Source organism: Meles meles, chromosome 7, assembly GCF_922984935.1.
Source record: "Meles meles chromosome 7, mMelMel3.1 paternal haplotype, whole genome shotgun sequence".
NCBI classification, from domain to species: Eukaryota; Metazoa; Chordata; class Mammalia; order Carnivora; family Mustelidae; genus Meles; species Meles meles.
Window position 1 is genome coordinate 86658103 of NC_060072.1, and position 280268 is coordinate 86938370.

The 280268-nt window shown below is 47.9% G+C and overlaps 13 protein-coding genes, 1 long non-coding RNA gene and 1 pseudogene across 21 annotated transcripts; 3 read left to right on the forward strand and 12 right to left on the reverse strand.

Annotated features, from left to right (window-relative positions):
* Positions 1 to 1252: 1252 nt before the first annotated feature.
* Positions 1253 to 11928, forward strand: CCDC65 (coiled-coil domain containing 65). The gene is made up of 8 exons (XM_046011229.1): positions 1253 to 1569; positions 2149 to 2316; positions 8344 to 8513; positions 9034 to 9172; positions 10270 to 10467; positions 10664 to 10882; positions 11262 to 11414; positions 11529 to 11928. The coding sequence occupies exons 1-8, from the start codon at positions 1438 to 1440 to the stop codon at positions 11844 to 11846; spliced, it is 1497 nt and encodes a 498-aa protein (XP_045867185.1). The 5' UTR covers positions 1253 to 1437; the 3' UTR covers positions 11847 to 11928.
* Positions 11929 to 12304: 376 nt separating this feature from the next.
* On the reverse strand, positions 12305 to 15717 carry FKBP11 (FKBP prolyl isomerase 11). Its single transcript, XM_046011230.1, has 6 exons — positions 15474 to 15717; positions 15229 to 15294; positions 14755 to 14842; positions 14418 to 14451; positions 13980 to 14050; positions 12305 to 12538 (listed from the first exon to the last, which is right to left on the reverse strand). The coding sequence occupies exons 1-6, from the start codon at positions 15597 to 15599 to the stop codon at positions 12321 to 12323; spliced, it is 603 nt and encodes a 200-aa protein (XP_045867186.1). The 5' UTR covers positions 15600 to 15717; the 3' UTR covers positions 12305 to 12320.
* Positions 15718 to 23104: 7387 nt separating this feature from the next.
* ARF3 (ADP ribosylation factor 3) lies at positions 23105 to 42733 on the reverse strand. The gene is made up of 5 exons (XM_046011231.1): positions 42535 to 42733; positions 28112 to 28352; positions 27188 to 27298; positions 26833 to 26957; positions 23105 to 26075 (listed from the first exon to the last, which is right to left on the reverse strand). The coding sequence occupies exons 2-5, from the start codon at positions 28257 to 28259 to the stop codon at positions 25914 to 25916; spliced, it is 546 nt and encodes a 181-aa protein (XP_045867187.1). The 5' UTR covers positions 28260 to 28352; positions 42535 to 42733; the 3' UTR covers positions 23105 to 25913.
* Positions 42734 to 47610: 4877 nt separating this feature from the next.
* WNT10B (Wnt family member 10B) lies at positions 47611 to 53244 on the reverse strand. Of its 2 annotated transcripts, XM_046012843.1 has the most exons (5): positions 52981 to 53244; positions 51956 to 52075; positions 51560 to 51822; positions 49459 to 49832; positions 47611 to 48792 (listed from the first exon to the last, which is right to left on the reverse strand). In XM_046012843.1, the coding sequence occupies exons 2-5, from the start codon at positions 52027 to 52029 to the stop codon at positions 48334 to 48336; spliced, it is 1170 nt and encodes a 389-aa protein (XP_045868799.1). In that variant the 5' UTR covers positions 52030 to 52075; positions 52981 to 53244; the 3' UTR covers positions 47611 to 48333. The 2 variants fall into 2 exon arrangements, with proteins under 2 accessions (XP_045868799.1, XP_045868800.1); XM_046012844.1 differs by lacking the exon at positions 52981 to 53244 and having other exon boundaries at positions 51956 to 52352.
* Positions 53245 to 60893: 7649 nt separating this feature from the next.
* WNT1 (Wnt family member 1) lies at positions 60894 to 63948 on the forward strand. The gene is made up of 4 exons (XM_046013973.1): positions 60894 to 60997; positions 61717 to 61970; positions 62686 to 62951; positions 63460 to 63948. The coding sequence occupies exons 1-4, from the start codon at positions 60894 to 60896 to the stop codon at positions 63946 to 63948; spliced, it is 1113 nt and encodes a 370-aa protein (XP_045869929.1).
* Positions 63949 to 76091: 12143 nt separating this feature from the next.
* On the reverse strand, positions 76092 to 78850 carry DDN (dendrin). Its single transcript, XM_046011045.1, has 2 exons — positions 78638 to 78850; positions 76092 to 78219 (listed from the first exon to the last, which is right to left on the reverse strand). Exons 1-2 carry the CDS (start codon positions 78844 to 78846, stop codon positions 76305 to 76307), a joined length of 2124 nt encoding a protein of 707 aa, XP_045867001.1. The 5' UTR covers positions 78847 to 78850; the 3' UTR covers positions 76092 to 76304.
* Positions 78851 to 81947: 3097 nt separating this feature from the next.
* PRKAG1 (protein kinase AMP-activated non-catalytic subunit gamma 1) lies at positions 81948 to 94968 on the reverse strand. Of its 3 annotated transcripts, XM_046011048.1 has the most exons (13): positions 94426 to 94754; positions 90449 to 90497; positions 86661 to 86854; positions 85058 to 85167; positions 84776 to 84857; positions 84619 to 84677; positions 84430 to 84475; positions 84274 to 84328; positions 83877 to 84003; positions 83380 to 83545; positions 83189 to 83226; positions 82779 to 82925; positions 81948 to 82642 (listed from the first exon to the last, which is right to left on the reverse strand). In XM_046011048.1, exons 4-13 carry the CDS (start codon positions 85127 to 85129, stop codon positions 82538 to 82540), a joined length of 897 nt encoding a protein of 298 aa, XP_045867004.1. In that variant the 5' UTR covers positions 85130 to 85167; positions 86661 to 86854; positions 90449 to 90497; positions 94426 to 94754; the 3' UTR covers positions 81948 to 82537. The 3 variants fall into 3 exon arrangements, with proteins under 3 accessions (XP_045867004.1, XP_045867002.1, XP_045867003.1); XM_046011046.1 differs by lacking the exons at positions 86661 to 86854; positions 94426 to 94754 and adding an exon at positions 94767 to 94968; XM_046011047.1 differs by lacking the exon at positions 86661 to 86854.
* A 325-nt stretch (positions 94969 to 95293) lies between these two features.
* On the reverse strand, positions 95294 to 135521 carry KMT2D (lysine methyltransferase 2D). The gene is given in 57 exon segments (XM_046011049.1): positions 95294 to 97948; positions 98106 to 98214; positions 98342 to 98415; positions 98644 to 98929; positions 100572 to 100702; positions 100796 to 100932; positions 101771 to 102335; positions 102337 to 102912; positions 103063 to 103190; positions 103266 to 103398; positions 104053 to 104183; positions 104282 to 104457; positions 104628 to 104703; positions 105326 to 105485; positions 105642 to 105809; positions 105934 to 106074; positions 106207 to 108090; positions 108271 to 109209; positions 109311 to 109543; positions 109657 to 109723; positions 109830 to 109914; positions 110067 to 110190; positions 111558 to 113452; positions 113673 to 113809; positions 113886 to 114068; positions 114182 to 115993; positions 116123 to 116173; positions 116387 to 116460; positions 116559 to 116800; positions 117045 to 117129; positions 117234 to 117371; positions 117574 to 117684; positions 117844 to 117909; positions 118107 to 118254; positions 118337 to 118467; positions 118690 to 118794; positions 118882 to 119001; positions 119250 to 119471; positions 120107 to 120154; positions 120258 to 120367; positions 120459 to 120623; positions 120792 to 120973; positions 121997 to 122101; positions 122733 to 122843; positions 123196 to 123309; positions 123800 to 124908; positions 125002 to 126675; positions 126802 to 126947; positions 127138 to 127295; positions 127433 to 127547; positions 127648 to 127813; positions 128076 to 128238; positions 128410 to 128519; positions 128644 to 128867; positions 129050 to 129176; positions 129425 to 129510; positions 133770 to 135521. Coding segments are annotated over 56 exon segments (16812 nt in total). The 5' UTR covers positions 129474 to 129510; positions 133770 to 135521; the 3' UTR covers positions 95294 to 97855.
* Positions 135522 to 138767: 3246 nt separating this feature from the next.
* Positions 138768 to 141895, reverse strand: RHEBL1 (RHEB like 1). Of its 2 annotated transcripts, none has more exons than XM_046012993.1 (8): positions 141679 to 141895; positions 140995 to 141066; positions 140576 to 140643; positions 140217 to 140299; positions 140071 to 140127; positions 139830 to 139877; positions 139405 to 139486; positions 138768 to 139231 (listed from the first exon to the last, which is right to left on the reverse strand). In XM_046012993.1, exons 1-8 carry the CDS (start codon positions 141728 to 141730, stop codon positions 139142 to 139144), a joined length of 552 nt encoding a protein of 183 aa, XP_045868949.1. In that variant the 5' UTR covers positions 141731 to 141895; the 3' UTR covers positions 138768 to 139141. The 2 variants fall into 2 exon arrangements, with proteins under 2 accessions (XP_045868949.1, XP_045868950.1); XM_046012994.1 differs by having other exon boundaries at positions 140995 to 141145; positions 141679 to 141704.
* A 15112-nt stretch (positions 141896 to 157007) lies between these two features.
* Positions 157008 to 162936, reverse strand: DHH (desert hedgehog signaling molecule). Its single transcript, XM_046010503.1, has 3 exons — positions 162274 to 162936; positions 159314 to 159575; positions 157008 to 159034 (listed from the first exon to the last, which is right to left on the reverse strand). Exons 1-3 carry the CDS (start codon positions 162574 to 162576, stop codon positions 158409 to 158411), a joined length of 1191 nt encoding a protein of 396 aa, XP_045866459.1. The 5' UTR covers positions 162577 to 162936; the 3' UTR covers positions 157008 to 158408.
* A 2186-nt stretch (positions 162937 to 165122) lies between these two features.
* LMBR1L (limb development membrane protein 1 like) lies at positions 165123 to 178336 on the reverse strand. 3 transcript variants are annotated; one of them, XM_046013352.1, is made up of 17 exons: positions 177944 to 178336; positions 174281 to 174365; positions 173199 to 173232; positions 172047 to 172186; positions 171754 to 171857; positions 170769 to 170892; positions 169732 to 169800; positions 169528 to 169592; positions 169138 to 169210; positions 168963 to 169046; positions 168790 to 168866; positions 168153 to 168230; positions 167940 to 168013; positions 167615 to 167705; positions 167447 to 167513; positions 165923 to 166084; positions 165123 to 165720 (listed from the first exon to the last, which is right to left on the reverse strand). In XM_046013352.1, exons 1-17 carry the CDS (start codon positions 178013 to 178015, stop codon positions 165653 to 165655), a joined length of 1467 nt encoding a protein of 488 aa, XP_045869308.1. In that variant the 5' UTR covers positions 178016 to 178336; the 3' UTR covers positions 165123 to 165652. The 3 variants fall into 3 exon arrangements, with proteins under 3 accessions (XP_045869308.1, XP_045869309.1, XP_045869310.1); XM_046013353.1 differs by lacking the exons at positions 173199 to 173232; positions 174281 to 174365; XM_046013354.1 differs by lacking the exons at positions 172047 to 172186; positions 173199 to 173232; positions 174281 to 174365.
* An 11842-nt stretch (positions 178337 to 190178) lies between these two features.
* On the reverse strand, positions 190179 to 193662 carry TUBA1B (tubulin alpha 1b). Its single transcript, XM_046011939.1, has 4 exons — positions 193539 to 193662; positions 191963 to 192185; positions 191671 to 191819; positions 190179 to 191340 (listed from the first exon to the last, which is right to left on the reverse strand). Exons 1-4 carry the CDS (start codon positions 193539 to 193541, stop codon positions 190360 to 190362), a joined length of 1356 nt encoding a protein of 451 aa, XP_045867895.1. The 5' UTR covers positions 193542 to 193662; the 3' UTR covers positions 190179 to 190359.
* LOC123946550 lies at positions 192267 to 203285 on the forward strand. Of its 2 annotated transcripts, none has more exons than XR_006819625.1 (4): positions 192267 to 193277; positions 193430 to 194069; positions 199717 to 199956; positions 203021 to 203285. It is a non-coding gene; the product is annotated as an uncharacterized LOC123946550 (long non-coding RNA). The 2 variants fall into 2 exon arrangements; XR_006819626.1 differs by having other exon boundaries at positions 192269 to 193277; positions 193507 to 194069.
* LOC123947712 lies at positions 194920 to 195100 on the reverse strand (annotated as a pseudogene).
* Positions 203286 to 239231: 35946 nt separating the features above from the next.
* TUBA1A (tubulin alpha 1a) lies at positions 239232 to 243494 on the reverse strand. The gene is made up of 4 exons (XM_046011466.1): positions 243354 to 243494; positions 241049 to 241271; positions 240757 to 240905; positions 239232 to 240426 (listed from the first exon to the last, which is right to left on the reverse strand). The coding sequence occupies exons 1-4, from the start codon at positions 243354 to 243356 to the stop codon at positions 239446 to 239448; spliced, it is 1356 nt and encodes a 451-aa protein (XP_045867422.1). The 5' UTR covers positions 243357 to 243494; the 3' UTR covers positions 239232 to 239445.
* Positions 243495 to 280268: the final 36774 nt, after the last annotated feature.

Sequence of the window (280268 nt, forward strand, 5' to 3'; positions counted from 1 at the left end):
TCAAGTTGTCCAACATAAATAAATTTTATTTTCATTTATTTTTTAATTTTTCTTAGAGAAAGAGTGTGTGTGGGAGGGGGGAAGGGCAGAGGGAGAGGGAGAGAGCGAATCTTAAGCAGACTCCATGCCAAGCATGGAGTCTGACAAAAAGCTTGATCTCATGACCTCAAGACCATAACCTGAGCCAAACTCAAGAGTTTGACCACTTAGCTGAGCTACCCAGCCACCCCCATAATTCAATTTTAGGACATTTTCATCAACCCAATATAATCTCTCATGCAATTTTATATTAATCTCCCCTCTCCCTCTTCCAAGCAATCGGTAGTCTACTTTCTGATTTTATAGCTTCACCGTTTCTGGATATTTCATATAAATGGAAACTTACAATATGTGGTCTCTTGTATGTGGCTCCTTTCACTGTGTGTTTTTGTAGTTCATCCAGGTGGTAGTATGCACCCGTAATTTGTTCCTTTTTATTGCTGAATAGTATTGCAGTGTATGAAAAGAGCATATTTTGTGTACCCATTCACACATTGGTGGACATTGTTTTTTTTCCAGTTGGGCTATTATGAGGCATGCCGCTAAGAACAGTTCTGTGCAACTCTTTGTGTGGATATGTTTCCTTTTAGATAGATAGATAGATATGTAAGGGCGAAATTGCTGGACCACACAATAAATTTCTGTTTAACATTTTAAGAAACTGCCAAACTGTTTTCCAAAGTGCCTACACCATTTTACATTCCCACAGCGAAGTGTGAAGGTTCCCATTTCTCCACTTTGTCTTCAAAATCTGTTATTACCTGTATGCTAAAATATGGACACTCTATGAAAAATAACGCCCCCCAAAAAGTTTTAAAATGTTCGGTCAGGGGGCGCCTGGGTGGCTCAGTGGGTTAAAGCTTCGGCCTTCGGCTCAGGTCATGATCCCAGGGTTCTGGGATCGAGCCAGCCGCGGGCTCTCTGCTCAGTGGGGAGCCTGCTTCCTCCTCTCTCTCTCTCTCTCTGCCTGCCTCTCTGCCTACTTGTGATCTCTGTCTGCCAAGTAAATAAATAAAATCTTGAAAAAAAATAAAATAAAATGTTCAGTGAGGAGGCTACCTTTAACCAGGTGAAACGACCATCTCTCAAAAACTGACTGCAGTCCTCCAGCCAGCAGAGGGCGCCCCAAGCCAAACTCTCTCCTCCTAGCCTTTCACAGCGCCATCTTAGCGAGATCCTCGTTGCTAGGAGACGTAGACGCGTCTTTGGGCTCCAGACCCCAGCCTCACCGCTGTCCCAAGTTCTTTCTCTTGTGTGAGGACTAAGATCTAAGGTCCCACTACCATCCAGGGGTAGTTACGCAAGGCCCTCTTTGGGGGCGTTTTCCTCCTCTTTCTCCTAAAGCTGACCAAAGCGGACTAAGGATCCTCGCCTAGCTTCATCCCCCTCGACCCCGCTATGGCTAAGAAAGGGAAAAAGGCCAAGTTGCCCCTGTCTGATGAGGAGCAGCTGCTTCTGTTTCAGCAGAAGTTGCTGGCAGAGGAGGAGATGGCCAAGAAGAAAGAAAGGCTCCTGAGCCAGTTCTTGAAGGTGATGGCTTTCTGCATGACTCTATGCCCAACCCCACCCACTCCCTGCACGGCCCCGTCGCCTTGACCCTCTCATTGTGGCAGCCTATGTTCATGCTGGCCTCCCCTGCTTCGGAAATCTTGAAACCCAAGTATACTCAGATTTCTGGCAACACTGTTTGGGGAGGAGGCAGTTCTTTGTGAAGCACGGAGGGGGGCAAGTGGTATAGAGGTTGACGGTCACAACTGAGCCCCAGACTGGGACATGAGGTGTTATCAGCTGTCTGAGCGTCTGAAATTCTGATATACTCCCTAGAGATTACAAACAACATCCTGCTCTGATGTCTTCACGTGAAAGAAATTCACACTTGCCCTCCCTAAAGTGCCATCAGGCTGTTCCTGTCTTACTTCAGACCCTCCCAAAAACAAGAACAGGAACTCCCTGAGTGTTAGTCATCAGGAACTTTGGTCTTTTATGCAAAAAAAAAAAAAAAAAAAAGACAAAGGGTAAGGTGTCAGTGACAATCTGTGATCTTGTTTGTTTTACGTAACAGGGCTTCATGCCCTGACCTTCTGGGGGCATATTTATTCCTTCACACAGGAAAAGTTGGCCAAGGAGGAGCACAATAGTGCTCTGAACCTTAACAAGATTAACACACAGTGGAGAACCGTCCTTAGGGAAGTCAAGACGAGAGAGCTTCATAAGGACATTGAGATCCTCAGCCAAACATTTGAACGAGTGGTGGACTGCAAGGACAGTGTCATCAAGGTAGGTGCTCTTCCCAAGGAAACACTTAAACCTGGCTGCCTTGATCTCTTAATAGAATGGGCCTACGGAATTAATTTATTAATCAATTTTGGGGGAAAGTGGGGGAGAGGGGTGGGGGAGGGGCAGAAGGACAGAGAGAGAGAGAATCTCAAGCAGACTCTATGCCCAGAGTGAAGCCTGACATGGGGCTCAGTCTTTCAAGCCTGAGGTCATGACCTGAGCTGAAATCAAGAGTTGGACGCTTAACCGACAGAGTCACCCAGGCACCCCTAATTTTTAAATCAATCTTAAAGCACTTACAAGATGCAGGCTGTAATGAAGCCAGCATTAGTAATACCAGTTTTCACTGAAATGAAAAGTGGACTCCTGGGCTGTCCTCCCGCTCCCCTGCTGCAGCGTAGCCATCTTCCTTGGTCATCTACTGCCTGAAACCAGCGCTATACAATATTAGAGTTGTAAGGCACAGCAGACGTCACCCAGTGACTTGAACTTAGTCTCGCACCTTCACTTCGATATGGAAAGACTCGGTTCCAGAGAAGGGAACTGGCTTGCCCAATGTCACACAGCCAGTCAGCAAGAGAGCCGGAACGAGAGCATGAGTTTCTTGATTCCTCCTACTCCCGTGCTTTATTTAACCAAACTCTGTTTGGCCTCTTTGATTCAAGTTCACTGGCCCTGGGTGAATCTGAGATCTCCATGAGTAAGGGCTCTCTAAGCATCTCAATCACAGCCATATGGTCTTGGGAGACTGAGCTGAGTCCATACCATCTTTTCTAAGGGATTTTGCTATATCCCTTCTTTCACCTATTTTTAACCTGTTTACCACTCCTCCTTAGTCTTTTCAACCTTAAAACAACAACGGAAATCCCACAGTAACAGCAAAATATACCTTATTGGCCTGGCATGCCCTCTATTGAAAAGATGCATCTCTCCTTCACACCCTAACCCCTGAGGGAAAAAAAATTTCAGTAGACCTGGGCAAGCTTTCAAGTGATACGTATTAAGAGTCCCCAAATTTGCAAAAACCACTATAAATTAGAATTCCTTGCCCCACTCGTTGTACCTTATGGCTTTTTAAGTGACTTCTTCAGCAGTTATCAAATACTTGCAGAGAAGAGAACCAGCAGGGTTCTTTTAAGGATGCTGAGCCGTGGCCAGGCTCACCCTCCAGCCAGTTAGCTTCCAGCTTTGTAGCTAATGCTGCCGGTCCCGCCTTAGGAAATTCACACACTGCTAATGAAGCGCCTTCAGGGTCATTCCTGAATAACGGAAACTACATGTGTTAAATGTGCAAATGTTAGCGATCTTGCTGACTCTTGCTATCTCCACTTCTTCACTTCCTCTGGATCCTGCATCCCACAACTGCTTTCCACTCTTCCCTAGGAACTTGCTCTGGTAAAGACTATCAGGCCCAAATCACAGATACTTTCCATCATTTAGTCTTCATCTAACCCGAGTCCTCTGTGGCATGGACACTTTTTTTGTTTTAATTAAAAAAAAAAAAAAAATATATATATATATATATATATTTATGTATTAGAGAGAAAGAGAGAGACCCTGAGCGGGGCGCAAGGAGGGGGCAGAGGGAGAGGGCCAGACAGACTCCCCTATGAGCAAGAAGCCCTACGTGGGACTCGATCCCAGGACGCCGAGATCACCACCCGAGCCGAAGTCAGAGGCTCAACCAACAAAGCCACCCAGGTGCCCCTGTGGCACTGACTTTCTTATTCACACACTCCTTGAAACTCCCCTTTGGTTTCCATGACATCATTCTTTCCAGCTTTTCTCCTGCCTTGGGAATATATAGCGAATCCTCTTTGTGAGTTTATCTTCCTCTCTCCCAATGCCTGAACTTAATTTGCATGTTTCTGAGTCTGGCCATCTCGCCCTTTAACCACATGTCTAGGGCCTAGACAGTCGTGCTCATTACCGACTTAACTTTTTAAAATTTCATTTATTTCTTTCTTTAGAGAGAACACGAGTTGGGGAGAGGGGGAGAATCTCAAGCAGACTCCTCGCTGAGCGTGGAGCCTGATGCAGGGCTCAATCTCACAACCCCAGCTGAAACAAAGAGTCAGCTACATAACCGACTGAGCCACCCAGGTGCCCCTCATTACCTTGACCTTTAATACCACTTTTATATCAATGACTTCCAAGGATCTGCAATACCAGCCTGGATTTCTTTCTCGAGTTCCACATCATTCTATTGAAGATTCCTAGATATCTGTCCCTGACTGTTGCATTGTCCTCACAACCAAGCTCAGGAGCTTCCTCTTCCCTGGCCAGGCCAAACCAATTTTTCCACAATATGGTCTTCCTTACACTCAATTCAGGTGGCCAGTGCCATTCATTCACCAAACCACCCAACACAGAAATCTGGGAATCATCCAGGCTTTGCTTCCATCCCTGACTTCTGTTCCAAGTTTTGTATAGGTCCTCTGATTAAGTATTTTTCAAAGCTATATCCTGCCCTCCCTCCCCACTGTGCTGTAGCAGGGGAGACCTGGGCATCTTCTCTTATATGGACTGTTCCAACAGTCTCCTATCTTCCAGTCCTCATGCCCAGCCACTTGAGATGACTGTCGAAACAACTACCAGAATCATCTTTTTGAAACAAAAATCTGATTCTGTTATTCCACTGCCTAAATTTTAGTGGCTTCCCACTTCCACAGGAAAAAATCTAAACTCCAGGGAAAGGACATCAAAGCCCTTCATGATCTGGCCTCTCCCTGTGCCTTTCACACACCCCACATAGTTTCTTACCTGTGATTTTGCACACGCTGTTCCCTCTATCTGGAAGTCTCTCTTCCCCATCTCTTCAGTCTTCCTGGCAAACTCTAATTCCTTCACGAGTGCTACAAATGACATCTGTCCTATGAAGCCTTCCATGGTGCTCTTAGTCAGATGCAGGCATTCAGTCTTCTATATCCCATTGTCACTGGTCAATCATCAACCTCATAGCAATTTCCAGGTTATAGTGTAAATTTCTGTTTATGTAACTCCTTAGCTCCTTTGGAGGGCAATGAGCATGTCTTTTCATCCCCAAATCCTTGGCACCCAGAACAGTGCCGGTAAGGACAGGTTTAGTAAACATTGGCTGAGTGAATGAAGAGGCTTCCATTATCAGCACCTATTTCAAAAGATCCTATTTCATACCAAACATATAAGGTAAAAGCTAGCTCTGCACAGAGGTTCTGGTAGTTTACAGTGAGTGTCTCAATGTGTCTGATCGTGTAGGCATTCACTAAATCCTTTTTTGTTTGTTTCATTTACTTTTTTGAAAAGATTTTATATTTAAGTTACCTCCACACCCAACATGGGGCTCGAACTCACAACCCCAAGATCAAGAGTTGCACGCTCCATCGACAGAGCCAGCCAGGCACCCATTTCTTTCATTTTAATTTGTTTTACTTTTTTGAATAAGTAATACATTCACATTATTCAAAATTGAAAAGATGAAGTTATACAGAGAAAAGTGCCCTCCCACCAGTGCCTTTCAGCCAGGCAAGGCCTCTCTCAAACATTGTAGTTTCATGAGTAAACTTTTTTTACACAAATGGTAGAACTACATACTGTTCTGCCCCTTGTCTTTTTCAAACAGTTTATCCTAGGGACTATTCCACATTAGCCCATAAAGATCTTCTTTTTTTCTTTTAATAACTGCATCATATTCTATATTGTAGTTTAACAAATTACTTTGTATTCTGTATTTCCTAGATTTTGGTAATTAAATCTAGAAGGTTGGAGGTGTTGTATTCTTACATATTCTTCCATCAACCAGGGACATATGTCTGGTTATCTCTCTTTTTTTTTTTTTTTTTAAGATTTATTCATTTGAGAGCAAGCAAGCATGTGTGAGTAGGGGAAGGGGCAGAGGGAGAGAATCTTCAGGCAAACTCCTTGCTGAACGTGGAGCCCAGGGGTGTGGGGGGCTCAGTTGCACTACCCTGAGATCACGACCTGACCCAAAATCAAGAGTCAGACGCTCAACTGACTGAGCCACCCAGGCACCCTGCCTGGTTATCTCTTTTTGTGATGTTAGTAACTATTGATTATCCATTAATTCATTGAGGGTTGCAAAATGCTGATTTTTAAATTTTTGTTTTATTTTATTTTATTTATTTATTTATTTGACAGAGAGATCACAGGTAGGCAGAGAGGCAGGCAGAGAGAGGAAGGGAAGCAAGCTCCCCGCTGAGCAGAGAGCCCCATGCGGGGCCCGATCCCAGGACCCCAGGACCATGACCTGAGCCAAAGGCAGAGGCCCTAACCCACTGAGCCACCCAGGCGCCCCCAATGCTGATTTTTTTAAATTAACATATAATGTATTATTATCCCCAGGGGTACAGGTCTGTGAATCATCAGACTTACACACTTCCCAGCACTCACCATAGCACATACCCTCCCCAATGTCCATAACCCAACCACACCCTCCCTACCCCCCTTACCCCCCCAACCCTCAGTTTGTTTTGTGAGATTAAGAGTCTCTTATAGTTTGTCTCTCTCCCGATCCCATCTTGTTTAAAATGCTGATTTTCTAATAGCATCATTCCTCTTTCATTTATTAGCTTGAATACTGCTATAAAGAGATACCTTCTGTCACTGAGCATTCAGTTAACAGGAGGTATAGTTTATACAATAAAGGCAGCATAAATACTTGATTATTTCTTTGCCCTTTACACACCATTAAGAAAAAAAAAGCAAAACAAAACCGATGGGTTGTCTGGTATTCTCAATGGTAACTGATTTTTTAAGTATCCTTACGAATTCATAAACAATGTTGATATTTTTCAGTCCATTGTAGTTTTTACCCTTATCATTGCTCACGTTGCCCCCTTTCTGCCAGTGAAGTGTTCCAGTTATCCAATACCGATAACATGGCATCCCTAAATTAGTGACTTAAAACAACAATTTATTTTATTATTTCTCATGATTCGTTGATCTAATTCACCCACTTGGTGCTTGTTTGCTGTCTCTCCTACAGTGTTCAGTCAGATGTCAGCTGGGGCTACAGTCACCTGAAGGCTTGACTGGGCTGGATGTCTAAGGCGGCCGGCGGTTGATTCTGTCAGCCAGCAGGGAGCTCAGGGGGGCTGTTGACTAGAACGCCTAATGTGGCTCCTCCCCAAGCACTGCCCTGCTCACACTGTGATGGCTGGATTCCTGGAGGGAGTGTCCCAAGAACAAGCATTCCAAGGGGCAGGAAGCAGAAGCTGCCAGGTCCCATAAGGGCTATGCCTGCAGCTGGAACAGTGTCACTTCCACCATATTCTCATGGTCCAAGAGTCACGGCATCTCCCCACATTCAAGGAGACGGAAGGAGAGAAAACCTCTTGAGGGACAAATGGCAAGGTCATGTTGCAGAAGACTGCAGGATAGCAAATATTGTCATGCCCATCTTTGGAAGATACAATCTGCTCCAGTAAGACACTTTTCTTGGTTCCTGAGTTCTTCTGACATGACGCCATTGGTCTTTCATAGCTGCTCTGCTATCTTGTTTGAGATACCTTAGGTTCTACTCGCTTATGTTCTGCCTCAGATCTTGGAGCAGTCATTTCTCCAAGAATCCTCAATCCCTTTTATTATTTTTTTTAAGATTTTATTTATTTATTTGACAGACAGAGATCACAGGTAGGCAGAGAGGCAGGCAGAGAGGGAAGGGGAAGCAGGCTCCCCACTGAGCAGAGAGCCCGATGGGGGGCTTGATCCCAGGACCCTGAGATCATGACCTGAGCTGAAGGCAGGGGCTTTACACACTAAGCCACCCAGGCGTCCTCCTCAATCCCTTTTAGTGGTAGCCTCATTGATAGAAATATCTTTTGTCCCTAGGATACTGCCTAGCTCCATGGGGTCCTGTGATGTCGCTTATACTTTCCAATCACCAGTGGGAGAACCAGCTCTCCTAGAGCCAGAGAGCTGGCATTAGGAACTCGGGGGAAATGCCATTCACGCCATCCAGCTGAATACACTTTTATGTTCTTATACTGATGCCATTCAGCCGAAATAGGAACTCTGGTTCCTTTCCAGTCTTTAGCCAAGGACCTGTCGGAAGCAGAGGAGCAGTACGCCCATGCCCTGCGCAGCCACCTGCACAGCATCGACCAGCTCTTAGCCCTGCAGAGATGCCGGCTCCGCCTCCTAGAGGAAAGCTACGACATGGAGCTGGAGGCCCTAACCAAAGAGTTTGAGACCGAAAGGTATGGAGGCCTACGAGGAAATCGGGGATTGAGTCCAGGAGGGGATCCAGAGCCTGTGTCAAGGAGCTACCTCTACGGAGGCGATCAGCAACCTGGAGCATCCCACCTTGCTTATGACACGACCCCCACCAGAGAACATCCAGAGTTCCTTCTGAACTCACGCAGGTTTAAGCTTGTAGCCTTAGCTTCCCTATGCCCTCTAACACCCTCACCACCTACTTTCAGCTATCAAAATCCAACCCATCTGGCAGGGGACAGGGAGGGAAGGGAGACCTCTCACTAAAACCTTTTGTACTTCTTTGCTTTTCATATCATATGAATGTATTCCCTGTTCAAAGATGAAAATAATCTTATTTACTCTTTCTGACCCTAATACGAATAGAGCCTACCCTCCCTCTGTGATCCTTCAAATACCTAGGAGTTTGTACCACTCATACAGTTCTACATACTGCGCTGAATGGTCATTTTTGGTCTGTATGCTTTATCCCTCAGAGCAGGGACAGTGTCTTATCTCCTGCAGGAAGACAATTATTGACCAGCATGAAAAAGAAATTCACTACCTACAAGATGTCTTCATGGCCATGGAGCAGAACTATATAGATTCTGAGTATGAAAGTAAGCTGGAGTTCCAGAGCATGTGGGATGATCTCAAAAACAAGGTATGGAGGGAGAGTAGCTGGGCAAGAGAAGAGAGAGAAAAATGCTCAAGGTCACTGGAGGGCCTACAGACACTTAACCAACACAACCAAGAAAATGCCTGTACCCTTCTGCATTTTGTAATTTTGAGAAATTAGCTGGGAATACTATTCCAAAATGTCAAGGAAATGCACTTTAGAGCTAAAAGGCACCAAGGAGATCATCTGGATTCACCCCTGTGATTTGCAGATGAACAAAGTAAGGCCCAAAGAAGTAAAATGATCTGCCAAAGTCATGCTGCTGCACTGTGATAGAACCAGGAGAATCTAGGTCTGCTCTTGGCCCAAAGTGCTTCCCACCACCCTAGAGGCTGCAAATTTAGGTATCTTGCAGACCTGGGTTTGGGCATGGGTTTTGTTTTGTTTTTTGTTCCACAGTGTTTTTAAAAATTTTTAAATAAGCTTCCTACATTTAAAAATTGGGAAATTTCAGTGGTGGCGCCTGGCTGGCTCAGTTTGTAGAGCATAAGACTCTTGATCTCAGGTTCATAAGTTCAAGCCCCATGTTGGGTATTGAGCCTACTTAATAAAAAAAAAAAATTGGGGTCCCTGGGTGGCTCAGTTGGTTGGGCGACTGCCTTCGGCTCAGGTCATGATCCTGGAATCCTGGGATCGAGTTCCGCATTGGGCTCCCAGCTCCATGGGGAGTCTGCTTCTCCCTCTGACCTCTCCCTCTCATGCACGCTCTCTCCCAAAAAATAAAATCTTTGAAAAAAATTTTTTTAAACAAAACTAAAAATGGGGGAAGATTTCACATAAAAACCCAAAATTTTAGCTTCCCTTGAAAAAAAGATCTGGTAACACTGGGTCCCATTTCCAAATGGGGACATTGGTGTGGAGCTGAGCAGATATGCTCTGCACCACCCTCAAAGCCCATGAAACATTTCTTCTCTGGTTCACCACAGGCTTCCTCTAGCTTACAGCACTTATTTACATCATCTGCCTGGTCTTTGTAGGCATTCTCATTGGCGACCTCTGCACTGTACTAGGTTATTAACAGTTTAAGAGGGGGAGGGTGCTGGAGGCAGCCAAGCACTGGCTATTTTGGTGCCACTTCCTAGAATCTAGAAGAGAAGCATTTTCTAAGACTGCAACTGGAGAACATAGTAGAAGACCTGTGGAGAAGGTTCCAGGAGGCACTCAAGAATTACACCGATGCCACAGAAGACCAAAAGATTGCCTTTGAGGCTCTGAAGGTGAAAGATGAGAAGAGCTCCAAAGAGATTGAAGCACAGATGAAAAAAATACAGAGACTACAGGTGAGTGCAGCCAGCTGAAATACTCACTGCTTTAAGCGCTCCATTATCCCCTGGTCATCTCCCAATTTCCACTGGACCCTATCACTGGTTGGGGAAAAATGAGATCCTTGGATTTCAGTCCCCAGATTGTCCTTTTACCTGTCTCACTGAAGGCCTTTAGCTCATCAGGGGTTTCCTCTAAACTCTATTCCTCCAGGACTCCATGATTATTTTAAAAAGCAAGATCATGATGCACAACCGTGAGAGTGAAGACCAGAACCAGTACATTCGTAAGGACAAGGAGCTGGTCCTTGCCCAGCTGCGAAAACTTAAAGCCCAAAGGACTCAGGCCCGGGAACTATCACAGGAAAACTTAATCAAACTCACCTTGGAAAGTAATGCCACCCTCAAGGCCCTGAGAAAGATCGTTGATAAGGTAACAGGGGAGTGGGCAGTCAAAAACAAACAAACAAACAAACAAACAAGGAACTTGGCTCCTTGCAAAGTGAAAGGGGTTTGAGAGAGGTAGAGGGCTTTCTCCTGCTTCCTGCCTGCATGGATGTCTGGACTATGTTTTGTCTTCCACATTCCCTCCCCTCTTATGTTTTAAATTAAATGAATAATGAATTTGCTCAGACTGTAAAGTTCTTGGAATAGTGCTTGGCACGTAGTAAGCACTCTGTGTTAGATGTAGTCATTACTCTAGTCTCACAATTGGGTGAATAGTTTCCCTGGGTTTAAGCAGGGGAACCAGCTCCACTATCTCCCCTTCCCACCCCGTTTCCTAATAAAAGGTCTCTTCCTGCTTCTGACAGGGTGAAAAGATCCTGAAACTTGCTGAAATATGTAGAAAGTTTGAAACCGAGGAAGAAAAAGTGCTGCCTTTCTATTCAACAGTCTTGACTCCTGAGGAGCAGAAGGAGATCGAGGAAATTTACCCAGAGGAGCTTACTGAGGAGCTCACAAAGGTAAAAGGTCCTAGGGTCCTGGGGCCACCACCTGAGGCTGGCGATCACAGGCCATGGGGACTGCATTTGCGAATGGGCCTCAACACGCACCTTCTTCTTTAACTCCACTCCCAGGTGATAGTGAACTACAAAGGGATGGAGAATTTCTGGAAAAGGTACAACAAAGTGAAACTGGAGCAACTGAGCCTCCAGCACAGACATGCCCAGTTGTCAGAAATCAATAGGAAGTTGCGGGAGATGCTGAAGCAGTACTTGGATGGCATCTCAGTGAGTGACGAAGTGCTAAGCCAGCTCAACCCACTCTTCATCGTCAACCATCGCAGTAACTTACCCCAGCCTTTGTCCACACCTACCACCCAGCCAGGTGACAAACCACCTCCAGCCACTTACAACATCATTGAAGCGGCCCACGTGATCTCCCACATCCTGTGATAGAAGGAGAAAATCACTTTTCAAACCCCAAACAATTTCTTGAGAGAACTGAAGACTTTGCTATTAAAAATTTCCAAGAGGGTTTATGAGCTCCTTCTGTTTGCCATATTGGAGAGCGCAGTCTATTTGGAAGATACTAGGAATGCAGTAGCCCCAGAGAGTGGAGATAATAGCCAGGCAGTTATCAGGAGGCTCACTGTTCAAGAAGCACTGCTACGAGTTCTGGGCACTAAGAGGGCCAGAACCCATACCTTTGGGATGTAGAGATCCTATGGGAACATTCAAGTGCAGGTCCTTGGCAGTAAGGACAAGAGGAGGCAGGGGAAGAGGTGATCCAGAGCCACCAACCACCCCAATGTCAGGCAGGATCCAACTCAGAATGCCTTTTTCCCCAGCCCTTTCCCTCATTCCCACTTACAGAAGTAGCCTCAGAAAGTATCAGGTGAAGAATCCAGAGAAACTTTTAAAAATTATTTATTTCTTTTTGCTCTTGTTTCGTTTCTCTTCCTTGAGCTTCTTTTTGGAGACTTTAGGTCTGTTGGCCTTTTTGTATAGGTGATACCCAATGAGGCCCAGGAGGGCTGGCACCATGGCCATGCCTACCAGAGGCAGAACGCCCTTCACCAGCTTTTGCCAGTAGTTGGCTCGGATCAGTGCAATCAGCTCCACATCAAACTGCAGCACTGCATCCGCTGAAGGCAGAGAGGAGGCGAGGGTTAGAATCTCTGCATTTTATCCAGGGCTCCGAATCTAAATGAAAGCAGGGAGGGCAGGCCACACGAAAGCAACAACTATGACGCTGGCAAGATTTAAACATGATGTGTTCCTCTAGACAAAAGCAGAGAAGGGTTATGAGCAGACTCTACTGATAGTTATGTTTACTCCCTATGAATGTGGCTTGTGTTCAGTGACAAGTCTATGCGGGACAGGAAAACTCTGTGGATCTAAGACATTACAGGCTGTTCTCCATTGGTAAGTCCAAGAACCCCTATACTAACTGCACTCCCATTTCCAAATAGCCACATTGATAGAATCTTTGCAGGGCTGAAATTAACTGGCTTTAACCTAGACATTTAAAAATGTCACTAACCAATGAGCCCATGCGATGTGACTGTTAGAAAACACAGATGTTTCATCACAGAGGAAGGAGGTGGCTTAAGAATTAAGGAGCAGGCGAATGAACAGGAGTGAATCAGGGGAGAAAGGCAAACACTAGAAATGGGGAGATCGTAGAGCTTTGGGTGAAGAGCTTTTCTTTAGTCCCATGACCCTCTTTGCGGTTCTTCCTCTAAGCTGGAACTAGGATAAGAACTTTTATCCTAATACTCTGAAGTGCAAAACATTTTAGCTAATAGAACATCTGTAATAACCCAAAGCAAGAGATCTGCATCTTGGGAAATCTGTCCCAGGACCTGTTGACAGCTTTTAAAGTTGTAGGGTGAGCTTGGCTTTTTTTTTTTCTTTTTAAATTTTTTTTAAAGATTTTATTTATTTATTTGACAGAGAGATAGAGAACACAAGTAAGCAGAGCGGCAGGCAGAGGGAGAGAGACAAGCAGGCCCTTTACTGAGCAGGAAGCCCAATGTGGGCCTTGATCCCAGGACCCTGGAATCATGACCCAAGCCAAAGGCAGACGCTTAACCAATTAAACCACCCAGGCACCCCTGGACTTGGCTTTTAAAAGTTGTTTTTTGTTTTGCTTTTTTAAAAATTACTTGACTGTGATGATTTTTACTGCCTATTCCCTGGTGGAGGCTGAAAGGAGGGGTGGAAATGTGGTGAGAAGCCATGCCAACAGCACAAATGACACGGGCTGAAGTTGTGGAGAAAAGGCATGAAAAAGTCTAGAGTTCTGAGAGGGCTAGCAGAGGCAACAGATCCAAGTGGCTCAAGTCAGTGTTTCCTCCCTAACAAGCTGCTGTCTGCCAGAGGGAAGCCAGGGAGCCTTAATGGGTTCTATGCGTCTGGTCCGTATTGGTGGTCTGAAGAGGAAAAAAGCAGCAGCCCTACAGGAGGAGGCCCCAGCGCCCCGGACCTTTTCAGCAAACTGGATTTAGACTTTCTCAAGCCCCAGACAAAGCTCTGAGGGACTGGGTACTTTGATTGCCTGACAGAGAGGACTAGTCAGATTACCTGGGATAGACGGTGGAAATCCCCGTTTTCCATAGGCCAAGTGAGAGGGAATGATTGCTCTTCGCTTCTCTCTGAGGGAAGGAATGTGAATCACAGCTGGGGTGGGACCAGGTGGGCTAGGAGCCTCAGTCCATCCACAGCCCCACCAGCAACGCTCTCTGGATATTCACCCCAAATGATGAACTCTCCCAGCTGAGCACCAAACAGGTTGACCAGGAAAGGTCTCTGTCCCCCCACATGCCCCAGCTCCTCCAACAGAACCCACAGCCAGATAGGCACAGTGGCTCTGGATGCCCTTCGGGTTCCCAATGACCTGGACCTGCCCAGTGCAAAGCCTTTATCATACATTCTTCTGCCTCTCCGAGGAGTAAGGACAGCAAAGTAAGCCTCCACCCATGCAAAGGGGGTGCCCAAGCCCACCCCTGCCCTGATACTCACCCCACACACATGTCTAGAAGGCTCTGCTCCAGACCTTGAGGAAGAAGACACAACTGAACAGGAAGCTACCTACATCCCCCAAAGCCCAGGAGAGGAGGATCAAATGCTCCCTACAACCTTCAACTAAGCTTCCCACTTCTCAAATCCCTAAGCTCCCCACTTCTCAAATCCCTGGCCATCCGTGGGGTGTGGGGCAAAGGGAGTGTCAGAAGCCGGGTTTGAACCTCAGGAGGTGAGTGGTAGAGTCCTGGTGGCATTTTCAACGTATTTTAGGGATTGAGGAGGCTAAGAAGGGTTTAGGTCGGAAGAAACAGAATGGGAGGCGCAGGTCACATACCTGGGATCACCTGCTTTTGGCCAAGTTCTATAACCAGAGGATCTCTGGTCAGGGAAGTGTCAATAATGCGTCCATCTACCAAGCTGCCCTGTGGGGAGAGAGCAGCAGGAGCGCACACCTCGCAGGGCACCACACACACCTGGGCCCCTGGGCAGCTGCGGCAACCCCCTCGCAGCTGCAGCCCAGCATTCCCCTCCGGGCAGAAAGCAACAGGAAGCCCCAAAGGGCAGGCGCTTCTCGGAGATCTCCCCACCCCTCGCTTCTCTGAGCCGGGGCGGAACTGGCGGAAAAGCGGGGAAGGGAAATAGGCAGGCAGGAGGCGCGCCCCTCCCCCCGCCACGTGCTCGACGACCCCGGAGCTCCAGCTTCACTCCCTAACCGTTTTGCCACGTGTCCCAGCCAGCGCTGACGTGTTCCAGCAGGGCACCGCCCCCTCCCGGGCCCCGCCCCGCCCCCCCCACCCCGATCCCTCACCGTGTAGTGTATGTGCAGCGTGTCTCCAAAAGCAGCGGGCTCCGCGCACGGCTCGGGGGGCTCCACCTACGAGCGGACTACAGGAGTCACGCAGGCTCCTCCAGAGATCCCGTTCCGACCCCGACACCCAGCACTCCCCAGATCAGTTCCCGCACTCGGTCTCCTCCCCGCTCCCAGGTTCGTGCCGCTCCCCTAGTTCCCCAGCAAGGCCCGGCCGCCGCAGCCCCGGGACATCCTCTCCTCACCAGGGTCTCCACTTGGAGGGTCCGAACGGGACTTTCGGTTTCAAACCCAGCCTCAGCCCGGCACATCGCCCCACTGAGCAGCAGCAGCAGCAGACGGAGCGGGAGAAGTGAGGAGCGCAGGGTCATGACTGGACGCGGGGCAAGGCACGGGGCACCGGGACAGGCTGCTCCGGTGACGGCGGCTAGGACAGCTGTTCCCTCGGAGCCCAGGCCGGACTGGACGGGACGGGGCGGGTCGCAACGCGCCAGCTCCTCCTCCAGCAGCCCTTCCTCCACCTTGTCCCCACCTCCTGGAGGGAGGAGGCCGCCGGGAGCCCTTCCCTACCCTCAAAGATCGGGAGGTCGCGTTTTAGGATCCAACCGTTGGCCGTTCTGTCCCATAGCGAGGGGCTGGGTCACTTAATGGCACCCACTTACGATGACCTATTATGTGCCAGTCACTTTTCTGTAATCCTCAAAGCCACCCTGAAAGGTAGGCATAATTGTTTCCATTTTACAGATGAGGAGTGCAGGTTAAGAAACCTGCCCAAGGTCTTCTAGCTAGGTGGCGCCAGAGACAAGATTCAAACTCAGGACGGCCTGAGTCCGGCGTGTTGGGTCTTTGGTTTTTCCTCTTAAGATACAGGTCTCTTCACACCTGTCCTGGCAGTGTCCGTTTGGCCCACCCCACCCCAGCGGTTGTTAAAGAGGGCACCCCGTCCCACTTCCAGCCATTCACCTTGAATTCTGGAGGTCACAGGAGGCAGGGAGCTGTCTCGTCTGCCTGTTCTTTGGAAAGCTAATTTCAAAGAGCCAGGAGCTATTTTCCTGCAAGGATGGGCGGCGAATCCCTGATCTTTTCCTCACACCGACCTATCCCTCCTCCTTAATGGCAAGCTTGTAAAAAGGGCAACTTACAACCTTTTTATGTTCGTGTAAGGAGCTGTTTTTATTTTTATTTTGCCCAACCTAGGGCTTGACCTCACCCCAATATCAAGTCTCATGCTCTACAGAGTGAGCCAGCCAGGTACCCCCAAAGTACTTCAATTTCTTAAAGGGGTTTTAAAGTGTTTCGGGCAACACAACCAGTCCCCTTTTGTATGATTTAAACCCTCACTGCCCACTCAGGCCATGGCACCTGAATTCTGCTCCCTCAAAAAGTCATCACTGAGCTCAGTCACCAAATTCTTGTGTCATTTCTTGGTCCCTGTCCTCTTCAGCATCTCTCTCGTATTTGATGCCACTGAGCTCTGAATGCCCTCCCAAGCTCTAGATACAACTAACTGCCTGCTGGGTATCTCCACCTGGATGTTTGACCAGCACATCAAATCAACACACCCAATACTGTACTCATTCCTTTTTCTCCATCCATCCCATCTGTAACAATCTAGAATTCCCTCCCAATTTTCTGTTTCTGTTAGTGGCTCTGCTGTTAGCATTCTCCTAAATTCTCCTCTCATTCCCACATCAACCAGTCTCCTTTGATTTGTCCTTCCACCACCTCTCCAAGCTTTCCTTCCATTCCCAAGGCTACTACCCTAATTAAGCCATTACCTCTTTGGAATTGTTGAAAAAGTCCCCTCAGGAGGAGGGGATTTCTAGGGATGATGAAATGCTCTATATCTTGATAGGGAGGTGGCTAACATGGGTGTATGCACTTGTTAGAACTTAAACTATATGAGATCTGTGCATTGCACTGCACAAATTATACTTCAAATTATACTTCCAATTAAAAAATAATAATAAACACAAAACTACATTTTCAAGTCTTCCTCAAAGCTGAATAAGGCCATGTGACTAAGTTCTGGCCAGTAAGACATAAGCAGAAGTGTTGGAAATATTGTCCTGGACTTCCAGCAAGGCCCCTTAAAGAAAATTAATTCAGCTAAGAAGTGTGTCATTGTGTGCTCCTCCTCCTCTCCTCCAGCTCCTTCCCTTCCTTTGTTCTGCTGCCTGGCATATAGATGAGATGAATTACACTCTAGCAGTCATATCAGACCATGAGGTGACCATGAGGATGAAGCTATGTGCGAGGACGGTGAAGCAAAAAGAAGTCTGAGCCCTGGGCGCCTGGGCGGCTCAGTGGGTTAAGCATCTGCCTTTGGCTCAAGCCATGATCCCAGGGTCTTGTACTGAGCCCTGCCTGGGGCTCTCTGCTCGGCAGGGAGTCTGCTTCTCCCTCTCCCTTTCTCAAATTAATTTTTAAAAGATCTTATTTATCTGTCAGAGAGAGAGCACAAGCAGGAGTGGCAGGCAGAGGGAGAAGCAGGCTCCTCACTGAGCAGGAGCCTGATGCAGAACTTGATCCCAGGACCCTGGGATCATGACCTGAGCCAAAGGCAGACGCTTAACCAACTGAGCCACTCAGGCATATCTAAAGTCCTTTAAAAAAAAAAAAAAAAAGTCGTCATCTAAGCTTTGGTAACCATAGAGTCACCATTCTAGCCCTGGACTGTCTACCACTTTTTTTCTTTTAAGATTGTTTATTTATTTATTTGCAAGAGTGCACACAAACAGGGGGAGCAGCAGACAGAGGGACAAGCAGACTCCCCGCTGAGCAGGGAGCCCAATCCAGGGCTCAATTCCAGGACCCTGAGATCATGACCTGAGCAGAAGGCAGATGCTCAACCCACTGAGCCACCCAGGGGCCTCCACCAGACACTTTTTAACTGAGGTAGAAATGAATTGCTACCTGGATTATAAAAGAGAGAGAGAGAGAGCACTCTAAGCCCCCCAATCCCTAGCATCTCCCTACTTTAGCCCATTCTGTACACTGCTGCTATCTGCTCAGTTCCAGTTATGGAGCCTATGGCCCCTCATTGCCCAGTGAATAAAATTCAGACTCCATGACATGCCAGTTGAAAACTTTTATCATCTGGTCCTAATCTGCCTTTCCAAACTTGGCTTTTATTCCATTAAATTGAAGGCCTTTTAATGACAGCAACCTCATCTTTCTCATTTCTATATTCTCATTGCCTAGTATAGTGTTTGATACATAGATGGGTTGATGAACATTTATGAATTGAACCAAATCCTCTTCCTGCTCACAGACTGTACTCTAACATCAGATGAACCTGCATCATATTTTTCCATCTCTGTGCCCTGGCTCATGCTGTTCCTTCACCTGTCACGCTTCCTCCAAAGCTCAAATATTACTTCCTCTCTGTAAAGTCCCGATTCCCTTATTAAGAAGTCACTTATTTCTGAACATCCAGCACACTCTGGGGGACATTATTACATTTTCCTTTGTGTTGCAATTGTGTGTATGCCCCATTTCTCCCTATCTCCAAAGAGCCATCTCACTGATGGCAAGGACAAGGTTATGATCATGCCTGGAGACCCCTAGGTACTAGCTGTACAATACCCTCCATATAACAGATTCTAGACAAATGCCTTTTATACTGAATAAGTATTATGCTATGTAGTACTTTTTCTTTTTGCTATGCAATACTTCCAATAGAACTAAAAATATCTAACTATACTGGGGTGCCTGGGTGGCGACTCTTGGTTTCAGCTCAGGTCATGATCTCAGTGTTGTGAGATCAAGCTCTGAGTCAAGCTCTGTGATCAGCATGGAATCTGCTTGAGAGTCTCTCCTTCTCTAAAAATAAATCTGTAAAAAATACATATATAACTATACTAACTTGGAAAACCTCCAAGACAAATGTGTGTGTGTGTGTGTGTGTGTGTGTGTGTGTGTGTGTACACCCTTATGTTTAAAAAAAAAAAAAGGCAAGAATAGGGACAAGACTAGAGCCTGGATGGCTGAGTTGGTTAAGTTCAGGGTCCTGGAATCAAGGCCCACATTGGGTTCCTTGCTCAGCAGGCTCTACTCCCTCTGCCTGCTGCTCCCCCTGCTTGTGCACTCTGATAAATAAACTCTTTTAAAAAATAAATTTTTTATAATAGTAATAGATATGAAAGGAGTACACTTATATTTTAACCCCTCCCCAAGTGTGTGGAGGTATATATATTTACAAAAGAAACTACCAAAAGGAGACACACTAAGCAGCCACAGGTGTTTACTTTGGGAATGGGAGTGAGAAAAGTAGAGGGGGAACAGGTTTCACATGTTGCTCTGTATATTATGTATTGTTTAGATGTTCCACAATGAAAATTACTTTGGTTACAAAAATACATTTTAAAATTAAATAGTAAATGAATGAACACAATATATAATAATACAAGGGAATGTATGGGAGGTGTTGAATGAGTTGTGCTAATAAAACTAAAGGAGCAGGGCAGCGGAGAAGAGTCCTTGTGATTAGAGAGGTCATGGCAGCTTTGCAGATCTTAAAGAAAAGTGGTATTCTTTAAAAAGTGAGAAAAGGGGAGCGCCTGGGTGGGTCAGTGGGTTGAACTTCTGCCTTCGGCTCGGGTCATGATCCCGGGGTCCTGGGATGGAGCCCGCATCAGGCTCTCTGCTCAGTGGGGAGTCTGCTTCCCACTCTCTCTCTACCTGCTTCTCTGCCTACTTGTGATGTCTCTCTGTCAAATAAATAAATAAAATCTTAAAAATAAATAAATAAATAAATAGAAAAAGAAAAAGGGATAAAGGCAGCACGTCGGATGTTTGGGAAAAATGAGTGGACAAGTTTGGTTAAAGTAATGGATTCAGGCAGAGGAGCAGAGAGAGATAGTTCGAGAAGGAAGCAAGAGCTGGTTGTGGAGAGCTTGAATGTCACATGAAGGCAGCGGGAACCCACTGAAGGTTTCTGAGCAAAGCCGTGACCATGCACACTGTACTGATGTGTGGGGTGATTGGAATGGTGTCATGAAGATGGAAGGCTACTGCCCAGTCCAAGTCTGAGACTTTGTCAGGAATGGGAAGGGGAAGTGGAGGTGGAGTTGGGGCAGAGGGCGGATAGTGGGAATCAGGCAAAACTAAGACAACACTATCACCCACAGAGGGCAGCGCAAGCCCACCTGAGCCCAGAAGGGAACAGGGAGGAAGGAGCCTTCTCCTTGGATCACGTTAAGAGGAAGCTGAAGGCCAGAGAAAGGCAAGATGGTTCTGGAAAAGGCAGGGGGGTTGGCACAACCCTGACTGGAGGCACAACTCTGAAATCAGAGGGCCACTCCTCGACACCTTCAAAGGTGTCTCTATCAGTGAGAAGACGAAACTCTACCACAGCCCCCTGCACTCACAGGGTACCCGCCAGGATCCAGTTTGGTCAAGGACAATGATGTTTATTCATTCATCAAGGCTGAATGCCTATTATGTGCCAGACCGTAAGCAGGGCACTGCTTTCTAAATAGTTTTAATATGTTTACTTTTAACAGACTGTTAAACAAAAAGCCTATGAGTCAGCATACGTAAATCTGGATCCAAAATCTAATGCCACATTTTCAAGGGCAGATATACCTTGGATGACAAAATGTTTTCTTTTTAGGTATGGTTATGCCCTCATTCAGCCCACTCTCTTCTGCAGCTTACAGCCAAAGTGACACACACAAGCAGACACTCACCTTCAAGCCATGATGGTGAATAGTCCTGACCCAAGTTCCTCACTTCCAGACCTTCAGGCACTGCGTTGCTCCCTTTCCCAAGGTTTGGATTTCCTCAGACTTAACCTTCTCTTCCCTTTGCTCAGGAACTTGGGGTCATTCTTACCCAATCCCAGCAACCACAGCCAGGAAACCCAATTGGATTGAAAAACCTATAGAGGAAGGCAGGCCTCTGGATCCTATCACTCCCCAGTGACCAGAACCATACTTACTCTATCCCTCCAGTTACCAGGTTAGAAAGTAGAGAGCTGGACTTTGGCCTTCCTATCTCCACACCCTTCAGAACTGGAAAAGAAGTGTTCCTAGTACTATGACTGCCTGCCCAAAGACACCACGCTATGCACCAAGCAGCAGCAAAGGGGTATCCCTCACACAGTTATTCCCCAACTCTCACTGCCCCACATGCTGCACTACGGATATCCCAAAGGATTTCAGAGCATCCCAGAAATAGACTGCCAGGTCTTTCCATCAGGACAGTGGTTAGACTTCCTTCTTAGCACAGGTCTGGAACCGTAAAAGGTACTAAGTAAGTACCTGTCAATTTTCTGCTCTGACCAATCTAGGCACTTGAACTGGAAGTGATGTGAACCCCCAGAGCCTTCAGACCTTATACCTCAAGTCTGAGAAACTCCTACATACCACACTCATTTTCCCTGTCACTGTCCCCAAACTCTGAAATGAAGGCGACAGTCTGTCCTCCACCCCAGCCAGACCAATCCAAGGCCTTCCGCTGGCTCTCTCTAGGCTCATGTTGAAAACTCCCTTGCCCAGAATATTCTGAAGTAGATCCTGGGCCCAAGTCTTCTGTCAAGCCATAACTGAAGAGCTATTCAAGTTCTGGGCAGATATAGTTGCTATTTGTCCTAAGAGCTGGATGCTGAACACTTATCTTCCAGGTTAAGCCTCTCCCTCATCCCACCACGTGCCCCCAAAAGAAGCTGAAAAGTTTAAGCAACAGCCACAAGGGACTGTGCTCTGACATCAGATGCTGTCAACTCATTCCTGGCACCTTAAATGGAGCATTGAGGGGCAAAATGGACTAGGTCATCCTCTTCAGGAGTCAAAAAGACACTCACTGACCTGCCATCCAGCTAAAGTCCTCTCCATTATCACTATCTTATGAGGGGCTACAGTGCTAGAAGGAATATGCTTATTAGTGTACAAATAAAGCACTTGGTAAAGGTGTTCTGATCAGTAACTGTGGTCACCAAGCAGGACTTTTGAGGAGCACAGAGGTAACTGAATACAAATGATTTTCTTCACACTGGTACTTGGGGCTCTCAAACTTACCATATGCCTAAATCCTGTCCCTTTCCCATAACATCAGGATCGGAAGGTCTTTGTCCCCAAAGCTTAAGAAAATGGTGAGAGTGAAGAACACCTGCCTAACTCACCTAGACTTCACCCACCAAAGGAAGGAGAGCACCATCTCTTTCTTTTCCTGGAGCCAGACAGCAGTAGCAGGAGAGGAAGAGAGTAGTGGCAGGAGTGGGCTGGGAGGGCAGAGGCTTGTCCTTTCCCTCAGGACACTGTGGAATCTCTGAACGAGGCTTGGCATCCTAACAATGGGGAACTGCATGCCTGAAGCAGAGGTGATATAGGGCCAGAGCTGTAAGGAGGATCTAGTTCATTACACTATCCAGACCTTTACCCTTCATGTGTACGCACTGCCAAAGTCCAGAAATAGTTGGGTAAGGGGACCCCAATCTATGGATGAGGGAACCCTGTTCCAACTAGAAGCCCCTGATTGCACAGGACTGGGGAGATCTGAGAGTGGAGGCAGGGTGGGTCACTCCAAGTTCAGGGCCCTCTAGCCACTGAAGTCCCTAATGACTACCAACAGGTGATAAATAAGGCTAAGAACAGGATGAAAGCCTTTACAACTAAAAGAGCAAAGTCACGAAGCCCTCACATTTTGGTGCCCAATTCATTTAGGCTCCCCTTCAGATTATGATGGAAAGTAGTAAGCAGTGTAGAAATAAGCCTAAGTCCCTCCATAACCTCACTCTCCCCCTGTCAAGTGTACCCTTTACCCCTCTGCTGAGAAAAGGAGCAGTCTAGAGAGAGGGACCAGAGACAGGAATACCCTCACCATTAAAATACTGCCCAATGGCTGCTGCACATCAAGGATGAAGGTCTGCTCCAAAGCTGCATAAAACAAGTTTAATTTCCAACCAGGGTCACAGTCATCGCGTATCCCACATTTTGGGCAAGGAGAGAGAAGGTGAGTTATTAAACATATACAGTCTACATTCCAGAGGGGAAAAAAAGAGAAGAGAAAAACCAGGACTGCAGTTACCACTGTAACACCACAAAAACTTCAGAGGGGAGAGGGGCAGAGGGGAATCTCTAGTAGAAAAGAAAGGCTGTAACAGAGGAAAGCATAAAATTAAATGTACCAGAGGACAGTGTGGGAGGGAGCAGGCAAAAATGGAATGAGAAACCCAATCCAAAAAGAGCTTTTAGGAGAATGAGACTCTAGCAAGGACCACCCCTGCCAAGGGCCTAGCAGCCAAGGACATTACCACGATCACTTACTGCCCCCTGCTGGATGGATCCTTGAGCAACACCAAGGCAACTTCCAAGGCTGCTGCCTAACATCCTCAGGCCCACTGGTCTCTGGAGCCCCCCAAAACAAGGTAGGGGTGGGCCTTAAATAAGAAAAACGTAATTGGGACTGCCATCTAACTAGGGACGGTCAGACTGGGAGGCAGGAGAAGAGGCAAAATCCTCAGCTATTGCAGAGACCAAGAATAGAGAATCCTAAGTAGGAACAAAACAAGGAAAGGGGAGACAGGCAACAGCAGTGAATGAGTTGAGAAGGCAAAGGAAAGAATTCAGGAGGAGAGAGGCAACAAGTGCAGGAGCAAAAAAAAAAAAAAAAAATGAGGGAACAGAGGCAGAGGCAAAAGAAAGGGGCGGAGGGAAGCATCCACAGGGTCAGGGGAGTGAATACATGTTAAAATGAACTAGAAGCTCCAGCACACCTCTCCCCTTACCCCTGCCACCAAATACACACACACACACCACACACACACACACACACACACACACACAGGCCTAGAGATCAGGAGACCTGCACACTCCCACTGCATCTTGGGTAAACAGTATATCACTAAGGAACTGGCACTGAGGGAGACACCCCTGGAACTTCTCTTTCACAGTTCAACCTGGGGTAGGGTGGGGGTACTGATCTGCCTGTTGTAGACAAAGGTGGCAGGAAGGCTGGCCCCATGGGGTGGGCTTGGGACAGTCCTTCTGGGAAGGGGCCCCTCAGCCATGTTGTGGGGGGAGAAGGGGACAGGGGGCCTGGGTCCTGACCATAGCAGAAAGGTCATGGGCGGCCGTTTTGGAGCTCAGGGCGCAGCCAGCACACACAGGAGCCCACAGAAAAGCCACGGCTTCATAGAAACCGCAAAGTCAGGACCCAGGCCAGGACCTCAGGGACAAGCGCCCCCTGTAAACAGAGAGACGCAGTAGCAGCAGCTTCTGAACAACTACGTAATAGTGGGAGGACCCTGAAGACCACCACATCCCACCAGCACCAACAACTACTTCAGAGTTCTAATTTCCTCCACTCCAAGCCTCAAACTGATTCAGGGGAAGGGGCTGAAACGGGCAGAAGAAAACTGCTGGGGTGGTGTGAGGAGGGACAGCAGGATAGTCTGAGGGTCTAAAAACAGAAGAGAAAATTTTCAGCCTTCAGCACATCCCAGACTAGAAAAAGAGAGAAGTGGAGAACAGGGGAATTGAAACTGAGGCCTGCCGTGTCACCCCCACTCCCCTACTCCCCATTAAACCACCCAGCCAGCCCTGGTCAGGTCAGCAGGACTACTCTCAGCGTGAGGACACTCTGACAAAGGACAGATGAACCACCCAGTCCCCGAGATCAGAAGATGAGGAAGGGGGGGCATGGGAAGGCAAGAGTAGACTGATCCATGCCTCACCTTCTCCTAACAACACAAAAGGATGAAGATGGAAAACCTGAGGCGCCCCCCCACCGTGCCCTGGATCCCAAACACACCAACGCCCCCATCCTCCTCACAGGCTCCTGAGGAACAGATCTAAGGATGAGGAGGAGGATCAGCTGAATACTGGGCTGATAAGAGTGAGTGGGGGCTCTTCTCTCCTTCCCACTGGCAAGGCAGGGCAGAATGGCACCTCCTTGGGAACAGTCATCTAGCTATACACACCACCCCCCTGCCCTGAACGGGGTGGAGAGAGGGGTACAAGGAAGGTGGTGGTGGAAAATCCATCATCCGTCCTATCATCCGGAAAAACCTACCTGCAGAGAGGAGAGGAACCAGTGCAAGACTGCGGCAGCCTTCCCTCTACCTTCTTCCCTTTATCTCACCAGCACGGGAGGGGCAAATGATAGACTGGAGTGGGCAGTGTGACCTGGCCCCCAGCACCGAGTCTCACCCCACCCCTCCACCCTTCCCCCTGCATATACATCTCTCTATACACGTATATACACGCGCACACACGCACGCACACACAGAGAGGCCCGTGCAATTTCCATGTAGAACAGGAAGAGAGGAGCAAAGGAAAGGAAGATGGGGAGTAGGAGAGGAAGCTGTGGGGAGAGGGAAGGGACTGAGATGCCAAGAGCACAGCAACCAGAGCCAAACAAAGCGAACGGAGAGTATACCCCACCCCACCACCCCTCCCAAACCCCAGAGGATGGGGGGGGCCACCCATGAAACCATAACAACCTTGTTTTTGTTTTAAATCCGATAAATTGGAATGATTCATCATCAGGACAGCAACTGGGGACTGGTCATGGACAGGGGAGTGGAGGGGAGGCGGGGGGCAAGGCTCTTGTTGGGCATGCGGACATGATACCCAGGGCCCTGGCCACACTGGCAACGGGAAGGAAGGGGCAGGGCTGGGGCAGGGAGACAGAAGGTGCGTCAGGGGTGGGTGGGGTGGTCGGACAGGGCTGTCTGGCTCTCACTTCTTGTTTTTGAGCTGATTGGCCAGCCAGTCCAGGCCTTCGTACAGCCCGTCCCCGCTGGTGGCACAGGTGGCCTGAATGTACCAGTTGCGGTGACGCAGGGAATGCAGGCCCAACTTGTCTGTGATCTCAGCAGCGTTCATAGCATTAGGCAAATCCTGGAGCACGAGGGAGACACACAAAAAGGAGGCTCAGGATCTTTCAAAGGCTTCTAGAGCACCAATCTACCAAAGTAATGTATACCAGCACCCTCTTCTCCTCCTTCATTGTAGGTACCAGAACAAGGTCCAAAAAAGCTGCTTTGTCTTTAATCATCCCAGAACCATAGATCTAAGCACTAAAGGTCATTCCACTGGGGAGCTGCAAACCAAATATGGGGTTGGTAGGGAAGTGAAGAGGTGATGCAGACTGGACAAAGAATCAGGTCTTGTCTGACCGCAAGAGCGAGGGCAGTTGCAACAGGGAAGATGAAGGAGGGATCCGAGGTATCTCCCACCCCAATCCCTGAGGACAGAAGTGTTGCTGACTAAAGCTGGGTAGGGGACAAGAAGAGGAACATCAATAAGCCAGGTAATCATATTCCCCCCACTTCCAAAACTCACAACACAGTCACAGGGCTTCCCCTACAATGAGCCCCAACACCCATGATTTCCATAGCCAGGCTGACCTCTCTCAAATCCACAGGTGGGGGCACCTGCGTGGCTCAGTGGGTTGAGCCTCCGGCTTCGGCCCAGGTCGTGATCTCAGAGTCCTGGGATGGAGCCCTGCATCGGAGGTCTCTGCTCAGCGGGGAGCCTGCTTGTCCCTCTCTCTCTGCCTGCCTCTCTGCCTACTTGTGATCTCTCTCTCTTTCTCTGTCCAATAAATAAATAAAACCTTTAAAAAAAAAAATCCACAGGTGGGGAGAAGTCTCACCTGTTTGTTTGCAAAGACAAGGAGTACTGCATCCCGAAGCTCATCCTCCGCCAGCATCCGCATCAGCTCCTCCCGGGCCTCATTTACTCGCTCCCGGTCATTACTGTCGACCACAAATATCAAGCCTAGGGAGGCAGAGCATGGGCTGCGTAAGACAGCAGATGAACTCCCCTCATTCCTACCACCACATGCCAACACCACCCTCCATACACCCTCCAAATATGTGCTCCCTTTCCTCCTGTTCTCCCACCTCTAGGCAGGGTTAGGACTGGTTGGCCAAAACCAAGAATGACGGCCATACCTTCTGCTCATACCAAACCAACCCATGCCCAGCTTGGCAATTCATATGCCGTACCTTGGGTGTTCTGGAAGTAGTGTCTCCAGAGAGGTCGAATCTTGTCCTGGCCACCCACATCCCAAACTGTGAAGCTGATATTCTTGTACTCCACTGTCTCCACGTTGAACCCTTTGGAAAAAAACAGACAATGGCAGTGGACAATAGCCCTGCAAACAATACCCCAGTGGTTTGTTTCTGTTTCCCCCAGCACAGCTCTGATCCTAGCAAAGGAAAGAAAGCTAAGGCTTCCTCAGGCCTCGTATCCCCTGACCTAGTAGCCTAAAGGCCAAAAAGAAAACCTTAGAGAAAAAATGGAAGAGGACCAGGAGGGCCAGTTAAGAGGTTCACAATCCCCTTGGTAACGTGAGCTAACCTCCACTCATTCTGTCTTTGCCTCTCCCTCCTGTAAAGAAATGACTCAGCCCCACTCCTGTACCTCAGCCATCACAGTCTGCTGCAGCTAAAATGTAGGCCTTAGGAAACACAGTGAGGGAAAAGTGAGCTCTAGTCCTGGAGGCCCAAATGCAGAACCAGTGGAAAATGACGATCTAGAGCCCCATCTGGAAGGCAAATGTTCTCCCTCACACAGGCAGGTCTTAACCAGGATCAGGGCCACTGAGGATCTAAACTGAAACAACTCCTGGCCTCTGGCAGAAACATCAAAGCCTTTCACCCGCTTTCTAAACAACACAGAGAACAAACCAGCTCAGTGCCTGAGGGCAACTGTTCAGTGCCAGGCTGCGGAAGTTCCCGCATCAGAGAGGGCCCGGGGAGGTGGGCAAACGGCAGCCCCAGCACCTGCTAGTAAGCTAAATAACCATCCTTCCCTGAATCCCCCCAGGTTGCATGGACTTGCCTGGTGGCCAGGTGGGGGATCTAGGAATAGGCCCTTGCCTGGCCCAGCTGTTGGCATGAAAGCCTCCATCTAAGCTGTGCCCTTACCAATGGTGGGGATGGTGGTGACGATCTCGCCCAGTTTCAGCTTATACAGGATGGTGGTCTTCCCTGCAGCATCCAGGCCCACCATCAGGATGCGCATCTCCTTCTTCCCAATCAGGCTCTTCAGAAGGTTTCCGAAGATATTACCCATGATCACAGCAACCACTTTCTGAGGACAGGAGGGCTCAAGTGGGGGCAGTGGCAGTCTGGTTTTGGCCTGGGCCCTGGTATGGAGAACGCGATCCTAGGCAAAGAAACACATTCATTACCACCATCTGCTAGTCAGGATTTCATGTAAATGGGATTTGCCAAAGTCATGGCTGAAATTCATAACAAGCTATGAAGATCAAGTTCCACTCAGACACATCCTGAGTCTTTGGGAGCAGAAACAAAGTCGTGAACACTCAGGACACCTGTTCTGCCACAATGTACCTGTGGGACTTTGGATGAGCTTTTCTCCCTATCCATATCTGCCCCTATAAATGGAGGGGATTGAACTAGATGACTTCTGTAGTCCCTTCAATTCTCACACTCTATACCATACAAGGCCTTGTAAGACCATGAATGCCCCTCCCTCCCCCAACCTTACCCTGAGACTCCTGGAAAGGCTGAAAGAGGAAGGAGCGGAATGAGGAGTGGCTCTTTGTGACTCCTGACAAAGTTCAGGCTTGTCAGGTTCCCAGGGTCCATGCTCAATCAAGAGACTCCACTCCTGGGGCGCCTGGGTGGCTCAGTGGGTTAAAGCCTCTGCCTTCAGCTCAGGTCATGATCTCAGGGTCCTGGGATCGAGCCCTACATTGGGCTCTCTGCTCAGCAGGGAGCCTGCTTCTTCCCTCTCTCTCTGCCTGCCTCTCTGCCTACTTGTGATCTCTCTATCAAATAAATAAATAAAATATTAAAAAAAAAAAAGAGACTCCACTTCTTCCCTTTCTATATGCCTACAATTCCGCCTTCCTTCCACACACCAAAATTAATCAGGAAGAAATAAGGTGAAGTTGTGCCCTGTTCATACAACAGAGCACCTAGGCTAACCCTCACTCCCAGGCTCACTGTGGCCTATCCAAGGAGAGCTCCTCCACATTCTCACCTGCAATGAGGCAGTCACCTCACTCCCTGCCTCCTCCCTAACCCCCTTCAGTCTATTCCCCATATAGCAGCCAGACTACTTTTAACACCAAAATCAGGTCATGCTGCTTCTCCGTTCAAAACCCTCTCTTGGCTTCTTATCTTCCTTTCAGCAAAATCCAAAGCCATACTGTGGCTTACCAGGTCCTGGACAATCTGCATTCCCCTGCTTCTCTCCTACTACTTTTCCCTTGGCTTACTCCACTTCAGTTTCCCAACACTTTCCCGCCTCAAAGCTTTCGTACTTGCTATTTGCTCTGCCCTGAACGTTCCTCTCCCAGAGAACCTTCACAGAGTATCCCCTCACTTCCTTCAGGTATCCACTGGAGGACCACCTTATCAATGAGGCCTTCCACAACCACCTCTAACACGCACACATCACTCTTCACCCCATTTATCCCACTTCATTTTTGTTCATAGCATTTACCACCACTGGATACATCACATATTTGTTTCTTGCTGTACTATTTTTCTCCTACTACAATGTCGGTTCCTTATCTACTTTGTTCACTGCTGTGTTCCCAGTACCTTGAATAGTGACTGCCTGGTACACAGCAGTTGAACAAATGAACTAAAACTTCCAGGGTCTAATACTGACCTTACTAAGCAGCTCTCTCAGATCTACTGGAAGCTTATGCCTGATGCATACTAGGATCTTAACTAAGATCTGCAGAAAATACGAAGATAGCAGTAAGCAGCACTATGAAGCTACAAAATGCCCAGCTTCCCACCCCACCTATTGCCCCTGAAGACAGAATCCTAGAGTCACTCATTCCCTCTCCTCTTCCCTCCCTTCTCTATGGCCCAAGACAGCCACAGAAATGCATCTCTGAGACAATGAAACAGGGGTTCAGAATCGCCCATGCCAGCCAGTTCTCTGTGCCTGCAGGAGACATGCGTCAGCGGGCAGCTTATTCAGCAATCACCATATGCCAGCTGCTGGCATTCTCTATAGAGTCTGGGAACCAGAGGCACACACACACACACACACCCCAAACCCAGCAGGCGAAGGAACAGGTCAAGACAGAGTGCACCCAAACCCAAGAATGTGAAAGGTGGATGGAGAGGAATCTGGTTTACAAGCTAAAGCATGGGGGTTTAGTGGGAGCTGAGCTGTTTTCTCAAAAACTATTTCAGTTTTGTTTGTTTGTTTCCTACTCTACTCAGTTTGCAGCAAATTCCAGACTAGTACAGAAGAGCCAGATCGACAGCCCCTGGAGACCAAAGTACTAGTTTGTCCAAAAAACAGAAACAATGAGTGCTTATGGACTGTTTCATCTTCAAAGGCCTTCCCAGACATCCACTAATGAGCCAGGCGTGGTGCTTCTGGTAGGTTCCTCAGATGAGCCCTGCCCCTGACCCAGAGGGCTCACACCCCAGGGAGAGGACCTGGCTCAACCCTAGGGCTCAACTTCAGCCAAGTCGCCCACTAGCCATCCTCCCTGCCCATCCTGCCTAAACCCACCCAGGCAGGCAGATCCCGGAGGATCCCTAGGCAGGAGGAGACCTCTGCCCAGCAAATAAGATCAGATTCCATCAACCCTGGCAATCTATAGTAGTCAGACTTCTGGTTCACCACCCTCACCTCCAGAAATTTAAACCTTCCCCAAGTCTTCTTAGTCTTTATCTTGTTTCCTACTCAGATCTCCTCTTCTCCAGCTCCAGACGATACTTTGCTTTAAGGCTTTGGTAATAGGCTTTGGCCCAGGTTTCGAACTGAATTTACACCACGCATTTATCTTGCTGTCCTCATGAATGAAGCAACTGCTGACTGAGAGATTACCAACTGTGAGTGGCTGACAAATACCCCTCGCCCCAAAACATGCACACCCTCTCCTCTGGTCTGCTTCTCTGCTAAGCTAATATGCTAAAGTCTTGGTTCAAAAGCCGATCCCAGTGTTATACTTACCTCTCTTTCCTGGCATGTCCCCGAATTATCTGAGCCACTCATGTGGCACTTACTACCTCATGGAGCTTTCTCTCTCAGAAGTCTGTACATTTACTGTCTCTACAGTTTAACTGTATTCTCCATGGGCAAGAACTATGCCTTTTACTTATTTTAGATCTGTCCCCACTCCAAGTACCAAGCCCTCGATAGCAGTTCAAGCAAGCACATGGGCCGATCTGAGCCTCCTCTGAGGATGTCCCTATCATTTCTTCTGCGCTAGCAGTACTTGCTCTCTCTGTGTATTGCACAGCTGGTTTCTGTGATATCCTGTCAATTCTTGGCCATCTTCCACACCATATCTGACCCCAAGACTGGTTTGGAAACACCGCAAAAGAACTAGAAGATTAAAATCGGTGGAATTTTCTGCCATTGAATACGCAACAGGCCTGATGGGTAACTGATGAAATGCCCACGTAGTCACTGCATGTCCTCTGGGGGCAGCGCCACGCCTTGAAATTAGTGGACATTATGACTCCTCTTTAATATAATCAGGAGCTGGACTCAGATGAGCATTCCAAAGTGGGTGTTGGTTCTCTTGTCCTGGCCTTCTCTGTCCCTATCACCAGCTAGCACATTGCCTCTACCACGAGGATGGTGGCAACTTACAGCTTTGTGTCACGAACACACCTCTTGGGTTATATAGCCGATTTTCACTTTCACCCATCCTGCATTCCTAAAAAAGCTCTGGGAAGCAGCATGGCAAAAAAAATAAATAAACCCTGGATTGTTTCCCTATGTACTGCACAGCCTCTAGTTACTCTCTTCTACCACAGATGGCACTCCTGTGTCGATAGGGCAAAATGCCAGGGTTCCACGGGCTTGAGAAACCAAGAATCGGCAGTCAAAACTGAAGATGAGTGGCTTCAGATGAAAAATGGGCTACAGCAATATCCCTATTATCAAAAAAGTATATCTCAACATCCTATTTTACAGCCACAAACTTTGTTATCGGTGGTACAAGTAACAAGAAGATCTCCTAAAGTGTGTTCCAGCACAATCTGTGTGGAACACTGCAGGAGCTCAATCAAGCACATTGCCTGATTTAAGCTTCATCTGAGGATGTCCTCATTGACGACTGCTTACCGCCCCCGAGCCGGTCCTCCTACCCCCCCAGGAGAGGCAGGCTGTTGCTGGGACCGCTCAGCCATCCTGGTCTGCCTTACTCTCCAGGTGATTCTGAAAGTCACACTCACTCTGCCACACACAACTCCCCCCCACCTAACTCTCCTGGCTGGCTTAGGTTTGCCTCCGATGACACCTACCTCTGAGGGGACTTCTGACCTGGCACCTCTTCCTCCTGTTCAGGCTACAAAGGTCCAGGGAAAGAGAGACCAAGGTCTCTCAAACCCTCTGCTGCCAGGCAGGGTGCGCTAAAAGCAGCTTTGTTCCCAGACCATTTTCACACTGAGATAGCACTAATAGAGATGCTATTTTTAGTAAAGCCAATGGAGCAGCCCAATAAAATATAAGGAAACAAAAGCAGGTTCTGCCCGTATTTAGTTTCCTTAGCACAGCTGGCTTGTGACCTCTATAAACTTTCCAAGTTTTTGTCTCAAGAGCACTGTAATCACAAGCACACAAGAACTCCTAGATTAGTATCTCAATGACTTCTATTGGACTCAGAGATTTCCCAAACCCAAGAAATAGCTTCTGATGGCAGCTTCCATCCATTCACTAAGCAATTATGGAGTATACAGAACTAGGGATAAAGAGAGGAAGACAACTTCTGCCTTCATGAAACTCAGTCAATGAGAAGGAAAGACTAGCAACCAGAGAATTTCAGAACAGCATGAGGGTTAAGTGTGGAATAAGCACATAGTATTATGGGGACAGAAAACTAGAGCAGTTCATCAAGACTGAAGGCTAAAGGGCAATTCCCAGACATGATTCTCAGGTCACCCCTGAGCTGACTCCCAACAGAATACGAAGTAATCAAACAATAAAGAAGAGGGAGTGGGGGAGAGGGAACAGTGTGTCAAAGGCATAAAGACTTGAATTAGAGACAGCACTTTTTACTAGCCAAGCCAGGTGCAGCTGGAGTCAGTTTATTTGGGTGCCACATTATGAGTAAAAGGAAGTGACCACAATGGAGAGATAAGAAGGGACTAGATCATGAAGGGCCTTAAAGGCCACACTGAGTAACACGATCAAGTATGTGCTTTAGGAAGACCATTCTTTCTGAGTACCTGGCTGACTCAGTCAGTAGAGGATGCAACTCTTTTTTTTTTTTTTAAGATTTTATTTATTTATTTGACAGAGATCACAAGTAGGCAAAGAGGCAGGCATGGGGGCAGGTGGGCAGAGAGCAGGCTCCCCACCGAGCAGAGAGCTGGATGCCGGGCTCAATCCCAGGACCCTGAGATCATGACCTGAACTGAAGGCAGAGACCCAATCCACTGAGCCACCCTGGAGCCCAAAGGATGCAACTCTTGATCTCACAGTTGTGAGTTCAAGCTCCCTGCTGGGTCTAAAGCTTGCTTTAAAAAAAAAAAAAAAAAAAAAAAAAAAAAGGACTACTCTCGCATTCATTTTAGGGTATAAATTAAAAGGAGAAAAGACTTGAGGCAGAGAGCCCATGTGGGAGGTACAGTAATACAGCTGAGAAATCAAAAGTTCTTAACCACAGATGGCAATAAAAACAAAAAGACAGATTTGAAACATCAAAACAGGGCACCTAAGTGGCTCAGTCAGTTAAGCGACTGCCTTAGGCTCAGGTCATGATCCTGGAGTTCTGGGATTGAGCCCTGCATTGGGCTCCCTGCTCAGTGGGGAGTCTGCTTCTCTCCCCACCACCCCCGTGCAGGCTCTCTTGCTCTCTCTCTCAAATAAGTAAATAAAATCATTTTTTAAAAAAAGAATAAAAAATAATTTAAAAAAAACATAGTGTTCTGAATATTCAGGGCTATAGTTGCAGGCATTGGAAGAGCCATGGAGTATCAGGAGATGGAATGGTTGTAAGCTGGTCAGTTTCTAAGAATAGGACAGATTTGGTTAGAGGGCAGTGCCACAGAATGTTCCAAAGAAACAAATGAGTCTAGTTTTTATCTCATCACTTTTTTATCTGGCCATGTATTCTGTTGAAACAGACCAGATTCTCTGTTCTGACTCACTTGCTGGTTGTCCACAGGAAAAGGGCTGTCCATGGGAAAAGCCAGACCCTTCCCAGGTGCTTGGGTCTCTCTAAGCAGACAGGGCAAGTTCGATCCTTCTTTTCTTGATCATGTGGCCTCCTTTCAGGTTCTTCTGTACTGAAGTCATCTCAGACTAGAAGGAAAACTAGCATGATTCTGGCCTGAGCCTAAACACCGTTAATTGAGTTAAGCGGAGCCTAATTTTAATTAGATATGTTTTAATTTGTAAGAATATCATCAACTGTCTAGTAGCTAAGTCTAACAGGTATCTCTCAAGCTTTTTAAGATTTTATTTATTTGTCTGTTTATTTGAGAGTGAGGGTGTGTGAGGGAACAGGAGGATGGGGGAGGGAGCGGAGGGGGAGGGAGAGGAAGGGGGAAAGAATCTCAAGCAGTTTCCACATTGAGTGTGGAGCCACAGTGGAGCTCAATCTCAACCCTGAGATCATGACCTGAGCTGAAACCGAGTCTTAACTGACTAAGCCACTTAGGTGCCCCTTTCAGGTCTTATTTTAATTTGCCCTTTCTACGGCCTTTGATCTTCCTGCCCTTTGGTTTGTTTGTTTGTTTGTTTGTTTTTCAAAGATTTTATTTGACAGAGAGATCACAAGTAGGCAGAGAGGCAGGCAGAGACAGAGAAGGGGGGAAGCAGGCTCCCCACTGAGCAGAGAGCCCGATGGGGGGCTCGATCCCAGGACCCTGAGATCATGACCTGAGCCAAATGCAGAAGTTTTAACCCACTGGGCCCCCCAGGTGCCCCTGTTTTGTTTTGTTTTTTTTTTTTAAGGTTTTTTTCCTCATTGGTATCTATGCTGTCTTAACTGTCTTGATGTCCTTTTGGTCACTCTGGTTGCTTCTTACTCTCCTTCCTGGCCTTCATTTTTGCCCACTGCTTTAAACGTTTAAATGTTTAAATGTTGATGTGCCCCAAGTTTCCGCCTTTGGCCTTTTTTCCTGGCCCACTGTACTGACTCACACTAGATATAATCAGTTAGAATAGCACCAGTTGTAAAAGACAAAAGACACACCCCGGGCTTCAACGACAAGTAAATTTATTAAAGCGTGCAGCTTGAAGTCTAAGTAAATAAGCCAGACACAAAAGCACACAATTGTATGATTCCATATATGTGAAGCATCTAGAATAGTCAAATTCATAGAGATAAAAGTAGAATGGTGGTTGCCAGGAGTTGGAGGTAGGAGAAATGCAGGTTATTGTTTAACAAGTACAGAGTTTCTTAGGGCACCTGGGTGGCTCAGTGGGTTAAGCGTCTGCCTTCGGCTCAGGTCATGATCCCAGGGTCCTGGGATAGAGCCCCACATTGGGCTCCCTGCTCAGGGGGAAGCCGGCTTCTCCCTCTCCAACTCCCCCTGCTTGTGTTCCCTCTCTCACTGTGTGTGTGTGTGTGTGTGTGTGTGTGTGTCTGTGTGTCTGTGTCTGTGTGTGTGTGTGTGTCTGTGTGTGTTTCTCTTTCTCTGTCAAATAAATAAATATCTTTTTTTTTTAAGATTTTTATTTATTTATTTGACAGACAGAGATCACAAGTAGGCAGAGAGCCAGAGAGAGAGAGAGGAGGAAGCAGGCTCCCTGCTGAGCAGAGAGCCCGACGCGGGGCTCGATCCCAGGACCCCAGGATCACGACCCGAGCCGAAAGCAGAGATTTTAACCCACTGAGCCACCCAGGCGCCCCAATAAATAATATCTTAATAAATAATATCTTAAAAAAAAAAAAGAACAATTACAGAGTTCCAGTTTGGGAAGATGAAAAAGTTCTGAAGATAGATAGTGGCGATGGTTGCCCAACAGGGTGAATGTACTTAAAGCCACTCAACTGTGCACTTAAAAATGGTCAAAATGGTAAATTGTGTTATATATATTCCCCTTCACACATACATATACACACAGAAATCTAGAGCTAGAACACTTGGGTTGTTGTTGGTTTTTTTTTAAAGATTTTATTTATTTATTTGACAGAGAGAGATCACAAGTAGGCAGAGATGCAGGCAGAGAGAGAGAGGGAAGCAGACTCCCCACTGAGCAGAGAGCCTGACATGGGGCTCAATCCCAGGACCCTGAGATCATGACCTGAGCCGAAGGCAGAGGCTTAACCCACTGAGCCACTCAGGAGCCCCAACACTTGGTTTTTTAATCTATCAGCTCTACAGCGTTATTAAGGACCCAAATTTTCTCCATTTTTCTGCTCTGACATCCTAGAGTTCTTTTGTCTGTCTCTTCATGCTCTTAGAATCACTCCAGCATCGCACTCTTCTACATAAACATCTAAAGTCGGACAAGAGAATGTTGCCATATGTCTTTTTTTTTTTTTTAAGATTGAGGAAAACTTCCTCAGAAGCTCCCAGTAGACATTCCCCATATCTTATTGGCTAGAATCAGTACATGACCATTTGTGACTCAGTCACTGGCAATGGAATGCCCACATCCCTTAGGGCTGGGGAAGGGTATCTTTATGCCCCCCACCCCAATATCTGAACAGACTGGGGTTCTGTTAGAAGCAGGAAGGGGAAGAATGGCTCTTTGGGTAGAGAGCCAGTTAACTGCTATCATCCTGGATCTTGGTTTCTCTTATGGCTTCAGTTACCATCTGCACAGATGATTCCCAAATACCCAGCCCAGACATTCTCCTGAGCTCATACCTTAGCACCTCAAAATCCAAGTTTAATCTTAAAAAAAATCTTTGGGGCATTTGAGTGGCTCAGTTGATTAAGCATCTGCCTTCTACTCAGCTCATGATCTCAGGGTCCTGGGATCAGCCCAGGGAGCGCTGGGATCCCTGATCAGCTGGCAGTCTGCTTCTCCCTCTCCCTCTGCCTCCTCCCCCTTTGCTCATCCTCATGCTGTCTCTCTCTCTCTCAAATAAATAAAATCTTTCAAAAATACAAAGAATAGGGGCGCCTCAGTGGCTCAGTCATTAAGTGTCTGCCTTCAGCTCAGGTCATGATCCCAGTGTCCTGGGATTGAGCCCTTCAGCAGACTCCCTGCTCCGTGGGAAGCCTGCTTCTCCCTCTCCCACTCCCCCTACTTGTGTTCCCTCTCTCCCTATCTCTCTCTGTCAAATAAATAAAATCTTTAAAAACAAACACAAAAAATAAAAAAATAAAAACAAATACCTTCAATCTCAGATCTGTTCCTCTTGTACTTCTTGGCTAAAGAAGTGCCACCAGATCACCCAAGCCAGAAACCTGGGAATCATCTTTGACTCTTCTACTCTTCCTTCCTATATTTAATCAGTCATTAAATCCTGTGGATTCTATTTTGATGTTTCACTATGCTTTCTTAATTACAAAAGCACTGAAATTCTACAAGTAGTCATCCTAAAGCCCTAATAAATGTCTGCCCCAATCTGGCTCCCACTTCACGGGTCAAAATGGAGCTGCTGGTGAACAGATGACACAGGACGCTATGGTTCAGACAAGGCCCACCATTACAGAGCAGTCTAAAGAGTTAGAAAACAGGAAACTGACTAGCTTGGGGAATAACAGTTACTGATTACCCCTTAGCATCTCAAACACACTCCTACTCTAGGACTTAGTATGTTTTATTCATATTTGTCTGCTTTGCTTTTAAGAGCTGAAAGTTCCCAAATAATGTGCCTTTAATGCATTACAGGTCTGTCATACATCCCATCAGCACTGGATGGCTAGGCAGGGCTTAAGGTGGCTAGAGCTCAAGGACCAGTCATCTCAGGCTGCAAGAACTATGTCTGTCTCACTATTACCATTTTCAGTTTATGCCATGATGACAAAAGTTTGGGGAATTACTTCACTAAACTATGAGCCCCTTGTCAGCAGGGACCATGCCTTATTCATGTTTCATGTCCCCAGCACCAAGACTAATCTGTAGCTAGTGACTAACATGCTTGCTTTTGAGGAGTATGGTTCTACTGATGGTGGTAAAGTATTTCTGAGCTTGAGGAAGACAGTGTTCTATAGGTGATCCCTGATCCTTTTCTTGTATCTGACAAACTCGAGAAATGGTAGCTATGTTCTCAGAGCTCTAGGGTTCCTTAGATGGGATTCATAGGCTTGCAGGTGGGGGGACTATATAAAAGGCTCTAATTACGCTCCTCCCCTCTACACCACCACCAGAGCAGCCCATTTTTATCCACGTAACATATCAGACTTCAAGTAAGACTTTATATAAGGTAACGTTTCATTGCTTTTAACAGAAGAGTTAGAGGGGGTCAAAAACCACTACAACAAAGAGCAGACGTTCTCCTGCATCCTAAATCATGCTAAAGTTTAAACATCCATGCCTGACGCTCTAGTGTAAAAGCTCATAAAGGAAGGGTTATACCAAGCTCTCATCATAATGGAAGAGCTAAAGGGTAGGAGGAGATCTGCTACACCCAGTCATCTCACCTTTCTTCAGGAATATGGTGATAATGATAATGGTGGATCCATGAAATCCCAAGCCAGGTCCCTTCTGGTCCATATGGCACAGCAGATCCTTTGTAAAAGTCCTATGCAAAGCTCTAAAACGTTCATGGAATCCCTACCTCAATCAGGTCTTTCCCAGACTATAATGCAAGCCTTCATACATCTGTGGAACTTCCAAATGCTCCCCACGTCTTTTCATTATCAAAAAGCTTTCCTAGCACTCTACCTGTATTTGCGACAGATGCTGAAAAGGTATAGCAGATAGAATTATACAGACATCACAACTCTGGGCCTTAATACAGTACATTCTGAAACATACTCAGAGGCAGACATTTAAAGGAGATATGACTAAATGAAAAGAGTGGTCCAGGAAATGGAGGATGCTGAAATACTGAGTGAGACTTAAGGTAAAAGGACCCAGGAATTTAAATCCCTGACCTAGGTCAATTAGAGTGCTCTTGTACAAAAGAGTCAACTATTATTTCAATCATGCTGGCTTTTTTTTTAAGATTTTATTTATTTATTTGTCAGAGAGAGTTCACAAGTAGGCAGAGAGGCAGGCAGAGAGAGAGGGGGAAGCAGGCTCCCTGCTGAGCAGAGACATGGAGCTCGATCCCATGACCCTGAGATCATGACCCGAGCCGAAGGCAGAGGTTTAACACTGAGTCACCCAGGCAGCCCTCATGCTGACTTTCTAACATGAACACTATTCTTGAGCCCCCACGTCCTTACCCTGCATCCAAGTTGATGGTTCAGGGCCCCTGCCTTGCTCCAGCTTCACCTCCCACTCAGGCAGCAGGAGCTGCCTCCGTGAAGCTAATGCTGAAAAAAGATTTCATTGCTCATAAGCCTACGACCAGCAAAGAAAGTCATGGTAACAATCATCCCTCTACACAGGAGGCAAGTTATTCTTTTGTCAACCTCCTCTCCTTTAAGGCAGCCCTGAGTGCTCATATTATTATTACTATTATGATGATAATTATTAATAGCAACTAACATTTATTTGGGGCTTACTATGTGCTTTGTATGGTACTAAGCACTTTACATAGATTATCTCATTTAATTCACATGCCAATACTATGAAGTAGGCACTATCATTATCATGTTCTTTACTGATGAGGAAAATGAAGCTAAGGGAGGACAAGTAATTTCACCAAACTCATAAAACTAGTAATTAGAGGCAGGACCTGAACCCAATTTTGTCTGATTCCAAGGTCCACCTCTGAAAAACCACAACATATTGCCTCTAAATTGACCCACAACAAAAATGGTAAGGAGAGCCAAATACAGTTATATGCTTTGAGTCTTGGGCTGCTTGGCATCCATTCTTAAAGGTGTATGGGGAAGCAGATTCCACAATTTCCCTGTTTTTTTTTTTTTTAATTTCCCTGTTATTTACTCAGCTTTAACAAACCTGGTTTTAAAGAAGTTCCTCCTTCAAGCAACAAATCCCACCCACTACCCTCCGAGTCCATTTCCTCTTATTATGACTCCAGGGCAAAAGAGAGCAGCAGAAATGAGCACAGAAATGATCCTCTGTGCATTTGAGACTTCACTTCCACTCTTTCCAGCCTGCTGTCACCCCTCCTTTATATTACAAATCAGTTTAATAATAGCAGCTACCATTCACTGGCACCAGTTCTGTGCCGGGCACTACATACATACATTAGCTCTCTCCTCCGTCATCTCCAGAATTTCAATTTTGACAATAATCTGAAGGACTTAACATCTGGCGGAGACCCCTCTGCCCATGATAGGGAAGCAGGAGATCTGGAATTTCAGATAAATAATGACTTTGTGTTCTAGTAATATTTTTCTTTATGGGTCTTAGTTTCCATTATCCATGTCTGTATTGTGCCTCTTAGGAAGGTGGAGAGACCAAGATTTCTTAATTACAATGCCTAAGGGCCTTTGTACCCACACTCAGCTATCTCCAGGCATTCTCCCTGACAGCCAAACCACCTTTTTCTCTTTCCTTAAACTTTAGTTCAAAAGCCTGTTGAGTTCTCTCCATTCACATCCTTTATTCATCCTGAGTGTCTGTTTGTGTTAGGCACTGTGGGAGATACAACATAAAATCCAATCCCTGCAATCAAAATGTCTCATCTCTTTGGAAAAACAAGACTTACACATAAAATTTTTGATGATGCAAGATAATAATTCTATGCTGTGGGGCGCCTGGGTGGCTCAATTGGTTAACTGGCTGCCTTTGGCTCAGGTCATGATACCAGGGTCCTGAGATCAAGCCCTGCATCAGACACTCTGCTCAGCAGGGAACCTGCTTCTCCCTCTGTCTCTACCCCTGCTCATGCTTTCTCTTTCTCTCTAACAAATAAATAAAATCTTTAAAGTAATAATAATAGCAATTCTTCTATGCTGGGAGGCAGGAAGCATGTAAATGTGTGATACACAGGGGGCCCTTCCCAGCTAAATCCAAGGTCAATGATTCATTCTGTGAAAAGGTGACCTCTGTGGATCAGTTTCTTCCTTAAAATGAGCTTTCAGAGACATGTTATTCAAACTCAGGTCTAATGGGCAAAACCCAATTCACTGCTCCACTCCAGTCATATTAAGTGGAGACACTTACCCAGAGAAGCTCAAGACAAAATGGCAGCAAAGATGGTCACCACCTGATTAAGGCCAGTGGAGAAAAGTATGCAGAGACTAGATTCTTTCCTGTTGCACTGACCAAGCGATCAGACTCCTGCAGCAGATCTCCTAGCCATAAAACTTTCATGCCATAGACCAGGGGTGACCCAATCCAACAGCACTGAGGTAGGTTTTGAATTACGCTTCTCCCTCAACTGGATGACCTCACTATTTCTTCTCATTCCTGACCACATACCGCACTCCTCCTGGCCTGGCCAGAGGGAGACCGGCTGTAATAAAACCCAGAAAGAAGGGAACTCCCCCAAAAGAGGAGCTACCACTGTGCTATGCAAGTGGCCCGGGTTAACAGGGAACTCCACCTCCCCCTCCTTTCCTCAAACATTGGTGTAAGCAATGGCTCCATTTTCTGTTCCGGGAATCCTTGTACTTCCTAAAGAAGAATGCGGATTGGAAGACACAAACTCAGAGCCAGCGACAAGCTGCTCCCTCCTCCTGTGAGACCGCCCCCGCTTTGCCTGGGGCAGGAAGGCACCACCTCTGCTCTCCTAGCAAGATCTGATCCCCCCCACCCCCTCTGACTCTTCTCCGCCCGCTCCCCACCTGCTGCCCTCTTCCCAACGTGCGGTTCCCAAGACCCAAAGCGCAACCTCTACCGGAATAGTGCCCCTGGGGTGCCCCACCAGCGTGCCTGGCAGACTGATCCCTAAACCCCCTACGCACTCCTGCCCCATGAAGGGAGTACAGGGTGTCACTGCAGCAAGGCTCTGGTCTCTTAGTACTAAGGTGGAGCAGGAGAGAGGATAGGAAAAAGCGGCATTCCCTAGTCCTTTAACAGGAAAACGATACAAAACAGTCATCACCGCCCCCGCATCACCTCTCTCTGGACTGTTCCTCCACCTCAACCCCGACCCCCCGTAAGCCCACCTCCTGCAGGCGAGGGGAACCTAACTGCAGCCGGGTCGCCCCCGCGTGCGAGGCAGAGCACAAATTCGTGTGCGCCCCCACCCCCCACCCCCACCGCAGCTCCGCGTCCTTCAAATGTGGGGGCAGGCGAGAGACTGGCCCGGCGCCCCCTCCCCGAGCTCTCGGGTGGGAAGGACCACACCGCTCCATGGCCGGCAGTGCCGGGGGCCGGGGGGGGGGGTGGTTCCGTCTCTTCAGCCCCCACCCCGAGCCTCTCCACTACGGGGACCCGCCTTCCTTCCCCAGCCCCTCACCTGTTCCTGCTCCCAGCTCCGCCGCCACAGCCACCGCCTCCGCCCCCGCAGGTTCCGCTCGGCACTGGTTCCGCTCCCTCCGACTCCCCCACGCCGATTTCGGCAAGGCTGCTCCCCTGGCCCCGCTCCCCAGCTCCCTCCTTCCTTTCCTCCACCTAGCACCGGAAGCTGCGACGCCGACGGGAGCGGTGCGGCGCACCCCCACCCCCAGACCGGGATACTTCCCACCTCCCCGATCGCGCGAGAACTGCGCGGTAGCGAGCGGCAGTTCTCGCGAGATCCATCACCATGGCAGCGGTTGCAGCAGAGGCAGCCGGGTGCTGGAGCTGAATCCTGGGCGGGGGCGATGCGGGGCTGCAGGCTGCGGGCGGCGGAGGCGGGAACCGGGAAGTGGGGATGAGGCAGTGGGTACTGAGGTGAGAATCCCAAGCTCCAGGACCATGCCTGGAATTTAAGGACTGGAGCTGCATGCTGGCCACAGTGGAAGAGGCTGGGCGGAGAGGCAAAACCAGGAGCAGGCTATGAGTGCAGAGCCCTTGCTGTGGCCTACCCTGTTCCTCCAGACCACAGGCTCATTTCTTAACCCTGGCTAGATGCATCTCCCTGAGAGCCCTCGCTGCATCACTTTTGCTACTCACTCCTCCCAACCTAAGGCTAGGTTACTCAGGGGTCTAAATCAGGAGATTCTTTCCCATGGGGAAGAAGAGAGAGAAAATGATGAATTTAAGAGACTGAAGGAAAAAGCTGGATTCTGGTCCAGTTAGGAAGTTGTAAAGTGAAAGATAAACGGTGGAAACCTAATATTCAGAGGTGTGGCTTGAGGGAGTGTACCTACATGACTATGACTTTTAGTATCCCAAAGAAAATGAGAGACTTTACACCCATGTTTCTCCACTCCTGCCCAGCCCCCACTTTCCTTACACTCATTTCTGCATCTGATCTAGACATGCAGAACTGCCTTGAAACAGTCTCTGCTATTATAGAAGAAAGGCACTCGTAATACTAAGAAGGTTCTTTAAGTGGCCTCTCTCCTCAGTGTATGGGAACACATAGCTCCTCCCTAAGGCCAAAATTGTTGCTTTTCTGTTTTGGGGTTTTGGTTTTGGTTTTGGTTTTGGGTTTTGTTTTGTTTTTTGTGGGGTTGTTTTTATTTTTGTTTTTGTTTTTTGCCTTATTTCTTGTCTCTTTCAAGAAGAACCAGGTTTGGGGCACCTGGGTGGCTCAGTCATTAAGCATCTGCCTTCGGCTAAGGTCACGATCCCAGGGTCCTGGGATCCAGCCCAATAGGATCCCAGCTCAGCCGGAAGCCTGCTTCTCCCTCTCCCACTCCCCCTGCTTGTGTTCCCTTTCTCACTGTATCTCTCTCTCCCGAATAAATGAATAAAATCTTAAAAGAAGAAGAAGAAGAAGAAGACGAAGAAACCACCAGGTTGGTAGATAGTCACACTGTGTCTATCCCTTGTCCCCCATCAACCCCTGGTGTATGCATTCATCACTCTCTTGCTCTTATCCCAGTCTGTTTTCTCTCTTATTTTAATGTGGAGAATAACTACACCCTAGAATGTGAAGCCAAGAGGACCCTAATTTAAGATGGTGAGGGAAATCTGGATAACAAGGAGCATGCTTATAACAGAGTTGTATATGTCCTGGGCTGTTGCTATTAAGAGACTTTGCCCTGATAAACTCTGTGTTGTAAATGGCAGAAAAGTTCTTCAGTTTTATTGCAAACTCTTGGATCAGGCCCTGGGATACTTCCACGTGTACTCTTTCCCTTTCTTTTCCTAAAATTTTTACCCTACCAAGTTATGCCCCTAAACCAACCACCAAAATTATGCTTTGCGGGATGCCTAGGTGGCTCAGTCAGTTAAGCGGCTGCCTTTGCCTCAGGCCATGATCCCAGGGTCCTGGGATTGAGTCCTGCATCTGGCTCCTTGCTCCGCAGGGAGCCTGCTTCTCTCTCTGACTCTGCCTCCTTGTGTGTGCTCTCTCTTTCTCTCTCTCTGATGAATAAATAAATAAATAAAATCTTAAAAAAAAAATTATGTTTTGCACTCCCCCCCTTCACTAGTGCCTCAACCACGCCAACATGCTTTTGGAAAATCTGACAGGAGGTAAGAATTCAATGTTCCTGCTCAAGACTTAGATCTCTCGGGGTTGGGTCTCAGGTGTTACAGAAGGATGGAAATGGTGACAACCTAATATAGTTAGCAGCAAGTACCATGACATTTGAGTCAGAACTGATGGATTGGGGTGGGGGGTGCCAGGATGGCTTAGTCAGGTAAGTGTCTCCCTTCAGCTCTGGTCATGATCCTGGGGTCCTGGGATGGAGCCCCACATCTGTCAGGCTCCCTGCTCAGTGAGGAGTCTGCTTCTCCCTCTCCCTCTGCACCATCCCTTCCCCCGCTTGTGCTCCCTCTCTCTCTCAAATAAATAAAATAACTGATGAAAATCTCCCAGGCTTTCTGTCTTTCACCTGTCTGGAGTCTGGAGTCTGCTCCAGCATCACTGGGTGCTTTCCATTGAGCAAAGAAGAGGAGCAGAGATAGGAGAGGTGCCGCCTAGTTGGCAATTAGCCAACCACTGCCACTCCCCAGCTTCCCAACCACTTGGTTCCCCACTAAGGGAAAAGAGCTCATCCAGAGCTGAAAGAGGCCTAAAGTCCTCATCAGTCTTTCTCCCTCCCTCTGACTGTCAGTGGTGCTGAAATTGTAGCCACCCGCTCTGTGGGTTGCACACTCCCACTCTCGTCACTGACCCCAGGCCTGGGTCTGAGCCCAGCACGTGTGCCGGGAGCAGGGGTGGGGGGGTGTTGGCCTTGCTGACAAAATCCATTTGGAATTTCTCAAGGTTGTGGTTTGGGGCTTAAGTTTGCCACAGAGTGTGTCTGACGAAAGAGAAAGCTAGAAAGAGAAAGAGCCAAAGGGAATACAGAGGAAGGAAACAGGAAAAAGCTGAAATATTCTTGCTGTAATGCCATTGGAGAACTGAGAAATTCCCATTCTGGTTGTTCCTTATCATTATTCTCTCTCATATCCTATGCCCATTCTAGCTGCATCCCCTCTCTGCTCCATACACACCAGGCTTAGTCAGTGACTGAAGTAAGGATGTAAGTATCTTCCCACTTCCATCAGATTTCCAAGTTCAGGACTCTCAAGTGGAAATTCAGGACATAAAATTATCCCAAAAAATACTGGCCTAACCCAACATTCGTCAAAATGCCCTTGCCACCTGAGTAGCAAAATCACCTGATTTTTAGGGTAATTTGGGTAGCAGATATACCTATTGCCTAGAGAAATAGAGAAAACCATTTCTACATTCCACGGCCAAAGAGATGACCTGTTAGAGGCAGCACCTCACAAACCCATAAACATTTAGTCACTTGTAAAGTTCTGAATGTGTGATGCCTGTCCCTTTTCTGAATTGAATGATAATGCTTTTCAAAGATACTGGGGTAGGAATAGGCTATAAGTGTTTAAAAATCTGTTTTCTCCAGTTTTGGTTATCTCCTAAAAGATAAAGGAATTATTTTGCTAAGATTAAATGCAGAAGAGCTCTGAATAAGGAAGGACAAAATACATATGCAAATAATTCAGTAGGAAAGCATGCTGGTTTTGCTGGTTTCCAGAGCAAAACACTTCCTCTCTGAGCTCTGGAATCTCTTTTTTTTTTTTTTTTTAAAGATTTTATTTATTTATTTGACAGAGATCACAAGTAGGCAGAGAGGCAGGCAGAGAGAGGAGGAAGCAGGCTCTCTGCTCAGCAGGGCTTGATCCCAGGACCCTGGGATCATGACCTGAGCTGAAGGTAGAGGCTTTAACCCACTGAGCCACTCAGGTGCTCCTGGAATCTCTTTTATATGTGTCCCATTAGTCTTATATCCCCCTCCCAAGTTCTCTGATTTGGAGCCATAAAGAAAAGCACCTGCTCTTTTGGGTCCGGGCTTAATGTTGAGATCCGCTCAGGACTTGAAATCTCCAGAGCCGAGGCAACCACATGCTGTAGGCAGGGGTCAACAAAGTATAGCCGGAGAACCTAATCTCACCCGAAGTCAGGTTCTGTGAATTAAGCCTTATTGGACACAGACACACCCATTTGTTTATGTGTGGTCTATGGCTCCTTATTCACAACAACAGAGTTGAGTAATTATGGCAGAGTTGAGTAGTTGCAACAAACCCCATAAGCTTAATACAGCTGACCCTTGAATGACACAGGTTTGAACTGTACAGGTCCACTTAATACGCAGATTTTTTTTAAACAAATACCGTACACTACTGTAAATGTGTTTCATCTTCCTTATGATTTTTAAGAACATTTTCTTTTCTCTAATTTATTTTCTCATAAGTACACAGTATATAAAACACATAGCATACAAAGTATGTGTTAATCTGTTAATGGACTGTTTTTTTTTAAGATTTTATTTATTTATTTGACAGAAAGAAAGAGATCACAAGTAAGCTGAGCAGCAGGCAGAGAGAGAAGGGGGGAAGCAGGCTCCCCGCTGAGCAGAGAGCCCGCTTGGGGCTTGATCCCAGACCTGAGCAGAAGGCTTAACCCACTGAGCCACCCAGGCGCCCCTAATGGACTGTTTCTATTATTGGTAAGGTCAGCAGTAGGCGATAAGTAGTTAAGTTCTGGGAGACTCAAAAGTTACATACAGATTTTTGACTCGTAGGTAGTGGGGACGCCCCCAAACCCTGGATGTTGTTTAAGGGTCAACTGTTTACTCACTATCAAGCCCTCTACAGGTAAAAGAAAAAATGCCAACCCTCGTTCTAGGGCAAGGACCAAGGTGAAGCCTGGAGTTGAAGCATGTAAAAAGTAAATTGGGCCTATGTTCGGATATCTAGCCCCCGCCCCCAACCTCGAAGTACCCTTTGGTTTTTCACAGAGAAAGATGCCAACTGAATCACTGAGGACCATTTCAAATCCTTTGTGGAACTAGGCAGGATACATGTAAATAAAGTCATTGGGTGCATGAGGGTCGAATTCCCCTGGAAAAGAAGCGGTGGACTGGGATCGCAAGTGTGGGCAGAAATAGAACCACCTGAAGCCACTGATCCAGTAGTTTAATTTATTTTAGTTACAGAAAGAAACCAAGAACAAGTCTCAGTACAATAAATTATCCATTCCCATCCCTCCTGCTAAGGAACAAATAAGAGGCTCAGAGAGTCTTAGATAAAATTCTTCCTTTGGAGGGTTTCCTTTAACATCTGAATGGGGGAGACAGTTTTCCTAGGGGCCTAGACAAACAACTCTCTGAGGACTCAAGGGAGAGCCCCCCTCCAGCACTCTGTCCCTTCCCCAAGAAAAACCTCTCTACCACTGTCTCCTATTCCCCCACAAGAAGGGGCCCAGGCTGCTGTAGAGGAGTTTGGGATCAGCAGATAGGAAAGAGTGGTATCCCCATACAGGTCTGTGGCTCCACACAATGCCTGGGGCTATTCCTCAAAGGAGAGGAGTGGTCAGACTACAAGGACACCCCAGCCGGAAGGAGTAAGAACCAGAGCTAAAGGGACTCCAGGATTGGGGAGAGGGAGACAATACAGTGCATGTAGTCTTCGTTCATTTCAGCTGTTTCAGGAGCAGAAGAGGGGGGTGACAGCTTTCCCGCCCAGGCCCTCCTACTGTGGGGGAGAAGGCTGCACATCACAGACTCTGCCCGACCTCCACCACCCCCAGAGCTGCTTCCAGGCCGATGCTTTGAGCTTCTAGGAGCCGATATTGACCCTGGCCAGAAATCGGAGCAAAAGGCTGAAAAGGCTCTCCTGCCCTCTGCCAGCCCTGCGGTGAAGCCGCCCCTCACTTACACACGTTGACCCACTCTGTGACCTTGCACTCGTCGCACAGCACGTAGCAGCACCAATGGAAGCGGCAATGACAGCGCTCCACTCGCGTCTGCCGAAGCATATTGTGCCCACGGCCGCAGCACAGGCTGCTGCAGCCGTCCAGCAGACGGCTGGTCTTGTTGCAGGCCCGGCCCCGGGTGCCGGGGGAGCCCACGGTAGGGTCTCGCTCACAGAAGTCGGGAGACTTCTCAAAGTAAACCAGCTCTCCCGAAAGGCGACGGGGACGCAGGCGAGGTTGGAAGGCTCCGGAGTTGCGGTTGTGGGTATCGATGAAGATGGCCCGACCCAGCCGCTCCCTCAGTGCTGCCCCCACCGCCCGGAACTCTGGGGCCGCCCTCCAGCAGGTCTTGAACTGGCAGCTGCCCGATGTGCCGTGACACTTGCATTTCCGCTTCAGGTTTTCAGTTACCACCTAGAGCGCCAGGGGTGGAGGTGGGGGTGGGGTGGGAGAGGTGAAGGGGAGGGCAGCAAAGAGGCAGGGCACAGGGGCACAGCAGAGAGGAGGGAACAGAGAGCACAGGGAGGGAGAAATAGAGGTGAGAATAAATCGTGGAATATCAGAAGAGAAAGGGCACTGCAGGGCTGGCTAACAGCTTAACTCCCTCATCCCTCATCTCTGGTTGGAGGACTGAAGCCAGAGCAGAATGATTTGCCCATCTTTAATCCCTAGCTGGGAACAGAGACTCAGCTTAGACAACAAGATGTGAACAGAACTCAACTCCAGTTGTCCTGAGTCGCCATCCAGTCCTCTTTCCAGAGCGGGCACTAAAAATGAGCACCCTTCCCGTAGGAAGGCAGCTGTGATAATAGCTACCCTGTAATGAGCACCTGCCAAGGACTAGGCACTCTGCCCAGTGCCCTATTTGCTAGCTCACTCTTAATCACATCGTTAAGGTGGGTATCATTAGACTCTTTTTACAGATGCAAAACTGAGGTTAAGTGACTTGCTTGTGGTCACCCAGATGGGTGAGCGGCCATCCCCCACCGCGGCCCGTCCTCTTTTCTGCCTGCAGTACCTCTCCCTTTCTAGCCAGGCCTCAAAAGCTAAGGAGACCCAGGACAAGTTGCACACACATACCTGTCGCCCCACCCTGTTGTTGTGGATTCGCATTCTTGCCTGGATGTCCCGGGGAGCTTCCCTGGAATCCAAGAAATCCCGAGAGAACTTCTCTCCAAAGTCCATGTCCTGGTTACAGCCACCCCATTCCCACGTGTCCTGGGGGCCGGGGCTGGGACCTAAGCCGGGGCCAGGGCTGGGCAGGGAGTGGGGGAAACTCTTGCCCCGTGACAGAGCCTGCAGCTGCAGCAGCTTGGCCCTCAGCCGGTCCTGCTCACCACTGCCCTTCCAGCCGCAGCCGCAACTCGCTAGCCTGCCCAGGCTGCAGGCCGTGGCAACCGCGTGCATGACCCCTGCCGCCAGCATGGAGAAGGAAAAAGCACTCTCCCGGAAACCTGGGGATGAAAAGGGTGTGACGGAGGGATAAGGTTGACAGGCAGCTGGAGTGGGGAGGTGGAAGGAAATAAGCAGCCACCCTTCAATTCCGGGAATTCCTAACTGAATCCTGACCCTGTCATTTACCAGCTGCGTAATTTGGGAGAAAGTCACAGAGAATGAAGGGAGCGGAAGCACGGAGCCTCAGTTTCCTCATTTATTAAGGGAGGGGCTGGCTAAGATTGATCTCTGAGCCCCATCCTCCTTCTGTAAGTCTGGGATTTTCGGGTGCAGATGAAAGAACTAGCTGGAGGGCAAGACCCCTGGGGTTGGCAGGTGACTGAGAGGGAGTCCCCAAGGTCTTTGAAGAAGTGATCACTGAGTTCTACATCTGAAAGCTTTAAAAATTCCCCAGCCCAGCAGGGAGCTTGGGTGGTGGAGTGGAAACAGAGACCTTCGGGTTCTTTTTTTTTTTTTTTTTTTTCTTTAGGGCCCTTTAACAAACCTTGCTCCACCACCCCAAACTCCCAAAGCACTGGAGCTATGGCACTATCCTTCCCCTTTCCAGTTTCTGGTTTTCTATTTGCCCTTTAAGACTGCCCTTTATGTTTATTCTAACCGGCTATATTATTCTATAAAATGCTGGGGGGGGATGGGTGCGGGGTGATTTTCCCTGAGGCCTTCTTAAAATGTTGGCATCTTTGTTATGTTTTGGGGGTCACAGAGGCTCAAGATGACAAGCTTTTCCCATGCTTCTCATTTGGTATCAAAGCCTTTCCCTACACCAGGCCCTATAGAGGGGGGTCCCTTACTTCCTTTCAGGAAGGGGCTTTCTTGAGACCTGAGAGGGTGAGACACAGCACCTCCTTAGGGGCCGGGCCTCTCCCACCCCAGGATGCAGGGCTTTTGGCCCAGCCTCCCAATCCCCCCCAACCTCAACCCTCCAGGGGTGAAGCTGTTTGCACACGTCTTGGGAATTCCCCCGCAGATGGCAGCTGCCTATTAACCCCGTAGTCCCTGAAGTACTGCCCCCACCCTCTTGCTGAGCCCAGAATGGATCTTTACTCCTCCAGGGAGGAAACACGGGCATGGCCTGGCAAGAGGCAACGATGCTTTCCAGACCATACCTCCCAGACCAGACCAGCAGTGACCTGTTCTTCGCCCCTCCAGCCGCTCCTCACCTGCTCAGGTGAGAGCCACCTGGGGCCCCCACAGCACAGAGGAGGGGGCTGCTCCCCGGCTTCAAAGCCATCAGGGTCTTTGTTCCCAGCCTCTGCTCCTGGGAACCCCAGCAATTAGGGGAGTAGGTTTAACCCTTAAACGGTTGGGGGCGTCACCCCACCCCCGCTGAGGCTCTGGGGACACCAGCCTGGGCTTGTCCAAGGAGAGGGAGGGGGGAGGAAATTGGGGGAGGGAATGGGGGGGATGTTTGAAGCTTCCAGGGCTGGGGGCATCTCTGGCTCGCAGGTGCAACCCAGATCGAGCCCAGTGGAGAAAGGAAAGGGGGGCCTATGGTAGGAGAACAGCGACCCAGCTGCCTTGCCGGCAGCACGCAGGTGGAAGTGAGGTGCAGGGACCCAGACGGGTGGCCAGGCCCAGCTCTGTGGCTCCCGGGTGTGGGGGGGGGGGGGAATTCCCGGAGAGAGGCTCCTCCCGGAGTCGTGAACCGGTCCCTTCCCGCCTCCGCTCGCCTCGGCCAGGCCCCCACCCCCGGCCCCAGCGGCGCAGACCCGCCGGCCCCGCTCACCGCGCTTGAGGATGGCGCTGTGGTGCGGCAGGCGGCCGCCGCCCTCGAGCGCCGAGCAGTTCCAGCGCTGATCGCGCAGCTGGTGCTGACACTCGTGGACGGCGATGTGCAGGCCCTGAAGCGCGGATGCCGTCACGTCGGGGCTGCGCAGGCAGAGGCCCAGCTGCCGCTTGCTCAGGCCCGACAGCGTCAAGCACACGGTGTTGGCGGTCAGCGGCGGCTCGCCGGGCAGCTTCAGGCCCAGAATCTCATTGCTGAGAGCCCTGGGAACGCAGAACGCGTTTCGGGGGTTTGTGGTCCAGCCCTCGCGCCCCCTCTGACTCCTCCCGTCCTAGGTCGGTGCTTTCAGCCTCCGGCTTTTTTTCGTGGGCAGGGTGACAGGGGGGATCTGCTCACCGACTGCACAACGCCAGGAACAGGAGACCCGCGAAGCCCGAGGGCGGAGGCCGCGGCCGGGGCTCCTCCGGCATGTCGAAGCCCGGGCCGGAAGGCCCCGGTGGGCAGATCGATCAGGGCCTGCGGGACAGGGAGACTTGGGGGCTTCGGAATAGGGTGGGCTGGTCCCGGGGCAACCAAGGATTCCTAACTCACCAGTGCGCTCTAGGAACTCTTCTCATCCCTCCCCAGGCAAAACAAGAAGGATCACCCCTGACCCTGGACCCTGGAAGAAGAGTCTGGTGGTCGCAGCTGGGGCGTAGGCAAGAGCCACTGGAGCTGGACCCACTCAGACACAATGCCTGGCACACAGACACATTCAAGTGCAAACTCAGGCATAACTGACTCACAGACACCACTCCACCATCTTGCCCCCGCTCCCTCTTTGAGGGCCCCACGACTGGCTTCCCTCACCCAACAGAGCAACGCTCTCAGGGCTAGGGGGCGGGATTGGGCAGGCCGGATTAGAAGGGGGTTCTGCACTACCTACAGATGGCGGGGTATGGGGGAGGGTCACCAGCTGCCGTCGAGGGCAGGCAGCGTTGGTGAGAGGGGTGGAGGAATGGGCTCTCAATCCTGCTCTACCCACTTTTTCTGCAGTCAGGAGAGAGGGGAGGCTCCAGGTGCGCCAGACAGGGAGGAGATGTGGTTCCCGCCTGAAAAGGACGGCGGCGCAGGCTGCCTCCTCTTCCTCCTCCTCCACCTTTCCTAACTAATGTACCCCTCGTCCGCGATGCCCGTCTGGTCCCCTCGGGTCCCAGGCTCGTTCCCCACCCCTTTACTCCCTTGTTCAATGCCCTTCTGATCTAGGGGTATTCCTTTATTTGCTGTCTTTATCTCTGCCAATACCCTTGGCTCTCTCTATGTCTCCGTGCCCCAGTGGGCGGATGCGTGTCTGTCTGTCTCTCTGACTATCTGACTATCTGTGTGCCTGTCTCACCCCGTGTGCGTGTCCCTGCCCTCCCTGCTTTCCCGGCTCCGATTACCTGCTGCTCTGGTGTGAGATGACTACCGGCAAGGTTGGGTCGCCTGGGCTCGGGCTTCTCAAACCGTGGGGAGACTGCGTCGGGTTCTGCCCCTTCGGCAGAGCCGCATTCTTCCAGGGCAGGGCCACTCCTCTTCGCTGCTTCCCCAGCGCCGCCGCAGCCGCCGGGAGGAAGGGAGGGAGGAAGGGAGGGAGTGATCGAGAAAGCTAGCGAGCGGTCTAGCAAGGAACTGGGGGCTCCGGCTCTACTCAATTCGTGCCGAGCTCACAGGCAGCTCTGCTGTGGCTGACAGAGCTGCGGCCCCTCCCCAAGCCCCGGGCATCCCCACCCCACTCCTCGCACCCCCCGCCTTGACCCAGGGAGCGCAGGCGCTCCCCCTCCTCCCAGCCTACACACACACCCTCTCCCCCGACGCCTGGGTTCACGCTTGGCCCCACTGAAGGGGGTGGTGACCAGAGTGCCTCTCACCTGCTCTGGGTAGCCAAGTCTGCAAGGATGGTGCAGTGACCCAGACTAGGGAGACAGGACCCTGGTCCCACGTGGTCATTTCTCTTTGCCTCAGTTTCCCCACTGACAGCTGGATGGCTGTGAGTGCCTCTGACAAGATGAACACGGAGCAGGGAATCAGCTTCCCTCCCTGGACAATGTTGGGAAGAGCCCTTAGCGAGAGCGCGCCTCAGGGCACTCAGAGCCAGCAGGAAAAGCTCCCTTCTGGGTGGCTTGGCTTCCACCCACCTCTGAGCTCTGCGCCTGCCCCTTGGGAGGGGTCAGACTTGGCCTCAGAGTTTGGTCCTAGCAGAGGCTCGGGTAGCCCCAAAGATCTCCAGCTTTCTCCTATGCTTCCCTTGGCTTATAGGCATCCTTGCCCACAGAGTTCTCCTGCCCCATTCCGAGATCCCAGCTCTGCACTAGGAGTGGCCCATATTCTTGCTCCAGGCTTTCAGACTTGCTTCACATGGAATGAGGAGGGCCTTGGGATCCCAGACTGAGCCCAGCCTGAGGACAGTCAGGGAAAGTGTCTGATCTAGGGGTGCACAGACCAGAGCAAACCACCTTAGGGAGCTCCAGTGGCAGTGAAGGGGTTAGGCGCCACTGCGCTCCTGCCTGACTCACCCTCCCAGCTCTAACCACTGCGGGCTATTTTTGCTAGAGAGGGGCCCCAGGCTTCCCAGCCGCCCCCCGCCCCTGCCAGACCGCAGCCCAAGGCACGACTGGCCCCGCGCGCCCGAAGCTGGCACGTTGACTCAGAGACAGGCCCCCTGGGGAAGCAGAGCCACGGGGCCCGAAACCCACAGCCACAGTCATCTCTTCCTTGGTGGTGGCCTTGCAGCTCTTCTGGGGTCAGTCAGCCTCTGGCCTATGCTGCTGCAGGGCCTGCCCTGTGCTGCAGGGGGCGCTGCTGTCTAGGGGGCAGAGCAGCCCGAGATAGTGACTTTCATCCGTGGTCGTATTATTTATTGACCACCTTTATGCTCCAGGTCTCGAGCGGGCTGGGAGGTAAAAAGTGCCATGGTTCCTAACACTGGACAGCTCTGGTTGCTTTTCTTTGCTTTCTCACCTCTGGGGGAAGGGGAGGAAGAGAAATAGCCTTAGAACTCCTGCCTCTCCTTCCTGTTCAGATGCCAAGACCCACACCATGTGTGGCTTTTGAGGCCACCAGAATCTGCAAGCTCTATCTCAGCAGCGTTCATCCTTACACCTGGATTCAGTGACCTTGTCGTCCTTCCTGCATGTCAGCCTGGGACTCCACTCAGTTCCCCGGAGGAAGGGGATGAGGTTTCCTATGCCTCTCTTCTCCCATGGGCATTTGTATTTTTCCAGGTCTCTCTTTTTTTGTATTTCTCTCAGGTTTCTGATTGTTACTTCTGATTCTACCCTTGTCAGGCTATAGAACAGTCAGGTGTCAAGGAAGACCCAAGGTCAGAACAATTACCCTAGACTCCAACTTCTCCGTGGCTCCAGGGCTCCCCAGGCTGGTCTGTCCCAAATCCAAGGACCCACACTCCTGTTCCCTCTCCATGCAGAAGCCCAGCTCTGGGACAGGAGGCCACGGGCAGGCAGACTGGGTGGCCTGAACTGGCCCCCAGTGCCCTTGGCCCGACCGGCTGGCCTGAGCACTGACCCGCAGGCGGCTGGAGGGTGGTGGAGCAGGCGGGGTCTGGAGAGGGCTGTGGGTACACACCCATTGCCTAATACCCCAAGCACGCGGCCAGCTCCAGGAAAGGGGAGGGGCGGGGACCAGAGAGACCTTGACAGGGGTTGGGGCCGTGACAGGAGGGGGAAAGTGAGGGGCTGTCATTACTTTGGGGAGGGAGTGGGAGCAAGCTGGTCCCCCTTCCCCTCAATGAGAAGACTGAAGGCTGCTTTCCCACCATGGGGATGTAGCAAGAACAATCTGGGAAGAACACTGGGGCCCTGGAGGGCGGGGGTCAAAGAAAAGAGTGGGGGCCCTGGGAGATTGGGGGAATAGAGCAACTGAGGTGGCCACAAGAGCAGAGCAAAGGCTCGGAAGCCTCCTCCTCCCCTCATGTTTGCCTTGGCCACGGGTCCCGGCTGACTCATCTATTGCTGAGCCGCTGATAGGGGCGGCCAAGATCGGGGAACCCAAATTATAGGCCCGGGAGGGATGGATGCGCCCTCGGCGGTGAGCTCAGCTGCACTGCCCACCCTCCCCTCTCACGCCTTCTGCTGCAGCACCGCGGGCCACCACCCGGAGGCACCAAAGAGTCCGCAGCCCCACTGCACTGGATTCCCTGGGGAAACCCCCAACAGTTGAGAAGTTAGCCCCAACAAATCTGTGGGATTACCATAGACAGAACTTGGCCCCCTTCTCTACCAGAGGCTGATGCCTTCCCAACACGAGGAGGCAGTGCCGCCTGCTGGTGCTTCAAAGGAAGGTAGGCCCTTCTGCCCTCAGATTCTCAGCCCTGGTTCCCTGACTCCCCCTCACACCCCCAAGAACAGGGTAAAGCCCTTTTCCCTCCGACATCTTGCTCCTGTTCCCATTCCAGAGAGGTGGTTTGCTACTGATTTTCTACTTTAAGCCTTTAAAGTTCTCCGTGGTCAAAAGTGGTAGAAAAATAGAGCAAGGTAAAGTAGACAGGTAGTAGGATTCCATTTTATATGGGGGGGAATGACAAAGAAAGTGAGGAAACCATTCCATGGAGCTATCTGAGGAAGGGTCTTCCAGGACATAGAAAAGCAGGTGCAAGGATCCCGAGACAGGAACTTGCTTGGTATGTTCAGGGAATCAGCAAGTAGGCCGGTGTGGCCAAAGGGAGGAACCCACAGGGGAGAGAGTGCAGGCAGTGAAGTTAGAGGACGAGGAAGGAGTAGGGTCAGATCATAGAGGACCAAGTAGGTCACTGTAAAAAGTTCATCTTTTTTCTTTGACTGAGATGGGGAATCATTGGAAAATTCTGAGCAGAGGAATGAAGCGATCTGACTTGGGTTTTAGAAAGCATGGCTCTGGCTGCTATGTGGAGAAGAGAGTGTGGGGGCCAAAGGTAGGAACAGGGAGCGCTGCCATGAGGCTAGTGCAGTAGTACAAGAGAGAGGGGAAGGTAGCTTTGCCCAAGGGTGAGAATGGGTCCAAGTTTGCATATATTTTAAATACAGAAGGACAGGATTTTTCCATGAATTTGACATGAAGTACTAGAGAACAGATGGATCAAGGATGACTCTAAGGTTCTTGTCCTGAGAAACCAAAAGGATGGAGGTGCGATTTCCTGAAATGGGACGACCAAAGACAGAGCAGGTTAGGATGGGGGAAGAATCAGGCATTCGAATTTTGACCATGTACATTTTGAGATGCTTATTCAAGTGTTAGATGTGCAAGTCCAGAGTTCAGGGCCAGATGTATAAATTAGGGAGCGTGAGACTGAATAGTTCACCAAGAGAGTGAGTGTAGATCGAGAAGAAAGTCCAGATTGAATTGGGGTACACTCTGAAGCTTAGAAATTGGTACACAGGGTGGAACCAGATAAGGAGACTGAGAAGGAGAGCAGTTAGGGAGGTAGGAATGGTGTTCTAGAACCCAAGTGAGAAAGAAGGAGGAAGCGTTTGATTCTGTCTGCTGTTCCTGGAAAGTTGATTAGGCTGAAAACCAAGAAGTGATTGTAGAGCAATCCAGAGGTCATGGATGATTTTGATAAGGAGGTGTAGCAGGTTCAAAGATGTGATCAGGGTGGAAAGAGAGAATAAAGAAAAGAAATTAGGGGCACCTGGATGGTTCAGTGGGTTAAGCCTCTGCCTTCCGCTCAGGTCATGATCTCAGGGTCCTGGGATCGAGCTAGCATCAGGCTCTCTGCTCAGCAGGGAGTCTGCTTCCCCTTCTCTCTCTGCCTTTCTCTCTGCCTACTTGTGTTCTCTCTCTCTGTCAAATCAATAAATAAAATCTTTAAGAAAAAAAAGAAAAGAAATTAGTGCTAGTGATTAAAGCAACCCTTTTGAGCTTTGCTGTAAAAGAGAGCAGAGAAATGGAGCAATCCTGGGAGGTAATGTGGAGTCAAATGAAGCTTTGGCATTTTTAGATGGGAAATATTACAGCACTTAGCATGCTGATAGGTATGATCTGGTACAGAGGTAAACTGAAGATGCAGGAAAGACCACAGAGTGATGGTTTGATCTAAATAGAAATTTAGGCCAGGTCACTTACAGTGTGACCCAGACTTAGAGACTTCCCCTCCTGCTCTTCCCCACTACTCCTGGTGGGTGGAATGGTGGAACAGAGGATACTAGCTCTTTCTTTTCTTTCTGTCTCCCTTCCTTCCTTCCTTCCTTCCTTTCTTTTCTGTCACCAATGGCCACAGATGGGACTTCCTGTCTTCCAGTGCATCTCCAACCTCTAGGGGGTTTTATCAATCCATAGGCCAAAAAGACATGACCCAGGCCCCAGTGGGAATAAACTCCTAAGGGACAAAGGACAAGCTGCCCATCATTGTCTATTTACTTGAGCCATCTTGTACCCTCTCCAGGGTGCCCTCTGGAGAGATTACTGGCTTTTGAACCTGGGGAGGACACTGGACCAGTACACCTTGTCCTTAAGGGTCGAAATCTTGGAGCGGCCAGGTAGAGTGGATGGGGCAAAAGGACTGGGAAGGATGTTGCCCTCAAAAATAACCTCCCTCAGGCTCCATCTGGGCTAATCAGCATCTCATCTAAAATAGAATTGCCCCAGGAAGATTACTTAAACTCATCAGACATGTACTCCTTAGAGTGACTTCCCCACCCTGAAGGGGAATTTCTGAGACTTGGAAATTTTTTAGGATCCGACCTGGGTACATACTCATTTAGAAAGTACCCTGAAGGCAGGGGAGATGAGAAAGAGAAGATCCAAAAGAGAGACAGAAAAATCCTAAAGATCATTTTCATTTATCTGTCAATTTGGAGAAAGGGCCCTAGCTTTATTATTGCTGCACACTCAGAAATAGCTTGTAAGGTGGAAAGAACATGGGCTTTGAGTCAAAATGATCTGGGTTTAATTCTGGCTCTACAATTTATTCACTTTTTTTAAGAAAAAGATGTATTGGGGCGCCTGGGTGGCTCAGTGGTTTAAGCCGCTGCCTTCAGCTCCGGTCATGATCTCAGGGTCCTGGGATCGAGTCCCACATCGGGCTCTCAGCTCGGCAGGGAGCCTGCTTCCCTCTCTCTCTCTCTGACTGCCTCTCTGCCTACTTGTGATCTCTCTCTGTCAAAATAAATAAATAAAATCTTAAAAAAAAAGATGTGGAGGAGAAGGAGAGGAGGAGAAGCAGACTCCCCACTGCATGTGGAGCCCATACAGGGCTCGATCTCACGACCCTGAGATCATGACCTGAACAGAAATCAAGATGCTTAACCAACTGAGCCACCCAAGTTCCCCCTGTCATGTATTCATTTTCTAAAGATTTTACTTTTAAGTTATCTCTACACCCTATGGGGGGGCTCCAACTTACAATCCCAAGGTCAAGAGTCACATGCTCCACTGACTGATCCAGCCAAGTGTCCCCATTTGGTCATTTATTAGCTGTGCGGACCTTGGACAATTTCTTAATCTACTCTTTCCTCTGTAAAGTGAGGGAAGGGAGAGACATAAAGGAGATCTTCCCTCCTTCCAGGGGCCATGTGTGTATGCTGCTGGGGCATGATAACCAGGCTGGCAGTGCTCCCTATGCCCCACAGAGGGAACAGCTGCCACATCCTTAATAGGAGGCCAAGGTAGCCTTGAAACTGAGTTGGCATCCTAGGGAGAAAAGAGAAAAGCCTATAATGGAGGAGACCCTTACAAGCATTTTGGGTATCTCAATGTAGTAAGAGTGGAAAGAGCCAGAGGTTTTGGAGGAAGATCGAAATTTGACAGAAAAATCCAAAAAGAAGCAGTCATGTGGAGGCATAAGTTCTCTATTCTGGGCTCAGTTCAGCCAGCAGCTCTTCTCTTCCCAGCCCTCCCTCCTGCACCCCTACACGCACCTGTCATCTACTCCACTGCCCTTCCTGAGCCTAATCCTCAGAGACTCAGCCACTCCGGGCCTTTTCTATCTTGATGCTGCCTTGGTTGCAGGCTCGGGCCCCTCCCCTAGTGACATGAACAGGTTGACACATGCTGAGGGTGACGCACCATAGGATGACACAAGGTATACACGGCGAGAGTGACACATATATGCATATTTAATCTCCCCACGCACACACACTCATCCACCCATCCACCCACCTCCACACACAGTTCCAGACACTCTATGCCTCAGTCAATCATCTGGGTCTTTCCTGACGGTGGCTGCCACCTCCTTCCCCACAAATAGATGATGCACTGTCCCAGGTGGTGGCTGTGACAAGATGACTCCATCCATCCATCCCTTCTGACCTGAGCTAAATTCCAAGATTCTTTGGAAAGGTCCCTAACATCCCTCCTCGGAACAAGGAGTTTCCTTACATGAGGACACACATGGGTGTGCACCCTCATGACACACTCACACATTCTCATACGCATTCACATTTGCATTGTGCCACTTAAACACACACACACACACACACACACACACACACACACACAGAGTCGCTTGTGCATGCCTTCAAGCCCACAAACAAACTGCCACTGTCCCCGGTTTCTCTCCACAGCAAGCTCTGTTTGGTGAACTTACCCCCAACCCACGCACCCCCTGGGATTTCACGACCCCAGTGGCACCCTCAGGCTCCCGCTGATCCTTCCCTGTCAAGCCGTCGGGGCGGGGGCTAGGGTGGGGGGTTCCTGGGAAGGAGGCGTCTCCCCAGAGTCGCTGCCCAGAACGACAGCTTTCCTTTCCTTCCTCTACTCAGGAGTGGGGAGAGAGGGGCGCCAGCGGGGCCGGGCTGACGTCGAGGGACCCCACGGCCGGCGGCGGCGAAGCGGCTGGGCTGCCGGCAGACTCTCCCCGTAGCACACTATCTCCTCGCCCCCTGGCGGACGCTGGTCCCCGACGGGCTCCGGACGCGAGGAGGAGTGAGGCGGGCGCGCGTGGGAGGGCGTCCCAAGGGGAGGGGTCGGCGGCCAGTGCAGGCAGGGAGGCGGGAGCCACCGGGCAGGGGGCGGGGGTGAGCCCCGACGGCCAGCCCGTCAGCTCTCGGCTCAGACGGGCGGGAGCCACGGCCCCGCTCGCTGCCCATTGTCTGCGCCCCTGACCGGTGCGCCCTGGTGCCACAGTGTGGCCCGGCGGGGCAGCCTCCTATCGTCACTTCAGCCAGAGCCGCAACTATAAGAGGCGGTGCCGCCCGCCGTGGCTGCCTCAGCCCACCAGCTGGGACCGCGAGCCATGCTGCCCGCCGCCCGCCCCCAGGGCTGTTAGAGCCAGACTGCGAACTCTCGCCACTGCCGCCACCGCCGCGTCCCGTCCCACCGTCGCGGGCAGCAGCCAAAGCCGCCCCAACTTCAGCACAGAGGCGGCGAGGCCGGGCAGGCCATGGGGCACTGGGCGCAGCTGCCCGGCTGGGTTTCTGCTACGCTGTTGCTGGCGCTGGCCGCTCTGCCTGCAGCCCTGGCCGCCAACAGCAGTGGCCGATGGTGGTAAGTGAGCTGGTGCGGGTCGCCACTTGTCCCGGGGCGCAGAGCCAGGGGCCAGCCCCAGTCAGCTCCCACGCTCTGGGATCCGTCCGCAGACAGGCTCCCTCCACCGCACTGACTTGCCTGCGAGACACCGAGGGGCGCTCTGGAGCGCAGCTGCTCCAGAGAATCTAGTTCTGATGAGGTGGGTGAATGGTCCGCCTGCGGCGGCCCACGGTTCTCCAGGCAGGGAGCCCACTCCCATCTAGCACCGCCCTTCGTCCGTGAGCCCCAGACCAGCCTCACGGTGGTAGCCACACCACAGGTTTCCCTGCCTCGGGCAGCGAAGGGCCAGGCCAGCGCTCAGAAAGGAGAAATGAAAAGGGTGGGACTCCTAAGCATTTCACGCCTTGGGTGGGCATGGACTCCAGGCCAGGATTCCCTCGCCCAAGCTGCCCTGAAGCCGTCCCTCAGAGCCAAGGTGAACACCTGGTCTTCAGGTTTCCCATGCCTTCTCTGTCCAGTCCCCAGAGCCAGGGCCCCCAGTGGTGCTGCGCAAAACTAGGGACGCCCATTCCTTTCAAACTAGTGAGCCAGGGAGCCCGGAGTCTTTACCTCATCGCTGATGTCCTGTGGCTCTCCCAGGCAAATAGCCCCAAGAAGAGGACAGGGTAGACACGACTTTTTTGCTTAGGGCGCAAGTTCCCTTCCAGAGCTTGAGCTCCTTCCATGCACCTCACCAGGGGCATCGTGAACGTAGCCTCCTCCACGAACCTGCTGACCGACTCCAAGAGTCTACAACTGGTGCTGGAGCCCAGTCTTCAGCTGCTGAGTCGCAAACAGCGGCGGCTGATCCGCCAGAACCCGGGGATCCTGCACAGCGTGAGCGGGGGGCTGCAGAGCGCGGTGCGAGAGTGCAAGTGGCAGTTCCGCAACCGCCGCTGGAACTGCCCCACGGCTCCGGGGCCCCACCTCTTCGGCAAGATCGTCAACCGAGGTGGGTACCCAGGAAAGCGACGCTTCCGGGACCAGGGGAACGCAGGGTCACCCACAGGGCAGGGGCGGGCGAGTGTAGGGAAGATGTCCCGGGCGCCCACAGGGTTACAAGATCAACCCGCCAAGAGCTTCATGCCCCGCGCCAGCTCTGGGCCAGACTCGTTCTACCAGACGTTTCCCAGCGGCGCACGTCGCGCGCGAAGCTGAACTTTTCTGCGCCACCGCCGGAGTAGAAGCGAATTCTAAGCGGACTAGCTGGCCCCCGCTTTCCCCGCCCCTCTGAAAGGCGCCCGGGAAACTGATCTCTGCCAGAGCGTCTCGCCTCCAGGTCCAGCAAGGCTCGCATCGCTGACACCGGGCGGAAAGTCTGGGCGGCGGAGAGAGGTCTTGACAGTGCAGAGTTCGTCCTCTCCCCTCTTCTCGGTTTTTCCTTCTGGAGCTGCCCCACTTCCACTGAGGCGCCAAGCGCGCCCCGAGTCTCAGAGTCTCAGGAGCGCGTGATCACAAGCGTGGTCAGGGTTACGTGCCCACGCACGTGCTTTCTCTAGGAGCCCAGCTTCCCAGCACAGCGGGCTGCCTGGCTCTCGGGACTCCAAAGGCGGAGTCGGGGCACCGGCCTCAAGGGTCCCGAACCCTCCATTGAGAAGGCTGGCCGTCCCCCGCACCTCCCCCCCTCGCGTTACCTTCTCGCTCATCCCCGCTCCCTTCCCTCACAGGCTGTCGGGAAACGGCGTTTATCTTCGCCATCACCTCCGCGGGGGTTACGCATTCAGTGGCACGCTCCTGCTCGGAGGGCTCCATAGAGTCTTGCACGTGCGACTACCGGCGGCGGGGTCCTGGGGGCCCCGATTGGCACTGGGGGGGCTGCAGCGACAACATCGACTTCGGCCGCCTCTTTGGCAGGGAGTTTGTGGACTCCGGGGAGAAGGGGCGGGACCTGCGCTTCCTCATGAACCTTCACAACAACGAGGCGGGCCGCACGGTGAGCGGGCTTCAGGGGTTCTGCCTGGAAGTGCAGTGGCGGGGATCTCCGAGTCCCTGAGCAGGGGCTGACCTCGAATCTGGGCAGTAACGGTCGGTGATACGGCCAGGCGTTAGGGCAGGGAACCAGGAGAGGACGTCCAGAGGGTGCGGAGGTTTGGAAGAGAAGGCAGAGAATGGAAGGGAGCGGCGCAGGGCAGGTAGAACTGAAGAGGTTAGAAGTCAGGCAGCCCGTGGAATGTATTGCCTACAGCCTCTCCGGGCTAATAATTGGAAAAACAAAACAAAACAAAAACCAGGCTTGGAGGCCGGGACCGCGTCCGGCGTGGAGCGTGGAGTTGGGTCTGGTGTCCAAATTGTCTCGGCGCGACGATTTCACGCCTCCCTTCCCCTTCCTCCGTTCCGCGCTTGCGGAGGTCCTGGCAGGTTCCAGGAGGGGGCAGTATCTGGGATGATGGCTCTGGCTGTGACAGTACCGTGGGACCCACTTTCTTCCCTTTTCCTCCCAGACTGTGTTCTCCGAGATGCGCCAGGAGTGCAAGTGCCACGGGATGTCGGGCTCGTGCACGGTGCGCACGTGCTGGATGCGGCTGCCCACGCTGCGCGCAGTGGGCGACGTGCTACGCGACAGATTCGATGGAGCCTCGCGCGTACTCTACGGCAACCGCGGCAGCAACCGCGCCTCGCGGGCAGAGCTGCTGCGCCTGGAGCCCGAAGACCCCGCGCACAAGCCGCCGTCCCCCCACGACCTCGTCTACTTTGAGAAATCGCCCAATTTCTGCACGTACAGCGGACGCCTGGGGACAGCGGGCACGGCGGGGCGCGCCTGCAACAGCTCGTCGCCCGCGCTGGACGGCTGCGAGCTGCTCTGTTGCGGCCGGGGCCACCGCACGCGCACACAGCGCGTCACCGAGCGCTGCAACTGCACCTTTCACTGGTGCTGCCACGTCAGCTGCCGCAACTGCACGCACACGCGCGTACTGCACGAGTGTCTGTGAACCGCCGCGCGGACTCGCCCCCAAGAGCGCTGTCCTCTCGCCCGCCTCCAAACAGAACCCCCGACCCCGCACCCTCCCGGTCCCTCCAGCCGCATTCCCAGGGATTCCTGCGTGCGCGATCATTTCCCCCACCTCCTCCTACCTGCGGACTCCTGAAACCACTTGCCTGGGCCGGCGCGAACCCTCTTGCCATCCTGACGGACCTGCCCCGGACCTACCTCCCTCCCTCTCCCGGGAGACCCCTTGTTGCACTGCCCCTGCTTGGCCAGGAGGAGAGAGAAGGATTCTGTTCCCTCCCCTGTGGGGGTCAGCTTCTGACGGCTCCGCTGGGCCTCCCCCACCGGGCCAGTGACCTCCTTGCCTCTCTCCATCTCCCCTTTAGCCTCAGTTTTTCTCCAGGGCCCATCTTGCCCTTCCCATTCTCCTGCCAAGGGCCCAGACCCTGAACACACACCTGGGCTTCAGGGCCTTTCTCCTCCCCGCCTACAGCTGAACCAGGAGGGGCCAGGGTGAGAGGGCAGCTGTGGTGATGTGGAAAATGAGGTTGGGGGGCCCAGCAGAAATACCCCCAATTCTCCCAGCCTCTGTCATGGAGCCATTGAACAGCTGTGAGCCATGCCTCCCTCGGCCACCTCCTACCCCTTCCTGTCCTGCCTCCTCATCAGTGTGTAAATAATTTGCACTGAATCGTGGATACAAAGCCACGAGTTTGGTTGTTGTAAATAAAACTATTTATTATGCTGGGTTCCAACCTGGCTTGCAGAGACCCCTTCCACCCACCCCAATTCAATCCTGCTCCCTTCTTCTCCCCTTTTGCTCTCCAACCTTTTTTTGATCCCTCTTCCCCTCTCCCCAATTTCTCAAAGATGCTGTTGCCTACCGGAATCAGTATTTCCTTCCATTGTAGCTATTAGTGGCTCCTCGCCCCCACCAATGTAGTATCCTCCTCTGCAAAATAAAATCTCTATTTTTATCAATGACTTGGTGGCTTTTCCTTGAATCCAGAACACGACATGGCTTACCTCTCTTAAACAAATAGGATCCCTTGTTAGGGGACTACTGTTGTAGCCTTGCAAGAGGACCCTGGGATTCTGACCCTTGGATGACCTTAATGAGGCCATTGGGGGACCAGGTCTCCAGAAGAACCTTGTCAGGAGCCAAGAGACCCTGTAGGATTCTTCTTCCTATTTGAACACCAACTGGCTGTGTGATATTGGGCAAGTCCAAACAGCCTCAGTTTCTTCCCTCGCTAAACGGGGATCAAACAAACAAACTCTGAGCCTGTCTTTCCTATTGGGAATTGTGAAAATAGCCACAAGTGATTGATAGCTATGACCGTGTTGTGAAAAGAAACCAAAGAAAGAGAAATCCAAGCAGAAAGGGTGCTGCTGTATAGTGTTTGGTCCCTGAAACCTATCTGCTTCATCTGTGGTCACGGCATGGGGCGGTGGGGAAGGTACTTCTCTCCCCAAGAGACGGAAACACCTTATTAGACCCCGCTCCCAACCTTGGGCTCAGGAGGATCCAGGTCACATGATGGGCTCTAGTTCTGAACCTAAAATCTCAGAGATGATGGTCAGGGAGCAGAAGGGATCAGGAGGGCCAAGAATCCAAACAGAAGCTAGGGCTTAAACCCACATAACCAAAAGGAAACCCAAGTGTGGTCCATAACCAAACCATTAAGTTAGCCATTCCCATAAAGAGCCTGAAAGAAGACTGTTACCAATAATACAGATACCTCCGTGTGCACATTCACCAGAAAGGGCAGGAGTACTAAGCTCACCCACACCCTAAACCTTATCTCTAACCCTAATCCTCTCCCCAACCCTAGGTCTAGGTCTAACCTTAGCCTTAACCCTAACTTCAGACAAACACTAACCCCTTCCTAAGCTCTAATGCCTATCCCTAATCCTAACACTTCTCCCCAGGGGAGGACCTAAAGGGCAGGGGGGAGCTATGAAGTACCCCCCCCTCCAGGGCAGCAACTGATCCCAGACAACTGGAGAATTTCCCCCTCTCCCCAGGACACTTTTGCTGTTGTGGCTGCCTCCCACCTCTCCTTGGATATGTGAACTCTGACCCCTGTTGGCCTTTGGGGTATGTGTGGGGGTAGGGGAGCGGAGCCAGGATCTGCTCAAGCCTGCAAAAGACATCCCTTTCCCTTTTTCTCCATCTGCCAAGCCAGCACCAGCTCAGCTCTGATGGGCTGGAGGGGGGGGGGGGATGGGGGGGGATGGAAAACGTATTGATCCAGAGTAGAAAGGCACCTCATAAGCCTTGGGTTTCCAGTAAAGAACCCCCTGCATAGAATGTCCAGTCTATAATCCAATGAATTATTAGGTCCCCCTGCTCCCCAAGCAAGAAGTTAATGGATTGCCAGAGGCAGGAGAGGGGGCTTGGGCCCCTGTTGGACAATGCCCAGAGTTGGGGAGAAGCAGTGGTTGGGGAGCTGAGGGCTTGGCAGCTGTCCTCGACCACTCTCACCTAACTCGGAACTCCAAGAGCTGGAACTGGTATCAGCTTTCAGGCCCAGAAGCTGGGGCCTCTGAGTGGAGCTGACGTGCAGCAGCTGGAAGAAGGGTAAAGGGAAGCAATGATTCCTGATCTGGCTGTACTTAGATTTTCAACAAATATGTTGTTTTCTCAGCCTGTTACCTTGTCTATTGAACAGAGAGGGTTGTCAGTACAGAGAGTCTTCTCCCTCCAGAAGGCGATGAGGTTCAGAGGAGATCATGTCCATGAAAAGCGGGGTCATTTGAACACTGGCTGACGCCTCTTCTGTGCCAGGCATGTGCCAAATGCTGGGGTACGGGGCACTAAGAGCCCACTTGGAGGAGTTTCCAATGTGGCCAGGGAGTCAAGCACATCAGTGCATATTGTCAGAATAATAGGGGAGTGCGGTGAAGGCTCGGTGGGGTAGAAAACCCTCTGCACACCCCTGAAGTTTAAGGACAGACCCCCATAACCAAGTCTGCTGCGTGGAGGTCCTTCACTTCCAGGGGCTGGAAATTCTCGGTGCGTAGGGAAGTGCAGAATAAGGCCTGGCCCTCAAAGGGCCATGCGCTAAGAAAAAGGTTGGGGGGACAAGCAAAAGGGGGATAGGATCTGCAAAACATTACTTAGAAGCTAATTCTCTCTCTCTCTCTCTCTTTTTTAAGATTATTTATTTACTTATTTGAGAGAGAGAGAGAGCATGAGCAGAGGGGAAGGGTAGAGGGAGAGGGAGAAGCAGGCTTCCTGCTGAGCAAGGGAGACCAAGAAGGGCCTGGATTGCAGGACCCTGGGATCAGGACCTGAGCCAAAGGCAGTTGCTGAACTGACTGAGCCACCCAGGAGCCCCAAAGCGAATTCGTTTGATGTTCCGATCTTCTGTGCCTAGAGAGGCTAGTGCTGGTGTGAATCGGCCCAATGCCCAGCTCTGCCCTATCCGCTCTGGTTATCCTTCCGCCCACCTTTGATCTTAGGTGCCAGGTGCCACACATCCAAGGGGACACGAGGCTGCCAGGGACCCCGGATGCACAGTTGGCCTCAGCAAGTGAGGGAAGCACCAGTCCTGAAATATCCTGGCGGGGGAGCGGAAAAGCTGAGAGGACGGTGATGGCAGGCCTGCACAGTCCCCAGGGGGTCAGCGAGCCAGCACCACACACACACACCCCACCACACGCACCCTGGAAAAACCCCGTCAGTGGGGCTGCAAATACCCCAGGGTCTAGCGCCCCCCCCCCCCAACTCAGGCTGGCTCCGTCCTCCTCTCCAGGCCAGAGGGAGAAAAATAACAAAATGAGGAGAAAATAAGCTGTTTGGCTGTGGTGTGAGCAGGAATATCCATATAGAGCTGCCCACCACTCACCCTTACTCACTCTTTCCACACCCAGCCAGGGCGCCCAGCAGGAGACAGACCACCCCCCCCTCAGCCCCCTCCCCCGTCTGGGCTAAAAGCGGACGCTGGTGAGCGAGCAGCAGGTTATAAATATGCCCGGGGAACTGCCGCCAACTCGCTCCCTTGTCATTCCCTGGGAGGGGATAGGGTGGGGTGGCTCCGAGGGAGGAGCCAGGGCTGCCCTGCTCCTGGGGCCCAGGAGGAAGTGGGGCTTCCAAGACACTACTGCACTTTTTGTGTGTGTGTGTGTGTGCCCTTTTCAAAGGGAAGGAACCACCACCGCTTCATTTTTCCTGGACACTGGCTCATCTGCTCCAAGGTGGGGTTCCATTGCTCCCCCAGCCACAGTGGGGACCTCAGAAGGAGAGGGCCCGGGGCGCCTGGGTGGCTCAGTGGATTAAGCCGCTGCCTTCGGCTCAGGTCATGATCTCAGGGTCCTGGGATCGAGCCCCGCATCGGGCTCTCTGCTCTGCAGGGAGCCTGCTTCCTCCTCTCTCTCTGCCTGCCTCTCTGCCTACTTGTGACCTCTCTCTCTGTCAAATAAATAAATAAATAAAAATCTTAAAAAAATAAAAAATAAAAAATAAAAAATAAAAAGAAGGAGAGGGCCCAACACCACCCTGGGTCATGGGGCAGCTCAGCACCCCTTCTCTTTCTCATACTAACTCTCAGCAAAGCCAAAGTTCATTCATTCGTTCAACGGGCACTCGCTAGGGGCTTGCTAAGCCCCAGGCCCCAGGCATAAGCACACCAGCACACGTGAGTGTGTCTGCACTCATTCGTGCACACACACAGCAGCCCCACTCCCACATCAGGGCCAAGCCCCCCTATGGACTTCTGGACTTGAACCTGGCAGCATCACCAGGAAGGGTAAAGCTCCAGGCTCCCAGTTCTGCCTCAGAGCAGGTTGGCAGAGCCAGGCAGGATGTGGAGAACCAGGGCCCTCAAACTTTCCTGCTCCCACTATGCCCTAGAGAAATGAAGGGTCCTTTCTTGCCTCCCTGCCCAGCTTTCTCGGAGGGCAGGCCAGGAAGAAAGAGCCACTCTCTGGGATGCTGAGGGGACACCTGCCCAGCTGCCAGAGCCTCCTGCTTCCCAGCCACTTGCCGAGTAGGTGCCAAGCTGGGCAAAAGGGGGCAGTGCCACCCTGGGAAGCTTCCAGCTCTCCTCCCCCAGGGCTGAACCCCTCCCCTCTCCCTCCTCCCTATTAATCCTCGGAAGTGAAGGGGCCGTCCCTGGCGGCCCCTCCGCCCTATTGTGGCCCCTCGCCCTCCTCGGCTGGCGTCTAATTAACTCCTCCTGCCCCCGGTTTTGTGTGCCCCCCTTACCCCACCTTGTCGGCCCCGCCCCTCCGCTCGGCTGGCTCCCCCCCACGGACATTCCAGCCCGGCCGGGCTGGTGTGCCAGGGCAACCAGGGCCGGACCGAGGCCTAATCCTCCCGCCGCCTGGCCCGGCTGGGGGAGCCCCACTCACCTCCCCACTCTCTGGGGGCTGCCGGGCTCGGCTGCGGCGGAGACACACAATCAGGACAAAGGCGCAGCCCCCAGGGGGCTAACTCAGCCTTCACGCCCAGGTTGTGCGGCATTTGGGGAGTTTAATGAATTGTCCATCACGCCTTTCAGGGCCCGCCCGTCAGCCTGGATTAATCTTCGGAGCCCTGGTGGGGTAGGAGACACTAAGCCTGTATTTATTACTCTCCCATTGTCACTAATTGAGGTAATTATCTGTGACTCTGGCCTGGCCAACAATGCGGCATTCACTCCCGGGACCTCGATGGGCCTGGCTCCCACTCTCAGCACCAACCCTCCCTCCTCTCTTCTCCCAAACCCGCCAAGGGCTAAGTTGGGCCCTAGAGCATCTTGGGAAAGCGGACAATGTCCCACAATGCTTCACCTCCCAATCAGTGTCTCCCACAGCCACGACTATGGAGTTGTAGCTAGAGAGAAGCCCGGTCCCCCCAAAGTAGATAGGAAAGGAAGGCACCCTGGAACAGCTTGGGCCGGCAGAGCCCCCAGGCCACATAGGGACATGGTTTCTGAGATTTTGGTTTTCTCCTCATCTCTGGACTGGTGACATCAGGGTCTCATAGGGCCCTTCTGTGGTTCCACCTTTGTGTTCCTGTAGCCTCCAGATCTGTAAAATATTGGGAGGCCCTAATCCATACCAGGCATACTCTCAGGAGGTCCCTAGAGCCTCCAGAGCTGGCGGCGTGGCTGTGGATGTGATGGGGGAAGTTGGGAGAGAGACTAGGAAAGGGCTGGTCAGGGAGCTCAGAAAAGACAAAAGGAATCAGCCCAGGAGGGAATATCTAGGGGTCACACTAACATGGCCATACAGTAACCTTAGAGAGAAACGTGGATTTGGAAGGGTGAGCATGCCAAAGAGTAGATTTCATGTGGAGATGGCTTCCCAGGTCAAGGGCATTGGTCTGGAGAACAGGTGTGTGTATATGTCTGTGTGTGCATCTCTGTGTTTGTATGTGTGTGTAAAAGAGAGAAAGATAGCAAAGGAAGATTTGGGTTTTGATTAGGACTAGATGTTGAGCTCTTTGAGGGCAGGAACTATGTCTTGGTCTTGGTCCCAAGACAACTATGTCTTGGTTCTCCAAGACCCTAACGCTGTACCTGACACATAGTAGGCACTGTCCAGGGACTAGATGGATAGATGAGGCCAGTTCTTACATTGGAGTTGGGGGTCTGTTGGCTCTTCTTTTCCATAACTGCACTTAGCCTTTTTATTCTGTCTCAGCACTTGCTGGAAGGAAATGTCTAGACGATCCAGGGACAGTTCTTGAATGGGCACTCCTCCAACTGCGAACATTTTAAGGACCTTGGCAGAACGCAGCGCTACAGTTGGAACAGCGCCACCTTGTGGTGCCTCTTGGAAGAGCTCCTGGAGAGACTCCAGCAAAGGAAGCGGGGTTATTCCCTATGCCGGGAGGGTGGGAACACGAGGCAGCAGACCCCTTCTCCTTCTGTACATCTGAGGCTGAATTGCTGTGCCAGTGTCCTTGTTACACGGTTTTATAATTTGTTCCTACCTTCTGCCAGCATTTGCTGAAATCCTGTTCCAGGTCAAGCCTGTAGGGGATATGGAGCTAAACCAAAGGCACTAGCCTTGAGCAACTCATGGTCCAGCGGGGGATTCCACAACATAACAAGACCAGTGAAGGTCATAACCAGGCAGCAGAGAAAACAATGATATAGGTGTTGAGGAGGCAACTGGGACATTCGCAGCTCAACAACTCTCTGCCCCTGCTCGCTTCCTCAATTCCTTTCACTAAAGCTTAAACATTTATCCTTGCTTTTCAGGCCATTTCATGATTTAGCCCACACACACTGTTCCCGAATCCCCACACCTCTGCATTCCCCAGTGCCTCTGCTCCCTGTGAAGCCTTTGTGCTTTCCCACTTCTCTACCTTTGCCCACTCTCTGGAATGCACCTCTTCCCCATTTTCCCCATTGAAACCCATCTGGAATGTCCCTCCCTCCATCAGGCTCTTCTAATTTCCCTTGGCAAGATGGCCCTCCTGAAGCAGCATCTTGGCAAGGCTTTGGTTAACAGCGTACACAGGCTGTCCTGTAGAAGGTTATCTGCGTAAGTTACTTATCCTCTTACTAGGCTTCTACCTTCCTGAGGACATGGGTTCCATGTTTTGTTCATCTTGGCATTCTTTGTGGCACACAGCTAGGGACATCAGATGTCATCATTAAGAGAAGAAAGAGATGGTGGATGGTGGATAAATACATGGGTGAACGAATGGACGGATAAATGGCTGGCTGGACGACAGAGGGTTGGGAGATGGATGGATAAATGGATAGGTGGGATGTATAGACGGGTGGACGCAAGCTGGGATGAACAGAAGGATGGAGGCACGCATGGATGGATAGACAGATGGATGAAGCAATTCTTCTTTTAAAGGGACTCATCAAAAGCTCCGTAGTATCAGGGGTTTCAAGGGAGGAAACCCACTCCATGTGAAGACATGGAAACGAGGGGCCAGTATCCAGACTGAGCCTTCCTACACTCCGTCTGGATGCACCTCAGTGACTCATCTCCCACTCCCCGAAGCCACCCATTGTCAGAGAACTGATCATTCTCACAGGCTTGCCTAGATTCTCAGGAATGCCTTCATTAACATATATTATGTTGTACAGCCCACACTATAATGATTTTGTGGGTTTCCTCTCCCATATCCCTTGCCCTGTCTCACACACACCCTAGACTGGAAGCTCCCTGAAAATAGGAGCCCTGTCTGAGTCCCTGGTGTGTCCCTAGGGCCTGGCATACAAGCTTAATGAGGGACTGACCAGATGAATAACCGAGGGAGTGTTCCCCTTTCTCCACAGACACACTCTACCCACTCCCTGTGTACTCATGTCCAGCCATCTCTCCTGGTCCTCTCCTCCTCACATGCCCTATACTCACTCCTGACCCTGGATCCCCTAAAGTACCGGAATTATGGCTTGGTTCTTTGTTGTCCATTTGTGGCTGACTGAAGGAAGTCCTAGGCCTCTCATGAGAGTCTGAAAGGAGAGGGGGTCCTTAGGCCCTCTAAAGCCGTATTAACCCGGCCCCATTCAGGACAGAAAAGGGCTTCCATGGAAAGAACCTGGCTGTTGGCAGGGTAGTGGCCTGTGCTAACCTGAAAGATACTGCCCCAAGTGGACCACGCCCTCCTGCGTCTGCTGTCACTACACCTGACCTGTGAGGCAGTCCCAAGGTTGGGGGTGGTTGTGGCCTCCGTCTCTGAGAGGCTGGCCAGCTGGCAGACGAAGCCAGATTTAGAAGTCATTTTCACAGCAGGGAGCCTCCAACCTCCCACCCACAGTGCCATGTAGGGCCAGTCTGAGATATGGCTCACCAAGGGCAGGCCCCCAGACCTACAGTCAGTCCTCCTCTTCTCTCTGTCCCTTTCTCCGCAGATCTTTAGCAACCAGTGCTGACTCCACCCTTAGGCAAAGAAGAAAGATGTTCGGGGGAAGCAGGGTATATTTCCTGTCACCCTAACTACCCAAATGCTCCCTGTACACCATCCGACCATTCAGGGGACCGCATCTCCACCCCAGGGCCCCTTTCTCCTCTTGACCTGGTCTCTGCTGCCTGTTCCTGCTCTTCCCCAACCTCTACTTCTAATAATAACGAGAGCTTAACCCTTGTATATCCCTTATTAAGCACCAGGCATTGTTCTTTTCAAGTGCTTTTCATACTGAATCATTTAATCCTCCCAAGAAGCCTATGAATAAAAGCACTATTCATAACCCCATCCTATAACTGAGGACACCAAGACACAGATAGATTGAGTAACTTGCCCAAGGTCACACAGCTAGTGTGAGATAGAGGCAAGATCTAAACCCAGGCTGCCAGGCCCCAGAGTCCATGCTCTAAACACAACGCTGCCCTATTTCTCCGATAATGATAGCAGTGTGGGTGAACTCTTCGAAACTGACCTCTTGCTTGTTCAACCTCACAGAGGCTTTGGCTGTATGGTGGAGTCTCCCTCCACAGGGTCAGCCCCTCTGCTACCCTCAGGGCTCACCTGTTCTACCAGCCTGGAGCCCCTAGGCTATAGCAAAATCCAGGCAGATGCTCTCACCACTGCCCTAGCCTTCCTCCATCTTCCTCCTGGGCTCAAGTCTGTTCTCTTCTCAAGCCCAAAAGTCCAGGGCACACACTCCTGAGGGAGCCAGGCTCGCCTCAGCCTGCCCTCAGTTTTCACACGTGTCTTTATCTGAAGGTACCTTCAACTCCAGTCTAATCAGACTGCTTGTTAATTTCCTACACATACTCTGCTTCCCCACATCCATACCTCTGTTTATGCTCTCCCCTCTACTTGGAGCTCCTTTCCCCAAATTCTATCTCAAGATGCCACCTCCTTCAGGGAGCCCTTCCTAATCTCATAAAACCTACACAATCTCCCTTGTTTGACTCCTGATAATACTTATCACTTCCTGCTCACTACTGTCATTATTGGTATGTTTTCATCTTCACTCATCTCTTTCCTGGAGCCCAACCCAGGGCCTGCTTCCTCTCAGGTCCTCAGTAAATGCTTAGTACTTAGAACTGGTAGTAGTTAGACTTGCAGGTGAAAGGTAGACAGACCTCAGCAAACTTTGATCTCTTCCCAAGGTGCTACACTTGATCTTAGCCAAAAATCTCACTTCCTTTACTTCCCCCAGCAAGAGCTAATTTGAAACTCCACATTGTGGGTCCCAGGCAGGTTCTGAGATGAACTCTCCAGGGTAATTTTGATCAGTACTGTCCCCTCAGGTTCAGAAGCCCAGAGAGACACCCCTACATACACACATACACACTGAACCAAGGTCAGCTTGCCCCAGCACAGGGTCCAGCCCAGGGACCTCCCAAACTGTTCTGTTCCCTCCTACCCCGTCCTGACCTGTACCGGTAGGGAGTGACATCGAGATAACTGAAGACCAAAATCATAAATGGCTTGAGAACGGGGCTGGGGCTCTGAACGTTGCGCGGCAGTTGGAGTGACTCGGTAGGGATGGAGGTAGAGGCGGCCGGCCAGGACTCTGGGACGGAGTCTGGGCGAAGCCCCCGCGCCCGCCGAGTTGGCGGCTAAATTTACCCAGGCTGACTCAGCCCTTGCCCGGAATGGGGGGTGGGGGGAGTGCGCCGGGGCACTGGGAAGAGCCAGCGGGGGTGGGGTGGGGGGCAAGGAAGGAAGAGTCCGACTGGGGGTGATAGGGTTGCGCTGGGAGTTTCCATCAAAGAAAGAAGTCCCCCCCCAGCCCCCCACCGGGCGGGAAGAAACAGTGGAGTCCTGTGGGGGAGGGACAGGGGAGCGACTGGGCCGGTGAAAGGAAAAAGATGCCAAGGTTGGACAAAGGGAAGCTTAGATTTATTGAGCGCCTACTGTGTGCCAGGCACTGTGCAAGGCGCTTTACATACATTATCGCGTAAAATCCTCACAACAACCCTGCGAGGTAGGTGTTTATAAACCCCCATTTGACAGATGAGGAAACTGAGGCTCAGGGAGGTGAAGTGATTTGGCCAAATTCACATGGCTAGTAAATAGAGACAGAACTGTCCAAGATTGGAGAGAAGAAAGACTTCAGTGTCTGGGTCCCAAGCCGGTTGGCGTGGGTGAGTACAAAGAGGGGCTCCGCGCGCTCCGGAGGCCTAGAAGGCCAGAGGCCTGTTCCCGACCTAGCACGGCTGGAGGTGGCAAGGTGGAGGACCTGCGCGCAGAAACTGGGTATCGACTGGTTAACTAGCAGTGCCCGGGTAGGGGGGACTCGAGAATTAGCTACCCGGGAAATCCGCGACCTGCGCGCGCCCCGTAGTGGCTACAGCGAGTATCACACCCCACGCCCACAGGCTTTTTGGGACCAACCTCCCCCTTCCACGACTGGCCAAGGTTTCTGGAATAGGCAGAGATGCAAGAAAGTTTCAGGGTTCTTTCAGATGAGTGATACCACCGGGGTGGGAAATGTGGTAACGATTCAGAGCATCACTAAGGAGCACTGGGGAGGAGGAAATGGGGGAAGGCCTAAAGAGGTCCCAAGCTGATTCACTGGCTGCCTTCCCTCCCCAGCTTGGACCACCACAGGCCAGGGACAGTGACAAGGCCACCATCCTGCTCTGCCTTGAGGAGCCCTCACCTACACCTAAGAGACTGGGATAGAAGCCCTTAAACTTGCTCAGATCTTCTGCAAATCCTGGACAGTCTCTTGAATATTGAGCATGAGTGCAGGTGACAATGAAGCCATCTGAGGGACACTCAGACTCTGTTCATTTATTCCTAATTCTCTTTCTTGGCCTGTGGAGGAGAGGGTGAGATAGAACCCACCCCCAAGTACCCAAAGCGTTAGGGATGAACTTATCCCAAGATGTGCAACACCAAAATGAGTCCTCTTCCTGTTTTGCTGGTTGTATCTGGATCCCTTCCTCTTCTGCCAAGGGCCTCTCCGTCACCTGGTCACCTCAGTGGGAAGCCTCTCCATCACTTTCTCCCTCCAAGCCCCAAGATCCTGCCCTAAAGTTGCCCTATGACTATAACATCCCTGCCCCCCCCCCCCACCTGATCCTGGCCAAGCCACTCTGCTCTGCTCTGAACACAGTGCATGAGCCCCTGCTGAAGACCTTACCCCAGTGCCCTGAATGGAGCAGGTATTAAAGTCTATTGTTCATCCTCACCTGTCCTGACAAAGAAGGAAGGAAAGAAAGGAAGAAGAAAGAAAGAAAGAAAGAGGAAAAGGAAGGGAAGGGGAGGGGAGGGAAGGGGGGAGGGGGAGGGGAGGGAAGGGGGGAGGGGGAGGGGAGGGAAGGAAAGGAAAGGAAAGGAATAAATCGTGAATTGGCATACGCTCCCTTTCCTTTCATTTGGGCGGCTTCTATTTCAAGTATGGGAATGACTCTGGGGAAGGGGTAGAAGGAAGTCTGTGAGGAAAGAGGACCAGTGGGCCCAAGGATGGAAAAGTGGGGAACACAAATACAAGGAAGGGCCTGTCACTGCCGCTCCCTATTTCCCTGTGGGATCCCCTTCGTGTCCCTCGTTCCCAAGAGGGCCTCCTCGGTTCGGCTGATGACATCTAGAATCTCTCGGATGCTGTCGCTCAGCTCTGCCGTCTTCCCGCCTTCCCCGGGCCGGGGCTGCTCATTTCGCCAGGAGGCGCCCGAGGCTTCTGTGTCGCTTCCATCAGAAGAGCCGCTATGGACGCTGAGCTCCGCAGCTTCGTCCGAGTCCGAGTCTGGGGCGGTGTGCCGGCGGATGCGGGATACGGCTTCCCGCAGGGCCCCAGCGTAGGGCCCTGGGGTCCGTGGCCAGCCCCGGCCCGCGCGCCGCGGGACCGCCACCCCTTCCTCCGAGCCCTCGGCACAGACCGTGCCTCCTGAGGCCGCTGGGCCTGAGGCTGAGCGCTCTGGGCTACCCGGCTGCGGGGGAGCGTCCTGAAGGTTCACTTCGCCAACCGGGAGCCCCAAGATTCGGGAGGCGCGCTCCTCCAAGGAGGAGTCCGCGGGCTTCCCGCCCTCATCTTCGAACCCGCGCCCTCCACCGAGTTGGTGTGAAAGGCGACTGCTCAAGAGCGGTTTCTGGCAAGGGGAGGGAAAGGCCGCGGCTCCCTCGCCCTCCTCCTTGTTGGGCTTCGGTTGAGTAGGGGCATCCCCCGCGATGCGCGGAACCCCATCGGGCAAAAGCTGTACATGCTGGGTTCGAGGGGTTGGGACATACTGTGACCGTATCACCACGCACGTGGCGTCAATGACAAAGACGCCTTCTCCACGAGCAGGGCCGCGGGAACTGCGGGGCAGGGTGTGGGCGCGGCGGGTCCCCTTCCAACCCTCCAAGGTCTCAGGTCCAGCCCCCTCTCTACGACCCAGGGACTCTCTCCATCCCGTGCCTCCTGGAGCCCAGGGTCTGGGAAGGGTCTGGCTATGTCGGGGCGGCTGCTTTTTAAGGGAAGGAATCCAGCATTTGGGGAGCCAGCTCTGTTCCCTGTTTTCTTTCCCTTCCCCGGAGCCCTTGAGACGGGGCCTGGACCTGGGAGCGGGACGCGGGGGGCTGGGAGTCGCAGCGGCCAAGCCCGCAGGAGCCGTCTCCGTGCTTGGGCTAACAGCTGCTTTGGCTTGGGAATGGCCGTCGCTACCACTATTCAGGCCAGCAGTGGCCAGCCCCAGGCTTTTCTCTGCGGCCCCCTTGCCCAAGGACTCCAGCCTCCGCCCGGCTATTCCACAGCCTGGGGATCCCCCCAAGAGACCCCGCCCCTGTCGGAGACCCCAAGCCCCAAGGACGTCCCGGTAGATCCGAGGATCCAGCCTCTTCTTTGTGCACCCTCCCTCTGTCCTGGCCGGAATCGGAGCAGAGGCTGCTGAGGCTGGCTCCTGGGAGGGCTCGGGGCCTCGCTTTGACCCCAAGGTCCTGTGGGGGCCTTCGTAAGAAGGTGGAGCCACGTAGGGTGGCGGGCGGTCCCAGCGTCGTCTCAGGGCTGTCCCGGCTGCGCCTCTCAGCAGCAGGTGAGCCTCGTAGCTGGGGGGCCCTGGCCGCCTACCTCCCCAGGGCCCCGCCCACGCCGCCCCTGGGTCGCTCTGCGGCTGCGCGGATGGACGGGGCGGTCGCCCCGCCGGCCCCAGGCGCTCGGGTCTTGAAGGAGCCGGGGGCCCTACAGGCTGGGCCACCCGAGGGGCGTTCCGAGGTTCCGGGCGGGGCCGACCGGGGGGGCTCCTTCGGGCCCCACCAGCCTTGCGCCTTTTTCGCTCGGTCTCCTTGGCCTCCCGCTCCTGCGATGCCGCTTTCCTTTTTTCTTGCTCCCGGGCTCGGGCCTCGGCCGGGGGCCCCGCCCGCCAGTTGGTCGCCTCCTGCAGCACCCTGGAGGCCCAGGGACGGCGGGGCGGCGGCTCAGGGGATCCCGGGCGCGGCCCACACCTGGGACAATGAGCAGGAACCCAGGTGAGCAGTTTGTGGGGGAAGGGAGCCGAGGCCCGGGGAACTGGGAGCCCTGGAGACCATTTGGGGCAGCCGAGTGGAGGGGTGTGTGTGAGTGTGTGCCCGTGTGCACGTGCGTATATGTTAGGGCTGAAGTCGAAGGCGGACTCCTCACCATCCCTCCATGCACACTTTAACAGCGTCTGCCCCATCTCACCTCATGCCCTTTCTCACACCCACTCCTGCCCCCCAAAACAATGCGGGAAGAGTCAGGCCCCAGGCCTTGGAATGGGGTAGGGGGAGGCGTGGGAAAGAGAAAGGGGAGCAGCAGCACTAGCTGGTGCCTGCGGGAAGGTCCGGACCCCACTCCCCGCCCCACCACTCTCTTCCCAACACCCGTCTCCTCTCCTTCACTCACGTGCGGCTCTGGGGCCCGCGGGCCCAGTGGCTGGCTTGGAAGTCCATGGGCTGTCGAGGAGGGGCGCGGCGACTATAGTGACAGGAAATAGTCTTCACTTCGATCACCAGCAGCTTGGATTTCTGCACCCAGAGGCAGCTGCCAGACTCCTCATCCTGGGGCTCCCGGGGGCTGTCGGGCCCCTCGGAGAAGAGCTGGCCATCCAGCATCCTGCCCCACCCCACCCCGGCCCCCCACCCTCCCACCCGCCCCGAGAGCCCCCTCCCAGCCCGAGGAGCCGGCGCCCACTGCAGAGCGACGGGCCCAGAGACTGGGGACTATATATACCCGGGCACACGTGTGTGCCTGTCTGTGTGTGTGTGCGCGCGCATGTGACACGGTGCGGCGCGGACGGCACCGCGCTGCTGCCTCCCCCATGTGCACGGCCGCCCCCTGGGGCCCGGGATTGGGCGCCCCTTCCCAATGTTCATGTCCCCCAAGCCTGATGGGACCTGCTCAAGTGGGCAGGGGACTTATTTTTGCCAAGCTGATGCTGCCCTTCCCCCACCCCCATTTCTTCAACCTCCCTGCCGTTTTAACCCTTCACTCTTCGGCTTGTCCGGGTGCCCCACCACCAGGGTTCTGCCACTGACTTCCTGCCTCAGACTTCAGTTTCCCTAACAGGGAGGTAACAGGAATGGAACTCAAGGTCTCTGCCTGCCACTCTCTGCTGGTTTCCATGGGGTTGGGGTGCAGGGGGTCTATTTTTAGCGGCAGTGGCTGTTCGGGTGCAGAGAGATGAGTAACCAGCTTCCATGCGGTGGAGGGAGGAGGCGGTGGCTTTCACGCAGCTTTTATATGACTCTGGGGGAGAGCTGCCTCCCCACGCTCAGAAAGGGTGACCCCCCACACCTTTAACTCCTTGCCCTCTGGGTGTTGCAGCCCAGGGCTGCTGGTAGGACACAGGAGTCTGTCTTGGCCATCAACTGTCCCACATTCCTATTCTAGATGTTTGTCCTTGGGCACGTATGGAGCCCTCTCCCCACAGCAGGCTCTCTCCCCCAGTCCAGAAGCCAGGATTTGGGGGTCATACTGTTCTGTGCCCACACAGCTCTGCTCGGCCTTATGGAGGACAGACTAAGGTGCTTATGCATTTGCACCCTTTCAGAAGGGATGGAGGAGGAATGGTGTGCTCCCTTGGCAAAACCAATACCCTAGCAACTGAAGTGATAACGAGTGGCCCCCACTTCCCAGTATAGAGCTGCCCATCATCACCACTACCACAATGCCCAGCTCGCTTAGCCCCCACCTGAAGTGGTGCTCAGGATGCTCACCTTTTACACTCATTCTGCCCAGGGGCAGGGGGTGTTGCTTACATCCACATGCTCCCTCCCCCCAAGCCTACACCAGGTGTCCCCTGATTCACCATGGTAATGTTAGTGGCAGCACAGCCCACGCCAGCTCTTCCATGCAGAGACTTAGCAACCATCCTGGCAACCATGGCAGCAGCTCCCGTGGAGGGGAGGGGAGCAGGGAGGTGGGAGAAGAGTGTGTATGGCAATGGTTCCTGAGGAAGAAGGGATAATTTGCCTCTTCTGAGAGGAATAGTTAAGAATAGGCTATGAGGCTCTTTAATTTTGTCCCTTGTCTTTCCTTCTGCTCCATTCTCAGATTTTGAGACTGACTGGGTTTTAGGGGAGAATGGGAGAGGCAAAAGACCCTTCCTTCGAAGAGGATGGGGCCAGGACAATTGTTGTGGCAGAGACTGACTTCATGAGAACCAAAACCAACCAAACCCAGGCTCCCTGCTCCCTAATATGAACCCTTAGAGATAACCCAAACAGCCCCTATGCCCTCCATTTGACCACACTCCCTCCCCCACTTTTCACACCTACCAGCTGCACTCTGGTGGCTCTTTGCTTGAAGGTGCTTCCTTCTACCCAGGTCCCACCAGAGCCCTAGGGCTTTTTAAAGCCCTTGCCTCCTCCCTAGACAAACCCTCAGTGATGGAATGTGACATAAGACATCTGTCCTCTCCACCACGCAGTCACCCCCACATACATAAGCATACCCTAATTCTAATAACTTGGAAGCCTTCCTCCCCCAAGTCTGGGAATGTGCTGTGAGCTGTGAAGAGGGGAATGCAGAAGCAGGGGCTTTCTCCAAAGCCAGGAAGGCAGCCCTGACAAGCTGCCTTGACACTTTGCCCCATGAGCCACGAGGAAGCCTACTTTGGAGGAACCAGTATGGTATGCCAGGATTCATCAGAGTGCTTAGGTAGGTAGGGGCTAGAAGTCCTCCAAGATTGCTTCTGGTCTCGGACAGGAAATGGTTTCAAACCTGCAAGTCAGTGGTGAGACGGTACCCCAAATGTGGCTCAGGCCCAAGAGACTAGCAGTCTTTATGATATTTGGTGTTGACTGTTTGGCTCACATGGTTTCAGCACTGGTGGAGTCTGCTCTCCACCCCCCACTTCATTCTCACCTTGGAAGAATGGTAAGGCATTTTGTAGGTTCAAAAACAGTTCCAGCTCAGCAAAATTCAAAGAAAGAGTCCAACCTTCCCTAAGAAAAGTTAATGACGGTAGCACATCTCTCTGCCTAAAGGAGACCCTCAGTCTCTCTACTCAGATCTAACACTGTTAGGAGATTTTCCTGGGGTCCCAGCTATGGTTCAGGCAGAGGGGAAAGTAAGGTAATACGGAGAATTGCGGGGGAATAGGGTGGGAAAGTTATGAATGGAAAGTTGGAAAGGCAGTAAGTCTAGTGTAGTGGTAAAGAGCAGGAGCTCTGGGGCTGGACTGTTTGGGTACAAATCCTAGCTCTGCATTTTCCTAGCTGTGTGGCATTGGGCTGGTTACTTAGCCTTTCTGCCTCAGTTTTGTTTTTTTTTAAATCTGTAAAACTGGAATCATATCTACTATTGTTCTGAGGCTTAAATGAATTAATAGATGTAAAGAACTAAGAATGGTGCCTGACACAGTTTTACATATATATGTGTGTGTATATATGTATGTGCCATTATTCCTGTTGCTAGTAATGGGCTGAAGAAGCCATATGAAATAGAACGGTCGGTGGGGCGCCTGGGTGGCTCAGTTGGTTAAGCATCTGCCTTCGGCTCAGGTCATGATCCTGGGTCCTGGGATCGAGCCCCACACTGGACTCCCTGCTCGGGAGGGAGCCTGCTTCTCTCTCTCCCTCTGCGCACCACTCCCCTTGCTTTGCTTTCCCTGTCAAATAAATTTTAAAACATCTTAAAAAAAAAAAAGAAGTAGAACAGTTGGAACAGTAGTGTCTATGAAGTGCAAGAATCAGACACCGCAATACCATGAAGAGGTTCCTGTCATTTTAATTAGGCTTGCCATGAAAAGCAATAGCCTCAGCTAATGGCTCTGCCCTCCTCCTCCACATAACCCCCACCTCCCTTCATTTGCACATAGCACAGGAACCCAACGACCCTCCTCCCTACAATCCTTCCACCTCCCATTATGGGAAGAAATGTCACTAAATGGACTCAGCCTCCTCCATACAGCATGAAACAGGATGAATAAAAATATCTTTAGGAAGAGTTTTGTTGTGCTATTATGTTAGGGTGGAGTCAGGGACAGAGAGAGAGGTGAAGGTTGGGTGAGGTCTGGGGATCTCTTAGAGATCAGAATTGGCCTGAGGGGCACACAGCCCATCATTCACCCAGAAAGGGGGCTCCACCTAAGAGGGCAAGGGCTAGGATGGGCTAGGCTGTGTTAGGATACGGATAGCTAAAAATCCATTCTCCTTCCTTCCCCCCCCTCCCCCACACCCTCCCCGGCTCCCGAGCAGGGAACAGAGTCACAATTCTCAAGGTTTCATCCATGGTTGCTAGAACATGGGGCAGGCAGTGAGTGGGGCATATCCCCTGGTGCTGCCTGACCCCTTCCCCAGCTCAGGGCTTCTCTCCTCCTGTGAGCACCAGGGCCTGCAGGATGTCAGACAGTGACACAATCCCTTTGACCACGTCATTCTCATCAACCACGACAAGTCGGTGAACCTGCATGGAGCAACAAGGGAGAAAAGGGGTTTAGTGACAGCCTCAGTTAGGACGAACCCTGCAACCCTTACCCACCATGCCAAACCCCACACTCAAGCTGCACCCCCAGCTCCTTCTGAGTCACTGGCCTCCCTACCTCTGCTTCCACCAATCTGTTGATGATGGTCTCCAGAGTCTCATGCAGGTAGCACTTGAGGACTCCCTCAAAGTAATGGGAGCGATGCTGCAAGGCTTTGGTCACAGACACATCTAGGTTGTTGTACGTCTTTTCTGCTGCCAGATTCTGGGGAGAGAGAGGAAGGTGCTTGCAGGGAAGCAAGGGAGTCACCCCCCAAACCCTGAGCCCACCCGACCATAACAGAGGGATTCAAGGCAGTTGTTAGCAAGGCCCACAAGCCACACCCAACTTATTCCTTTTCAAACTGGATTTGAAAGCTTAGAAGCTTCTAAAATCCTTAGGTCCCAGAAGAGACTCAATTCTTCTCCCTCTCCACATTCAACACCCCGCCCCTTTCCCTACCTCCCAGCCCCTCCGCAATCACTCACGATAACATCAAACTTGGAGTAGATGTCCACCACACGCCCTAGGGGGACAGAGGCAGCTCAGCAAAGAGGATCTGGCATCCCAGGTTCCCCCTGCCTATAGCATCACCCTTCAGGCTGACTGAAGGACAGGAGATTTTCCCAGAACCACCCTGACTTCCCTGGAGCCTTCCCTCTCTTGCACAATCTCTCACCTTTCTCATCTACTACTGGCAGTGCTGAGACGCGGTGTTGTACAAAGATCCCCAGAGCCACGTAGACAGGGGTGGTGGTGCGGACCACAGCAATGTTGGCATAGGTGCCAATCTGCAGCTCTTCCAGAGACTTAGACATGAACTCTGGCTTGGGGAACTCAGTGATCTGAGGAGAGAACCATCAGGGTCATCTTCAAGAAACCCCCCCCCACACACCACCACACTTGGTTACCCCTCCAACCCAGTATATAAGAAGTAAAAACCAGGGGCATCCAGTGGCTCAGTCACTTAAGTGTACGACTCTGATTTCAGCTCAGGTCATGATCCCAGGGTCATGAGATTGCGCCCCGTGTCAGGCTCTGCACTGGGTGTGGAGCCTGCTTAAGATTCTCTCTCTCTCTCTTCATCTGTACCTGCACACACACCTCCATCCCTGTTGTCTCTCTTTAAAAAAAAAAAGAAGAAGAAGAAGTAAAAAGGAGGCTGAGGACACTTACAAACAATTTGAGGAACTTGAGGATGCGCTTGTGGGTGAGGATGTATAAGGTGTTGCCTGATTCCGGGTCAATAACTGGCAGCCTGTGGATCTTGTTTCGAATTAATGAAGAGACAGCATCAAACAAGCTGTGGGAAATTGGGCATAATGGTAAGTCCCACAGTGCTGAGCCTGAGGTGAGTAAATAGCTTCTAAGAGTATGTTTATAAACAGGGAAAACTGGTGATTGGGAGAGGAGAGCAGTGTTCAAACTAGACCTTTAGAGTGTGTGAATGTGTGTGTGTTTGGGAGGATAGTCTTGTTTCTCTTCTGCCCCTGGATCTTTAGATATCTAGGGCTTTAGCTTCACTGGTGGCAAGGCTCCTCCCCTTCTGGACAAATGGGTAGCTGGAACTCACCTGGCATTAGGAGAAATGCAGACGAGTGGTTTGAAGGAGTCCTGTAGGTACACCTCTGAAGGGAAAAGGGAGGTTCACAAAATACCAGTATGGAAAACAATTTCCCAGAAAACTCTCCAGCCTTTTCCCTTTTACCACCCCCAGTTCCCTACATACCTCTCCAAGTTTCTATCTTGTGTTCTTCTAGCTCATAGATCTGTACCTGGAAGCAGAAGCACAGAACTTGAGACTTGATCTCTCTACTTCATGGACCCCTCGTGGTTTGCGTGGAAGAAAGGAACTAGGAATGAGGGACTTTGGGTAGGCAAAAATGGTTTGGTCATTGGGCTTCGGTACCAGTCTTACCAAGGCTGATTTATAGTAGCGATGCAGGATATTGATGAAATCGGTGATGGTCAGCATGCCTAGAAGCCAAGACAAGACTCCTCAGCACTGCTCAAAGCTTCTCTCCCTGCCCAGCACAAGGTGCCAATAATACTGTGTTCCAGAAAATTTTGCCTACCTACAAAACTTTGCTTCTTACTATCCCACAAAGGTGCAGCCCGTACACCATTAGTCACCAAAGCAAAGAAAGCTTTCTTCACCTGTAGCCAAAAGAGTCATGATCACAAAGGAAAATTCACATGGCGCAAGACTTTAAAAGAACGGGGGTTGGGTATGTTGGGAAAAACATGAAACTAAACCCGTATAAGGACGAGGAAATTACCCTTAGGATGACATAGGATGAGAGTTTTTGAACGAGAGGCTTCTAGGAAGGGGGATGGGAGAAGAGGATTTCACCCACCTGCAGGGAAGTATCAAATACAACCAATTTGGAGCTTGTGGGAATCAGGTCATAGCAGCGATGAGACTTCATGAAGGAAGTATACACACTATTGTTGGATTCTGGGGTCTCTGCATAGGGTGGGATAGTTAGAAGCTTCCTTCCATGCAACAACTCACAATCAACAGAGGCAGAAAATAAAAGTGTAGTTGTTCAAATATTTATAGCCTGATTTTTTTTTAATAAGGCCCCTTTTCTATCTGTTTTGTTCTTACTGTTCCCAGAAAAACTAGATATACCCCTTAGAAACTATTTCATCCAACCCCCATATCCAGGTAGGACTCTATCTATTGGCTCCTCAGGCAAAAGACAGCTACGAAAACAGAAAATCTATTAATAGCTTTCATTAACCTTTTCTAGCCTAAAGGTTTTTTCTCATCTTTAACTCAAATTTCCCCTTTCATATATTTAAGTGCATTTTCACTTGTTGTCTTTTCTCAATTAAGATGTAATTAAGTTTCTTAAAATGCAAGTAAGCTTCTTAAAGTTCTTCTAAGATCTGCAGATGAGAAAGTCATGGTCCAAGTTGGGCTGTTTCAGATCAACACTCAGTTGAAGCCCAGTGCTTAATTAACTTGGCTGCAAACGCCCTGAAAGTCTATCTTGGGATGACCCTGTGAACCAAAAATCATCCCATTTACTCTAGACAAATGGGAGAGCCTGGCTGTGTTCACCTGTCTATTCCTCTGATTTTAATTGCTTGCTCTAAGCTGGAGAAGCAACCCAGAAAATAATAAACCTGAAGGTGCTATGTACTATGCTATGTATACTTTTAAAAAATCACATCATTTATTCCTTATGACAAATCTGTAAAGCAAATACTGTCCTCATTTTTCAGATGAGAAAACAGGTGGGAAGCAGATAAACTGCTCAAGGTCGCACCATTAGTAAGTGGCAAGACAGACTTACACACAGACCTGATTCCAAAGTTCATGATCTTAAATCCTATGCCAGGTGTTTTTAATGTTTAATTTTTACCCGTTAACACAGGTATACTGTTTAAAAAGCCAAACAATTCTAGAGATTTTATTAAGAAAAACTGCAGTCCCTGTCACCTACTGCCCTGTCCTACCCCTACCTGGACTGATTATTTTGGTACTTATATCTAGGTCTATAAATAACCTTTTTTTTTTTTTAATTCTTCCATTTTGGGGCATTATCTATTATCATTTAAGCAATATGAGAATTTTTAGTTCTCCTTCCTACTAGGACCCCAACACAAACATGTACTTCCCATCTCCCCATTCTTCCAGAAATTATAATGCTGGCTACATTAGTATTTAAATAATTTTGACTGAATTCCTCATTCGGAGTGAAGCCCAGTGGTAAACTCCTGACTTTTTTTTTTCTTTCTTTCACAACATTGTTTTCTCTGGAGTTAATAACTGTCTTGTCTTTTTGTTTTTATAACTAATTCAAGTATTCATAACTAATTCAAGTGTTCATAACTAATTCAACCCCAAACTCTTCACCAGTTGTTTAAATCTCCTTTCAAGAAATTCAGAAGCACTAGATAGTCTATCAATTTAAACCACCCAAAGAAGTTTCTCGGGAATCTTCTGACCTGCTCAAATCTGGGCTGGTTTGCTGGTGTGCACAGCTGTCTTCCTGAGATCTTCCTTCATCACCATCCAGGGACCCCCTTTCATGTCTCTCTTCTACTGGCACTCCTGTGTCCTGTACTCCTATGTTTTCAACTTTCTTTTTCTTTTTTTAATTACTTCCTTGTTTTGGTGATATACATCTTCCTGTAGCTTCCTGAGAAAGGGTGCATGGGAGGTAAATTTTTGAGACCTTGCAGCCTGCAGATATCTTTATTTTACCCTCATCTTTGATGTATAATTTAGCTGGATATAAATTCTAGGTTTGGATTTATCTTCCTGAAGAATGTTGAAGGCACTTCCCCCATTGCCTTCTAGTTTCTAGTGTGTTGAGAGTCCGAGGTAATTCCAATTCTTTTATGTAACATGTTTTTGTTTGTTTGTTTCCTTTCTGGAAGCTCAGGATCTTCTTTGTTTCTACTGTTTTGAAATCTCATGATGATTGTGCTTTGGGTGGGTCAATTTCATCCACTGTGCTGAATACTCAATGAATCTTTTCTGTATGAAAACTAATGTCCTTCAGTTCCAGGAAATGTTCTTGAAATATTTCCTTGATCATTTCCTTCCCTTTGTGTTGTCCTTTTCCTCTTTCTGTAACTCCTATTATTTAGAAATCAGACTTCCTAGACTGACCCTTTAAGGTTGTTTTGTTTTGTTTGGTGAGTTGTTTTGGTTGTTATTGTTGTTGTTAAAAATATCTCCTCTATGGGGCGCCTGGGTGGCTCAGTGGTTTAAGCCTCTGCCTTCGGCTCAGGTCATGATCTCAGGGTCCTGGGATCGAGCCCCGCATCAGGCTCTCTGCTCAGTGGGGAGCCTGTTTCTCCCTCTCTCTGCCTGCCTCTCTGCCTACTTGTGACCTCTCTCTCTGTCAAATAAATAAATAAAATATTAAAAAAAATATATCTCCTCTAGTTTATACTTCTTTTTCTTTCCTTTACTTCTTTGATTTTGGGGGCTTTTTAGAAAGATTTTCTTTTTTAGTAATCTCAACATGGGCTTGAAATCACAGCCCCTAAGATCAAGAGTCAACTGAGTCAATCAGGCAACCCACTTTGTTTTTTGAGGGGGCAGAAGGGACAGAGGGAGAGTGAGAGAGAGAATCTTAAGCTGTCTCCACACCCAGCACAGAGCCTAACATGGGGCTCGATCTCACGACCCTGAGATCATGACCTGAACTGAAATCAACAGTCAGACGCTTAACCAACTGAGCCATCCAGGCACCACACTTCTTTGATTTTTAGTTCTACTTTTTGGGAGTCTTCCTCCACTTAATTTTCCAAACCTCCTACTTAGTTTAAAATTTTTCCTATTGTATTTTTAATGTCTAAGAGCTCCTCTTTGTTTTCTGAAAATTCCTTAAAAAAAAAAAAAGAACAAGACATCCTCTACTTGTTGCATGGTGGAAATAGGTTATCTGAGTATATATTAACATTCATTTTTAAAGATTTCTTCTTTATGCATTGATTTCTTTCTGTTGCTTTTTCCCGTTTGCTCTTCAAGGGGGCAGTTTGAATCACTTTTTATTTTAGAGGCATTTTTTAGATGTCTGGTTATCCTTGGTTTAAAGGAGCATTCAAACCATATTCTAAGAGTGCAGTCTCTCTCTCTCTCTCTCTCTTTTTAAGACTTTATTTATTTCGGAGACAGAGGACGAGAGAGAGCAGAGGGCACAAGCAAGGATGGGGAGAGGGAGAAACAGGCTCCCTGCTGAAAAGGGAGTCCAATGGCTGGATCCCAGGACCCTGAGATCACGACCTGAGCTGGAGACAGATGCTTAACCAACTGAGCCACCCAGGCGCCCCAAAGTGTAGGCTTTAAAGTTGATTGGCAGCTCAAATGTACACATAAGTCTTACTGACACTGAGCTGTGTAGATGGGGAACATTCAGTACTTTTATTTTTAGGGCTTTCCCTTCAAGGGGATTCTGGAGATAATTTACTCAATTTTGTGCTTGGAGGGTGAAGTCTTTTCTGTCAGCATTCTGGAAATTAGATTGGGGAAAGGACTGGGATCTCAGCATCCAGTGTAGTTCATTCACGCTCCTGTGTTTAGTATAGTACTACAGCCCTCAGCTCGGCCTGACCTCCTCTCCAGACGTCCAGTCTTTGCCAGAGTTGGGAGGAGGAGTTTCCTACCTGCACTCAGTGGAGTAGGGAGTCTCTGAATCTAACTGCTTCTTAGATCTTCAATTCTTCTCTTGGCTTTCCCTGCTGCTAGTTTGTAATTCAGTTTTCTCAGGTCTGCTAAATGATTTACCACTTGTGCATCTGTTTTCCAGCTTCCAATTACTAATGTCTCCTCTCTTATTCTCCCTATTCTGGTGGGTTTGTTCCTTTTGAAAAAAATTCTTTTGTGGTGGTTTTAGTAGGCTTTTGTGAAGGAACAAAAGTAGATGCATGTATTTAGTCCACCATCTTTGACTGAAGCCCACTATGGTTTTTCAAAGGAAATCTCTTATGGTCCCATGCTGCTGGCCTCTGTGGGACTCCAATGTCCCACATCCAGTGTCCCCCATCTGGGGGACATCCGGGAACTCCCCTGCCTTGCCCAAGGGGCTGGTTTAAGGAGTTCCCAAGAACATGCCTTTCGATGCCAGTTTAAGACATGCTACACTGACAGTAAATACCATCAATTTAGGCCACAGACTTATAAACACATTTGATTTGGCTTTCTCAGTATTTTAAAAATGATTTAAATCAGTTTCCCAATTGTAAAAATCTGGAGATTGAAATAAAAATCCAAATTCTGAGTTTCTTTCAAAATCAGATCTTAGGCCTGAATTTCTGAACAGTGATAATTGCCAAGACCTGGACAGTTGCTGCAGCCTTTTAGATGTGACAAGATCTATAGGTTGTCATAGTTGTACGCACCCACAGCACTGCTTGGTTCACAATTTGAGTTTTTTGAGCCTTGCCTTAGTGCTACTGCAAATGTACTCAGAAACATAAAATAGGCACTAGTATCATGCGGCAGTACTCAGTTATGAAGGTATCACCCAGATAATTCAAATATGACTATGTTAACTTTTTAGGATACCAACAAAATGAAAACAGAACATTTAAAAATTCTTGTGGAGAACTCATACATCCTTAATAATACGTCCTAAGATCTCAGCCCGTATTTCAATTCTCTGAGCAAGTGTGTACTCCTAATGCCATCAACATGTCCTGGGAAGACCTAGAAGTGTTCCTGGATGAAATCCTTTAAGGGAGGCACCTGTAAGTTCTGCTTCTTTCTAGATAGTCTACGGCTGGACCCTTCCATTCTAACCAGTTATTTGGGCAGGTGCTAGAACTGCCTTCTCCTCTGCCCTGGATTTTAGGGTTTAGTGCCTCTATTTCTAGATTAGTTTTAAGGGCTTTCAAGGCCTTTCTATAATTTCTCGTGTACACTCAGTGGCCTTAGTGAGCTCACTGGATGATAAAATCCTAGTAGCATTGTTTCTGGGCTAATCAGAAAATACCATGCACCACGGATACATGGTTAGCCAGCCCAGAATTGCCTATGGAAGTTTTCCCTCAAAAATTTCAGTGGTTCAATAATTGAAAATATTAATCATTCCCATCCTGCCCAAGATTTATTCCTGGGTGATCCTGCCAAATTACTAATCCTGACTGGTATGGTTTGGCACATTATCTGGCCAGTTTTGATTTTTCCCAGGGGGCATTCTGAGAGAAATTCAAAAGCATCACTGAGGAGTTAGGATTGGGCTATTGCTTTCATAGCAGCTTCCTTTCTTCAGTAAACTTACCTTGAGGATGCTCATTTTCCACAGCTGGGGAGCTATCTGAAGAAGTGACCTGGAGAGACAAGAGGAACAAAGATTCAGCCTATCCTGGGCTCCATCCATTTTAGCCGAGCATGATGAGAAGGGCTGATGAACTAATGATGTCATTTAAAGCACTATGAGGCCCACTTAAAATATTATCTCATTTAATCATTAACAACACTGAGGTAAAAACTAATTAGAAAACTGAGGTTCAGGAAATATTAAATAGCCTGCCCAACATCACATGGCTGGTAAGGGGTACAATACGAGTTTGGACACATATCTGTATGATTCCAAAGCCTATGCCCTTAACCACACTGCCTAACGAGATATTCGACTTAAAAGCTGAGACTAGAAAATCTGATAATCCACAAGGTTCTCACAGATCTACTTAAAAAAACATGGAGGCCAGAGAGACAATACTGCTTTCCTCCAAATACTAAGCCTACTTGTAGACACTAGAATCAGAGACATACCCCTTTACCATTAAGAGAGGACCAGATCAGGGGCACCTAGGTGGCCTAGTGAGTTAACCGTCCAACTCTTGATTTCAGCTCAGGTCATGATCTCAGGGTCATGAAATCAAGCCCTACATCTGGCTCTATGCTGGGCATAGAACCTGCTAAGATTCTCTCTCTCCCCCACCACCCACCCTTCTAAAAAAAGAGAAAGAGAGAGAGAGACAGGACCACATCTGGGGAGGATCCCAGCAGCTGACTGTCAGAGAGAGCTAAAGCTTGACTTACTGAGGGGTGGAAGAGGACAATAAATGTTTTGAAACTGGGAACCTGATTCCTCTTACCACCCTTATGAGTCAAAGGCTCCTACAACCCAGAGGATGCTGGTTTTCCAAGTTGATTTGGCCATGACAGTCTGACATCAGAGTACTTTGAATACAGAGAAACCTTCAGAACCAACTCTGGGCTCCCTCAAGTGGGAACACTTGGAAATTTTCTTATCTAGGAACCCAGGAGGGGTCATGATAATTTTAATCTACTGGAATCAACAGTTTTGGCTCCATTTGTTCTGGGTAACATACCAAAACTAACTTAAAGTCATACTTCACCTACATAGCTATGTAGTAACATGAAATTGAAGGCCTTGGCTTGAACTTGGTAGGTTGGTGGTAAACAGGGTCAAGTTGGCAGGACAGCTCTAAATTTCCCTCCCCTCATGGGCCAGGGTGGGGGCAGGAGAGAAGGGGAATAATCTCCCTCTTCTGTCTGGACGGCATAAGACTATCAGCTTGGCCCGGCATTTTGGCAAGGCTATCGGAACAACAGCCTCATCACTTTTAAGTGGGAGAGAGGGCTGTTCAGTGGTAAAGATACACACATGGGATAATGCAGTCTCACAAAGATCTATACAAAGACACAGAAACAGCTACTTGTGTAGCTGTTTATTATACCCATCATATAGTACATACTACATTGTGCTAGAGTTTTTTTGTTCATTATCTATCCAAACAGGTTTTAAATTCCCAGACGCTAGAACTATTTTATATTTCTTTGTATCACCCACACCACTTAGCATGGGGTTCTGCACATAAATCTCAACTGTTTTGCTCTTTAACTCTCAAATTGATAATGATAATGATGCATACTCCTGTGAAGAGAGAGGCCTAAGATTAAGTTATAGAGAAAAAAGTGATGTACAGCTAGAGATACAGAAACCTACACAAGAGAGTAAGGCATTATTGAATATGACTTTACCTTTCTGCCTGTTTCTCCACACAGGAGAATAATTACTTCTCTCTGCTTTTAATAACATAGGAAACCTGGGAAAGTACCACTATAACACGAGTACAAAATATTATGGAGATACAGGCTAGATCTGACACATGGACTCACAGTTTCTTCTGAACTCCTGATCCACTTTTTTTTTTTTTTAATTATGTATTTATTTTAGAGAGAGAACACTCACATGCTGGGGGGAGAGGGAGAGAAAAACTCAAGCAGACTTGGCACTGAGCACAGAGCGTGACGTGGGGCTCAATCTTATGACCCCAAGATCATGACCTGAGCTGAAATCGAGTCAGATGCTTAACCGACTGTGCCACCCAGTTACCCCCAATCCACATTTCTGACTGTTTGCTGGAATGCCACAGATGTCACAAAAACTCCTCAAACAATTCAATACAAAACAGCATCTGTCCTTTCATCCTATTATTCTTACCGGGGTTCCCATCTCTGTTTTTTCGCATTGCTCTCCTCTGAGTGTCTAGAACTGTAGTATTGATTCCTCCAAGAATGAGCTATGCCAATATATCTGCTTGGACTTGCAGGGCAGGGCATGACCTAAACTTGTCCTTAATGCCTATCAACTAAGCTGATATGTTAGAAATGTCTCAAATCCATTTCTCTCCTTTCCGCTTTCAGTTTCAACTTAGGCTTTTACCTCTCATTTCTGTAACATTCTCTAAACTGGTCTCCCTCTCCTAAATCTATCTCCTTTTCATCCTTCATGCTGCCTCCAAGTTCTCTCACTAAGCGTCTCAGGTTTGTAAGGGACTTTTATCTCCAGCACCTAGGAGGTCACTACTTTCTGAAGTGGCTCCATCCATCTGCAGAAGCTGCTAAGAAATTCCTAAAGCACACTCCCTGCCTTGGTCACAGAGCATCCATGGCTCCCCTTATTACAAAACGAAGTTCAAACTTAGTGGGGTATGCTATACCTTCAACCTGACCTCAGCCTACTTTTCCAATCTTTTCTCCCACTGCAAGCAAAATCCAAAGCTTGAGCAACATCAAGCCACTAGCTCACCCCCAATTAATCTCTACATACCCCAATTTCTATGCCTGTGCTCACACTGTTCTCTCAACCTGCAATGCCCTCTCCTAGGTCCATAATAATTTCTCCCTCCTCTATGTTTCCACAGTCCTTTGTTTGCATCTTGATGATAGCATTTATTACAGTCTACCTTCAGTAACAGCTGTCATTGGTTTGCCCTCACCCCCACGCCAGGCAGGCTGAGCACTTTCAAAACAAGGGTTTTCTTTTCTTCTTTTTAAGACAATTTCTATCCCAAGAACCTAATCAATACAAAAAGTGTGAGGACTAAATTAGAAAAGCTATGTAAAAATGTTCTGTAAACCATACTACATTGACGAGTAAGTAAAACAAAAATTGATACATTATTTTGCATTTAATGGACTCAGACCTTTTATTAGTCTTTATTATTATTATTAATTATTATCGTTATTTTTAATGTAAACTCTATGCCTAACATGGAGCTAGCACTCACGACCCTGAGATCAAGAGTCACATGCTCTCCTGACTTGAGCCAGCCAGGTGTCCCAGACATTTTATTTTTGTTCAAAATTCTCTTAGTCTGTAAGAGCTGACTCCCTTGCCTGGGTGCCCAACTGCAAATCACGTTACCACTTCGGTCTGTTTTCTCCTTTAAGACTTGAGGGACAGGACTTCTCTGCAGGCAGAGAAAGGGTGTGGTAAAGGAATTACTAAGGGCATAGGACTGACCCAAAGAAAGATGAACCTGCCAGTAACAGATGATAAAAAACCAAGACACGGAAGAGTTACTTTGCCTGAGGGAGGATATATGGCTCCAGGAGCCTTAGAAAAGGCTCCTGATAATCACACTGGATCCAAACATGTAAAAGGCTACCTGCAGCATCTCTGGGAGGATGACCTGCCACAACTGGTAGTGCCTGCTGGCCAAGAATGATCTGTGCCAACACGCCTGCTTAGAATCGCAGAACAGGGCATAACCTAAACTTGTCCAGGGACACAGCGGCCTCTAACACTGAAAGATTCCCTCCTTCAGGGAAAGCCCACTTTTCAGTCTTATTAAGGCAATGTGACTTCGCTGAACACCTCGAAGCAGTATAAAAGTCTTTCTCATCTCCCTCCTGCCAGGGATTGCAGGGCTCACACTCAAGACAACCGGGGGCCAGGTGCTACCCTGCAAGCGGGAGTCCCTCAGAAGCCCCCTGCCTTACCCAGGAAAGCCGGATCACAGCACAGCCCTGCACTCTCTTGCAAACCTCTGAAGGTTTGAGGTGCTAAGAGGAAAGGAGGTCCGAGATCGCCGAGGTAGGCTCGGGTTGCTAACCGAGAGCAAAGAGTCACCGCCAGCTCGGGCTGAGAGTACCACGGACGTGAGGTAGGCATCGCGCGGCCCAGTCCTAGATGCGCCCAGCGGAGGAGCAGAGGGGCAGGGTCACGGGATAGGACAGACACCGGCTTCTCGTGCAGCGTCGGTCCCTGCTCAGGCCTCCCTGTCCCCTAACGGGGGTCTCGGGCTCCACAGCGCCCCTCGCCGCCCTCCCGTGCTCCTCACCGTCTCCATTTCAAGAGGCGCTGACTGGGTTCGCTCGCTTTAGGAAGCTCTCTGATAGCGGGGCAGGAGGGGCGGAGGGGGGCAGAGGCCCCGCCCCACGTCCGGTACCGCGACACCACTTCCGCCTACGTCAGATACACGCAAGCCAAGGGCGGAAGGCGGGGACATCACTCTTCCGGCGTGGCCTGGCCTGCGTAACTGCCCTCCCCTGGGTACTCTCGGACTTTACGGATCCGCTGCCGGCGAGGGTGACTGGACGGAGCCGCTTGTATTTAAAATGTTCTTTTTTTATTTGTCGTTTAAAAACAAACTTGGAAGAAGCAAAATCCAAAACTTGCCCTTTGCCTCTTGCAACATAAATTATGTACAGTTCAGAATGATCGCTGATACAAAACATGCCAAGGACAGGGCGCTGGGGGTGGAGGGAGAGAGGGCGCTTTAAAAAAGGGAATCATTTCATCCGTTGTTACGAAGGACCAATCTTGCTGTACAGGATACACACAACACAAAATAAAGTCTTCACGGGATTCACACTTGTCAGCGATTTATTTTTTAAAAAGGGGGAGGGTCCTGAAGGTGAGGGGAGAAGACTGTAAAAGGGAAAAACTGAAAACTGAATATGTGCAAGTGTAAACCAACCCAAAATACAAACACGGGGGGTGGGGGGGCGGGAAGAGGAGGGAATTCAGATGCAATTATACAGGCGGGGTACTTAAAAAAAACAAAACAAAACAAAAAAAAAACCAACAACCAAAATTCCAACCTTGTAGCTTGGGTCTGAGTTAGTTTATATAAAAATTAAAAACTGTATAAGGTTCTTCACTAAATTCTACAGGACTATCGGATACCTAGCATATGCTTACAAAGTCTGCCCCATCCCCTTTTCCCAATCCCAGGGCCCAAGCCCCAACCAGAGCCTGACTCACAGGAGCCAATCTCCCTCTCCCTGTAGCCTAGACCGTTTGCTCTTGGAAAAGGAATATCCAATGGCTTTGGGGGCAGCAGCCCAGTCTCCTCACTGCCTGATTTAATGACAGTGGTTTTTTGTGGGGGTGGGGGGATGTTATTCTCTTAAACATTTGCAGCTTGAAACAGTTGAGGAAGCAGCTTTAAAAAAAAAAAAATCTCCCTACTCCCATCAATCCGCAACCCCCCAAATTCAAAAACAAAACAAAACAAAACCTAAAATCACAACAGCGACCTTGCTCCCCCTCCAGCAGGCCCGCCCATCCACCGCCACCAAGCCCACCCCTACACTCCAGACATTTGATTCTTGAAAATATTAATTACAAAATGCCCTTCGCCCACAGCCCCTAGGAGAGAACTGCATATAAGCTTCATCTTCATCCCCACACTCCCTACTCAAGAGGGGTCTGGGGCCTCACCCACCCCCAACCTACCCCTAAGCCCTAGGAAGAGGTTCAACTGCAGCACAAGCTTGGGCAGAAAGGGGAAGGAAAGGGAGGCAGGGAACCCATCACCCTCTGGCTCCCCCTGGGGCCAGCTCACTTTTGTGCGTTATAACATAGTCCAACTATACAAGGCGGGTGAGAACTGCCCAGCCTCTATACCCCCACCTTACAGCAGTCACAGCCAGGGGGTGGGGAGGAGGGGGTGAGGAAAAGGGCGGTAGGTTGGGTAATGGAGGGGGCCCCCCCACAAGGGGAGCTCCATGTGTCCGCCCCACACCCCCCTACCATTTATAAACTGGTTTTGTAAAAAGAAAATAGATATATTTATATAGAATATATAAAGCACAAAAATTAGTAGTTTTACATTTGCTCTCCCCGGGGGTGGGGGGAGAGGGGAGGGTTCTCACCTCCAGCCGGCTCCCCCATTCCCCACAAGACTATGTACAATCCCATGTATAAATAGATAAATACCCCCCACCCTCCCCGCGCTGACACTAAGCTCCCCACCCCCACATCACCACCCCTTCCCACCAGACCAGCAGCAGTTTGGTGACTGAGGGAAAGTGGGAGCTCCGGGCCACACCCTGCCTCACTGGGTATGGGCATGCCACTCAGGGATAGCCCTCACCCGACCACCCACCCACCCCATCCAGGGGCTGGAGGGCAAATGGGCTCATGATGGGGTTGGGAAAACAGGAGGGCGATATCCTGGTCCTAGGTTTAGCACACCCCTCCTGCCCCCATGTCCAGATGGAGAAGGAAGTCCTAGAGCAACTAGGGGCCAGTTATCCCCAATCTTCATCAGCATTAGCCTCAACCACCATCCCATGCCCATAATTAAAAACAAAGATGGATTTTTTGTTGTTGTTTTTCTTCCTCTTCCTACCCCCCTTCCACCCACTCAGAAGAGGGCAGTGAGGTGGAAGAGAGGGTCGGGGCAGTAGGGGGCTTGGAGAGGGTCTCACATTTCAAAACAGCAAAAAATCCAACACTTAAATGAGGTAGGTGTGGGTGCGGGGTCTCCTTGCCCGGCTTGCCTGGCTTGCCCTCCTGGGCAGCTGGCGCCTCTTTCCCGTTCATGTTGCATTTGTCAGAGTGGAAAACAAGGAAACACAACCCATAGAGAGACAGAAACACAGAGGAGAAGAGGGAGACAGAGACAGATTGAGAGGGAAGGGGATGGGAGTGAGGGTGGGGGCAGGACCCGGCAGGCAGGGCCAGGTGTGGGACCCGGCCTTTGGGATTGTCAAGCTTAGTCAAGTCTCTTTGCAGCCTTGAGTTGGGCCGGAGAGGTCGGTGGGAGAAGCAGGGCTGTGAGGCCCGGCCACACATCCTCCTCCCCCCTCCCTGCTGCCTCCCAGTTGCTTCTGGGTAGTTCCCGGCCCATATCCCCCTCAAACCTGAGATGCCCAATGGCTGCTTCTGTCTGGCCCCTCCTGGAGCTGGGGGCAGAGATGCCAGCCTGGGGGCCGGTGGCGGGGAAGAGGGTTGTCCCTGGTGCCCAGGGTGGGCTTGGCCTAGGGCCCTCTGCCCCAGCCTCCTGCTCCAGGGGCTCCGGTCAGCCGGCAGCCCCAGCCCTGGGTCCTGGCTCTGGCTGCTACCTCTCTTCCCCCTCATCCCTTTCAGGGAAGAGGTTGGGGGTGGGGGGACTCCCCTGCCTGGTAGCCTCTAAGCTTCTTAGTTCATCCATTTTCGACAATTCCAGGCTCCACAGTGGCAGGGGATCTTGTGCTGATCGTCCTCAAAGTCAAACTGATAGTCATAGGTCAGCTGGAAAGAGAAGAGGGTAGAATCGATGGCCGCCCCCCAGAGGGAGTGGGGGTTGGGCAGAGATCTGATCTGACGGCAGTGGCCATGGAACTTGGTTCTGGGGAATAGCAGAGAAGAGGGAGCTGCTTAGTCACCCACACAGGACACTTCCTCTCACCTCCTCTCCTTTGGGGATTCGCCGGCTGGAGATGATGATGATTTTATCCTCCTTGTCAAACGTCACAACTTCCGCCACACAGTTAGGGGCACAGGAATGGTTAATGTACCTAAGCAGTGGGCCAGAGTCGGGGATGCCAGGCAACTGAGTTGGGATGCTTTTGGCTCCTTCTTGGCCCACCCTGAGTGTCACCCCCAGGGACCCCTAAAATTCCTCCTGCCTCATTCCTCTCTCACCTGGCAGGGCCTCCGGTCAACGTAGCATCAATCACATGTTCATTGTTTATTCGGAACATGTAGATGCCTCGATTCTAGAAGGGAAGAAGTTGCAGAAGTGGGAAGAATGTCAGAGAATGGCAGCAGCGCTGGTGGTGGGATCGGGTACCAGACCTGGGCAGTGGGCTTATCTTCAGTTCCTATTCCACCTTTCTCCCATCTCTCACCTCTCCCGCCTTCCACAGCTTTCCACCTGTTCTCCTGACCTGACCCCGATTCGCCCTCCCTCCTCGGCAGAGCGGGGGCCATAAGCCAGCCCATACCTGCTCCTCATAGATTTTCTCCCTCCGGTTGGCCACCTCGTTGCGAATGATGGTACCAATGTACTCGATGACCATTGTGTGCTTTTCTAGGTCCTTGGCGGCGTAGAGCCCCAGGCCCTGGATACGGGAGCGGGCCAGGTACACGTTGTTCTTCCACTCGGTGCGCAGGCGCCGGTACTGTGATGACTTGGAGTGCACAAACTGCTTGCTGTATGGGGTGTTGGTCTCGCCTGTGAAGGTGCTCTGATATGCCTTGGACATGCTGGTGCTGTTCAGGGTGTGAGGCCTGGGAGGTGACACAGGCCATGACAAGAGAGCTCTCCCTCAGACCAAGCACATGCCACCCGCCTCTTCCCTGGGATGTGCAACATGCCGGCTAGGGGCATGTGCCATCTTGGAAATGGGAGCGGAGGCGTGTGGGTCTTGGCTTTGGTGTGATAGCCGCTAGTTGTGGGGACCCGTCTGACACCCTGAGTGGTGCAGAGAGCCCAGGATGGGGGATAGGGTGTGGGGGGGGCACCAATTCCCCTACACTGAGCCCGTTCTCCCATCTCCCTGCCTTATACCACCCGCCTGCCAAACATTACACAAGGCCATGCTCCTCTGGGAGGTCTTCCCCAAGCAGCCCAGGCCTGGCATGTAAGCTCATGGTTTGCTCAAACATCTGAGTTCTACCTCCTGCACGTATTAGAAGCCCTGAAATTGGGGGCTGTGCCTACCACACTGGGCTGGATTTGAATTAAAAGTGGCTCTGAATTCACAGCCGAGAAGGTGGGTACCCTTTCCTTTCTTCACACTGTCCCCTTCTCCGACATAATTCTAGGCTCTGTACAGATGGCTCAGTGCAGGGGAATGACTGCTGCCTGGCAGGGATGCCTCTTCACCACCCTAGGGCACCAGCCAAAATCTTGCCCATCCCAGAGCAGTGGTTTTCAAACATTTTTGATCCTTTTTGACTTAGCAGAGTTTTTTTTTCTTTAATAAAATGTCACTGGAATTCCAATACATAAACACAGTGCTTCTGGTTGAATCCAATTTGGGGAAGGGGGAGCTGTGCACGGGGAGAGCCAAGTTCTGCTTACTCGGTTTATGTGTTCCAGAACTTTCTGAAACACAGATAGTTTGAAAACCACTGTTGTAGAGCATCAAGGACTAGGGATGACTGGGGTAGTAGAGCCTTATGCTCTGTGCTAGCCCAAGGAGCAACAGAAGGCCTTTGAGAAAACCCTGATACCAAGATTCTGCCTCCCGCTACCCAGGGACCAAAGTCAGGCTACCATGGTACACAGAAAGAGCAGTGAACCACAGGTCGAGAGGTAAGGTTCTGGTCCCAGCTGTGTGACCTTTGTCTAGTCACTTAACCTTTCTGGGTCTCAGTTTTCTCTGCTGTAAAACGGGGGTCATACCACCTGCCCTACCTACCTCATAAGGTTGTTGTGAGGATCAAATGAGATAATGGATGTGAAAACGCTTTGAAAAAAAAAGTATAAAGTGCTATACAAATGTAAGGTTTTATTATTTATCTACTATATTTCTAATTATTTTTGACACCAACTCAGCCTGGGGAAGGGAATGTGACCCTAGCCTTATGGGGTGTCTCAGGTTTGGGAGAATCACAGGCCCCCTGGAAGCAAAATAAGAGAAGAAGGAGGGAACTGGCTCCCTTATCTACTTGATAGAATTTCACCACCATCTACCCAGAACCTCCCCAAGTCATTCCCAGGGTGCCCAAGTAAGTCTGTCCCAGACCCCGCGTCAACCCAGAACACCTGAGCAGGGTGGAGGAGGAGGAAAGGGAGAACCTAGGTGATCCCTGCATACCCTCTAGCCAGGAGGCCTAAAGTGAACCCCCAAACCTTCATAACTGGCTGGAGGGCCCCTGCCAACCCCCATTCTCACATTCCACAGCCCCCACCCCACAAGCTCACCGTTTGTAGTGTGTGAGGATCTTAGGCTCCGATCGGGCACAACCGGTGGGATTGATCATGAGTGGCAGCTCCATCAGGGGGTGGCGTCCATAGCGGAATAAATAGTTTTGACAGCTCTCCACTCCGGGCAGCTGTGGACACAGGTCATGCTTGCCTTAGCCTGAGCATTTTGGGGGCACAGACAGCGTCCCCAGTGCCCACATGGTGCCTGGCCCCTTCCTTACTGATTCAGCTATGCGCAGCACGGCATGCACCGTCAGCCCAAAGAGCTCCTCGCCTTTCAGGTACTCAGGGAAGAGCCGCAGCATGTCGGCCTCTTTTCTCATGGCAGCCACGGGCTCGATGATGCGATTCCACACCGCTAAGAGGCAAGGAAAGAGAGCGGCCCTCAGAGGCAACTTCTGCTGACTGACCTCAGCCTAACCTCGATCCAGAGCTACGGTCCTTTTCTGTAGCTTGCACACCTCTCTGCGACGAGGCTGTGTGGTTCTTCAGGACTCCCCACTGGCCTCCCAGTCCCATTCTCCCTCAACAAGCCAGAAGGCTTCCTACCCTGGAGGGGCACCAGAGAGAGCTCTAGGACACAGACACATGACCTCAGGGCCCAGGAGACCCAGCACAGGCCACCATGCCTAACCGAGAGCCAGAATACTAGGCCTGCTTTGGAGCTAGGAAGGCTGGCTATGGTACTGGCTATGGGCCCTTACGCCAAATACCTAAATCTCTCTAAGGCTCTGGTTCTTTATGTATGCACTGGGCAATATGAAAGTACTCACCTCACAGGGCTGCCAGAAAGAAAAGAGCCTAGCTCAGTCACTTACTTCAGTGTGTGGTGCACAGCACTTGCTCACTTATTTCTATTGTTAATGCTAGAGCTCAGAGCAAAAGAATTCTGAGCAGGGCAAAGCAATCATAAGGCCCTCATGGTTAGGAACAGGATGAGGGAGCCAGACGATGTGGTCTCAGAATGGTATTCCTTAATTCCGCTGAGGCTAGGAAAAGGAGCTAGAATACGTGAAGCAGACAAGCAGAGTAGCTCCAATCACAAGGGAACGTTAAGACAACTCACAGAGGCTAGAACAGTCTCTGGGGCTCTTAGAAGACCTCCACCAGCCTGAAGCCATGGGGGAAGATCACTCACAAAGACCCCATGGATCCCTTCCACTTGCACAGGAGCGTTTTGAGGGCCCAGTGCTCACCCTGGGGGGAGGCGTCAGTGAAGACCAGGTCCTCCAGGCCCTGCTCCATGACCTTGACGATGAACTCTGGCCTCCCGTTGTTCTCGCTGATGGAGCAGCGGTAGCAGCAGCGGCGGTTGTTGGTGCGGAGGCTCCAATAGATGCGTGTGGCCTCATAGCCCACGGGGTAGAGGGCTGTGGCGCTGTGGAAGTCGGCCATCTGATGCGGGAGCAGCTGTCCGATGGCATGGAACACAAGGCCCCCCACACGGAACATGTGCAGCCGCTCTCCCCGCTGGATGATGCTGGCGATCTGCTTCACCTCGTCCCGCTCGATGTAGACCCGCCGGAAGACAGCAAAAGAGCTCAGCTCCTGCTCACAGGGCCCCTTGATCTTGTGCATTGGACACAGCATGGTCTTGTCCTTGAAGAACATGCACTTGGCGCGGATGGCACAGGCAAAATGGTAGACGTTGGGGCAACGCATTCGATTGCAGCTGCTGGTGGCACCAGTGCGCTGGCACAGGGAGCACTTGGTCAGCAGCCCGCGGTGCAGGGCCACCTCCACGTTCATCAGCGCCCCCCCCCTGGGTCTCATAGACCTCCGTGGACCACAGGGCGCAGTTGAGGTGCACCCAGAGGTCCAGGTCCAGGTTCAGCAGGCGGGCGGGCCCATCAGTGGCCCCATCACCCTCCTCGTGACAGAAGCAGCAGCGCCTCATGTCACGAGGCACCTTGTCAGGCCGCAGGGCCGTGCCAAGCTGTTCCATAAACTCCGCCACTTCCCGCTCATCCTCCTGCCGCCCGCTGCCCTTCTGGATGGTCAGTAGCAGCCGCAGCCGCTTCCAGCGTACCCCCTTCCACTTCTTGAGGCGAGGTGGCCGGGAATCTTCCCCTTCTTCGGGGGGCCGGGCTCGGGGCTTGGGTCGGGCTGACTCAGGGGATGAGGCCAGTGGCAGAGGTGACGGGACTGGTGGTTCAGCCAAGGGTTCGGCGGGGAGTTCTACCAGGGGTTCCGCAGGGGGGCTGGCTGGAGAGGGTGCCAAGGGGGATGGGGGTGGGGAGGGCTCTTCAGGAGGTGGGGCAGAGAGCTGTCGCACGTCCAGGTTGGAGACGTTGCAGGTGTAGCTGTGCTGGGCGGCTGGCTCCGGGACAGGGCTCTCCTACGGGAGAGGACGCGCCCAGTACCGTCAGCGCCAGCTCCTTGCGTCGTGAGTTCCCTCCCTCCTCTCACCCAGGGTCCACTCTCCCCAAAGCCCTCTGCCTTCTGTGTCCTAGCCACACACCCACCCTCTTTTCTCCCCTATACCCACCTGTTTCAGGAGGCTCAAGATGTCCAGCTGGCTCTTGAGGGTATAGCCGGGCAGCACTGCATCAAACTGCTTTAGCCAGTCAGGGCCAGCTTCCGGGTTCTTGCCTCCCAGACCCTTTTCTTTCCCTCCTGCAGGAAGGAAGGGGTCAGAACCTCCCAGCAGCATCCCTCCCTGAAGGTCCTGAGACTTCCTGCCGCACTCACCAGGGCCCTCGGCTTCCCCCTTCTTCGGCTCAGTGCCCGCCCGGGCAGGGCTCTCTGGGAACAGCACCTCATAGGAGTTGGGGATCTTCATGCTCAGCAGCTCTGCCACTGCCACCATCACACCATTCAGGTTCTGCCAGGGCAGGGAAGGGGCCAGTAGGACCGTGTCAGCAGCACGGGGTGCACACTGCCACCACTCTGGCGGGGACACAACACCCAGAACCCCGCTCCCCGAGGGTCAGTCCTGCCCTTCTCCTGTGCTTCCTTCACAGCACCTCTCCCAGACTGCTGCGGTCAGTAATGGGCGCTCCACGACAAGGGTCCCGTGCCACCAAGTGTAGGAACAACACACCCTATGTTCACCAGTTGGGTGACTCAAACAATACACATTAGCAAACTAAAGAATCTGAGAAGTCCCGTAGTAAATAAACTTGTTTTATGGTTTCAACTGGGATTTCCAATTTTCTTTGACCACAAAACCCTCCCAGCGTTAAAAAATACCAATGAGTTCCACCAAAGGTAACTGGAGACATGCTGTCTTGCAGCATTCATCGCATTCTGTGTGCTCCCCGACTGGCTGACTTGCATCTATCACTTGACTGTGAGCTCCCTGATGGCAGGGACCTCTCATGCTTTATTTATCCTAATCCTGCAGCCTTCAGCCCAGGCATTCACACACAGTAGGTCCTAGTACATAGTTCTGAGCAACTGAATTTATCCACAAAAGCTCCAGGGACTGCCTTCTGACCAGGATCCCTTTGGCCTCCAAGGAACCCCCAGGACACACCTTGGCCGCAGCAGCAGAGACTGTCAGCATGACGGACACCTCACTTCCTTTGCCCTTTTCCCAAGTTGTGGCAGGCAGCTTTCCAGGGGCCTCCGGGGCCAGGGCCCCATAAGGTTTGGTATCTGGGAAGACTGGAATGTGAGAGGGACCCATGTAAACTCCAGCTGCCTCTCTCTCCCAGCCTCAAATAATCCAGCCCTGCCTGGCCCATGCCCAAAGCAGCTTCTACCTGGGATACTGGCCCGAGGAATGATGGGGATGACAGGGGAGAGAGCCCGGTCTTCCTGCTCCCACCGGCCTGAACCCAGCTGAGGGAAACGGGGGGCCTCCTCTCCCAAGATGCTTTCAGGGGACGAAGCTGGCACAATGCTATCAGGAGAATCGCTGTCCTCATCGCTTTCCATCCTATGGGCCAAAAGTACACATTTGTTGGTACAGCCTTGCAGACATTCCCTCCCAAATTTAGAAATTAGTAGATGTCATAGCCTTATCTGTCACTGGCCAAAGGAAAAAAATAGGCAACCTGTCCCCCCCACCCCCATTCCTTATCCCAATTTCCAGGCCCACCCCTATACCTGACATCCTCAGTCTGATTGTGAGGGGGTGTAGGCAAAGCGGCCAACAGGTCTAGACTCTTCACCTCTGAAGCATCTGAAGGGTAGGAGGGGAGAAGAAAAGTCAGGCTGGTGGCCACAGCTGACGGGAAAATCTGCCCCATGTTTCAGGCCTAACTAGCACAAGATCTAGCTTAGCTCTCATAACCACTGTCTACCCACCCACCTACCTACAACCCTGGGTGGATGAGCTGTATTTTTGAGACTTTCCCACGTGCCAGGCACTGGGCTTTATCAACTTTTAACAACTCCTGCATAAGAATATTCTAAGACCTATTTACAGTGAGGAAACTGGGGCCCACACAAGTCGGTCATGTTACTTAGCGGTGCTAACACAGCTAGATGAATAGAGGCACCAGAGAATTCAAATCCACAGCTGACTGTAGTTCTATAACCACTAAGGCACTGTAGGCTGTGCCTCATGAACGAAAGCCTCATCGACACCCTTCCTGCCACCCGCCTCCTCTGTTGCCTGTGCTCTGGAACCCTGGCTTCCCACGAATCCGCCCTGAAGAGGCCAGGCCCTTCCTTTGCTCAGGTACCCTGTCACGTGAACGCACAGGGCCATACGCAATCCTTCTCGTCTCAAACCGACCAACTCGGATCCCAGCTGCCAAATCCTACCGGAGGAGGAGAGGCCCACTCTGCTCCTGACTTACCCCTCAGCGTCCCTTCAGTATCCCGGGCAGAGGCAGCATCCTTGGGGTGCTCCCCCAGCTCTTCAGATGGGGTGACGCCGTTCACCATCTTCTGCTGCACCGATGGGGGTGGGGTGGGGGGCAGCGACGAGGGTGGTGTCGGCGGGTTACTCAGGTTATTCTGGGGGTGGGGTGGGGTGTTGTGTGCAAGATGGCAGAGGGAGAATGACGTAATCTCCTGGCCCCACACGACATCAGCAATTTCCTCATCTTCCACTCCCACCTCCACCTCCCCAAGAACCTTGTCAGCCCCAAAAGGTATTGCCGTTTTTCTGACCTTGGTAAGCAGCTGGGAATAGTAGTCGGGGCCAGTGGGCAGTGCCCCACTTCCAAAAGCCCCCCTCAGTTGGCACTGCCCATTGACCAGGCAGCCACTGCCGAAGGGAGCAAAGAGGCTAAAATTGGTGGTGATAGTAGGCTCCGTTAGGGGCAGCAGGGACAGCTCCTAGGAGGGGCAAGATGACAAGGTTGGAAACCCGCAGTGTGTACATCTCTGCCATCTCTACAGCTGGGGGCCAGGGTGCCCCCTATCCTGGGATGGGACCAGGGGGCTGGCTCCTGGGGGTCACCTGTTTCAGCTGTTTCAGCAAGGCCTCGCTGGCCCTGACCCCGTCCTCCTTCCGCAGCTTCTTTCGGGAGCTCACCAACCTGTCGCTTGCCTTCTGTACCCGCTTGGGCTTTGGTGTCACAGGCTTCCTTGCTGTTGTGTCCTAGGCCAGAAAAACCCAAAGTGAAGGCTGTCGTCTTCCACCAAGCCCTCACCTCTTCTGGGTGAACCAGATCTGCTCACACTGCCCTGGGTTGCAGTCCCCACTCTATCTTCTCCAATCTAAAGCACTCACCTCTTTGTTGCTGGGGGTACCCTGTAGTTTCTGCTCCAGCCCAGCCAGCTTGCTGTCAATGTGCCCGTTGATCTCAGCTCGCAGCCCCTCGGGCCCCCGCCCAGTGCTGAGTTGCACATTCTTTGCGCGTAGAAGCTTCTGCAAGAGCAGATGCCCGGCCTCTGAGCGGGGGCCAGCCAGCAGGAGGTGGTTGCTGGTACCTGGTGCCCCTATTGGCTCCCCGTTGGCCTCCCTCTTCACCGCCTGGGCTCCCAGGGCACATGGCTCCTCCCGAGGCTCCTGCTTGATGCTGAGATGGGGTGGCTCAGGCACGGCCTGCCCATTCACCTGCTCCAGATGCCCAGGTACCAGGCTGCTCTGTTCTGGCTTCTGGGCTTCCACTAGGTTGTCTGGGGGGTCCCAAGGTCCCAGCCCCTTGCCAAAGAAGGTATCCGCAAGCTGGGCAGCAGCAGGTGAGACCCTCCCAGGAGGCAGCTCCAAGGATGGCCCCTGGGGTTTTGGGGTCCCTGGCTGAGTGGGGGGAAGCTGGGCCTCAGAGGGGAGCTGGGATGGGACCAGAGGGCTGGCTCCGGGGGGCTGTGAGGAAGGTCTCTTTGGCTCTTGGGGGCTGGATGGTAGAGGTGTGGGATGGACAGGGCCGAGGACCGGTCCTGCGGCTAAGGCTCCTTGTGGGGCAGGGAGCCGGGGTGGGCCCTGAGGTCGAAGCCCTGACCCTAACTCCTGGAGAGCGCCTGTCTGGGATCCAGAGAAGCCCCCAAGTTGGGGCTGGCGGCCCAGGAGGCCCTGGAGGGGAGAGGGCTGGGCCCCGGGCTCCTGGTAGGGTGGGGCCTGGCGCACTGCCTGACTCTGCTGCAGCTGCCGCTGCACGAGGAGCGCCTGTAGCTGCTGCTGCTGCTGCGGGCTCAAGTGCCGCAGCTGGGGGTTTTTGGCCAGGACCCCTTGGAGCTGCGCTCGAAGCTGCCCCATTGTTGGCATAACTCCAGGCCCGGGCAGGCCCGGCCCCGGAGGGAGGCCAGATCCTGCTTTGGCAGGCTGTGGCCCTGCGTTATTTTGCACGGGCCGCTCTAGTCCAAGGGGCTGTTGGGAGCCCAGAAGGTTCTGGGTCATGGTCCCAGGCTGCTCCCCTAAAGGAACAGAGGACTGGGCCAGCAGATGGGGCATGGATGAGGCCTCCGAGGATGAGCCATTGCCCACTGGCCCATGGCTTCCCACACCTGCTGTATGAAGCAAGTTAACTTGCTGCTGCTGTGGGCCCGGGAGCCTCAGGGGTGGTTGCAACTGGGCAGGGCCAGGCTGTGGCTGGGCCTGTGGCGGGATAAGCAGGAGCTGCGAGTCCCCGGACAGCGAGGGCTTCACCTCCCCAGGTTCGGTGGCCGCCGACTCGGGAACAGTCCCTAGAGCTAGCGGTGCCCCCGGATGTGTGGACGGCCCCTCCGCGGCCTCCGGAGGAACACCTGTGTCTACCATGCTCTGCTCCTTGCCCGTCAGGATGGCAGCACCCAGGGCTCCGGGGCTAGAAAAGTGTTGTGCAGGCTTGGCGGGCATGCCGGGGCCGAGGGGCACCTGCTGCTGCGGTGGTGGCGGCTGCGACGGAGACAGTAAAGTTCGACTCTGGTTTAAGAGGCCCATCTGCTGTTGCTGCTGCTGCTGCTGCTGCTGCTGCTGCTGAAATTGTTGGAGCTGCTGCTGTTGGAGCTGCTGCTGCTGCTGTTGGAGCTGCTGTTGCAGCTGCTGTTGCTGCTGTTGGAGCTGCTGCTGCTGCTGCTGAAGCTGCTGCTGTTGGTGCTGCTGCTGTTGGAGCTGCTGCTGCTGCTGCTGCTGCTGCTGCTGCTGCTGCTGCTGCTGTTGAAGCTGCTGCTGCTGCTGGAGCTGCTGCTGCTGCTGCTGGAGCTGCTGCTGCTGCTGCTGCTGCTGCTGGAGCTGCTGCTGTTGAAGCTGCTGCTGTTGGTGCTGCTGCTGCTGTTGCTGCTGTTGGTGCTGCTGCTGCTGCTGTTGGAGCTGCTGCTGCTGCTGCTGTTGGAGCTGCTGCTGCTGCTGTTGGAGCTGCTGCTGCTGCAAGGTGGCCATGGGCTGAGTGCTGAGTTTGGGCTGCCCACCGTGTGGCATCAGGCCCTGCTGCAGATGGGAAAGGCCTGCTATGGATCCCTGCTGTTGGTGCTGCTGTTGCTGCTGCTGGGCTGTGACCAGCCGGTGTCCCATAAGGCCCTGACCCTGCTGTGCCAGCTGGGGGGAACTCAGCACCCGGGACTGGGTCAGAAGCACCTGTCTGTGAGGACCCTGGGGGCCCAAAGCTCCAGGGTGCTGCTGTTGCTGCTGCAACACTGCCACCTGAGCAGGGCCCAGCATGCCCTGGGGCCCCTGGGGTGGTTGTGGGGACAGCTGCTGGACCAAGAGGCCCGGATGGCTGCTGGGAGGCAGAAGCCCCTGGGGCTTGGGACCCAGAGCTTGGTTTGCCTGTACACCCAGGCTCTGCTGCTGTTGCTGCTGGACCGCCACCTGTCCTAGGAGGTGCGGCTGCTGCTGCTGCTGCTGCTGCTGCTGCTGCAGTTTCTGGGCTAGCTGCATGCGTTGCTGCTGCAGCTGCAGCTGCCTCTCCTGGAGAAGTCTTGAATCAGGTCCGAGGCCTCGAAGAGCCAGGTTGCCAGGGAAGAAGCCCCCTGAGGGGCCAGCCAGGGGCCCAGCCCCACCAGAATGTTGCTGTTGCTGCTGCTGGGCCAGAGAGGTGTTGAGGAAAGGGCCACCAGGCTGTCCGGGGAGTGTCATGCCCCCTGGGGGCAGGCGAAGACCTGCAGCTTGCCCTCCCGGAGGCCCCTGTGGCGGCTGCAGCCCGTGGCCTGGGAGCAGCTGGCCCGGGAGCTTGGTGAGGAGCCGGGGACTCTGGGAAGGGCTCAGGGCCAGCACGGCTGAGTGCTGTTGCTGCTGCTGCTGCTGCTGCTGCTGCTGCTGCTGTTTACTCCGGTATTCTGCCATGAGGTTGGTGTGCTCCTTCTGCTGCTTCCGGACCTAACACAGAGAGGTGGGGCTCACTCAGCCTGGAGCCTGCCCACCCGTGCCCTCCCTCTTCCTGGGCTCCTGGTTACCAGGCTGAAGTCTGCTTTCCCTACCTGATCCAGTTGTTTCTGGATCTTGCTCTGCTGCTCTGTAACCAGCTTGAGCTTCTCGGCATCAGCCTCCGGGAACTCACGGCCAGCCTTTTTGGCAGTGCGCTGCTTGGCACACAGAGCCTTCCGGGACTTGCGGTGCACACCAATCTGCTCCTCTAGCACCTTCAGCTGCATCTGTAGGAGCTGCTGGGTATGAAACAGCCACTCCTCATACTGCCGCTGGTCAGCTTCATCTGGGAAGGGAAACAGGATGTCAGGATCCACAAAAGGGAGATCAGAGTCCCTCCTCCTCCAACATCTGCCCCAAGCTACTCCCTTGCACACTCCTCCCCATCCCCATACTCACTGATCACTCCCTGGGCAAAAGTGGGTGGGTTGGGACGAGGCTGGGAGGGGTCACCAGCACTCCGCTCCTGTGGTGAGAGAGACCGCTAAAGGGTCATTGTCACAAATCAAGCCCTAAGAAGAGTGGCCCAATTGTGGAAGACACACGTTCCTACTCCCACCCTGATCACTTACCTGGCCACTCCCAGCTGCCACATGGTTCTGCAGATCACTCCCGGGGCCCCCTGAGAGCCTCTGGGCTAGTAGGGACACTTGTTGCCTGGAGTCCGCCAAAACAGAGGGGATGTGTATAGGTCATGGGGAAAATTGAAAGACAAAGAGGTGGGACAAGTAGGAAGGGGGACCAGGAAGGAGAGGGGAAAGACTGTTGAAAGGAAAAGTGCCAACCACCCCCCAACTCCCAAGTCATACCTGTTCATACCAGGTGCCACGCCAATGCTGCCCTGAGCCATCACCTTCTTGATGCCCTTCAAAGCCACCATCTTGGCCTTTGCAATGGGATCAATTATATCTTCTGCTGCAAATTTGTCCAGATCTGGAAAGAGGAGAGCCAAGTAAGCTGGACACTGGATTCAATACTTCACTCTATGTCTGCTGTGCCTTCCAACACCTTGACCTCCACCGAACCAAGCAGAACAAAGGAATGGCAAAAAAGTGGTGGAAAGACCACTAAGGAGCCCCAGCAGCATGGGTGACTCAGCTTTACTATTCACAAGACATGTGGCCCTGTTTTCACTTGCACGGTGCTAAGAACAGATACTCAACAAATATCTGTGGGGCCAACACATCAATGTCACTTGATTTCTCTGACCCTCAGTTTCCTCCTGACAGAGCTCATGATTCCCTACTCTGCCTACCTCATGGAACTACTGAATCAAACATGACCAAGACTGTGAATGCACTCTATGCCCTAGAAAACATTCTTCAAAGGCAACTACTACAGCCCCAGAACCCAAGATATGGGCACTGTGCCAAAGTCCTAGATGCCAGAGCTGTTTTGGGCACGACATGCATCACCTCCAGCCCACTTTCTTGCCTGTTCAGGATGCTGGGTAAAAAAGGAGGAATAAGCAACCACCCAAAACTTAAAATCTTCCTAAAATCCTGCACATGTGTATTTCTCCACTACTCACAAAACCACCTCTCCATTTTTTAAAGGTTCAACCAAACTCCCTCTCCTCGTATTTTGAAGCAATAAAAAAGTTAAGAGGATCAGAAAGCCAGGACTCAGAACTCTCACTCCGTCAGTTGTACGATCTGGGCAAGACACTTAACCTCCACGCCTGCATCCCTTTCTATAACTGAAGACAACAGCAGTACCTATTTAATGAATTTGCTGCGACTCAATCAGATAATGGGCACAAATTACTTGGCATACTGTTTAACAAAGAGGAATTCAATAAACGCTATTGTAATTTGAGATCTCCCACAATCTGGCCACCCTCTCACGTCTCCAAAATCAGGGTAGTGCCCACTCACCTCCTGCCACACAGAGTCCACTCCAGCCTAACTACTCCACTGCTGTCTCCAAACGTCCCCACCAGCTCCCCACCAGCAGCCTCACGCAAGCGCTTGCACCTACCCAGACTGCTCTGTCCCGTACCATGTCTTTCCAGCTCACCTCCTGGTCTTGCCACAGCTACAAAGGCTTTGTTAATCAACTCCACACACTCATTCCATTCACTCCAACATCTGAATGCCTGCTATATGCCAAGCGCTGTCCCTCCCTTCGCAAAAGCTACACCACCTCTGCCTGCACTGTTAGCATGGCACTTAGCCTGTGCTGTGTGTGTCCCACTTCCCTTAGCTGGGGATTATTTTAGGTCTCCAGCTTCGGTGTCCACTTGGTGGTAGCAGTGATCAGCCCTGAGGAACTAAGCCAGTGGCCCTGGCTGAAGTTACCTGTATCCGGAAAGAAGCTGTTAGCCAGCTGCTGCTGCATGGCCAGCTGCTGAGGTTTCATGCACATGGAAGGTGGCATGGTACCCATGGGCTTCTGCGCCAGCACTGGCTGAGAGCTCTGCTGGGGCACCAAGCCTGCCTGCCCCCCATGCTGCCCACTTAGCATATGCCCTTGACTGGACACCATGGCCATGGATGGGGCCAGGCGCTGCTGTAGGGCATGTGCTGGTGGCTGGGTGGGCATCAGGGGTTGGGCCAAGCCTGGCTGTCGGGAACCTCCAAGTCCTAGGGCAAGCTGCTGCTGGGGCCCAGCCAAATTGGGAGAAGAGCCCTCATGTGGCAAAGACATGGCCTGGGCAGGGCCTGGTGTGGACAGCAAGGAGTGCTGTTGCTGCTGTTGCTGGGCAGGCTGCAGCTGTGCTGAAAGCTGCTGCTTCTTCTGCAGCTCCTTCTTCTCATGCTCCAGCAGGTCCTCGATGAGCAGGGGTAACTCACTGGCTACGAGTGAGCTCTCCATCTTGTCCAGCTCATCCCCAGATGCTGCATGGCCACTGGGCAATGTCAAGGCCTCACTTTCTAGCTCAAACTTTTCCAGCAGGGAGGACCCTCCTGGGCCACTCAGCGGGCTGGGGGTCAGCAGGTGAGCTGGTGGTCCTCCTGTGGCCCCAAAGGGACCCTTCTCAGTTGTGTGCCCGCTGCTGGAAAAGGGTCCTGTGCCCATCCGGGTGTCCCGGATGCCCATCACGCTCTGTGCTGGCTTCAGCCCCAGGCCCAGGGAGGTGGTGGCAGGTGCTGGCTCTACCTTGGGGGTGGTAATGGCGAACTGGCAAGGGGAAGGGTGGCGCCCACCTTCCTCCACCTTGGGCTTCACCTCAGGAAGCCCTGATGCCAGACGGGGCTCACAGGCATCAGCAGCAGGGGGAGGGCGCTCCTCAGGGCCCAAGGGTACTGGCTCCACCCCTCGTAGCAGGGCCTCCCGCTCAGCCTTCTCATTGGCCGACTCCACCAGCCTTAGGTGCTCGTTGAAGATGTCCTTCTTGTCCCCCGTGTCCAGCTCAGGATCAGTATAGGCCAGCAGATCAAACTCATCCCCATTGAGCAGGTCATCGAGGTGGGGGTCATTGGTCTCCAGGTTTTCCAGGGTGCCCAGCTCATCATCTCCCTTGGCCACGTCCACGCCCAGGCCCAAGTGAGCAAGCTCCTCATCATCCTCTAGGGCCTTGTGGGCATCAAAGTCATCGTCCAGCTCGGGATCCTCGCAGGGTAACTTCCCAGCTTCCAGGGCCAGAGGAGGAGGGCGGCCAAGCTCATTGCTTGAGGGGGGGCGGCTAACCAGCTCCAAGCCAGTGGGCAGGGAGGGACCTTTGGTGTGGGGCATTGGATGGAGACTGTTGCTCAGTTCAGGAGCCGGAGCAACTGAGGGTTTCTGTGGGGGAAGGCCAGATACCGCTAGGCCACGAAGCCCTTCAGGAGCGATTCGGTGGGAGTCCTCATTTACTGGGTAAAAACGGGGTCTCTGAGGGGGGCCCTGACCAGGAAACGGAGCCCCCCCGGGTCCTAGTCCTTTCTGTACATTGTGCCGCAACTCAATGAACTGGGCCGGGCCAGTTGGACCAGGTACTGGCTCCCCAGGGCCAGGCAGGCGGGTGGGGATCCCCGCCAGGGAGGAACCTAGGGCTTGGCGGCCAAGTTCAGGCCCAGGAGTTGATGGAAAGCGAGTAGACATGGCAAGTCTCATGGAGGTGGCTGCTGTTGCCTGCTGCTGCTGCTGCTGCTGCTGCTGCTGCTGCTGCTGCTGCTGCTGCCACAGTTGCTGCTGCTGCTGCTGCTGTAAGGGCAGGGACCCAGGGTAGGGTGCTCGCTGATAGAAGGCTTGGGAGCCTCCCACCAGTTGCCTGGAAGAACATGCAGTAGTCAGTACGACGAAATCAGGACGGTGAGCTAGAACATGGGCTGTGGGCAGCAGGGAAGGATGAAGTCACCGCAGTCAGAGGGAACGGGGAAGAGTAAGTGACACCAGACGAGGGTCAGCCACGGGAAAACCAGGGGCAGCACACTGCGGCGGTGAAGTCTGTTCCCTTGCTTTACCCCGAGGGAACCCCCTTGGAGCCTCACCGGTTGTTCACATCCATAGAAGAAGGGGTGGCCGGTGGAGGGGGCCGGGAAAGTCGGTCATCGCTGGGGAAAGCCCCTGGCCCCAGGATGGGGCCACCCAACTTGCTTGGGGGGAGCCCCACAAGGTTACTCTTGTCCTAGGAGAGACAAAGGTAGATGAGGGTGGCCACCTTCAGCACCTGGGACCCCCCCGCCCTTTGCCACGCTACCTACCTGGGTCCCGGTGAAGGGGGTCTGGCCACGACTCAGCTGCTCAAAGGCAGGGCTGCTGGGCTCAGCACCCCAGCTGCCCGGGGGCCCTACCACTCCTGCAGCTGCCGCAGCTGTCTCCTTCTCCTGCCGCAGGGTGTTGCGTTGGATCTGCTGCCGAATCAGCAGCTCCCGGAGTCTCTGGCGCTGTGCGGAGGACAGACAAGCGGGGTCAGTCCATTCTACTCCAATCACAGGGCTGGCATAGGTACAGCAGAGGGATGGGGGTGTGGGGGTTTCGCTCCCAGATGTCCACCCACCTGCCGCTGCTTCTCCAGTTCTGTTTGGCTGAGGCTGGACATGCCCGGGTCCTGGGTACCTGGAAGTTCAGGTGCCGCCAAAGAGCTGCCTATTCCAGCCCCTGGATCTTCTCGCTTATCGACTGGCGAGGTGATGCCTGCCCGCTGTGAGGCTCCATGGGACAGGTAGGGGAGGGATCCATCGGGTGCAGGCGGCGGTAGGACTGATGGGGGGCGTAGTGGGGACAGCCCGAAGCCCTCTCCTGTGGACCCGCTGCTGGATCCCAGGGGGCTGCCCGATGGGTGGAAGTTCCCTGTGGCTACTGCGTAGTTTGTGCTTTGAGGCTTGCCCAAGGTAGGGCCAGGCCCAAAATGGCTGTTGATCCCATGGGGTGGAGGGAGACCAGGCTGAGGGACAGGGGGCTTTAGGGAAGGCTCCCCTACTGCCTGAGGGAAAGTGAAACGCATGGGAGAGGGAGTGCCCACAAAAGCACCCGTCCCAGGGGACCGGGCGAAATTAGGCGGCTGCCCACTTGGGACCTTAGCATGGAGCTCACCTGCTGGCCCTGAGGGCAGGGCTGCTGGGAAGCCCCCAGCCCCCAGAGGAGTGTGGGCTAGAGGACCAGCCTTGAAGGCAACTTCAGGGGGCTGGGGTCGGGGTGGCTTATGCAAGGGGGCAAATGGGTCACGGGACTGAGGGCGTGAGGGTGGACGGGAATAGGGATCAGGGGACTGGAAGCGAGGGGTAACGGGCGATGGGCAAAAAGCCTCAGCAGACAAAGGACGGGGTGTTAATGGGGACTGGGAGCTGGACTGGGACTGGGGACTGGCGGGCACTCGGGAGAAAGGGTCTGAGGGTAATGAGCGAGGGGGCAGGCCACAGCAGCTCTCAGGGGGTGGTGGTTGGGGCCGAGGGGTCAGTGGGGGCTGGGCATAAGGGTCAGGGTAGGGGCCAGGGCGAAAGATGTCCGAGTGGCTGGGGGAAGAAGGGGCCAAAGCCTGGGCAGGGGGTGGCTCCTGGGGCCTTAGGCCCAAGCCCGGGCTCTGGGGCTCTACCTGAGATGCCCGAGGGGTCAGGGGGGCTTTGAAGACATCAGGTGCCTTTAACTCCAGGCTGCCCAGGTGGGGGCCTGAGGAAGGTGAGTCAACAAAGCCTAGGTTTGGGGGCCCGTAACTAGGAGAGGATGCCCCAAGCTCTTCCTTCTTCACCTCTAGGGCCTTCCGAGACTCCGCAAAAGGCGGGGGCGACAGCAGGGGCTCGGTAGCCTTGCCTCCCCCTATCCCTGGGCTCTCAGGAACAGCCAGGTTGTCCAGTGAGGGGCAGCGGGGCTTGAGGAAGGGGTCAGGTGTGGAGGGCTGGTGTCGGGGGGTGCCAGGAGGGGTAGTGTGGAATTCCCCTGGCTGGCCAGTCCCAGGACGAGACGAGGCGCCCAGCGTCAGGGGCTGCGCAGGGGCCCCAGTCGGACTAGGATAAGGAGGATAGGTAGGTGGTGCCGTGGGGAAGCGGGGCTCCAGAGCGTAGGCGGGGGCCAGTCCAAAGGGGTCCTGCGAAGGCACTTGGGCGGGCACCTGGGGTGGGAGCTTGAGGAAGAGCTCACCGGGCGAGTCGGGGCCGGGCACTGTGCCCGCTGGCGGCTTCAGGAACCCATCCGCAGAGGTAGACAAGCCGGCGGGGGTTGTGGGGCTGCCAATGAAAATGGTGGGGGCAGCAGCAGGGGGCGGGCTGCCCAGTGCCCCTGGCTGGGGGGGAATGCGGAGATGTAGGGCCGGTCGGTCAGTCTTACGGGCCATGTCGCCCACCTTGGTCTGCTTGTTGATCTGGCTCTCAGCCTGCTACAGGGGGAGACCAGGCACAGAGCAGTCAGGCTGCTGGGGCAGGCGCTATGTCCCCCATACACTCCGAGAGGCCCCCAGCTACAGGACGTGGATGGCACCACCCAGCCCAACCCAGCCCCCACTCACCTTTTGCACCTTGTTGATGCGGTGAGCCGCCCGGTTATCTTTGGCCTTTTGCTGAGGGAGACAGAACACAATCTTAGGCCTACCAGGGCTCAGTTTCATGCCCAGCACCCATTCCTCATGTCCCTCACTCCCTCCCTACCCAGAAGGGGATCCCTTCTGGCCCAGTCACTTTGGGAGTGGGGAATGGCAAGAATTGAGGTGAATTTCCCAAAGACACCCCCGAGCCCCAGTTCCCACCCTGACCCAGGCTCCCTTCCGTCTAACCAGGTAGGGGGCTTTGTCAGCAGCTGGAACTTTCCTCCAGAGCTTCATGATTTGTTTGCAACGGCTAGACCAGTCTGAAGGGCAGAAGTATCTCATTAGAGAAGACCTGGCAGGTGACCCCTGTGCCCACCACATTACCAGGTCGTTTCCCCTGCCCCCATCCCATGGGTACCTGGGTAATCCTGCTTGAGGTTGGGAAAGTTAATGTTGGCATAGAGCACAGGCGAGATGGTGGAGAGCTGGCCCAACTCCTCATCCTTCTCCCAGCGCTGAAGGCTCCGCTGGTTATAGGAGAGCCCGTCGCCCTCACCCTCCGTGGTGGGGGTGGTGGGGGTGGAGGGTGTGGTGCCCCCCGAGCCTGTCCAGGGGCTGTCTGGCTCACCGGGTTCCGGGCTAAAGAAGCCCCCACGCTCCCTGGGGCGCAGGGGCAGAGAGTCACAGAGGGCAGGGATGCCAAGCCCCACACCCAGACAAACTGCCTAGAGCCCCAGGCCACTGTCCTGCCCCTCCCCCACCCAGAAGGGTCACTAACTAAGGAGCAGAGGGAAATGTTGCTACAGTAGCACGGAGAAGTCCAGGGTCCCCACCCTAGGCATGGCCCCAGTGGGAGGGAAGGGACAACAGGGACTGCCTACCGAGGTTAAGCACAGATACCAACCTAGAATCCAGGAATGGGGACTGGCAGAGGCCCGGGTAGGAGTCCATTGGGCTGCTGGAGGGGAGATTGCCCAAAGGAAGTCCACCTACAAGAGGCACAGGATCAGAGAAAGGGAGGAAGAGGCCCATCCTGGGACAAGCTTGCCCAAACCTGGCCACCCAGTCTTCACGCCACTCCCATCCACATCACCTTGAAGGAAGGGTCTCTGCAGCGGTGTCCGGCTGCCATCTGGGCCAGGGGTCCCGCAACCCAAGTGCTGCTCACGTTCAGAACCCAGAACATCCTTGAAGAGCTGCTGCAGGTCCTTGGATTCCATCTTGGGCAGTTCTGTGGGGGGGATTGATGAAGGATGCTACTGAGGAAGACTAAGAATTTGAGGGGACCCACAGGGTTACAAAAGGCCATGGTCAGGAAAGGTGCCCAGGACTCCCCACCAAAGAAGCTGTGCAGATGGCAGTCCCCCAGGTAGGACCTTGTGCTTCTCCCACAGACGACCGTTACCCATGAAGAGAGCGGGCCACAGCCTCACCTTCCGTGGGAATCCTATCTAAGTCAGAGCTGAGCATCCCTTCACCCGGAGTGCCTGGCTTCTCAGGGTCACTGGGTACTGGGGATGCCTTGATGCCTCCATCCTCAGGTCCTGCAATTGTCAGGACAAACCCATCAGCCAAGGTCAGTGCAGAGGCCCCAGCCTGGCCACCCTGAACCACAGAGGGCGGGACACAGCTGCCAGCCTCTAACCCAGGTGGTACTCAGTGGCAAAACCAAGACAGGACACAGTCCTCCCTTCAGCTCTCACCTGGTGTATCAGCCTTGCCCTCAGGGCCGCGGGATTCTTCATCTGCAACATCTGGGCCGTCATCTCCTATGAGCAACAGACCCCACTCCAGTCAGAGATCCCCCACACCTGATGCCCAGAATGGGCCTCCAGCTCCACATTCCAGGGCCTTGGCCGACCCTCAAATTCAGGGGATAAGCCTATGCCCTACCAGATTCTCTCACCAGCTCCCAAGCACAGGGAAGTGGGATCCCTTCAGACCACCTCGCCCCCACACGACTGACCTTTCTGTGAGGTAGGGAGCTCCTTCCTATCTGAGCCTCCATCCCCCTTGGCTTTGGGGGTTCCTAGTCCAAAACTTGGCCGGCCCACCCCAACTGCAAAAAGGGCCTTTCGGCTCAGGTCCAGCAGCTCCTTCCCAAAGAAAGCTTCCTGCAGGAGAAGTAAGAGAAACAAGCTTCTTCACGGTCTGCAGGGCGGGTGCTCCCCTCCCTTCACGGAGCCTCAGACCCACCTGCAGATACGCGGGAAACATGTCTTCCAGTTTGCTCTTCTTGCGTCCTCGCCGCTGCTGCTTCTTCTTCTCATCCCCATCAGCTAAGTTCTGGTCCACAGGGCCCTCAACAGGCAAGTCTACAGGCATCACTGGGAATAGAAGGAGGGTGTCATCCCCTCTCGGGATATGAGGCATGTTGCTCCTCACTTGGCTGAGGGATGCTTTCTGCCTACTCTCTCCCCAATGGAATTGAGCCCACCAACCTCTCAGCCCTTCGTGAGCCCTCACCCCCTGGGCTTCCCTGGTGCGCCCCCTAGTTCCTGTGATCCCCCCCTTCTCCCAGACCCCACTGGAGCCCTCACCCGTCTCACCCTCGTCGGGCTGCCCATCCCCACTCAACACCTCCGCCTGTGCAGCAGGCCCTTTTTTCACACGTGTGTGAGATTTCCGCTGTCGCACCATGAAACCGCCGATGCCTGTGAGGAGGCAGAGCAGAGACTGAGAAGCTGCGGGGGACCTGGTAAGCTCTCTCCCCACGCACCTTCCCCATCCCAGGGCCTCACCAGGCCGATAGGGTTTGCGTTTGCGTTTCTTGCTTTCCTCGGTCTCCTCTCTGCCAGGCTCCACATCAGGGCTGATGGGGCCCTCCAGCTTCATTTCGCATTCCATGTGCTCCACGCCACCTGTGGTTGGGGACGAGAGAGAGAGATGGAGGGACAGAGAGCGAGAGGAAGATCAGAGGCATGGACCCTTTTAACTTTGTCATCCTGCCATCCAAGAACACAGAGCCCGGGCCTTGCCACAGAGCCACCTGGCAAGACCAACAGTCGCTTGAGGGGGACCGGGAGTAGCAATGCTGCCCCACCCAACATCCCACTCTCCCAGGCATGTTCCTGCTCCTTAGCCACTCCCTGGGATCCCCCAGCCTGACCTTCACCCTTCAGCAGCTCATCAGTGTCCAGGTCCCCATCCTTCTTGTCATCAGGGCCGAGGGCATCCGAGGGCTCAGAGCCCTCCAGCCCTGTCTCGCCTGGAAGGCCAAGCCGTCCTCGCCGTTGGCGCCGCTTGTGCAGAGGGGACATGGTCAGGTTACGCAGCACGGCCATGCCCGTTTCTGTCAGCCACACACCCTCGAAGCGGAAGTACTGAGGCTCTGCACAAAGGGGAAGAGCGCATCACCCCTGGATGGAGGCCCCAGAGAAACTCCCAGTTCCAGCCTAAGTCCCCAGCTGGGACAAATGCAGCTAAAGACAGACCAAAACCAACACTGGGGTGTGAGGGCTGGAGAGACAGGCCACCAACGGGTGCCAGCTGTAGCCCAAGTTCTCCATCAGTGACCCAGAAGGGTTCACAGGCTACTACAGAAGCCTGACTTTGCTCATGACTAACACTAGTTCACCAGTATATTCTCTAGCAGCCTGGGCCTGTTGAATGCCAGCACATGGGGCCCTCGATGCCAGGAGCAGTGCCCGCATCATGACGGAGGAGGAGATGGCCCCGGCCTCCTTCCTGGAGAAGAACAAGTCGTGTTCTGTGCTCTCCGGGGAAGAGATTCTGGCAGTGCAAAGGCCATGTTGCCTAGTGGAATGAACTCTGCCTGGGAAAATGGAAGGCTTGGTTCTTGTCCTAAGTTAACCACTAACCTACTGGGTTGACCTTGGGCAGGGCACTCAACCTCCGAGGATCTTAGTTTCCTCCTCTGAAAATGAGATGAAGCTGGGGGTGGTGGGAGCCAGACCAGTGTCTGCGTCTCCTCCGGCCCTGGCACTTGGGATTTCTGGAACTCACCTGGCTCTTTCACCTTCATAGGCACCAACTCTGGGGGGGCAACAGGCGCTGTGGAAGAGACAGACAAACCAAGGCCGCTTGAGGCCCTGCCCCAAAGCGAGGCAGCCCTGCCCTGACCTCTTTGCCCCTCTCCCCAGCACCTGGAACTCACCAGCAGGCTTTACCACGTAGGGCTGGCAGGAGACACAGTCAAAGCCCTCGTCAGCGGCCTGCTCCACGTCATCTTCCGTGAAGAGGCTCTCGCAGCCAGCATGCATCCACCTATAGGAAAGGAGACAGGAAGCAATAAACATAAGCAGCGCAAAGAGGAGAACAGGGAGAAGGCCTCTATGAGGCAAAGGGGCACCCTCACCGTTCACAGTGGCGGCACTGGATGAGCAGGTCCTCTTCCACATATGGGGCGTGACAGATAGGGCAGGTCACCAGGCTGGCGCAGGGCCCACAGTGTGTGTAACTGTTCTGCCATTCACAGTGGAAGCCAGGGGAGGCGGCCCCACACTGCATACAGGACACACACCTGGCGGTAGCAGACACACAGACCTTCAGCGCCTAAGCTGCCCAAGGCAACCAGAGGCACCAAAGCAACCAGCCCCCGGCTTTCTACACCCAGGCTCTGTCATATTAGCAAAATCCCAGCCCTCCAGCATCTCCGGCCCCGGCCCCTCAAGAGCCCAGGCCTCCTTACCACTTGCACTTCCAGCCACCCTTGGGTACGGTGAGCAGTGGCGGGTCCAAGCAGTATGTGTGGTAGCTAATGTCACAGTCATCACAGAGCAGCAGGCGTGAGGGGTCCGAAGCTTGGCCACACACCTCACACACGATGCACTCCACACAACGCCAGCCCTTCAGCAGCATCACCTTGGTAATCTGGTGTACGATACAGCAACTCCTCAGAGTAGGACATACAAAACAGGGCAGACCGCTCGGCAAGGGTGGCACTTGCCATGGGAGGGCTGAAGGACCTCAGGGTTCATCTCAGCACAGGAAGGCCATGCCGAGCATACTCATCCCCAAAAGCAGTGGTTCTAAACTTAGGCTCCTGGGGATCGCCACCAATCAGAGAATAGCCTCACCCAGCCATTGCCTTATGACCATCTCTCACTAGCCAACTCTCCAGAAAGACAGAAAGACTATGGGTAGAATCAGGTTGTATTTCCCCCAATTTTTCTTAAACATTTAGAACCTACCACTGTTAAAAGTTAATGCATGTTAGCAGTAAACAAGTTCTAAATTAACAACAATGAAAACCCCAAAACAAGTGATCCCACTTGGGTCAAAAGCAGTGCTTTCTCCTTGTACACATGTGCTTCTGATTTTGATTTTATACTTTATCTCCAGGCTATATCACGTTTCCTATTAGTAAAGCTCTCACAGCTTATACAATAGATTAAATTATACCAGTAAATCATGGTCTACCACTGAGAAACTTAATAAAGACCACCATAATTTCCAGAGTACTTTGCCTCATGATAAGTCTGATAACCATTAGTAACTGATAAGTAACATCTATGACCAAAAGCCACTTTAAATAGTGTGAACACGAGGCGCCTGGGTGGCTCAGTGGGTTAAAGCCTCTGCCTTCGGCTCAGGTCATATCTCGGGTCATGATCTCAGGTCATGGGATCGAGCCCTGCATCCAGCTCTCTGCTCAACAAGGAGCCTGCTTCCTCCTCTCTCTCTGCCTCTCTCTCTGCCTACTTGTGATCTCTGTCAAAATAAATAAATACAATCTTAAAAAATAAAATAAAAATAAATAGCGTGATCAACTGTCAACTCTACTCAAATTAAAAAAAAAAAAAAAAAAAAAAGTAGTGTGATAAGAACCGGGGCCTAAAACAAGAAGTAACTGACTCCATTCCCTAGCCCAGGCCTCTTGGGCCTTGAACTCACCTTGCTGTTGACACAGTAAGGGTGATAGCACTGAGAACACTGGGAACAGGCAAGGAGGTGGCCCTCTGCCCCCCGGCCAAAGCTGCCACATACCACGCACATGTCCTAGAGAAACACACAGACAGAAACCCCAATGTCCAACCTAGTCTCATCTCAATCAGTCCCAGAGACCAACTACAACACTAATCTGAAAGGAGAGAGTCCCACACCCCATCATCGGACACTTAGCCATCACCAACTTGTTCCTTCCTAGCATGCCTTGCTCATCTGCCCATGACCATGTACCATTTGAATTGGTACACCCTGACATGGGTAGAAGGAAGGAGAAGTAAAGGGAAGATAAATAAGAAAGGTAAAGACTAGTCAGGATGAGAGAGTAGCATATCTGACAAAAGTCTATCAGCTCTGAGATAATTCAGGTGAGAACGTACGTGAACCTCCCTAAACCATAAGCTTCAATAAGGCAGGTCCATTTCTTGCCTTTTTCACTGCTATACCCCTTGCTATCCTAGCTCAGTGCCAAGCTCAGAGAAGACACTAAAGAGAAATTTGATGGATGGACAAACAAATGGGCACCATGATCCTGATTCACTGTTTTCTCATTAGCTCACTATCCCCACAAAAGCAGGTCCTTGGTTTGGTTTTCCTCATTTACCCTCCCACCACAATACGCACACCCACTGCTGGGTCAGCCAGGTCTCAGTGCTGAGGACAGGACACCAGCCAGGTACGGTACCTGCATGAGGACAAACTTGTCTGTGTTGGAGAAGAGAACCACAGTATTTTGCATGGTGTCGTCATCGTCGTCTTCCTCCTCTTTGCTGGGAGAGCTATCGATATCAGCAACCTTACAGGCAGAGAGTTGTGGCAAGTGAGGCAGCTGAGTCTGGCCCCACTAAGCTGCTTTCCCCTTTGGTGTTGGGGGAAGGAGGCGTGAACCCCTGGCTAAGATGAAGGCCAGGAGCCAGGACTAAAAAGCAGAAGAACACCCTAGCTCCCAAACCAGGCCTCAGCCTGACAGCAGAGATTTCAGAGAAGCCTGGGGGCCAGGTGGACAGAAGGAGCACAGGCAGAGCTGGCCAGGCCCTAGGCTAGCAGGTAGGTAGGTGAGCGTGCAGGGGACTGGCAGGATTTAAAGGGTGTTTAATCCTGAAGGGGCCAGCTGAAGCATGTTTGGGAAATGGGAAACCTCTCCTTACTACCAGAGTCTCAATGGAAGAAGTAGTTGATTTTAGCCGGGCCCGTCCTCTCCCACGTCCTCCATGTGCTCCTCCACGAGGCCGGCGTCTTCCTGGGAAACTACTGCTGCGACCCTGAGTGACGGAAGAGGATGATTACAGCAGCAAGTCAGGAGCTTGTCATCCCACAGGGTGTTGGTTCCATGGGTTTGGGGGGTCGGGGAGAGAGGAGAGGAATGGACAGAGCATAATAGGTGATAAGGCCCAGGAGTCCCAGTCTGGGCAGGGGAAAAGCCAAGCTCTCAGTCAGCAACAGGGAGGTAGATCCGGCTCAAACCATTCCCCTGTCCCAAGGAGAAAGAGTGGCCAACATGGCACAATGAGAAAAACAGTGGCTAGAGAGACCTGAATTTCTAGTACTTACTCTCCTACTGGGTAACCACGAACCCGGACAATTCACCTCCCCTTCTATCAGTATTCCCCTCATAGAAGTTAGAGAATGAACCAAAGGATCTCTGAGAGTCTACGATTCAATAAACCAGGTGTGAAGCTAACAGTGACGCAGGACCACACCCCTGACAGTGGCACCACATTGACCACAACCAGCAGCCAGAGAGCCTCTCACCTGTTTGATGCGGGAACGAGCTGGGGAGCTGCGCCGCCTCCCCTTGTCCCCCTCAGCTTTGCCTCCGCCAATAGCTGTCCCGGCATCACACAGTAGCGAGTCATCAGTCTCTGGCAGCGAGTCTGTACAGAGCCGCAGGGAGCCCTCATCTCGGGCTGGACTAACGTCTGTAGATACCCCCAGCTCCATGGACAAGGAGCCGCCCCCCTCAGGGTCGGGAGAGCCTAATAGGGGCTCTGAGCCAGGAAAACTGGCACTGGCATCACCCTGGCTCAGATTAGAAATCTCATTAACAATGTCGGATTTGATGAGAGTGGGTGGGGTAGGGGCCACTGGGACACGTGGCTCCTCTTGCTCTTCACAGGGTGAACCCTGCCCTGCCTGCTTGCCTTCTGAGCCGTAGACCTCCATAGGGGTCACAGGGGCCAGCTCCTCGGGGTCCAGGAGCACAGGGGAACCCTTAAGTTCACTAGCCAAGCTGCCAGGGGTCTGTCCAGCCTCTGGCTGTGAACCAGGAGTGTCAGTCCCATCCAGGGGGGCTGTGTCTTCCCCCAGACCAGAGAAGTCATCCAGAGCTGGGGCAGGGCTGGGTGCAGGGCAGGACAGGTTCCCCATGGGGGAGGGGAGAGGACTAGTAGGGCTGGGTTCCAAGGCTGGACACTCAGGCTCCGGGACTTTCTCAGTCTCCATCTCATGTGGCTCAGCCTCCTCTGAGACCTCCACTGCCTTCTCCATGGGACTCAGTGGGGAGGGAATGGACAGTGGCAGAGCAGGAAGAGAGCACTGGGAAGGAGGGGAATTTGGGGGAGGCAGGGAATGCTGCAGGAGTGGAGAACACCGAGAGGGAAGCGGCTCCATCAGGATGGGAGAGGCTGGTCCCATTGGGGAGCCTGGAGATGGGGGGAGGATCATAGGGGGTACAGGCTCAGGGTCAGTGCAGTTAGCTTCTGGTGGGGGGCTGATGGGCGTCTCAAGGATGGGGGCAGCCAACGGCGACTCAGGGTCACTGTCCCCTTTGGCACCAAAGGGGTACTCTAACTCCCCCAAAGGAGACAGGGCCGGCGGGGCCACAGCGGTGATAATGGGTGAGAGCGGAGGAGGAAGAGGATCTGGAGAGAAAGAGAAAAAGAGAGGCTCTTAGATTAGATGTGCCATAAAGAATTAAGACTGTCCCAGATAAGGGGTTACTAACATCCCCTTACCTGGTGGCATCAGCTGAGGTGACAAGGATGGCTCCCTGGATGGGGACACCGGCAACTCCTCCGGTAACGGGGACAGAGGTGGTTCCCCAGGCTCAGAGAGGGTCGGCTCTCCAAGCAAGGGGGATAAAGGTGGCTCGCCAGATGGGAGAAACAAGGGCAATTCCTCAGGTGCAGGACATAGGCCTGGCTCCTCAGGGGGCTCTTCAGGTCGAGGGGACAGGTGCGGTTCCTCAGGTCGAGGGGACAGGCGCGGTTCCTTAGTCTGGGGAGACAGGCCCAACTCCTCACACCGGGGGGACAGACGCAACTCCTCAGGCCGGGGGGACAGGCGCGGCTCCTCAGGCCTGGGGGACAGGCACGGCTCCTCAGACCCAAGGGACAGGCGCAGCTCCTCAGGCACAGGGGACAGCTGCGGCTCCTCAGGCATGGGGGACAGGCATGGCTCCTCAGGCCAGGGGGACAGGCGCGGCTCCTCAGGCCGGGGGGACAGGCATGGTTCCTCAGGCCGGGGGGACAGACAGGGCTCCTCAGGCCCAGGGGACTGGTGCAGCTCCTCAGGGGCAGGGGACAGGCATGGCTTCTCAGGCCGGGGGGACAGTCGCGGCTCCTCAAGCCAAGAGGATAGACACAGCTCCTCAGGTGCGGGGGACAGGCATGGTTCCTCAAGTACAGGGGACAGGCGCGGCTCCTCAGGCTGAGGGGACAGGTGTGGCTCCTCAGGCCGAGGGGAGAGGTGGGGCTCCTCAGGCCGAGGGGACAGGCACGGCTCCTCAGGCGGGGGGCAGAGTCGTGGCTCCTCAGGCAGTTGCAACAGGGATGACTCCTCTAGCGGTAGGGTCACGAGTAAGTCCTCCGGGGGTGGAGAAGCAGGCGAGTCGTCAGGAGGCGGGGAAGCGGGCGAGTCCTCAGGTGGTGGGAATAGGCGTGAAGCCTCGGGTGGAGGGGACGTAGGAGACTCCTCGGGTGGTGGGGACAGGGGAGATTCCTCAGGCGGTGGGGACAGGCGTGACACCTCAGGCAGGGAGGAAAGGCATGATACCTCAGGCGGGGGGGACATAGGTGAGTCTTCAGGTGGTGGGGACATGGGTGAGTCCTCAGGTGGTGGGGACAGACGTGATGCCTCAGGTGGTGGGGAGAGGGGAGACTCCTCTGGCGGCGGGGACAGGGGCGATTCTTCAAATGGTGGGAACAGACGCGATGCCTCGGGCGGTGGAGACATAGGTGACTCTTCAGGTGGAGGAGACATGGGTGACTCCTCAGGAGGTGGAGAGAGGCGAGATGCTTCAGGAGGTGGGGAAGTGGGCAACTCCTCAGGTGGGGGGGAGAGAGGAGACTCTTCAAATGGTGGGGACAGGGGTGACGCTTCAGGCGGTGGAGACAGGGGTGTCTCAAGTGGAGGAGACGGGGGTGACTCCTCTGGTGGAGAGAACGGTGACTCCTCCAGTGGAGAAAAAGGTGATGATTCAGGTGGAGGAGACAGAGGCGACTCCTCAGGCGGTGGAGAGAGGGGTGATTCCTCCGGTGGCGGGGACAGGCGCGATGCCTCCGGTGGTGGGGATGTGGGTGATTCCTCAGGTGGTGGGGACAGGGGTGACTCCTCAGGTGGGGGCAGCAGTGGCATCTCCTCGTTTAGGGGGCCCTCCAACCGGGGCTCAAGTTGGGCCCCTGCTCTCCCTGCAGACATAATACACTATGTTCCCACCTAGCCCAGCTCCACTGCACAGAGTAGGCAAAGCAGACACCACCCCTTGCCACAGAACAGACAGGAATCACTTCCAGGAACCTACAAACCCCACTCACCTAGTGGTTTGGCTTCACAATGTAGGGGCCCCAGTTCCTTGGGTTGCATAGAGGTCACGTGCCCACCCTTTGGCTGCCCTTGGCATACGACGTACAGTGCTTCAGGCTCATCGGTGGGGGTATCGCCAGGCTCTGGGGGTGAGAACCTGCAGAGGGTACAGGGGAGCAGACACCACGGCTCTTGTCAACTCTCAGCTCCTAAAGAGCACCCTGCAGTGAGGTGTGAATCCTGTGGATCCTACTGCCCACCTTGGGGCTCTCCTCTCAAAGTCACATGTCCCCTGCAGATCTCAGTACTTCCAAACCCCCCAAACCTCTCTCTTCCAGTCCATTTACCTGCTACAGGCGGGGCGATGCTGCTCAGTGACAGAACCAACAAGCTGTCCTCCCTGGGCTTTGTAACAGCGGTGACACAGTGAGTAGTTTTCAAACCACTCAGAGTTGGGATTCAGCTCGGCTGAGCCTGCCCCACAGGCCCGGCAAACCCGGCACGCCTAGGGGGAGTAAGCAGGTGAAATAGGCACTGGTCACAGAGCAGCCCAGAAGAGAGCGCAAGACTCTGCACAACACAGAAACAGGAGGTTGCAGAAGGCAGAGTTAGGGGAGGATGGCCGACTTGGGGGACAGTCACCTTGCACTTCCAAGAGTGAGCAGGCAGTTCCTCCATTGGTGGTTTTAGGCAGAAAGTGTGGTATCCTTTGTCGCATGTCTCACAGACCAACATCTTAGAGTCATTCCCAGGTTTCCTGAAGGAACATGGGGCACACAACAGGGTCCCACCTCCCCTTATTTTCAACCCTAACTCCTGCTTCACCTGAGGGTTCTCTCCCGGCCCCCTTGTCTTACCTGCAGGCTTGGCACACTTTGCACTCAGGGCACTGCCAGCCAGCACGCTTGCGGGCAGTAAGAGCAGTGTCCAGGCAGGCCCCGTGATAGTGATGCCCGCAGCTGGTGCAGAAGAAAAGGTCACACAATTCCCCGGGCCCCTCACATACTGCACAGCGAGCCTCCTCTGGAGCGGGAAGAGACAGAGGACATGGGTTAGCTATCGGTTCCTTGCAGGACTCAGCACAGTGCTCTCTCCATCAGGCATTCCAGAGATACAGAATGAACTAGGACCACCACCACAAGGAAGACAGGCAAGAAGTCCCTGTGCTCACGGAGCCCCCTTCTATTCTAGTGGGGCATACAGATGGTGCTCTGCAGAGCACAAAGCCCCAGGGGCACACATGTCCCCCTCATGCACCCTACGGCCAGAGGGCAGGGCTTCTTACCCAGATGTGCAGCCCCCTCACTGTGCTCTGGGCATAGCAGCTGCAGTGTTTTCATGGACAAGAAGGAACCGCTGGCAGTCGCACAGGGGAAGTGGTAAAGCCGTGGACATCCGGGTGAGCGGCAAGGGATGGAGGCACCGAACCTGGTGCAGTGGGAGCAGCGCTGCCAGGTTGGAGACAGAATGTCAGGGCCCCCCGCTCTCTCCAGAGCAACAGATCAGGCACCAGCTCCACCTCCGTCTACCCACTGCCCTTCTCACCCTACCCTCTCACAAGCCCACTGGCCCTGCTCGCTCCGCCCTTTGCCTACACAATCTCTTGGCCCCAGCCCCACCTGTGAGATCCCTGAGAAGATGGCCTTGTCCACACCACATAGTTCTGGGCCCTCCTGCCCCCATACGCCTGCCGACCATGAAGCACACCAATGGTGAGCCCAGTAGGACCCTTTATAATGGAAAGGGGTAAACAGAAAGGACAGAGTTAGCAAAAAGGTAATCACTGGCTCAGGACCAGCTAGCCCTTACCCCCTTTGCCACCCAAGTCAGCTACCCTACTTCCCCTCACTTACCTCCAGGTTCTCCTAGGTGGGCAGGTGTCAGGCCCTCAGGGAAACCGATCTGTGACAGGTCCTCACTAGGCAGCGCTGCCTCGTTGGGCCCTGGGTTCCCCCCAGGGGACACCACTGGACACTGGGGCCAGTCAAATGGCAATTCAAAGCGCCGTAGTTCCCGCTGCCCATGTAGACTGGGCTCCCCACAGTTACAGAGAGCACAGCGCCGTGCTGGACCCCCACTGTGGACACACAAGCGTCAGCACCATGGCAGGCCCCTGCCCAAAGGCGACCCTAACAGCCCCATGAATTGGCATGCCTGATTCCCAAACACTCATCTTCCTCAATCTTCCTCCTTAAAAGTTGAGACCCTCAAATCAAATATTTGTGTGCCCTTATATCCTCATTTCCCCAAACTAGTTACCTGCAGTCCTGGGGAGGATCCTGAAGCCTAGGACCACCAGAATTGGGCACAGAGACCTCCCCCACATGTGGGTTGGGAAGGTCTGGCTCAGTGGTGCCTGACTCCTCAGAGGCCGCAGGTCCATCAGCTGAATGAACAGACAGAGAAGCATAAGCATACATCCGGCCTCATCCTCTGTGTGATACTAGTCCACCCATCAGACCCATGAGAGTAACCAAAACCCTTGGTGGATCACAGTGATGGCAATTTGCCTTTTGTTCCAAAGAACAAAGTCCTTCAATTACCCATCTATTAGACAGACTTAGCTCCTGAAACCCAAGGTTGCCTGGGGAGGGCAGAAGGCTTGCCAGCAAATGCAGAATTTGCCCTACTCACCTGCCGGTTCTGAATCTTTATCCTCACCAGGCGGCTTCTGGCTGTCCATCCCTCTCTCCGACTGGGCAGGGCCCTCTCGGGGAGACCTGTCAGAGCCAAAAATAAAAGATCTATATGTCTAGTAAGTCTTCCCAACTAAACACTTTCCCCAGAATCCTAGAAGGAAAACAGCTATTGCTAACTAAACTTTACAGAAAGCCGAGAAAAGCCATACCTACAAATTCCTGTTCTAAGGACAAGGAAGGTCTTTCTCCCTAATCCTTATCCCACTGCCTTCCTTCCTTCCCAGATAAACTCATACCCTCTTCTCCCACTCTGGATTCTCAGGGGATCCACTCCCCTCTCCCCCTTCCTACCTCCTGCATAAGAGTTCCCAGGGTAAGAGCATCAACTAGAAGCACATCCAATCTATATCTAGTACCACCCTTTGCCTCATGTCTGAGTTCTTGGCTCCTGGTGGGCCCTATTCCCTAGAGTTTTTCCTGGGATCTCAAGTCAGCTACCATCCTAGAGGGATGTCAGTGCCAACCCAAGGGTAGCCATAACCCGAAAAGTCTTAGTCCAGTCAAAATCCCTCTCCCAGAGAGAGAGTCTGAGGCCTTGTAGGATGGAGAATACATTACTGAAACTAAAGCCCAGCTATGGATGGATCTCTACCACTTCCACTGGTTTCAACCAGGAGATCCCAATCACAACAGAAGAAACTCCCCAATTTCCCCCGGACTGCCTATCCAAATCCAGCTCAGACCCCTGCTGTGACAGCTCAGGATCTCACCCAGCCTGAAGGCCTCAGGTCGTTGCCCTTAGCAACGCCAACTGCCCTTCCTCCTCAGATGTCCCTAGTAGTTAACAGAAGTGGGCCTTAAGAGTTACTGAGCATGTGTAGCCAGGCCTGAGGCTAAGGCATGCTGGGAGTTGTAGTCTCAGGAAGCACACCGCCACTTGGAGGAGTTCTAAACTAGGGAGGACACAGCAGAGCAGAGTAGCTTCCTTCCTCTTCCGTCAAGCAGGGTTTCCACATACACTATGGGGGTGGGGGGTAACGGTCCCCTCTTCTACAATATGCCTGCCTATATCAATCCAAATGAAACACACTAAAGTTATACTTAAGAAGGTTGAGACCCACCTTTTGGGCATATTTTCCTAAACCCCAGAGGGAACTAAGCACAGTACAAAAAAGAGAGAAGTGAAGAGTTACAGAGATGAGGAAAAAAGACATCTTACAGAAGAAGAAAGAAAGGGATAGGTGCCTGTAGCTCTTAATGGGAAGAGTAACAGTTTAAGCAGAGAAAAGAAAGCATAGTGTTCCAAAGGATTGGGGGGGGGGTGTGCACAGGAAGGGGGAAATCCCTAAAATAACTCTAAATAAAAGTTTGAGAAATTTATCTCTCCCATCTTTTCCACTCCTCTTATTTAACTAGAGAAATCACACAAACAGTAAGGACAAGTGTCTCTTCCCAAACCAAATACCCCAATGGTTGGCCACTGGGGTTGAGTGACGGGGGCAGATGAGATGGGGAACCTTCACAGGTGGCCAGGATTGGTAAATCAATTTCCTAAGAGCCACAATTATCAATCCTCTTTCCCTGAGCTCACACTCCATTTCCAGAGACTGGCAATGCACCTTCTGTGACATATCACAGGAAAAGAAATTTTGTCCCCCCCCCCCCACACACACTATCAGACTCTACTAGACTGGGAAAGATACAATGTTACCTCCATTCCCAGGTCACCTCTTTTCCAAACCTGCCACACAACCACCCCTGAAAGGAAAGTAGGGTGGTCATCTGGCCAGCCCACAGAAAAGTTGCTCTGGAACTTCAAGGGGCCCTTAGAAGCCACTGTTGGGAGGCAGGGGTTGGAAGACAGGGCACTAGCCAGGCCACTCTTCCTATTCAGTCCTTCAAGACCTGACCACACCCAGAGACTTCAAAGTTGCCTAAATGTGTGCATCTTATTGTACCTTACCACTACATGCCCCAAAGATCCTCCACCAGCTCTGCTCTCAAAGTTAAGGCCAAAGGAGCCACAAACAGTAAGAAATAAAAAGCAACAGTGATAATATAGGAGGTGGGAGGAGGACTGCCTCACACAAGGCCAGAGGGACAAATTCCTCTGCCCTCCCCCGAGCGCAGCCCTCTCAAGCTGGTAAGGCTGGCACTGCTCGGGGAGGTACAGAAACCACCTGTGTCCAACCTTGGAAGACAGAGTACCAATATCCTCCAAAGCCAGAGCCTCACTCATGGGGCCAAGGAAGACAGACCAAGAAGCAAAGAGTAGAATGTCCTCCAAGCTGTACCAAAAAGAATCTAGGGGTCCCTCCAAGAACCCTGGGCTCCATTCTCTACCCCTGCAGTCTAGCACCTGCACCCCAGTGCTGAGTCCCAGGTCTCTGAATGGATCAAAACAAATAAAGACCACAGGTTCCCCTGTCCCATCCTTCACAGCCAGAAACAACCCCCCCCCCCCCCCGCACCCTCCAAAGGTTTTTTCCCCCTGGATCTAAATTGGGTTAATGCCTACCTAGCCTTCCTCTTGGGAACTAGAGATCCCACATAAGTTGAGATCTAGGGAGTAAAACTGTGCTGGCTTCCCTTGGTCCTGGGCCTAATAGGCCCAAAAAAGTAAGGAAGGAGAAATGGGTTCATCTCAACCCACTCTTCCCCCTGCCTCCATCCCAGACCCATAGCTTTAACTCCATTTTCCCAGCCAAAGGGGAAATGGAGACTTGGAGAGGTGAAAGGCTGAAACAGGCCCTTGAGTGAACAGCTCTTCTGTAGGACTCAGGACTTCCTGGTTCCCAGCCTGAGAATCAAACCACACCTCTCCCCACCCCCATTTTGGGCCGGCCCTCCAGAAACAATCCAAATGGCAACACTGGCCCTCTAGACCCTCTGGACTATCTCTGGGTCATCCTGGGGTTAGCCACAGCTAACAAGGAGAGGTCCCTCCTAAGGAAGTTCTCTGGGGACAGACAACAGAAGGGACACTCCTGAGGAGGCAGGGGCAGAGAGCATGGGTGACAGCTAGCCTCATTCTACCACCTCTACAGTACCTCTCACCTCAGGGTTATCACCCAGAAGTCTTTCAAGAGCAAAATCCCTATTTTCTCCTTTCCAAGACCAGGCTGGAAGGGATCTAGCCTATCTATGTATGTTAGAGGCAGTGGAGTGAGGGAGCAAAACACACCAGGCAAATCCCTGCTGGGCAGCATGACAGCTGTGAGAGGGGCTGTCCCAGCCCAGGGCCTGGAGGCATGAGGCTCATGCTGCACCCTTCATACACTCACATACACACCCCTTCTCCCCAACACCTCCTGCCAGGGTTGGAAACACAGGCTTCAGCAGAAACAGCTCTGATCAGGTCATTTCTCTTCCAAAGAGGGACAGGCCACCCTATTCTGCAGGCTTGGGACAGAATCAGAGGACCAGTTAACATTCCCTGATTGAAAAGGGTTGGAGAGATCTGGGAGGGGCCTGTGGGACTGGCCAGGGACTTACGGGCAACAGCTCTCCACACCAGGCCCAGAGAAAGCGGGAGACAAAAGCCATTTTTTGCAGCCCACATTCGCAGGGAGCAAATCTCAACGGCCTCCTCTATAATCCCCTAGAGATTATGTCCATCCCCAGAGGAGGGGAGGCAAAGCAGGCTAAGACAGCACTAGGCCTCGCTGGGGTCACTTTGCCAGGCAGGGGCAGTTTAAAGTTGAACAGCAAGGCCAGAGCTGACCCCAGCCCCGCCTCCTTCTTGCCCCAGCCACCCCCTTCCTCACACTAGTCAATTTCCACACACTCTCCCCTCTGCAGAGTGAAATAAGGCCTGGTCAAAGATCTAGGGTTCCTGGAGTCCCCAGACCCTACTTCTGGGTGCCTGGATGGGCAAGAACAACCTTAAAGTCCAACCTGGCAGTAAGTCTGACCTGGCAGTGGCACTCTATCCTCCCTCTTAAAGTTGTTCTGTTCCCAAGGCCCACAAGGAACCCTGAGGGAGAAGCAGCCAACTGGGATTGGTGCTGGCATCAGGGCCTGGGTCCTAGTTTAGCAGAGCTTCCCCCCAACACAAAAATAAACAGGCAGAAAGGCGATCTGGCCAGGTTCCCAAACTCCCGTGGTTCCCTGAACCCCCAGTCTTTAAAGAGGCACACCCCAGACACCAGGCCTCAGTTCTGCCTCAGTTCTGCCCCAGCGACTGGCTCAGGTTCCCTTGACAGACCTTGCCAAAGGAACCCTCCTCAGCTCTGGCACCCCTTTCTCCAACCTAAAGGCCAGCTCAGGCCAAGATAGTCCATCTGGCTATGCCCCCAGTCCAACCCTTTCTGGGCCCTGGCCGGGCAGACTTCACTCACCTCTTCACAGGGCGATCCAGAAATCTTCATCCGAGAACATGGCCAGAGCCCGGGCCGCTCCCCGACCTCCAACCGCCAGAGCGATCACAGCCGCCCCCCGCACGGGGGGGCTTAGGGGGGCCAAGAACGGTAAATCCAGGTCGGAGTGGCCACCCTCCTCCCCCCAAAAAAGCAAGACGCCAAAGAGGGGTTCTCTGCCTCGGGTTCCAGCAGTTTAGGTTTCCATGGACAGCCCCAGGGCGGCGAATCCCGAGCGGACACAAAGAGAGCACCGGTGGCTTTGATCTTGGGCGAGCAGGCTCCGCATCCGCGTCGCCGGGCGGCCTCTCAGTCCTAGGGCCGGGCCAGCGCCCGGGCCGCCCGCGCCGGGCTCGGGCGGAACGTCGAGGCTCTCCAGATGGAACGTCGAGGCGCCTCCCCAGCAGCCCGGAAGGAATGCCGCGCCGCCCCGCGCCGGGCCCGGATGGAACGTGAGACCCTCGCTGGAGCGCGGAGTCCCTCTCCCCGCCCGGGCCGGCGCCCCGGGGCCGCGCGAGCTACGGCGACGCGGAGCCGGCGGGGCCGCGGGGCTGAACCTGACACACACCCAACGCCGGGCTCCTCGACCCCGAGCGTTCGCCCTCTGAGGCTTCGAGCCCCCCACCTTCTGCTCCCCCCCGGGGAAGGGAGGAGGGTAGGTGGGCGAGGAAGAGGAAGGGGCGGGCGGTGCGAGCCCTCTGCCCGCTCCCCTCCGGCCGCTCCAGGCCCTGCGCTCGCCTCCCTTCCCCTCTGGCCTCGGGAGCTGCCCCGCCCCCGGCCTGGCCGGCTCTGATCGGCGGCACCCCCTCGACCCCCGGCTGGCTGTGATCACGGGGGGCCTAGAGGTGCATGGCCCAACCCGGCTCCCGGCACCGGGGGGTCAGGAAACTGAGCGGAAAGTGGGGAACGAGGCAGCCATTTGCAACCGGAGAGGAAAGTAGTGCAGCGCGGCGCCGCTCCGCCTCCCCCCCTCCGCCTCCTGTTCGGCCGGTAGGGTGGTTCCTGCGAAGGGGCTATTTCCTGGCCCAAGATCTCGGCAGCGGTCGTGGAGATTCAGGAAGCCTCCGGCGCGAGATCCGGGGGAGCCTTTTGCCTGGGGAACCCCACTCGAGAAGCGGAGAAAGAAGAAGACGCGGCCCTATTTTGTGTTGGAGCGGAGCGGCGGAGGGATACGGCCCTCTCGGAGGAAAGGTTGTGACTCTGCAGTTCTACGCACACGCTGCGGGATCCCTCCGCCTCGGGTTAACCCCGACTGCGCCGGGCCGGCCACTGTGCAGACACGTGGGAAAGAAGCCCCCCTCCTCTGCACCCCGGCCCTGGACCTGACTCCTTCACTACCCGGCTGGTGAAACTAGGACTCCGGCCACTTTCTAGTTCCGTTCCCTTGCAGTTCTTGGTCCCTGAAAGCACCTGCCCCCTTGCCTTGGCCAGGGGCAATCTTTCGCGGGAGGGGGATGGAAGAAGAGCCAGGAGATTGGCCGCTGCTCTGCATCCTGGGAACTGGAGTCCACAAATGGAGAAAGTGAGGCACGGCGCCTGGCGCTGCAATGGGTGGGTTCTTGCCACGTTCGGGGGCCCGAAGGAAAGCGGGACTAGTCCCTAGTCGTTTTTTCTACCATTCAGACCCCCTCGTGAGGAAAGAAGAGCAGTGCTCCCAGAATCACCACACACACCTCCCCCATCAAAACATAAATGTGGAGTTTCCTTCCTTTCCTGGGTGCTCCCACTCCCAACCCCAGCCTTTCTCTCGGGACCTTCAGGCCCTGTGTCCCCTTTTTTAGTAAACAGGGGATGTACCTTGGAGCCTTGGAGCCTTGCTGCTACCTGGCCGGAGTGCAATAACTCTAGACAAGATCCCAAAACACTACTTGCAGGCATTCCCCCCACACACCCCCATAAGTCTGGGTGAGAAGGGATTGAAATACCTTTTCTGCCATTAGCTGTAGCCACGGATGAACAGAAGGAGACAAATTAACTATGTGCTAGATACTTTATATATTCTTAGTTATTTCTCACCCTCGTTATGAACTACGAGGAATTAAGTCTATGATGATGAGATTGAGGCTAAATAGGCAAAATTTCCCAATGAACCACATCGGGTGACATCCATGATTCAAACCAATGGCCATGTTTTTCCTAGGATTGTATATATTTATATAACAGAAAAAAAATTTTAAGGATGTAGAGAAAGAGGCAAATCATGTACAGGGCTGGTTTTGTGGGAAAGGGTTTACAGTGTTGTCCAACAGAATTTTCTGCAATGATGGAAATGCAGTATAGCTACACTGTCTAATTTGGCTTAGCCACATGTAGCTGTTGAGCACTTTGAAATGTAGGTGGTGCAACTGAGGAACTTTTTGTTTAATTTTAATACTAAATTAAACTATGTGAATTGTAGCTTCCAAATTGGACAGTGCAGAAAACCTAAATCCCTACAGACCAGCCAGGTTCATATGAGGGATCAGAACTAAGCCTATCCTGTGCTAGCCACACAGTGGCATGATATAACCCACTCTGACCATGCCGGTCTAGTTCAGCAAAAAAGTCCAACAGTGACCCAGCGCCTGTCCCAGCTATAATGAATAAATTAACGGAGATAGAAGTTGGGACATGGGAGCACCTGGTTGGCTCAGTCGGTAGAGCACGCGACCCTATCGTGGGGTTATAAGTTCAAGTCCTACACTGGGCGTAGAGATTACTTAAAAATAAAATCTTTAGAGGTGCCTGGGTAGCTCAGGCGCTAAGTGTCTGCCTTTGGCTCAGGTCGTGGTCCCCGGGGTCCTGGGATGAAGCACAGCATAGCATCCAGCTCCCTGCTCAGCGGGAAGACAGCTTCTCCCTCTCCCACTCCCCCTGCTTGTGTTCCCTCTGTCACTGTGTCCCTCTCTGTAAAATAAATAAATAAAATCTTTTTTTTAAATAACAAAATCTTTAGGGGCATCTGGGTGGCTCAGTCAATTGGATGTCTGCCTTTGGCTCAAGTCGTGATCCCAGGGTTCTGGGATGGAGCCCTGCAGTGGGCTCCCTGCCCAGTGGGGAGTCTGCTTCTCTCTCCCCCTGCCTCTCACCCTGCTTGTGCTCTGTCAAATAAATTTATTTAAAAAAAAATCTTTTAAAAAACTAAAATCTTTAAACAAACACTTTTTTCTAAAAAGCTGGGAAATGGAAGGTCCCTCTCTATACCTGGAGGCAGGGAGGATGACCTTCATCAAAAAGACCTCCAATAACACTATAGCCACCATTTCTTAAGGGTTTATTATGTATGAGAGACTGTGCTAAGCCTTCATATATCACCTCAATCTAATTCTCGCCTCAACCCTATGAAGGTGTAACTACACTTCATAAATGAGAAACTGAGGCTCAACCAGGCTAAGTAACCCTATGTGACTCTCGGGGTCTCACAGCTAAGTGGAAAAGCATTCCAACCTAGCCATTAACTACTATTCATTACTTTTATCAGGGCTTTGAGATTGTTTGACACACTTTTAGAAAACTTCAAACATTTGTAAGTCTATCCAGGACCTCATAGAAATGGCAGCAGGGCAATAGATAACCTATAATGAATATTCCAGGTCAGATGTGCAAAAGGACCTAATTTTAACATAAGGAAAGAGTGTGGTGACAACCTTATAGAGAATCCTAAACTACTGAGATTGCTCTTTGGAAAATGCTTCTTCTGGCAGCCCTTATTTTTTTAAATTCTAGATTAGAGATGCAAAAGCAGCTGGCAGAAGTTCTGAAAATTAGCATGATAATCACCCCAACTGTAATCCCAACTAGCTTAGAGCTGGGCACTAGCAAGATCACAGCTAAAATTTTGCCCATTCTCCACAGCTACGTGCATTGACAGAGTACCTCAGACTCCCTCAGGTGGCAAGAGAAGTCCGTGTTCTCCCTGTGAAGGATGCCATTCCAGTAACCCTAATAAGTCCTTGGAGGAGGTATTGGGCCAGTTAGGCCCTATGTCTGGTGGGGGTGGGGGGTAAGCTGAAAGGGTAGAGGCAGATAGGACCAATTCTTCCTAGCTGAAATGTCCATCCTCCCACTGAGATGGCAGGTCAATAAGAAAGAGTAGAAGTAGGGGCGCCTGGGGGGCTCAGTTGAGCAGTCGGCTCTTAATTTTGGCTCGGATCATAATCTCAGGATCGTGAGATTGAGCCCCTGGAATCTCCTTAAGAGTCTCTCTCTTTCTCTCCCTCTGCCCCTCCTTCCCCAGGCTTAGGCACATGCACGCTGGCTAGTATACACACACACACACTCTCTTTCAAATAAATAATCTTTAAAAAAAAAATAGAAGCAATATCCTTTGACAGCTAAAAAGGTAGCATGATTCCAAAGGTGTGAAGGGTGTGAAAAGGTCACCCAAGGTACGAAAAGACCAAAGAACATTGATAGAATGAATGGCTCTGGGGATATGGGGAGCAGAAGGATGGATATACACCAGGAGCATTATTTCTAACTTTACTTAACTCTCTTAGAAAGCCAGAATCTTCACCAACACTTCAGTCCCTGCCTCTACCCTCCTCTTCTATTATATCACTAGGATGAGGGGCTTCCTTCCTCCCCAAACCTTAGCCTCTCTCTGAGGGCCAGCCAATGCCAAGGCCCCAGGAGGGAAGCTAGGTCAGCATGTGGCAGCTGGCCACTAGAGGGTGGTGTTTCTGTAGTTAAGGGGATCTTGAGAGTCTGCAATCTTGGATGGGAGTGGCTGCCAACTGGTACCTGTAGAGGAGAACCCAGCAGAAAAGAAAGGTGAAAAAAGCTAGGTAGTAAGTCTTAGGGTAATGGTCCTCCGGAATGAGTGAGGAGTAAGGAATAGGAATGAAGTAGGAGGAAAGCGTTAGCCCTGACTCCCCACCAGAAGTCACAGTCCCCTCTCCTTGGAAAAGGAGATATTGCCCCTGAGCTCTCCCCACATACAGAAAAGCCAACGACAAAAAGATTTCTCAGTTTATTTGCATATATACATGGTCACCCTAGGGAGCCTGCTCCACTTCAGGAATCCCCAGCTCCCTTCACCCAGCCAACACCCAAAACCTGCACAGAAGAGTGGGTCCTAAATAAACAATGCTTAGAACTCACAGTGCAACCCCGCAGGTTGTAACAATTCATTTAGCAAAAACAGAGGACTAGAGGCCAGAGCCTATGAGACATCCTTGGCCCATTGTAAACATTGACAACCAGGCCACTGGAGCCTGGAAAAGTGTGCAAACATGAGGGTACCACACTGTGTGACCTCAGAGGACTGGGGACACAGCTGGCAACCATACCCGTGAAGTCCTAAGGGCCTACACCCATTGGAGCCTGGCAAGCACCAGGGGCAGAATCAAGGCAGTGACCCAATGCCTGAGGGCTCACATGAGCTGGCAGCGGCGCTCTTGCCCATAGGAATTCTCCACCCGGGCAATCTCCTGGATGACTTTGGTGAAGATGCCTCGAGTCAGCTGCAAGGGACAGAGATTCAGGGCAAAAAAAAAAAAAAAAAAAAATCAGTTCATTGCCAATACGACCCAGCTCTGCGTTGTATACCCCACTCTCCCACCATCCTCACCACCAAGCAGTGCTGTAAGAAAAACACTGCTACCCTGATTTTGCCCATAATCTTCAGGCCAAGCACCTGGTTCTCCCGAGCAGATGACTCCATAAACGTTGCACCCCAGGACTCTGCCAGCTTCTTCCCTTCAACTGCCTGGACCTCCCTAGAAGAAAATTTGGAACATGAAGATGGAAGATAGCAATGTCCCCAGGTTCTCTGCAAAATCATTATAGAATCTAGACTTCTGACCCATCTGTCTTCTAAGGTCTGGGAGATAGGTTTGGGAAGGAGAAAAATAAAGGAGACCTCAGAAACCTAGGACTGAGATTGGAAATATGAAATTATAGCTTTTGCAATAGAGGGAGTATCTCATCTTAACCTTCAAGTTAGAAATGAAAAAAAGGTGAAATGATTTGTTCAAGTCCATGGCAGAGCCAGGACTAGAGCCTGACTGATTGCTAGATCATCTCGCTTTCCTTTGCCTTGAGCTATAGAGATCTCTGTACCTGTCTGGAGAGAGATCTGCCTTGTTCCCCACTAGCACCACCGGCAGCCTGTGAAGAAATAACAGTTACTACTGGATCCCCTCCCACTCCCCATGGAACCCAACTTCCTTCACATCGTGGCTGGACAACTTCCCCAGAAGATCAGACAGGATCTGTCCTGGCCTCCTCCCTCACTTGGACCCTCCACTCTCTTCCATCCCCTCATGTCCCTACTAGGTTTCTATCTCCCAGGGCCACTTACCGAGTTTTGCCATGGCCTTCATGTAGCTTTTGGTACAGACTCTCAATGACTTGGAAGCTTTAAACATAAGAAATGGAGCTATAAACTTATTCTGGGACAGCCGTCAGATCCTCCCAAGTCCCCCTCTCATAACCTTGGTCACTTACCTATGCAGAGAGGTGACAGAATACACAAGCACATAACCATGGACCCCAATGATGAATGAATAGGGCAGAATGCTGTACTCATCCTGACAAGAAACAGAAACATCAATACCTAGATACACAACACTCAGATGGCAAAGGTTGGTGGGTTGCATCCTGGGGACCCTCCCTGGGGCACTCCCTACTCCAGTCATTTCTATTCAACAAGTATTTACAGAGTAGCTCCAATGTGGACTGAATACTACCAGCTGCTAAAACACTTTTCTTTTAATACTACTTTACAGATGAGCCACAGAGGCAAGCAGACCTCATCTCCCAAGATTGAACTGCCGCATTTAGATTACCCTGCCCCAAACTGGTACCTGCCCTGCTGTGTCCACCAGGTGTAGGTGAAACTCATCTTTGCCAAGAGTCACTATCTTGCTGTAAGCTGAAAAGAAAAGAAAACTTGACTGTGAGGTGCCTTGTAAGGCTAGCAATGTGTGCCCCGATCCGTTCTTAACCCTAGGGGTGATATGGAGATGGACGAGGTCCAGAGAGCTCTCCAGGCAGCTGGAGAGACAATGTTAAGGTTCTTATTGTCTGGTCTACACCATCCTGGATGCAGTATCCTGCAAAATCCACACTCTAGCTCAACTAATAGAACAGGATTGCTAGAGAAGAGATTAGATTTAATGGGTAATTAAATCAGCCCCTTGGCACCAGGAAAATCCCAAATTACGGAATTGGATGGGGCAACAAAGACCTCCCTGCCCCACCCCTAGAGGAGAAATCTACTCACTGTTCTCCACTGTAGGATCATAGCCTTCCAGGAACTCGCCCTCCACAAACTGATGTGCCAAAGATGTCTTCCCTGTGGGAAGCAGTGGTAGTTGTATCCAAATCATCCGTCCACATTTACATCCTCTGTCCTTTCGGGCTGTGGCCCAGGACTAAAGAGGACCCCAAATTAGCACCCTAGCCTGTGGGTGCCATGCAATATTTTCCCTTAGCCTATCCTCACCCTCTTTCGCCTTGGGTCTCTGCACCCTGGCCACCGGATGCATTCAGTAGCGCCGCAGGAAGCCTTTCCCGCTGCCTTTCCCCACCCACTCCTGGGAAGATCCGGGATTCCCCTAGGATCAGGTCTGCCCCGCACCCGGACACCTGAGACTTGCCATCCACACAGACCGCGCCCCCGCCATCAAAGCCTGACCCCATCCCCACCCCTTCCAGGGTAACACTGGGGACCACTCTGGTGTTCCTGCAACCAAGCCCACATTAACTCTTACGTGCTCCTACTTCCTGCAGCCCTCCACACACTACCACCACCCCAGGCTTTCCTCCTCCATCCTTTCAATCCTCGTCCTACAACCCCGTTCTAACGATGCCACCATTCCTCTCCGGGTCGTGTTCCCGCGACAGCGCGCCTCCTCTGGCCACAAAGCCGCGGTGCGTTCGTGCTCTCCCCAAGGCGGAGACTCACCTACAGAGCGGTACCCGAGGATGACCACCTTCCTGTAGCGAACTAGCGGCATGGTAGTAACCGGCCCCGAGGGGCTTGCCGAACAGCGGGCTGAAAGAGCCCTAAGAAGAGGAGATCTGAGGGTAAGGCAGGCACAGCAACCGGCACAGTAAAGTCGCTCACCCTGAAGCTTCCAGGGACAAGCTAGAGGGAAACCAAAACAAGCGCCGCGCCCGGAGCTGGCCACGTGATCACAACACAGCAAGACTAACGCGAGGGAGTCGGGCGCCGGGGGATCTACAGTGCCGCGCCGCTCTGGGCTCCTCCCCCCAGGCCGCTTGCCATTGGTTTATTAGAAAGGATAAGGGCGGGGCCGCCAGCGGGAGGGAAGGGTGGGCCTCACGTGGAGCCGGAGAACCAGGAGCTGCGCCTGCGCAGACTAGAGCCGGTTCATTCATAAAGAAACAGAAAGGAACCCGGGGGTCCTAGAGGTGTTGGCGCATTTTCAGCCTAGCAGAAGTGGTTGCGAAGAATCGAAAAATGGAAAAATATCCGTTGTGGCTCAGTTGGAATTTCTTCTCAGAAGATTCTAGGCTTCCCTTTTGCAAGGTCTCTGAGGTGCTTGGATAGGGGAAAAAAAGGGACCCAAATTCCAATATATTACCTCAGCTTCCCGTAGACTTTGGCCCCAGATCTTTTATCGTTGATTTCCATAGTCTACCAGGATCTTCGGAAATGCGATTCTTATTCTTGAGAAAGTTGTTAGAATTTGTGGCCAGGTCGTCTGAAGTTTTGTAGTCATCCTAATAATCAATGCATTCATTTATTCAACAAATATTTATTATGCATATACTATATGTTTCAGGCATTGTTCTAGCTTTGGGGATAGAGCGAAGAACGGGACAGATGTCTCTCTGCTCACAATGCTTAAAGCCTAGTCTGAAGAAACAAACATATAAGCAAGGAAATATTAGATAATATTAAGTGCTACAAAAGGTGGTATAATAAGAAATGGCCACATTAGATTAGTAATACTTCCTCTCAAAGGATTCCCTATTTAAACTGAGGTCTGAAAGACAATAAGGAGCCAGCGAGAACAAAATTCTGACAGAAGAAAGCATTAGCGCTATGGGTGCTACGATGAAAATAAATTTGTTAAATTCCAGGAGAATGGGAGGGAGAGAGAGTGTGTGCGTCAACCTAAAGCAGATGAAATCTAAGAGGATGGCAGGGTCCCGGCCATGTAAAGAAGTTTGGGTACCCAGAAAGCAGTTGATGATCTAAATATCTGAATTGTGTTTCAAAAAGAGTTCCCTGGTTGAGGGACGCCTGGGTGGTTCAGCCGGTTAAGCCGCTGCCTTCCGCTCGGGTCAGGACCCCAGAGTCCTGGGACCCAGTCCCACATCGGGTCAGGACCCCAGAGTCCTGGGACCCAGTCCCACATCCGGCTCCTTGCTCAGCGGGGAGCCTGCTTCTGCCTCTGCCTGCCACTCTGCCTACTTGTGCGCGCGCTCTCGCTCTCTCTCTGACAAATAAATAAATAAAATCTTAAAAAAAAAAAAGATTTCCCTGGTTAAAAATAAATAAATAAATCTCTCTGATTGTGAAGAAATGAGGTGAACAGGAGCAAGAGGGGAAGAAGATCAGTTGGGAGACTTGTAGTCCAGGTGAGAGGTGAAGCAGGCTTGACTAGAGTGGTAGAGATGAATTAAGTGGAGAATTCTGGATACATTTTGAGGCTGAGGTCAATCTGACTTGCTAAAGGATTGGATATAGGAGGTGAGGGAGGGAAAAAGAAGAAAGAAAACAGCTAGGTTTATGGAGTGCTACTTTGTGCCAGGTGCATTTCATTGTTATCTCATTTAATATTCACAACAGCCCTAAAGTTGGTAATTGGTGTTATTTATCCATTCATCAACGAATATTTATCAAACGGCCATCATATCCCATGCACCTTCTAGATGCTGGGAATAGAATAGCAAACAACACAGAGAGGGTCATTGGCTCATAAGGAGCAAGTATTCTTTGGGGACAAGACCAACAATCTACAAATAAACAATAAATAAGCTACGACAGAAAAATAATAACTGCAGTGGGAGGAAAAATAAGGTGTTAATGGGCTAGGGAGTAATGGGGTGTAGTATTCCTCTTATTTTATATGATATCCTAGAAATCCTGAGGAGGTGACATTTGTACCTGAGGCTTGAATGATGGGTAGCTATTATCACCCTTATCTTACAGATGTGGAAACTGAGATTTGGCCATATAGATAGCACACAGAAGGTAGTTCTTCTGGAAGGGCCTGATGAAGTGGGTATGCAGTAGTTAGATTGTACTGGAGGGTGGCACCTGGTTGGCTCAGTGGGTTAAAGCTTCTGCTTTCAGCTCAGGTCATGATCCCAGGGTCCTGGGATAGAGCCCTGAGTTGGGCTCTCTGCTCAGCAGGGAACCTGCTTCCCTTCCTCTCTCTCTGCTTGCCTCTCTGCCTACTTGTGATCTCTGTCTGCCAAATAAATAAATAAATAAAGTCTTTTTTTAAAAAGTAATTTAAAAAAAAGATTGTACCAGAGGGCACACTTTGTATAACTGTGGAACTATCTAATGCTTTAGGAAGTCCAGATCTATAAGAGCTGTTTCAAAGAGTCACTTACTCTGGCCTCAGAAAGGGACCTAAATAGTTTTTTGACTGGGTAAAGGAAGTTCCTTGCAGACCAGCAATTTTATGTTGAATTATTTGGCCTGAGTGGAGGTTGGTAGAGATTTCAGATTGGGTCTTAAAGGCACTGCAGGGTAGAACAAAGAACTAGATTCAGTGAAATTCAGTAAAAATTTGTTCACCTCCTATTTTGTACCAGATAGTCTCACCACGTGTCATACAGCATGGATATAAAGATAAGTGAGGGGCGCCTGGGTGGCTCAGTGGATTAAGCCGCTGCCTTCGGCTCAGGTCATGATCTCAGGGTCCTGGGATCGAGCCCTGCATCAGGCTCTCTGCTCAGCAGGGAGCCTGCTTCCTCCTCTCTCTCTGCCTGCCTCTCTGCCTACTTGTGATCTCTCTCTCTGTCAAATAAATAAAATAAAATCTTTAAAAAAAAAAAAGATAAGTGAGATGCCTTTTATGCTGTTTGTCTTTCTAGATTAACTCTCTATTCTTGGGGCACCTGGGTGGCTCAGTTGTTAAGTTTCTGCCTTCGACTCAGGTCATGATCCCAGAGTCCTGGGATCGGGCCCTGCAACGGGCTCCCTGCTTGTTGGGAAGCCTGCTTCTCCCTCCCCCTTTTTTGTGTTCCCTCTCTGGCTGTTTCTCTCTGTCAAATAAATAAATAAAATCTTTTTAAAAAAGGTCTCTATTCTTTTTCACCCAGATTTGTTTCCAGGATACACACCTTGCCCCCTGGATCTCAGCAGAATTCAGCCTAAGGGAAGCCCTCACAGAAGGTCAGATGGAGTGGGGAGAGTATCTGTGACCCCCACTGAAGGTCCTAGCACCTCTCAAGTCACTCCCTCTACACACACCTTCCCCCCCAATGCATACACTTCTCTTGTGCTGTTTCCAGTTGCTCCCTCCCATTCAGGCCTGCTTTGGTAACAGCTTCTCTGATACTCACCCTAACATACTACTGTACCCCTGTGGTTTCCCTATACCTTTGTAAATAATCTCTTTATTAAATCATTCTCAGATTCTCTTGTTTTCAATCAGGAGGAAAACAAAAGGCCTAAGACAAAGAGTTTTCTCCTCTTGTGTCTTCTTCTTTTTATACAAGAGGAGAAGATCTCACAGCAGATTTTCACCTACATCTCCTTAAACCAAATTATTAAATGGCTATCTCTAGCTGCAAGGGAGCCTGGAAATTTTAGCATTTTCTTTTCTACCTTCTATAGAAAAGGAAGGCAAAAGAGAGGTGATTAGGAATAAATGTTCAGTGAGCCAAATCTATAAGACCTGCACACCTCAGGAACAAGATATTTGTTTATTAAATATCAATCCCCTTAAAGATTAATGCATAAATGTTACTTTGTAGAGATCACAGATATACAAAGATCACCAATACAGGATCAACTCAAGAAAGTAAACCACTTTTTTTTTTTTTTTTGGTCAGAGAGAGAGAGAGTGCACATGAACACAAGTAGGGGAAAGAGGCAGGCAGAGAGAGAAGCAGGCTCCCCACCAAGCCTGACGTGGACCTCGATCCCAGAACTCTGGGGTCATGACCTAAGCCAGAGGCAGATGCTCAACTGACTGAGCCAGGCATCCTGAAGGTAAACTATCCTAATGGCAGGTAAATGGACTTGGAATAAGATTTCTAGTGACAGCGTCATATACCTTGCTATGTCTCAAACAACTGAAATAAAATAAAGATTAAATACTCCCAGAAAATTGTTTTAAGTATCTCTATGAAAAGTGAAAACATTTTTACTCTGTTTGTATCAAAAGTATGGGTTCTGGGGGCAGCTGGGTGGCTCAACTGGTTAAGTGACCAACTCTTGGTTTCACCTCAGGTCGTGATCTTGGGGTCCTGGGATCGAGCCCTGTGTTAGGTTCTTCGCTTAGTGGGGAGTGTGCTGGAGATTCTCTCTTCCTTTCTATCTCCTTCTACCCCTCCCCCTTCTCGTGCTCTCACTCTCTAAAATAAATAAATAACTTTATTAAAAGTATGGGTTCCAGGGATACCTGGCTGGCTCAGTCTGCAGAGCATGCAATTTTGGGTATCAAGATCATGAGTTTGAGCCCCACGCTGGGCATAGAGATTACTTAAAAACAACACCAATGAGGACAAAAACTTGGTGGTTTAAAAAAACAGTGTACTATTTCTCCTGACTCTGTGGGTTGAACCGGCAACTCTTCTGTTATGTCTCTTGGACTCACTTCTGTGGTTACCAGAGGCCGCAGACCCTTTCCTTCAACTACAGCTACTTACAGCTCTCTCTCTGGGTTCTTGTAACCCTTCTTCCCTGGCCCCTTCAGGTTTAGGGGTTACCACTTATTGTGTTCCTCAATGATCCCAGACTCAACGTTTCACCACTCTGGAAGATATTTTTTAACCCTACCCACAACAGTATGAACAGTGTGAGCAGCTCTTTTATTTTTCTCAGTTCCTGCATTCGAGTGTACAGTCTGTTTTCCCCGAGACTCTGAATGATATACCTCTGAATGTTATAGAGGGAAAATGATCAAGAGAAAGACTAGAGGCAAAATTATATTAAGTCTCACATCACAGTATGAGTAGCGAAAAGTATAGAGGAAGAAACCATTCCCAAGAAAAAGAGAGAAAATAAGAAAAAGAAGGAGGAGGAAAGGAAAGAAGGAAGAAAAAGAAGGAGGAAGAGAAGGAAGGGAGGGAGGGAGGGAAAGGAAAGGAACATAGAAGGAAGGGGCTTGATTCTGTCTGGAAAGATCAGAGATTTCACATGGTACTTGACAATTAAGCCAGGCCTTAAAGTTTGAGCAGGCCCTAGAGAAAAAAACCCAAAAGTTAAGGGAATACTGTGTCTCGAAATACAGAGTGGACCCTGCAGCTCTTTGTGTATGGGCTAGATGGAAATTAAACCTGGAAATTAGACTTGGGATCAAATGAGGGAGGCCTTTGAACGCCAGGTTTAAAAACTTGATTTGGGAGGGTGCCTGGGTGGCTCAGTTGGTTAAACATCTGACTCTTGCTTTCAGCTCAGGTCATGATCTCAGGGTTGTGGGATGGAGCCCCACATGCAACTCCATGCTGGGCATGGAGTCTGCTTAAGATTCTCTCTCTCCCTCTGCCCCTCCCTCACCTACATGCACACACTTTCTCTCTCTCTAAAAAAAAAAAAAAAAAGAATTTGATTTGGGGTGCCTGCCTGGCTCAGTGGGTAGAGCATACAGCTTCTGATCTTGGAGGTTGTGAGCTTAAGTCCCATGTTGTGGGTAGAGTTTACTAAAAAGAATTTGCTCTTTGGGGCACCTGGGTGGGTCAGTGGGTTAAGCCTCTGCCTTCGGTTCAAGTCATGATCTCAGAGTCCTGGGGTAGAGCCCCGAATCAGGATCTCAGCTCAGCAGGGAGTCTGCTTCCCTCTCTCTCTCTCTGCCTACTTGTGATCTCTCTCTCTGTCAAATAAGTAAATAAAATCTTATTAAAAAAAAAAGGATTGTATCTTTATTTTGTATTTTTCAAATATTTTATTTATTTATTTGACAAAAAGAGAGACACCAAGAGAGGGAACACAAGCAGGGGGAGTAAGAGAGGGAGAAGCAGGCTTCCTGCTGAGCAGAGAGCCTGATGTGGGGCTTGGTCCCAGGACCCTGGGATCAGGACGCAAGCTGAAAGCAGACGCTTAAAGACTGAGCCACCCAGGCACCCCAGAATTTGACCTTTATTCAGTATCCAGCATTCTTGAAATACACCACTAGTGGTATGTAAGATGATTCATGAACATACACACTTTAAAATTTTGTTTTGTTATGTAATTTTTAATGTGTGGTGGGAAAAGCAATAATTAGAACGTCAAAACTATGACTTCCCAAATATTCTTGCACAGAAGCTAAAGCTGAGAGTAAGAAAAGCCAACAGAATTCGAGAAGAATAATAAACATTTATAGGGGTGGACAAACACTATGGACATTATCATGAATACAGCACAAGGCTTTGGTAGCACTGCAGTAAGCAATGGGATCTTTGCCATTACCTTGGTGGGCTGATGGGGAGAGGCAGTACCACAAGGAAAGCTGGGCTTTATGATGTCACACCAGTGGCCCTGTAGAGGATGTAGGACAAAGAGAGGTTGGGGCTGGATGTGTAAGTTCTATTAGGAGCCCAATACCCAGAAAGGAGCTAATGGCCTGGACCAGGTAACAACCAAAACAATAGTGGAGACTCATAGAGAGGGCACTCCACATAGAAGTTGTGAAGTTGAAGATCTGATTAAAGCAGACAAAGAGAAGGAAGATGCTATTCCATGAACAGGATCAGAAGACATGGGAAGAACAGGAATGTTTAAGCAGGGGTAAGGGGAGAGAGTACTGAATTAGTGCATTTATTTTTGACATGTGGATTTTGGGGCTCCTCCTAGATATTCACATGCTGATGGGCCAATGAAGGATATGTGTCTCTAGGCACTCCACAGAAAAATAACCAGGATATACATGCAGGCCTCTTCCTTGCATGTTCCCTAGGTCTGGTTCTTCTCTCACTCCTGCACCTACACTTGACTTCTGCTAGTATGGAGGTGATAAATACCAGTCCCTTTCAGGAAAATGGGAAGTACTTAGATCCTCTCAGGGGACCTTGCTCAATCCAGGGACCATAAATAGCAATATGCAAAATAATTGAATTATCACCCATTAGAGCTAGAGGATCTTGGTGATCACCTGGTATCACAATTTTCTCAGACTATAGGCTGAGAAGCAGCAGCCTGGAGAAGTAAAGTAGTCACAGCAGCAGAACATGGTGGAAAGAACATGGATCTTGCAGTCAACCAGACCTGGTGTCAAATCCTAGCTTATTCCCTATGTGATCTTAAGCAATTTACTTCGCTACTCTGAGCCTCAGTTTCTCTTCCGTGAAATGGTTGGAACAACACAGTAGCAGATGTCTGCCATTCTTTCTGGCTGCTGGCAGAAAGATCGAGGTCCAGGATGACCCGTGGCAGTGATGTCGGCAATGCCCTCCAGCATCGGTGGCGGTGTCAGCATTGGGCTGTAAGCTACAGTGTCCAGTGTTCAGTGGCAAATTGCCACAGTGCCCCGACCGGCTGGGTTCTGTGATTTGAGGCATTGTTTCTGGCTGCATAGCCTCAAAAATGCAGGTCTCCAGTGGTCCCTGTGACCTGCTTAAATCCTTCTGGAATCTAATACTTATTTTTGCACAACGGTTGTGAGGAGTAGATGAGATCCTGTATGTGATATACATTTCCTTTTTTTTTAAAGATTTATTTTATTTATTTATTTGACAGAGGAGAGAGATCACAAGTAGACAGAGAGGCAGGCAGAGAGAGAGAGGGGAAGCAGGCTCCCTGCTGAGCACAGAACCCGATGCAGGACTCGATCCCAGGAACCTGAGATCATGACCTGAGCCGAAGGCAGAGGCTTAACCCACTGAGCCAACCAGGCGCCCCTACATTTCTTAACAGAGTATTATGAAGTATTCTATTAAGAAAGAGTTGGTACTCCCTGAATTAACACCATCATAATAACTGTCATTAATGGTCTAAAAGTGAATTCACAGTTTGGCTAGAGAGATATGCCCAGAGGAAGGCCAGATGGGCTGGCTCCCTCCTCGACACCACCGAGAAAGATGATCCTGGGAAGAACACTCAGTCTAGCCAATTTGCAAACTGGACTTGCTCAGGACACCTCCAAATATTTGTACGCCAGGGAAGCCTTGCAGTAATTCCCAAGTTCCTGATCTGGGTCCTACCATGCCAATGTATCCATTGCATTCTCTATCCCCTGCCCAGAATGCCTGTGTCCTCTATCTAGGGTACTCTCTTTTCTAGTGAGGTACCAGATTGCTGCCTGATGAATAGAAAATTAGGACTCTCTCAGCGGGGTATTTCAGAAAGTCGTCTAGGGGCCTGAAGAACAATTCCTGCCCCACCAATGACTACGTTGGGTACCTCTCTCATCAAGATCATTCTGGGCACATAGTAACAATTCTTATTGACTGAGTTACTCATTTTGCCACATTCCATTTTGGATTAATAGAGTGATATTAGCTGATCAATTATTCTTTTTCTTTTTTTTTCTTTTTTTTTTTTAAGATTTTATTTATTTATTTGACAGAGAGAAATCACAACAAGGCAGAGAGGCAGGCAGAGAGAGAGAGAGAGGGAAGCAGGCTCCCCGCTGAGCAGAGAGCCCGATGCGGGACTTGATCCCAGGACCCTGAGATCATGACCTGAGCCGAAGGCAGTGGTCTAACCCACTGAGCCACCCAGGCGCCCCTCAATTATTCTTTTTCATCCATTTCATTTTATTTTTTAAAGATTTATTTATTTGGGGCGCCTGGGTGGCTCAGTGGGTTGAAGCCTCTGCCTTCGGCTCAGGTCATGATCCCAGGGTCCTGGGATCGAGCCCCGCATCCGGCTCTCTGCTCAGCAGGGAGCCTGCTTCCTCCTCTCTCTCTGCCTGCCTTTCTGCCTACTTGTGATCTCTGTCTGTCAAATAAATAAATAAAATCTTAAAATTTATTTATTTATTTATTTATTTTGAGAGAGAGTGAGCAGGGGAAGGGAGGGACAGAAGGAGAGTACCTTAAGCAGATTCCATGCTGAGCATGGAGTCAGACTAGAGGCTCGATCTCATGACTCTGAGATCATGACCTGAGCCGAAATCAAGAGTCAGACACTCAACTGACTGAGCCACCCAGGTGCCCCCTTCTCTTTCATTTTAGATACATTAAGATCATGCAGTCTTTTTCTCCTCCTCCTTTGCTCCCTACTTCATCCTATGAACTACTAGGTCCTACCAATTCCACAAATATAAATACTGCCTACAACTGTCCCCTCTCTCCATCTCCACTGCCATCTCTTTATCTCACCAGCATCATCTCTCATCTGCACCACTGCACTACCCTTTCTGCTTTTGCTTTCCTCCCTGGGCTCACTAACTCCCTTCTAGTCTATTCTCCACTCAGGAACTAGAATGATCTTTCTAAAAATCCAAATTTGATCAGGCCATTCCACAAAGCTAAAACCTAATTAAATTAATTTAATCTATTCAAATGACTGCCTGTTTCTCTAGAAAAATATTTTTAAAATATTTAGCATAGTAAAACGTCTATTAGTACTTGCTGAGGCCTAATAAATATTTGTTGACTGGAGGGAGTCAAATGTCTGAGCCTGGGAGGAAATGCCTTGTTCTTTTGTGTGTTAATTCGCCTTGTTCAAATCTCAGGGCACCTCCTTCTTTCCAACTTCTTGGAAGTACCTCATTGTGGCCTCTGGCATCTCTTACAAAGTGATTTCCTCAAGGTCACACAGCTGGTGCAAAAGCACTAAGTAGAATATACAGCCTTATTGTTCGCAACTGTAGAATCACAGTTAGGGGAGAAGCAAGTGCGGTTGAAAAGTGACAACCACCCATATGAGGTCCGATCCTCCCATAACACTCCCACCAAGTTTCTAGGTCTTGGTATAGAGTTTTTCCAAGATAAAGGAAATCCACCTCCTCATCCCACCAAAGCAGTCCCTTCTTCTTTAGACAATTCTAATGGTAATTGATAGGCAGACAAGTCAAAGAATAATCCATCCTAGCCCACTTATCAGAGAATAGAGAATGAGGGAAAGGAGGTTGGGTATGACAGAGACCCACATCCTCCTTCCTGGGCTGGTCTGAAGATGCTTTGGGTCAGTTTCCTCTAAGAGGAAGGTGGATGACTTTGGCTCTAGCTTAGTTCACGGACAGACTTGTGACATTTAGCCTCAAAACCTCCAAGAGATACTATAGACTAGCCAGGGACTAGAACAGGGAAAGGATGTGTGTGGAGGAAATGGGATTAATCCCAGCTCAAATGTTGGGTGGAATCCCAGCTGCTGCAGCTGCTGAGGGCTTAACCAGCTGTTTCCTGGGCAGCTGCAATGTCCAGCCCAGGCCTGGCTCTTGGGGTGGCAGCTCTGTCTCAGCTTAGGGCCATCAGCTCCAAACTAAGCCAAACTCTGCCGAAAGAATGGCTGGAAAGCAAAAAAGAAGAGCAGAATAAGAGTTCCCAGTTCCACAGGCTTCTTCTGTTTGGGCACCACGTGGTGTGAAGTCAAATAACTATGTTCTTAGGTGCTGTGGTCCCCAGGAGAGAAGCTGAGAAGACAATTTGGGTTTAGGTTTTGGAGAGAAGCAAAGCCAGGGCTGGAGGTATTGCCTTCAAATCTGTCCCCATCCTATCTTGCCCTGCTCCAATATCCCTACGCTGTCCCTCACCGTCTGCTCCCATAACACACCATGTGGGGATGGAAGCATTTTCTACTTGCAATCAGAACTTGCAGCGCTCACACGCACAGAGGAGGACCAACTGACGAAGGGATTAAAGGTGACCCCAAAAGGCCATCCAATTGCCAGTTTCTTTTTTAAAATGCAAGTTTGATTCCCACTCCCACTCCCAACTCTTTCAAATCATACAGTTGCATTTCACCTTCAGGACAAAAGTGAAAATCTTTAAAGTATATCACACTTCCCTTTCACTAAACTGAGCTTACTGATGCTCCTATATTCTTTTTTTTTTTTTTAAGATTTTATTTATTTATTTGACAGAGATCACAAGTAGGCAGAGAGGCAGGCAGAGAGAGAGGAGGAAGCAGGCCCCCCACTCAGCAGAGAGCCCGATGCGGGGCTCGATCCCAGGACCCCAAGACCACGACCTGAACCGAAGGCAGAGGCTTAACCCACTAAGCCACCCTGGCGCCCCATGATGCTCCTATATTCTTGAATTGATGTTCAATTTACTCTTGCTCCCCAACTCCAGGCCTTTGAACATGCCGCTCCCTCTGCTGGAACAACTCTTACCCATCTTTCAGGTCTCAGCTTCAACATCACTCTTCATCTTCCTCCTCATTCAACAACTGTCTGACCACTGTGTCTTGCCAGGTGAACTGTGAGAGCCATGCCTGCCTTACTGTCCTCTCCCCAAGGTAGGCACTCAGTAAGAGCTGCCTGAAGATATCCCCCCATCTAATGGGAGATGTTCATGTGCATACATCAACCAATTCACATACAGAGACAGTAACAGGGAGAGGAGAGTCTGAATGTGCTAACTGCCCACACAATCCCACAGAGAAATACCCTGACCAGCCATAGCCTTCTTCCCATAGACAGCTGCTCAAGTCTTCCAGCCAGAGAAGAAGGCTTCCTCTAATAGTAGAGACCACACAGGTACCGTCAGGGATAAAGGCTCTAGGTCGGAAATGCTCACTTTTCAGAGTTCATTATATTCACTAAGTAAAGACCCCATCTTGGCCCTGGATTTTTTTTTTAATATTTTATTTATTTGACAGAGAGAAATCACAACTAGGCAGAGAGGCAGGCAGAGAGAGAGGAGGAAGACGAGAGCCCGATGCGGGGCTCGATCCCAGGACCCTGGGACCATGACCTGAGCTGAAGGCAGAGGCTTTAACCCACTGAGCCACCCAGGTGCCCCTGGATTTTTTTTTACTTCATACAGTTCTGGAAGATTGGATTAGTCTGCTAGACAGCTAGGACTGTCATAACACAATACCATCAACTGGGTGGCTTAGACATCAAAACGTTTATTTTCTCACTATTTTGGAGGCTGGAAAAGTCCAAGATCAAAGTTTTGGCCAATTTGGTTTCTGGTGAGAACTCTCTTCCTGGCCTGCCCATGGCTGCCTTCTCACAACGTGTTTGCATGGCCTTGCCTTGGTGCATGCAGAGAGAGAATGCCCCTTTCTGATGTCTCTTCTTAGGAAGACACTAGTCCTATCAGATCAGGGCCCTACTCTTGGGACTTCATTTGACCCTAATTACTTCTTTAGAGGCCCCACCTCCCAAAAGAGTCACACAGGGGCACCTGACTGGCTCAGTGGGTTAAGCCTCTGCCTTCAGCTTAGGTCATGATCTCAGGGTCCTGGCATCAAGCCCCACATGAGGCTCCCTGCTTCCCCCCTTCTCTCTCTGCCTGCCTCCCTGCCTACTTGTGATCTCTGTCAAATAAATACATAAAATCTTAAAAAAAAAAAGTCACAGAGGCTTTAGGGTTTGCCCGTGTGAATTTGGAGGGGGAGGCATCTACTTAATCCATAACAAAGTGTGGTCTCCCCTCTCCTCTAATCTGGAGGATTTCCTTTATTGGCTAGATAACTTTAGTTAAGGAAGGCAGTGATCCAGGCAGGAGAAAGAAGAACCAATGAAAATGAGAAATAGCTGTCAAAAAGTTAGGACTTATTAGTGACTCAGTGAAGGGAAGGAGAGTCCAAAACTTTTTATTTGTTTATTTATTTTAGAGCAAGTGAGAGGCAGAGGGAGAGGGAGAGAATCTTCAGCAAACTCCCTGCTGAGCTCAGAGCCCGACCGGGGCCCAATCCCGCAACGCTGAGATCATGACCTGAGCCCCCAAACCAAGAATCAGACACTTAACCGACCGAGTCACCCAGATGCACCAAGTCAAAAACTTCTTAAGGCCCTTTCGGATGTGGTCTTTTCCATCAAGGCAATCTTAATTCTTGTTATTCCTGCTCCAGGTCTCCCACTTACTAGCTGTGGTGACTTGAGCCAGTGACTTACACCTGTCTTTGCCTCGGTGTCCTCTTCTGTAATACAGTCCCACAGGGTTATTGTAAGGAGGAGATGAGAATGTATGGAAAGAGCTAGCACAGGGACTGACAGGTAGTAAATTCTCAAGAAACATGAGCTACATATAGTTACACTCCCAGATCTCCCACTTTAGCCAGCTTGCTAGATTCCAGATTCCAAGTGCCTGTTCATGTCATTACTTCTGCCTGGAATGCCCTCTCTGGTCTCCTCCACCTACATGCCTCAACACCCTAGCCAGGCCCTACTTTCTCCACAAGGCTTTCTCTGTACTAATATGACATTTTCCACCCATTCTGCTCACCCTGGTTAGGTAACAATGTTGTCTTGGTAGTTAAACATTTTTTTTTAAATTTTTAAAATTTTTATTATTTATTTATTTATTTGACAGAGATCACAAGTAGGTAGAGAAGCAGGCAGAGAGAGAGAGGAGGAAGCAGGCTCCCCGCTGAGCAGAGATCCTGATGCCCACATCAGGATCCCAGGACCCTGGGATCACGACTTGAGCTGAAGATAGAGGCTTTAACCCACTAAGCCACCCAAGGCGCCCCTTGGTAGTTAAACATCTTATACCTTTCCTCCCAGAGGGAGCTCTTTCTTAATATTTTGTGTGTTTTTCATGCCTAATGCAGCGCTACATTGTAGATGTCCAGTAAATCTGGCTTGAAGAGAGGCCAGGGGCGGGGGGAGTCTGGATTTTGGGGGGTTAAAAATGTCGACTGAACCTTGAAGCAGTGGTTCTCAAGTCTGGTTTCCCAGTTCGCAGAGAGGTCTTGCCGAGATTATCACAAAATACTCTGTAAATTTTCAAAACAAGATCACTTTTAATTATTTTTTAGTTCTAAAGCAAGCCCAACTCTTTCACACAGCACCTTCTGAAGGAGTGTTATGAAATCAAACAATTATGAGGGTAACACCCCCCTCCCAAATATTTAGGAACCATGGATAAATCCTGCTTCTAGTGGAGTGGTGAGGAGAGAAGCACACAAACAGCAGAAAACAGCAAAGGCAGTCAGAAATGGGAGCAGAGTGTAGAAAACCTTGACCGAGCGCCTTGTCCACACTGGGCACAGACACTGATCTTGTCAACAGTCCTTCTGGGGTGGCGTCAGTATCTGCAGGTCTGCCTGATTTTCAGGCCATGCTCTGGGAAAGATCCACAGCTTGGACTGTGAGATCAGAGGAGGGATGGTAGGTGGCAACAGGTACCTGGTAGGGATGGAAGGAAATGGTGGGTGGGAGGACACTAAAGTTAAGGTAAACTTACTCCACTTCCCGTTGCCTTTATCAAGCACTTCCTGGAAGCCTAAGTATGGTTTTGTCTCTAGACATTGAACTGAAGGGTCACAAGGTGAGGGAGATGAGGTGGCAACTTGGATATGCACAGAATCTGGCTACAAGTATACCTCCAGTTTCTGGGAGCCATAAAGCTAAACCTGGTAGGAGGGATGCAAAAATGCCAGGCTCTGACGGGTTTTCACAAGGAGAGGCGCGTGGGCTCCTTACCAGGTCTTGACACCTGTGGCTCAGCCCTGGCGGCTTACCAAGCCCCACCCACCATCTCGGGCCTCTTGAGACAAGGCTCCTCTGCGCAGGTCCAGTCCACTCATCCCTGCAGTATGTAGTTCTCTCTTCTTTGGTCTGGAAAAGAACTAATCTTGAAGGCCACCAGAGGGCGGTGTATAGCAGGGACCCTGTGGACTGAAACTGCACAGCTGCTACAGGCCAGGGTTGGCTCCTTGGTGCCACCACCAAACTCCTCTCCCCCTGAACCCAGACAGTCCCCTTCCACTGAAGTCCAACTTCCTCTGAGCTTTCATTCTTTCTTTAAAAATATTTTATTTCTTTATTTGACAGACAGAGATCACAAGCAGGCAGAGAGGCAGGCAGAGAAGAGGAAGTAGGCTCCCTGCCCAGCAGAGAGCCCGATGTGGGGCTCAATCCCAGGACCCTGGGATCATGACCTGAGCCGAAGGCAGAGGCTTTAACCCACTGAGGCACCCAGGCGCCCCCTTCCATTCTTTTTTTTAAGATTTTATTTAATTTGACAGAGAGAGAGAGATCACAAGTAGGCAGAGAGGCAGGCAAAGAGAGAGGGGGAAGCAGGCTCCCCACCGAGCAGAGAGCCTGATGCTTTACTTGATCCCAGGACCCTGAGAAGGCAGAGGCTTAATCCACTGAGCCACCCAGGCACCCCCCTCCGAGCTTCCATTCTAACTCAGGAGCACCTGACTGTGTTCCTGCCTGTCTGCTGCATTGGAACCTGAAGGTTCTTGGAATACCCAGCCCAGGGAATCAGAGTGAGGAGAAGGGGAGAGGAAAGAGGAGGGGTGGGGTGTGGGGTGGAGGAAGCCAGTAGAAACAACAACTAGGACAGACGATCAAGAAGAGGCTTCCATTGTAATGCCTATATGCTCCTTGCTTGGAGAGACTCCCCATCTTCCCCTAAACACACACAGCAGGGCTTGAAGCTGTTCTCTGCCCCCAGCCCTTCAGGACAGATAGGTTCCAGCCCTCCGATCCCATTCTTTCTCTTGACCAAGAGTGTGTGGGGACTATCAGTTATAAATTAACTGGAGATTCCCACGGATCATCAGTTGGTCCAGTGACATCCCAGGATAAAACATCACCTCCATTCACCTGGCACCAGGGTAGGATGGGAACTAGGCTGATTCAGGGCCTTCAGGGAGGGACCAAGACTGCAGGCTACCAATCATGGACCAGAATTCTCTGAGTATCAGTAATGCAATAGCCTGCGACCTCGCTGGAGCCTCTATAAATGAGAAAGGACATGTGCAGACCCTCTTGCTCCTTCAACAACCCTGGCCCCTCCGACATTCGTATGCAAGCATGCGGACAGAATGCTGGTCCTCTCTGGGTGGGAGAAGGGACCGCAGCCTAGAAAAGCACACGACTCTCTGCTCTCTGCGGAACAATTGGGACGCCCCCTCCGATGGGAGGAAGCAGGCAGGAAGACCTGCTGGGCAAGGAGGGAGGAGTCGGAAGTAAGGTATTGACTCAGAGTTGGTCCCCTTCTCCCCTGCTCTCGAGGTGAATCCCCCTCTGAACAGAGATATTTTCCAATAAGCTCCTGCAAGCCTTCCCTTTATTAGGCTACCTGTAGGAAAATGTCAGACATCAGATTGGCTGGCTGTGTCAAACAGTGTTAACGCCGTGCCCTGGACCCTTACCTTGCCAGGCGGGGCAAGCAGATCATTATATTACAATTTATAAATAGAAAATAAAATAAAATAATCGGTTGGGGCTGAGGCACTCGGGAAGAAGAGGCGAAATAGTCCTCTTCAAGGAGTATCCACCATCGACCCCAACTACCTAGGACCAGGGATCTCCTCGCCGCTCCGGTGGAGGTTGCCCCTAAACCAAGCAGTCCGGTCTCGCGTCCATTTTTCTCCCTATCCCCTCCTCCCTGCCTCCCCGAGTCAGCATCCTCTGCTGCCCACACCCCCAGATCTCAGCCCACACGGCCGGGTTTCCGCAGGCGCCTCAAGGTTTCTACGTCTCAGCCCAGTAGCTCCTCCGCCAAGCGATAGAGGAACCGAGAGTACCAGTGCATGCCCGTGGGCTGGACCGCCCCGCCCGGAAGCAGCGCCCCCAGCGCGTGCAGCAGGCGCAAAGGAGCGAAGGCGCGGTGTGCCCACTGGTGACTCTCCAGAACCGCGTAGCACGAGGCCAGGACGTCGTTGACCAGCAGCGTCCCGTGTGCTGTGAGTGGCGCGAACACGCCCACGGCTTCCTCGCGCGCCACGCGGGCCACGCGCGCCGGCCGAAGCGCGTCCCCGCCGGGCGCCAACACCGAGTCCCCCGCGCGCAACCGGCGCGCGAACACCGGCGCAAAGTCGCCCGGCGCGGGCGCGGGCCCTCGAGCAGCGAACACCAGGTGCCAGGGCGTGAGCAACAGCTTGCGCGGGGGCCGCTCGGTCTCCACAGCCACGAAGGAGGCCCGGCGCTGCAAGTCCCGGTCCAGGAAGAGCAGAACGGGCGTGGGCACCACCCGGCCTGCCGCGTCTGCCGCCAACACCCAGTCACCGCGGTGCAGTTCTCGAAGCCCCTTCCGCTCGCCGCTCCGCAGGCGCACGGTGGCATTTCCCGGAAAGCAGCCGCCTGCCCTGACCGCCAGGGAGTTATCTGCAAGGAACAAGCACAGCGATGATTGAATCAAGACCGGAGGTTCCGGGATGTTGGTACGGATGCTCAAAGATGTGGGTCAAGCCCAGAGCAGACCTCGCCAGTCCTGGGACATGTAATTTCCCACGGATCTGGCCCCAACATGGGCAGAGATACAAGGATGGTTTACAACACTAACGGCCACTTGGTCTCCCCTAGGGTCGCACCAGAGCTATGCAGCCTCAGTTTCCCGGAAAGAACCCCCTTTGGGCGGACTTCACCACCCACCCCCTACTGTACCGGCTTTGACCGACACGTGGACGTGGTTGCGGGACTCGTAGTAGACCCAGTCGAAGCCGGCTTCCACTGCCAGGCGCGCCAGCAACCCATACTTATTGCGGTCGCGGTCAGACGTGGTGATGTCCAAGGCACGACCTTCGTAGTGGAGAGAGTCCTGAGCATGGTGGCCGTCCTCGTCCCAGCCCTCGGTCACCCGCAGGCGCACTCCGGGCCACATATTCATCACGGCAATGGCCAGCGCGTTCACCCGCTCCTTGCAGCGCTGGCGGGGAATCAAAGAGTCAATCTCCTCACTACCACGACCACCGCAGGGGCAAAAGGGACCTGGAAGGGAGGGGTCGATTCTTCTTTGTTTTCCTGGCCCCACACCACTTCCTCCCAGCTTTTTAGTGTCCTGGAGAAGTGAGAACCCGAAGACGTGGCGTCGTCAATACCGACTCCCGTTTCAGAGCGTTGTGGGAGAACTGTGGGGTCACCGCAGAGATTGAGAGGGGTTGCCTGTACCTAACTCTTTCTCTACTTTGGACCCCTGCCCCTCACTCGTTATGGGATCTCGGCTCAACCTGGGAGAGGGCAGGAGTTGAGAGGGCGGGTGGAAGCTCTGTCAGGAAGGGGTTGAGCTGCCTGGCTCCCCGAGAGGAGCCCCTGTTTGAGCCTGGCCCCCGCCCCAAGTCCCGGCTGCCCTCCCTCCTCCTGATTCATCTTTTGTTTCGTTGCCTTCCCTGGCACCGGGCATCGCTTCCTTCCTTCCTTCCTCCTCCTCCTCCTTTCGGCCCCTAGCATTAACCCCTTCGTGGTGCGAGTACCCCCCACAGAGGTGCCCAAGCGGAGCCGTGCGGGATCAAGGCTACTGGAAAAAGGGTTTGGATGGCGGGGGCTGCGCGAAGTACAATGGCCTTTCTCCGGGATGACTTAACCGAGCGAGAATCCCGGGCCGAGGCCGGGGACGCGCCGGGAGAAGCGGACTCAGCAGCTCCATCCACAAAGGCGCTTTTCAGCCGCCCCGGCTCCGGGAGAGGAAAGGGCAGAAAGCCGCGCCCCCCATGCCTGCTCCCGCCCGCCGGGGCCCCCTCCCCCAGTGCGACCAGCCCTCCCAATTCCAGCTCAGGCTCTGCCAGCCCAGAGCCCCCGTCTCTCCATCTCTGTTCAGATGCAGCCCAGAAAGGCGTGGGAGTAGCACCTGAGATTAATGGGAGCTGCCCTAGCGCGGAACTGGGGGGCCCCCTGCAGGGTGGGAGTGGAGAGGAGGAAAAGCAGCGGGCTGGAAGCCTGCACCCGGGGGAGTGAGACTGTGGTTATCTGGGCTGCTCTAGTCTGGGAGCCGGAGACCTTGGCGCGCACCATACCACGGACGCGGCGGGAGGAGGCGCAGAGAGGACAGTTTCCTTTTCTTCTCCCGGCTCCGACCTCTCACCTCAGACTTGGTTTTCTCCTAAGTGCCAGAGGGACATTTCCCTCCTTCCCTTCTTGCCGCATTTTCTACACCTCCGCAGGGTTGGAGAGCAGGGGAGGGGAAGACAGGAAAAGTGGTAACTCCATCCAACTTTTTGTCGTTTTGTCCCCTAAGGAGGCCCGGAGGCCTTGACCTGCGGGGGCAGCAGCCCAGTGCAGAGCCAACTCAATGGAGGCCTTTTGCAGCCAGGGTGTGGGAGATAAGCAGGACGGAGGGGTTCCCAGGCCTTGTCAGAGCCCCTCCAAGGCCTGTCCCTTGTTCTGGCCCCTCTGCTGCAGGTGGCAGCCAGGGAAAAGGGCCACAATATTCCATGGCCAAGGAGGGAAGGAGTGTCCCCTTCCCAATCTCTGAGTAGTAGTAGAAGGAATTCTTTCTCCCCTGGACAGGTTTTCCTAACAAAGTAACCTGGAAAACTATGGCAATTAATCAGAGGAAATCCGTACCCCTCCCTCTCCCCCCACCTCTCCACTCCATACACAATTAGGTGGTGTAATGGAAAGTGTATAGACTTAGAATCAGGAGTCCTGAATTCTAGTCCCAGTCATGCCACTAATTAGTTTTAAGACTTTGATTAAATCGCTTTTCCTCTTGGGGCCCAGCTCTCAACCACAAAATTGAAGCAGGGAGGTGGAAGAATGTGATTTCCAATTTTCCTTCCAGGTCTGACATTTGAGATCACTGGCCAGAGGTGGGTCTTCACTCCCAAGGCATTGCTCACCTCATCCTAGGTCAGCTGGGTTCTAGTTCCCGTAGATGCTCAATACGTGCTACTTGGATTTAATTCCAAGGAAAACCTCTGAGCTAAGCTGAACTTGAGGGATGTGGGAACACTTTGATTCTCAGGTGGGCCCAACTGTTTTTCCCACTGAGAACTACTTTTCACCCAAAACAGTCATTTAGACTCTAGAATAGTCTTGCCTTGGTTCTAGGATCCCCCCCACCCCCATGCTGAAGACAATTCCTGCCCAGCCCTTTCTCAGGTACATGGCCTGGTGACCTAACCCTTGGCCACCTCTTTCCCACCCTCCTTCAATCTCTTTAGCCCACAGATCTTTTCCACAATCAGGTCAGGAGCCAGGCTAAGGGTAGAGCTTTCTGTCTGCTGCCTAGCCAGCTCCTGGCCCCCAGCTCACCCCAGCCCTTCCTGCCTGGCTCGGTAGCTGACCCCCGGTCCACGCCTCAGCCATTTCCCGTCTCGCCTGCCGCCATCCTCTTTTCCCCGCCCTCGCTGTCTCTCCCAGCTTCACTCTCACTAGTCCCTCCTCCCCTCCCCATTCCAGCTTCTCCCCATTGGAATCTCTCTCCTATCACTGAGCCCAGTGAGCACAGGTTTAGGTTTTTTTGTGGTGTTTGTTTGTTTGTTTTGGGTGGGGGGGGGGAGGGACTATGGAAAGGTAGGGAGAGATCTTTGGGATTAAGGTGTCTATAGACGAAGCCCGGCTTACCCTCCCAAGCTGCAACAGGAGTTGGCAGTGCTCTGGCGCAGGTGGGGAGAGGTCCTCCTTACCTCGGTCATCAGGCGGTCTGCACCACTATTCTCCTCATCCTTGAAGATGATGTCGGGGTTGTAGTTGGGCACCAGGTCCCGGAAGCGCTCAGAGCCCCTTGCCACTCTCCCCTCCGCAGGCCCACTGGCGCCCAGGGTCCGCTCGGGCACGCTGGGCACAAATTGCTTGTAGAGCAACGGCACGAGCTGCTTGCGCACGTAGCGGCGCCGGCCAACCGGCCCCCGGCCGGGCCCGCAGCTCTGGGCGGGCAGCGCCAAAAGTGCCAAGCAGCACAGGGGCACCAGCCTGGCCGGCAGAGCCATGGATGCAGAGGACTCGGGCCAAAGGGAACGTTCTTGTCCTCACCAGCTCTCCCGTCAGTTGGGCATTTCCCCAGGCACCAGAGAGCGCAGCAGGCAGAGCTGCCCCCAGAGTGCCCTAGAGCTCTTGTGGCTCTGTGCACCTGGCTGCCGCTAGCCCAGCCTACATGCTCCCGGGGGGTCTGGAACCTGCTACTGACGGGCCATCATAGCAGGGAAGGGGGGTCGTGGGTGAGTGCCAGCCCAGCCTGGCTCCGCTGCCCGGCTCCGGCGCTGCCAGAACCACCCGGCTCCGCCTTAAGTGGCCCCTGGCCCCGCCCCCCGCCCTTCTCCCAGGACCGTCCCGCCCCCTCCCACCGGGGCGGGGGCTCTAGCCGGTGACCGCTGGTCCATTTCGCGACTGAAGCGTGCTCCATCCTGGAAACCAGGCAGGCACCTGTCTAAGAAATCCTAGTAGCTTTTCAGTCCTTAGCTGCTGGATAAGCATCCTTCTACTTCCAAGCCTAAGCTTGGCACCAAACCACCCTCCTCTGATACTTGAATTGGATCTTTACTCTCCCAAAGCCTATCCTGGCAGGCCATTGTCCTCTGTTCTCCTCCAGGAAGTATGGGTTCCAGCTTCCACCCAAGGCTAGCCAATCCCTTTGGGCATACAACCAGAAACTTTCTTCTCTGTGGTCCTCCCAAAGCCTCCAGCACTTTCATCTCTCCTTGGCAGTAGTAACCAGGACTGGAAGGGTTGGGTACCAGTGGATCATTTTCTTTGATAACTTTGCAGCCTTCTGCTGAGAGCTTCCCCCAGAATCAGGAACAGCTCTCTGTAGTTATAATTTGGTTCTGGACTTCAAACGTCTGCCCTGTCTTGTCCTTGCCAGACATCCAATGGCTACGTCTTTTCAAATGTATAACATGTCAATTGGAAGATTCTGGAGGGCAGTGGGTACTTAAGGTCATAGTCTTTAACAGGCTAAGGGGCTCTTCCCTTCACCTTCCATCTAGGCACCTCTCTAGCTTTCTCCCTCTGGACCTCCTGGGGCTCTGCTTCCAACCACTCAGGTCTCATCTCAGAGGCTTGGAGCCTGCAATACTTCACCCACCAATTCACTATTGTTCAGAGGCTTCTGCCTTTGGCTTGGGTCACAGTCCCAGGACCTGGGATGGAGCCCCACTTCGGGCTCCCTGCTCAGTGGGAGGCCTGCTTCTCCCTCTCCCACTCCCCTTGCTTGTGTTCCCTCTCTTGCAGTCTCTCTCTCTGTGTCAAATCAGTCAATCAATCTTTAAAAAAAAAAAAAAAGAAAGAAATCACTTTCTCAGGGGGCCTGGGTGGGCTCAGTTAAATGTCTGCCTTCAGCTCAGGTCATGATCCCAGGGTCCTGGGATTGAGCCATAGATTAGGCTCCCTACTCCACGTGGGACCTGCTTCTCCCTCTCTTTTTGCCTGCTGCTCCTCCTGCCTGTGCTGGCTCAGTGGGTTAAGCCGCTGCCTTCAGCTCAGGTCATGATCTCAGGGCCCTGGGATCGAGTCCCACATCGGGTTCTCTGCTCAACGGAGAGCCTGCTTCCCTTCCTCTCTCTCTGCCTGCCTCTCTTGTGATTTCTCTATGTCAAATAAATAAATAAAATCCTAAAAAAAAAAAAAAAGAAATCACCTTTTCTAAGAAGGCTTCCCTGATGTCCTGACACTGCCCAGCTATTTCCGAGAACCATGAATGAACTGCCAACCATCGTGGTGTTAGAATTATGTCACCCTTACTAGACAAAGCAATTCTTAAATACAAAACTGTTTACTATGAATCCCCATGGCTAAGTGCCTGGCCTATAGTAGATGCTCAGCTAAGTATTTATAGCATCCACACTTTTCTGCTGTTCAATACCCACCCCCACCCCCAGCTCCATGGCTTGCACCTTAGAGCAACTTTGTGTACATTAGAAAAAAGTGTTCCTTCCGCAAGACACCTAACTGCCATCTGCAAGAAAATAGTCATAACAACTGTATATAAGACTACAAGGTGAACGGTGCCCCTCCAGAAGTTGCACAATACACAAATCTATATCCTCTTGAGCAGAAACTTTGTCCTTGCCTGCCCCTCGCACAGCAGGGGGGCTCACACAATCTTCTAGGCACTGACAGCCTCTGGAAAGATGGAGTTACGTTCTTTCCTGGGAACCACAAACCCATGTCAGCCAGCCTTCTTTTACTTTGCGTCCAACCCAAGTCAGGGAGGAAAGGACTGAGGATGCTGTGTGTGTACGGGGGAAGTTATCCCATTCCTACAGCCATGCCCACTTACCGCCAATAACCAAAGCACTGAAACAAGCTGTGAGTACAAGAGTCAGGGGACCAGCCAGCTTTAAGCAAGGCTAAAGGAGGAGGAGGTTCCCACTGCCTAATTGTATGACCTAATACTAGACCCAAGTCCCTAAAAGGTACTAAGAATGCAGATGGAGGAAAGGGGAAAGGATGGTAGGCAGGATCTCTCTGTTCTTTTTAGCTGGTAGACTCAGAATTGGTGGGAATAAGGCTGTTCAACAGACACAGAGACAGGCCCTTCAAAAAACCAAAGCAATCCCTGGGATCAACTTTATTGCTGATGGTTGTGGTCTCTTCTTCCCTACACCCTTGTCTCTCTGATGGTCCAAAGCCCCTAAAGGATAGCACAGTGCTTAGGCTCTGCCGGGCCAGAGGCAAGGGAGACAAGCTGCCTCCCAAGTCTGCCCCCAGCTCAGTTTCTCCCCTGTCCCCACCCCACCCTATTGCACATCAAATCATGTAAACATGGCTACGGGCATGGCCCTGAACAGCAGTGAGGCAGATTGATGTGTAAACAGATTTGGGACCAGGAGCCAGACCCAGTCACCCAGCCCCACCCCATGCTGAGGCCCTCAGTTACATTTGGAAAAGCAGGGGGGCCTGGTCCCAAACTCTGGCTCAGATTATGCAACAGTGCAGACAGCTCAGCTCCCCTCTACCACCCTCTCAGATTCCAGGTTCTGAGGTCCACCCACCCTTGGGCACCCCTCCAGGCCTGGGCAGCAGATGGCAGTGTCCAGTTTTCTCCCTCCCACCCCCAGCTGGAAGTCATTGGTGCTGGCTCTTCCGAGATGCCCGGGGAAAACCGGAGACAGGCAACGGCAATCTGTCCAGCCCTGGAGAGGAGGGAGGGTGGACAGTCAAAAGTAGGGCATAGGCCCAGTCTCAGGGATAAGACAACCAAGCCACAGAAGGGGTATATGAGGTACGTAACAAACAAAGCAGACAGCATGCCACCTGTCCTGCTTGGATGACCCCAGTTCCAGAGGGCCCCACCTCACAACCACCCCATTAGCCTGCGCCCCCACTCTCTCTCACCAAAGGCCCGGATCAGCTCTGCCCGCACAGCTGCGGTAAAGGTCTTCACCAGACAGAGAGTGGTGAGGCCTGCGAAGGCTGCGTTGTAGAGGAACACGATGTAGAAATTGCCCAGCCAGTTGAAGCGTCCAAAGTCACCCAGCAGGTCAAAGCGAGTGAGCCCTGAAGTACAAAGGCCGAGTGAGCCCTGAAGTACAAAGGCCGGTATGGGAGTGGGCTCCCCAGCTCCAACTTGGCTCAGAGCCCCGTTTTCTGCTGCCTCCTAGTGGCCACATCTCAACACTGCAATTGACAGGTTGGCCTCTCCTATGTATGAATTCATTCCTCCTTCCCAACTTGTTCTCAGAGGGAGTTATGGCTGTTGAAGAAAGTGTCAGCAGGTAGGCTTGCTCCAACCTTCCTTCCAGAGTTCGGCATCTTCTCCAGTGGGACCCTCTCTGGCACCATGTGTCCCGAGGAGCAACCTGGGCCTGCCACTTGTTCCTGGGCCAGAAACCTAAAAGCTGGTCACCCTGTGCAGAGGCTAAAGAGCTTCGACTCAGATCAGGCTAATTTGGTTCAGATAGAACTCCACCCCTAACTGATTGTGTGATCTGCAGCAGATTCCATAAATTTCTGTGCCTCGGTTTCTTTGACTATAAAGTAGGGAAAATAATGGGACTGTGAGAATTAAATGAAACAACACATACAAAGCACAGTATGTGCCAGGCACTATTCTAACACTGAGTCCTTAATCATCATAATAATGTCATCACAAGTCCAAATTCGGGGGCCACCCCCCACTTAAAAAATATTCTTTCCTGCATCCAATCTAAAGGAACTAACTAGTGGACCCATAAGCCTAGTTTCCTACTGAAAACCCATAGCATAAATACAGTGGTACAGTGGAGACAGTGAACAGAAAAGAACCAAACAAAACTGATGTAAATACTAAATCATTTAGGAAATGTGGTTCATGATGCGGTGAAGGGAGAACTCCCATACTACCCTAGGGGGAACGATTACTTTTGAACTTTTGAACGTTTCCACCAGGAAATTCTAGATGATACGTGGGAGAAGGACTGAATGTGTTGTTCATGTCCCAGTGTGTAGAAAAAGCACTGGACTGGTGACTGTTTAAGAGACAAGGGTTCTAGCCTGACCTGGCCTTCCTTTAAGTGAGCTGTATAGCTAGGTAAATTGATCAGCTTCCCTGTTTTTTGTCTTTAGGAGATGAGAATGTTTATCGAGGATCCAGCTCACAGGAAGATTTGGGGGAAAACGGTGCTTCTCCACCAAAAAATGGAAGTAAACAGGGGAGGCTGTGGGATATAGCTAATGGGAAGATATGAGCTTTACAGCAACAGTATTCTGAAGCTCAACACAGGCATTTTACAGAGCCTCAATTTCTCCATCTCTGTAATGGGGGTAATATCTCCTCATAGGTTGTTGTGGGAAATAGAGAGAGCATGTATATAAAATGTATGCTTAGCATCAGTAGGTACTCAGGAAAAGCCAATTCCCTTACCTCCTCTTGCTACTTACCCAGGGTTCGAGAAAAGACAGGAAGCGCTGAGCTCAGGACCAGGAGACAGACACAGTTCCCAATTATCTAGGTGGGAGTAAGGAAAGGGGAGGTGAGGGTAGCAGAGCAGTCAGTACCTCGCACCCATGCACGCCCCAGGGAGGCTTCCTTTATTCCCGCCTAGCTACCTGTGTCATGGCTGTGTCGTGCCATCTGGGCCGCAGGCTCCGGAAGAATGGAGAGCTGTAGAATCCCACAACTGAGGATACCATCAGGTAACTGCCACGAGGTTAAGGAAGAACTGGCCAGGCCCTGAGGATGAATGCCTCATCTCAAAGGGCATGGACCTTTCCCTAACCTTCCTTTCAAATAAAGTCTTTTTTTCCTTCTTCCTGAACTGCAAGGTGGATAAAGACTTGCCCCCTTCCCCATCATTCCCACCACACCTTCCCACCACAGTCCCAGGAGACAGGTTCAGTGAACAGAGGCAATGGTGGGTTTCCAGAAGGATACAAGATGAGTATAACCTGAATGACGGCACCAAAGGAGCCCAGCTTGGAGAAGGAGACCTGGCCCAGGGAGGCATCCTGAGAGACAGAGTGGTGCCACTATGGAGTACTCCCTGCCAGGAGCACCACCCAGCACCCAGCCTTCCCTCCGTTCTCAGCTTCGGTCTCCCACCCCAGCCTTTCTTAAGCCCTCCCCAAAAGAAACACAGTCCAGTACCTGCATGCCCCGGGGCATGGCAGCCTCATCAATGAGCAGCTCCAGAATGTGGATGGCCACAATGAGCACAGAGAGGCCCTGTGGGAAGCAAGGTCAAGGACTCCCATTCCTGCCCCAGCCCACAGCTATACTGAGAGCTGAATGTTAAGAACAGACACTCTAGTCCAACATTTTCTTTCCCACTAGCTGTTTAATAACCTCTTCAAGGTTATTGTTAGCAGCAGAGTACCTTGGAGGGTAGTGTAAGACACACCCTTTCTGGGTGGAATGATGGCAAGAAGTTTGACTAGAAAAACATACCTCCTCCCCCAGATCGATGAAATTTATTTCCAAGTCCAGAACATGGCAAGTGGAGGGATGGACTGATTTCAACCCTTATTTTCACCCCAGAAAACCTGTGTAACTACTCAGTGGCCATCTATGACCTTAGGGAAACTCCTTCAGTCCTGTTTCTTCACCTACAAAATGGGGATCAGTGGGCTCAGTACAGGGAAGGACACAAAGGAGGCAATAAGGAAGAGGCAACTACTATTACTGATGATAACTGGGTCCCTGCATCTCCTCCCTCTTCCCTGAGAAGACCTACAGTAGTCAAGAGCCTGCCATTCCTCACCCCCACCAGGAATGGAATACCTACCGTCAGCACCAGCAAGCACAGCATGGCCAGAGGGTAGCCCAGATTCCGCTGCCAGGCTGAGGCCTTCCGCCGCTTCTCTGCATGGGGATGGAAAGCTGTTAGCGAGGGCCTAGACTGATGGGCTACTTTCCCTGGGGAAACACAGGTATCCTCATCCCTACCAACCTACATACCCAGCAGGACCCTCTGTGTCTGCAGGGCCAGGACCTGTCTGTGCAGCAGCTCCATATCCAAATGCAGCCAGCAGGAGGTGGGATCTGAGGGCAGAGAAGATGGGGCGGCCTCCCAGTCCTGTAGCCCCCACCCAAGCCACAGCCCTTATCCCAGCCAGGGGGAACCACGACTCACTGCAAATCCTGCGGGTTAAAGCTGCCTCCTCGAAGGCTGAGCAGTACAGCTGCTCCTCTAGGTCTTCCAGCAGCTGGGGACAGGGGAAAGGGAGGGACTAACTGTCAGAGGCTCCCCGATCCTGAGGGCACCAAGGAGACCCCTGCTCATCCCAGGCTCCACAGTCTCATTCACCACCCTGTGGCCAGAAGCTTGATCCAGGCCCTCTCAACTGCCTTTTGCTCTGCCTTGCATGTCTGGTGACCAGCCCCAGATGGTGGGAAGGGGTGAAGGATATAGGAGCCAGCAAAGGCTGTGGCCTTCCACAAGGTGTGTACTACACAACTGTAGGGTAGCTTCACTGTCTGGCTCCAGCTTTGCAGGAATCAAAGGGCAAAGAGCACTACATACCCGAGGCTTGACCAGTAGCTTCCCAGTGACTGAGAACATGCGGGCGAGACCTAGTGGAGTACACACTGTGGGGACAAAAGCCAGTTACCTCCCAGACCCTTCTCTCCACCCCTTCCCCTATACACCCTTCCATTCCCTCTCCTTCACCCTGGTTACTTTGATCCACGGACCTTGCCCATTCCCTCCAAGACCCTCAACACTCACCCAGGAGCAGCAGGACCCCAAGAAAGGAGATACAGGAGTAGAGGTAGGGGAGGTAGTACTCCCAGAAGTCTAAGGGTAAAAAAGAAGTATGTCAGTTTTTCTTCCTGGGGGCTGCTGGGCCTCAGCAACTAGCAAAGACCCCACACATAAGTCTACAAGGGTTAGGCAAGTAATGGTGAATGAGGAAAGCTGGCCTAGTGTCAGCAGAAGAGGGAGCAGTGGGGCTATAGCAAACTGGAGGCCCTAAGTTGTATCTAAAGAACACAGCTACAGGGGCGCCCGGGTGGCTCAGCCAGTTAAGTGTTTGCCTTTGACTCAGGTCATAATCTCAGGGTCCTGAGATTGAAGACTGTATCGGGCTCCCTGCTCAGTGCGGAAACTACTTCTCCCTCTCCCTCGGGCCCTTCCCCTTCCATTTATACCCTCTCTCTCTTTCTCTCTCACATAAATAAATAAAATCTTTAAAAAATAAGATGGGAGAGGTGCCTGGGTGGCTCAGTGGGTTAAAGCCTCTGTGTTCGGCTCAGGTCATGATCTCGTGGTCCTAGGATCGAGCCCCGCGTTAGGCTCACTGCTCAGCAGGCAGCCTGCTTCCCTTCTCTCTCTCTGCCTGCCTCTCTATTTGTGATCTCTGTCAAATAAATAAATAAAATCTTAAAAAAAAAAAAAAAAAAGAGAGAGAGAGATGGGGTGGGGGAGGAACATAACTGCTATTAGGCCCAGTCCCTGGGGTCTAGTGTGGCTGGATCCTCAACCTTGTCAGGCAAAGCCACAAATCTGGATATTAATGTGAAATCTCTCAACTTTTGCATGTCAGCAACTGACTCATTTATATTTTTAATCATTGCATGGGCCTGAGGGATCATTTCTGCAGGTTGGATTTGTCCTGATGTTCACCAGTTTGAAACTTCAGTCGAAGGAACACAGTCCCAACCTTCCCCACCTGAGAGGGATACGGTTGTTCCAGGCAGGGGAGCGCATCAGCCAAGTGCAGAGTCACTCAGCCTGGAGGGAGGGGTGTAAGCCGGCCCTCTCACCATAGAGTGACTCCCTGCTGGCCTTGTTGTCCACAATGGCCGATGCCACCCATACCATGCCCAGCACCAGTAGGGTAAGGAGCATCAACATCACCACCGTCTCGTAGACCCGGCCCAGGACACCCTATAGGAGGAGGCAACATGTGAGGGGCAGGATCAACACCAGGGGAAGGAAGGAGACATGGGCTGGCATGGGCTGGGGAAACCAGAGACGGCTGGATTCAGGAGCTAGGGAAGGGCATCTCCCTCTTACTGCACCAAATTGCTCCGTCCTCCTACCCTACATCTAGGGCCAATCCTCATACTGGACAGTCCTCATGGGCAACCCCCACTCCCCAGATCCCTTCTGCATCCTGCATCGTGCCTTGCCGTGGGAGGCTGACCCCAGAGGGCTGTACCACACAAGCTCTTTGCCCTCTGGTTCAGCCTTCCCAGCGAGAAGGACAGGCAGGGCAGTGGAATGCAGGGAGAGAGAGGGATCGGGGTAGTTCTTCAGTTTCCTTCAATCTGTCACTATGGTTTTGGCAGTAGCTGTGAAGCACCTCCCAGCTTCAACTATCAGCGGGTTCCAGAAACTATTTCCTCCTTTCACTCCCACAGGCCTAGGGGTGGTAACGACTTCCTGCTAACAGTAGCACCTCAAATTCCTTGTTGCTCCCCTTAACACTGACTGAACCTCTGCAAATAGTCTTTGTTAAAATCTCTTCAGTGGGGCACCTGGGTGGCTCAGTCAGTTAAGTGGCCAACTCTTCCTTTCGGCTCAGGTCATGACCTCAGGGTTCTGAGACTGAGCCCCATGTCAGGCTCTGCACTGGGTGTGGAGCCTGCTTAAGACTGTCTCTCTCCCTCTGCCCCTCCCCTTCCCTCTCTAAAATAAATAAATAAATAAATAAGATAAAATAAAATAAAGTAAATCTCTTCAGTTGACCCATCTGAGTAGAATTCTGTTTCTTGCCTAAATTGATTGATATATTCCCCCACTCACCTTTCTGGAGCCAGCGAAGCCCTCAGACTCAGTGAAGAAGTATGCAAAGGGCATGAGGAAGATGAGGGACAGGTTGGAGAAGAGAAAAACGAGGTTCCAGAGGCCTAGAGCAAAAAAGGAAAAGCAGAGGTGGTTAGGGTGGGGGAAACGGGGCGACAACTTATGGGGGACCATGTGGTGGAGGAGGGGGCAAGGACAGGGTGATAGAGGACTCATTAGCCGAGGCCGCCCCTGTCTGCATGAACCTAGGCTGTTCCCTATCACCACCCCAAGCTGCAATCAGAGCCACGTACCATGGATGAGGGAGCCATTAAGCCACTGGATATAGTAGTTCCGCGGCAGTGAGAGGAGCACCTCGTTGCTGATAATGGAGAAGGGCAGGAGCAGGACAGCACCCAGGGCGACTGCCAGGGTAAAGGTGCAGAGCTCGAGCCTGGGCAGAGAATGGGTAGTGCCCTTGCTTAGTTCAGACACTCACTTCCCTAGGCCCAAGAAGCCCTGCTCATCCCCCTCGGCACCTGTGGTTTCTCCTGGAACTACCTGGAGCAGCAACAGACCAAGGGAAGGAGCCATCCAGCCGACTGCCCCTTAAAATCCCCCTCCAGCAAAGTCCTGCCACAGGGACAGGCACACCTTAGGCATTCATGTCATGGGTCATGACACTTGCCCAGACTATCCCCAGGAATGTGGTCCTCCTACACACGCCTGCCTGGTGTAGTAGGCATGCCAAGCTAAGGGGCTTGTCTTCTATTCTCTGCTCAAAGATATGGGTTTCTGAGTTTGCTTTCTCTAGCCTAAATAAGAACAGAGTCTCCCCATATGGCTAGGCCCTGCACGAAGGCACCAGGCAAAGGGGGAAAAGAAGAACCTGAAACCCAGCTTCATAGCGAAGGCCTGTGTCCATGGCTGCCTCAGGTGAAAAGAAGAGACACTTTTACTTAGTTGGACCACCAAGAGGGGAAGGTTGTCTTCTTTTAATCTGCTGAACGGAGGGGTCATCTCTGTATTTTCTCTGTATGTGCTAAAGAATAATAACAGCCTGCAGCAAGGGCCATCCTGTCAGAACCAAGCCCCCCTGCCCCTGAGGGTTCCACCTTCCACATCCCCTGCTCTAGTCCGTTTGTCTACGTCCCTGCCTCACTCCTTCCCTGATGACCACTGGGAAGTGAAGCCAAGCTGGAACCATTTCCGGTGACTCAGGCCCCAGCTCACAGTTCCTGGCCAAGAGGCTCCCAGAAACTCCTGGCCTAACCAGGGAGACAGGAACAACAACTTTTCCAAGCGTCCCCAGGGTGAGGTAAAGCCGGAAGAAGCCAGAAATGGGGTGGAAGCAGGAACCCTCTCTTCACTGTGTGACACCCCACTCTGCCCCTAGCTCCAAGAGTCACACTAGACCCCAGCTTCTAAAGGCTCCTAGTGCCAGAAGCTGGGGCAGCAACACTTACGCAATCTTGTTGACTGTGGCATCTTCATCGTCCACTATGAGAGAGAGAGAGAGAGAAAGGCATGGGGAAAAGGCAAGACATCAGTGGGCAGCTCTGGGGACCATCTGTGCTGTCGTGTGCGCTCCTGTCCCCTCCCTGCCCCAGAAGAAGTGCCTGGGCCACACAGGCAGAGTTGGCCTGAGGCTCTGGGAGAGTTCACACTATGAACCCCACAACATATTCTCTGGCCAAGGTGGCAGGTTAAAGATCTGTGTCCCAGGTGGAAAGAGTACAGGCCAGAAATTCTCTCACTTCCATCCCTCCCCATATCTCTCTCTTTGTAGGTTCCTCTTTGTAAGCTGGAAATATCAAAAACAACCAGTCTGGGCAGCTGATGACATCGATGGCTGGGGGCAGCAAAGGGAAATGAGGCAGGTGGGGGGGTGGGATTCACAGGGAAAGTCTTCGGGAGAATTATACTGAGGAGTAGCTGCCTTCTTGGGTGGGGGTTCATGAAGCCTTCTGGAGGGGAGAAAAGACTAGGGTCAGGACAGAATGATCTGGACAGGCTGGGGCTAGGAACTGGGGCCAACATGTCCCCCCAAATTGCACAATGCCTACAGAAGGAAAGCTCCAATCTGAGCACACTTACGCTCTCTATAAAGAGAAAGGCCACCATCACCAGGTACTGGGGTCCCCAGTGGTCCGGTAGGTCTCTGTTCCTGGGTGTAAGTGCTCTAGTTGAGGAGTTTGTGCCCATGATTACACTGTCCATTTTAGGTTCCCAGAGGGCTTTCACATTAACTATCTCACACGAGGTCAGTGAACTGGTTAGAGACTGTTAGGCCCATTTTGCAGAGGATGGAACTGAGGGTCAGGGAAGTTACAGAACTTTTCTGGGGGCTTTATTCATTGCAGACCCTTCTGTCTAGAATACCACCTTGCCCCCGACTGTGGAAGAAGTGAAGCAGAAGAGGCGAAGGTTCCAGAACAGCCATCCTTCCTTTCCCAGCAGGCACCATGGGCCCACTCCCCTGAGGCTGGCCCCATGGCAACAGGAACACTGGCAACGAGCAGGGAAAAGGGAGGGCAGTCACAGGTACCTGTGGTGAACTCAGCAGGCTTCTTGAAGTGGGTCAGAGCGATGTGGCAGAGGATGTAGAGTGTCGCAAACAGAAGTGTTGAGATCTGTGGCAGAGTGTAAGCTGGGATGAGAAGCTCTTATCTCCAGCATATTCCAGAGCCTCACTGGCCTCTCTGTTAATTCTATGGAGTCACTTTCCCAAAACAAGGCTCCACACTTCTAGGGGTTTCATCTTTCTCCCCACCATTTCCTTCTAGTCAGGGTCCTCAGGGACCTCTAAGAAGCAGCAGACAGAGGACAGGGAAACAGTACTATGTCCTGCCCTATGAAGCTATGCCCTGGAGAAAACAGCTTCAGCTGAAGCCTGGTTGGTAAACAGGCAGAGAAAACTCTTAGAGATGCACACACACACATACCTGAAACGGGCCACAGACTAAGAGGGACTTGGCATGTTACTGAAAAGGGAAGCAGGTTTCAGGGAAGAAGTAGATGTGTGCACCGTCCTGACACTCTGCTCCTCCTCCCATTCCCCCCTTGTCCCTGCTGCCACTTTGATCCAAGCTCCAGGGAGGAATAAGGAGGAATCATGTTCCTAGACTAAGTCAGAATTTCTAGGGGTGGCTGGTTGACTCAGTCGGTTGGGCGTCGTCTGCCTTTGGCTCAAGTCATGATCCCGGGGTCCTGGGATCAAGTCCCATGTCGGGATCCCTGCTCCACGGGGAGTCTGCTTTTCCCTCTCCCACTGCCTCTCTCGCCAGCTTGTACTCTCAATCTCTCTCTTTCAAATAAATAAATAAAATCTTAAAAAAAACAAAAAAAAGAATTTCTACACTGTGTTTATTCAGGGGCCCTGAAAGATCAGGTCTGCTCTGGGCCAACCCAGAGCCTCATTTAATCCCCCACCCCTAAGAGTAGACCTTAGTTGGGGCCCAACATCTAAAATCTACAATGTTTCTAGAGCCACATCAGACCTTTTAAAGGCTGTCAATTCCTGGTCCTTATTAAGTGATTTCCAACTCTAGAGCCAGGCTATTCCAAGCCCCTGGGCAACTGGACTTTCAATCCACAGTCCCAGCAGGACTTGGCCAGGTTAGTATGCACATGTGTGCATCCCTACACTGCCCCAGGTAAGCTGCTGTTGCCCACGGCAGGAGCCCTTGGTCAGCCTGGCCCTACAATCAGTTCCAGAGAGCCCTGAGGTATTATTGCATGTATTTTTTTTTTTTAAGATTTTGTTTATTTATTTGACAGAGAGAGAGATCACAAGTAGGCAGAGAGGCAGGCAGAGAGAGAGGGGGAAGAGCAGAGAACTCGATGAGGGGCTCGATCCCAGGACCCTGAGATCATGACCTGAGCCGAAGGCAGCGGCCCAATCCACTGAGCCACCCAGGCGCCCCTATTGCATGTATTTTTTAAATTAGTTTATTTAAGTAATCTCTACAGCTGACATGGGGCTTGAACTCACGACTCTGAGATTACGAGTTGCACACTCGGGGCACCTGAGTGGCTCAGTCAGTTCAGCGTCTGCCTTCAGCTCAGGTCATGATCCCCGGTTCCTGGGATCAAGCCCTATATTGGGCTCCCTGCTCAGCAGAGAGACTGCTTCTTCCTCTCCCTCTGCCTGACGATCTGCCTACTTGTGCTCTCTCTCTGTCAAATAAATAAATCAAATCTTTAAAAAAAAAAAAAAGGAAAGAAAAAGAGTTGCACACTCTTCCAACTGAGCCAGCCAGGCACCCTGCCATGTTATTGCATATAAAGTATGCCAAGAGGGGCGCTGGGTGGCTCAACTGGTTAAGTGTCTGCCTTTGGCTTAGGTGATGATCCCAGGTTCCTGGGGCTCTCTGCTCAGCAGGGAGCCTGCTTCTGCCTCTCCTCTGCCCCTCCCCACCCCTGCTCCTCCTTTGTCTCCCACTCTCTCTCATTCAAATAAATACATAAGATCTTTTTTAAAAATGAATAAAGTAAGCTAAGAAAGCAGGATCAGTCTCCTGCGTCCTACAGTCTCCAAGAGGAGCTGACCCCACAAGGAATCTGCACACACATATCTACACATGGAAGGAAGAAGTCAAAGAGACCCAAGGAGAGTGACAGGTCTAGAACAAAATTTTAGCTTTTAGCATTAGGGAAGTGGAGTAGAATGAGTTACTCAGATTGTGCGGAAGATTTTCTACTGCCTAGTGCTCCCTCTGCCCTTGGGCTTGCGTAATAGCCAGGAAGGTGGGAGGGCTCAAAAGGTCAGGCTGGAGCTCCACGCAGTTCCAGCAGAGGCTAGGTCATTCTCTACAGCAGGGGATGGGAGCCAGGTGGGGGAGGCACCAGAAGTCTACAGGCTGCCCTTGGCCAGCACTGATGTCCTCAGCTAATAGGACTAAAGAATGGGGGAGACATTTAGGAGGCTGCTTCTCTGTCCAAGGTCTCATCCCTCCCTGTTCTCTAGGAATGTGGGCCTCTGTCCCTACAATGTTTCAAGGCCTGGGCGTGTCTCCACAACATGCCCAACCTTACCATGTGGGACTATCCATTAAGGATCACACAAGGAAAGTTGATCTGCAGTTCCACACATGGACGCATACATTCCCTACTTTTCAGTCCTCCCAGATAAGAACAGACCTAGTTAGGTGGTGGCTCACTTTGCCCCTCCTCCAGTCTGAGGGTGCCTAGACCAGACTGAGGAAAAATAAAGGATGACCCTATCAGTGAGTTCCCCCTACTCATTAACACTTCTGTCCTTCCAAGCCTTTCCTTTTTGCCTTCCATTTAGTGTTTGGGGGTGAGGGCTACTCTGGGGAACTCTGAGGAAAGACACAGGGGAGAGATGAGAATTGAAAGCAGGCCTGAGAAACCTGCAGCTCCCTAGGAACTTGCCCCGGGGGTTCCCCTGGGGCCCAGAAACAAGGAGTCCATCGCTGTGTGGCAGGTTCAGCTGTTGCACAAGGTGGCAGTGGGGGAGTGGGGAACGCAGCCTGCTGCCTCTGGAGCTCTGGGGTGGGGACCACTCAGAGGGGAAATCCCTGAATGGCTGGGGAGCTAGAAACCTCGGCTTACGGCTTACAGAGTTTCCAATAAGCATCAATGAGGAGGGAAAGAAAGAGATAACTTAGGTGTTCTCCATCTCTACACAGTAATCCACCCAACAAGAGGCCTTCCTTCCGAAGTGGGAGACCCACCAAAGGGCCCCGTTCCTCTGGCATGCCACCCCTAAACCTCCAAAGTCTTTTCTGGAACCTAGTTCAGCATTTGGACGTCTCCGCTTCGTCAAACATCAGCCGAATTTGCGGGGTCTCCCCCAATTAAGCCCATCCCTCTCAGACTCTCCGATTACGATCGAAATCACTCCACTCGCAGACCCACGCCCGGAGGCCCCGCAGGCCCCGCAGGGGTGGGGGACTGGAGGGCGGGCGGGGGGAGGGGCGTGCAGATGGGAGGAACGGAAACCGACCCGCGGCTTTGTTTATCGCGCAGCTCCCCAACTGATCCGATCTAGAGATTCACCAGCCCGGGCGCGGGTCCTTCTGTCACGCCGGGGCCATCCGTCGCTCGCCCCCAGACCACTTAGGACCTGACGGCGCTCTGAGCCCGGGTGGTCGCACTCCGACCCGAACTTCTCCCTCTCCCGCGACACCCGTGCTTCTCCCCCGCTCGGTCCCATGTACCGTTCCTGCCCAAGTCCCGTACTCACAATGCACTCGCGAACCCTCTCGTGGAAGAGCTGCTCTCGCACGGATAGCACTTCGTAGTCAGCTGCTTCCATACTCCGTTCAGCATGACTGGGACGGGGGTGTCTCCGGGCCCGGGGAGGACCAGCGGGGATGAAGCCGCCGCTGCCAAGCACCCGGACCCAACCAAGGAGCCTTTCCTCGCAGCCTGCGACGGAAACTCGGGGTAATCTGGAGCTCAGATTCAGTCGTCCGGTCGCCTTAAAGGGGCAGGTACCACGCGCCTTGTTTTAAAGGGCCCCGGCCCCCTCCGCTCCCTCCCCTTTAAGGTCCGGACTCCTACAACTTTAACGCAAACACCCTCCAACAAGCTCGCAACGAGGAAGCGCAGGTGCTGGTTCCATCTACCGGAGATCCACCGACGCCACAAGGGATGGGCGGGTTTCTTCCAGCGAGCGGGGTTCATTGGCTCCTAAGCGCTGCCGCTCATCGCTATAGGAACGTTGATTGGCTTGCCTCGAGGAAGGAGGCGGGATCTTTGGGGCCTTTGAGCACTAGCTCTAAAACTAAGCAGCAGTCTCCTTTAGCTCCTGCGGTTGGGAGAGGACGGTTCCTGCTTTTTCGGAGCAAGCAGGATTTTAATATGACTGTAGTTAAATGAACCATTTGGAGCCGGCCAGCCAGGCAGGATGTGAGGGCACCAAGGGGGTTCCGAAAGGTGCTGCTGCTCAGTAACCCAAGGCCTGTAGCAGCATTTTCTGAAACCGAGTTTCTGTTGGGGTGGGACCCCTCCCCCCACCTCTACTGCTAGGAGTTTTCACACAGTCACTTTTGTGGGAAGCTTAGTGCTTGCTGGAGCAAATACTGAAGAAAAGTGGGTAGAGAACCCACAGAAATATCCTTCTGAAACTGAGGAAATACCCTTGGGGGACTATTGCTTAATGGGGCTGAGTCAAATGTTAGCTGACCTCCTACTCTGTGCCACTCACCTTACAGACTTTTATCTCCTTTGGACATCACCAGCCCTTCAGAGGAAGGTATGATTAGCATTGTAGAGATTAGAAAATGGTGAGACGTTGTCACGTGCCAAGGCCACACAATTAAGGAATGCCAGTTACCTTCCTGAGACCTTGGAATATGTACCATTGGGGAGGATCCACCTTTATGGACTTGAACGCCTTCCTCTAAATTGGATAAGCAAGGGAAACTCGAGAGAAGGACAGAGTTTTGCAAACTGCCCCACTGAAGGGTAAGAGCCCAATTGTAAAGGCGTAGAGTGCATCCAGTTATATCTGAACAAGAACCAGAGGCCAGAATTAACAGCTGAATTCTGTACCCTGGTAACTTTTCCAGAGCAAGTTATTTTTGTCCCTTTTTTGCTTCCCCACTGATTTGCAGCTGAACCGTGGGAAATAAAAAGCATGTACTTGTATATACATATATGTACACACATATATATCTGTGTATACACATTTGTCTTTGGTGATAGCAAGATAATGAGAGGAGCTAAAGAGCTGATTTCCCTCTTAGCAACCAAGCTTGGGGTGAACTGAATTCCAGCGGGAAGAGTGGGTAGTTACAAAGAGATGAAGCTAACTGACTGGGTCCTGGGATCTGCTGCAAGGAAGAAAAGGAGAGCACAGGGAGGCAGCTTGGGCCTATCGAGTGTGTTTTAGGAATAAACATACTGTGTTTCATTTGGCTTAAGGTGTTTTTAACAAATCAGAACAAATACTTAAAAATCAGGATACCTGGGGCGCCTGAGTGGCTCAGTGGGTTAAAGCCTCTGCCTCTGGCTCAGGACATGATCCCGGGGTCCTGGGATCGAGCCCCACATCGGGCTCTCTGCTCCGCAGGGAGCCTGCTTCCTCCTCTCTCTGCCTGCCTACATGTGATCTCTGTCAAATAAATAAATAAAACACTTTAAAAAAATCAGGATACCTTAAAAATTCAGATTTCTGTCTCTTAGAAGATCTGGCAGAACTGGGCAACAAGGGCATAGGGCCCAGTAGATGGGGCAGGATGTGTTCCGGTCTTCCACAGTCCCTAGCATTTGGGTAAAACCTCCCCAGTTTTTCCATTTATATTGTCAGCTCACCTGTGCATTGGAGGTTGTGACCTATGCTAACTCCTCTCTACTGCTTCAACTTGCTGCCATCTTCACCCTGGCCTTTGGTCACTATCCTTGGATCCTGCCAAGCTCTTTCCTTCCTTAAGGTTCTGTACTTGATATTTCCTCTTCCCCTCCCCCTTCCCAGTTTGTTTTGGCTGACTTCAGTTGCTCTCAGGTTTGAGCTTAAATGATACCTGTTCAGTCTTCCCCCATTACATTATCTAAAGCAACCTAATTTTGTCACATTATTTATAACAAGTTACCATAACTTAATTTGCTTGCATTTGTTTGTCTGCCACCTCCATATAGGCTTGTAAAGGGAAACAATCTTATTTGTCTTTTTTTTTTCCAGCATGGAACCCAATACAGGGTTTAAACTCATGACCTTGAAATCAAGGCCTGAGCTGAAATCGAGAGTCAGATGCTTAACAGACTGAGCCACACCGGCACCCCATATTTGTCTTGGTTGTAGTTATTTCCCTAGCCCTTCACCTGGTACATAATACATGTAGACATTCAAATATTTATAGATGTGATTAGAAAAGATAGCAGGCATTGCTGGTAATCAGAAGAGCTGGGTTCTGGTTCTAGCACTGTCATCCTGGACTACACTTAATGTCATTTGCAAAGCTAGAACACCCTTCAGATTGCTTCTATCTAAAAATCAAATGTTCACAGTCCTTTGCAGTTTACAAAGTGCTGTGACATCACCAAAGCCACAGACTATTAAATCTGATTCTTACAACAACTGGTTAGTATAGACTCTGCTTAGAGACTTATCATCCAGAATGTACAGTGATGTACAACTGAAGTAAAATTTAAAAGGCAAAATATCAATAAACATATGACTTGGAACTGCATAATAGAAGACAAGCTCAAGGTCAGAACAGAGAGAAGGAATCTAGAATACTTTCTAGAGAAAGTAGTTTTGAGTCCAGTGACAATCAGATTTATTTGCTCATAAGTCCTTGAGCCCTTGTTTACAAATCCTTTGGAAGCCCAATAACTTTCTTTTCAATGCCTACGTTTAGGGGTGAGAGATTTTCTGGTTACTGTGTTACTACTCAAAAACTATGCAAAAAGACACTCCATAATAAATTTTTAAACTTATCAAATCCCACTTCATCCAAATCCTATCTACTTGCAAGGCTCAACACCAATGTCTTCTCTTCCATTCTTTCCTGAAGGGATTTCTGCCTGTATACAGTTTCAGTTATTTAGTTCGGTGAACAATTAGGCATATATGCGCTGTTTCATAACATTGTCTTGAGCTATTATTTAAATCTTTTGTATTGTTTAAATTTACCTCCGTTTATATCTTTTCTCCTTTCCCCTCTCCTTCAAGAATTGGAAACCTGTATTTGGCTTCTAATTAATCCCTTTCCTGCCAACCTCAGTGCAGTTCTCATAGTAAACACTCAATGTTTGTGGATTCAATCTGCTTATGAGATTAATAACCCATTCTTCATAAGGAAGAGGCTACCTTGATTATGGAGGGTTAGTATATGTGCTGCCGAAGCGAGCACGATTATGGAGGGTTAATTTCAACTTCTTCAAGCAACACAAAGAAGGGAATTAATCCACACTGAGCCTCCACCAAGTGCTAATTATTTTCTTTAAAGATTTTTATCTTTAGAAATCACAAGTAGGCAAGAGAGGCAGGCAGAGAGAGAGGAGGAAGCAGGCTCCCCGATGAGCAGAGAGCCCCATGTGGGACTCAATCCCAAGACCCTGAGATCATGGCCCGAGCCGAAGGCAGAGGCTTAGCCCACTGAGCCACCCCGGCACCCCCCAAATGTTAATTATTAATAATACTTTACATAGATTATTTTGTTCAGTGTCAAAAGGACCCTAGAAAATAGACTTTATTTTTTTTTTAGAAATGAGGAGTCAGTTCAAAGAGATTAAGTAAGGTGTACAAGGGCCAACAACACCAGGTGGTAGAGCTAGGGTTTGAACTTGGCCTGTCTGATTCCAAAGCCTTCCTTTTTCCTAGTATTTTGCTGTTGCCTCTTAGTGGATATATCCCCCACTTCTGTATTCTCCTCATTACTATATTGCTTAGATATTCAGTGTAGTAGAAAGCTAAAACTCGAACTTCAATACCTTCAAGAGCCCTGGAACCCTTCCATCTGTATCTTCAAGACCACTTTTGAGCTTCCAAAGATTTACTGCTGAACAGCAGCGTGAGAGGAGCAGATAGAAGGCCAGAGACATCCGCTCCCCAAGGTGACTGGGGCAGGAGAGGAACAGAGAGGAGGATTAGGAAAAGTTGCCCTTTTCTTTAAACAAAGATTTCAGAAACTTTCCAGATTATGGATTATCTTCATTTGTTCTTTGCTTACCTACGTTTCCTAGTTTTCCCCCATAACTTCCTGGGTCCTCAGGAAGAGTTCCTCTGGGGTGAAAATGCTATAGGCTGTGCTATTTTGTGTGAATTTTGTTTCCAGGTGTCCCAAATTAACGGTAGTCAAATTATACCTCAAAAAAATTCATATATTTTTATTTATTTTTATTTTTTTTTAAAGATTTTATTTATTTATTTGACACACAGAGAGAGATCACAAGCAGGCAGAGAGGCAGGCAGAGAGAGAGAGAGAGGGAAGCAGGATCCCTGCTGAGCAGAGAGCCCGATGTGGGGCTCGATCCCAGGACCCTGAGATCATGACCTGAGCCGAAGGCAGCGGTTTAACCCACTGAGCCACCCAGGCGCCCCAAAAAAATTCATATATTTTTAAAGATTTTATTTATTTACTTGAGAGAGAGAGCATGAGAGGGGAGAAGGTCAGAGGGAGAAGCAGACTCCCCGCTGAGCAAGGAGTCCAATGCAGGACTATCCCTGGACTCCAGGACCATGACCCGAGCGGAAGGCAGCCACTCAACCAACTGAGCCACTCAGACACCCCCCAAAATTCTTATTTTTATATGACCCACAAAGTGATGATATTAGGAGGTGGGGCCTTTAAGAGGTAATTATGTTTAGATAAAGTACACCTCTCTTGATGGGATTAATGTCCTTCTTTTTTTTTTTTTTTTTAAAGATTTTGTTTATTTATTCAACAGAGAGAGATCACAAGTAGGCAGAGAGGCAGGCAGAAAGAGAGCAGGAAGCAGGCTTCCTGCTGAGCAGAGAGCCCAACGTGGGGCTTGATCCCATGACCCTGGGATCATGACCTAAGCCAAAGGCAGAGGCTTAACCCATTGAGCCACCCAGGTGCCCTGGATTAATGTCCTTCTAAGAAGAGAAAGAGACTAGAGCTTTCTCTCTCCGTCCTGTGAGAATAGAGCAAAAATGCAAGCCAGGGAGAGCACTCTCACCAGACACTGGTTCTTAGACTTCCCAGCCTCCAGAACTGTGAAAAATAAGTCTGTTGGTTAAGCCATCCAGTCTATGGTATTTTGTCATAGCAGCCCAAGCTAAGGCTGTAAACCTCCTCCTTTCTCTCCGATGGAAATTGGACCAGTTCCTAGAAATGGCCCAGCAACTTTGGGATTGCCTTCCTCTCTAGGGTGCCAGGGAAGCCAGAAAACTAGAGGTTTCTTTGAGGTAAGAACTACCTGGATCTGAGAGCCTGTTGTTATTGGCAGGGATGGGGCAATGGTTTAAGAAACATGCTTTGAGAGATTCTGTTCCTTTGTCCCTACCTATCTCTGACTTTTCAAAAAATATTTGAGAGGATAGTCGTAATGAAAGATAGGCTTGAAATAGCAGAAAAAAATTGAAATCCTGGACTCTGGGAATGGAGAGGGATCTTAGAAATCTTCAGTTCTCCCTGTTTGCCATTCACTACATGGATGGCACAGTGGCCCACTATTGATCCTAGCTGATTATTAGAATGTGAGATGCAGTGTTTTCCCCCCATCTGTTGCTGTGCCCTCTGGGTTTTTGAGGAATGAGGCTGCTGCCATTTCTGGATAGCAGATCTTCATTGGGTTTCTCTATTCTAATCTAAACATCCTCCGTTCTCTGAGTTCCTCTACCCAGGCTACTTAGCATTCCACTCAGCCCTCTCTTGCCTTTCTGTATCTTTTTTGAGGTGCCCAGAACTGCATAAACAGTTTGCATAGCAGAACAAATAGTGAAGAGGATTGTGGGAGTGCTCAGCTGCGTAGCTTTGCATACTGATGTAAAGATGGAATGTCTAAGGTGACACCTGCCTGTTCTGGCAGCTGGGCCACACTTTGGCCCCTGGCACACATTCATTTAGTCAGTGTGAGCCAGCAGAAACTCCTGCATGCTAGTATCATAAGACACTTGAGAGGGTGAGGGGTCTTATTTATGAAGAATCTTTAGAACAGATCTTATTTATGAAGAATGTTGGAACAACTTTCCCTTCTACCTTTATTTGCTATCACTGTCTACCCTGTGGTGTCTTCCTGAGGCATCTTAGATCTTTGGGCCTGGGAAAAGGGGTAAAAAGGGAAGAGAGTAGAGGGGCAGTCCTCTCTAGCTTGCAGAGTTAAAAGTTTGAATCTTGGGCCTGGGTGGCTCAGTCGGTTAAGCAGCCGCCTTCAGCTCAGGTCGTGATCCCAGGGTCCTCGGGTTGAGCCCCGCATCAGGCTCCCCCCTCCACAGAGAGCCTGCTTCTCCCTCTCCCTCTGCCTGCCGCTCTGCCTACTGGTGCTCTCTATCTCTCTGTCAAATAAATAAGTAAAATCTTAAAAAAAAAAAAAAAAGGTTGAGGGATGCCTGGGTGGCTCAGTTGGTTACGCGGCTGCCTTCAGCTCAGGTCAGGGTCCCAGTGTCCTTGGATCGAGTTCCACATTGAGCTCCACTCTGCCTACCTATGCTCTCTCTCTCTCTTTCTCTCTGACAAATAAATAAACAAAATCTTTTTTTTAATTAATTTATTTTTTTTTCAGCGTAACAGTATTCATTGTTTTTGCACAACACCCAGTGCTCCATGCAATACATGCCCTCCCTATTACCCACCACCTGTTCCCCCAACCTCCCACCCCCGACCCTTCAAAACCCTCAGGTTGTTTTTCAGAGTCCATAGTCTCTTATGGTTCGCCTCCCCTTCCAATTTTTTTTTTTTATAAACATATAATGTATTTTTATCCCCAGGGGTACAGGTCTGTGAATCGCCAGGTTTACACACTTCACAGCACTCACGATAGCACATACCCTCCCCATAAATAAATAAAATCTTTAAAAAAAAGGTTGAATCTTTGTTCTTGCCCCAAATTAATTCTTGGAATATTTATTGAGTGCCAGTTATGCATTAAGCACCAAGCTAGGTACTGGCCATACAAGGGTAAACACAATAGACGTAGAGCTTATAAGATCCAATAGGGGGAAAATATATTAATTGAATAATCACACACATAATTAAATAATTGCAAAATACGATTAATGCTTTGAGAGAAAAAGTGGAAGTTTCAATGCAAATATTTAATGGGGACTCTGAGTCTGACCTATTCTTTAAGTCCTTGAAGAGGTAATACTTCAGTTTCCATCATCAAAGAAAGAGTATGAGGAAGTGGGCAAAGATGGAGGGGGCAATTATGGCTGAAAAAGGTATTATATAGGTGGAGGGAAGAGTGAAGGCCCCAGGCAGGAATGAGATGAGTTCAACTCCATCACAGCTGGACACAGTAACATTTGGCAAGCTGTTAGTTGGGAGATGGGTTGGTCAGTTGAGGGATGGGTGGGAAGGGCATTTATTTTGAGGTATGGACCAAATGGCATAGAGGAAATCGCTGGGCCTCACAACACAAAGATACCAGTATCTACATGATAATGTCCACATCATCGGATGGTTATTGACTTTGTGTCAATGAGTTCAGATTGATCTGGCAATCTCCCTTCCTACATGTTGACCCAAGACCACGTTTTTATACCCATCCCATCCTGAGGAGTAGAGGCAGGAGCTGAAGTTAAGAGCTTGGGTATGGGAGTTCCTAAATCCTGTGGCTGCCTGATTCATAATGGCTTAGCGTGAGACCTAGGTCCCTCTAGGGATGGACAGAACAACAACAACAACAACAAAAAAAACAAGCCAGAGATGTCAAGTCAGTTATTTCCTGTTTGTTATGTATCTTCTAGGCTCAGCTCCAAGGTGACAGGGCAGAGTTCACAAATCTGAGCTCTGCTCTTCTGGGCAGAGAACTCGTTGTCAGTGGTGCCATCTGCAGGGCATTAAGGAATTTGCCAGGAATTTGATGGGATTGGTAGGGGAAAATGCCATCTCTCTTCTCTCTCATTCGAGCCTCTTAATCTGACCATGTACCTGGCCCTCCAAAGGGCTGAAAGACTCCTATTCCCTCTGAACTTTTAGCAGGCAATATTTAAGGCCCTCGGTCCTACAAGACGGGACACAGGGCTATAGTATCACTTCCCCTCTTCCCTGCCAATTAAATCTGTCATTTGTTTTTTAAAAAAGAAAAGGCCCTGGGCTCCTCTCATTTTAAGGTCATCTCAAGGAGGTTAGGAATGCTACATTGTAAAGGCATTTAAGTATTCTGGTGTTTAAAAAAAGATGGGTGGGAGTAAATCCAAAGTCTTGATGTGCTAAGGTTAATTATCATCATCATCCTCGCCATCGGTAAGTAAACGCTCCTTGGGCTTTACTTATTTCTATTTCTTTTCTAAATAAATTGCTCGTTTTTCTTTGGCAGTGGCTTTGGTGTCTCACTGAGTAGAGCTGTCAAGTCCTGGGGTGCCCTTCCCTCATTTCCGAAGCTTAGATGCACATTGCTAAGCTTCAAGTCCTTCCAGACTTGATTGTCCTATTCACCACCCTCTTCTGAAAAAGGCAGAATGGGAATCCGGAGTGCAAAAGGGAAGATAGGCCAGGGCTCCTGGGTGGCTCAGTCATTAAGCATCTGTCTTCAGCTCAGGTCATGGTCCCAGGGTCCTGGGATGGAGCTTGGCATCAGGCTCCCTGCTCAGGGAAAAACCTGCTTCTCCCACTCCTCCTGCTTGTGTTCCCTCTCTCTCTCTCTATCCAATAAATAAATAAAATCTTTGAAAAAAAAGGGGGGGGGGAACAGGCCTAGGAGGTTAAGAAAACCTAATGACAGAAGAAAGAGTCAAGTGACTCAATCTGTTTCCTAGGCCTCCCTACCCTGAAACTCAACTCAGAAGGTGCTTAAAGAGACCTGGGCCTGAAAAGAGAGTGAATATGTTTTACAAAACCTCAGGTTCGATGTTTGTAGAGAATAGAATAATAATCTGTCCTAAGAGGGAAAAAAATAATCCTTGTTTTTACTTCCATTAGAGCAGTCTGTGGGCCATAATCATACCAGGAATTGTGTTGCTGCCAGGTATCAGAACTCGGGGGCCCCCAAAGTAATGCTTCATGACATTTTCCTGGCTGCCTTGGCATTTCATTATAGGCAGCGCCTTCCTCCCCACCCCAGTCCCACACTTGATATTTCATGTCACCAAAAGTTTAGACTATTAGTAACTACTAATCATCATGTTGCATATAAGATGATTCGGAACTGAGGGGACAGAGGGAATACTGAATTCAAGCAGCCGGTTGGATCAATAACCAAATAATTAGAGAGTAGTTCAGGAAAAAGGTAGATAGGAAATGTCTCTTCTGAAGATAGCTTAAAACAACCACAAAGGTTGAAATTTGAGTTTGTACTATAGAAGATGGAAAACCTTTCTAAATTACAGGTTTCCTCCCTTTTATTTATTTTTAAGATTTTATTTTTAAGTAATCTCTATACCCAACATGGGGCTCAAACCCACAACCAGGAGAACAAGAGTCACACGCTCCTCTGAGGCAGCCAGGCACCCAGGTTTCCTCCCTTTTAAAAAATGAAATATATCAAGTGTACTGGGAAAAAAAGACTAATATGATCATTATTGTTCTATCCTATAAAAACATTAAATCTTGGGGTTTGTATGTAACTCCCCCTGATTCTTGCCTCCGGTCAATGTGAAGTTTTCTTGCAGACTAAACAGGACTGACGTGTAACAAATGGGGTATTGTAGAAATGAGACAGTGTGACTTACAAGGTTAAGTCATAACATTGCGGTTTCCAACTTAACCTTCTCTTGGATCACTCACTTTGGGGGAAGCCTGCCCCCATGTTCTGAAGACACTCAAGTAGCCCTATTGGAGAGAGGTCCCCGTGTGAACTAAGCCCACCTGCCAACAACCAGCACTCACTTGCAAGGCCGGTGGGTGAACTGCCTTGGAAGAGAATCTTCCAGTCCCAATGAAGCACACAGGGAACTGTAGCCTCAGTCAACACCTTGACTTGCAACCTTATGAGAAATCCTGAGACAGAACTAGCCCGCTAAACCACTCCTGAATTCCTGACTCTCAAAAACTGCATGAAGTAATACATATATATTGTCTTAAACCACAAAGTTTTGGGACAATTTGTTGTAATAATAGGTAATAAAATTCCAAACAACTATGTGCCTTACACCAGCCTGTCATCTTATTTTGCTTTATTACATATTAATCTTCTTAAAAATACAACCCCCACCCCACCCCAACACACACACAAAACCCAAACAAAACAAAATATCAGGGGCACCTGGATGGATCAGTTGGTTAAGCAGCTGCCTTGGGCTCGGGTTGTGATCCCAGGGCCCTGAGGGTGGAGCCCCATATCAGGCTCCTTGTTCAGTGGGGAGACTGCTTCTCTCTCTCCCTCTGCCTGCTGCTCCCCCTGCTTGTGTTTGCTCTCTCCCTACCTCTGTCAAGTAAAATCTTTTAAAAAAGATTTTATTTATTTGACAGAGACAGAGATAACAAGTAGGCAGAAGAGGAGGAAGCAGGCTCCCTGCTGAGCAGAGAGCCTGATGTGGGGCTCAATCCCAAGACCCTGAGATCATGACCTGAGCAGAAGGCAGAGGCTTAACCCCTTAAGCCATCCAGGCACCCCTGCCAAGTAAAATCTTAAAAAAAAAAAAAAAAAAATCAGATGCAGTTGAAATGCTGGCTTCTTGATCCTGTCCCTGCCTTGTGCCTCAGAACTCTGAAAATGTGCATGGCACGCTGCACACTGAATGTGTGCTTGCTTCCCTGGTTTCAGGCACCCAGGACACGTTCCTGAAAAGCAAGCTCTTCTCTGCATTACTTTGTTGCTCTTTCCCGGGCTCTAGTGTAGCTATCATTCCCTCTTGTTTTTCAGGAAGGGAGGGATACATCAGAGGGTTTTCAGACATCTCTCAAGACCTCCTTTGCAATCAGCACTAACTCAAAACCTTCAGTCCCCATTTGGTCACTAATGCAGTTTAGGATTTCCTCGTAGCACTTTACAGCCCTGGCATCTGCCTTCCCCAGGGACCTGTGGTGGCTCCATTTGTGTTGCTATGCCCACAAACCAGATTGTTTCTTTCAGGAGCCAAGAACACTTCTGTAAATTTGTAGGGGAAATAACTGGGAAAACTGGTATTTTTTTAAAACCAAGGATCAACATCTCCAGCAGACCTTTAGTCCCTGTACTTCTGTTCCACTGTGCATTTTCTCTGTGCATACACTATTTGCATCCTGTTTTCCTATCTACTATAGTCGTTTAGATGTAGCCAATCTATATACTTGAAAGAACGTAAATGATGCCAAAGGCCCTAAATTGTAAACTCTTACCCTAACCTACACAAGTGTTGCCACTTCACCCTCCAGTAAAGTAGTGCTTTTCTACAAATTCTCAGCCTTTTTTTTTTTTAAGCACACAGCTTATTATTTGGTTTTCTATTAGGATTTTTGTTCATCAGCAGGAATTATGATCCTGCAACTTATGACAGGGCTGGAAACAGCTTTTACCTCATCATGCTCAAGTCTATCCATTTTCCTGTAGAAGGGTCATTTTGAAACTCTTAGTTACATTGATAGGTTTAGTAAACTTCTTTAAAAAGAGCAGTCATGGGTTTGTAGGACATTTAAAACTTCCCTGTATCTGACCGATAAGAAGCTACATTAGCTCTGAAGTAACATTTTTCTAAGCTCCTTTCAGATTCTAACACTGGTTGAGGTGATATTAACAGATCAGTGTCAGAATCCAGCTCTCCTGCTTTTCTAGTCCAGTGTGTTCCCTTGTCCCCAGAGGTGGTTACACAGGAAATAGGATTCTTGGTATTCTTGATAGCCACTCTATGGCTACCTTCCAGATACGATGAATGGCAGGACATCCTGAATTGGAGAAAGCAATTTAGAAAAGCACACAAGTCAAACTTTCGTTCTTAAAGCCTTTACTTTGAGACATGATGGAGAAATGCAACAAGTACACATGGAAAAGACATGATCACAGTTAAAAGTGAAGACAATCTAACCAGAAAGCTTTAACGCCTGTCACAGCTAATGTTGAAGCTTAAGTTCTGAACGTGACATGCTGCAGGGCTGAAATGAGTGGTAATTAGTATTCCTCTCCTTCTTCTTCACCCTCTCCCTCAACAGAATCCACACCAACCTCCTCATAATCCTTCTCAAGGGCAGCCATGTCCTCACGGGCCTCAGAAAACTCTCCTTCCTCCATGCCCTCCCCCACATACCAGTGAACAAAGGCACGCTTGGCATACATCAGGTCAAACTTGTGGTCCAGGCGAGCCCAGGCCTCAGCGATGGCTGTGGTGTTGCTCAGCATGCACACAGCTCGCTGGACTTTGGCCAGGTCTCCACCGGGCACCACAGTGGGAGGCTGGTAATTAATGCCCACTTTGAAGCCAGTGGGGCACCAGTCCACAAACTGGATGCTGCGCTTGGTCTTGATGGTGGCAATGGCGGCATTGACATCTTTGGGAACCACATCACCACGGTACAACAGGCAGCAAGCCATGTATTTACCATGGCGAGGGTCACATTTCACCATCTGGTTAGCTGGCTCAAAGCACGCGTTGGTGATCTCTGCTACAGAAAGCTGTTCATGGTAGGCTTTCTCAGCAGAGATGACAGGGGCATAGGTGGCCAGAGGGAAGTGGATACGGGGATAGGGCACCAGGTTGGTCTGGAATTCTGTCAGATCAACGTTCAGGGCTCCATCGAATCTGAGGGAAGCAGTGATGGAGGACACAATCTGGCTAATAAGGCGGTTAAGATTAGTGTAGGTTGGGCGTTCGATATCGAGGTTTCTACGACAGATGTCATAGATGGCCTCGTTGTCTACCATGAAGGCACAATCAGAGTGCTCCAGGGTGGTGTGGGTAGTGAGGATGGAGTTGTAGGGCTCAACTACAGCTGTGGAAACCTGAGGGGCTGGGTAAATGGAGAACTCCAGCTTGGACTTCTTGCCATAATCGACAGAGAGACGTTCCATCAGCAGGGAGGTGAACCCGGAACCAGTTCCCCCTCCAAAGCTGTGGAAAACCAAGAAGCCCTGAAGACCTGTGCACTGGTCAGCCTGGTAGAAAAAAGAAACAGAGAAAACGTATGATTACTGCTCTTTGCAATATATATCCTAAGTAAATATATTTTCACTTTTCATACAAGTCCAAGAATACAGATCTTATTTTGACAAGAAACACTTACATGGAGACCTTCCTAGAATTACTAAGCATTTCTTACTTAAATGACACCAAATAGTTCATGCTTTAATTGGATTTTTAAAGAAAAACTATAAAGGAATAGTTTACCTCACTCCATTACATTTTAATTCTGTGTCTGAGATGAAAAGAACCTATTTCAAGTGTCTTCCTTAGGATCATTATTTACTTCTTGAGAATAAACATACCAGCTTCCGAATTCGGTCCAAGACAAGGTCAATGATCTCCTTGCCAATGGTGTAGTGCCCTCGGGCGTAGTTGTTGGCAGCATCTTCCTTGCCTGTGATGAGCTGCTCAGGGTGGAAGAGCTGGCGGTAGGTGCCAGTGCGAACTTCATCTGGAAAAGGCAAACACAGCAGCCCCCCTTCACTCACCACCTGCACAAGCCTGCTCAACTTCACCGGCTCCACGGAGCCTCAAGACAGACCTCCCGTCCCAGACCCCCCGGGGAGTTCACTGGGGTTACTGAGGCCAACTCACCAATGACTGTGGGTTCCAGGTCTACGAACACGGCCCTGGGCACATGCTTGCCAGCGCCCGTCTCACTGAAGAAGGTGTTGAAGGAGTCGTCTCCTCCCCCGATGGTCTTGTCACTTGGCATCTGGCCATCGGGCTGAATGCCGTGCTCCAGGCAATAGAGCTCCCAGCAGGCATTGCCGATCTGGACACCAGCCTGGCCGACGTGGATGGAGATACACTCACGCTGTTGAAAGGTAGATTAAAAAAAAGATAATTAGTACTAAGCTAATCTAGTAAAACTGTAAAACGGAACAAAATTTATGTAATCAATCTCACAAACTTCCCCTTCTAAAACGAACTAAAATACTCTTCTAGGAGATAATCACTATACAATTCGATCTGCATCGCTTGAAGAATTTCTTCTCCGTATCTAAACTGGGAAGGCCTCTTTCCAGACCAATAACGCTTAGTCACAGCTTCCTCCTTTTTAGAGGAAGATAGGGAGGCCATTCATTCAGTGCTCAGGCCTCATAATTCCATTTTAGACTAGGCGGCCAGATTTCCGGGCAGCTACCATCGCAGGAAGCACGTGGCCAGAACAGTGCAGAGGAAATGTCTGGCCGCAGGGACAAAGGGCGGGGCTTTGCGGCGCAGGATGAATGAGCAATTCAGGGTGAGCGCGCGTCCGCGCCCCTCTGCGGCCACCGGGGCCGCGCAGCTGCAGCCACACGCAGCAGCCACGTCGCAGAAGGGCCTGCCATGGCCAACCATCTTCTGCTCCCCCAGGCGCTGGGCTAAGCCCAGCACCTTCACATCTGTCAGGGCACAGCAGGGGATTATCTGCGGCCCAGATCTGGACCAAGATCCGATTTCTGTCCCCTCAAAATCCCTCACCGCCACCACCTGCTCCTACGCGCATTCCTAACTCTGACCAAGGAAAGACAGATGGCCTCTTGAAGCTGTTGGGAGCTAATTGTCTTAATACTCTGGCGTAGTGCAACACACCCAACAAGGAGCCGTCCTTTACGTTCACCTTATCGCAACAAAAACCTCCAAAACTGGGGCTAACAGAGACACGCCCTACAGCAGTAGACCCGCAGCTCCCCGGCGCGCACGCGCACACTGCAGGGGCGGGCTCCCGCCACTCCCTGGCGGGAAGGTAACGGTCGCGCCTGCGCTTTTGTGTCGGGCTCCTTCCCGCCTCCGCGCTTCTGGCAGAGGAGGAAGTGAGGGCGTGGAGAGCCCGCGCGCGCGTGCCCGCCAAAAGCCGGGGAAGGAAAGGGGGATGGGAACGCGCGGGAAAAAAGACTAGGGTCTCGGGTCTCGCGCCCAACAGGTAAGGGCTAATTGAGAACCCCAACCACGGTGTGGGGAGCCGGCACCCGGCCATACCCTCCCGGAGTCCGAGAAGAAAACGCGGCGGCCTCCCTTTCGGGCCCCAACCATTCTCACTATTCCCACCCTCGCCTCTCGCCTCGCTTTTCTAAGCCTTCCAAAACCAGAGCGCTGATCCCTTACTAACGGCCTCCGCGAGACGGTTCGGCTCGCTTTTCCCGGTTTTCCAGAGCGAGGGCGGCGCCCCGAGCGGCCCACTCACCATGATGGTTACGGGTTAGCAGGCGCAGGCGACAGGAGCAGACACCGCGTCCCGGTTACCGTCCCCGACAAGCTAAGAGTCGAGGTAAGTAACGCACTGAGTCGGGGGTGGTGCTGGAGCCACTTAAGTAGCGGTCGGGGAGAGGCGGGCGGGCCCAGGCGGTGCCACGGCCGCGGGCCCCTCCCCCGGCCTGGCGCGCCCACTCGGCGCCCGGCTCGGCAGCCGCAGAGGCGGGTTCCTGGCTCAGAGCCCCCTCCCCGCGCCGGCCCTACCGGGCGGGGTCCGCTGCGCCTGCGGACAGCGAGCTCGGGTGCTGCAGTCTGCCGCGCATGGCCGCTAGGGCCTGGGCGTGGGGGCGGTCGCAGGTTCAGAAACCAACCAACATGGGAACGGGAAAGGAAGCTTGCCTTAATTTGGACGAACCCTAAGACTTAAGAAGTCTGTCCAGTTTTAAAGATGAAGCACCATGAGATGCAGAAAATTCTGGTCCGGATAGCTCAGCTGATTATTTCATGTTGCCACAATTTGTCAGTGAGTTTTCCCTTCCCCCCCCCTCAGTTCTTTTAAAGGCAGTGCATTCTTTATCTACCTGGTAATGTGGAGGATGCAAGGTTTAGAAAACAGACCAGCTTTATTTGGTTTATTGTAATGACTTGTTTGTTAAACTAATGTGCCAGAGGTTGGAAGCAGAAATATTTCAGTCATTCAAAGAGTAGTACCTAAGCATTGAACATCAAAGCTGTTACAAGGGCCCACTAGGCCCCATTTTTAGACATAACCAACAGCTTTATGAGACATTCCCGGGGCTTTTAAAAAGGGGGATACAAAGATACATTTCAAATTTGGTAGCTGAATTGTAGAAGTGAGGACAGAAACTTGGGTAGTGAGGAAATTGACACCGAAGGCTATTAGGAAGTAGGGATTCCTTGTGTTATACAGAGCTTTGTAAAACTCGATAAAATAATTGCTTTCTGTTACGTCATGATAGATCAATTGGTTATAGCCTCCTTCTAGGAGGCCCAGATTGTAGCTGATACCCTCCTTCCCATCTCTGCCTTTCAGGAGACTCTATTCCAAAATCATAAACTGTGTAAACCCTTGGAAATACATGAAGTGGTTAGTTAGGGTTAAAGTGTGGCTTTAAAATGGTCCTAGCAGAAACCTGTTGTTACATTATTCAAAATATCCTCCCACTGATAGTATGTAACAAAAAAGTAAATGTGAAACTAACAGTCCACAGTTGATATTCAGTTATTATCTTGCTCAGATTTGGTGAGGGCTTCACCCTCCATATCAGACAAATAACAGATTTACACTGTTAATATGTGTGTGTGGCTTGTAAGGATATGTATGTGTATACACACAAACACACACACATTTTTACTTTCTTGTATATCTAAGATTTCCACTCATATGAACCTGGAATACAAACAAGGAGGTTTCCTTTTATTTCTAATATATTTTTGTACTCCTTTTTTTATCTTGGTATGATGATTTTCAATTAGCAATAATCGCGCCTCGGATAAACCTCATTGGCTACGATACTGCCACTGCGCAAAGCTAGTATGATGATTTTCTGTTAAAAGTGTTTCAACTCAAGATAAAGATTTGTACATATTTTCCAAACTAGGTTACTGGGGACAGGAATCTTTTTGAATATTGTCTCACTTATTCTTAAAGAAGATGGAAAATAATTAGTTTGTCTGGATCAGGAAATGAATGTTAGGGAACCACCCTGCTTAACTCCATTTTGCTGTCTGCTCTGGATGAAAGCCTTTGGAAGCAGGCACCTCCCTCCTTCTAGCTCTCCGCAGAACCTTAGAGCTTTCACTGCAGAGATTTGCTCCTGTGGACCTGTATGTGTCCCCAGATATCTCCCTAAAGTCATTACCTTTGCTAGCCTTGTTTCTGTGAATTCCCCTGTTGAGAATGAGGAAGTATTTGAGGGTTTTTTAGGTCCCTGTTGACACCATACTTTTCAGAGAGTAATTTAGATCCAAATGGACTTTTAAATTTAATCTAATCTGGTATCTTTATGCCAGAAAAATACTGAATAATGGTAAGTTTATTTTGCTACCTCTTTAGTACCTGAGAGGAAAGGCTGACATTTTTTTTTTTACCCATATTAATTTACATAGGTTTATTTGTTTGTATTATATATAAGATGCATATACTTTGTATATATTTAACAACTAAATAGTAGTTATCTATTGCTGGAATATAAACACAGTATCATCCACTGTCTTAACATTTTAACTGATTATTAGGTATTTGTTTTGTTGGACTGTTACAGGGCCTGTAACTATTTCTTTTAAGTCTTTGGTGTAATGGGAAACCCTGTGTTGCTATTTAAGCCACTCCCATTTTTGCTACTTAATATCATGGCCATTTGCTACTGTTCTACGCAGTCAGCAACATTTTTTTTTTTTTAAGATTTTATTTATTTATTTGACAGACAGAGGTCACAAGTAGGCAGAGAGAGAGGAGGAAGCAGGCTTCCTGCTGAGCAGAGAGCCCGATGCGGGACTCGATTCCAGGACCCTGGGATCATGACCTGAGCCGAAGGCAGAGGCTTTAACCCACTGAGCCACCCAGGCGCCCCAGTCAGCAACATTTTTAATAGTTCTATATTATGGTTTTGACACAATAGTTCACAACGTATTTTGTTCCTTTAACCAGCTCTATAGGGAAAGAAAAAAATAAGTGCAATAACTTACCAAACATCAAATATTTTCAAATATTTGACCTTTTATTCTTATTTATTCCAGTGTTTTAAATTTATATATACTATTTTGTGTTCTCTCTCCCCCTACCCTCTACCCCCACCCTCGCAAGTAGATGGTATAGGGGAAAGAAAATGGATTTTGGTTTCAGGTAGTACTAGATGCAGTTTTAACTTTGTCAGTTAATAGTGGTATGACTTTAGACCCTTAAATATCTTTCTCCAACTTCATTTATAAATGGGAATCAATGAATTTGAATCATCTTTTTCTCATACTGTCACATTCAAACCCATTAGTAAATTTTATGTTTTATTTTCAAAATATGCCCATCATTTTTTTATCACATCCCCTTATTTTGTAGCATTTATAGAACCTGAAATGATCTTCTTTGTATATTTATTTACTTGTTTAAAATTTCTCCCTAATTACACGCAAACTCCATGTCTGTTTTTGTGGAAACCAACCTTGGTTGCCCCTCCAAAAAACATCTTCTTCCATTCTTTGCCAAGATAACCTCTCTCTCTCTTTCTTTTAAAAGGATGTTTATGTGCTCAATCCCAGGGGATAAATCAAGGGAACCCTATTTCCCTTTACCAGATTTTTACTTGCTTTTTCAGTCTCTTTCATAATTGGACCTAGTTCTGGGAAGTTGGCTAGGGTATTTCTTTCTTTCGTTTTTTTTTTTTTAAAGATTTTATTTATTTATTTGACAGGCAGAGATTACAAGTAGGCAGAGAGGCAGGCAGAGAGGAAGAGGAAGCAGGGTCTCCACAGAGCAGAGAGCCCGATGCGGGGCTCGATCCCAGGTCCGTGGGATCATGACCTGAGCTGAAGGCAGAGGCTTTAACCCACTGAGCCACCCAGGCGCCCCTGGCTAGGGTATTTCTGCAAATGGATTTGAAAGAGGACTTTAACTACCTCCATTTTTTAAAAAAGATTTTATTTAATTATTTGACAGAGATCACTAGTAGCCAGAGAGGCAAGCAGAGAGAGAAGGGGTGAAGCAGGCTCCCTGCTGAGCAGAGAGCCCAATCTGGGGCTCATTCCTAGGACTCTGGGATCATGACCTGAGCCAAGGTCATGATCCCAGAGTCTGAGCCACCCAGGAGCCCCTCAACTACCTCCACTTTGACCTCAACCTTTCCTTTTTTCTTTTTTTTTTTTTTAAAGATTTATTTATTTATTTATTTGACAGAGTGAGAGAGAGAAAGTGAGAGCATGAGAGGGGAGAAGATCAGAGGGAGAAGCAGCTGGGAGCGCAATGTGGGACTCGATCCTGGCAGTTCCTGATCGTGACCCAAGCTGAAGGCAGTTGCGTAACCAACTGAGCCACCCAGGCGCCCCACGCTGTACTTTCTAAGGGATTAACTTCTTTTGTCCAAACTTAACTCTCTCTTTTTTTAGGATTTTATTTTATTATTTTTTAAAAAAGATTTTATTTATTTGACAGAGATCACAAGTACGCAGAGAGGCAGGCAGAGGGGGACGGGCGGGGGCGGGGGGGCGGGGAGGAGGCTCTCCGCTGAGCAGAGAACCCGACGGATGTTGGGCTCGATCCCAGGAGTCTGGGATTATGACCTGAGCCGAAGGCAGAGGCTTTAACCCACTGAGCCACCCAGGTGCCCCTAGGATTTTATTTTTAAGTAATCTCTACACCCAATGTGGGGCTTGAATTTATAACCCCAAGATCAAGAGTCTCAGCCCGCCAGGCGGCCCATACCAAACTTATCTCTCTTTTTTTCTCTCTTTTTTAAAAGATGTTATTTATTAATTTGACAGACAGAGATCACAAGCAGGTAGAGAGGCAGGTAGAGAAAGAGGAAGGGAAGCAGGCTCCCTGCTGAGCAGAGAGCCCAATGCAGGGCTCATCCCAGGACCCTGAGATCATGACCTGAGCCAAAGGCAGAGGCTTTATTTATTTATTTTTTTAAAGAGTTTATTTATTTATTTATTATTATTATTTTTTAAAGATTTTATTTATTTATTTGATAGAGATCACAGGTAGGCAGAGAGGCAGGCAGAGAGAGGGGGAAGCACACTCCCTGCTGAGCAGAGAGCCTGATGCAGGGCTCGATCCCAGAACCCTGAGATCGTGACCTGAGCCGAAGGCAGCGGCTTAACCCACTGAGCCACCCAGATGCCCCAAGGCAGAGGCTTTAACCCATTGAGCCACCCAGGCGCCCCCCAAACTTATCTCTTAACTCAGGCAAAAGACCTTGTGGGCAAAGCATCCCCTGATGGGAACCCAAACTACCCTTTTGAGCAAGAAGGACTGTCTTAGCCAGCAAGACCCCTCTTGACTGACCCTAAGACAATGATCAATTTAACCTTCACTGCCTACCTCCATGTACCCACCAACCTTTGTTCCACACTTTCCTTATATATACCTGGAAATATTTTCAACAATTTGGAGTCAGTCTTTGAGAGAGATGCTGGTCTCCTGTCTTCCTGGTGTTGGCCTCACTGAAAGAAATTCTTTTCTTGTTTCACCACCAGTCTTTCCTCTGCCTTTGGATTTTGTCAGTGATGAGTGGCTGAACCTGATATGTTTGGGACCCCCAGAGCCAGGTGCTCTTCCACCCTTGTGCCCTGGCTACAGTTTTCCTCCATGATCAAAAGAGATTGCATCTTTGAAGACCTTATGTTTCACTCCTTCCCCTTCCTTTCTGCTTTTGGAAATGTTTTGTGAAGGTGTGTTGCCTATAGCCAATTTAAGATTTTCAGGGTCTTAATATAAAGAGAATCAAAGAGATGGCAACTCAGTGCTCTGATGCTCTGAAGCTGCTTAGCCAACCTTGAAACCAGCTACCTCCAGATTTTTATTTATTTATGAAAATATTTTATTTATTTTAGAGAGCATGCGCACGCTACACTGGGGAGATGAACAGAGGGGAGAGAAGGAGGAGTAAAAAATATCAAACAGAACTCCCCACCCCCGTCTGCCCCACCTCCCGTACGCAGGGCTGGGTCCCATGACCCTAAGACCATGACCTGAGCCCAAACCAAGAAGAATTAAGAGTTGGTCCTCGGGATGCCTGGGTGGCTCAGTTGGTTAAGCTGCTGCCTTTGGCTCAGGTCATGATCCCAGAGTCCTGGGATCGAGTCCCACATCGGGCTCCTTGCTCAGCAGGGAGCCTGCTTCTCTCTCTGCTTCTGCCTGCTGCTCTACTTGCTTGTGTTCTCCCTCTCTCTCTCTCTGACAAATAAATAAATAAATAAAATCTTTAAAAAAAAAAAAAAAAAAGAGTCGGTCCTCAATGGACGGAGCCACCCAGGGGCCCCCAAATTTATTATTACAGTAAGTGCCTAATTTGTTGTTGAATGTCAGACTTGGTGATTGGATACAGGATTTGAAGGAAACTGAGCAATGGAAGTTAATTTTTAGTTTGGGGGGGTTAAATAGCTAATTGAATGGTGTTTTGTTTTGTTTTTGTTTTTGTTTTTACTGATAACAGAATGATGAAGGAAGAAGTGGATGGGAACTGAAGAAGAGACACAGGAGAAGCTAACAATTCAGCTTTTGACATGTCTTGAGCTTTAAGTGTCTGTGGTACAGGTACCTGGAGAAGTCCATTACTTAGTCATATATGCAGATACGAAGAGAGAAGTAGGATACAGATTTGAGAGTCTTCAGCATAAAGATAAGTCAATGATGAAGATGGATAAGACCACTCACGGGGAATGCACTGAGCTTGGTGAGTGGTGGTCTTAGAGAACCTGGCCTTAGTAGGGAATCTGAAGAATGGTCATATTTAAAGTAGAGAAAAGAAATGTGTAAAAGAAATCTGAGAAGGAATGATCAGAGAGGGAGTACTGGGGGTTTCACAGTCCAAGGAAAAGGAGAGTTTCCTAAAGGAGAACCGGTACAATGCCAAATGCTACAGAGAAGTTAAGCAGGGTAAAGACTGGAAAGTGTCCATTGTGTGTATATAGAAAACAGTATCTGGTTTTTTTTTTTTTAAAGATTTTATTTATTTATTTGACAGAGATATCACTAGTAGGCAGAGAGCCAGGCAAAGAGAGAGGGGGAAGCAGGCTCCCCACTGAGCAGAGAGCCCAATACGGGACTCGATCCCAGGACCCTGGGATCATGACCAGAGCAGAAGGCAGAGGCTTAACCCACTGAGCCACCCAGGAGCCCCACAATATCTGTTTTTATTTATTTATGGGACAAATTTATTGAGAGCTTACAATGCAAATATTCCTTTTAAGTGTTGGGTGGATATAACAATGAACAAACTATGTCCTTCCTCTCATGGAATTTATATTTTATTGAAGGAGAAAGAAAATACCTATATAGCAAAGAGATGTGAAATATAATGTCAGGTGCTTTGGGGTGCTATGAAGAAAAATAAAGTGTAGAAAAGAAATTAAAGTTACAGAGGAAGGCTATTTTAGTTAAAGTGACCTGAGAATGCCTCTCTGAGGAGGTAGCTATTTGAACAAAGACCTGGATTAGGTGGTAGAGTAGACATTTCAAGCAGAGGAACATCAGGAGCAAAAGCCTGAAGTTGAGTGTGTATGTCTTTTTTAAAGCAATATTAATAAAGTCAGTGAGATAAGAGCAGAGGAAGTGATAGAAAGGGTATTTTGAAATGAGATCAGAGAAGTATCAGTGTCTAGATTACGTAAGTGTCTTTCTTATTAGTCATGGGAAGACTGTTTTATTCTAAAATCAGGGAAACCATTACATAGTTTTGAGCATAGATGTGACATATTCTATTTTGAGATTTTTAAAAGGATTGTCTAGCTGTTATGAGAATAAACTATAAGAGGTTAAGAGTGGAATAAAAAAGGGGCACCTGGATGGCTCAGTTGGTTAAGCGTCTGCCTTCAGCTCAGGTCATGATCCCAGAGTCCTGGCATTGAGCCCCACATCGGGCTCCTTGCTCAGTGGGGAGCCTGCTTCTCCCTCTCCTTCTGCATGCCGCTTCCCCTGCTTGTGCTTTCTCTCCCTCACTCTCTCTGTAAAATAAATAAATAAAAAAAAATTTTTAAAGAGTGGAATAAAAAATATGAGTTGGAAGGGAATTGTAGTAATGCAGATAAGAGGTGATAATTACTTGGACCAGACCAGTGGTGGAGGTGGTAAAAGGAGGTCAGTGTATGGATATATTTTTGAAGGTAGTATTGGTAGAATTATTAATGCATGGAATGTAGAGTGAGAAAGAAAGGAGTCAAACATGATCCTAAGGTTTTTGGCTTGAGCAACAATGGGGAATACTGAAGGAGGAACAGGTTTAAGGAAATAGAGGGAATCAGATGTCAGTTTTGGACATGTTAAGTTGAGATGTAGGGTATTAGTCATCTGAGTAGAAATGATGAGGCAGTAGACTAAAGTGTAAAGAAGTCTCACACTGGAGATAAATTTAGAAGTCATCAGCATAGAAACTGGGTAACATCACCTAGGAAGAAAGTGTAGATTAAAAGAAGACCAAAAAATAAAAAATAAAAGAAGACCAAAGATTGAATGCCGGAACACTTCAGCTTTTAAAAATTAGGAAGTGGATCCTGTAGTCAAAGTGAGAAGGAGCAGACAGCGGTGTATGAAGAAAAACACGAGGAGTGTGGTATCCTGGAAACCAAGTGAAAAAAATGTTTCAAGCAGGAAAGTGATAACTGTGTCAAACTCTTTTTTTTTTTTAAGATTTTATTTATTTATTTGACAGAGAGAGATCACAAGTAGGCATACAGACAGGCAGAGAGAGAGAGGTGGGGAGAAGCAGGTTCCCTACTGAGCAGAGAGCCGGATGCGGGACTCGATTCCAGGATCCTGAGATCATGACCTGAGCCGAAGGCAGAAGCTTAACCCACTGAGCCACCCAGGTGCTCCTTTTTTTTTTTTTTTTTAAAGATTTTATTTATTTATTTGACAGAGAGAGACACAGAGTAAGAGGGAACACAAGCAGGGGGAGTGGGAGAGGAAGAAGCAGACTTCCCACTGAGCAGGGAACCCAGTAGGGCTCCATCCCTGGACCCTGGGATCATGATCTGAGCCAAAGGCAGAACCTTAATGACTGAGCCACCTAGGCACCCCCAAAGGAAAGATTTTTTTTTTTTTTTTAAGATGGGAGATACCTTAGCATGTTTGTTTGCTAGAGAGAATAAATAAAAGGGAGGGGGAAATTGATGTGAGGAAAAGGGAATGAATTCAGGAGCAAAGTTTTAGAATAGTGAAATGGGAAGGGATTCAGTGCGCCACTCAAAGGTTTAACATTGGAGAGGAGTATGATAGTTTAGCCACTGACACATAGGAGGAAGCCAGAGGATGAGCACAGATTCAGGCCGGCAGTTAGATTTGGTGGTAGGAATATTGGAATTTCTCTTCCAGTTGCTTCTTTTTTCTTCTAGTGAAATAGGAAAACAGGTAATTTGTCCTTATTCTCTCTCTGTTTGTTTGTTTGAGAGGGAGAGAGACAGGGGTGGGGAGTGGCAGAGGGAGAGGGAAAGAGAGAATCGTGAGCAGGATGCACACCCAGTTAAGAGCCCAACATGGGGCTTCCCCGATCTCACAACCCTGAGGTTATGACCGGAGCCAAAATCGAGAGTTGGAGGCTTAACAGACTGAGCCACCCAGGTGCCCCTCTCCCTGTTTCTCAATAACAACAGAACCCTGATTTTGTTGGAAGCAGGGTACCAAGCTTCTATTCCAATTACAGAAGGGATGTCTATGTGACTAAGTTTGAGTGAGTTGTTAGTGGAAGTTGTCTTGTGGAGCTTCTGAACTGGTTTATGTGTTTGTGTCTTTTTCTTGCTTAGCATGTGGACATAATAACTGAAGATCAACCATCTTATGACAATAAAGTGAACCTAAGCCATTGCTAAGGATGAAGGAAGATAAAGTTTAGGTCCCTGATGACATTGTGGAGCTGTAGCACAAGTCCAGGATTGCCTACCTCTGAACTTCTCATTATGGGAGGAAATAAAACAATTCGTTTAAGTCACACTGATCTTTTTCCTTTTTCTGGGATGTATGTGTCCGTTATTTGCAGCTGATAGAATTTACAACTGATGTGGTGGTGGGATCTTGTGGAATTTCTCTTCTGTATTTAAAATTTTTTTCTTTTTTTCAGAGATATGGTGATGGGGAAGATCATTGGCTAAATGTGAGGATTGGGGAGGGAGTGTGGGAGGTCTGAAGAGAGTAAATGTATAAAATAGTTATCTCTGAGGGAGGGACAGTAAATCAACTAGGGAAATGTAGTAGAATTTCCAAGTATTGTTGAAGGCATAGTAGGTTTTTTAGACATTTGTGGCTGTAAATATAAAATAATATCAGTCGTCCTGATTATGTTTTTCTCTAGTCAGTTCAGCTGCTCAGGTGAGGTATGAAATAGATGGAGAGATGGATTTAACCAGGATTGTTATTTTGCTGAAACTGCTGGGTCACACTGTAAAATAGAAGACAAAGTAGATGTTAGTCACTGAGAAGACAATTGAATATCTGAATGGATTTTAAAAAACATGTAGTAAAAATAATAGACTTGAAAGCAAAACTTAAACACATTTTGTGACTAGTTAAAAATTCTCATGGTTCAAAAGTTGAAGAGAGGGACAATTGGGTGGTTCAGTCAGTTAAGTTAAGGTTAGGGTTAGGGTTAGGCTCAGGTTGTGATTCAGGGGTCTTGGGATTGAGCCCTGCATCATGTTCTCCCTCTCCTGCTCCTCCTGCTTGTGCTCTCTTTCTCTGTGTCAAATAAATAAATAAAATCTTTTTTAAAAACAAACAAACAAAATACAAGTTGAAGAGGGGCGCCTGGGTGGCTCAGTGGGTTAAAGCCTCTGCCTTCAGCTCAGGTCATGATCCCAGGGTCCTGGGATCGTGCCATGAATCAGGCTCTCTGCTCAGCGGGGAGCCTGCTTCCCTTCCTCTGTCTCTGCCTGCCTCTCTGCCTGCTTGTGATCTGTGTCTGTCAAATAAATAAATAAAATCTTTAAAAAAAAAAGTTGAAGAGATAAGCAGATATACATTGAGAAGTTTTGTTTCTACCTTGTGATGGTTAATTTTATGTGTCAGCTTGACTGGGCCAAGGGTTGCTCAGATAGTTGGTTAAATACTATTTTTGTTTATGTCTGTGAGGATGTTTCCAGAAGAGATTAACGTTTTAATTTGGTGGACTGATAAAGCAGTTGGCCCCCTCCCGGTTGGAGCAGACATCATTAAAACCACTGAGGCCTGGGATTCCTGCCTAACTCAGTCAGTAGAGCATGTGAGTTCAAGCCCCATTTGAACGTAGAATTTACTTAAATAAAACAAAACAAAACAAAAAACGTTGAGGTCCTGAATAGAACAAAAAGGCAAAGGAAGGTTGAATTTACTTTCTGTCTGACTATCTGAGCTGAAACATCGGTCTTCTGTCCTCAGTGCTCCTGGTTCTCAGGCTTCAGATCCAGATAGGAATCTAAACCATTACCTCTCCAGCCATTGAACTGCATGACTGGCTTCCCTAGGTCTCTAATTTGTAAACAGCACCTAGTGGGACTTCTCAGCCTCAATAATCATGTGAGCCAATACTTTATAATCTAGATAGATAGATGATAGATCAATCAATCGATCAATCCTGTTGGTTCTCTTTCTCTGGATAACCTTGCCTAACACACACTTCCGTGCTCATTCATGCCATTCCTCTCCACTAACCCTACAGACAAGCATTCGTATTAGTTTGTTGTGAATTTGTTCAATGTTTCTTTGTGACAATATAAAAAATATTGATTGATTAATCTATTCTTATTTCACCCCTTTCTTATGTACAAAAGTGTATCAAATTATGGTGCCTGCTGTTTTACACCTTGCTTTTTTCACTTATCTTTCCATATCAACAACTCCTAAAGAGTATCTTCATTATATTTATTTTTATATTCCATCTACAAAATGTTGATGAAAAATGAACAAGCCTTTTATGATCTCTAAACATAAGAAAGAAAGTGTTATTTGAGTCCAAGTTAGGACAGCCCAGAAAACATGATCTTCACAGGGAAGGTGCTCTGAGAATGAATAATTTTTACAGGGTGATATACTTTTTACATCTTGTGAAAGCTGAAAGGATTATAGATAAGCATATAGGCAGGAATTACAAGTTTTATCATAAAAGAATGCAGGGAGTAGGAGCATTGATGTATATCTTAAGGACAAGATGGTTTTTCTTTAGGCTAGTTGTTCACAAAGCAGATGTACAATGCATCGGTGGCAGGTCATAAATCAGGCTTTTGGTTTGAAAGAAGTTTATGTACAGTCATGCTGACTTAGAAAAAAATCTAAAATGGCTTCTCTTGTGTATCAGGTTGTGTATCAGGCCTTTAATGAGTTTTTCTCTCATCAAGAGTATTTTGTTAAAGATGTATCATGATTTATTTAATGAATAAAATAAAGCAAGGCCTTGAAAGCAAGGCCTTTTTTTGAAGGAACTTTTTTTTTTTTTCCAAGGCTTTGTGGGTTCTAAGGAGTCAGGATAGCAGGACTTCATGTTTAAAGTTCATGCCTCACAGAGGTTGGGGGGAGCGGCACCTGGGTGGCTCTGTGGGTTGAGCCTCTGCCTTTGGCTCAGGTCATGATCTCAGGGTCCTGGGATTGAGCCTGCTTCCCCTGCCCCCACTGCCTGTCTCTCTGCCTACTTGTGATCTCCCTCTGTCAAATAAATAAAATCTTTTAAAAAAATAAAGTTCATGCCAGGATCCATAGAATTGTGAAGAATGTGATGATGAACAAAATCATTATCTCTCCAAAAAGAAGTAAGGATTCAATCAACAGACAGGAATTGGTAAATCTAAAGCAGAATGGTTAAGGTTTAGCTGCTTGTGGGTTCCTAAAACCAGATCCAGATTCTCATATCTTAAGATTTTCTTAATTTACTTCACTAGGCCTTGGTCCTGGCAGTTGAGATTAGTGTAGATCAGCCAGTTGAGGAGATAGTCTAAGTAGAGAAATCTTGTGTTTCACTTTCTCTGGTATAGGTTGGAGGACTGTAAGATTCTTAAAGAAGCCCAACATCTGGGGTGCCTGGGTGGCTCAGTGGGTTAAAGCCTCTGCCTTCGGCTCAGGTCATGATCCCAGGGTCCTGGGATCGAGCCCCGCATCGGGCTCTCTGCTCAGCAGGGAGCCTGCTTCCTCCTCTCTCTCTCTGCCTACTTGTAATTTCTGTCTTTCAAATAAATGAATAAAATCTTTAAAAAAAAAAAAAGAAGTCCAACATCTGACATAGTGCCTGAGTAGTTGAGTAGCCTTGGCTATAAGGGGGCATGCCTAGGCAGCTGGGACTAAAAGTAACCATACAAAAATTTTCCCTACATGCCACCATGATGATGGGCAAAAGAAAGCAGAGAGCACCCAAGTACCTAGTGAAATGCAGAATTTCTGAGAAGGCCGGCAAACTGAAAGAGACTTTGAATTAGAGTAAGAACTCTGACTAGAAACCAAAGCAGGAACCTAGATACCAGTACAAGAAGTCAGAAGACAGGTGAGGTGAACAACTCATCAGAGGCCATCAAGGTTGGAAGAGAATATAGGGACCAGATTCTGTTCTTCCATTTAAGAACAATACCTAAGCCCCTCCAGGAACTTAGATCACTTTAGAGATGATAAGAGGAGAAGGAGAAAGAGTTAAAATCTTGATTTAGACTAAATATTTACTCAAATGAGACCATTTTAAACAAGAAGTAACTGATTTACCTTGAAGTAGTGTTTCTGTTTTCCGTCCTTGCTGAGTGTTTGTGAGATATTGAATTTCAGCTATTGAGAAGGGAAGTCCAAAGGAACAAGAACAAAAATGTAATTAATACCACTAATGCACTTTTGGCAGAGAGGTGGGAACATTTGGAAAATTTTATATGAAAAATCAAGCAAAGATTGAAGCAGTTATGAGGTTCAGGAAAAATAAAAGTTTGTATAAGAAAGGAAGTGTGAGGGGTATCTGGGTGGCTCAGTGGGTTAAAGCCTCTGCCTTCAGCTCAGGTCATGATCCCAGGGTCCTGGGATCGAGCCCCACATCAGGCTCTCTGCTCAGCGGGGAGCTTGCTTCCTCCTCTGTCTGTCTATCTCTGCCTGCCTCTCTTTCTACTTGTGATCTCTGTCAAATAAATAAATAAAATCTTAAAAAAAAAAAGAAAGGAAGTGTGATTATAGTGGACTATTTGCTTCAGCAATGAATAATACTTAAATAATCACAATAATACAAATACTGGTTCATTTCTGTTTATTTATTTATCACTGGCTGATTTCAATTAAAACTATGTTTAGATAGGAGGTGAAGTGTGAAGAGTATAAAAGAACTAAGTTCTCAACTGACATGGTGAAAAGTAAGAAGATAATGTCTAAAATTGATAAATTAAGAAATAGCAGCATAGGGGCACCTGGGTAGCTCAGTGGGTTAAAGCCACTGAGAAGCAGACTCCCCTGGAGCTGGAAGCTCAATGTGGGCCTCGATCCTGGTACTCCAGGATCATGACCTAGGCGGAAGGCAGTTGCTTAACCAACTGAGCCACCCAGGTGCCTGAGAATTATTATTTTAAAACAATATTATTTGATTTTTGGTTTTTGTGAATTTTTTGTTGAACTCTAAGATATATATAACAACCTACATATAGAAAAGAGTGTAACTCACAAATGTACAACTTGATAAATTAAACACACTTGTGTAAATTAGCACCCAGATCAAGAGTATTTTATTTTTAAATCATATACATGGATTCTTTGTTATATGTTTAAAATTATTATTAATAATAAAGGGTTCAGATATCAGGAGTGATTAAATACTTTTTTAAAAGATTTTATTTATTTATTTGACAGAGATCACAAGTAGTCAGAGAGGCAGGCAGAAACAGAGAGGAGGAAGAAGGCTCCCCGCGGAGCAGAGAGCCCAATGCGGGGCTTGATCCGAGGACCCTGGGATCATGACCTGAGCTGAAGGCAGACGCTTGACCCACTTAGCTACCAGGAACCCCTATTTTTATTTATTTTATTATTATTTTTTAAAGTAAGCTCTGTGCCCAATGTGGGGCTCAAACTCATGACCCTGAGATTGAGAGCTGAATGCTCTTCCAACTGAGCCAGGCAGGTGCTCCTTGAATTTTAATTTTTATTGTTGAGTTATATTTCTTTATATAGTTTGGATATAAGTCCTTTCTCTGACATTTGATTTGCAAATATTTCCTCCCATTAAAAGGTTTTTTGTTGGGGCACCTGGGTGGCTCAGTGGGTTAAAGCCTCTGCCTTTGGCTCAGGTCATGATCCCAGGGTCCTGGGATCGAGCCCCACATCAGGCTCTCTCCTCCGTGAGGAGCCTGCTTCCTCCTCTCTCTCTGCCTGCCTCTCTGCCTAGTTGTGATTTCTCTCTGTCAAATAAATAAAATATTTAAAAAAAAAAAAGGGTTTTCGTTTCACTTGTTTGATGGTGTCTTTTGGAGCACAAAGTTTTAAATTTAATGAAGTCCAATGTGTCTTTTTTTCTTTTCTGCTGCTTGTTTTTGGTGTCATACCTAAGAAACCAATACCTAATCTAAGACCGTATTTACTCTGATGTTTTCTTCTAAGAGCTTTACAGTTTTAGCTCTTATATCTAGATCTTTGATCCATTTTAAGTTAATTTTGTATATGGTATGAGATAGGAGTCTGTATTAGTTTCCTAAGGTGCTATAATAAAATACCATAGACTAGGTAACAGCAGAAATTTATTCTTTCATACATAGTTCTGTAGGCTAGAAGTCTGAAATCAAGGTATTGACCAGGTTGGTTTCTTCTGGAGCTCTGAAGAGAATCTGTTTTTCTCCTAGTTTTGGTAGTTGCTGACAATCACTGGCCTTCCTTGTCTTGTGACATATCACTACAATTTCTGCCTTCCTTCGCTATGTGGCATTCTCCCTGTCTGTCTATGTCTTCATGTGACTTTCTTCTTTTTTTTTTTTTAAGATTTTATTTATTTATTTGACAGAGAGAGACACAGCGAGAGAGGGAACACAAGGAGGGAGAGTGGGGGAGGGAGAAGCAGGCTCCCTGCTGGGCAGGAAGCCAGATACGGGGCTGGATCCCAGGACTCTGGGATCATGACCTGAGCAGAAAGCAGAGGCTTAACCCACTGAGCCACCCAAGCGCCCCTTCATGTGGCCTTCTTATAAGGATACTTGTCACTGAATATAAGGTCCACTCTAATCCAGTAATACTTCATCTTACCTAACTACATCTGCAAACACCCATTTCCAAATAAGGTCCACTTTGAGGTTGTAGACAGAGATGAATTTTGGGGGACACAATTCAATGCAATACAGGATCTAGCTTCATTCATTTGTATGTGGATAGCCAGTTGTCCCACCACTATTTTCAGAAAAGCATATTCTTTGGGACACTGGCAAAGGTGAAAATCTAGGTTCCCCAGTCAGCATTGTTGGCATGGGTGGGGGTGGGATCACAGATTTTTCTGTGGTGCTTGTCTGGAGAAGAGCACTATTTATCTAAAATTTTCTGTTTTGCTATACTGCTCCTTCCCTGATCCTTTGGCTAGGGAGAGCAGGTTTGTTGTTTTATCTGTACCTTTTTGTTGACATTTCTAGATTATCAACTTCTTCAGCTCCAAGGAAATCAAAGCAGAAAGAAAACCCAGGGAACTCACATCATGTTGTTTCTTGGACTCAAGTTGTCTAGCCAGATGCCTCCTCTCTGTCATTCAGAGTATTTTTTTTTTTTAAGATTTTATTTATTTATTTGACAGACAGAGGTCACAAGTAGGCAGAGAGGCAGGCAGAGAGAGAAGGGGAGGCAGGCTTCCTGCTGATCAGAAAGCCAGATGCAGGGCTCGATCCCAAGACCATGGGATCAAGACCTGAGCCGAAGGCAGACGCTTTAACCCACTGAGCCACCCAGGGCCCCTGTTTCTGAAAGAGTCTTATGTTTGTTTGTTTTTTAAAAGATGTTATTTATTTATTTGACAGATCACAAGTAGGCAGAGAGACAGGCAGAGAGAGAGGAAGGGTGCTGCCTAGCAGAGAGTCCAATGTGGGGCTCGATTCCAGGACCCTGGGATCATGACCTGAGCAGAAGGCAGAGGCTTTAACCCACTGAGCCACCCAGGCGCCCCCTTATGTTTGTTTTATATGTAATGTCTAGAGTTAGAGGGAGGAATTAGGGCAATACTCCACTATTTACTTCTCGAATGCAATGAATTTACACATCAAATTTAGGTAGAACTTATATCTCTGTAACTTGATAATTCCAAATCATGAATGTGATATATCTCTCAGTATATTGACTATAATATCTCTTTTTTAAAAATTTTATTTATTTGTTTGACAGACAGATTACAAGTAGGCAGTGAGGCAGGCAGAGAGAGAGAGGAGGAAGCAGGCTCCCCGCTGAGCTGGGAGCCCGATTCGGGGCCCGATCCCAGGACCCTGAGATCATGACCTGAGCCGAAGGCAGAGGCTTTAACCCACTGAGCCACCCAGGTGCCCCGATTATAATATCTCTTAATAAAATTTTAAATTTTTCCCTTAGCTGGTTAGATTTAATCATAGATACTTAATACTTTCTGATTTATTGTACATAGTATATTTGAAAACCTTTCATTTTATGTTTGTAGTGACTATATACAATACGATTGATTTTTGTATATTAATTTTGTACCTAACAACAATCTTGCTGAACTCTTAAATTCTAATGTAAACTTCATTTTTGGAAGTTTGTATATATAGCCATTTTGTAAGGTACTTTCTGACACCATGGCATTTTCCAAACCAATTTTTGATTCTCTGACACCACGTTGGTATTTAGCATTCAATTCAATTCGGGTGCTAACTATGTGGAATTAGTGAAGACCCCAGTCAAGGGCTCAGTCACACAAGACTGTCCCCACTTCAGGTGCCAGTTGCAAGTCCCAGTTTGCCACCTATACTTCTGACCCACCAGCTATAAATCTAGGAGTTCCTGTGACCCTATCTTTCAGGTTCGATAATTTGCTAGAAGGACTCAGTGATTTCTGAAAACACTATGTTTACATTTGCCAGTTCATTGTAAAGGATACAACTCAGGAAAAGCCAGGTGGAAGAGATGCATAGGGCAAGGTATAGAAGGAGCATGAAACTGCCATGCCTTCTCTTTGTATACTACCTCCCAGCACTTTGATGTGTTCACCAACCCAGAAGCTCTCTAAATCCTGTCATTTAATTTTTGTGGAGATTTTATTTCCACAGATGCTCAACTGACTGGGCTACCCAGGCACCCCTAATTATCAGATTTTTAATTTCTTCTTGAAGTTCTTTTCTCAGTTCGTCTTTGTTTACAAATTTATTGGAATTAAATTATTTATAATATCCTACTTTGTCTTTTTAACTCATACGACTTCTGTGGTGATGGCCTTTTTCATTCCTTACTATTGGTTATTTACACCAACTGTTTTTTTTTCTTAACCAGTTTTGTTAGAGGTTCTGTCAATTGTGTTATTGTTTTCAAGGGACCAACTTTTGGCTTTATTTGATACTCTTTTTTTTTTTTTTAAAGATTTTATTTATTTATTTGACAGAGAGAGATCACAAGTAGATAGAGAGGCAGGCAGAGAGAGAGAGAGGGAAGCAGGCTCCCTGCTGAGCAGAGAGCCCGATGCGGGACTTGATCCCCGGACCCTGAGATCATGACCTGAGCCGAAGGCAGCGGCTTAACCCACTGAGCCACCCAGGCGCCCGATACTCTTTTTTTTTAATTTTTTTTTTTTAAGATTTAAAAAATTTATTTGACAGAGAGAGATCACAAGGAGGCATACAGACAGGCAGAGAGAGAGGAGGAAGCAGGCTCCCTGCCAAGCAGAGGACAAGATGCGGGACTCAGTACCAGGACTCTGAGATCATGACCTGAGCCGAAGGCAGAGGCTTAACACACTGAGCCACCCAGGCGCCCTATTTGACACTATTTATGTAGATTTGTTCTTTTACCTTATAAATTTAGCTTTTAACTTGATTATTTTCTTCCTATTTTTAATTTCCTTGTATTATTATTATTATTATTATTTTAGTAATTTCTACCCCCAGGGTGGGGCTAGAACTCATAACCCTGAGATCCAGAGTCACATGATCTACTAACTGAGCCAGCCAAGCACCCTTCTAATATTTTAAGATGAGTACTTAGCTCTTTCCTATTTAGCTTTCATTCTTTTCTGATATATACATTTAAGGCTATAATTCTTCATGTGCACGCTTACACAAAAAAGCCCTATATACTGTAGTCATTGAGTAAAATGTTCTCTACAGATCCAGTAAATCAAATTTGTTCACCACAATATTGAAGTATTTTATATCTTTACTATTCTTTGTATGCTTTTTTTTTTTTTAAAGATTTATTTATTTATTTTGAGAGATAGAGAGTGAGCCAGTGTGGGGAGAAGCAGAAGGAGATGGAGAGAGAGAATCCCAAGCAGACTTCCTGCTACTGTGGAACCCAACTTGGGGCTTGATCCCAGCACCCTGAGATCATGACCTGAGCCAAAAATCAAGAATCGGAAGCTTAACTGATGGAGCCACCCAGGTGCCCCTAAATGCATGTTATTAAGATGTGTTTGTGGTAATTTGCTATGGCAGTTCTAGGAAATTAATACAATAATTTTAAATTTTTATCTCTACTATTTGTTTTTTTCTTTTTTCTAATGTTTGCTCATCTTTTCTTTTCTTTTTTCTAAGATTTTATTTATTTGACAGAGATATCACAAGTAGGCAGAGAGGCAGGCAGAGAGAGAGGAGGAAGCAGGCTCCCCGCTGAGCAGAGAGCCCAGCGATTCTCAATCCCAGGACCCTGAGATCATGATCTGAGCCAAAGGCAGAGGCTTAACCCACTGAGCCACCCAGGCGCCCTGCTCATCTTTTCTTATTTTCTATTTCTTTTTTTTTTTTTAAGATTTTATTTTTATTTATTTGACAGACAGAAATCACAAGTAGGCAGAGAGGCAGGCAGAGAGAGAGGGGGAAGGCAGGCTCCCTGCTGAGCAGAGAGCCCGATGCGGGGCTCGATCCCAGGACCCTGAGATCATGACCTGAGCTGAAGGCAGAGGCTTAACCCACTGAGCCACCCAGGCACCCCTTATTTTCTATTTCTTACAGACATTTTCAAGCTTATCTTTTTCTTAAAATACAGTATGCAATTATTTTATAATCTGGATCTAATAATTCCAATATCCAAAACATTTGCTGACCTATTTCTATCCTATGTTGTTTATACTGGGTGATGCCTTATTTCCTTACATTGGATAACTTTTTTTTTTACCATGAAAATTCAATTTCTTCGGGAGATTTGATTTTTCAATGCTTCTTTTTTTAAAAATTAATTTTAATTTTAATTCCAGTGTAGTTAACCTACAGTGTTATGTTAGTTTCAGGTGTACAATATAGTGATTCAACAATTCCATACATTCCCCAGTGCTCATGATAACAAGTGCACTCCTTAATCCCTATCACTTGCCCTCTGGTAACCATCAGTTTTGTTCTCTATAGTTAACAGTCTGTTTTTCGGTTTGTCTCTCTCTGTGTCTTTTTCTTTTGCTCATTTGTTTTGCTTCTTAAATTCCACATATGAGAGTGCCTGGGTGGCTCAGTCAGTTAAGTGTCTGCCTTCGGCTCGGGTCATGATCCCTGGGTCCTGGGATCGAGCCCCACGTTGGGCTCCCTGCTCGGTGAGGAGTCTGCTTCTCTCTCTCTCTCTGCGTGCTGCTCCCCCTGTGTGTGCTTTCTCTCTCTCTCTGTCAAATGAATAAATAAAATCCTTTTAAAAAATCTGCATATGAGTGACATGGTATTTTTCTTTCTCTGACTGATTTATTTCACTTAGGATTATATTCTCTAGCTCCATCCATGTCGTTGCAAATGGTAAGATTTCATTCTTTTTTATGACTGAATAATATTCCAGTGTATTTGCATGCCATATTTTTCTATATCCATTCATCTGTTGATGGACACTTGGGCTGCTTTCATAATTTGGCTATTGTAAATAATGGTGCAATAAACATAGTATGCATGTATCCCTTTGAATTAGTATTTTTGTAGTTTTTGGGTAAATACCCAGTAATGTAATTACTGGATCATAGGGTAGTTCTATTTTCAAGCTTTGTTCAATCTATTTTTATTTTTTATTTTATTATTATTGTTAAATTTTATTTATTTGACAGAGAGTGAGAGCACAAGCAGGGGGAGCAGCAGATGGGGAAGGAGAAACAGTCTCCCCACTGGAGAGCCCAGTGCAGGGCATGATCCCAGGACTCTGAGATCATAACCTGAGCTGAAGGCAGACGCTTAACCATCTGAGCCACCCAGGTGTCCCTCAAACTTTTTTAAAAAATATTCATTTATTAGAGAGAGAGAGAAAGAATGAGCGGGAGGGGCAGAGGGAGAGGAAGGGAGAATCGCAAGCAAACTCTGAGCTGAGTGCAGAGCCTCACCTGGGGCTCAAACTCACAACCCTGAAATCATGACCTGAGCCGAAACCAAAAGTAGGTTGTGTAACTGCACCACCCAGCCACCCCTATTTTTAACTTTTTGAGGAACCTCCATGCTGTGAGAAATTAGATTTTGAGGGTGGAATTTCTTGATGCCTAAGATAAGGATTTGCTTTATCTTCTGCCAGATGCCTGAGGGTACTACCAATCTAAGATGACTTTAAACTTATGGCTTTAGGACTTTTTGGAACATCCAAGTTATGTGGATTAGAGTTGCAAATTCATGCAAGAACTGGTTGTTTTGGACATATCTCAGGTATTCTTGTTTGTTTGCTTTTCTCCTTTACCTTGCTCACCAAGGCAATTTTCATCACAACTCTCTGGACGTGGGGGTTGGTGTAGATTTAATTCTGGCTCACTCTTAACATTGAAGACTTAGCCCTTTGGACTCCAACTTTTTTGAGCAGGTTCTTTACTGATTGTACTTCTCGTTTTGGGTGACCCTAAGCTTTACATTCCATTCTAGCACTTAAAAGGTCTTAGAAAAAGTGGCATCAGTGTTCCATTTCCTTTCCCCCTGCCTTAAAGATTCCTTTCGGTCATACCAGCTTTTTGAAACTTTTAAGAAAATGGTTTTATCATTTTATCCACCATTTTTAGTTTTTATCGGAAGGCACATCAGACTATCTAGTCTACCATATTGTTGGAAACCCAGTTTTATCTTTTAAAAACAGGTGATGGCACATATCGAGTTACTGTTTTTAGGGGCGCCTGGGTGGCTCAGTCGGTGAAGCGTCTGACTATGGCTCAGGTCATGATCTCGGGGTCCTAGGATTGAGCTCAGGGTCCTGGGATTGAGCCTTGTGTCAGACTTCCTGCTTAGCAGAGTCTACTTGTCCCTATCCCTCTGCCTTTCCCTTTGGTCATGTTCTTGTGCTTTCTCTCTCTCAAATAAATAAATAAAATCTTTAAAAAAGTTATTGTGTTTTTAGATTCCATTAGTTGCAACAAAATGGTGTAAGTTTTACTTTAAAAGGTCAAAATATAATATGCTTATAATTACTTTCTTTTTAGCCTTTAAATTTAACTTGAACAATTTAGATAGCCACTTGGGTGGCTCCCTAGGTTAAGCATCTGACTCGATTTTGGCTCAGGTCATGATCTCAGGGCTGTGAGATCCAGTCCTGTGTCGGGCTCTAGACTGGGTGAGGAGCCTGATTAAGATTCTCTCTCTCCCTCTCTCTTCCCCCTCCCCACCTCATACACATGAATACTCTCTCTCTTTCTCTAAAAAAAAATGTCTGAAAAGGTATATAGTTTTCAAAAAATTTTAGGTGGTACACAAGCAAAACATGAACACTACTGATCTAGAGAAATTGTCACATAAGTTTAAAAGAAGACATAAGTACCCATCTAGTCTCATGGCTTTAAGTGTTATCTATACACTGGTTACTACCAAATTTTATCTTTTACCCAGACCTTTCCCCTATTCCCTGATGCACATATCCAACTGACTACTCAACATCTCCAACAGGATATTAAATAAGCATCCTAGATTTATCATGTCTACTTTCTCCCTGGACTCACACGCATACAACCTACTTCTTTCCGCTCCTAGTGTTCTCCCTCTGTGTTCTCCCTCTGAGTAAATGTTATCTCTGTTCACTCAGTTGCATAGGCCAAAGACGTTTGAGTTATTCTTTTTTTTTAAGGTTTTATTTATTTATTTGACAGACAGACACAGCGAGAGAAGGAACACAGGCAGGGGAGTGGGAGAGGAAGAAGTAGCCTTCCCACCAAGCAGGGACCCTGATACGGGGCTAGATCCCAGGACCCTGGGATCATGACCTAAGCCAAAAGCAGATGCTTCATGACTGAGCCACCCAGGTGCCCCAACCTTTGAGTAATTCTTGACTTCTATTTTTTAAATATTTTATCTAATGCATCAGCAAATCTTTCAGCTCTATCTAAAAAATATATCATGAATCGTCTTTCATCTCCCTTCCAGACACAAAAATAGTCTACCTACTACTCTCCCTGTTTCGATTCTTACAGTCTCTTTATTTTTTTTTATTATTTTTTTAAAGATTTATTTATTTGACAGATAGAGATTACAAGTAGGCAGAGAGAGAGAGAGGAGGAAGCAGGCTCCCCGCTAAGCAGAGAGCCCGATGCGGGGCTCGATCCCAGGACCCTGGGATCATGACCTGAGCTGAAGGCAGAGGCTTTAACCCGCTGAGCCACCCAGGTGCCCCAATTCTTACAGTCTCTTTAAAAGGATCCTTTAAAAATATAACTTTGATCATTTCTACTCTGGAGGCTTCTTTATCATTCTTAGAATAGTATCCAAATTCTTACATTCTTCCAGAAGGTTCTTCATGGTTTGGCTCCTGGCTACTCCTTATATTATAAGGAGTATATACATCTTATATTATTTTCCCTCTCACTCATCCACTCCAGTGACACTGGCCTTCTTACTGAATTGTCAGACATAGTAAATATGCTACTTTTTCTCAAGGCTGTTCACTTGTGGCTCCCTTTGCCTAGTTTCCTTTCCCCCACATATCCATTTCTGCATTTCCTTAAAGTTTCTCTTTCATTATTATCACCCCAAAGAGACCTTGACCTTACTTTCTAAAATAGTAGCCTCCATCCCTTCTTTCCCCCCTTAACCAGCTTCCTTTTTCCTTTTAACACATTCATTGTTTTTTTTGCTTATTTTCTGTCTCCACAATGGAATATACATCCTAAAAGGGGAGGACCTTGTCTGTTTTATTCATGGCCTTAGCCACAGAGTCTTATGTAGTAGGTGGTGAATAAATAAAGATTTTTAAAAAGATTTATTTATTTGTGAAAGGGGGGGGGGGCAGTGGGATAGAATTGTCAAGTAGACTCCCCACTGAGTGCGGAGCCTGACTTAGGGCTGTATGCCATGACTCATGAGATCAGGACCTGAGCTGAAACCAAGAGTTGGACGTTTAAACAACTAAGCTGCCCAGGCACCTCTAATAGCAACGTTTTGAATAACGGCCACCTGGGTGGCTCAGTCATTTAAGTGTCTGCCTTTGGCTCAGGTCATGATCCTAGGGTTCTGGGATCAAGCCCCACATTATGCTCCCTGCTCAGGGGGGAGCCTGCTTCTCCCTCTCCTGTCTGCTTATGCTCTCTGTCACTATCTCTGTCTCTCTCTCTCTCAAATAAATAAAATCTTTGTAAAATGTTTTTTAATAAGAATTGAATGTAGAAGTGTATATCCCCAAATGGCTACTGAAGGGCTGTTTATATGTTTGGTGTTGAAAAGACATTAAATGGATGAATGGATATGGTATCACTCATGTACTTTATCATTACCTTTGTATGGGAAGATTACATTTTGCATCATGTAAGGACTGGTTCCTTTTTACTTTGTTGAACTTTGAGATCATAACCCAGTTATCAATCTTTTTATTTTTTTTTAAGTTTACTTATTTTTAGTAATCTATACGTCCAATGTGGGGCTCAAACTTATCACCTTGAGATCAAGAGTCACATGCTCAGTTGAAACTGAGGCAGCCAGGTACCCCCCCAGGTTATCAGTCTTGATCCTTAGGACCTCAAATGACTCTCCAGGGTCTTCATCCCCTAATTTCTAACAATGAGAATAGCTCCAGAGAAAGCTTTCCCAGGGAAAAAAATATTTTTTTTTAATTTATTTGACAGAGAGAGATCACAAGTAGAGAGGCAGGCAGAGAGAGAGGGAAGCAGGTTCCCTGCTGAGCAGAGAGCCCAATGTGGGGCTTGTTCCCAGGACCCTGAGACCATGACCCGAGCCGAAGGCAGCGGCTTAACCCACTGAGCCACCCAGGTGCCCCTTGCTTTTGCCTTCTAAATGAATTCAGATGCTCTTGGGGCACTTTTCTTGCCTATACTACAAACATTTTGCACCTACAAAAAAATATTATAAAGTGATTTCATCTTGTGAAAAAGATGTGTCATTTTGGCACAATCCAGGTTCAAGAATTAATTCTTGTGTTTACTGTCAAACAACACTCGTTTCCACATGACAGAAGAAAAACAAGGAATTAAAGAAAAAAAACAGCCAGTAGAAATACTAGTCACATTATCTAACATAATTGTGCATAGGTATTAAACTTGGTAACTCAAAAGGAATAGCAGTTATGTTGAGTCAGTAGTAAAGAAGCTGATTTTTACTTTTGGTGTTTTTTTTTTAACTATTTTTATTAACATATAATGTATTGTTTGTCCCGGGGTACAGGTGTGTGAATCATCAGGCTTAGGCATTTCATAGCACTCCCTATACCATATACCCTCCCCAATGTCCATAACCCAACTCTGTACAGTTTTTTGAATTATCTAAGGTTTTTATTTTTTTAATTTAAAAAAATATTTATTTATTTAAATAAATAGGCTCTATGCCCAATGTGGGGTTTGAATTCACAACCCCGAGATCAAGAGCCTCCTGTTCTACTAACTGAGCTAACCAAGTGTCCCAAGAAAGGTTTTTCTTTCAAATTAATGAAATTTATAATGCCCTGAGTATACTAGCTTCAATACCCCTAAAAACATAAACTGGGAGTTATAAAATATGTACTGCTGAAGCCATGTAAGTTATGAAGAATGTTGGCATTTATTCTACCAAACAGCATATGATTATGTCGGGGAAGCAGGCAGATATTCTGCTTCTCTCTCTCTATATATATGTATATATGTGGAAGAAAATTATGCCGTGTTTAACTTTCCCATCTGGCAGAACTTAAGGTTCAGAATATCAAATAAGGATTCTTTAAAAGTTAACTTTCTCTCTTAAACAATTAGAAACATATCTTGCCCCATTTAACTGATTCTACAGAAGGTGTCTTAATGCTGTTCTGTATAACAGCTGCAGAATAAGATGTTCTACTTAATAATAAACCCAAGGGGGGAAGAGTCCCTGCATCTTATCACAGATGTAAAAAGCCATCCCAGTCAAACAAGTACACTGGATCCCCAATGCATATAGAGAATATGTTGTGTGCAGTACACTGGTGTTTCTTCAGAGAAGTTAAGACCACACAAAAGAAAGAAACCTAGCCAAACATGGGATAGAAATTTAGTTGTCTAGAAATGAAAAAATATGGGGATGGGACAGAAAATCTAAATAGGAAATACGCTAAGGATTTAAAAGTTTTTCATTCTGTGTAACAAATAAATCTCTTCAAAATCTTGAAAAAGGACTGAGAGACTTGAATTATAATTACTACTTTTTCTAATAATAGATAATATTGCAGTTAAAATCATGGAATAACTATAAAACGTTGAGAGAAATTAAAGACAATGTAAATAAATAGATAGTTTATGTTTAAGAATTGGAGGAATTAGTATTATTAAGATGGCGGTATTGCCCAAGTTGATAAGTGGATGCATTGTAATCCCTATCAAAATCCACAGCTGGCTTTTTTACAGAAATTAACAAACTGGTTCTAAAATTCATTTGAAAATTCAAGAAACCTAGAGAAGCCAAAACAATCTTGAAAAAGAAGAACAGAGTTAGAGGACTCATGCTTCCTGATTTCAAAACTTTCCGAAAAGCTATGGCAATCATGACTATGCAGTGCTGATATAACAATAGATTTAATAGATTAATGGAATGGAATTGAGAGTCTAGAAATAAACTTTAACATTTATAGTCAATTAATTTTTTTGACAAGGGTTCCAAGACAAATCAATTAGGTAAAAATAGTCTTTTCAACATAGAGTGCTGGGACAACTGGATATTCATGTGCAAGAGCATAAAGTTGGGTCCTTTCCTTACACATACACAAAAATTAGCTCAAAATGGATTATAGACCTAATGTAATGGATAAAATGATAAAACTTACAAGGAAATGTGGAAATAAATCTTAATGACCTTGGGTTAGGCAGAGCCTTAAGTAGATACAACACCCAAGGTATAAGCAACAAAAGAAAAAATAGATAAATTAGATTTCATCAAAATTAAAAATATCTGTGCTTCAAAAGACTACTAGCAAGGAAGTGAAAATACAACCCACAGAATGGGAGAAAATATTTGCAAATCATAAATATTTTAATATACTTGTATCTGGAAGATATGAAGAACTATATAACTCAATAATAAAAGATAATTTAATTTAAAATGGGCAAGAAAATGGACAAAGAATCTGAATATATAGTTCTCCAGAGAAGATGTACAAATGAACAGTAAGCACATGGAAAAGTGCTCAATATTATTAACAATCAGGGAAATGCAAATCAAAACCCCAGTGAGATAACACATCACACCCATTAGGATGACTACAATAAAAAAGACCAATAATAGCAAGTTTTGGAGAGGATTTGGGAAACTTGGAACCTTATACACTACTGATAGGAATGTAAATGGTGCAACCATTTTGGAAAACAGTGTGTCAGTTCCACAGAATATTAAGCACAGAGATGCCCTATAACTCAGAAATTTCACTTCTAGTTATATACCCAAGAGAAATAAAAACATAGCCACATAAAAACCTATACTACAAATGTTCATGGCAGAACATGAACATTTCCCCATGAACATGGGGAAAAATATTTTTTTCTTCTTCCCTTCTAGGTTCTTGGCTGGGGCTTTGTAACAAAAGACATATTAACAAGAGAAAAAAAGGAAATTTATTAACATGTATATCTCATATATACATAGGAGAAACTCAGGGATAGTAACTCAAAGGTTTGGCTAGAACTTGGACTTACATAACATCATAGCAAGGAAATAAATCTAGAGAAGTGACAAGACAAAGGAAGAGAGCCTTGAGTCTCTAGGGGCAGCAAATTGTAAATATAAGGGAGCCTAATGGAAGGTAATTGGGCTGGTCAGTAAGGTTTGTGATGTAGAGTCCTCTTGTGCTGTCTCTGGGCTGATAAAGGTCTAGGGTTGTTAGTGATTAATTCTCTACAAATTTATGTCTTGCTTTTAGGCAAATAGGGAAAGGACAGAGAGCTCTTTTTTTTTTTTTTTAATCTGCTTCTCAATTGCCTTCAGTTCAAAACAGTCATTGTGTGAAAGTGGCATGTGTTAGGGCAGCAAATTCTGCTCTCCTTTACAGTATTATTCATAGTAGCCAAAAAGTGGAAACAACCCAAATACCCATCAACTGATGAATGAATAAAGGGAATGTTGTATACCGATACAATGGAATATTATTTGGCAATAAAAAGAAATGAAGTACTGATACATGTTATAACATAGCTGAACCTTGAAAACATTATGCTAAGTGAAAGAAGCTGCCCATTGAATGGTTCCATTTACATGAAATTTCCAGAATAGGCAAATCCATAGAAACAGAAAAACATGGATTAGTGTTTGCTATGGGCTGAGGTCAGGGGTAATTGAATGGGAAATGACTGCTAATGGTTACAGAAGTTTTGGGTGGTTTTTTTTTTTTTTTTTTTTTGGTAGAATGATGAATGATAAAAATATTTGGAATTCCAAGGTGGTAGTGGTTGCACAATCTGGTGACTATACTAAAAACTTAAATTGTACACTAAAGGGTGAATTTTATAGCATATGAATTATATATCAATGAACAATGCAAAGAAATGCTGTATTGTAAAATGTCATGCCCTACTGATATTTCCTATAACAATTTGGATCAATGAAATGGAAATATATCTACTTAAGTTGATTTAAAAAAAAAACAAAGAGGGCGCCTGGGGGGCTCAGTGGATTAAGCCACTGCCTTCGGCTCAGGTCATGATCTCGGGGTCCTGGGATCGAGTCCCGCATCGGGCTCTCTGCTCCACGGGGAGCCTGCTTCCTCCTCTCTCTCTGCCTGCCTCTCTGCCTACTTGTGATCTCTCTCTCTGTCAAATAAATAAAATCTTTAAACAAACAAAGAAGTCAGTTACAAATGCCTACATGCTGTATGATGCCATGTACATCAAGTGTCCAGAATAGGAAAATATATAAGCGCAGAAAGTTTTCATTCCAGAAATTCTTTGTTTTTATCTGCTCTCATGTATCCTTAAATGTAAGCTCTTATTATTTACCAGGATTTACCTTCATATTTGCCCTTTTAATTTTTATTTATTTATTTTTAAGATTTTATTTATTTATTTGACAGAGAGCACAGGAGGGGGAGCAGCAGTCAGAGGGAGAAGCAGGCTTCTCGCTGAACAAAGAGCCTGACGTGGGGCTTGATCCCAAGACCCTGGGATCACGACCTGACCTGAAGATAGGCACCCAACCGACTGAGCCACCCATGTGCTCCTGTATTTGCCCTTTTTATTGCTCTTAATTTCTTTCTGCATATCTGTCCTTTTCCTTTTCCCTTTGGGAGAACTCCCTTTGGTATTCCTTGAATGAAGATCTACTGGTGGCAAGTTTTCTGTTTTTATTTGTCTGAAAATATATGAATTTGTCTTCATTTCTGAAGAACTGTTTTATTGAGTGTAGAATTCTATTTTCGCCATTATTATCTTTTTTTTTTTAGATTTTATTTATTTATTTGACAGAGAGAGATCACAAGTAGACAGAGAGGCAGGCAGAGAGAGAGAGAGAGGGAAGCAGGCTCCCTGCTGAGCAGAGAGCCCGATGCGGGACTCGATCCCAGGACCCCGAGATCATGACCTGAGCCGAAGGCAGCGGCTTAACCCACTGAGCCACCCAGGCGCCCCTTTTGCCATTATTATCTTATACCACTTTGAACATATCATTCCATTATCTTTTGGCTTCCATCAATTTGTTGAGAAGCTAACTATGAGCCCTATTGTTCTTTTGAAGATATGTCCCTCAACCAAACCACCCCCACAACTTCTTCTAAGGTTTTATCTTTATGGGTGGCTCTGTCAGTTTAGTGGTTAAGCATCAGACTCTTTTTTAAAAATTAATTAATATATTTATTTATTTTTAAAGTTCACTTTTAAAATTATTAACATACAATATATTATTTATTTCAGGGGTGCAAGTCTATGATTCATCAATCTTATACAATACACAGCACTCACCGCAACGCATACCCTCCACAATGTCCATCACCCAGTTACTCCATTCCTCACACCCCACCTCCCATCCAGCAACCTCAGTTTGTTTCTTGAGATTAAGGTTCTCTTATGGTTTGTCTCCCTCTCTGGTTTCATCTTGTTTCATTTTTTCCTCTCTTCCCCTCTGATCCTCTGCCTTGTTTCTTAAGTTCCACATATCAGTGAGATCATATGATAATTATCTTTCTCTGATTGACTTATTTCACTTAGCATAATACCTTTTAGTTCCATCCCCGTCATTGTAAATAGCAAGATTTCCTTTTTTGATGGCTACATAATATTCCATTGTATGTATATATACCACATCTTCTTTATCCATTCATCTGTCGATGGACATCTGGGCTCTTTCCATAGTTTGGCTATTGTGACATTGCTTTTATAAACATTGGGGTTCAGGTGCCCCTTCAGATCACTACTTTCATATCTCTGGAGTTAATACCCAGTAGTGCAGTTGCTGGGTCATAGGGTAGCTCTATTTTCAACTTGTTGAGGAACCTCTATACTGTTTTCCAGAGTGGCTACACCAGCTTGCATTCCCACCAACAGTGTAGGAGGGTTCTCCTTTCTTCGCATCTTTGCCAGCATCTGTCATTTCCTGACTTGTCAATTTTAACTATTCTGACTGGTGTGAGGTGGTGTCTCATTGTCATTTTGATTTGTATTTCCCTGAAAGCATTTGACTCTTTGATCTCAGCTCAGGTCTTGATCTCATGGTTGTGAGGTCAAGCCCTGTCTTGGGTTCTATGCCCATCATGGAACCCACTTAAAAAAAGAAAGAAAGAAAGAATATGAGTTTAAGATTTTATCTTTATCTTTGGTTTTTAGCAACTTCACTATGACATGCCTAAAGTATGCTTTTCTTTGTATTTGTTCTGCTTGATTTCAGAGAATTTCTCATATTTGTGACTCTGGTTCTTTCACTACTTTTGGAAAAATTTTGGTGATTTTCTCTTTAAATTTTATTTCTATCCCATTGTCTCCCTCTTGTCTCTGGATCTCTAGGTATGTATTAAAATTTTTTTTTTACAGTGTCTCATCTGTATTTTATGTTCTTTTATGTATTTTTCTTTCTTTCTTTCTTTCTTTTTTTTTTTGTCTTTGAGGTTCAGTCTGGATAATTTCTTCTGACCTATCTTTTAGTTCACTAGTTACCTCTTTATATGTATCCAATGTGCTATTTAGCCCTATTAACTTTATGTGACTATTTTTTGGTTCTAGAGTTTTCATTTTATATTTCATACAGATTCCTCTGCTGAATTTCTCTATCTCGTCATTTAACTTCCTAAACCTTGTCATAATGGTTATTTTATTTTTATTTTTTTAAATTGTTTAAGTAATTCTTTACACTTAACGTGGAACTTGAACTCATGACCCAGAGATCAAGAGTCACATTCTCTACTGACTGAGCCAGCCGGGCATACCTCATTATGCTTATTTTAAAGTCTATGCATGATAATTCCAATATCTGACTCTTCTATGGATCTGTTTCTATTCATTGATAGTACTTCAGTTTTTGTCATTTTATCTTGTCTATGGAAAACTGATAAAATTTTTGTTTAATACTGAAAGTGGTTTATGAAAAATTAAAGAGAGAATTCTAGGCCCTGGATAGTATTATCTTTCTCTAGCAAGAGTTTACTTTTGCTTCTGGCAGTCAGTGGGGGTAAGATTAGACCATCTTAATCAAACGAGGGATTGAGTTGATGAGAAGCTGAGCTTTAGTATTTATAAGGGCTGGTCTCTTCTAAGGTAAAGGCCTTTTTTTTTTAAAGATATTTATTTATTTGACACAGAGAGAGAGATCACAAGTAGGCAGAGAAGCAGGCGGAGAGAGAGAGAGAGGGGAAGCAGGCTCCCTGCTGAGCAGAGAGCCTGATGTGGGGCTCGATCCTAGGACCCTGAGATCATGACCTGAGCCGAAGGCAGAGGCTTAAGCCACTGAGCCACCCAAGTGCCGCTAGTTATAGACCTTTGGGGGTCCAAACTAAAAGTAGAAGAGTTTACCAGAGTTCTGTTATCTTAGTGGGTCCCGAACATCCAGTTTCCCCCACCATGCTCTGTAATACTACAGGTAGACCAGTTCTCAGCCTTTAGCTACTGCTTTCTGCTCAGCTTCTCAAACTATCATTATTCCTTTGAATCACTAATGCCTTGAGAGGAAAAGCGGCATCAAATGTCAGGTTTACCTCTTTGCACTTCTTTTCTGTCTGAGATTTTAGCTCCTCAGCTGGCTTGGTAGCTCTCTGATTCCTTTGCATAGATTTTTACATTTTATTTTTATTTTATATATATATATATATATATATTTAAAGATTTTATCTATTTACTTGACAGAGATCACAAGTAGGCAGAGAGGCAGGCAGAGAGAGAGGAGAAAGCAAGCTCCCCGCTGAGCAGAGAGCCCGATGCGGGGCTCGATCCCAGGACCCTGAGATCACGACCTGAGCCCAAGGAAGAGGCTTAAACCACTGAGCCACCCAGGGGCCCCTTTATTTTATATTTTTAAATTTATTTCTGTAATCTCTATACCCCACTGGGGCTTGAACTCATGAATCTGAGATCAAGAGTCACATGCCCTTCTGAGTCAGCCAAAACCTCCTAGATTTTTAAATTTTCCATTTTTAAATTGTCCATATTTTACAGTTGTTTTTTACTGCAGGTTTGGCCTGGAACAAGATACTCTATCATTACTGAGAACAGAATGCCCTGAAGAATTAAAAAAAAAGAAAGAAAGAAAGAAAGAAAACAATTGAGGAAAAGCAGTGATACTCAGAATCTACCTTAAGTTATTTACCTTTGTGTAAATATTGTATCAATGTCAGCAAAGCTGATTTTCTTTCTTTTTCTTTTTTTCAAAGTTTTTTTTATTTTATCTTAAGATTTTGTTTATTTATTTGACAGAGAGAGATCCCAAGTAGGCAGAGAGGCAGGCAGAGAGAGAGAGAGGGAAGCAGGTTCCCTGCTGAGCAGAGAGCCCAATGCAGGGCTCGATCCCAGGACTCTGGGATCATGACCTGAGCCAAAGGCAGAGGCTTTAACCCACTTGAGCCACCCAGGTGCCCCTCAAAGATTTTATTTTTAAGTAATCTCTACCCCCAGTGTGGGGCTTGAACTCACAGCCCTGAAATCAAGAGTCACATGCTGTACCGACTGAGCCAGCCAGATGCCCCAAAGAGGATTTTCTTTTTACCTTTGAGATGCCTTGAGTTTCAAGGGCATCAGTGATTTTTTTTCATTTAAAATTTCTCTTCTTACTGGTCTTATTTCTACTATAGCCATTATTTTCTTCTCTTTTCCCCACCCCTTCCTTCATAGTTCTGAGAGTCTTCCAATTTTGCTTAGACAAGACTTATCTAAATTATCCTGTTAAATTGTATCTACAGGTGACAAAATGATGCTTACTCTCTCCCTTTAGCTCTAGAGAATAAGGCAGTCATGAAACTGATTGAAACTGATTGAAAATATGCCACAGCTTTATTTCCTAATACTCAGTCTCAAATAATCTTTTTAGTTTTTACACAGTTCTAATAATAGCTTGATAGTGTGTCTTTGTAACACATAGATTTTCATGTGGCTAACAGGCCTACAACAATTTCCTATTCCCTAGAAATGGCTTATATTATGTTGCCCCTTCTAGTCAAGGCTGATCAACCCACAGAAGAAGCCTTGACCCACACTGGGCCAATGAGATCATTACTCCCAGGAATCTGACATTTGCAGCAATTAAAAACAGGGATAGAATTTTTAGAGCTGAGTAATTATGATACACAACTCTGAGATGGTCCCCATTGTTCCTTCTCATATTCATGTCCTCATGTAATGCTTTCTCCTTGACCGTAGGCTGGATCTAGTATCTTTCTAATAGACTACAGCAACAATAAAAAGATGTCACTTCTGAGGTAGGTTACAAAACGACTGTGGCTTCTGTTTTGGGGGCTCTCTTTTGCTTTCTTTCTTACTTGCTCTGAGGGAATCTAGTTGTCATGTTGTATACTACCCTTTGAAGAGGCCCATGTGTTAAGGAACTGCAGAGGTCCAGCCAATAGGCAGCAAAGAACCAAGGCCCTCAGTTGAACAGCAAGGAGCTGAGCTTCTCAAAATAGGTAATAAATTCTGCCAACAACCAGAGGAATGAGGAGGGAAGTGAATCTGCCCTCACTTGGGCCTTCAGATTGACTGTAGCCCTGGCCAACAACTGAAACCTTATGAGAGATCTTAAGCCAGAGGGACCCAGCTTAGGTGCACCCAAATTTCTGACCCTCACTGTTTCTCTTCAAATGCTTGTTGCTCTAATCTCTCCTGTGTAGCATTCCAACTGATCATCTCTTTTAGTTCTCACCTCATTTTCCTCTTTTTCATCATCAAGTGTTTCTCCATGAGTTCTGGCATTTAACTCATCTGGTCTGCTTTCCTGGAAATTCTCACTGGGCTGGGCCTTTTTATGATATGCTATAGCAAGGATTACTGTTAATGCCACCTGGAATCCTTGGTTTTGCCTTTCTCTCCAGGTCAGACCTTTGTATATTATGACCTTCAATAATATGGACACTTGAAAATCTGCTGCTTCCCTTGGGACACCTGGGTGGCTCAGTGGGTTAAGCCTCTGCCTTCAGCTGGGGTCATGATCTCAGGGCCCTGGAATCGAGCCCTGAGTCAGGCTTTCTGTTCATCGGGGAGCCTGCTTCCCCCTCTCTCTCTGCCTACCTCTCTGCCTACTTGTGATCTCTCTATCTCTCTGTCAGATAAATAAATATCTAAAAAAAGAAAGAAAGAAAGAAAGAAAAGCTGCTGCTTCCCTAAATATGGGAACATGCAAGTCAGACATTCTGCCTAGCAAGCCTCTGCCCAGGTACTTGAAACATTCTCTTTGAACTATTTCTGAGTTCCTGGCCTGATCTCTTTAAGCTCTTTTTTCCAAGGTTAGCTTCTCTTTGCTATATTATCTTCTACCCTTCTGATTCATTTCATCTTTTACTGGATTAAAACTAATGGCCTACAGTATTGTCATATTCCTTCAAACCCTCTGCCTTACTCCACCCCATTCACCAGATGGAAGCAATGCTCTATGTCTCAATCGTTTTTTATTTAGACTCTGTGGGGATAGGCTCTAACTCAGTTTTATATCACATTGACTTCCCATGATGGCTATATACTTTTGATTATAGTTGAATACATCCAGCTGGTTCATATATGCAACACTTTTTACCATATTTTATGGTATAGAATTTTGGGCCTGCTTTTGTTCATTTCCCTTTGTATAATTTTTGGTTGTGTATTTTCAACATGTCCATGCATATATTTTTTTGTGAAGCATTTTGGTCTAGCCCTAAAATACTACCTAAGCTTACTTCAGAGTGGAGAAGAGTGGTCCAGTATGTTTTCTCATTTTTTTTTTAAGATTTTTAATTTTATTTTATTTATTTATTTGACAGAGAGAGATCACAAGTAGGCAGAGAGGCAGGCAGAGAGAGAGGAGGAAGCAGGTTCCCTGCGGAGCAGAGAGCCCGATGCGGGGCTCGATCCCAGGACCCTGAGATCATGACCCGAGCCGAAGGCAGCGGCTTAATCCACTGAGCCACCCAGGCGCCCCTGTTTTCTCATTTTTTAACCGTAGGTTGTCAGTCTCTTTAGATTGCTAAGCATATGACTTTTCATTTAATTGCCAGATTCAATACCTTTACTCTACTTACTCAGGTCAAAAGATTATAATCTTGAGCACACTGCTATTAATATCTATCAAAAACACTGAAAAGGGGGGTATTTATGAAGTATTTCCCAAATAATCTTCAGTATTTAATTTCTCTGGCGGTTTTAATCATTTTAGAGAATCTGATGAAAACTGTATATATTTTCTCCAGATGTATGTGTAAGCTTTGTTTCAGTTATCTGTTGCTGGTTATCATACCACCCCAAAACTTAGTGACTTAAAACAACTATTTATTATTTCTCATGATTCCATGGGTCGTGGACAGCTCCTCTGTTTCACAGGGTGTCATCTGGCTCACTCCCATAGTTACATTCAGCTGGGATCTTAGCTGGGGCGAGAATGCCTAGGATAGTGGCATTTGCAGGTCTGCGGTCTATTTGGTTGCTCTTGGGTAGGGTGCCCTGGTTGTTTTTCACCTGACCTCTCTGAATGAAAACAAGCTGCCAGGCTTCTTAAGAGATTGACCTGGATCTGGCACAGCTTCCTTCTGTCACGTTCTATTAATCAAAGCAATCATAAGGCCAATGAAGATTTATAGAGAGGAATAACTTTATTTCTTGATAGGAGAAATACCATGTACCTACAGGAATGAGAGAAATGGTTAGAAATTTGAAAATGCTAATGGTAGTCTTTGGTTTCACACTCAAAAAGCAATGAATCTAATTCACCATATTAGTAGAATTAAAAACCACCCATATGATCATCTCAGTAGATGCATGTAGAAAAAGAATTTGACAAAATCCAACATCCATTAATTTAAAAAAACTCCAAACTTTCAGCAAACTACAAATAGAAGGAAACGTCCTCGATCCAATGAAGAACATCTATGAAAAACTGACAGTCGACTTCATACTCAATAGTGAAATATTCAACACTCCCTAAGATTGGAAACAAGACAAAGATATCTGTTCTCATCACCTCTGGCCATCAAGAATGAACTCCTGATTTTGATACTCTAAATTCTGTCTCTGAATTAAGCTAGATCTCAAAGGTCTACTTGCCCAGACTGTACTTTTTTTTTTTTTCTGATCTGTACTGTGGTGTGATGCCACAGTCTATATTAAAAAATAACATAAGACTCAGCAGTATGCTAACATACACTGCTGGTGGGAGTGAAAATTTACATTATTGGATAGAATCTGGCAACATATGAGAAGAATACTCACTATAAATTAGTTTTTTGTACTGGAAATGTCATGATGATCTAACATTAGGAAAGATTTTAAAATAATTCATCATAGGAGCCCTTGGGTGACTCAGTTGGTTAAGGATCTGACTCTTTTTTTTTTTTTAAGTTTTTTTATTTTTTATTTGTCAGAGAGAGAGAGAGAGGGATCACAGGCAGACAGAGTGGCAGGCAGAGTCAGAGGGAGAAGCAGGCTCCCCGCTGAGCAAGGAGCCCGATGTGGGACTCGATCTCAGGACGCTGGGATTATGACCTGAGCCGAAGGCAGCTACTTAACCAACTGAGCTACCCAGGCGTCCCAAGGATCTGGCTCTTGATTTTGGCTCAACTCATGGCTTCAGGGTTGTGAGATCGAGTCTGCTGAAGATTCTCTCCCTCTCTCTTTGCACTCCCCCTCCCTCTCTTAAAAAATAATAAAATAAAATAATTCATCATAATATGTTGAAGAAGAAAAATGATGTCAATCTCCAAATATTACTGAAGACATTTAATAAAATTCAACATACTTTCAGGGCACCTGGGTGGCTCAGTTGGCTAAGTGACAAATTCTTGGTTTCTGCTCAGGCCATGATCTCAGGGTCATGGGATCAAGCCCTCTGTCTGGTTCCTCACTCAGTGGAGGGTCTGCTTGTTCTGCTTCCTCCCCCTCTGCTCTGCCCCCTGCTCACATGTGTGCATACATACACAAGCACTTTCTCTCTCAAATAAACAAATAATCTTTAAAAAATTTGACATCCTTTCTGATAAAAATTCTTAACATATAAATAACATAGAAGTTCTATATTTTAAAAGAGATTTTATTTATTTATTACAGAGAGAGAGAGAGAGCATGCACGTGTCTGAGCGAGAGAGCTTGAGAGAGAGAGAGAGAGTACACAAGCAGGGGGTAGGGGTAGAACAGGAAGCAACTTCTCTGCTGAGCAGAAAGCGTGAAGCAGGACTTGATCCCGGGACCCTGGGATCATGACCTGAACCAAAGGCAGGCACTTAACTGACTGAGCCATCCAGGTGCCCCAGAAGTTTCTATATTGATAGGTGTTTTTCCATATATTGATAAAAACTTATGTATTTTTTTGTTTATAGTGTCTTAAGGCCAAAAGCTACATTCTAGTTAAAGATAGAAAAAAGGATAGGATAGGTATCATAGCCACCACTGTTACTTTTTATTTTTTAATATGAAGGAATTAATACATAGGGGAGAACTATAAAGTTTATATGATGGTCTCAAGAAAAATATTTACTTTGTCAATTTTTAATTTTTTTACATTTTAATTATCTCAAGATTCTTAGAGCCTCACAGATTAAATAGCAAGATAAAGACATTTTAACTAGGGGTGCCTGGGTGGCTCAGTGGGTTAAGCCTCTGCTTTTGGCTCAGGTCATAACCTCAGAGTCCTGGGATCAAGCTCTGCATCGGGCTCTCTGCTCAGAGGGGAGCCTGAGTTCTCCTTTCTCTCTCTGCCCGCCTCTCTGCCTACTTGTAATCTCTGTCTCTATCATTAATAAATAAAATCCTCAAAAAATAAAAAATAAAAAAATAAAAATTGCTGAGAGAGTAGACTTAAAAGTTCTCATCACAAAAAAAAGTTTAAATATATATGGTGGCAGATATTAACTAGACTTACTGTGGTGATCTCTCTGCAATATATATGAATATCAAATCATTATGTTGTACACCTGAAACTAATATAATGTTATATTTCAATTATAAACCAATTAAAAAATTATTACACTAAAAAAAGTAAACAAAGGCCTCCAAAGAAGATATCCAAATGGCCAGTTAGCACATTAGAAGATACTGAACATGAGGCACCTGGGTGGCTCAGTCAGTTGAGCCGCTGACTTTTGATTTGGCTTGAGTTGTGATCTTGGGGTCCTGGGATTGAGCCCTGTGTTGGGCTCTGTACTCAGCGCAGAATCTGCTTGTCAGTCTCCCTTTTCCCATTTGCACACACATTCTCTCTCTCTTTCTCTTTTTCTCTCAAATAGGTAAAAATAAAAAATAAAAGAGTGGGGTGCCTGGGTGGCTCAGTTGGTTAGGTGTCTGGCTTTGGCTCAGCTCATGATCCCAAGGTTCTGGGATTGAGGTCTGCATCAGGCTCCCTGCTCAGCAGGGAGTCTGCTTCTCCCTCTCTCAGCTCATGCTCTCTCTCTCAAATAAATAAACAAAATCTTTAAAAAAATAAAAGATACTGAACATCACCAATCAGGGAAATGCAAATCAAAGCCACATTTCTATACCACCTCATACCCACTTAAATCAAAAGACAAAAATCATCATCATCATCATAAATCATCAAAAGACAAAACAACAGAAAAGAACAAGTATTGGCAAGGATCTGGAGAAATTGGAACACTTGTGCACTGTTGGAATGTGACACGTATAGACTCTATGGAAAAGAGTATGGCGGTTCCTCAAAAATTTAAATGTAGAATTACCGTATGATCCAGCAATACCACTTCTGAATATATAAACAAAATAATTAGGAGTAAGGTCTGAAAGAGATACTTCTATACCCATGTTCATAACAGCATTATTCACAATAGCCAGAAGGTAGAAGCAACCCTAATGTCCACAGATAAATGATTGGATAAACAAAATTTGGTATATACAATGTGGGATATTATTCAGGCTTAAAAAGAAAGGAAATTCTGACACATGCTGTAACATGGATGAACCTTGAGGGTGTTATGCTAAGTGAAATAATCTAGTCACAAAAAGACAAATATCTGATTCTGTTATTTGAAGTTCCTGGAATAGTCTAATTCATGGAGACAGAGAGTAGGCTGGTGATTGCCAGAGGCTGGGGGAGGGGGAATAGGGACGTTATTTGATGCATATAGAGTTTTAGTTTTGCAAGATGAAGAGAGTTCTAGAGATTGGTTGCACAACTATGTGAATGCACTTAATACTGATTTGTATATTTAAAATATGGTTAAGATGACAAATTGTATGCTATGTGTATTTTACCAAAATTAAAAATAAAGTAAAATGAATATATATAAAAATAAAACAAAAGAAAGTTTTAACATTGTGTAATTCTAATGTTAAAAAGACCTCTTTAGGGGCTCCTGGGTGGCTCAATAAATTAAAGCCTGTCTTCGGCTCAGGTCATGATCCCAGGGTTCTGGGATTGAACCCCACATTGGGCTCTCTGCTCTGCGGGGAGCCTGGTTACTCCTCTCTCTCTCTCTCTCTGCCTGCCTCTCTACATACTTGTGATCTCTGTCTGTCAAATACATAAATAAAATCTTTTAAAAGTTTTATTTTAAATTTATCTGTAACACTGTACTCTATGTTGAAAGCAATTTGTTTTGTATTGTTGTTTTTTTTTTTAAGATTTTATTTGTTCATCTGGGAGAGAGAGAATGAGAGGGAGAGAGAGAGAGAGAGAGAGCTTGAGCCAGCGGGGAAGGGTAGAAAGAGAGGGAGAAGCAGACTCTCTGCTGAACAGGGAGCCTCACTTGGGGCTCTATTCCAGGGCCCTGGGATCATGACCTGAGGTGAAGGCAGACTGACCACCTAGGTGCCTGAAAGCAATTTGTAATTGAGAAAATATGATACAAAAAGTTTAAGACCTTATTACTGAAGCTTTATAAACTGTTTCAAAATGCTGAGTCATCTTCAATCTGCTTCTGTTTATGTCCTATTTAGTATCCATTTATTCTTTTTTCCCCAGTTTATTTTTGTTCTGTATTTAATTTTGGATAAGTTTTATTGTTTGTCTTCAGTTCATTAATCTTTTCTACTGTGGTGACTAATTTACTGTTAGTAAATTTGGTATTTGCCCATTTGGTATATTTTTAATTTCAGATATATTTTTCATCTCTAGAATTTTTACATCTCTTTTCCCGTATCTCTACTTAAAACTCATCCACTTTCTTGAACATGTATAATGTAACTTTTTTTTTTTAAGATTTTATTTATTTATTTGACAGACAGATCACAAGTAGGCAGAGAGAGAGGGGGAAGCAGGCTCCCTGCTGAGGAGAGAGCCCAATGTGGGGCTCAATCCCAGGACCCTGGGATCATGACCCGAGCTGAAGGCAGAGGCTTTAACCCACTGAGCCACCCAGGCACCCCTGTATAATGTAACTTTTGAGGGTTTTGTATACGAATACATTAATGAATCTTTAGTTTATATATTATTTATATATAATTTCAAAACTATAATATTACTAGTATGTTTACTGAAAACAGCTTATTTTTTTGGATTTCCTTTTTTTAGGATAGATCTCTCTGGCTATACAATCAAATTAATGTGTGTTAGGGGCGCCTGGGTAGCTTAGTCATTAGGTGTCTTTAGGTCCAGTCATGATCCTGGGATCCTGGGATCATCCCACATTGGGCTCTCCATTCAGCAGGAAGTCTGCTTCTCCCTCCCCACTCCCCCTGCTTGTGTCCCTCTCTCTGTCAAATAAATAAATAAAATCTTTAAAAAAAATTACTATGTCAAAGTCAGGTGAAATAATTCTGAATTAACTCTGTAGTTAAGCTACAACTTGATACTTGGTTAAATTCATTTGTTTCGTTTTGTTTTTAATTTTTAGAGATTGTTTTCCACCTTGATTTAAATCTTTATTATAGTTATGAAATACAATTACATGTTTCTCTAGTCAATAGACTATATCCATATTTTTTAGTTTTTGGTTTATACTTTGTTTTGTTTTGTTTTGTTTTTTAAAGATTTTATTTATGGGGCGCCTGGGTGGCTCAGTGGGTTAAAGCCTCTGCCTTGGGCTCAGGTCATGATCTCAGGGTCATGGGATGGAGCCCCGCATCGGGCTCTCTGCTCCACAGGGAGCTTGCTTCCTTCTCTCTCTCTGCCTGCCTCTCTGCCTACTTGTGATCCCTGTCTGTCAAGTAAATAAATAAAGTCTTTAAAAAAAAGATTTTATATTTGACAAATAGAGACAGCAAGAGAGGGAATGTAAGCAGGGGGAGCGGGAGAGGGAGAAGCAGGCTTCTTGAACAAGGAGCCCAACGCGGGGCTCGATTCCGGGATCGTGACCTGAGCCAAAGGCAGACGCTTAACAACTGAGCCACCCTGGCACCCCAGAGATTTTTTTTTTAAGATTTTATTTATTTTTATTTGACAGACATTACAAGTAGGCAGAGAGGCCGGCAGAGAGAGGAGGAAGCAGGCTCCCCGCTGAGCAGGGCTCCATACCAGGACTCTGGGATCATGACCTGAGCGAAGGCAGAGGCTTTAACCCACTGAGTCACCCAGGCACCCCAGATTTTTTTTTTTTTTAAGTAACTTCTACACCCAGTGTGGGGCTTGAATTTACAATGCCAAGATCAAGAGTTGCATGCTTTACAGGCTGAGCCAGCCAGGCACCCCATTTTAACCCTTTTAGAGTACAATTTATTGGCATTAAATAGAATTCTTATTGTTGTACAAAATCACCACCTTTCATCTCCAGAAATTTTTTTTTTAAAGATTTTATTTATTTATTCATTTGACAGAGAGAGAGATCACAAGTAGGCAGAGAGGCAAGCAGAGAGAGAGGAGGAAACAGGCTCCCCGCAGAGCAGAGAGCCCGATGCGGGGCTCGATCCCAGAACCCTGAGATCATGACCTGAGCCGAAGGCAGCGGCTTAATCCACTGAGCCACCCAGGCGCCCCCCATCTCCAGAAAATTTTAAGTGTATCTTTTTTAGTTATCTCTGTACCCAGCCTGGATCATGTGTAGTCACTTGCTCTTCTGACTGAGCCAATTAGGCACCCCTCAAGAACTTTTTCATCATTGCAAACTGAAACTCTGTATCTGTTAAACAGTAACTTCCTATTACATCCTTCCCCCTAGCTCCTGGTAACCACTATTATACTTTCTGTCTCTCTGAATTTGGCTATTGTAGGTACCTCATGTAAATAAAATCAGACAATATTTGTCCTTTTATGTCTGGCTTATTTTACTCAGCTTACTATTTTCAGAGTTCATCCATGTTTTCATATGTGTCAGAATTTCAGTTCTTCTTAAGGCTAATAATATTATATTGTATGGACATACTACATTTTGCTTATCGATTCATCTGTCAGTGAGTGTTAGGGTTGCTTCTGACTTTGGGCTATAGTAAATAAAGCTGCGGTGGCACAGGCACACAAATACCTGTCTGAGTCACTGCTTTCAGTTCTTTGGGGTATATACCCAGAAGTAGAATTCTGAGATCATAGATCTATGTTCAGTATTTTTGAGGAACTGCTATCCTGCTTTCACTTGTTTTTTAAATCACACTGAAATATATGAGCTCACAGGTTTTAACGTATTTTATACGTTTCAACCCACTGCAGTCACTATTTATTTTCAATGCTCAATTGTACCATCAATGAGAGCCTCCTCTACTTGACTTCTGTATCCTTTTGATATAACTTTGTCTTTGATTATCTTCCTTGCTTTCTGGAATGAGAAAATATTTGGGGCCGAATCTGCATATTTCCTGCTCCCGGCTTGAACATCTCTAAAACATTGTGATTCCTTTTCGTGGAAAATGGTATTTAAAGACCACCATCTGGGGCACCTGGGTGGCTCAGTGGGTTAAGCCTCTGCCTTTGGCTCAGGTCATGATCCCAGGGTCCTGGGATCAAGCTACACATCAGGTTCTCTGCTCAGCAGGAAGCCTGCTTCGCCCTTTCCCACTTCTCCTACTTGTGTTCCCTCTCCCATTGTCTCTCTCTCTCTGTCAAATAAATAAATAAATAAAATCTTAAAAAAGAAAAAAAAACCCTAAACTTTAAAAAAGTAAAAAATAAAGACCACCGGGGTGCCTGGATGGCTCATTAAGTTAGGTGTTTGCCTTGGGCTCAGGTCGTGGTGCCAGGGTCCTGAGATTGAGCCCTGCATCAGGCTCCCCGCTTACCTGGGTGCTTGCTTCTCCCTCTGCCTGGCGTTCCGCCCCCTCCCCCCCCCCCCCCCCGCTTGTGCTCTCTCTCTGATAAATAAAATCTTAAAAATAAATAAATAAAGACCACCATCTAAGTGGTAGAGGTACTCATTCCTACATTGGTCCTAGGCCTTTTCAGTGGACAAAATTATAGAATTTTTTCATAATAGAAAATGTATAACAAATGCATACTGTTATTTATATTTAAAATTAGGATTGTAGGTCTTTAATTTTTTTACTTAATACTTATCTCTTGGGGCGCCTGGTTGGCTCAGTCATTGGGCGTCTGCCTTCGGCTCAGGTGATGATCCCAGGGTCCTGGGATCGAGCCCCGCATCGGGCTCCCTGCTCTGCAGGAAGCCTGCTTCTTCCTCTCCCACTCCCCCTGCTTCTGTTCCCTCTCTCGCTGTGTCTCTCTCTGTCAAATAAATAAATAAATAAAATCTTAAAAAAGTGAAAAAAATGGTACTTATCTCTTTTATCCTACACTTTACTCATTCAACCAATAATTATTGCACATACATCTACCATATTCCTTATATTTTGCTATGTGCTGGGAGTGCACATTAAAAACTTAGATTTGATCTAATTTCCACATTGTTTTTTTATCTAAATAAGTGAAGACTTTTACTTTTTTCCCCCCAAAATCTATTCACATTGGCTTCTAAACTGCTGAGCAGTATTGGATTGGCTTTAAAGCTAGTTGATCTTGGCTTATTTCTTATTTTTCCTTATTTCCATTAACTTAAACTCAGATTCCAGTAACTATAATAGTATTATACCCCTTTGTTGGCAGTGTCAAAGGAAAAACAGATTAAATAGGCTATAAATACCAAAAAAGAACTTCCATCCCAAATGGATATTATCCTAGAACAAGATGGTGTGATAACACAAGACAGTTTGCTGTCCTTGGGTCCTTAGCTTTTTGGTCAGTTGGACTGGCAGCTGACCTCTATTGTTGAAGAAACCGTTGGCCAAGAACTGTTCCTCTCACTATGTTGGTGCTGATGCCTACAACTGCACTATTAGTTTTATTCTTTGAAGTTATTTGCCCGTATTGAAATAATGTACTTGGAGAGTTAAAATTCAGATATACAACACATTAGAGTGAGTAAATATATCAGGCTTTTCTACTATGATACTTAGCTGAAATTAAGTTTGTAAAGAAGTAAAGAACTGGGACGCCTGAGTGGCTCAGTTGGTTAAGCTGCTGCCTTCAGCTCAGGTCATGATCCCAGAGTCCTGGGATCGAGTCCCACACTGGGCTCCTTGCTCAGCAGGGAGCCTGCTTCTCTCTCTGCCTCTGCCTGCTGCTCTGCCTGCTTGTGTTCTCCCTCTCTCTCACTGACAAATAAATAAAATCTTAAAAACAAAAAAAGTAAAGAACTAGGGAGCAATTGCTTGGATAGCAGACTTCTTCAGAGAATCCAGGGCAGAGGAAGCATCATGGCACTAGACACACGCGAAGATGAGAATGCATGAAAATAAATTTAAGACATGATAGTGCATTTGGAATATTCACCATTTTGTTTGTCATATGAGAGTTGGCAGGTAACAAGACCTTTGGGTGTGTATTAGTAAATATCAATTCTAAAGAGAACTAGCAATTTAAGTAACATAGTGGAGTTAAAATTTAAGAGCATAGATGTTTTGTAGTGACAATTTTGTTATTTTGTATTTTATGATTAAGTTTTATAATATACTAAAATTTAAAATAAGTCACTTCATAATTCAGAACTAGATACATGAATTTCAGACACCCAAATAGAAGACACAAGACTGAATCCATTTAAGACAGGGAATACTTTATTCAAACCCATCAGAGAAATGGACAGCTTGGGTCTGTAACAAAGCGTTGTGTTTTAAAGCATAGGTCAGTAATTGTATATGAGAGTATACACTGCTACATACAAATTAACTGATCAGAGCACAACTTTTCAATATTCAAAACAGAATAAGCTTCCCTGTAAAAGCAGCACCTTTGTGACATTTTTAACTTTAGTATTCCTCTCCTTCTTCTTCACCCTCTCCCTCAACAGAATCCACACCAACCTCCTCATAATCCTTCTCAAGGGCAGCCATGTCCTCACGGGCCTCAGAAAACTCTCCTTCCTCCATGCCCTCCCCCACATACCAGTGAACAAAGGCACGCTTGGCATACATCAGGTCAAACTTGTGGTCCAGGCGAGCCCAGGCCTCAGCGATGGCTGTGGTGTTGCTCAGCATGCACACAGCTCGCTGGACTTTGGCCAGGTCTCCACCGGGCACCACAGTGGGAGGCTGGTAATTAATGCCCACTTTGAAGCCAGTGGGGCACCAGTCCACAAACTGGATGGTACGCTTGGTCTTGATGGTGGCAATGGCGGCATTGACATCTTTGGGAACCACATCACCACGGTACAACAGGCAGCAAGCCATGTATTTACCATGGCGAGGGTCACATTTCACCATCTGGTTGGCTGGCTCAAAGCACGCGTTGGTGATCTCTGCTACAGAAAGCTGTTCATGGTAGGCTTTCTCAGCAGAGATGACAGGGGCATAGGTGGCCAGAGGGAAGTGGATACGGGGATAGGGCACCAGGTTGGTCTGGAATTCTGTCAGATCAACATTCAGGGCTCCATCGAATCTGAGGGAAGCAGTGATGGAGGACACAATCTGGCCTATCAACCTATTTAGATTAGTGTAAGTTGGGCGTTCGATATCGAGGTTTCTACGACAGATGTCATAGATGGCCTCGTTGTCTACCATGAAGGCACAATCAGAGTGCTCCAGGGTGGTGTGGGTAGTGAGGATGGAGTTGTAGGGCTCAACTACAGCTGTGGAAACCTGAGGGGCTGGGTAAATGGAGAACTCCAGCTTGGACTTCTTGCCATAATCGACAGAGAGACGTTCCATCAGCAGGGAGGTGAACCCGGAACCAGTTCCCCCTCCAAAGCTGTGGAAAACCAAGAAGCCCTGAAGACCTGTGCACTGGTCAGCCTGGTAGAAAAAAGAAACAGAGAAAACGTATGATTACTGCTCTTTGCAATATATATCCTAAGTAAATATATTTTCACTTTTCATACAAGTCCAAGAATACAGATCTTATTTTGACAAGAAACACTTACATGGAGACCTTCCTAGAATTACTAAGCATTTCTTACTTAAATGACACCAAATAGTTCATGCTTTAATTGGATTTTTAAAGAAAAACTATAAAGGAATAGTTTACCTCACTCCATTACATTTTAATTCTGTGTCTGAGATGAAAAGAACCTATTTCAAGTGTCTTCCTTAGGATCATTATTTACTTCTTGAGAATAAACATACCAGCTTCCGAATTCGGTCCAAGACAAGGTCAATGATCTCCTTGCCAATGGTGTAGTGCCCTCGGGCGTAGTTGTTGGCAGCATCTTCCTTGCCTGTGATGAGCTGCTCAGGGTGGAAGAGCTGGCGGTAGGTGCCAGTGCGAACTTCATCTGGAAAAGGCAAACACAGCAGCCCCCCTTCACTCACCACCTGCACAAGCCTGCTCAACTTCACCGGCTCCACGGAGCCTCAAGACAGACCTCCCGTCCCAGACCCCCCGGGGAGTTCACTGGGGTTACTGAGGCCAACTCACCAATGACTGTGGGTTCCAGGTCTACGAACACGGCCCTGGGCACATGCTTGCCAGCGCCCGTCTCACTGAAGAAGGTGTTGAAGGAGTCGTCTCCTCCCCCGATGGTCTTGTCACTTGGCATCTGGCCATCGGGCTGAATGCCGTGCTCCAGGCAATAGAGCTCCCAGCAGGCATTGCCGATCTGGACACCAGCCTGGCCGACGTGGATGGAGATACACTCACGCTGTGGGAAGGAAAAAAAGAAAATTGTAAAATTAGGTTATGTTAGCGTTTTGAATTTTCAGTAAATTTTTGAAAATAATTCTAATTATATACAGGTATTCTTCAAGTGTATTTGAGATTATCCCTAACTCAACAGAAATTATTAAGGAAAAGCACCTGCTAAAATGCTGCAGATGGGTGTGGTCTGAATAATAATGTGGCGCTATTTAACCCATGTTCAAGCCCATTGTTTCCAGTCATGCTTGAATAGAAATTTTTTATATTTAAAATATATTTAAAGCAGATTTTGTAAAATGAAGTAAGTTAAATTTAATCATTAATTAATTAGAATCAGTATTACTAATGCTTTCCTTTAAATGAGGAATTTCTTCTACATTTGACTTGGAATTTTAACATGGACATCTGCACTGCAGCTGAGGCTAGATGCCACACCCCTCTGCAGTCTATCTGCAGAATCCATTAGTACTAGCGGACTGGAAGCTAAACAAGGTCTGCCTCCTGCATTGCTGCATTTGCTGTGCCTGGTACTAGCCTGTTCTGTCTGCTACATTATTTAACAGAGTAAGTTCTATTTCCAGAAACTGCCTACATGATCTCATTGTGCTATTCTGCCAGTTTTCCTTTTCTGACCCCGGCTGGGACCATATGCCTACATTAAAATGAATTAATGTAGATGCACTAGAACAAAAGACAGCTGGACAGAGGATAGTTCTTTGTCTGCAGCATTTTCATTACTTAAAAAGAAGTCTTTCCAGAATCTTCTCCACTGCAAAAGACTGAAAAATTATTAGTATCTTTAAAACAACTGTTCCTAAATCAGAAAAATATCAGAGGATCTACTTAAGAATAAAAGCCCGGGTGAAAGGATAATGAAATATTTATTTGAAACAACAAAATAGTATTTTCATTCTGAGATTGTCTACTCACCACATAATATTCATACTTATCATGTTCAATAAGAGATTTTCTTCTCTATGGTCTTTATGGCTACAAGTTCCATTGTCTACCCATTGTCTAGTCACTGACATATGGGCGGGGGCGGGGTGGGGGTGGGGAAGGGCGTTTCCCTGGGTTCTGGGCGTTAGGGTACCCTGGCTCTCCACGGTGGGCTTTTTCTCTTGCTGAATGTGCGCCTAGCACACAGAGACGGGACAGACGGACAGACAATAAAGACACACACACTCCAGTCAGTCAGGGCGGGGTGGCTCCAGACCAGACTTTAAAGGGCTTGTCAAGAGAACTGTGATTTTTGCATCTCAAGAAAAAAATATTTCATCTAAGTTTTAACAGTGAGTGAAAAACCTTTTAACGCCTACATTTCCACAATGATGAAAGGCTTTTAGTTAAGTCTTCTGACCGGGGAGGTTTTAGTGAGGGCGAACCCCGCCCAGTGGCTCTAAGGCCGGAGAAGCCAGAAACAAACAACTCCGCCCCTGCGCCGCCCTGACGCGGGCTGCCAGGGGCTCCAGCAGAAACTAACCATTTTGTCCCCGCTAATATACGGGTATCCTTCTAAAATGCCAAAGAACCGTGGAGGGATCTTTTTATACTAACCCAAGGTTCCGCTTTCTCTCTGTGCTTTCCCGCCCCCCTCCCCCCTTCCCAGCTACACCCACTGAGCTCGGGTCATTTTGGACGAGTTCTTCCCTCCCTCCCCCTGGGAACAACGCCAGGAAGAAAAGCCTCTCCGAGCCACACGAAAACCCTGCGCGCAGACGCTGGGGCCGGGCAGACAACGCCACGACCGCCTTTCCCTGCCCCAGACCCTTTCGTCACCGACAGATGGGCTGCTGGCGGCTCGGAAGGTCTCAGATAACAACTACTCGCTCTGTGCTGCCTTTGTTCTTCCCCACGGTCGAGCTGCGCCGGGGCGCGGTACTGGCTGGGCTCCTGCACCCCGCACTGCGGCGGCGGCCGGGCTCGAGGATGTGGGGCAGCACAGCTAAACCTCGCACGCAAAGCATAAAGGCTACCCTTAGCCAAAGAAATTGTAAAGGAAAAAGGGCTTAAGGTTTTCCAAGTAGATCTTGGGGGACTGACCCCACCCAATGGCCACAAAGAGCCAGAGAAAGAAGATTCTTACCATGGTTGCTGCTTTGCGTCTGCCGAGCAGATGGCGGAGAGGAAGAGGAGAGGTTGTTGCTTCTTACAGCGCGACTCTTAGGCGGTCGATGTAAGAGAACCTGCGGCACATGGGCGGATGCGGCTCCCTATATACAACTCGGTCACCATGGGGATGGGCTGGGGCCTTTTCCTGTTGGTCCAGACCCCTCGATCTGCCCGGAGAAGCCACGACAGAAGAGTGGTGATTGGTGCAAACAACATGGGATGAGGTAATCTCTCCCCCACCCCCTTTTCTCTAGCATCCATAGACTCTTTGCATCCTTCAGACAAAGAGACTGTGCAAAAACAGTCAGCCGAGCATCCATTATGGGGTGGGGTTGGGGGGGGGAGGGGGCGGGAGAAGGCAAGAAAAAGAACTTGAATTGGATGATTTTTATATTGCTTAAACCTCATACTACAGTTAAAATCACCAATGTAGGTTTTCTCCAACACTTATATCGGAGATTTTGTGTTGAGATGAAATATTTAATGGAAAATTACTCCCAGCCCCTCTCTCAAAGTATCCTAAATTCTGCCACATTCAAGGAAGTTTCAGCATCTCTAATTGCTTTACAGATAAAGTAGGAGAGAAGATGGGAATGATGCTTAAAATGGCTTGGGTAAATGTGATTTTTTTTAAATATAAAAAAGAGGTTTAATAATAGAGCCACCCAAAATGGTTTTTCAAGTTCAAGTAATTTATCTTCAGACCTTCTTTTGCACCCCTCCCCCAAATAGCTAAACAAAAAGGGAAGATGGAAGAAAACCATACTAAATATGGAAGTACACAAGTACTTCTAACATGGTGATAATTAAGATCCAAGAAACATACCATAGTTAAATAGACTATTAGAAATATTCCTTTACCAGAAGTCTGTGTAATGTATTTTATGTAGTGTATTGTTCCTTAAAATGAATCGTTTTTCCTGATACAAAATGGAGAAAATACAAGGAGTTCAGAAGATAGTGCTGTTACCTGTGCCATGCAGTTATATTTTGCATTGTTCTTTTTTTTGTTTTGTTTTGTTTTGTTTTTCTGGAAAGAGAAGAATAGACGAGAAGAGAAGAATAACTAAACCATCAAATTAGAAAGGAGAGCTGTGTAATGTAAGAAAGAAAACCATTTGCAATTTTGTCTCCATCCACAGACAACTATGTTAGCTTAATAACTGCATTTCTTTTTTGTGTAGTTCTTGTGTGAATTCGGTAAATCTTCTCAGAGATTGGGCTTCTAACTGTGGGAATTGTGGCCAGCCTCACACCGTTGCTATTCAACTAGAGACTCTGGTGGTTGCTGAATTGCCTCTTGGGACAAAAAGGCTTTGCTTTCACCCCTAGGAAATGGATTGCAGTAACATTCTTTTGCTATTTAGAAAGGCTCTATTATCAACAAGGATGGGCTATGAAGAATAAGACTCTGGACTCTCCACCTGATGTTGCTAATGAAATTTCAGAGGTAAAAGAGGTTTGCTATGACCACCAAGGTTGAAAATATATATTCTCGCAGATGATTTTTTTATGTTCAGTTTTCAGCAACAGCTTTTCAGGGTCTGCAGCACCATTTACAGTGCTCTGCGGAGCCCATTCATTCCTGCTGGGCTGGCAGGCAGGCAGAGCAGGCGTGGGAGGGAGGGACTTGAGACAGCTGCTGCAGGTTGTGGTGTGACAATGGCTGCCATGGATTTTTCGAGCCTGCTCTCCATAGCTCTGCTTTACTTGTTCAAGTCTGCTGCAGTAGTCTCCCTAGGGAAAAATAAAACCCAACACACAACTCGTTGTATCTACTTCTCGCACATTTCATAGGAAAAATAATCTTCAACATCCATCTTATCTCCATCCCTTTAGCAAATAAAATTATATTTCAGTAAAAAGACAGGAGAATTAAGGACAGTTTGAATGTTTCTTTCTGCACCTAGATGTACATTTAATAAAAATAAGAATTAAATGACATTGGGGAGTATAAGATTTATAAGTCGCTCATTGAAAATACTTCTTATGAAATATTAATAGTCAAATAAAAGAAACGCTGCTGGACCATGGTAAAGTGTACAAATCTTTCCTTATAGAATGAGAGGCACAGTCTTGAATTTTATTTTCTTTACATTGTAAAAGAAATGTGTCATTTTCCCAATAGTCTCAGTTCCTTATGCAGTTTACAGAGGATTAAATAAAAGAGAGACGTGTTCATGCAATTGATTCTTTGTAATTCTATCTCAGAACTATTCTGTTCCTTATGCAAATGAGGATTTTTTTTCTCCCCTTGGGTATAAGTAACAATAAGATCTAGGTCAGAAATAGATTACTTGAGCACTGATAATCTTAAATATATAAATGGGAGAGCAGAGGGAAATAATTAATCTCTTCTTTTTCCCTCATTATCTGACTTAATAGCATGCAAACTATTAAAAAGATTTTTTACTAGTTCACCTCTTATTTTTTTCTGCCAATTTCTTTTACTTACAAAGTATAAGTATTCTACTAATAAATTCATCATGTCCATGGTAAGATTAGCATAAAACATCTTTTCTTTTATAGTATTTGTAGAATTTAAATGATTTATTTGTGTATCTACACCTCTTCTGCATTAAAATGTGAATCCCAGTCCCTGGCAAAGTGCCAAGTATACATTAGACATTATACACACGTTTCTTGAATTAAATGAACAGTTTCTCTCTGTGCATATTTTCATTAACTACTATAATGACTAACTTAAAGGTATTGAATAAGTATTTTGCCTTTTTTATTCAATAAGCATTTACTGGGTTTTTACAGTGAGTCCTTGACCATCCTAGATAGTGTGAGTAACTCAGAGGTAGTAAATGGTCTCTTTTTTCTAGAGTCTTCCATTTTTTTTTTTTTTTTTTTTTTTTAGGATTTTATTTATTTATTTGAGAGAGAAAACAAGCAGAGGGGAGAGAGAGAGAAAGAAGCAGGCTTACCTCTGAGCAGGAAGCCCAATGCAGGGCTCCATCCCAGAGCCTGGAGATCAAGACCCACACCAACGACAGACACACGTAACCAACTGAGCCGCTCAGGCGCCCCTAGAGTCTTCCAATCTAACTGAAGTAATAAAACAAGTACATGTATATAGAACAGCGTGTGTTTGTAAGTATACGGAGAGGAGCTTTGTAGAATCCATTGCAAAACCCCATGTGTTATAATTTATGTAGGAAACAAGAAAGTTGTCTAACACTTTTTTCTTCTTACTTATTCACTTCCTATTTATCCCTAAATCCATTCAGTCTGGATTCTGCTCTTACCACTCCTTGAAACCAAATGCCCTCCATGGTTGTTGCTAAATCCACTGTACACTTTTTAGTCCTTGTTGATCTGTGATAAGCTTTGTCACAGTTGATATTTTATCTCTTTCTTGGAACACTTTCTTCCCTTGTCCTCAGAAACTCTACATTTTCTGGGTTTCCCTCTTACATTTTTTTGTTTCTTCTCTGTCTCTGCTGGTTCCTCCTCCTTTACCAATCTTTAAATGTTGGGAGTTTCTCAAGGTTCAGTCCTAGACTCTTTCCTCATTTTATTCTATATGATCTTAGTCACTCCTAGATGATGGTAAGTGCATTCATTCCCAAGGCTTCAAATCCTTTTTATATGCACATCACTTCTTAACAACTCCAGATTGTGTAGTAAATTTCCAGTCTCTGGCTGGGTTTCTCACAGGTATCCCAAATTGAACTAGGTATCTTCTCATAAATACATACCTCCTCCAAGGTTCTCTTGCTCAGTAAATGCAGAAGCATCCATCTGGATTCTCATACCGAAATGAGAATTACTCTTGTTATCTCTCTCTCCTTTTCTAACCACCATAGAATCAGTCACTAAGTCCTGTCAAGTCTACCTCCTAAATCGCTCTCAAATCCTGTGCTTTTCTCTCCGTCTCAACCACCTCCATTCTGGTAAGTACATCATCTTTTGCCTGGACAACGTTAGTACCCTCCTAGATTTTCTGTATACTTGCTCTACCCCACCCAGTTCAGTCTTCACACAACAGCCGAAGTGATCTGATTATAATACGTCTCAGAGATCATGTCACGTAATACAGATCATGTCACTCCACTGCTTAAAGCAGATCAATGGGTGGCTGTTAGTTTTAAAATGAAGATCCCAAATCCTAAATATGGCTGCTTCAATTCTATAATAGAAGGAAATCTTATACTTAAAAAAACCTGTGAAAGGACATATTGATTTAAAATTGTGTTAAAATTGAGATAATTTCCTGAAAGTTGATTTTGGTAGGGAGGCAAAGGAGTTATAAAAGCTAGCTAGTCACTTTGTAATTATTATGCTATAAAATTCTATTTTATTCATTTTTGTATTTATGCAATTTTAGAATAAAAAATTTAACAATATAAACCCATGAGTTCATAAAGATACCACAAAGGAAAAATAAAAATAGAAAAAAGTAAATTAAAAATAAGCATCTGATACCATTGCACCACTGGAAGTAACTAGGACACCAACTCCACACTCCACACATGGGCAATCAAATAAATGAAGATCTGAGGGGTGTCTGCATGGCTCAGTCATTTGAGAGTCCGACTCTTGATTTCGGCTCAGGTCAGGATCTCAGGCCCATGAGATTGAGCCCTGAGTCAGGCTGCATGCCTGCTTAAGATTCTCTCTTTCCCTCTCCCTCTGTCCCTCTCACCCTGCCCCTCTAAAAATTTTTTTAAAATTAAAGTACTTCAGGAAAGAAAAAGGGAAAAAAATGATAGAAATTGTGGCAAAACTCTTGATAATTGTTAAATGTTAACGATGTGTATATGGAGTTCATTATACTGTTTTCTCTATTTTGGGGTATGTTTGAAAAAAATTTTTTAAAGATTTGTTTGTCAGAGAGAGTGCAAACGGGGGAGTGGGGGAGTGGCAGGCAGAGGGAGAAGGAGGCTCCCTGCTGAGCAGGGAGCCTAATGTGGAACTTGATCCGAGGCCCCCAGGATGGTGACCTGAGCTGAAGGCAGTCGCTTAACTGACTGAGCCACCCAGGCGTCCCTGTTTGAAAATTTCTTAATAAATTAAGAATTTCTCGGGGCGCCTGGGTGGCTCAGTGGGTTAAATCCTCTGCCTTCGGCTCAGGTCGTGATCCCAGGGTTCTGGAATCGAGCCCCGCATCAGCTCTCTGCTCATCAGCGGGGAGCCTGCTTCCTCCTCTTTCTCTCTGCCTGCCTCTGTCTACTTGTGATCTCTGTCTGTCAAATAAATAAAATCTTTAAAAATAAATTAATTAATTAAGAATTTCTCAATAAGTACTAAAAAGGGGTGTCCCTGTTTGAAATTTTCCTTTTTTTTTTTAAAGAATTTTAAAAATTTATTTATGTATTTGACAGAGAGAGAAAGATCACAAGTAGGCAGAGAGAGCAGAGGCGGGCTCCCAGCTGAGCAGAGAACCCAATGTGGGACTCGATCCCACCACCCTGAGATCATGACCTGAGTCGAGGCAGAGACTTAACCCACTGAGCCACTCAGGCGCCTGTTTGAAAATTTCTTAATAAATTAAAAATTTCTCAATAAAATAAGTACTAAAAAAGGGCACCTGGGTGGCTCAGCCGTGGGGCGTCTGCCTCTGGCTCAGGTCATGATCCCGGGGTCCTGGGATGAAGCCTCACATCGGGCTCCCCACTAGGCAAGAAGCCTGCTTCTCCCTCTCCCACTCCCCCTGCTTGTGTTCCCCCTCTCTCTGTCTCTATCTCTCTGTCAAATAAATCTTTAGAAAATAAGTACTAAAAAGAGGAAATTGTGGATGTTGAAGACAATTTGTATCTGCTTCACAATTTATTCTGTACTACTTTGAAGAGAAAGTTATAGAAATTTGAAGAGAAGGAAAATGTCCTTGTATTAAGAGCTATGGTTTATCATGGAAGTCTTCACTCAGAATGGTGGCTTATAACCAAATGCTACAGAGGTAGAGTGAGTACTTTTAACAGGGAACATTATGTTAGCAAAGACATAGTATGATGTTGATCTGATGTACCAGGGAGAGCAAAAACGTTGTCTCAATTTGGGCATGCAAAGGAATGATGGATGAAGTGTTATATGTGAGAAGTGGAGCTAGTTAATGAAACATTTTGAACTCCAGTCTGAAGAAGGAGTTTGGGCTTGAGTCCACAGGCAGCGTGAAGCTTTTGTATTCTTATAGAAAAGAGTGAACAACATTTTAATAAGATTAATATCAATATATTAATTTATATTTATAATTTATAAATATAATTCTATATTTTTAGTATTTATAAATTTTGTAATTTATAAAATTAATCTGACAGCTAAGTGAAGTAGGGAAAGAGGCTGGATAATGGCACCAATAAGGAGGTTATTGCAATAATTTAAGCAGAATGTCTCAGACCTTCATAATTACAGAAGGAATGGTTAGAAAGGGATAAGAAAAGAGACCATCCTCCATATACACGATGGAGTATTATGCCTCCATCAGAAAGGATGAATACCCAACTTTTGTAGCAACATGGACGGGACTGGAAGAGATTATGCTGAGCGAAATAAGTCAAGCAGAGAGAGTCAAGTATCATATGGTTTCACTTATTTGTGGAGCATAACAAATAACATGGAGGACATGGGGAGATGGAGAGGAGAAGGGAGTTGAGGGAAATTGGAAGGGGAGATGAACCATGAGAGACTATGGACTCTGAAAAACAACCTGAGGGTTTTGAAGGGGTGGGGGGTGGTAGGTTGGGGGAACCAGGTGGTGGGTAATAGGGAGGGCACGTATCGCATGGAGCACTGGGTGTGGTGCAAAAACAATGAATACTGTTACACTGAGAAGAAATTTTTAAAAAGTGAAAAAAAAAGAAAAGATTCATATCCAAATGACATATTTATTATAAAATGAAGTATAACTACAAATAAAGATTTTTCTTACAATCATACAAAAAAAAAAAAAAAAAGAAAAAAAGAAAGAAGAAAAGAGACCATCCAAAGGAAGAATCCCAAGTGGTGACTGGTGAAACATGAGGCAAAAAGGAAAGAGGAAAAATTAACCCTTAAAGTTTTGAACTTGGTGGATTAGAGCATGAAATAGTTGATACTGGTGCTCTTTATAAAAATGGGGAAGTTATTGGGGACACCTGGCTGGCTCAGTCTGTAGAGCATGCAGCTCTTGGTCCCAGGGTTGTGAGTTCAAGCCCCACTTTGGGTATAGAGCTTACTGAAAATAATAAAGAAAAAGAGAGAAAGGAAAGAAGGAAAGAAGGAAGGAGGAAGGAAGGAAGGAAATAGGGAAGTTGAAAAGGGATACAAGTCTGAGCAGGAAATGCATTTGTGGGGGGGGGCTGTCAATCAGTTGATGTGGTCTTACAGTTGAATGTCACACGGTTTGCGGTGATAGAGGGATTGAGGGCAGAAGTCTTGGAAGTTGCTGGGAATTTGAGAGAGGTAAGGAGTAGAGGGGTGGAGATGCATATTTAAAACCTAATGAAAGGGGTGCCTGGGTGGCTCAGTGGGTTAAGCCTCTGCCTTCAGCTCAGGTCATGATCCCAGGGTCCTGGGATCGAGCCCCGCATCAGGCTCTCTGCTCAGCAGGGAGCCTGCTTCCCCCCCCCCCCACCCGCCTGCCTCTCTGCCTACTTGTGATCTCTGTCTGTCAAATAAATAAATAAAATTAATTAAAAAAAATAAAAAATAAAACCTAATGAAAACAGCATTGTATGCTGGCAGTATGGTATGAGAATAGAATTCTCCAAATATAACCCAGAATTTCAAGGGGAAACACAATTCCTGTGCATGCAGTTATGTTCACCATGTGAAAAGCTTTTCTTTTTTCTTCTTTATTTTGAAAACTTTTTATCGAAGGATATCATACGTGCATAAATTTTTACCAATCATAAATTTACACTTTGGTGAATTTTGCAAACTTAACATTATTAGTAGTGTAACCAGCAAGCAGATCAAGAAACAGAGCATTATCACTATGTGAGAAGCCTCCACCTTGTACCTCTACCCAGTCATAATCTGCTCTCAAAGCTGTTACCCCCTAGGCGCCTGGTTGGCTCATTAGGTAAAGCAGCCGGGTCTTGGTTTACACTCAGGTCATGATCTCAGGGTCCTGGGATAGAGGCCTGCATCGGACTGCAGATTTTCCTGCATTACATTACAACTTCAGTAAGTTTGAGCTCCACCTTGGGTGTAGAGATTAATTAAAAATAAAATCTTAAAAAACAAACAGTAGAGGACTGAAGAAGAAGAAGCAGCAGCAGCAGCAGCAGCTGAAGAAGCAGGAGTGGGAGTGGGGGAGGAGGAGGAGAAGAAGTAGTCGTGGTGGTGTAAGGAAACGAATAAAAAAGAACTGGCCAAAAAGGGAGGAAAAGCAGAAGATATTGATGTTACAGAAACAAAGGGCAGTGTCAAAACTGAGTCAAAACTGAGGAAGGGCAGTGTCAATTAGAGTGCTGAATAATAACGAATACAGCAGAGGGGGTGTTAATAAGGGCAGGGGAATGTTCATTGGATTTAGCAACAAGGAAATAAGTATATAGCAAGGCTTGACACGAATACCTAAAACATGTTTCTTGGCCCAGAGGAGTTCAAGGTCCTGACTGAAACTGTTACTACAATACATTGTGTCAAGTGCTGTGAGAGAGGACAGCGCAGGAGCTGCCAACGCAAAGAAGTGTGTTAAATTTCCCAACTTCATCCCAGTATCGTGTTCACTGTCTCACACCACCCCGTTGCCCCTACCTCCTTCGCGGAATGCACACTGCCCTTCCTCATGCGAGTTGGAGTAAATTCAAGCAAGTAGGTTTCTCTTAAATTCTCTAACAAAAACATATCTTAAACTCTAAATTTAAACAAGGTATGGACATGATTATGCTGACATGACGAATTTGCACTTATCTTTACTTTAGGGTTCAGTACTGATCAATGTGGTGAGTGACTTAGTTCTCAATATATATGGCCTTTAAAAACCATCCTTGGCCAAATTCCACCATTAACAGTTTAGGTAAGATTATGACCCGCATCTGAATTCAGAATTTTGTTTAGAGCTTAACATTATCTTTCTCAAACTCTGGTCAACACAACGCAACATTACTAAATAATCGTTTTTTTCTGGATAATAATGGTAAGAATTATCAGTGATTCTGGTAACCGAGTTTCATCTATTTTGGGAAGGACTTTGGTGTGTATAGCAGAGAGAAATATTAATGAATTTCTATTCCAGAAGTAATCCAAACACCTGTACTCTGTTAAAAACAAATCTCTGGCATTGTAATATAAGCTTTGAGGTCACTCACGGGTGTTCAGTCACTTACTGAAGCACTCTTTTGAACATCGTATTTATGCCCTGAGATATACATTTTAATTTTTAATTTTGCTCTGACATATTGGGGAGGTGGTTTACCTAAGCCTATTGACATGTGGGAAAAGGGACAATTTGAAGAGGCTCAAAGGCATCCTGAGAAGAGAAGAAAGAGAAGGAATTAGGGAAGACAGTAGATAATCTCAGTTTTCCATAAAATGCAATTTATAATTTGGTTGCATTTCATTAACCCAAATTACACACACTCACAAGAATGCACACTGACCAGCTTTGCTTCCGTTTCCCTCCCCCCACCCTTTCTCCTTAAAGCAGATGGAAATTAGGTGGCAGACTGGGAAGGTTGCCATGGTGCCCTGGCTACAAGGATTTGATAGTAGTCAAGTGAAGCTCCAGAGTCCCCTCCCCCAACCGTCCAATGTGGGCTTCTCTTTTTCTTTCAAATTCTTGTTTTAACTAATTCTATAGTATAGATAAGTCAGGGTGAGATTGATAGACGAGTAAACAACAGAATAGATGCATTGATGTAAGAAGTAAAATACTAAGGAATTGTAACATCCATTTTTATGTAGCACTAGCCACACAAAAAGTCAGAATTCACTTTTTTTTTTTTAAGATTTTATTTATTTATTTGACAGACAGATCACAAGTAGGCAGAGAGGCAGGCAGAGAGAAAGAGAGAGGCAGGCTCCCTGCTGAGCAGAGAGCCCGATGAGGGACTCGATCCCAGGACTCTGAGACCACAACCTGAGCCGAAGGCAGTGGCTTAACCCACTGAGCCACCCAGGCGCCCCCAGAATTCACTTTTAAAATGACTTATACAACGTGCTCCCAACTTCAGGACTTGTATTTCTTTCTGGCTTTATCCCCTTGGATGACCTGCAGGTATCTCAAGTTCAATATATCTAAATGGAATTAGTTATTTTTCTCCATTACCCTTAGTATTCTATATTCTCAATTACTCTGTGTTCTCAAGGTCAGCTCATTGTCATCTTTCTAGTCTACCAAGATAGATTAAAATAACAACCTTATATAATAATACAACCTTATATAACTTTTACATAATATTTCCTATATGCCAAATGCTATTCTTAGCACTTTATGTATATCAACTCTTTTAAGTTAATCCCAACTGATCACTAAATTCTATCAATTATATTTCAAATTGTCTTAATAAATATTTCCAAATGAGCAAATGACTAATTATCTAAAGCTTGACCAACTTTATTAATGGTAGAATACATAGGACTTGGTCTTTGAAGCTTCCTCTTTAAGTATTACATATATAAATCTAAGAGCCAAAATAGTAGAGGATAGCCCTTTATAACATATTAGAATCATCCTCTATACTGGTGTTTCCTAAATGTGCTGAAATAACGAGGGTGATAGTTAAAAATACTGCTTCCCAGTCCCCTCACCAGAAAATCTAATTTAGTAGGTCTAAATCAGTCAATGGTATTCTCTTAGAATTAATATTTACCATTTTGGAACTTACAAGTTTTAATGGTTTTGGGTGGTATGATTCAGTTATTTCTGAATTCTGAAAACCACTGGACAAGTTGACAGAGAATTACTCTCTAGACTGTTGTAATCTTAAAAGACAGAACTCCCCAAAACAGGTGTTTGGGAAACATTATCAGTCTCCATTTAGATTTAAAAATCAATTATGGGGGCACCTGAGTGACTCAGTTGGTTTAACACCTGACTCTTGCTTTTGGATAGGGTCATGATCTCAGGGTCCTGGGATTGAGCCAGGGGTCAGGCTCCTCGCTCAGCAGGGAGTCTACTTGAGGATTCTCTCTTTCCCTCTCCCTCTGCCCCCCCCTACTCTCTCTCTTTCTCAAATAAGTAAATAAATCTTTTTTAAAAAATCATTTATGCATGTGCAGAAAAGAAGAAATGTTGTGTTTTTCTTCATCTGCCCAGCCTATAAGATCGTTTAGGAAACACTTCTTCATTCTGCTTCAACACTGATGATGCATGTATAGAAAAGAAAGGATTAGAAAAGGCTGTGGGTTTGTTTTTTTTTTTTTTTTTTACCTGTTTCTAAGAAAAGCTACCTGTTATTTTAGTATACAGATTATAAGAGATATAGAGGTTGGGGCGCCTGGGTGGCTCAGTGGGTTAAGCCTCTGCCTTCAGCTCAGGTCATGATCTCAGGGTCCTGGGATTGACCCCCACATGGGGCTCTCTGCTCATCAGGGAGCCTACTTCCTCCTGTCTCTCTACCTGCCTCTCTGCCTACTTGTGATCTCTCTCTCTCTCTCTGTCAAATAAATAAATAAAATCTTAAAAAAAAAAAAAAGATATAGAGGTTTACTCAAGATAGCATGGCCTGAAATAAGTTCCCTCCGTGGAAGATTGTCTCTGGATTTAGTATATGCAATAAGCCCACTATTTTTTTAAAATGATTTCAGTATTTTTAGATATGTGAGATAGACTTCACTCTCACCCCTCACGTTACTAAGCAACAAGTCATACAGTCGCTAGGAAACAGACTAGCAAGCTTGGGGGCACTTCAGTTCCCTTATCACCTTGCATAACACATGACTATACCCTAGAGAGTTTTACAGTCTTGGAGAAAAGAGGGAAAAGTTAATGGCATATAGAAAGGTTAGAAAAAGTGACAGGGGCAGGGGAATAGAATAAGGAAAAGAGCAAGGTATTTGAGAAGAGTGTGTGAGCTTGGCGGGGAAAGGCTATTACGCAATTTCCTTGAATGAGTCATGGAAAAACCTTAAATTGCCAGTGCTCTATTTCATATTCTGTATGCTTCTACCTTTTCTAGAAACAAATTAGAGACTATACTTGGAGAAGAGGATCTTTCAGATAGCATTACTGAATATTATCAGAAGGATAAAAATCGATTGTAACTTTGTAGAAGATTGCCTATTACAAACACATTAAACAAGTCACACCTTATTTAAAATGCCATATCAGACCTGCAATACTGTTTCATTCCATTTCTCCCCCAAAATAGTAAAAATGGACAGCACTAAGAGAGAGGTTAGAATATAAGTGTTCTTGAACAAATTGATGTTCCTGGGCAGTGTGTTTCTGTACAAAAGTTTAAAAATCAAATATAAAAGGGGGAAAGAAGAAGCTCTTGTGCTCTACCTAGAAGACTGTTGGATCTGAAATAAGACACCAGGCTCCAGGTTTCATTGTGTGCATGTGAAAGGTTGAGTCTTTGTGTCTCTGTGGCATTTACTGTTGCTGGCAACCAGGAAGCTCCCTAGCAATTGTTGCTAAGTCCTCAGTGCCTCTGTTTGCCTGAAACCTTAATCAGTGCCAGAAACACCAGAGATAAAAATCATTGCACAAAACCCAGCGCCCATTATCCCCAATGGTCCTGCCGCAAACAGTCTGTCTTGTGTTCCGTGAAAATCAGTGTCAAATGGAGACTTCACACCAATAGTTCATCCTCGATATCCTCTCCATGAATGCCTGTTCTTTCAGTGCAGGGCACTGAGAGAACACTGAAGAATGGTTTAATTAAAGTAAAAGTTATATTCTGGTGTCACCAGATTTAACTAAATGCCTAACAGTGTGAAAGAGGGACACAGACAAGAAAGATTTCATCAGATTTAGATGACTTCCAGTTCTGATGTCCCATCATGTTTATTTGACAGCTTGAGGTCACCTTAGTGACCACAGAAGTCATGGTACAAATGATGGTACCATTTTCAATAGGACTCCAGAGACTCTGATAAAGATCCGTGTCAGGATCACCCCCAGAAATAACCCACATCATCTCTTGACATTAAACATTGGCTCTTAGGTGAGCTTCACCGACCTGTACAACCCACTACTCACGCCATCTTATACAAACACACCTTAAAATTTTGCTTCCTGTGTATTTCCTACCCAGGTGTAGACAGTTAGATCTTTGAACTTACCTGGAAACAGTTGCAAATCCGGGCTGAGATTTAGAAAAGATTGATGCTGAGATGACATAAATATCTCCTTCCATCAGGCATCTAGCTGCCAAAAACAGGTTTGAAGAGATAATTATTGTGATTATTTCTAATTTTTGAGCACCTTCTCAAGGCTAACTGCTATATTATCTAATCTAATCCTCAAAATAATTCCTGGGAGTAGGTACAATTATATTTGTTTTATTCCCCCATTGAGGAAACTGAGGTCCAGAGAAGTTACATAATATGCCCAAGGTCTCTCACAGTTAATGAATTACGAAATGAAAATTCAAACCTAGACCAATCTGTCTCTGGTGTTTGACTTTGAACCACTGCTCTATGCATACAGTTTAATAGAGAATGGTTTTTTTTTAATAGGAATAAATTGTGTAGGACATCACCTATGTGTCAAGGTGAAGAGTATGGGTCCCGGGTCTCTCTGTCCCCTTATGGGGTAGTTGGGACTCAGAACGTCTGCTCCCTCTGGGGTTGACTTTTCCACAAAGGCCTCAACTCATCTGCCAGAACCCCTCATTGCCCCATCCTTGCATTTCCCCAAATCTAGGTTATCCAGTGTATAATAACATTCCATGGGGTCTTTAGATGAATGTTTCAGATTGGGTTCTGTAATATCAGCCCAGTCTGAGGCAAAGACTTGCCCCTACAGCCTTTCTGCATTTATCTGATCTCCTCATTTCCTTATCTAATAAGAACAAGAGATCATTTTTAGGGACTGTGTGATCTGAATTCTAATTTGGAAAAGAATGCTTTTTCAAAAGAACCGGGTTGGAAAACTGTCACAGTTTACATTATCCAGAGCTTTGATCAGTGCCTTGGAGTCACATTGTCTCAAAATCTTCATTTTAAAGTAAAATATTTCCTTTTCCTTTGCATAACCAAAAATCCCACTGAATTAGTATTTTCGAAACAAAGAAAAATTTGATAGTTAAAAACGCTTTCATTCTTACAGACACACTGGACAGAAAACCTGAAATAGTCCCATGTGGGTGGTGTGCTGGGGCCTGCTCGAACACACAGACCGTAGGCCCCTCTTTGCAACTCTGTAGTCAGTGACATCACTTCGGTGGCTTGAAACTGGTCATGACGGGAGCATTTACACCATGGAAATTGGCCAATGCTACAAATCTGGGCTTTTTTCTGTCTTTTGTTTTTCTTTAACCTCTCTCTCTCAGAACCAGTTAAACCACTAGGAGAGGAGTTCTCAAGGACCAGTGTATCAGCAGTATAACTTCAGCGAAACATAGTCCATCCTTGTGGCAGTGGGCATCATGTTGCTGGATTCTCATGTTGCATAAATGAAGGAAGTCATCTGCTCCGTGATGTAGACTAGTACAAGTTTTTTTAAATGAGTGCCCTCAAACACAAGACTTGGTAGAAATTATGTTTACCATTTGACACTGGACATCCTCTTGTATGACCCACAACTTCTCAGCATATGGGGTACATCTGGCAGCCATAGATAGAAGTATGAAACAGGTTGCAAGGACAGCATAGTTTTCTCATCATAGCACCTATTGGGGGCTTTTGGATTCTGAGGTGGTCACCCAAGGAGTCTTTAATGAAATCTATAGATGATAGACCTTGTCTGTACGTGTGAGAAGCCTTAAGACCTAACCTGGAATGAAAATTTTTGAAAAATGGGATTTAAAAATATAATTTCTATTGCCAAGAGATTTGAGAATATTTATAATTATAGCTAACATTTCTTAGTTTACTGCTGTGATCTGTTCTAGGCATTGTACTTGGGTATATTTGTGTTAACTCATTTATTCCTCATAACTCTCAGAGATAGGTACTCTAATTATCCCCATTTCATAGATGATAAAATCAGGGCACAAAATGTTTAAGTAAGTTGCTGAAGGTCACCAAGTAAGTAACAGAGCCAGAGTTCAAACCCAAAAGTCTGAGTTCTAATCCTTTGTAGGCTCCTCCAGTATACTTAAAAAAAAGAAAAAAAAAAAAAGATTTTAAGGACACCTGGGTGGCTCAATGGATTAAAGCCTTGCCTTTGGCTCAGGTCATGATCTCAAGGTCCTGGGATTGAGCCCTGCATCGAGCCCTGCATGAGGCTCTCTGCTCAGCGGGGAGTCTGCTTTTCCCCCTCTCTCTGCCTGCCTCTCTCCCTACTTGTGATCTCTCTCTGTCAAATAAATAAAAATCTTAAAAAAAAAAAGATTTTCTTTATTTGAGAGAAAGCGAGAGAGAGGGTGCACAAGAGTGGAGAGAGGGGCAGAGGGAGAGGGAGAAACAGGCTTCCCACTGAGCAGGGAGCCTGATGAGAGGCTAGATCCCACAACCCAGAGATCAGGACCTGAGCCAAAGGCAGATGCTTAACTGTCTGAGCCACCCGGGTGCCCCTCCAGTATATTTTTCATACTAACCATAGACCAAGCTTAATGCTTAGGTACTTTCTTTCTTCCTTTTTATTTTTTTTTAAAAGATTTTATTTATTTATTTAAGATTTTCTTTATTTATTTGAAAGAAAGAGAGACAGTGAGAGAGGGAACATAAGCAGGAGGAATGGGAGAGGAAGAAGCAGGCTTCCCACAGAACAGGGAGCCTGATGCAGGGCTCCATCCCAGGACCCTGGGATCATGACCTGAGCCAAAGGCAGATGCTTAATAACTGAGCCACCCAGGTGGCCCTTAAGATTTTATTTATTTCAGAGAAAGAGAGAGGGAGTGGCAGAGAGAGGGAGAAGCAGACTCCATACTGAGCAGGGAGCCTGATGTGGGACTCAATCCCAGGACCCTAGAATCATGATCCGAAGGCAGATCCTTAACTGACTGAGCCATCCAGGCACCCCAACACTTAGGTTATTTCTAATAATTTTTTAACAGAACATATACAATACTAATCAGTGTTTTTCCAACCTTTGACCATTGACCCATTGTAAAAAATACATTTGTGTTCATATTATATGCCTCAAACAAAATAATATTCTTACTATGCATAATATTCTCTGATATTTTCTATGCTATTCTATTTCATTTTTTTAAAAAGATTTTATTTATTTATTTGACAGAGAAAGAGAGATCACAAGTAGGCAGAGAGGCAGGCAGAGAGAGAAAGGGAGAAGCAGGCTTCCTGCTGAGCAGAGAGCCCGATGTGGGGCTCGATCCCAGGACCCTGAGATCATGACCTGAGCAGAAGGCAGAGGCTTAACCCACTGAGCCACCCAGGTGCCCCTATTTCATTTTTAAAATACTAGTCACAGGGGTGCTTGGGTGGCTCAGTGGGTTAAAGCCTCTGCCTTCGGCTTGGGTCGTGTCCCAGGGTTCTGGGATCGAGCCCCGCATCGGGCTCTCTGCTCAGTGGGGAGCCTGCTTCCTCCTTTCTCTCTTCCTGCCTCTCTGCTTACTTGTGATATCTGTCAAACAAATAAATAAAATCTTTAAAAAAAAATACTGGTCACAATTCACTAAATTGATTTCTTGACATACTAATGAATGGTAAACCTACTGTTTGAAATTCACTATAGTAAATTTTTATAAATGTGGCCCCATTCCATGGTTTGTTTTACTACTGGTGTCCTAGTTTATTTTATTTTTTTAAGATTTATTAATTAATTTGAGAGAGAGAGAGAGAGAGAAAGCAGAAGGGAAGGGCAGAGGGAGAGCGAATCCCAAGCGGACTCCGTGCTGAATGGGGAGCCCAGCGGGGCTTGATCTCATGACTCTGGGATCGTGACTTGAGCTGAAACCAAGAGTCAGACACTTAACCAACTGTACCACCCAGGTGCCCCCTGGTATTCTACTTCAGAAGTCACAGTATTCTATTTCCTTTCTAATTACCCTATGGTCTAGTGGCAAAGTCACTTTCGAGGGACATATGATTTAACGAGATGCAAGAAGCAGTGGAAGTCTGGGCTGGGCTGATGGCAGTGAAAATGAAAAGGAAGAATATAATGGGAGAGTGTTAGAGGACGACTTTTGGGATTTGACGGGACATGAGTGACTAGTGTCCCTCCTCAGATGATACAATTAGAACGTCCTACGTGTCCAGGCTGGGCAGAGGGGAGATGAAGAGTATGGAGAGTCATGGGTCAATAGCCAGATGTTACGGTGTATCAAGTTTCCAGGCTAGTGGTGCTCAGGTTACCGCATTCTAAAGCTGAATTGCTAAATCCAAATGGTTGAAACAAGAAGAGAAGACATGAAGCAAGCAAGTTAGAGACCCAGGAGAGTTCCTGCCTACAGAAGTTCTAATGATCTCAGAAGGCAGTAATAAAGTGAATCTTGAGGGAAAAGTCCAGCAAATGATTCCTGTCCATGGTTCTGAGTGTTCCTTGAGAGTTTAAGTAAGGGAGATGATGGTAGGCACAAGCACGTGCTACATACTACTGGGAATTCAAAGATTAATATACGGCTTCCTTCCTTTAGGAGCTGGAAGTCTATGCAGCATCAGATGAAGGAGCATCATTAAAGACAAGCTTGTTTTCACCACCCTGCGCAGCTAGCAGTGATGATATTTGTATAGTGCATTAGAGTTTACAGAGAACTTGCACATCTGATCTCATTTAATCTGCTCATCAACCATGTGGGACAGATAGTTTTCATTTTATACACATAATAAGAGAAAAACTGAGGTCTTGAGCTTAAACATATCTAGATTTACATATTTTTTTAAGTTTATTTACTGAGGTAATCTCTACACCCAACGTGAGGCTCAAACTCACAACCCCAAGATCAAAAGCAGCTTGCCCTTCTAAGTCAGCCAGGCACTTGTAGCCCCCCTTTTTAAGTTGATTTTTTAAAGTAATATATACACTCAACATAGGGCTTGAAATCATGACTCCAAGATCAAGAGTTGCATGCTCTTCTGACTGAGCTAGCTGCACGCCTTGCCTCCCCCCTGCCCCGCCAAGTATATCTACATTTAGGTTTCATTCTCTTTCTACCATTTCAGAGCTCTTTATCAATAATTAACTGTCATCATCAAATGAAATTTACCTACTATAGAAGATGTTCTGGGAAAAGAGCATAAAAATAAGAAGAATCAACGATGAAAAACAAATGTCTGGGTGCGCCTGGGTGGCTCAGTTGGTTAAGCGTCTGCCTTCCACTCAGGTTATGATCCCAGCGTCCTAGGATCGAGCCCTGCATCATGCTCCCTGCTCTGTGGGGAGCCTGCTTCTCCTTCTCCTGCTCCTCCTGCTTGTGCGTGCACGCGCTCTCTCTCTCTCTGTCAAATAAATATATAAAATCTTTAAAAAAACAAAAACAAACACCTGAAGTTCTATCACCCCTGCTGGGATGGCTATAATAAAAACACAGATAATAACAAGTGTTGATAAGGATGTGGAGAAATTGAAATTCCAGTATAGTTAACATAAAGTGTACACCGCTCATGGGACTGTTAAATGGCACAGCCACCTTGGAAAACAGTTTGACCATTCCTCACAATGTTAAACACAAAGTTAGGATAGGACTCAGCAATTCCACTCCTAGTTATATATTCAAGAAAAGAAAATGTATGCCCATATAAAAGCCTGTAGACAAATGTTCATAATAGCCAAAAAATAGAAACAACCCAAATGTTCATCAACTGATGAATGAACAAATAAATTACTGTCTATCCTTATAGAGGAATATTATTCAACAAGAAAAAAGGAATGGTGTGCATGTTACGATAGAGATGAACTTTTTTTTTTAAGTCTGTCACACTTATTTATTCAAGAAGTATCTTGAGCCATTTCCACACATCACCTTCCTCTCGGCCTTATTCATATTCTTTTTTTTTAAAAGATTTACTTATTTATTTGAGTGTGTGCACATGTGAGTTTTAAGGCGGGGGGCAGAGGAAGAGAGAGTCTTAAGCCGACTCTGTGTTGAGTGTGGAGCCCAACTCTGGGCCCTGAAATCAGGAAATGAGCCAGAACCAGAGGCTTAACTGACTGAGCCACCCAGGCACCCCTTAAGCATCTTCTTATATAGCATTTATAGCTACCTGAAGGTTATCTGTGTACCTACAGGTAGTTTGTGACTCCACAAGAATAAAGATTTTTTATTGTTTTTCATTTTAATTCCAGTATAGTTAACATACAGTGTTATGTTGGTTTTAGGTGTGTAATATAGTGATTCACGATTCTGTGCATTTGTCAGTGCTCACCATGGTAAGTGTACTCTTAATTCTCCTCTCCTGTTTCACCCATCTCCCTATCCACCTCCCGTCTGGTAACCATCAATTTGTTCTCCATGTCTATTTCTTGGTTTGCCTCTAGAGATGAACATTGAAATCATGTTGCTAAGTGAAAGAAGCTGGACGTAAAAAAACCACATATTGTATGATTTCATTTACGTAAAATGTCCAGAATAGGCAAATTCATAGAGACATAAGTAAATTAGTGGTTGCCTGGGGCTGGCAGAGAGAAGGTTTATGGGAAGAAGTTGGAGAAAATGGGGAGTGACTGCTAATGTGTACAGGATTTCTTAGTGGGGTGATGAAAGGAATCTAAAATTGATGATGGTGATGGTAGCACAACTCTATGAACCCACTCATAACCATTAAATTGTACATTTTTAACTGGGTGAATTGTATGGTACATTAATTATCAGTAAATAAAGCTTCTTTAAAAAAAAAAAGATTATAGCCCTGAAAAAAAAATTATTGCCTGGTTCTGTTCACTGAATAGAAATAATAATATCCCAGTAGCAAAGAGCTCCTTTAGTCCCAAGATAGTGAGTTTTAAAAACTATTCTCAAAAAATAAAACAAACAAACTATTCTCAAGTCATTTAGGAGGTTAGGGCATCTCAGAATAGAATGTAATAAAAGAACCTAACTGCATTACAAACGTATGAAAAACCTCACTGAAGAGGATAGGGAGAAACAGTGCTCGTCCAGCTCACTTTGGAAATGAATGGAATCTATAAGACTAATGGTAAAAAGAACTGTAGATAAGTGCTGTGCTCTAGGCAATAAAGTCGTCCCCCCCGCCCCCCCGAAGGTACAAGTTCACAGTTCTGAAACCACTATGTATCTATACTGGCACTGAACCATTAAGTATAATGGGTGGTGGGTGGTGGGAGCCAAGTTTCCTTTTTACTGTTGGAGTTGCAGGTTACATACAAGCAAGAGAAGCAAGTTAGAATGTGATAATGGATTAAAGTTGGAGGCATCAGTAAGAACCCCTCTTTAGCTTAATATACATTTAATAGTTACATATAAAATATTAATAAATATGTTCTTTTCTTTCTTTTTTTAAAGATTTTATTCTTTTTTTTAAAGATTTTATTTATTTATTTGACAGACAGAGATCACAAGTGGGCAGAGAGACAGGCAGAGAGAGGAGGAAGCAGGCTCCCCGCCGAGCAGAGACCACCGATACGGGGCTCGATCCCAGTAACCCGGGATCACCACCCGAGCCGAAGGCAGAGGCCTTAACCCACTGAGCCACCCAGCCGCACCTAAGATTTTGTTCTTAAGTAATCTCTACACCCAGTGTGGAGCTCAAACTCACAACCTCAAGATCAAGAGTCTCATACTCCACCAACTGAGCCAGCTGGGTCCCCTGACCTACCTTGTGTTTCTAATAAAAATTTTCCAGTAAAAGGAACCGGAGCTCCTTGGAGAAGTGACCGATTCTAGAAGTAAGGCAAGAAATATGCAAGATGTTCCTGGAGCAGCTTATAGTGCCAGAAAATAATGAAGTGCTCAAAAAACCCCAGAATGATGAGGCATGTCAAAGGGACCCAGGAGCCAACTGAAAAGAGCCCAATGGTCAAAGCCAGAGCAGTTTCAGCAACAAATAAATGAAGTAGTACTAAATTAAAACCTGGAATATAAAATATTTATGAGTACATACTGATATCAGTTAATTCATTAATTAGTGGAGGTGAATCGACAAAGCTCATGCAGAAGAATTTGAAATAATTTATGTAGATACACAGACTTAACGAGATGGAGTGTAATTTACCACTCCTTAAGTGTGGGTTGTGCATTATAGCTTCCTTCCAAGGAATACAGTATGAAGGGGAGGAGAAGAATAACTTTTCAAAAATTATATTTTTAATTTTGATTCCAGTATAGTTAACATGAAGTGTTATATTAGTGTCGGGTGTACAATATAGTAATTCAGCAATTCTATACATGATGAGTCAGTCCTCATGATGACAAGTGTTCTCTTTAATCTCCATCCCATAGTTCACCCATCCCCCTCATCCACCTCCCCTCTGGTAACCATCAGTTTGTTCTCCATAGATAAGAGTGTGTTTCAGGGGGCGCCTGGGTGGCTCAGTGAGTTAAGCTTCTGCCTTCGGCCCAGGTCATGATCTCGGGTCCTGGGATCGAGACCTACATCGGGCTCTCTATTTGATGGGGAGCCTGCTTCCACCCTCTCTCTGCTTGCCTCTCTGCCTACTTGTGATCTCTGTCTCTCTGTCAAATAAATAAATAAAATCTTGGGGAAAAAAAAAGTGTGTTTCAGGATGCCTGGGTGGCTCAGTTGACGGTTAGGCATCTGCTTTCGGCTTGGGTCATGATCCCAGTTCCGCATCGGCTCCTTGCTCAGTGGGGAGACTGCTTCTCCCTCTGCCTGCTGCTGTCCCTGCTTGTGTGCCCTCTCTCTGACAAATACATAGATAAAATCTTTTAAAAAATAGAAGTCTGTTTCTTGATTTGACTGTATGTCTCTCTTTATTCTTTTGCTCATTTATTTCTTAAATTCCACATATGAGTGAAATCATATGGTATTTGTCTTTCTCTGAATGACTTATTTCACTTAGCATAATACTCTCAAGCTCCATCCATTGTTGTTGCAAATGGCAAGATTTCCTTTTCATGACTGAATAGTGTTCCATTATGTATATATACCACATCTTTTTTTTTTTTTAAGATTTTTATTTATTTATTTGACAGACAAAGATCACAAGTAGGCAGAGAGGAAGGCAGAGAGAGAGGGGGAAACAGGCTCCCTGCCGAGCAGAGAGCCTGATGCGGGGCTCGATCCCAGGACCTGGGATCATGACCTGAGCCGAAGGCAGCGGCTTTAACCCACTGAGCCACCCAGGCACGCCTATATACCACATCTTTATCCATTCATCTACTGATGAACACTTGGGCTGTTTCCATAATTTGGCTATTGTAAATAATGCTGCTGTAAACATAGGGGTACATGTATCTCTTTGTATTAGTATTTTTGTATTTTGGGGTTATATATCCAGTAGTGTGATTACTGGATTGTGTGGTAGTCTATTTTTAACTTTTGTTGTTGTTGTTGTTGTTAAAGATTTTATTTATTTATGACAGGGAGAAATAGTGATAGAGAGAACACAAGCAGGGGGAGCTGGAGAGGGAGAAGCAGGTTCCCTGCTGAGCAGGGAACCTGATGCAAGGCTTGATCCCAGGATCCTGGAATCATGATCTGAACCAAAGGAAGACACTCAATGACTGAGCCACCCAGACGCCCCTATTTTTAACCTTTTGAGGAACCTCCATACTCTTTTCCACAGTGGCTGTACCAGTTTGCGTTCCCACCAACAGTGCAGAAGTGTTCCTTTTTCTCCACATCCTCACCATCATATTTTTGTTTTTTGTGTTTTTGATTTTAGCCCTTTGGACAGGTGTGAGGTAGTGTCTCATTATGGTTTTGATTTGCATTTCCCTGATGATGGGTGATGTTGAGCATCTTTCCATGTGTCTGTCAGTCATCTGTATGTCTTCTTTGAGAAATGTGTGTTCATGTCTTCTGCCCATTTTTTATTTAGATTATATGTTTTGAGGGTTTGAGTTTTGATTTTTTTTCATATATTTTGGATATGAACCCTTTATCAGATGTCATTTGCAAAAACTTCTCCCATTCAGTATGTTATCTTTTAATTTTGTTGATTGTTCCTTTTGCTGTGCAGAAGTTTTTTATTTTGATGTAGTTCCAATAGTTTGGTTTTGCTTTTGTTTTCCTTGCCTCGGGAGGCATCTAGAAAAATGTTGCAATGGCTAATGTCAGAGAAATTACTGCTTGTCCTCTCTTCTAGGATTTTTATGGTGTCAAGTCTCACATTTAGGTCTTTAATCCACTTTGAGTTTCTTCTTTTGTATGATGTAAGAAAGTGGTCCAGTTTCATTCTTTTGCATGTGGCTATCCAGTTTTCTCAACACCATTTGTTGAAGACACTGTCTTTTTCCCACTGGTTAGTCTTTCCTCCTTTGTCAAATTACTTGGCCATATAATTAGAGGTTCATTTCTGGGTTTTCTATTTTATTCCATTGATCTATGTGTCTATTTTTGCAATACCGCAGTTTTTTTTTTATTACTACAGCTTTGTAATACAACTGGAAGTCCTGATTTGTGGTACCTCCAGTTTTGTTTTTCTTTTTCCAGATTGCTTTGGCTCTCCAGGGTCTTTTCTGGTTTCACACAAATTTTAGAATTGTTTGTTCTAGTTCTGTGAAAAATGATTTGGGTATTTTGGTAGAGATTGCATTAAATCTGGTAGTTTGCTTTGGGTAGTATAGACGTTTTAACAACATTTTCTTTCTTCCAACCCAAGAGCATAGAATGTTTTTCCATTTCTTTGTGTCATCTTCAATTTCTTTCATTTATGTTTTATAGTTTTCAGAGTATAGGTCTTTCACCTCTTTGGTTAAGTTTTTTCCTAGGTAGTTTACTACTTTTGGTATAATTGTAAATGGGATTGTTTTCTTAATTTCTCTTTCTGTTGCTTAATGTTACTGTATAAAAATCCAACAGATTTCTGTACATTGATTTTATGTCTTTTGACTTTACTGAACTCATTTATCAGTTCTAGTAGTTTTTTGGTGGAGTCTTTAGGGTTTTCTGTATATAGTATCATGTCATCTGCAAATAGTGGAAGTGTTACTTCTTCCTTACCAATTTGGAATATCTTTTTATTACTTTTTTTTTTTCAAGATTTTATTTATTTATTTGACAGAGGGAGATCACAAGTAGGCAGAGAGAGAGAGGGAAGCAGGCTCCCCACTGAGGAGAGAGCCCAATGTGGGGCCTGATACAAGGACCCTGGGATCACGACCCGAGCTGAAGGCAGAGGCTTAACCCACTGAGCCACACAGGCGCCCTTTTTATTTCTTTTTGTTCTTGGATATCCATGACTAGGGCTTCTAGTACTATGTTGAATAAAAGTGATGAGAGTGGACTTCCTTGTCTTTTTCCTGACCTTAGGGGGAAAGCTCTCGGTTTTTCCCAATTGAGTATGATGTTCGCTGTGGGTCTTTCATATATGGCCTTTATTATGTTGAGATACATTCCCTCTAGACCTGCTTCATTGAGGATTTTTATCACGAATGGATATTGTGCTTTGTCAAATTTTTTTCACGTATATTGAAATGATCGTATGATTTTTGTCCTTTCTCATAGTGATGTGATATATCATGTTGATAGATTTGTGAATATAGAACCACCTTGCATCCTAGGAATAAATCCCATTTGATCATGATGAATTTATTTATTTATTTATTTATTTATTTTAGAGAGGGTAAGAGGGAGAAGGGGAGTGAGGGGCTGAGGGGGAGGAGAAAGAGAGAATCATAAGCAGGCTCCACACCCAGTGCAGGGCCTAGCATGGGACTGAATCTCACAACCCATGAGATTATGATCTGAGCCAAAACAAAGAGTCAGATGCCTAACTGACTAAGCCACCCAGGTGGCTCAGTTGGTTTTGTTTTTTTTTTTAAAGATTTTATTTATTTATTTGACAGACAGAGATCACAAGTAGGCAGAGAGGCAGGCAGAGAGAGAGGAGGAAGCAGGCTCCCTGCTGAGCAGAGAGCCTGATGCGGGGCTCGATCCCAGGACCCTGAGATCATGACCTGAGCCGAAGGCAGCGGCTTAATCCACTGAGCCACCCAGGTGCCCGTTTTTGTTTTTGTTTTTTTTAATTAATGATTTTTTAAAAAATATATTGCTGGATTTAGATTGCTAGTATTTTGTTGAGGATTTTTGCATCTATGTTTGTCAGAGATATTGGCCTGTAGTCTCTCTTTGTGGTGTTTTTATCTGGCTTTGGTATCAAGGTAATAGTGGGCTCAAAGCATGAATTTCAAAGTTTCCCTTCCTCTTGTATTATTTAGAATAATTAGAGAAGAATAGATATTAACTCTTCTTTAAACATTTGGTAGAATTCACCTGTGAAACCATTTGATCCTGGACTTTTGTGACAAAAAAATCAAGTTAAGCTGTCACAACCCGAACCCACCCATGAGTCATGAGTTTTAGCCTCACTAAGATAACCTTGGATAACCAGCAGTCGTACCCTCTGATGTGATGCAGTATGAAGCATACAGTGCTACCTATGACAGACCCTTGAACCTGAATCTAATCAAGCATTAGAACTAACTTCTAATTCACAAGAAATGTGGGGAATAGAGGAGTAAGTTCAATAAACCACTAAAAAGCAAATAAAGAAAGACTAAGGGGTGCTTGGGTGGCTCAGCTGGTTAAACATCTGACTCTTGATTTTGGCTCAGGTCATGACCTCAGGGTTGTGGCATCTAGCCCCACATGGGGCTAAGTGCTGAGTTTGGAGCCTGCTTAAGATTTTCTTTCTCTCTGCTCCTCCCTGCCCACTTGTGAGGGCATACTTCAGCTCACTCTCTAGATAAAAAAAAAAAAAAAAGAATGGCTCCTTCTCTTAATTTATTTTTCTTTTAATTATTTAGCAAGACAATGGTCTGGGGATAAAAGAGAAAGGGAATGGTTTTGGATTAAAAGAGATAGGAGACATAACCAAAATAATGTGTTCCCTTTGTCTGGATCCTAATTAAAACAAACCAATTATAAAAATAAAATTTTTGAATAAATAAAATAAAACAAAATTTTTGAGGTAATCAGGGAAATCTGAATATGGACCAAGGAATTGTTGTTAATTTATTAGATATGGTCAGTGAAATGTGACAGAAGGAAAAAAAAAAATCCATAGTTCCATTTTTCATGCCCAGGAAACATGTTGTTCATTTGAACTCAACGATGGATCAACTGAAGTGACTAATTTCTGTAGTTTTGAGAATAGAGTCAGCAGATTTCTTTAATTCCAACATTGACTGCGGTAGGAAATAACGTGCTTGACCTCATTCTACATCTTGCCGGAAAATAGGATTAATGTTTACCTCAGAACAGCAGTATGACGCTTAATGTTTCAGAGGAGGTTTTTGGATGAGAGGTGTTCAAGGAATCTGACCTGTTTGGGCAGTAAGTGAGATTAGCTGTTTTCTTGTTTCACTAAACAGAAATTCTATTTTGTTCATCCTTTAGCATTGGCCTGGTGCCTTGTACTCCCTCAGAAGCCGACAGACCTAGGCCTTTCAACTTTCGGGGAAAGTTATTAGGATGTCTGAAGCCACAGGTAGGCAAACCATTGCCCTGCTGCTTATTGGGTGCTGTTGCCCTCTTGGAGGACGTGCCTTCCCTGCTGCTCAGGTAGCCAGCCCTCCGCAACTCACACTTGCCATCCTCAGGAGGGTAGCAGGAGGATGGCTTAGGGCTGAGCTGCTTCAGAAAAGGCAGTTAGCCTAAGTTGGGAGAGCAGCCCAGGGACTGGAACCCAAATGACCCATCTAAATGTTTGGGAGTAAGGTACTATGAAAATGGGCAATGGCTTCAGTGGACATGTAAAAATCATTTGCCCAAAGCAGCAATCGTGCCTCTCTCTCTCTCTCTCTCTTTTTTAACCTCAGATAAAGGATGCATTTGAAGCTCTTCTCAGAAAACAGGTGGGATTGAGGAGATTTATTTATGACTTACTGGAAGCACAAAGAGAAGCTTTTATTGTTGATAGCTAGGCTGGGTGGATGCCAGGAGACACATCCCAGAGGAGCTGTGCTGCCAAGGACTGACACAAAGAGAGCTGACCTAGTCCTTTTTTATGCTGACTGCTTGTTCAGAAATTATATCAGAGGACCATAGTGAAAGACCCAGTGTGATCTGGAACAATTATGGAGACTTTAGAGCCATCCTAATTCTAAGAAACCATTTGAAGGGACATAGAGAAGCCATATATTCATTAGCTTTACATGGAACTAGTGTTCAGCTCGTATAGGAAAACTGCCTCAAGATGGCTCCGCATGGCCAGGAGTTCAGTATCGGCCTCCTTCCTCTTCCTTTGCAACTACAAATTCAAATTCAAGTTTTCAGCAAATGCCTCCTAGACACCTCCGGCGGGGGTATTTTTTTTGTTTTTGTTTTTGGTTTTTTTGCTTTAGTTGACAGTTTATTAAATACACTACATTTGTACTATTCTGTAGTTTTTTAAATCATTCACACAGGGACTTAGTAAAAACGTACTTTATAGAAAACCATCTGCAAAACTAAAATAAAAATAAGAACGCACAGTTTACATGCATATTAGATAAACTGCTGGAAATGTTAGGAATTACTTTAGTGAAGGTGACTGGTAAACATGAAGTGCCTTGGCTTTATCAAATCTGACACCAGACCATGACTTCAGAAGTGTTAATGTTGAAATGTGGATGCAAAAGGGTCTACTAACAAAACTGTCCAATCTAACAGTGTTTGAGAAACAGGACAAAATAAAGTAATATTTTTCTTCTACAGATACTTTTTTTTTTTTAAGGAACACATCATTGTAACCAATAGTTTTAAGTTTGGGAGTGTTTTTCAGATTCCCAAATGAAGGTCAGAGGGAGAAAGGGACAGGGTGTGCATGCTGGGATGACTGGGGTGGAAGGAAGAGGGAAAGATCAAGGGAGAGGAAAAGATGGATCTTGTAGGGAAATAGTAATCCAAAATGGAGAATAATTCATAGATTTTCTTAGATTTGGCCAAACCATAGACTGTCAGAGCTGGAAGGAGCTTTAGAGATGATCTTCCTGTCTCTCGCTGGTCATCTTACTGATGAGAAACCTTGGACCAGAAAAGGGACTTGTCCAAAGAGGCAGAGCCAGGTGATGGCAGAAACAGGCTGGAAACTAGGTGTACTCACTGTTCTCACGACACCCTTGGCTTCCCACCATGTCTGCATCTAATTCCCACCGAATAGCTTTGACCTCTCATTCATCACTTTAAGAGCTTTGGGCAAAGGGAATAGTCAGCTGTTGGGATTGTGATTCAGTGCAACTTCCTTCTAGTCTCTGTGTCTTGTATCTTCACAATGTAAAGTAATCAACTACGTTTTTCAAACAATTCTTTTTTTCATTTGGAAGATCTTCCCTTTGAAAGATCTCGAATCTTTCATTTGGAAAATATGAAACTTACATGTAAAAGAGGAAGAAAAACCCCAAAGAATTGCTTTATAATGCAATTCACATTCTATGATCTTTTATGGTATGGATCCTACACATGGCCCATGACCATCCCGTAATATCAGCTGCTGTATTCGCCCATTCCTCCCCTCCAGCAGTGGTTTTTTCTCCCCAGTAACATGAGACCCAAGGATTTCATCAGGGTGCAGCCCATGGGACTTTGGGTCTTCCAAATAAGCTGGTTGAAGCTGTTTAGTTTGTGGAATATTTGGGGGGAGGGCCATGCCTCGTAATTGGTATAATATAAAATATAATAATAGTGTGTGTCTAGAGCTCAGCCTCGGGTCTTTAATTACCTTCTTCTCACCTTTATCATTGTCTTGCACTCCACTAGACATACTGTCGCCCCAGCTACCAACAGGCCAGTACAGACATTTATATGCTTGTTTCCTTGAGGTGTACACAACCAAAACCAGAAAACTATATATATGGGGCCTCTAGTATGGATTCTTAGAGGATGATGGGTACTTGGCCCCCAAAATACTCCAGGTATCTGAGGTCAATCTTGTCATTGAATGTTCATTCCCTGTTTCCTTGGGAGATGAGGGAGATTAGCCTCTTGATTTCTTCATCTGGACACCAGGACCCAGGCAAGGGAATACACGCAGGACAATGATAAGATGCTCTCCCAAATTTGGGAGGTAACATTATGTTGATAAATGTTTAAAAATAATTGTTGTCTGTACAAATACACACTTTCTAGTCTCAAGAGATTCTGAATCTCTTAGACATATTAAAGAGATTTATGTCTAACCCACTAAATCAGCAAAACTTAATTTGGGGGCATGTATTCAGTGTTTGATGATATGCTAAGCAATGTGGGGGTAACAGTATTAGCTAATGTTTACTGAGTTCTTATAATGTGCCAGGTATCTGCTGAGCACTGTGTATGAGTTGTTACATCTAGCCGTATAGCCACTCCTATGAGATAGGTATTTTTATTAGCTCCATTTTAAATTTTAGTAACTAAGGTATAGAGAAAGTAAGCTATCTGCCTGGTGTCCCATAGCTGGCAAGCAGGAGAACCAGGATTTGAGCACAATCTGCTTCCAGAACTTATAAAGAAAGATAAATGATGGTTCTTACCCCCAATGAATTTATAATCTAGTTGGGGGAAACATGATTAACACACATTAAAACAATAGTAAATTATGTTAGATGCGCATATATAATTAAATGCTAAATTGGATGCTGTTACCTATGAATGCTTTGGGAGATCAGAGGGCACGGGGAGGCACGGACCAGGGAGGCAGGATTTCATGAAACCGAGCATTGAATGGTCCCTGAGATATGCGTGGGGAAAGGACTGCCTGGGGCAAGAAGGTGGCCAGAGTGCTAGAAGGGGAAGTGAACAAGATCTGTGCAGGGAGGATGAGGCAGCCGGCTGGACCACAGCCAGGTGGAGCTGATGGGAGGGACTGATCCAGCTGGAAGAGCCTTTAAAGCAAGCAGAGTTTAGGCTTGGTGCATTAGCGAGGAGAGAGTCATTAAAGACTCTGGATCAATAAAGCAATATTAGAAAAGAGACGTTTAAAAGGAAGATGTGCTTGGCAGGACAGAGAGAATCATCTTATTAAAACTGCAGATGATATAAAGCTTGGAAAAACATATGAAATTGCTCTAAATTATTACCAGTTCTTATTCACCCATTCAGTGTTAATTCTATTTGATCCTTATGATTTGTGTTTGCATTTATTTCACATTGGCAGGTTCTACCAATTCTGCCTCCTTAAGACTTTTCAAGTTTGTCTGTTTTTCTATACTTCCTTGCCATTACTTTAGTTTGGCCATCATCCTAATGATGAGGGGAGTTGTCAGAGGCCTTTCTGGAAGAGATGGTATGTTTCCAGAGTCCTGAATATTTAACAAGAGTTAGGCAGGAATGAAAGGCAGAGGTAGAAAGGGGTATGGGAGGGGTGCCCTCCCATACTGGGTGGCTCAGCCAGTTGAGCCTCTGCCTTTGGTTCAGGTCATGATCCCAGGGTCCTGGGACCGAGCCCCTTTATAAAAAGTGGGGGGAGGTAGGAGTAAGGAGGTGGGAAAAAGAGCAGGGGAAGGATAGCATAATGGGCAGAAGAAAGCAACAAACAAAACAACCGAAACGGAATTTGGTGCTAGACAAGGGTGCTACAGGAAGGAAAATGAAATTAGTGAAGGACCACTGGTGGGTGGTAACGGCCCAGAGCCCGGGCTAGAAGGCTGTAGAGCTTTGTTACATGTTGTCAAAACATTGGGTCAGAATTTTATACCCTGGAAGGCAGAACACTCCCAGTGTGGTGGGAGGAAGACCCTTGAGGAGGGGGCATCTGACCTAGATAGGCCTTGAACACACAGATTAGCCTTCTCAGAGGAGGGAATGATCTTGGCAAAGGCACGGAGTCTGACACTTTGAAGGACAAGGATCCCGAATACCATACAAGCTCTAGGAAGATTAATCTGTTGTTGGGGGTACAGCACACTGGGAAATGGACCTAAATAGGGATAACCTAAATTTAAGGAAAAATCCCATCTGGAGACTGCTTATAATTTTAGAGAAATGTTGGTGAATGAAATAAGTAAAAAAAAAAAAAAAAATGTAATTATCTTTCAGAATCCAGTGAGAAGTTAGTGCTAGGTTTTTAACAGCTTCATTGAGATAGAATTCTCATACCATACAACTCCCCTCTTGAAAGTATATGATTCAGTAGCTTTTAGTATATTCACAGAGTTGGGCAACCATCACCACAATTAAGTGTAGAACATTTTCATCACCGCAGAAAGAAATCCTGCCCCTATTTGCACCCTATCCCCACAGCTCCTGGTGATCTATTAACCTACTGCCATCTCTGTGGGGTTGCCTGTTCTGGACATTTCATGTAAGTGAAATCATATCATATACAGTCTTTTGTGACTGGCTTCTTTCCTAAATGCTAGATTTTGCAACTCCATGATTTTGTTATTAAAATGGCCAGTAGTTGGATTATACATTTTCAAATGTATTAGGAAGGAATAATAGGAAAATTTTAGAAATGATCAATGGGGCAGGATGCTGATGTAAGAAGAAAGACCCTAGGCCAGAAATCAGGAGGTTTGAGTTCTAGTCTCCATTCTGTTTTTAACCAGGTGTGTGATCTGGGGCAAGCCAGCAACCTCTCTGGGCCCCAGGTTACAGCCTGTAAAATGAAAGGAATGGGATTTGAACAGTGATTCTCAGCTTTGAATGCCCCACAATTGCCTGTGAAGCTTTTTTGAAAAAATGCAACCCTGGTCGGGGCGCCTGGGTGGCTCAGTGGGTTAAGCCTCTGCCTTCGGCTCAGGTCATGATCCCAGTGTCCTGGGATTGAGTCCCTCGTCGGGCTCTCTGCTCAGTGGGGAGCCTACTTCCTCCTCTCTGCCTGCTTCTCTGCCTACTTGTGATCTCTGTCTGTCAAATAAATGAATAAAATCTTAAAAAAAAAAAATACAACCTTGGGAACTTACCCTGCGATATTTCAAAACTCCTAAGGTAAGTGTGTTGTTTATCAAAGCTTAGGAACTACAGGGCTGACGTGTATTTTAGTTTTCCTAGTAAATCTGACATTCTATGAGGTAAAATTGTTTACTAAGGCATTTTTGCCTGGAGCCATACCTGTGGCTCTTGGTCAAGGTCTTTTGCCTGTGATCAGTCATTACTTCAAATGGAGCGACTCTGGTGAGGCTACGGGTGCAGCAGCTGCTGTGGCTGAGATCCTGGGTGCCTGACTTGAGCTCACTGTGAGTCACAGCAATAACTAAGAGTAACTGGCCTTCCCCAAGGCTTCTCACTTTACGGAGGACAGAAATAACCGAAAATAAGGAACAAGCCATGTGAATAAATAGCATGTATGTGGTGTATTGCTAAGCACTGAAATCTGTGAATGTGTAGGGTGTGTACATGAGAGAGAGAGAGAGGATGCTTGACATTTTTTTAGTCCACTTCCCCATGGACAGCTGGTCAAATTCCTAACTTGCGAGACTGCTTGGATAGAGTAGTTGAGTTTAATGACAGAGTAATGCTTACTGAAAGTTTTTAACAACATGGGAGGAGATACACAACACTCTAGGGGAAGTCTTGGTTTCCCTGTATTCTGTTAATGAAAAATGTAGACTTTTGAGCCTGCTTCTCAAGTACTAACAACTTGTTACTTCCGTGCCTTTTTATCTCTCTTCAGCTGCCAAACCCCTTCTTAAAACAGGGGAAGGGGAAGCTAAAATTACAAGCTTGGGAGGGGTGCATGGCTGGCTCAGTGGGTGGAACGTGTGACTTGATCTTGGGGGTGTAAATTCAAGCCCCATGTTGGGTGTAGGGATTACTTAAAAATAAAAAAATAAAAAATACATATATGTGTGTGTGTATATATATATATATATATATATATATATTTTTTTTTTTTTTTTTAAGACTGATTCATTTATTTTAGACGGAGAGAGACAGAGAGAGAGTGCAAGAGCACACAGGCACCTGAGTGAGCTGGGGGAGGGGAAGAGGGAGAGAAATTTCCAGCAAACTCCCCACTGAGCATGGAGCCTGTCTCAGGGCTCAATCCCAGGAGATCATGACCTGAGGCAAAACCAAGGGTCGGAACTTAAACAGACTGAACCACCTCAACTAGGCACCTCAAAAATAAAATCTAGAAAAAAAAAAAAAATCAAAGCCTGGCCTCTACCTGAGACAAAGAGGAGAAAGAAACCTCACAAATGTAAATGAGCTAACACTTATTATTATCTATTGTACAGCGTCCAAATTAGCAGGGATAGTTGCTTGTTTCCTTTAGTTTGGTTACAAAATTAACCTTCAGTGCATGCTTTTGTGGCCATCTTATACCTCTCCTCAAAGCCTTTCAATTCACTTCTTCTTCTTTTTTTTTTTTTTAAGATTTTATTTATTTCTTTGACAGACAGAGATCACAAGTAGGCAGAGAGGCAGGCAGAGAGAGAGGAGGAAGCAGGCTGTCCGCAGAGCAGAAAGCCCAATGCGGGGCTCGATCCCAGAACCCTGAGATCACGACCTGAGCCAAAGACAGAGGATTTAACCCACTGAGCCACCCAGGCGCACCCAGAAGAATGATCTTTTTTAAGGTTGTAAATATATATTGCCAAGTTGCCCTATAAAAATCAGTAACTGCTGTACCTCACAATGACTTACTTATTAACTAAACACACATTTGTTAAGAGTCTCATGTGTCAAACAATGTACTAGATACAGAAAATAAATAATTATTATATCAGTTACATAAATCAGTTATATGTAAATACTGTATCAGTTAAGATGGTTTTGTTGATGGGGCATCTGGGTGGCTCAGTAGGTTAAGTGTCTGCCTTCGGCTCGAGTCATGATCCCAGGGTCCTGGGATGGAGACCAGTGTTGGGCTCCCTGCTCAGCAGGGGCCTGCTTCACCCTCTGCCCCTCCCCCTGTTTGTGCTCGTTTTCTCACAAATAAATAAAATCTTTAAAAAAATAGATGATTTTGTTGCAAATAACAGAAAACCGAACACAAATGGACAAGCAATAGTTTCTTTTCAAAGCATAGCTGAATTCAGTTCTGCTTCCATCACCAGGACTGTTTCTCTCTTTCTCTTGGTTGTCTTCTCTCCAAGTATTATGTTCATTCTCAAACAGCAGTCTTGCACCCTATTGACTCCATGTCCAGCAGAGAGAGGGAGAGAGCGCGCGCACACCCCTCTTCCACTAACTCTGAAGATTAAAGTCCTGAGATCTACTTTAATTGGAAGGCTTAGAGCATATGCTCACTCAAACCAGTCAGGAAGGCCATAGGAATGGGACAATAACTGGCTAATTTAGACACCTGTGACTTGTCCTCCACCCTGATCCCAGGAGTTGGGGGGGTGGGCATCTGAATCACAAAGACTAAGAGCAGAGAATTCTGATCCTATTGCTAGAAAAACTGGAAGGGACTCTGGGGTGACAAAAACAATGTCCACTGCCATGCAAAAATAGAGTGAGGGGGCGCCTGGGTGGCTCAGTGGGTTAAAGCCTCTGCCTTTGGCTCAGGTCATGATCCCGGGGTCCTGGGATCGAGTCCCGCATTGGGCTCTCTGCTCCGCAGGTAGCCTGCTTCCTCCTCTCTCTCTGCCTAGTTGTGATTTCTCTCTGTCAAATAAATGAAATGTTTAAAAAAAAAAAAAAGAGTGAGGCTATCATATAAGAAACCATACCATACAGCATGTAAAAAGGCAGTTTTAAAAAAGAGGAAAGGAAAAAAAGAAAAGAAAAACAGAGGAAACAGAGGAAAGGGAGCAAAGTTCTTTCAACACTTTTTTTTTTTTTTGTATGTATACTTTTTTTTTTTTTTTTAAAGATTTTATTTATTTATTTGACAGAGAGAGATCACAAGTAGGCAGAGAGGCAGGCAGAGAGAGTGAGAGGGAAGCAGGCTCCCTGCCGAGCAGAGAGCCCGATGTGGGACTCGATCCCAGGACCCTGAGATCATGACCTGAGCCGAAGGCAGCGGCTTAAACCACTGAGCCACCCAGGCGCCCCTTTTTTTTTTTTTTTTTTTTTTTTTTTTGTATGTAGAATGCCATGCGCTGTGCGATGTATGGATGCTCTAAATATGTAAAATATACATATATGGTTTTGGCCTTCTGGAAACATATTCTAGTGAGAGAAACACATTTAAGCAGATCCAAATAGGCTGAGTGTCAAAGAGAGGTAGAGAGGTGGTGCGCTGCAGACCCGGGAAAGGCTCCCCAGAAGAGATGACAGCCGATCTGAGTCTTTCCCTGTAATATAAAGGAAGGTGGAAAGACATTTTGGGGAAAAGAGAACTGCATGAAATGGCTAAAGGGGAATGATAAATAGGTTAGTATCCAAAAAACGAACATCTGTTGAATGCTGTTACATGTTAGACCCTTTTCAGCCCTTTTTCTATAACATTTTAAGTAATCAATATATTCAGAGAATAGTGAGTAGCCTGGCATTTTGGAAGGAAGGGTCATGAAAAGGAAGACAAAACAAATAAAAACAAACAAACCCAAAAAGATCAGGCTGAAGAAAGCCAGGTTGGGGTCAGATTATGGAAGGGCTATATTATACCTAATACCTAATGCAATAGATATTGGGGCTAATAAAAGTTCTGGGGCAAGGGTTTGACATGATCAAGGTCATGCTCTATAAGCATTTTCCAGATTTGCTACCTGCAAGATGGTGTGTAGAGAGCATTGTATTTGGGGAATCACTGAAGAGGTTGCTAAGACACGCCAGCCAGAGGTCAAAAGAATCCCCTTCTCCCCTCGTGACTCTCAGACACTGCTGACCTCGTAAACTCTCTCCACAGTGCCCTCTGGGATCTTTGTTTCATTGAATTGTCCCCTATATTCTTTTTTCTTTTTTTAATGCTCAATCTCTTTATAGAATGCACCCTCCTCCTCCTCGCTTTAACTAAGACTTGTTCTTTTTTTCCTCTCAGGAATCCACTTCTACTGAACCCCATTGAGCAAAGGTTTGATTGGGCCTAGAGCTTGCCTATTTGCAAACCATTTCTAGGCAACCCTCTTCTCCTGTGAGGACCATGCAATCCAGCCCTCCCCCATCTTTCAGACTTCATTTACTCTCCCGATTCACTTTTCAACCCATTACTTTCTCTTGAAAGTTCTTTGGCTATTGTCCCTTTGATGCTAAATCCAATGGGTTTCACATTTTAACTTGGGGTATTTGATTCTGTTGACCCCTTATTTCTTTATTTCTTATTTTTTATAAACATATAATGTATTTTTATCCCCAGGGGTACAGGTCTGTGAATCTCCAGGTTTACACACTTCACAGCACTCTCCATAGCACATACCCTCCCCAGTGTCCATAACCCCCCCTCCCATCCCCCCCTCCCCCCAGCAACCCTCAACCCCTTATTTCTTGACAGATTCTCCAGAAATTATGTTTTTCCTCTTTCTTCTCATACTTATCCTCTGGCCATTCTTCTTTTCTGAAAGTTCTTCCTCTCCCCACTTCCTCAATGTAAGTGTGCCTTGGGCTTCTTCCTCAGCCATCTTACCTTCTCGTCCGCCATGCTCTCCCAATTGTTTGAATCACTACCCAGGCGTTGGTGAAGTGACAGCTCACAAATTCACACCCCCAGCCTAGCTTCTCTCCTGATCTTTAGCTCTATGTGTCCAACTGCCTACTGGACAGTGCTAACTCAGTGTTTCTCTGAAACTCCAATTCCTCATGCCTGAAAGAGTAGGTTCTTTCCTGTCTCCCCAGGCTCCCAAGCAAAAGCCTGGAAGTCATGTCAACTCTTCAGTTTCAATAACCACTTTTGGGGATGCCTGGGTGGCTCAGTGAGTTGACTGTCTGCCTTTGGCTCAGGTCATGTTCCCAGGATCCTGGGATTGAGCCCCTCATCGGGCTTCTTGCTCGTGGGGAGCCTGCTTCTCTCTCTCCCAGATCAGAGATCTCTCCCTCTCTCTCAGAACAACAACAAAACCCCTCAGTA

Coding starts and splice junctions, on each gene's coding strand:
- DHH (XM_046010503.1), bottom strand. CDS start 162,576: ATGGCTCTGCCGGCCAGGCTGGTGCCCCTGTGCTGCTTGGCACTTTTG. Junction 159,576..162,273: donor CAGACCGCCTGATGACCGAG/GTAAGGAGGACC, acceptor ATTCCCCGCCAG/CGCTGCAAGGAGCGGGTGAA. Junction 159,035..159,313: donor CCACGTGTCGGTCAAAGCCG/GTACAGTAGGGG, acceptor TGTTCCTTGCAG/ATAACTCCCTGGCGGTCAGG.
- CCDC65 (XM_046011229.1), top strand. CDS start 1,438: ATGGCTAAGAAAGGGAAAAAGGCCAAGTTGCCCCTGTCTGATGAGGAG. Junction 8,514..9,033: donor AAAGAGTTTGAGACCGAAAG/GTATGGAGGCCT, acceptor TATCTCCTGCAG/GAAGACAATTATTGACCAGC. Junction 9,173..10,269: donor GGGATGATCTCAAAAACAAG/GTATGGAGGGAG, acceptor GCCACTTCCTAG/AATCTAGAAGAGAAGCATTT.
- TUBA1B (XM_046011939.1), bottom strand. Junction 191,820..191,962: donor CCTGGAACCCACAGTCATTG/GTGAGTTGGCCT, acceptor TGCCTTTTCCAG/ATGAAGTTCGCACTGGCACC. Junction 191,341..191,670: donor TGGACCGAATTCGGAAGCTG/GTATGTTTATTC, acceptor TTTTTCTACCAG/GCTGACCAGTGCACAGGTCT.
- WNT1 (XM_046013973.1), top strand. CDS start 60,894: ATGGGGCACTGGGCGCAGCTGCCCGGCTGGGTTTCTGCTACGCTGTTG. Junction 60,998..61,716: donor AACAGCAGTGGCCGATGGTG/GTAAGTGAGCTG, acceptor GCACCTCACCAG/GGGCATCGTGAACGTAGCCT. Junction 61,971..62,685: donor CGGCAAGATCGTCAACCGAG/GTGGGTACCCAG, acceptor CTTCCCTCACAG/GCTGTCGGGAAACGGCGTTT.
- TUBA1A (XM_046011466.1), bottom strand. Junction 240,906..241,048: donor CCTGGAACCCACAGTCATTG/GTGAGTTGGCCT, acceptor TGCCTTTTCCAG/ATGAAGTTCGCACTGGCACC. Junction 240,427..240,756: donor TGGACCGAATTCGGAAGCTG/GTATGTTTATTC, acceptor TTTTTCTACCAG/GCTGACCAGTGCACAGGTCT.
- FKBP11 (XM_046011230.1), bottom strand. CDS start 15,599: ATGACCCTGCGCTCCTCACTTCTCCCGCTCCGTCTGCTGCTGCTGCTG. Junction 14,452..14,754: donor CCAAAAGCAGGTGATCCCAG/GTATGTGACCTG, acceptor TTCTTCCTCAAG/GTCTGGAGCAGAGCCTTCTA. Junction 12,539..13,979: donor ATTTCCACCGTCTATCCCAG/GTAATCTGACTA, acceptor CTCTGCCTTCAG/CGGATGCAGTGCTGCAGTTT.
- WNT10B (XM_046012843.1), bottom strand. CDS start 52,029: ATGCCGGAGGAGCCCCGGCCGCGGCCTCCGCCCTCGGGCTTCGCGGGT. Junction 51,823..51,955: donor TTCCTGGCGTTGTGCAGTCG/GTGAGCAGATCC, acceptor CTGCGTTCCCAG/GGCTCTCAGCAATGAGATTC. Junction 48,793..49,458: donor ACAACAGGGTGGGGCGACAG/GTATGTGTGTGC, acceptor CTGGCGCTCTAG/GTGGTAACTGAAAACCTGAA.
- ARF3 (XM_046011231.1), bottom strand. CDS start 28,259: ATGGGTAATATCTTCGGAAACCTTCTGAAGAGCCTGATTGGGAAGAAG. Junction 26,958..27,187: donor CTACTTCCAGAACACCCAAG/GTACGGCATATG, acceptor CTGCCTCCCTAG/GCTTGATATTTGTGGTCGAC. Junction 26,076..26,832: donor TTGTCTTTGCAAACAAACAG/GTGAGACTTCTC, acceptor CTCGTGCTCCAG/GATTTGCCTAATGCTATGAA.
- DDN (XM_046011045.1), bottom strand. CDS start 78,846: ATGCTGGATGGCCAGCTCTTCTCCGAGGGGCCCGACAGCCCCCGGGAG. Junction 78,220..78,637: donor CGCGGGCCCCAGAGCCGCAC/GTGAGTGAAGGA, acceptor TCATTGTCCCAG/GTGTGGGCCGCGCCCGGGAT.
- PRKAG1 (XM_046011046.1), bottom strand. Junction 85,168..90,448: donor GGAAAATGAGCATCCTCAAG/GTAAGTTTACTG, acceptor CACCCTATGCAG/AGACCCCAGAATCCAACAAT. Junction 83,546..83,876: donor TCAAGTTCCTCAAATTGTTT/GTAAGTGTCCTC, acceptor TTCTCTCCTCAG/ATCACTGAGTTCCCCAAGCC.
- LMBR1L (XM_046013352.1), bottom strand. CDS start 178,015: ATGGAAGCAGCTGACTACGAAGTGCTATCCGTGCGAGAGCAGCTCTTC. Junction 170,893..171,753: donor GCTTCGCTGGCTCCAGAAAG/GTGAGTGGGGGA, acceptor CTCCTCCTATAG/GGTGTCCTGGGCCGGGTCTA. Junction 167,514..167,614: donor ACGACACAGCCATGACACAG/GTAGCTAGGCGG, acceptor ACTCCCACCTAG/ATAATTGGGAACTGTGTCTG.
- RHEBL1 (XM_046012993.1), bottom strand. CDS start 141,730: ATGCCGCTAGTTCGCTACAGGAAGGTGGTCATCCTCGGGTACCGCTCT. Junction 141,067..141,678: donor CCTCGGGTACCGCTCTGTAG/GTGAGTCTCCGC, acceptor TGCTTCCCACAG/GGAAGACATCTTTGGCACAT. Junction 139,232..139,404: donor CATCTGCTCGGGAGAACCAG/GTGCTTGGCCTG, acceptor TGTCCCTTGCAG/CTGACTCGAGGCATCTTCAC.